This window comes from Poecilia reticulata, chromosome 15 (genome assembly GCF_904066995.2).
Source record: "Poecilia reticulata chromosome 15, P_reticulata-male-v2, whole genome shotgun sequence".
NCBI classification, from domain to species: Eukaryota; Metazoa; Chordata; class Actinopteri; order Cyprinodontiformes; family Poeciliidae; genus Poecilia; species Poecilia reticulata.
In genome coordinates this window covers 28,842,252-29,096,553 of record NC_088844.1, presented here as the reverse complement: position 1 = coordinate 29,096,553, position 254,302 = coordinate 28,842,252, and the positions used below count along the sequence as shown (strand labels likewise).

The 254,302-nt window shown below is 40.9% G+C and overlaps 5 protein-coding genes across 11 annotated transcripts; 2 read left to right on the top strand and 3 right to left on the bottom strand.

Annotated features, from left to right (window-relative positions):
• Positions 1-11,406: 11,406 nt before the first annotated feature.
• On the top strand, positions 11,407-206,701 carry cdh23 (cadherin-related 23). Of its 5 annotated transcripts, XM_008430094.3 has the most exons (69): positions 11,418-11,913; positions 24,127-24,226; positions 28,527-28,601; positions 54,753-54,895; positions 55,109-55,156; positions 55,398-55,490; positions 80,250-80,444; positions 80,524-80,652; positions 86,319-86,397; positions 105,991-106,103; positions 108,504-108,692; positions 116,416-116,565; positions 117,277-117,435; positions 129,244-129,308; positions 131,354-131,591; positions 134,418-134,523; positions 134,714-134,841; positions 137,923-137,995; positions 139,731-139,847; positions 140,033-140,145; positions 140,461-140,568; positions 143,773-143,956; positions 144,680-144,825; positions 144,948-145,167; positions 146,682-146,834; positions 147,035-147,148; positions 148,635-148,783; positions 154,894-154,954; positions 155,643-155,791; positions 155,992-156,127; positions 157,002-157,390; positions 158,255-158,356; positions 158,496-158,498; positions 158,633-158,782; positions 160,157-160,285; positions 160,367-160,495; positions 160,598-160,825; positions 185,447-185,668; positions 185,759-185,878; positions 185,985-186,165; positions 186,248-186,381; positions 187,560-187,769; positions 189,126-189,233; positions 189,964-190,066; positions 190,853-190,978; positions 191,058-191,261; positions 191,416-191,874; positions 191,981-192,097; positions 192,825-193,049; positions 193,127-193,296; positions 194,621-194,758; positions 195,147-195,266; positions 196,581-196,758; positions 196,947-197,158; positions 197,534-197,728; positions 197,800-197,913; positions 197,987-198,116; positions 198,898-199,161; positions 199,233-199,394; positions 199,962-200,218; positions 200,938-201,035; positions 201,133-201,253; positions 201,330-201,409; positions 201,553-201,593; positions 201,692-201,752; positions 202,284-202,413; positions 202,595-202,714; positions 202,910-203,026; positions 205,119-206,701. In XM_008430094.3, exons 2-69 carry the CDS (start codon positions 24,136-24,138, stop codon positions 205,458-205,460), a joined length of 10,113 nt encoding a protein of 3,370 aa, XP_008428316.2. In that variant the 5' UTR covers positions 11,418-11,913; positions 24,127-24,135; the 3' UTR covers positions 205,461-206,701. The 5 variants fall into 5 exon arrangements, with proteins under 5 accessions (XP_081472289.1, XP_081472288.1, XP_008428316.2 ...); XM_081616160.1 differs by lacking the exons at positions 11,418-11,913; positions 24,127-24,226; positions 28,527-28,601; ... (26 more) ...; positions 155,992-156,127; positions 157,002-157,390 and having other exon boundaries at positions 158,265-158,356; positions 158,447-158,498; XM_081616161.1 differs by lacking the exons at positions 11,418-11,913; positions 24,127-24,226; positions 28,527-28,601; ... (27 more) ...; positions 157,002-157,390; positions 202,910-203,026 and having other exon boundaries at positions 158,265-158,356; positions 158,447-158,498.
• LOC145555041 (uncharacterized) lies at positions 149,250-152,955 on the bottom strand. The gene is made up of 2 exons (XM_081616165.1): positions 152,508-152,955; positions 149,250-150,033 (listed from the first exon to the last, which is right to left on the bottom strand). The coding sequence occupies exon 2, from the start codon at positions 150,019-150,021 to the stop codon at positions 149,518-149,520; it is 504 nt and encodes a 167-aa protein (XP_081472291.1). The 5' UTR covers positions 150,022-150,033; positions 152,508-152,955; the 3' UTR covers positions 149,250-149,517.
• vsir (V-set immunoregulatory receptor) lies at positions 162,627-182,576 on the bottom strand. Of its 2 annotated transcripts, none has more exons than XM_008430093.3 (7): positions 182,400-182,576; positions 169,870-170,265; positions 169,654-169,704; positions 169,460-169,573; positions 168,936-168,963; positions 168,038-168,213; positions 162,627-164,994 (listed from the first exon to the last, which is right to left on the bottom strand). In XM_008430093.3, the coding sequence occupies exons 1-7, from the start codon at positions 182,473-182,475 to the stop codon at positions 164,957-164,959; spliced, it is 879 nt and encodes a 292-aa protein (XP_008428315.2). In that variant the 5' UTR covers positions 182,476-182,576; the 3' UTR covers positions 162,627-164,956. The 2 variants fall into 2 exon arrangements, with proteins under 2 accessions (XP_008428315.2, XP_017164538.2); XM_017309049.2 differs by having other exon boundaries at positions 169,460-169,570.
• Positions 206,702-207,061: 360 nt separating the features above from the next.
• eif3s6ip (eukaryotic translation initiation factor 3, subunit 6 interacting protein) lies at positions 207,062-213,244 on the bottom strand. The gene is made up of 15 exons (XM_008430091.3): positions 213,089-213,244; positions 212,754-212,784; positions 212,252-212,462; positions 212,064-212,143; positions 211,483-211,544; positions 211,326-211,395; positions 211,176-211,249; positions 210,115-210,286; positions 209,867-210,021; positions 209,625-209,795; positions 209,410-209,543; positions 208,658-208,831; positions 208,396-208,585; positions 207,357-207,437; positions 207,062-207,221 (listed from the first exon to the last, which is right to left on the bottom strand). The coding sequence occupies exons 1-15, from the start codon at positions 213,110-213,112 to the stop codon at positions 207,150-207,152; spliced, it is 1,701 nt and encodes a 566-aa protein (XP_008428313.1). The 5' UTR covers positions 213,113-213,244; the 3' UTR covers positions 207,062-207,149.
• Positions 213,245-214,561: 1,317 nt separating this feature from the next.
• On the top strand, positions 214,562-251,794 carry smoc2 (SPARC related modular calcium binding 2). 2 transcript variants are annotated; one of them, XM_008430087.3, is made up of 14 exons: positions 214,562-214,911; positions 227,432-227,594; positions 230,124-230,221; positions 230,349-230,448; positions 232,130-232,171; positions 232,468-232,509; positions 240,664-240,738; positions 242,230-242,304; positions 243,706-243,892; positions 245,219-245,301; positions 249,256-249,355; positions 249,654-249,901; positions 250,605-250,642; positions 251,258-251,794. In XM_008430087.3, the coding sequence occupies exons 1-14, from the start codon at positions 214,837-214,839 to the stop codon at positions 251,279-251,281; spliced, it is 1,350 nt and encodes a 449-aa protein (XP_008428309.1). In that variant the 5' UTR covers positions 214,562-214,836; the 3' UTR covers positions 251,282-251,794. The 2 variants fall into 2 exon arrangements, with proteins under 2 accessions (XP_008428309.1, XP_008428310.1); XM_008430088.3 differs by having other exon boundaries at positions 214,564-214,911; positions 240,697-240,738.
• The last annotated feature ends 2,508 nt before the right edge of the window (positions 251,795-254,302 follow it).

The following is a 254,302-nucleotide window of genomic DNA, read 5'->3' as shown; positions in this document are numbered from 1 at the left end:
GTAAAAACTGATTCCTGTAAAGTGAGAATAATTCAGTTGAAGACTACTGTCTGATTGTTCTGTTATTATTTCTGCATGTTGAATCCTGCATTGCTTTGCTCCTTGACTGTCTGTGAGGTCTAGTCAAAGCACTGAAGAGCTTCAGCAGCATCCTGACAGTGAGCCATAGAACATGAGTCTCTTTTAATCACTGTCCGGCAGTTCAGCTTCTGCAGCAACACGAGCCGAGAGTAAGAGACAATCAATAAGCCGGTTAGTGCAGATGTAATACTTCACGCCGCCCAGATCCAACTTCACTTCCACTGATATCTGCTGTCTTGGTTTGGGTAAAATAGTAATTAGGAGGTGAATTATTTCATGAGGTTCTTGTTGGCACAATGCTGCCGCTCTGCAGTCTATTGAGAGGAGAGTTTATGATTCCACTTACTAAGCAAAGGTCGTTAAATTGTATTAAACAGAGAGAAATGTGACTTAAAGCTGATTGTTTAACTTTAACAACAGATCTGAGTTTCAGAGAATTTCAGTCTAGTTTGACTGACTTTAATAACTTTACATACAACTTGGAGATTTAATAAAAGATGGCAGATAATGTCAGTTGACTATGGCTATGCTTAAATTAAAAAGTCATAAATTCAATATTTCTTGAGCCGTGTCATGAGTATATTTGTCTGTGAGATTAAATCTATTGATTAGCAGCAGTGAAAAGAACAAAAGAGGCAAAAAGAAAGAGAGACCATAAAGAGGAGGAGTTCCTGAAAGGAAAGATTAACTCATAACTTCACCGGTCATGTCATAAAATGTACAAATGTTTCTGTTTAGAAAGGAAGTTTTTCATGTTTTAAAGTGAATCAGTTAGTTGCATTTTGGTACATAATGTTTAGAGAAAAGATTATTAAGCGAAATATCGAATTAGTGTCAGGAATGTATTTGGAAATTTCACAAGCAGACAGTGAAAAGCATCTACATGACTGATTCCTTCCTCTGATCGTGATTAGATCCAGTTTCGCTGAGCCGCCAGGTCACCTAGAGGTCAAATCTTGTCATTGATTAATGTCTGAAATATATGAGAATTTGGGCATCATTCCTCAATCCTTCATTCATCGATTTACCCCTGAGACACGCTGTCTTGTAAAGTAAAGAACATTTATTGATTTATTTAAGGTCCCACTTAGTTTTCTGAGTTCACAACCTCCCACTGGTGACTAATTCAAGCACATTTTTCCATAACTCAGATATTTTCTCTTTTTGCAGCAGGTGTTTCACAGCTTTTTGGAGCCTTTTGGAGGTTTTTGGAGCTTTTTGGAGGTTTTTGGAGCCTTTTGGAGGTTTTTGGAGCCTTTTGGAGTTTTTTGGAGCTTTTTGGAGGTTTTTGGAGCCTTTTGGAGGTTTTTGGAGCCTTTTGGAGGTTTTTGGAGGTTTTTGGAGCCTTTTGGAGGTTTTTGGAGCCTTTTGGAGGTTTTGGGAGCATTTTGGAGTTTTTTGGAGCTTTTTTGAGGTTTTTGGAGCCTTTTGGAGGTTTTTGGAGCATTTTGGAGTTTTTGGAGATTTTAGGCACTTTTGGGAGCTTTTTGGAGGTTTTTGGAGCTTTTTGGAGGTTTTGGAGCTTTTTGGAGCATTTTGGAGGTTTTGGAAGTTTTGGAGCTTTATGGAGGTTTTGGAGCTTTTTGGAGCATTTTGGAAGTTTTGGAGCTTTTTGGAGCTTTTTGGAGCTTTTTAGAGCGTTTTGGAGGTTTTTGGAGCTTTTGGAAGTTTTGGAGCTTTTTAGAGCGTTTTGGAGGTTTTTGGAGCTTTTGGAGCGTTTTGGAGGTTTTGGAGCTTTTTGGAGGTGTTTGGAGGTTTTGGAGCTTTTTGGAGCTTTTGGAGCTTTTTGGAGATTTTTTGAGCTTTTTGGAAGTTTTTAGAGGTTTTGGAGCTTTTTGGAGATTTTTGGAGCTTTTTGGAAATTTTTTGAGGTTTTTGGAGCATTTTGGAGTTTTTGGAGATTTTAGGCACTTTTGGGAGCTTTTTGGAGGTTTTTGGAGCTTTTTGGAGGTTTTGGAGCTTTTTGGAGCATTTTGGAGGTTTTGGAAGTTTTGGAGCTTTATGGAGGTTTTGGAGCTTTTTGGAGCATTTTGGAAGTTTTGGAGCTTTTTGGAGCTTTTTGGAGCTTTTTAGAGCGTTTTGGAGGTTTTTGGAGCTTTTGGAAGTTTTGGAGCTTTTTAGAGCGTTTTGGAGGTTTTTGGAGCTTTTGGAGCGTTTTGGAGGTTTTGGAGCTTTTTGGAGGTGTTTGGAGGTTTTGGAGCTTTTTGGAGCTTTTGGAGCTTTTTGGAGATTTTTTGAGCTTTTTGGAAGTTTTTAGAGGTTTTGGAGCTTTTTGGAGATTTTTGGAGCTTTTTGGAAATTTTTTGAGGTTTTGGAGCTTTTTGGAGGTTTTTGGAGCTTTTTGGAGGTTTTGGAGCTTTTTGGAGATTTTTGGAGCTTTTTGGAAATTTTTGGAGGTTTTGGAGCTTTTTGGAGGTTTTGGAGCTTTTTGGAGGTTTTTGGAGGTTTTTGGAGCTTTTTGGAGGTTTTTGGAGCCTTGTGGAGGTTTTTGGAGGTTTTTGGAGCATTTTGGAGTTTTTGGAGATTTTAGGAGGTTTTTGGAGCATTTTGGAGTTTTTTGGAGCCTTTTGGAGGTTTTTGGAGCATTTTGGAGTTTTTGGAGATTTTAGGCGCTTTTGGGAGCTTTTTGGAGGTTTTTGGAGCCTTGTGGAGGTTTTTGGAGCTTTTTGGAGCATTTTGGAGTTTTTGGAGATTTTAGGAGGTTTTTGGAGCATTTTGGAGCCTTTTGGAGGTTTTTGGAGCATTTTGGAGGTTTTTGGAGCTTTTTGGAGGTTTTGGAGCTTTTTGGAGCATTTTGGAGGTTTTGGAAGTTTTGGAGCTTTATGGAGGTTTTGGAGCTTTTTGGAGCATTTTGGAAGTTTTGGAGCTTTTTGGAGCTTTTTAGAGCGTTTTGGAGGTTTTTGGAGCTTTTGGAAGTTTTGGAGCTTTTTAGAGCGTTTTGGAGGTTTTTGGAGCTTTTGGAGCGTTTTGGAGGTTTTGGAGCTTTTTGGAGGTGTTTGGAGGTTTTGGAGCTTTTTGGAGGTTTTGGAGCTTTTTGGAGATTTTTGGAGCTTTTTGGAAGTTTTTAGAGGTTTTGGAGCTTTTTGGAGGTTTTGCAGCTTTTTGGAGATTTTTGGAGCTTTTTGGAAATTTTTTGAGGTTTTGGAGCTTTTTGGAGGTTTTTGGAGGTTTTGGAGCGTTTTGGAGATTTTTGGAGCTTTTTGGAAATTTTTTGAGATTTTGGAGCTTTTTGGAGCTTTTTGGAGCTTTTTAGAGCGTTTTGGAGGTTTTTGGAGCTTTTGGAAGTTTTGGAGCTTTTTAGAGCGTTTTGGAGGTTTTGGAGCTTTTTGGAGGTGTTTGGAGGTTTTGGAGCTTTTTGGAGGTTTTGGAGCTTTTTGGAGATTTTTGGAGCTTTTTGGAAGTTTTTAGAGGTTTTGGAGCTTTTTGGAGGTTTTGGAGCTTTTTGGAGATTTTTGGAGCGTTTTGGAGATTTTTGAAAAATAAGCTTTTTGGAGCATGTCACAGCCATAATGTTAGAACCAACCCGAAGGCCGACTATTAAAACAAGCTGAGAAGGAGGAATAAAGCAGACATTCCTCTGACCACAGTTTCCAGTATTATTAAAAGCAAAGAGTGCAGGAGTCTGTAGACATTTTTCCAGGACGTTGAAATGCAGGCTGATCAGTCAAATAGAGAGTAAAGGAAGAAATAAAGATAAGAAAGTCATCCAAACCTTCCAGTCTGAATCCCAAAGTCAGCTGATGATGCTCTATGATGTATTTTGAAAAATAAAGATGTTATGAAGACGACCCAGGAGGCCACAGGAGGAGAATACACAAAAAGCTAAAAATTAATACATTTATTTTGTTTAATTATATAAAATATTCACTTTAATAAATCATTTAAAAGCAAAGCCTGATTTGCAGCAAATATGGAATAAACAATGAGGGATAAAATCTATTTATTATTTAGTATTTCAGAGAGAGAGATCTTTTGTTTTTCTTTATCTGTGAAAGGTTACAAACAGCGCAGCGCATTTATAAATTATTTGGTGAAATTTAATATGCAAGACTTGGTTATATTTCATGAAGCACTGCAGGTTTGAATTCCCTGAAATGACCGTTTCTGAGCCTGATTACGTCTCTTGACTGAACATGAAAATGTGAGTCACGCAGCTGGAAGAGCAGAATAACATGCAGCATGTCACTTTGTTTGCTTTTGATCAGTTTGACTAAAATGTTTTAGTGGAAGAATTAAGAATTATAATTCTCCAAAAGGGTTCAAGTGAAAAAAGTAACTTAAATTGTATGTACACAGCAAATTGTAAGATAAAAATCTTTAATTTCTACAAAAAAGCAAAAAAACTTAAAAGCACACATTAAAAGACATAATCTAACAAAATAAAGCTTAAAAATGCACATTTTTATCTTCTTCTAAACACAACGACAGCTTCCAGAATGTGTGGGTTTGTGAAAATCTCTGCCTGCGTTCGTTTCCTCCCTGCAGCAGACTCTGGTCAGACGCTTCAGCTTTCCTGTCATTTTTCTACTGGTTCACCTGAATTTCCCCACTGAGGGACAATAAAGGTTATTTATTTTATTTTCTTTTTCCCTTTTGTCTTCTCTTTTCTATTTAAATTTGTTATTATCTAATTAACTGAACAATGTCCTCATTCACAGCTGAGCCGTGCTACATTTTACAACTTCCTGCAAAAGGTCAGCAGTGACACTTTTATTACCTCCATAAGCCTCATTATACCGTTTTAGCTGGAGAACAGCATCTCCATGCAGAACCGTTTGATTTAATGCATGCACAAGGTGTCTGAAACACGTCTGACTCAAAACTAAACACTTCATAGAAAACAATCTAACACATAAACTGCATATGCAAATGTTCAGCTTAATGAAATAACCAGGACGTCATCGTCTTCCTGATATCTCACTCCTCCCCAATAGTTTCTCTTCATCTTCTCTTCTCAGTTACAAAATCAGATATTCTTCAAATAAAACCTCATTAAAAATGATGCATAAATGAACATGTATGTACAGAAATGTGGATAGCAGCAGAACAGCATCTCTCATTGGATTGGTTTTACAGAAGCGTGTATCTGATCCGGCTCCTTGATGACAGTGGGAGGTTGCAGCTGCATGTGTAATTAAGTAAGAGAGAACGAGAACGGGAGGAGCATCAAACGCAGACTGCTATTCTCTTTGTGCAACTTTCCTCTGAGCAAATTACGCTTTCTATGATCATGCCATGCCGCGCTCTCTAATTTCATTTTAATAAGATTCCATGAAATAAGCCAGTGTCTACAATCTTCCTTGTAATTCAGCCCATTTGTTATTGTCTCCATGAGCCAACCAAGATCTTTCCTCTGCTGCATTGTTCTTAGATCCCATCAAACCCAGAATATGTCAGGCAAACGTTACAGGAACATCTGGCCAGATCCAAAAATCAGCCAAACGAATTTAAAACTACATTTATTTGTTACAGTTTTTGTTCATAAAGCAAAATATCATGACTTTGTGACCTTGTCAGTCCCAAAAGTTTAAAACAAACTTATAAACTTTGGTGATTATGTTTCCCATAGGAACAGGTTGGCATGGGCAGCTTTTTCTACAGACAAAGAAAAACATCAGGTTATTTTTTTTCTGAAATTGATATTTGCTTGATGATCAGAAACATTCAAGTAAGAGAAAAAAGCAAAAACTTGACATCTGTGAAGGGTTAAGTACATTTTCCCATCCCTATGAAATCCTTAGCTGGACGTTTGGTCCTGATTGTGTCACTGAAGAGTCACATCCTGAGTTTGATTAGCATTTTTATTCCATATCAATAACTCAGCATACTGTCAGTCATAAAGCGGTTGTCGTTTGCCTCCGAGACGTCGACATGATGTCACCATGTGTGGATGTTTTGTGTTTGCCTCAGCATGGCTGCATGATCATCAGCTTACGAAGGAAATCGTCACAGTTGGTCACTGAATCCGTTCTTTTCACTGATCCCCATCCGTATCATACCTACCTATCAGAACATGTTTGTTTTCTGGTAAAGACAATCTGGCTTCTTTCTGCAGGGACAACGGTTAGTGTTTGATTTGTAAAGCCTGCAGCTCATGTAGAGTGAGCGGTGCTGTTATCATCAAGCTGTTTAGAATGATCCATCCACCAGTAACAGGTATGCATGTTAACCTTGGCCAGCCATTGTCTCTGTGTTGAGGCAGCGGGGAAAGTGCCAGTGTAATCGTCTGAGACTTTTCATCATTTGCCCATTTTGGCAGCAGCTTCTTCCAGAGGGCAGCTGGGAAGTCATTAGCAAACAAGCACTTTCCTCAAAACACAGAAGGAGCTTTCTAACACAGTGTGAGAAAATGAATCAGCTCAAGGTCACAGAGTGGTTCAAGGAGCACCTTTGACTAAGACACTGATCAGCTTGTTCTGCATTCAAAACGTTACCATGAATAATGAAAAGGGGAATTCTGGAAAACCGTTTCTGCGTCTTATTTATAATTTCTGTTTGATTGGAGATTGGAGAAAATGTCTCTAGCACTTCTTACAAATATGTTTCAGTGATTGACCTGACTGCACAGTTGTTAGCATGACCTTCAGTTTAATTTAAAAAAAAAGGAAAACCTGAAAGTAGATAAAAAAAATAACTGGACATGAAAAAGAAGAATGAGAAAGAAAAAAAAAAACAAGAGAAATTGCATTTCTTTCTACAAGAGGACAAATCGTTTAGTTTCCTGGTGACAACAGCTGGAGAAGTTTGATCATTACTTTATTGTTTGGTTGGTCTTTCTGTTGAAATATGTCACAAACAGAGAACTGATCTGTGATCAACAATGGCTGCAGGCCAGAACCTCAGCAAACCTGACTTTCTTCATTTTGCTCCATGGTGTAGGAAGAGTTTAACTGAATCATGCTGCCGCATTGTTGCTGAAACTCAAACTGTTATGCGCCACTTAGAATCAACACAGAAGTTGCATTGTAACTCTCGTCATATGTTGATCCTGCATCTTAACTTCAGATGCAGGTTTACATCTTACAGCAGCTGCATGTTGTCATGTAGACAACATGCAGCACTAACCAGAGGTTCCTGTTTCTGTCAGGCTGCCTTTTCATGTTGAACAATCCAGTTTCAGTAACGTTGTTGCTCCGTGTTTTCTCACATTATAAGCATCTACCTTCACTGTGTCATGGTAATTTAGCTTGTTGGTTATTGTACGTTCTTCTTCTGACTGATACGTTTGTATTGTGAGATTATCTTTGATCATCTGACATCTTTTGAAACGATGCTATAGCCAAAGGAGACAAAGATCAGGAAAGTCATATTAAGACAGTGGAACTATTAAGATTCACTGTAACAGATGGCAGGTGTTTGACCAGAAAGATTTACTGCAGGTTTAAGTCAAGTAGCAACTATTTCACACAACAGCAACATTACTTGTCACTTCTGTTTTTCTAGCCCACAGCAAAGAGAGATGGTTTAACATTTAGCAAAAACTCTGCTGATGTAGATGCAAAAAATAATGCTGCATCCTGTTTCTGCAGAAACAGAACAATGTTTCTTCATTAACAAGCTCTGATTGGTAACAGAACATTTTATCTCAGCTGCCTGAAACATCTGTGCAACAAAAGATGCCACACAATTCATGGGAATGGGTTATTTACAAGCTGTGTTATTTAGGTCATAACTTTAAAAATGTTAATATTTTTTAGATCAAACTCATTTATTAGATTTTAAAAAGATAATTTTAATGAGATTTTTACAAGCAGAACTGAAGAGAAGAGAGAGGCAGGAGAGACGAGGAGAGTGAAAGACAAATGAAACACCAGCCGAGGTGGAGACGGCAGCAGGACGAGGTTATTACATAGTTATGGAGCAGAGTTATTGCGTTTCGGCGCAGTAAAAAATAAACCTTGTAATACAGGCAAATACTTATTAGGAGCACACAGTTTACAATGTAATCAGTATCTATGATGTTTTACAGCTGTTATTAAAAATACATGGATAAAATGAATGGTTTCCTGGGCTGTGAAGCAAAGGTTTGTAAATTTCTCTCTCCTAATAAAATCCACTCCTGAATAACTAGAAGCAATGCAGCTGCGGCAAATAATGCAGATGACAGGACTGATCAGACCTGGGTCACAAGTTAAAACAAGTTAAAAATGCTTCTGACCAAATGAAAAATAAAAGCTGCCAAAGTTTGATGACGTCAAACAAAATACCAAAGTCACAGAACTGCATTTTACCTGCTGTTTGCTTTAAAGCTTCACTACCTGATGACTCACAAAGACGATTTACTTGATGATGCGTGAAGCTGCATTTACAGCTTTTATCAAATGTTACTTGCTACACATATGACAAAATGAAGCTGATTTACTGCTGCATGGAAACTCAAAGCCTAGAGAAGGAGCTGCAGATGGAGGTTGTTTTATAATCTTTGGAACAGGATTTGGAATAATAATCCCATAATGTTGTCTTAGAACAGCAGAGTCCAAACGTTTAATTATTGTAAAACTTTAATTAGCCTGTGTCTTTTTGAAAGGCATCAAATAGATGAAACTATTACTAGAAGGTTATTTTAACTGAATAAACCTCAAAACTCAAGCTGGGAAACCAAATGTGTGCCATGTTGTACTGCAGTTGAGGGCCACATGAAATCCCTAAAAGGGTCTCAACTGGCCCTAGAACCAGACTTTGGACACCATCATCTTAGACCAGGGGTGGGCAACTCCAGGCCTCGAGGGCCGGATTCCTGCAACTTCACACCTGAGTCAAATAATAAGGTCGTTAGCAGCACTCTGGAGAACCTGCCTGAACAGAGGAGGTGATTCAGCTATTGGATCCAGGTGTGTTCTACCAGGGAGACATCTAAGAGTTGCAGGACACCGGACCTCGAGGACCAGGATGGCCCACCCCTGTCTTAGACGACTATTCAAAACTGGCATTTCATCATTTAGAGCCGGGGTGTCAAACTCCAGTCCTGAAGGGCCGCTGTCCTGCAGGTTTTAGATGTGCCACAGGTACAAAACACCTGAATCAAATGGCTTAATTACCTCCTCAGTTCTCCAGAGCCTTGCTAATGACCTAATTATTCTATTCAGGTGTGGTGCAGCAGAGGCACTTCTAAAAGTTGCAGGACACCGGCCCTCGAGGACTGGAGTTTGACACCCCTGATTTAGAGAGATTATTAATCACATTTAGCTTCAGATCTTTGATTTATTCTACTGGCAAAACATGGTGTTGCACTATAACATTTTGACAAGTCAAATCAGGTACATTACACTTCATTCCTGACATTTTTTGAGATACAGACATTTTATGTGAAACTTTGCTACATTTTTTGATGTGAATGTATTTAAGGTGTTCTATCGGTTTCTACTGTACAGTTCTGCTTTTCCTTTAATACTTTGATTCTTCAACAGGTATATCTAATGTGTTGATTGTTATTTATGTCTTTTGAAATGCAAAGTTAGTGGCGCACACACACACACACACACACACACACACACAGACACATGTTTCTGTCGGCTGCGTTCTTGTTTTTGAACAAGTGATAGAAAATGTTTGCTGGGAAAGAAAAGCAACATTGTAGGTGCAGCCAGATAAATAATTAACTCCTCGCTGAAAAAGAAAAGTGCTGTGGAAAAAGAATAAAAAATAACCCGACTTTGTGTTTTGACTTTAATTCGACCTTGCTCTGCCATACTCATGTCTTTAGAAGCTGTAGTATAAACTAGTGAGGGAACGCACAGCTGTAGTTGTTTAAAATGTCCACTAGAGGGAAGCAGAACATAACTTTTATTCGGAGATAGCCGCGGTACAGACTCTGATCAGTTTCTGACTGCTAACTGAAGCTAAATGATCATTAGTGCATCGCTGTGAACAAACCCAGAGTAAAAGCCGCATGTTTCCTGAACAGGACTTATTGCTGCAGAGTTATGCAAACACAGTTTATCCCTGCAGCTGTAGATCAGTGATTTGTGAGATGGAGATAGTTATTCTGAGTGTTTATCAGAATAACTCAGCACACTGACATGTTGGTATTATCACACCTGCCAGCTGCAGTTTGGGTCACAGAAACTTTACAAAGTTACTTTAAGCCAAAGTTATTTATGAGGAGCCTCAGCCAATAAATCTGCGACAGACTAAAACCTTGTTTTCCACAACGTTTGATGCTTCAACGTTGTGAGATGAGATTTTATTCTATGCTATACTAGAGCATAATATTAATGTTTAGTAAAGCTTTTTTTATTATTATTTTTATTTATACCTTTGTTTTTCAAGATTTCTGCACTGTAGCACTAAAAACACAATTTCTGGGTCCCATCTTGAGTGCCTGGGTCCAGTTCTTTATCAGAGATTGAAAGTTGTCACCACTGTTTGTTTTCTTAGTATCCATCTGCTTGGAAGAATTGGCTAAACTCTTAATGGAAAAAGAAATCTGAGGATTTTCTTGGCCATGATTCAAATTTTTAATATTTTGAGCCAACGTATAATTTTTGGCTCATGGCACGGTGCTCTACGCTCCATCTGGTTCTGGAAAAATAATGTTTTATCACAAAACTGCTTTTGGGTTGATGGCTACAGTCATTCTGATGGTTTGATGCTGGTTGCTTTGGAGAGGCAGCCCAGCAGATGGATGGTCTCAGGATGTTTTACTCTTGGCACCAAACAAGATTTAACTTTTCTTCTCAGTTTTCCAGTTATCTCATTCTAACGGAGCTTCAGTGAAAAACACCGTTCTCCCAGTCCAACCCTTGTACTTCATGGAGAATCAGTCTGTCCTGATGTTTGTCTTGGACAGAAGTGGATCTTTTCTGGTCTTACTGTCTGCACAGAAAAATTCACAAATGGCCAAACGTGAATTAGTGTTCTCAGTGGTTGGTTGAGAAGTTTGAAATGGTTAAACTGCAACATGACTGTCATCTGGTACAGGTAATAAAAATACTCCTTATATATTCTCAGAATATTGTATAATAGAGTCCAGACTATCCATTCAAAGGATTTTCTGCCAACATCTTGGCACCAGATGGTACACCACACCTTCAGGGGTTTATGGAGATGATTGATTGGTCAGGAAAAGAAGATGAAAACAAAACTGGGCAGGTGGTCATGATGTTAGACCTCACTGATGGATGTTCATGGGCTTCACAAAAGCATCTTAACATGGACTTGTTTTCCTCGTTCAAAATATCATGGATGTAGCAAATTAAACGCAGAAAACAAACTGGTGGTAATTGTGGTTTCACCCGCTAGGTGGTGGTAGAGCACAGTTTATCCTCACATTCACGAGCTGTTGGATTTAATCCGATTTTAAATTCTATTTGTTCAATACACGGGCTCATGATCTTATTTGGTTGGCTGTCTAGTAGATCTTTTTCATCACACTCAATCTTTTGTGAAGTTTGAACATCTGGAAATAGTGATTCAAATGTTTGCAGTAAAGGTTGTTCACAATGTCCTTTAGGCACGTGGGTCAAAATTCTCGGACATAAATGAAGAAAGTGAGGCTCGTATCTCTTTTTGGAGAATCGTTTAATTACTTGTTCTGGCTGGAGAGGAAAGAGACTTTATCCTGGTTCAAGAGAGACGATGTGTGAAGCTGCAGAGGGAACGGGCGTCAGCAGCGTGGACGGTCTGCAGCGGTAACTCTGTAACACCGGAGTGAAATTTGCAGTCACCAGGGCGGCGGAGGTGACAGAGAGAAGGGAGAAGGGAGAGAGGGAGAGGCAGAGAGGCAGAGAGGCAGAGGGAGAGGGGAGCAGATACTTGGGAACGCATCGCAGCAGGACAGACAGACAGTCGAGTCTGAAGGCGCTCAGCCGGCGACGGACACGGAGCAGGAAGGTAGGACAGCCTGACAATGACCCGCAGAGTTGGTGAATTTAGGGAAAGTTAAGAGGCATGACCGGAAAACCGCAGCATTTATGGTCCGGTTAAGATTGGCGGAATTGATGACTTTTTGTGTTGCTCAGCTGTAGTTCCATTTCTATTTTGGTATTGTGGTGTGTGTTCAGAGTTTGAGCATTATTAATAGTTATTTTTAAATATATATAGTTATCAAGAAAAGCATTTTTTATGCGGCGATAATCCAAAGAAATTAAGTGTTTGGACTGAAGGAAAATAGAATAAAATCGCTCTGGCGTCCACTTCATCCGTCTAGTCTGATCAATGATCGATTTAAAACACAAATTCCTTCAAATCTATGTTAATATTAAGTGTGAAACATGAGTTGCTTTGCGTGTTTGCTGAGGTGTCAGGTGTGCAGCGTTATCAGGCAGCTGAGTGGGGAGTCCAGGTGTCTGTACGGAGGGCAAAAACTGCCACAATACTAAACACAATATTTTATTCATGTGATTACTAAAATACAAATGTACTAAATAAATAAATACACGTGTATAAGTAATTATTAAATATGTCAATAAGTATAAAAAGTTCATTTAAAAGGGGAAAGTACGAAACAAAATCTAATTCTATTTACTGATATGTCTAAATCTGTATTTTGAAAGTTAATGTATATTTTATGCTTCCATCATGTGTTTGAAAAATAAATATTTACATAATTATTTACCTACATCTATTTATGTTGTTGAATGTCTAATATATTGAATTCAGATAATCATTTTATCCTTTTTTGAAGTATTTCCCACTTTGCATCCGTCATGTCACCATGAACTGGTCTAAACTCTTAGGCTTACCGTTAGGCCCTGACTTCTGATTTGCCGTCCTGAATAGCAGCTCAGCTGCAGACCAATCACCTTGTCCACTGTAAAATTAGACCCACCCACTAAATTCATGATTTGTTGTGAAATAATCACTGTATGGAAATTTCCCATTTTATTTGTGCCCAAGATTACTTCAGGGAGCAAACACAAGATACATTTATAAAACTGTAATATTTAAATAATGTACAAAAGATTACAAGAAGGACGTGATCAATAAGTCATTGACACATGAATTTATTGTATTTATCTTTGTTCATTTAATTGATGTTGCTGATGATCACATGCAGCATTTATAAAAGGAATTCCTAATTTCTTAGGATTGTGGCACTCCTGGGGCTCCATACTTCTGGGTAGCGCCTTGACAACCACTTATTTATTCATGTGTCACCTGAACTGAGCTCACCTCAGCTCAACGGAGAATACTGAACACCTGAACAGGTTTATTGTTCGCATGGTTTACAACAGGCTACATGTGTTTCAGTTGTAACCAAACTGTAGAGCGATACAATATAGACTTATAATTATTTGACTTTATTCACTGAATAACAACTTACATTTGGACAATATTTTACATTTTGATGCTTTATGCTGAATCTTTATGGTTTGAGATCTTGAATGTGTTGTGTGGTTTGCGTGAGGAGAAGCAGGACATAAATTCTACTTATTTCTGAAATCTTTTTTCAGTGTAATGTCTGCCATCTGTATAGATTAATAGTTTCCAGTTCAGCAGTTTAAAGGACATAAACCATACAATAATATTTGCAGTCAGATGTCGTCTATAAACAGCAGCACAGAATGTACCACATCCATAAATCAGCATCAACATCCCAGAGGAAGACATTTTACAAAACAGCATCAAAAGCAGATTTGTTCCTTATTGTTTAGAAATAAATGCAGCAAACATGTTAATGTGTTGTTATTTTAGTTAATATTCACGTAAAGGTAAAATTAAAATGCTTAACTTCAGCCATCCTTATGTGTTATAAAAGTTATACATTTGCTAAATAGTTAAAATGAACAAAATGTATATTACCTTACTCTGTTTTTAAGATAACGAATAAATCTCTCAATGATTAAAAAGCATTTTACCAACATTTTCAAAGCAAACAGATGAGAAAACATTTGCTGAAAGTAAAATGCATCAGCGTCTTAACAAGCCCACATGCATAATATAGAATTTAAAATGACTCTTTGTTGTTATGGCATCTGAAGGCCATAAAATGAAAACATTAATGAGTCTGATTTGGTCTAAGTAATAGTTGTTGCTCTTCATTTATTGCCAGCTTCTATTGTAGCATTTCAATCAGTTCAATAATTCATTCATCCAGAGGATGAATCTGAAGTCATGAATACGTTTCAAACTTTAATGCACCCTTGATTTACTAATGCTAATTAATTAAAATATAACTTAAGGCAAAATTATGCTAATGTTACACATTTAACATTGTGAAAGTAGGAAACAGACAATAGCACCTATACTTCATAATAGAATGACTCAAGTAAAAGTAATAAGTACAAAATACTCCAGAAGTAAATTTTTTCCAAACTGTTACTCAAGTAAACTTAACTAGTTACTTCCCAACTCTGCTGCTTGGCGTATGTGTTAATAAACATGCTGAACGCACCATCCCTACAGTAAAACACGGTGGTGGCAGCATCATGTTGTGGGTATGATTTGTTTTAGCAGAACTTTGGAGCTTTTATAGAGTGAATGAGAACTTGGATGGAGCTAAATACAGCAGGGGGAAATCTGTCAGAGGCTGAGAAAGACTTGGACTGGGGAGACGTTCATCATTCAGGACCCTGAACGCATCACCGTTAGAGCAGGGATGAGTTTGTAGACCTGCCGTCACTTCTCCTGTTTTAACAGCTTTAAAACATTTTTTATTTATGCTCAATGTTGTCTGTCTTTGTCTTCATGTGGATGTTTCACACCTGTAACCACTTTAAGATGGAAAACTTGAGATTTTCTAGTTTTCACACACATGCAGAAAATGTCACTTTAAAATGGTATGAATTAAAACAATCATCTAATTGTAATATATCCACGATAAACTGCTTTATAGGGCTGTAGTGATACAGTAATCTCACGATACGATACAGGTTATTCTGCTGACGATACGATATATATTGCGATATTCAGCAAACGATACAATCCAATACACTTTTGCAATTTTCTGAAAGATTTTAGAGGGACAGAGTGATTTTGGGGACATTTTGTGACTGTTATAGAGTTGGATTTAATTAATTTAACTGAAAACTGATTAAAAGCACCAACTACACAATACCTGGCTCTGGTTGGACAGACTTAAAGTTGACAGCTGGACAAAAAGAATCAAAGAAGTGGTGAGAAAACATGTTTCTTTTAATTGAAACAGTACAAACTGTAGCTTACATGCATTTGTAAATAAAGCAAATAAAGTGCACCAGTACCCTGCTCTGAATAGTTTGATACCTTTTTAACCTTGACACTTAGCATCTGAAGGAATCACTCTAAGCCTGATGAACTAATCACTCTCCCGGCGAAGCAAGCAGTGAGTGAGCAAGGTGACAGTTGGATGTTGCGATACTTGCGGATGAATATCGATTTTTTTCTAGGAAAGAAAATATCGATATATATCGCAAAATCGATATTATTACACAGCCCTACTGCTTTAGGTGTTGGTTCTTTGTTTGGTAAGTCATGCTTCTGTGACAGTTTGTCCTCTCAGAGTCTCTGTCACTCTAAATTCATTCAGAAACGAGAAGGCTGGAGAAAACCCTCCTGAAACGGAGAGCCCGTTTTCAGCAGACACCTTGACTGACAGGCTCAAATGGAACTCAGTAAGAGGGATGGAGAATGAATTGCAGATACAGTAACTCCTCAGGACTGTCATGTGAAGTTTCACACTCCAAGCAGAGCATCAGGACGGCTCTTATGTGAAGATGAAAAACTGTAAACTTATGAGTATGAAGTAAATAAAGAGCTGACAGTTCAGGAAGTGACTGAAAACTGATCAGTAAATCCTCTGTCACCATGTTTAGGTTTATTTGAATAATAAACCTTGTTATTGTTCATCCAGATTTTTAGATTTTTTAAATTTTCTTGTACTTTTTCCTGAACTTTATTTGCTATGTGAGGAAATGATGATTATTTATAGAAACGAGCTGGATTTCAGTTTGTATAAAGTGGTTAAATACTTTATTAATTTATCAGAGAATCACACTTTGTGCACATTCATCGGGGTTATCAGTGCTATAATACTGTTTAGTAGCCTGACTGTATGATAAACACACAGAATGTTTTCTGTATTAGAATACATATTACACTCGGCCATTTTATTAGGTACACCATGCCAGTACCAGGTTTAATAGATTCACTGCGGTGTGGGAAACATTTCTGAGATTTTGGCCCATATCGACATGATTGTTGCCGATTTATCAGCTTCACATGCATGATGATAAAACTCCCTGATGTAGCCTGTGGGGTTGAGATCTGGTGACTCTCCAGGACCCTGGATCACAGTAAACTCATTTACAAGAAACCAGTCAGAGAATATTTGAGCTTCGTGACGTTTGTCCTGCTGGAAACAGCAATCGGCGGCCAGGAGGCTCAAAGCTCGCCCATTAAGACGTCCATCACACCATTACACCGCCATGACCAGCACGCTCTCATGTTGACACCATATTGTGAAGCTGCCATCTGAATCCTGCAGCATAGAAATCTGTCGGCCGATGGAACGTTTTGTAGCAGTCAGCGGCCAATTTAGTTGATAGTATAGAAATTGTAACCTGATTGCTGTTCTGTGATGACAGGAGTAGCACTCAGTGTGGTCGTTAGCTGATATCGCCCATCTGTTTCAAGGTCTGATGTTGTTCTATTTCATATACCTTACAGGTAACTACTGGTTATTTCAAGCTGCTGTCACCTTTCTGCCGTATTTACTCCAGTTTGCCCATTAACCTCTGACCTCTGACATCTACAAGACATCTTGAGTCACAAGACAGTGAACCAATACATGTCTAGTCATATTTTGACTGTTCTGTGTAAACCTGAGATGATGTGAAAATCTCAGTGGTTCGGCAGTTTTTGAAGACTCGTCTGGTACCAACAACCTTCCAGTGTTTACAATCCTCTTCCTCCTCATTCTGATGCTCAGTTTGAACTTCAGAAACTCACCGCACTGGATGCCGAAATGCATTCAGTTGCTGTTTGTGTTTAACACCTGGAGCTCGTTGGAGCCTGAAATATCCATGCCGTATTTTCACTTCCTTCTGTTTCTCTATCTGTTGAAGTGGCTGAGAAGATGCGTTTGATGGGCAATCAGAAAATATGGAGTTTTTAATGGCAATAATCCAGCAAGTTTTATCTGTAATTTTAAAACTCCTTAATCTGTTTCAGTCTGTTGGAAGAAAGCTTCGTTCATGTGTTCTTTTTTTTTCTTTCTGTATCTACATAACATTCTCTGTATCCCATGATTACGATCACTGTCTGCTTTCCACTTTTCCAATTTTCCCAGCCAGGTCTCTGGTGGTCCAGCTGCGTGTGGTCATTAAATCAGCCAAGGCACTCAAGCAGAACCGCAGAAAAAAATCCTGTAGAGGAGGGGACGGCGGTGAAGATGGTTTTACTCTGCCTGTTGTTTTACAGCAAGGCTTTCAGATCTTTACACATATACAGCTTATGTTTTTCTGTGAATTAATAATGGGATACAGATGGTTAAACATGAAGTCAGTGACAGTTCATAATACTGCAGGTGTTTATTAGCTAATAGATCTTTGTTCTTGCCTGGAGTGATTTCAGATATTGTAAAGTTTTTCAGGAATGCTTTGGAGGTTCTCATAGAAGATTTTTCTTCATGTTTTCCCTTCAGAGTTTCATTTAGAACAAAAACAGAAACAGTTTAGTTTCTGTTCTGACAGGTCATAGTTGTTGGTCTTTATGCCTGATTGGGGGCTGAGAGGGTGAAGGGAAAGACGGGGCAGGAGACACAATGAGAGTCAAGCAGGACTGGAGGCAGGACTGAGTGAGGAGGGAGGTCAAGTGTTGAGCTTCAAAGGTCACCCATCCTGAAGAGCAGCTGCTAAATGGCGCGTTTTGGTCTTTCAAGCAGAAGAGACGGTCAACTGTTGGTAGAGTGAACAACCTTATTCCAAAAAGGAAGGAGGCTAAAGGTGATGGATGTGTCACGGCTGGCTTTTAGCATCAATCTGACCCGGTGGTGCATGTTTCTGCTGTCTGTTTCCACACAGGCCTCCTCTGGTCCAGCTGCTCCAGGCTCGCTGCATCAGAGAAGGGAAAGCTGACAAAAAGCTTCTCTGCAGGGCATTTAACATTTTGCGGCTTTTCAAGTAACACAAACAATCTCATATTTTTAGATGCAGAAAATGTTCTGTTTTTTTAATAAACGTTTTGGCAGATGTGACGGCTGTGTGGGCTGAAATGATTTGCATAAAGCTGATTTCTGTGATCGATTCCCGTCTGATTGCAACCAAATGCAGGATTTTTAATATAACACCACCAGGGGATAAAAAAACATACATTTTTAATTAAAAAATGTCCAACCATTGCCTGCTTGCACAAAGCAAAAATATTAAATGACAGTCCATCCATCCATTTTCTTAACACCCTTGTCCCTTAGTGGGGTTGGGAGGGTTGCTGGTGCCCATCTCCAGCTAACGTTCCGGGCGAGAGGCGGAGAGGCCAATTAACCTGACAGTCATGTTTTTGGACTGTGGGAGGAAACTGGAGAACCCGGAGAAAACCTACGCAGGCACAGGGAGAACAAGCAAACGGCATTCAGAAAGCCCGGGGCCGGGAATCGAACCCAGAACCTTCTTGCTACAAGGCAACAGCTCTATCAACTGCGCCACTGTGCAGCCATTAAATGACAGTATTAAGTAAAATCAACTCTTTTGAGCATTAACATGTTATAACTTTATTCCCTCGTCAAAAACATTCATAGTGTTGTCTTGATTTTTTCATGAATGTTTGAGAAATCCTTTTATCTCCGTGGCAACCGTTCATCTGTGCAAAACACCTAGTTGGACTTAGCCCCGCCTTAGAGGCACGGCTCCTCCTCTGAGCTGCAGTTGGCCTCTAAATTGTCCTACATGGCCGTGTGTCTCTAACAGTCAGCTGTTTGTACTACCAACTGCTCCAATGTGCAGCAGCCTGATGACACATTCCACATCACAGACATGTGCTGTAATGTCTAGGCAACATCATTTTTGACTTTTATCTTCAGTGTGTGTCCTCCTGTAAGAATGCATTTCCAAAGTGAGTGATTGCATTCAGCTTTGTGCTCGGAGCATGCTGGTGACTCCAAGAGCCGCCTTGTTCTTTTTCACCCAGCTGCTGTTGCAGGAATCAGGTTTGCTGAGTAAGACTTTTGTAGAATTGAGTCATGTTGTAGACGAAGAGATTGGAGGGTTGGGATATTCTCAGCTCGTCAGAACGTTGCCGTCATCCCGTCTTCCTCGACAAAGCCAAAGTGTCTGTTGATCAGTGTGTTAATGAGTGATGTCTTTTGGATGGGCGCTGAGAGCGGACAGACTTCTCATTGATTTGCTGTGATAATCCAGATCTGGCTTCAGGCTGAGGCCCAGCACGCTTCCTGTGAGAGGGGAGCCTACGAGGTTGAGCCAAGTCAGACACAATTGCCTTGTAATCAATAATATCGAGTGCTGTAAGCCAGCAGGGTTCAGGCATGTGGCCTGTTCTGTAGGAACATGTTGGGTGCAGACGTTGCCCTGCTTGATCACATAATGGCTGAGAGACAAGAAGTCACATCTTAACACACAAACATCTAAAAAAAATGTAACGATGAGAAAACGTCTTTATGCAACTCATTTCAGAAAGTGAAACGAATATATAAATGACATATTTTATGCCTTTTTTCTCTAATCTTGATGTCTCAGTACAGCCAATCCTCCAGGGATTCAGGTGATCACACCATTCTGTCCACCATGTAAGCACCAATCACCAAACCTGGTGGCATGTCATGGTTTTTACCTGCATATCTGTTTACAATGCACCATCATTTTAGGAAGAAAGGATTCTGAAATGCACCAGTTATCTTTAAAGCCAAAGTTCAGTGTATTCCTTTATGATTTAAATGAAAACAACAGTAGGTTAGATTGTGTTCAAAACCTTAAACCCAAACAGTGATGTGACGGAGGATGCTGGAGAGAACATGAGTCCATTGCCTGAGTTGGGCCAAAGGGTAGTAAAGGTTTGATAGATGGTGACATTGCAGGCAGTGAAGTGAAGCAGAGCTGCAGATGCCGACCATCAGCTAAGCTTTATGCTCTCCGCTGCGACTCCATGATCCAATTAAAGGGCTTCTTTCATTCTGATCACCTCCTCTGGACACTCAGACCTAAAAGCCTTTCTGACAGCAGTTGACAGCACTTTTTTTTATTTCTTTGACCATTAGAAAACCTTTGAAAGCTTTGTATGAGGGAGTTCAGTTAATAATCAGGCCTTTGCATGAACGATGGCACCCACAGTCTGTTATTGATGAATTGGTTTTAATTTTTGAGTGTGGAAGCTAACACCAGGCCTCGGAAAGCAAAAGGTGCTTTGATTGCCCCCTCTGCTCCCCCTCCTTTCTCTCCACACCACATTGTGAGTGGAGTGATTGGAGCAACGCTTACTGTATTCACCATAAAACACATGACTTTGTCAGACAATAGCCTGGGTCTGCTATATGAGGCCATAAAATGAAACTAATTAACATGCCATTTTCCGTTATAATATTTCAAGTGCTACCGTAACTTAACAATAGTGGAATACATAATATGTTGAACAGAGGAGCAGCAGGAAGCGCTGTTCAAGATGAATGCAACATTTTCCTCACTTTAGTTAGAAGGAACATATTGTTCCAGAAACGCAGGATAACAAAATAAAGATGGACTCCGATTTGTTATGCTCCAAATATTAAGAGATGACATTTAAGAAACTTTCATTTAAATTGGCATTTCAGAGATAAACAACTTGTTTATTAAGAATTTAAAGCTGCTTTAAAACTCTTTGAATTGAGTATCTTTCTGGTAGATATTTTGATAGACTTGGCTTCTTTCCATGTACAGATACATTTACACAGTGTAGATTTATTCACCAGTGTAGTGTAAAATGTGACCATGATAATTATTTTAAAAGATTTTTTACTTTTAATATGACTGAAAAATAGCAGAAAAATAAACAAATCTGTCACCTAGGAAGATTTAAAAGCAGCAATCTGGCGTCACCTTTAGATTCAGTTGAAGCATTTAGTCACAATAAATTATAGTAAACTTGATGAACGTGGAATAAAGTCCTGCTGTCCTGGTAGCATCTTCATGACATTTGCATTCTCTAGTTAAAGGCACAACTTGCAAAGTGTTTGACATTAAAATAAAAACATTTTTCAGTAGAAAATATGTGAAGCTCAACAAGTTTGAGACTGAATGTTATTAAGTAGAAGCAGGAAGAAGACGGATCAGTTCTAACTCTGATCTCAACCAAAGTTAAAACACAGGAGGATTTTCTCCAAACAAATTCTGCCTGAAATTGATCAAAACTTAAAGGGACATGTTTTTTTTAGTCTAATAAAACCAAAGCTGCTGCTGTTTTAAAGCACAATTATAAAAGTCATGTTTGGAGCAAAGTGACTCCTCAGCTTTGCCGCAGTGAAACCTTTCAGCAGCATCATAATCTGCTGTTAAGTTTCTGGTTGTTTTCGATAAAGTGATGGAAATTCCAACAGTTTGTCTTTCAGATCCGCTCAACAGCTCCAGGTTTCTGGTAGAAAGTTAAAAGAAGTTCAGAAAATACTGAAAATCATGTTTAATTGAAAATATTCATATTGTTTATATTGGTTTTAACTGAGGCTTGTGCTTTTCTGTGATCCACAAATCCTGCTGTTACAATGTGGTAATAAAGATCCAGATAAACGAGGAACGACACACTTCTTCTTTAAACTTTACAACATAGCATATCACTATAACTTTTAAGTTACAATAAAATTGGATTCTGTTTCCCACATTTCATCGTCTTCAGGACTAGTTTGCTTAGCGTGGAGCAGATCATATGTACTGCTACACTGGATAAATCATAACCCTTACTACATATTCAGACAAGGCAGGTAAATCGGCCTGATCACCTTGTCTTCAAGGATCAATTGTAGAAGAAAAGACTCACAATCACACCAGTTAATTAGAAGAGTCTCTGCCATGGCAGCAGATGAGCTCTTTAGTCTGTTTGCGCTGCATTTTGTCAGACTGCTGGATCGATGCCATGAACACAGAGAGCCTGGGATCAGACGTAACTGACTTCTTCAAGGTCTCAGCTGTCTGGAGATGAAAGGTTGCTCAGTGTTGTTTCTGCAGTTTTACTGCACAGGCTGACAACGGCCTGCGGTCTCAGTTTGTGTTTCAGGTTAAGCGAGTTTCACTAGCAGTGAAAGGAAGAACTCAGCATTTATTCACTAAAACTCTCTGCATACACAAACCTCAAATCACCAACGAGGTGCGAACCTTTCTGGTTGAGCTGCTGGGGTTTCCTCTGCAAAGAACCAATGCTACATTTAAATCCTAGTCTGAAACCAGTTTGTCGTGTGTGTGTGTGTGAACTGGTTTCAGAGTTATGGGGCAAAGTGTGTGAATTCAAATGACCATCCAAGTTTTCCTCACCCCCAGCTGGTCTGTCTGTCTCAGCCTGTAATCATCATTCATAATGATGAAGCCATCATCTCTGAAATGTCCCCGAGCATTAGAGAAAGGAATGGTGACGAGTCAAGGAAGTGTGTGTGTGTGTGTGTTTACATGCAAAATGGACAGATATGAGGCAAACCCAAAGTAAGATCACCTGGAAATATAAATCAATGTTATTGTTCAATAATGTTAAATAGATGTTATATGTTAAAGACACATTGGGCTGCAGGGTGGTTCAGGTTTCTGTCTTCTCGCTGTGCTGGCCTTAACTGACTGTCGTTTCGTGACAGGGAGGAACTCCAGGAGAAAGCTGACATTTTTATGTCTCGTGTTGTAGGTGGATTCACATCAACTCTCTTTGGTCCCGGTTTGTTTGGGGAGGGAGATATGAGCCAAAAAAAAAAGATGTCTGGTCCTACAAATAGGTCTCGCTTCAGTTGAAGTGAACTCTGGTTTGGTTCAAATGTGTATGTGAACGTCAAGCGGACCAGAAACCGCTCTATAAACAGGAAGTGGACTAGAGCGCAGAGCATTCTGGGTAAATACAATCTAAACAAGCATGAGTCCAGCACAAGCAGGAGAAATGGCTCAAAATCAAAAGAGAAATCCTGCAAAGGATAAAATCTGACTGAGGAAGTTTGACTCGTTGTCTTCTGCAGAGGTTTTCATGTCATTTCCCTCAGTGGTTCTTGGTGCAGCGCCTCCACAGGCCAAGGTGGGAACAAGTTTTTCAATTAGTTTGGTTCGTTTGGCACAGTGAAGTATGAAAGCACCAGCTGAAAATATAACATCAGGTGTGAAAACAGCTTTAGATACGATGAATCCATTGTTGTGTAATGTGAATAAATATGATAACTGTAGACCTGCGCCATGTTCAAGTATCTTGCTTGTTATAAGATCAACTTTTTAACCTGAACAGGTGAAAGGAGGAAGCGGTCAGGAGTTTTAAAATGTGTCACAGAGAAGACAACAGAGTCGAATGAGGAATGGAGCGTTGCACATCGCCATGCAGGCTGCATGCTCACAGCAAACATCATTCACAGGAAACGGGAATCCAAATGAAAACAAATGTATCTTTTATCAACTGAAACACGTGAACAGCTAATAGAAACACCTACATTCACAGAGCGCTCCCACACTGACAGACCATTCTTTACCTCACATTTTGTTCTCACTCACCTGTATATATATGAGCTCCTCTGTATGAATTGAATAAACTACATATTTCTGCATATTTTTCATCTTTAAGAGCACAACGGCACAAAACCGTGTTTCTGCTGGATGTGTCACCTTTAACTCTGCTGCCAGTTTAATCTGAAGTTCTGATCATAACACACCTGAAAAATCAGCACAAATGTCTGTAATTTTTATTTTGAGTTTTACTCAAACAGGGAAGATTTTTTTAAAGAAATAATCTTGTATAATAAAATTAGTGTAACAAGTTTTAGTAAGAAAAAAAGATGGTTCAGCGGGAGAAAAAGATAACTAGGTATCAGAGTAATTAATTATAGATTATTACAGAAATGTGTTTCATAATAGTGCATTTCTTACACTATTAATTTCGCATTCAGAGTTTATGATTTTTTTTTATGTAACAGTTTTTATTTTTGCATAAGATGTTTTACAGAAAATGATCTTTTGGTGTTTGTTTTCCCTGCAGGTGTCGGTGATGTGGTGGGGTTCGTGTTCGGGTTTAGGGTGCAGGATGACGGCTGCCAAGTTCCTCCTTCCCTTCCTTGTTCTCCAGTCATTTTGTGAAGGTGAGTCCTTCTTCCTATAAACAATGACTGTGCAAAGCCGCAAAGACTAGAGTTTCATTTGTTGAGATTTAATGTAAGAGAAGGTATTCAGGCTGCATAACTTAAACGGTGATCACAGGTTCTGAGCTCAGTGCATGTGCTTTATTTTAAAGTCTTCATATTCTCGGTTGCAGAAAGCAGAACATAATGCTGTCTTGTAGTTTTCGTCTGTGTAAATCTGTGAATTTAGACTTCAATTATTTAAAAAAGCCACAAGAGCTACGTAAAATAAAAAGAAAAGCTTTAAAGAATCTAGAGGGCTATGAATAAATGTTTCTCTTATAAACGGCTTAGTGAAAAACAAATTGCGTGAGGTTTGATCAGAAAACTTTAAAGTAGTTCTTCCCAAGCTTTTTGTAGACAAGCAGCGCCTCCATAAACACGAGTGCCGCCATCCTGGCATACATTTTGAAATGGAGATAAAATCACCTGGGTTTTTTTCCAGGCTGCTGAGTTGTCACATGAAGACAAAACTAAGAAAATAAAATATTGTTCCTGTTTATTGGAACAGCACATTTGAATGGTGAAATTTCCGATGTAGAAAACCAGAAAACCTGAAGTTTTAATTCCAGGCGGAGAATTCGCTGCACTCTCATCAACAATGACATAAAAAAAATAAATTTGCACGTCTGATGGTTTGAATCTTATTTACTATTTGCTTACAGCAATGTACCTTTGTGAACATTTGGTGTTTGAACGAATTCAAGCAAAACTCCTGGTATATGTTTGATGAGGAAGTAAAACCATAATTAAAAAAACTTGATTTCACATAACACCCCCCTTCAAGGTGTTACTACGCCTTTTCTCCTCTTTCCTGTCGCTCCCTTCGTCCCCGGTTTCTTTCATCGAGCTCATTAGCACACTGACCTTGTGCTAGCTTCAAGCGCTGCCTCTCTGAACCAGCAAATTGGATTGATGATCACGGTTGTGATTATTTTGTTGCTGTAATCCATCTGCATTTCTCTATTCAACCGGTGCTGACTCACCGTAATTAAGCCACAGGTACAGACACGAGCCCATTAACCCGTCTTTCTCGCCACCTTGCATCAAATAAAGTACACTCCATGCCACACTGACAAGCCAGAGATGAGCATCTTATTCCGCTCGTACGGACACACGACAGCAGGAAAACCTCCTGCTTTGAAAGCAAAGACTCACTCACTCATGCGTTCTCACTTCAAACAGTTTTGGGCCGTCCCTCATCAGCTTCCGAGTGTCGGTTGTCGATCAGACAACTCAGTTGATCAAAGACCATTTGTTCACTGATCTTTTTCAAATAACCTGCGTGTATCACAGCGCCTGACACCACAGAGAGCGGCCCAGACACAATTAACCCAAAAACACCATTTAGAGAGGATAGTGCTTGACTGGAGCAAAACCTGGTTTTCAGATCAGAAAGGCGAAATTCAGAATAAAGTTACTGGAAGAATAAAACCAGAAAAGATGCAAAACACTCATTTAAAGCAACAAAACAATACTGCAGTCTTTAAATATATATTTTCATACATCAAACAACAATATTTTCAGTACAGATTTTCAGTAATTCCTGAAACACCTGATCTTTATAAGAAGGGTCTGTTTTACACAGGAATGGTGTGTACCGTGTCGTGTATACGCTGCAAAAACACAAACTCGTATGAAGCATTTTTGTCTAGTTTTTAGTGCGCTTGAAATAATACAAAACTAATTTACAAGTAACTTGTAATAGGAGCTTATTATATGGAACAAATCTGCTATTAATCTGCCAGTGGAACAAGACACTTTTCCCATATTATCAGATATAAAATGGGAAAAGTGTCTTGTTTTAGGAACTTGTTTTGAGTAAATCATTTCTTAATACTGATTAATATAACAATATGCTTTTTCCATATTATAAATTATGGGAAAGATGCACTTTTTCCCATAAATATGGGGAAATTAATAATATGGTAAAGTGGAACAAGGTACTTTTCCCATATTGTAATACAAAAACAAATTTTTGCTGAAAAGTTACTTGCACATTCATTTTAATATTATTTCAAGTACTAAGATACTCGTACTAAAATCTAGACTGAAAGAACTTGATGAGACTTTGTGTTTTTGCAGTGTGCTGATCTGTTCACCCTGAGAATTTAATGTGTAGGTTTTGTGCCAAACTCTTTTTAGTTTCAGATGATTGACTGGATGGAGCTTTGTGAGAAGTTCAAAGTTTGGAGTTTTGTTTTATTACTTGAATTTAAAATTCTCTGACCTGCTGTGGCCGTCTGTCTTCATGATGCTTTTTTGTTCACAGATTTCTCTTATCATAACATGGCTGTAATTTTGAAAACACTTTTAGCTGTATTGACTAAAAGTAACCCCAGAATGAAGCTCCCTGTCAGTAATTCGGTGTACGTTGCACTCAGTGATGCCGGCCAAGAGGCACACAGGTAAATGTCTGCAGTGAAACTCTCAGGTGAATCGTTGCACTCAGTGATGACAACAGGGATGTAATCATCGCTGTCACTGCAGGCCATGAGGGAATTAAATGTGGAGAAGAGCTCTGCTTCAGACTAATATTTTCCCAGCTTCTGTTGATTATTATGCCCATTTGCTCATTAGTGTGTCACCGAAAAAGTGCCAAATGTTTAATGTAGTCATTTTAAAAAGTACGTTTCAGACCCATTCTGCATCCCAGCAGCTGCAGAGGAAGAGCAGATGGTGAAATTAAAGATTTGCTTTCAAGAGGATGAAGACGGAGACAAATGAAACATGAGTAGCAATACATACAGTGGAGTTATGAATCCCTGGTCTGTGGACAATATGCAGCGTGGTTCAACCTGGACTCACCATACTGTCATCTGATGAAATACAAAATGAAAAACTACAGAAACGACCCCATGCAAGGCAACAAAATATACAAATTATATAGTGAACTGTTAAAAAATGACCAGAAAGTTGGTTTGTGAAAATCTTCCTGACTGGAGATCCACTCAGTGCATATTTTATCATTTCAGCAACAAGTTAACTAAAAGGTTTGCACTGTTTACAAATGAGTCACGTCTTCTGACACATACAGTATGCTGCTGTAAACTAACATGACGGTGAAAAAATAATAACACAACAGATTGAAATATTCAGGAGAAAATGATATGACTACATATAGATATGAGAGACAAAGAGAAGCTGTAACGATGGATATACTTAAATATGCACAGTGGAAACTGGTTTGGCGCTAATGCAGAACATCAGAGCCGTGGTCTTCCTCACCTCTACAGCCAATCAGACGCTTTGCAAACAGCAGCCAATAGCATGTCAGGTTTTTCAGCCTCCCAGCTACATTTCCTTTTGAATATTTTAGATATGCTCGAACTTTCAAACTTTCTATCATCTGAATTCTGTTCTTTTTTCAATGGCCGAAATATCTCAAAAATATTTTAGGCATAAACCCAACAGACTCAGTCCAAACAGCTTTGAGACCAGGATGTTTTAAAATACATAGAATATTTTGAAATTGTAGTCTTGCTTTAGCAGACCAAGCGATTTGCTTTTCTCCACGGTCTAGTCCTAGAGACTGCAGTGATTTTTAAACATATTTTTTTTAAACAGTGATTTTTAAACAACATATTTTTTTAAAACAGTGATTTTTAAACAACATATTTTTTTAAAACAGTGATATTTAAACAACATATTTTTTTAAAACAGTGATTTTTAAACAACATATTTTTTTAAAACAGTGATTTTTAAACATATTTTTTAAAACAGTGATTTTTAAACATATTTTTTAAACAGTGATTTTTAAACATATTTTTTTAAAACAGTGATTTTTAAACAACATATTTTTTAAAACAGTGATTTTTAAACATATTTTTTTAAAACAGTGATTTTTAAACATATTTTTTAAAACAGTGATTGTTAAACATATTTTTTTAAAACAGTGATTTTTAAACATATTTTTTAAAACAGTGATTTTTAAACAACATATTTTTTTAAAACAGTGATTTTTAAACATATTTTTTTAAAACAGTGATTTTTAAACATATTTTTTTAAAACAGTGATTTTTAAACAACATATTTTTTTAAAACAGTGATTTTTAAACATATTTTTTTAAAACAGTGATTTTTAAACATATCTTTTAAAACAGTGATTTTTAAACATATTTTTTAAAACAGTGATTTTTAAACATATTTTTTTAAAACAGTGATTGTTAAACATATTTTGTGAGCAGAAATGGAGTCAGGTTGATGAAATACTGTTATTATATCCGTCGTTATGAATTACTTCTTTCTCTCGTCTCCACAGGCTCCAATCAGCCGCCACGCTTCCTGAACTACTTTTTTTCAACTTACCTCCTCATCTATGAAGACATGCCTATTGGTGAGTTTATCAAGTGCCAACATGTTACACAGATGTGTGAATGGAGCCTCTAGAAGAACTCTTTACTTCTTTTTAAACCTAATGCTGCTCAAACATCCTGCTGACAGACGCTGTGGCCAAACACTGAGAGGCTTCATGTATTCTGTGCCTCTGTTTCCAATGATGCGCCGATCTGGAGTCTGAACTTCTGATAAACATCACAGACCTCTTGGACTAGATGTGATATAAACTGAAATGGCTTCATTTACATTCTTTTCATTTTTTTGTCCAAGAACTTTCTTATGTGGGTCTTTTTTTTTTCTGAAAATCAAAGACAAGGTTGTGTCCAGTTCCTGTTATCCTCGTATTTATAATGCTTGGTTGGTTGCAGTGATTGACAGGGCAATTTTAAGATGTCTGGCTTTTCATCCTCTCTTAGTGTGTTATTGGCTTAGAATTAAAATCCCTTTTATAGGATTGATTTTTCTTGAAGTTTACCTTTTTTCATCACATGATCTTTACTCTTCTCCACTCTGTCAATAGTGTGAGTCTGGGATTTTTCTCTCCCTCGGTTGTTTTCCGTGAGTGGGAACATGTCTCATATTTCCTGTCTCTTTCCCAGTTTTGTCCTCTACATTTTTATTCATGTGTATTTTGTCACTTGAGGAAAAATGTGTGATGTCCACTCATTTCCTCTGGCTCACGGAGGTCTGGCTATTGTCAAAGATGTTTGCTCTGAAAGAGCAGCTGATTTATCTTCAGCAACATTTTTCTAATGTAGAATCAGTTCATTAATATCAGGTGGATGCAAAGGTTTGGGGTGCAAAAGTGTTGAAAATGTATATTTATTCACAGTTTGTATGGAAAAGATAACATTCAGGGACAAGAAAAGAACTGAAGAAGGAATAATCTTTAAAAGTAGGAACTGTTAATAAAGGCTGATGAAGATATTACAAGTTTATGCTTTTATAAAAGAAGAATGATGAGCAGGAGATGAAAGAACTAGACAAGACAAGTTACTGAGAAATGTATTTAAACTCAGATAATCAAACGTTTGACAATTTGCATTAAAAATTTAAAAAAATTATCAAAATTTTACTTTCACATCATTCCCTGTCATACATTTACTCTCTGATGTCCCTCTGATGGTAAAGGCAAAATGATTTCTGTCTCTGGACGGGGCAGGATTGTTCCGCTGCACAAACAGTCCGCTCACTGCTGAGGGTTCGTCCACGCAGGGTGCTGCAGTAAGACGGCCACTTTTACATTTCTGCAGTAGCTTGGACCAAAAGGTCCAGTGGGAGATCACCAAAACAAATCCCCTGTGCTGAGCTGGAGGATCTGACCAGATCATTTCCCATGAAGACTCTCACTGGTGCTGTTTGCACCTCAATGACCCCAAAACGGCATCTGCAATAAAAGAGGTTAAGTAACAAAAAACATTTTTAAGGACGTTTCCCAAACTGAGCTGTTTGGGAAACTGTGAGGAATAATCTGGACAGTCCTGATGGCCTCCAACATTAACTAGACTGCTACATTTTATGTCAGTTTTAATATTCTTATGTTTTTATGAAGCATTTTGTGATTTTAATGTCTGTGATAGTTGCTATTTAAATACATTTTACTGACTTTTACTTTCTTATAAGAAAATCTTTTGTAGATACTTTCTCCTATTTGGACATTTTTCGTTCTTTTTGGGAGGTTTTGGTCTAAAACCTTCTAAACTTTTAACCAGCTGACTTGTTTGTTTATTTGTTTTTCAAAAAATTGGCTATTTTTCTTTTTTTTTTTTTGCATTTTAAGGCCTGACTTATAACCTGCTTACAACCTGGAAAATAGTTTGGAAAACCTTTCAGGGCATAGCAGCGTATACTTGAGGAACATTATGAGATTTTATATTATTTTTTGCATTCCAGCCTATTTGAATCTGTTGTATTGGTTGTAGAGAGAAAGTGGGTGTAAATTCAGTGTGAAAAGGCTCCTGGACACCTGATGAGTTTAATCTGAAGGTTTTACACTGCAGCGTCCAGCTATCACTCTGCCACATAATTAACATTATGAGCTCAAGGACCTTTGCGCTATCTAAATGCTAAGTTGTTTTTTAAAGTGTAAAACCACTCAAGACGCAGGGCTTTGTTCATAAAGTGAGCTTGTGCTCTAACCAAAGAGGAACATGGATGTGTTTCTCCAACCAATCTGCTTGGATTGCCCTCTGGCCATGAGTTACTGCTCTCCTGTGAGGCAGCTGGGCCTCGGTCCAGTCCCGCCCGCCACCGGCCCATTGAGCTGTCAGTCATGTCCTTGGCCTGCTCAGTAATGGCTTCCCCCAGTGATGTGACTGTGAGGCTGGATGGAGTGATCAGGCAGTGACAATTTGTCAAGATTATTGTTTATTAGCTCAGCAGATGTCCTCATCGAGGTGGTCCTTCGGTTCAAACACACACACACACGCACGCACGCACGCACACACACACACACACACACACACACACACACACTGTCATGAGTAAATGCTTCCATAATCTTTGGTGCTGGATGACAAAGTCTTTTTTTTTAAGTTTAGAATGACATCATCCTGTCAATTTGCCCAAACAAGTAGCAAACATACTGCTTTTTTCATTAAGAACGTAAAGTAACAAGTAACTCTTTGAACTGGTGTTTTTCAAAGTGAAGTCGCTGTGGGGCCTCAGAAAGTTGTCTGGAAAATGAGAAAAAAACAAAAATGAAATAAGAATCCTGCACATTTTTAAATCTTACATTTAAAATATTTTTTATTTAAATGTTATTTCTGATCTCATTTTCTGATTGGCTGGCAGTCAAATTCATTAAGCTGTTTGCTCCTGCATAGCAAGACTGAAATGGAAATGGTGACCAAAGGGAAACCCAGATAAATCTTATAATCAAGAGAGAAAACTGTGATGAAAAGTTGTATTATCTGGTAACACAGTCATAAGATCATACATTTTCCACCATCGAACTCATGGCCATCTAAAATCAGGAGGTATGAGGCAGCATTTATGCTAAATGACTAATAATTATTGAGTAGTGAATAAAAAAACGTTCTGAACGTTAACGTTTATTTTCTAGTTGTCTGGGTTTGCACAGGGGCCCCTGCCCAGAGGTGACTGCTCTGTGGGGGGCCATGGCCTGGAAAGCTCTGGGAACTCCTGCTTTAACCAAGCAGCACAACCCGAGCACATCGCTCAGGTTTCCCTAACTGCTCACATTAAGCTAATTTGGTGACGTCCCGGCGGTGATCGAGCAGCATCTGGTTCGTGTGAGCAGTTTGTGACGTGACACCAGCAGGTTGTTTGTCCGGCAGCGAGCCGACTGACTGACACCAGCACAAAGGAAACATTGATACTGTAGGACAGAGACGAGGAAAACACTCCTCCTGCCAAATTGATCTCACACACGTTTCACACTCTGGTGGCGCTACTCCACCCAGCTTAGAGAGCGGATCAGGAAGCTCAGTGCGTGACCTCCAGCAGCCGACTCAGCACTCTTTAGGCAAAGATCTAAACTCGGCTGTTTGGTGTCATTTCAGAAGCAGCAGGTTCACAAAGGAAACTGTGTGGAAAAATGTTGTCGAGATGTAAAGCATAATTGACAGCAGACCCTGGCTGGGTGTGAATTCACACTGCTGACATGCTGAATAAGGCATTTTACATCCCAGTTCTTCCTGTCTCTCTGTTGTTTGTCGCGAAAGCGGGAAAAAGAAAACATTCTCACTTTAATGCATGGATGACACACGACCAAGGAGATGGAAGTTGTGTATGTGTTGTAACATATCTTATATTCTTAGATTCAGATATGTGTGTGTGTGTGTGTGCGTGTGTGTGTGCTGTGTGAGGGAAATGAAATGTGTAATTAGACAGAGACAACACTTTGATTAAGCGCTCTCATCTTCTAATCCACTTTGCCCTGATTCGGCAGATTAAGCCCTCTGCTGAGTAATTAACTTATGGAAATACAATATTTGTTGGAAATAAGAAACTTCCACAGCCTGCTGGAAGTGTTTGCTAATGTTGTGTAGTCTGTGCAGACTTAACGTATGAATGTGTTTGGAATAAATTATTGCTCCAAATCAATTGATTTCACTGAGAGAGTGATAAACCTCAGAGAAGTGAAAGTACAGCAGAGGTGAAACTTGTGGCAGATTTGATTACTTTAATGATGCTGAAGGATTTAAAACAGTTGCTGTGTTTATTTCAGTGAGTCTATTAGCTCCTGGTGGTGCTCCCATGTTTCCTTTACCTTTCCCAGCCTGACTTAAACTCTGCTTCCTGCAGGGGTTTTGCTCATGCATCAGCCTCATTGACCTGCTTTAAGAAATGCAGGTGAAAAGAAGCTTTACTTCATCTCCATGTATCTCAGACTTGTTGCCTTTTGCTTTTTCTTTGTGCCCTCCTGCTGGTGCTGCATTAGTCATCATGTTGGTGATTCTATAGGAAGTTTCCTCACCTTGACACGTTTCCATGCTTTAGCCCAGGTTACATCTCTTCTTTATTCTCCCTATCAGCCACAGGGAACTCCTGAAAACTTTGTTCTGATTTGTTAATCTAAATAGGCTCTATAGATAAAAACAGTTTATATTTTAAAATTAGTTTACATTTGACTTAAAATAGTCAAAAAAGAGGTTGACGCCAAACAAGGCAACACATTAGTAATGAGTTGTCATCACAGCACAGTCGTGTGTGTGTGTGTGTGTGTGTGTGTGTGTGTGTGTGTGTGTGTGTGTGTGTGTGTGTGTGTGTGTGTGTGTGTGTGTGTGTGTGTGTGTGCGTATTCCTGAAACCTGGATGTTCTTCCATACTCCTGGATCTTTCTGCTGTATCAGCCTCTGTTAAAGCCTCTAATGCCATCGCTGCTGCTGGGGCAGCTTTGGATTTTGCAGACCACTTCAGCTCAGTTTGTTCCCGTACTTCTTGTTTTTCTCGTTCTTCTTTTCTGCTGTTTAATGTTCCTTGTTGGTTTGTCAGGATGAGATGAAAGAACTGCTTCTCTTTCTCTACTCTAATTCTAAAAGTAAGAATCCACGTCTGAAGCTTCAGTGTAATTGTCCAGGGATTTGTTAATCCTTAAAATAGCTACATTTGGGTTTGACCTGTAAGGGTGACTGCTAATTAGGCAGCTGACCGAGTGAGAATGCACAGAAAGTGGTGAGTTTAGAGACGTAGCTTGAGCCAACAATGGTTTAAAATGTAGCATCCTGAAACAACTGCCCTTCTGTGTTGTCCTGTTAATACTCATGCATTGGGTCATGGGATTTATTGTTCACAGTAATAAGAACATTTTCAGTAAAGGGCAGAAAGTGTTCATGTTGCAAGACATCAAAACTCATCCCCATGTCTTCCATGATGTGACTTTTGTACTGAAACAGTTGGTAGATACCTTCAGCCCAAAACTTCTTGTTCCAAAACCAGACTGATAATCCCAGATTAGCTGCCTTACAGTCCTTGACTTTTATATTTTATACACATAAAAGATTTCTGCAGAAGAGGTCATCACACACAAGTATACCTGTGGAATCAAACACATTAATCTGCAGCGCTTCCATTTGGCTCGGGGTGAAACCGAGACGATCTGTGAATGAAACAGAACAACATCCTCCATTACTCCAGAAATGATTGACCCAAAAGTTTCTTTTGTCTGCTAAAACTCTAAACATGATTAATTGTCTGACTGTAGTTTTAAAGTACAGGCTGTGGATGCAACACTTACCGTATAAAAATTCTTCTGAAATTTTCACTTGTTTTTTCTGTCTTTATTCTTTGTTTCCTTAAAAGTGGAAAAATATCATCTCAAAGCAAAATATACATCTTAAAATGACATTTGAACATGAAATCTTTTAAAGTGCTGCACAGACACCCTAACATTGTCCCTACATGCATCTGATGTGCAAATACACTGGCAGATGCAGCAGAAGTCTCCTAGTCAAACCAGTAGCCTCTGGGTGGATCCCACTAACAGGATTTAGTTTTCAAACCCACTCCTTTTTCTCCGGTGGGCGGGTATCCGTGCTGGTTCTCTCTACACTTCAGAGGTAGTTTCACTATTTCCTAAAAATGTAGTTTAGATGTTTGGTCAGAATAACATTTTTTAAAAGCAATGGCTTAAATATCCCGGCTTTTTGTTGGTTCTTAACATTCATTACGTATCATTGCCTGAGTTTGTGCTTCTTTAAAAAGACGAAAAAGACATAATAATTAACTACTATACAATTAATTTAAGACAAATACAAAACTTAGTTATATTAACAGATGTCTGATTGTATTTTGTTTGTGTGTTAATACTTATGCATCTCATATGCTGTACTCAAAACTTTTAGATGCGGCTTCCAATCTGGAAAACAATATTTAGATATTTTTCAAAAATATTGCATTGCTAATTTCATCTGTCAGATTGGTCTAGTCAAAGACCTATATCCAATTGAGAATCTGTTGCATCCAATCAGACTGAGTCAGAGCTGTTTTGTTTTGTAAAGCTTGTGCATCTACATCAGCTGGAAACATTAATATAACTTGACTAATATATATATTTTACTGAAGTATATGTGAGAACTATCCTATTTTTCAGCATAACTTGGTCTTTATGAAAATCCTGGAGACAGCTTCGTCCTCTTCTGTCCTAGAAACACTTCAAGAAGCTGAAAGGTGACAGAGTTTGTTTTGCTCCAGAGCCCCTGGCCTGTCAGAGACCCGTTGGCTGACTTTACAATAAATTATTTGTAACAAAAGGAAGCAAAACATTTTCAGAGACGGACACAACAAACCTAGATCTTTTATTTTATCTGACTGTGTGAAAGAACTGAATTATAAAACGGTTTATTTTTTTACAGTTTGTTTTTTGTTGGATCTTATGAGTCGATTTAACTGAATATAGCCCAGTTTTCTCTTTTCTTTTTTTTTTCTCAGATTAGCAGACTGAGATAAAAGTGGGAATGTGAAAAACTGTGTGATATCAAAAGTTCCTTAAATTTATCTGTAGAAACTCGATGACCATTACTATCTGGCAGTGATTAGATTATCTGACCAGATGACACTTTGAGTTAGACTTAAAACACAAAGACAGAGGACATAATAAGTGTATCTGGTCCTTATCAAAGTTTTAATATATAAATCTAACCTGGGTAGAGAAACACACAATACATCCTGAAGCCGTGTAGAAAAGTGGAGTACTGCTTCTTGGAGCATTTGAGGGAAAGTAGCAGCCAGATTCTGATCAAATCAACTTCATTTTCAATGTGATAAAAACAGGAGATTTGGTCGATTTGTGATATAACATATCCAGATGTTAGTGTGCATTCACACCAGCTCTGCTTAGTCCACATTAGTTCTTTATTCTGGAGAATCTGATTGGTTCGGGGAGATGTAGCTGCAGAATCACACTCTGATGTGAACCAGAAAAGTGAACTCTGGTCCTCTTAAAGTCCTGGTCTCGGTTGGGTTGAAGTGAACTCTAGTCCTGTTAAAGTCCTGGTCTCGGTTGGGTTGAAGTGAACTCTAGTCCTGTTAAAGTCCTGGTCTCGGTTGGGTTGAAGTGAACTCTGGTCCTCTTAAAGTCCTGGTCTCGGTTGGGTTGAAGTGAACTCTGGTCCTCTTAAAGTCCTGGTCTCGGTTGGGTTGAAGTGAAATCTGGTCCTGTTAAAGTCCTGGTCTCGGTTGGGTTGAAGTGAACTCTGGTCCTCTTAAAGTCCTGGTCTCGGTTGGGTTGAAGTGAACTCTGGTCCTGTTAAAGTCCTGGTCTCGGTTGGGTTGAAGTGAACTCTGGTCCTCTTAAAGTCCTGGTCTCGGTTGGGTTGAAGTGAACTCTGGTCCTCTTAAAGTCTTGGTCTCGTGGTCCTGTTAAAGTCCTGGTCTCGGTTGGGTTGAAGTGAACTCTGGTCCTCTTAAAGTCCTGGTCTCTGTTGGGTTGAAGTGAACTCTGGTCCTCTTAAAGTCCTGGTCTCGGTTGGGTTGAAGTGAACTCTGGTCCTCTTAAAGTCCTGGTCTCGGTTGGGTTGAAGTGAACTCTGGTCCTCTTAAAGTCCTGGTCTTGGTTGGGTTGAAGTGAACTCTGGTCCTGTTAAAGTCCTGGTCTCGGTTGGGTTGAAGTGAACTCTGGTCCTCTTAAAGTCCTGGTCTCGGTTGGGTTGAAGTGAACTCTGGTCCTCTTAAAGTCCTGGTCTCGGTTGGGTTGAAGTGAACTCTGGTCCTCTTAAAGTCCTGGTCTCGGTTGGGTTGAAGTGAACTCTGGTCCTCTTAAAGTCCTGGTCTCAGTTGGGTTGAAGTGAACTCTGGTCCTTTTAAAGTCCTGGTCTCGTGGTCCTGTTAAAGTCCTGGTCTCGGTTGGGTTGAAGTGAACTCTGGTCCTCTTAAAGTCCTGGTCTCGTTGGGTTGAAGTGAACTCTGGCTCAGTTCGAATGCATAGCTGAACATCGTGCAGACACTAAAGGCATCCTGGGTAAGTACAACAAACACAAACACTTGTGTGAAGGTTTGGCAAGAGAGAATGCTTGTTTATTTATTTATTTATTTTTTACCAAAAACAAAAGAGAAATCTTACAACTACTGAAATCTGATGCGTTTCCATTTTTGCTTACATTTTGCAAAGAAGGAAGTTGTGCTCAGAGTCTTCTTCATTAGTTTTTGAGTTGTTTCCTTCAGTAGTTGTTAGTGCAGCGCCCCCACAGGCGAAGACGTTAGCAGTATTTTTCATTAGTTCATTTGAAACGATGCAGTGTGAAAGTGAACTGCAGCTGAAAGTGTAACAAATGGTGCAATGTTAGTTCCCAACAGAACCCAGTCTTCTGGACCTTCAGGTGTGAAAACAAACTTTATGTGAGGAGGAGAAGCATCATCTGCATTGACTGCAGAGAAGCAACTGTTGCTGCCCGTTTGTTCGGGATGTTTCATGATGACATCAGACAATTTGAAATCCATCCAAGTGGGAGACATTTCTGATAAGCACCAATCTTCAACCCAGTGAACTCCCATAGCTCAGACCCGCCATCCGTCCTGCTGGTGTCTTTGTGTTTGTCCTCATACGGCTGTGAGGGACGGTGCGGATATCCAGCTGGTGGAGCAGCAGCAGGTTTTAAACTAAATCCTGCAGCAGGTGACTTGTTGATCTTTGCTGAATGAACAGAAATGTGATAATAATACCAGCTTCCCTTCTGTTTTTATGATGAGTTGATAGTTTCCGTTGGCTTAGTTGCAAAAATCAAAACTTTCCCCACATAGACTGCAAACTCGTCACTTCAGCTTGTGGGCTGATCAAATTTACCAACCACTTCATAAAGGAGCCACCATTCAGTCAGTTGGTGACGATTTCCACTTGTGTGTTCCATATTAATGAAGTGCTGCAGCTTTACTTTTCCACTTCTTCTATCACATTATTTTAGCCTCCCAATGTGGACACTTTGCTTACTTATGCATGTGAGTGTGCATGTGTGTTTGTCTGCACATGCCTGCTTTACTGGGTTCTCCAGCACTGCTGGTGGCAGATCAGCTTGGTGCAGCTGCTTATCGGGCCCAGGTGGGTCACGGCTGATACCTGCCTGAGCCACATAGAGCAGCTAACCTGGAAATTGATGTTTCACATCAGCGACCACCTCTCTTTGCTCGAATGCAGAGAGGCAGTGGAAATGAGAAACGTGGATGTGTATGGGAGCATTTCTGTATGTTTGTTTTTTCTTCTCTTTGTGGCTTTGAAAACGGAGGGACTGTCAAAATGTAAAAAATAAAATAAAACTTCGGATTTTTCAACCTGTGGCTTTTTGTAAATGTTTTAGTATTTGGAATAAATGACATAAAAACACGTGGATACATTTATCTACTGTCCTCATCAGTCTGAAACCAATGTGATTTAAGTTTGGGACATAAAGCAACATGTTATGGTTTTTAATACATATCAGTGAAAAATTTATTTCAGTAACTTCTTATGCTGTTAAAATCAGATTTGTACTCACTTTATAAAAAGCTGCATAACTCTTTTTTTTTTTTACCTGATACTAAATGAGACAAAACTTATATCTGATGTTTTTATTTGATCAGGTTGAAACTCAATGGAATAAAAATCTAATAAAATTCAAAGTCCAGAACAACTGCTGACCAAACAAAGCATAAAAATCTGTTTCATGTTTGGCATAAATCATAATCCTCAAGACTTTTGGGAAGAAATTCTGTGTGTGGATGAAACAAAGGCTGATGTTTTTAGACGCTGTGTGAATCATTATATCAGGGTTACTGGTAAAAACTGATGTAAACTTGAGGAAGCTATGAGGAAAACGTCCAGCCATTATTCTTTACACTGAGCTAAAGACAGACTTGGGTCAAGCAACAGGTCAATTATCCTGTTGGCAACCCAGCCTCTCCATGGCTATGAAAGGTTTTTGGTTTAAATCCAAAAATGATCTCCAGTCATGGTCTGAAATAAGCAAAATTTTCCTGTTTCACTGAACTAAAATCACTCCCACCTTTAACCTAAAACTGTCACAGTAATGTGTTTTAATCCCATACTGCCTTTATGGCTCTGATTTTACACGACTTTATTACGTTTCCTTAAGAAAAACTGATGTTTTGAAAACTTCAAACGTTGTATCATCTGGTATCAATGAGTTGTGAATGTAAAACATAAAAACTCTGTGACCTGTTGCTTACCAGCAGCTCACAGTTGAGAAACATCAGGATTCAACTTGTGGCTGTTTGTTTAGTCTGACTTTTCTTCACTTTGCTCCATAAAACCCTCAACCTTCAGTCTCTGGTTTTAGTGACTTGCAGAATAAAATTGCATTAGTTGCTTGCAGAGTAACATCGGTGCTGGTGATCAGCTGATGTGTGTGTAAAGGTTATCTCCTCCTTGTCCTGAACGCTGACATTTGTTCTCATAAAGGCCAGAGTTTCAGTTCCAGAGAGGAAGAACCGGCAGGTGGGTTGATCGCTTGAGACGCTCAGAATGCACCCAGTCTTGAAAAGTTGGCGACAGAAGTGAGTAAGTAGTGAACATGAACTTTATCCAGCCAGTTGGTGATACATTGTTACTTAGTTAGCAAGTTTATATTAGAATGTATGGGAGGTTGCAGAAAACAAAGGTGGGTGGATGGTTTCACACAGCACAGTGACCCTAAACATACAACCAGAGTAACAATTAAATGGTTAAACCTTTAGATGCGTCCCTGGTCCAACACCTCTGAAGCAAATGACAGAATCGCCTCTTTAGTATGCAGTCAAGTTCTCCAGAGTCCTGCTAATGACCTCATTATCTGACTCAGGTGTGTTGAATAAAGACACATCTAACAGGTGCAGAACAATCACCCTGAAGGCCTGGATTTGACCTCCGTTCAATCAGGATGTGTGTCTGACACCCAAACGGAGGAAACCTGCCAGGAATTTGTTCCATGTTCAGTTCAAATTCAGTCAGAACTCAAAGAAAAGCTGCAAACAGCACCAACAACAAAAAGAAACCCCGATAGGTGGATTTCTAATCAAAACTGGCAGAAATAAAAAAATCAGAAAATGCAACATTTGACATTATAAGACCTAATGATCGTGAAAAGATTAAACTCACAAAATTTAGAGCTATTAAATCCAGATCAGCACAAAACAAATAACATAAAAGCTCATCATGAAGGCAGCTTCACGTTTTGTGTAAACGGTTTTGCTCTTATTGAGAAAGAGAGCAGGAAATATTGAAAGCAGATCAGAGACAGACGTCTCCAAACCCGATCAGCTGGAGCAGCTGCCATTTCACGTCTCATCTCTGTTTTTATGATTCACCTCAACGCTGTGTCCTTTTTCCCAGATTGACCAGAGAGGTCAATTGCCAATTTGCCAGTGTCAATGTCTTTTTCAGGAAACAATATTAATTTTGCCTAATTAGAACCTGAAGCTAATGAGCGCCACAGATAATGAGTTAATTTATTATCCATAAAACAAGTGTGGTGTGTTATGGCTTTGACAAAACGCTCAGATCGCTGCTCTGCACATCAAATTCAGTCTGTGCTTCAGTAAAAATTAGGGACACACAAGAGATTTATGCACACACCATCAGCTTTAACACACTCAGCTTCTCTTTGTCTCAGACACAGACGCAGTGCAGAAACACACAGTTGCCTTGGTATCTTTGGGGGGACATTCCAGTGGCAGAATGTCCCCCTCTGGCTCATTGCCCCGACCTTTACCATTACACTGAGGAGGTAACAAACTCTTACCCAAACACATCTCAGACCTCTAATCTCAAACTTGAACCTTATCATCCACTTCCTAGTGTGAAGATGATTGTATGACATCATTAGTAAAAACCAGGAGACACTAGAGTTTGAAGAATCTTTTAGTAAGATTCAAAAAGGAACCTCAGTTTTAAGGGTGAGATGATATGAACCAAACACAACACACTGCCTGACCAAAAGGTCACATTATATCATTTCACTTGACCACCTTTATCTTTGCTTATGGTACATTTTCACTGTGGGATTGTTTCCATAAACTTCTGCAATGTCACAAGATTTATGTCCTTCCTGTCACATTCATTTTAGAGCAAGATTTATGGATGATGGGAGAGTAGAAATGCTGTTAGCTCCACTATTAAACTCAACTCTGAGCTCTGCTCTTCTACTTTTATTTGGTTTCGCCAAACGTTGAGGTGATCGCTGATCATATCATTATCCAAGATTTCTTTTTGACTAAGTTTCTTCCTCGTAGATGAGTTGTTGTAATGCATCTCATTCCAATTTTAGTTTCTGCATCTCGTTAGATGCTTTGCTGCTTGATGCCAATGATCTGAAACAGACCAACATGTAATCTCTAATTGCCCTTCTGTACTTTTTGTAAGTTTCTTTTTACAGATTTGTGTTAAACAATGTGAATTCAAATTGAATTTTAAGAAAGCTAAGGGTGTTGAAATGATAAGGAGAGGAAGAAAAATGGATGAACAGGGAAGGGAGGAACAAGTGAGCCGTCACAAAATGTAGATGCACATGGAAAGATTGGAATGGAGGCTGGAAAAGAGGAAAATGGATGTAAGAGAGACTCTGCAGCAGATGGACATAAGTGAGAAAGAGATTCTGGAAAGATGGAGACACACAACTATCCCTGATCATATAAAGTCCAGCTGGCCTTGGCCTGTTTGTGCAGTTAGTCAGCTGCAATGAGCTGAGATGGACCCAATCATGCAGGATCAGACATGCTGGTGCGCTGTCTGGACAACAGCATCACTTTACAACTGTTGTACCATACGGACTAGCAAGAAAAACACCATTATGATGGAGAGCAGCAATGTAGCATGGCACAATGGAGATGTGTTGGTTTTTATGTGAGTGAAAGTTTAACCTGTGTGACCCCAGGTGGTGAGGGGGGAGAAAACACACCACACAAATTCTCTTTGTTGTGCCATGAAGGAGTTTTCTGTTGTAAATTTTGTGTTCGGTGAACAGAATTGGTGGATTAAATATATCAATAAGAACCATCCATCCATCCATCTTCTTTCACCCTTGTCCCTCAGTGGGGTTGGGAGGGTTGCTGGTGCCTCTCCAGCCAACGTTTCAGGCAAGAGGCGGGGTCACCTGGACAGGTCGCCAGTCTGTCGCAGGGCAACACAGAGACACACAGGACACACAACCATGCACACACACACCTAGGGGCAATTTAGACAGATCAATTAACCTGACAGTCATGTTTTTGGACTGTGGGAGGAAACTGGAGTACCCGGAGAAAACCCACCATGCACAGGGAGAACATGGAGACTCCATGCAGAAAGACCGGGGCCGGGAATCGAACCCAGAACCTTCTTGCTGCAAGGCAACAGCTCTACCAACTGCACCACTGTGCAGCCCCCAATAAGAACCACACTTAAAAAATGCATTTGAAACATGTTTAAATAATCAGAACTGTAGTGATGTTGACTAGCCCCATGCTATGTGGCAAAGGGGCAGCATTGTGTATTTTCCAGCCATTTTATAGCACAATTGGTTAACTATGTTACCTTCAGTTGTTGTAAAAATGCTTTATTTATCAAATATGTCTTAAAACAATCTGAAACTCAGTTGTCAGGAGATCATCACATCTGTCCTGTGTTAACTGTTAACAACATTTTCACCAGCATTTCACCAAGAAGCAGCTCCTATAAGAAACTCAGCAGTTCCACCAGACGGTCTGCTAATTGCTGCTGGCTAGTCTGGAGGAGCTGAGTGGGGGAGTCCTGGGTGACGGCTGCTCTGAGGAGGAGCTACACCTATGAGGCGGTGCTTGGTCCCACCAAACGATTCGCACAGTTGAATGGTTGCCATGGTGATGAAAGGACTTTTCAAACATGTCTGCAATTAGACTTTTCTCACGGCTGCAGACGGTAACCAATTTTGATATCGCAGAAACAAACTTGCTGACCGTCTCTATGTCTACGCTGCTTTTCTTACCAATCGGATTTTGTAAAATTGAAACTGTTTTGTTCTTTACCTTTTATGTTTCTAAACTCAACCAACCCAACACGAGAAACAGAAATGGCTGCTGAAAGTTTCCAAATCCTGACTCTTGACCCTTGGTCCTGCCACTCTGCAGCGTCCACATCTACATTTGCCGGCTGGCAGAAACTGCAGCAGACCCATAATTCAGTAACACAGGGGCCAATTGATAAACATGTAAACAGAGAGGAAGGGGATGAAGGTCAAGAGGCAGAGGCTTTTGTTTTAATGTGATTCTATCTGTGTGTGTGTAGCTTCACAATAATGGCGGCATGTTCCATTACCCGCCTGTGATTTAGCTGATTTTCAGATAATAGTCAGGCCTGGTGAGGTCAGCAGAGGGCTGGTGTTTGAATCAAGAGGCAAGACCAGTTTGGACCGAAAACAGAGACGCTAACGGCAAAATGGAAACCGAATTAAAAACTAAAGTGAGCAGCAGAACCCGATGAAAGGAGCAACATGTGAAGATGGAAGGAGCAGAAAAGATTTGGGCAGGCGTCAGAAAGCGTCATTGTTGACAGATATTTGTGAAAGCCGGCAGCGTTGGTACAGTTGTGTGTGTTTGTGGCGCCGTTGTGACGGCGACAGGCCGGAGTGGCTCTGCCGTCACTCCAGAAACCTCCGAAGAACTCAGCGAGCTGTCCGCTTGCATCAGAGCAGCCTGCGTCCCTCTGTCTGGCCTCCACAACCAAGACAAACCGTCACAAAAACATGACAAAACGCGAGAGGGAGAGAGAGAGAGAGGTGGGGAAGTTTGAGACGGTGATGGGATGTCGTGGAATGAGGCGAGAGCAAAAAGCTTTCCTGTGTGTTTGCAGGCAGTACTGAGCTGCGTGAGAATCCGCAGTGACAGGTCTGCTTCTTCTCACCAATGCGGGGGACAACTGCCTGCTAATGTCCTTCACTGTCCTTCATCTTTCACAATGTGATTGGTTAGTCACAGCCTTGTCACTCAGTGTTTTCATCATATCACCACTTGGATGTCTTAAAAACCAATCCTGGGTTGTATGTTGGGTCCCACGCCTCGCTCTCATCAGTTCATTCTACACTTCGCTGAATCACCCTTAATAGAGCGAGGCGATAAATGACACATCGTCAAAGTAGCGTCAACATTGAAAGTTGTTGAGGTGGCGAGAAGTCTTTTGGTTTGATTTCACTCTTTTTGTTTTTATTACTATATTTCTCAAGAGATGATTTTACGACAACCAGACATAAAAACTGAAAAAGTTGCTTAAAAAGCCTTCAACCCCTGAAGTTGTTCTCTTCTGTCTCTCAGCTTATTGTGGAAAGTCTTGGCCCATTTTTTCAGTTTGCAAACTTGAGTGCAACTTAAAGCATTTCAGTCAGAACCAGAGTTTGTGTTTGCAACCCGTTAACTTGTTGCTTTTCCTGTTTGACATCATCCAGGCATCTGTTCCCAGATACTTTAATTAATTGATGGTGAATTTATGAAGTGTTTGTGCTGTTGTTATGTTGTTATCTGTTCTTTGGTCTCATGCGTCATAAGGACAGTTTAAGACATTTTGTGGTTTGTTCCCAGGATTTTCCAGATTATCTTTACAAAGAAGATACTTTCTCCTCACAGCTGTTTTAAATAAACCATACTTCACACATTTTTAGTTTTCTAATAATCCTGTCATCAATTCTAAACAGAAGTTTCTATTTCCTGACTTGCCATGTCGGTATGTTAAAAAACAGATTTTACATGTGTAAACAAATACATTCGTTTTTGATTCTAGCCTGCAGCATCCTGAGGTCAGTGAAGCATCTGGATAGCAGAGTTTGATAGGAAGCTATGTTGATATTGGCTCATTGCTGCATATTTGAGTTGGTTTGGTTCTGGATCAGTAGCATGTAAGAGTTGTGGTAAAATTTTTCGACATCCAAACATGAATAATAAAATATGTACCAAGGATCCTTCTGTGATTCTACGGTGTTTAAAGGTCTGTCTAGTCATTGATATGGGAGCCATATTTTGTTATGCTTGTGTTTTTTTATCAACTTCCCTGCATGATCTGACCTTGGGATGAATCGGATGGGGCTTCCACTCTGCAGCAGGAGCTTTTGCTTGTGAATAATCTCTCTTCCTCTGGAATGACAGACTTCAGAATCACATTATAAACTCTCCCAGATTGATGGGTAGCAACAATGGATTCTCTAAGGTCTTTGCTGGTGTTTACTGCCTTTGCCTGATGGTCACACGCACACACACACACACACACACACACACACACACACACACACACACACACACACACACACACATGTTTGCGTGGCTATCTTTGTGGGGACTTTCCATTGACTTCCATTCATTTCTACAGCCTCAAACCTTAAACCTCACCTTTACCCATTTCCTAACCCTAACCATCCCATGCCTAACCCTAACCAAAACTCAATTCACACCTTAGTCCTAACTCTGACCCCTGACCCAAAGACAGGGTTTCCCCTTGTGGGGACCAGGCTTCGGTCCCCACAAGGAGCAGTTGGTCCCCACAACGTAGTAAGCGTCAGGAAAATCAGCCCCACAAGGTATTACAAACAAACGCACACACACACACACACACGACAGTCAGGTTTTTACACTGATAGGAACAGAGTAACTGGAAACTGGATCAGTAGAAAGATAAATGTCTAGTTCCACTAGTTTAATAAAAAATATGCTTTATTTAGATATGTGTCTACATCTAAGTAATGTTTCTGTGTCATTGTGGTGAAAAACATGTTTCCACATATCATAAGTAACTTGCTGGCGTAGACCTGCAGTGAAAACCTGAAGATGGTAACGATGGTGATGAAAAATGTGATGTTCTCCATATACTGGTGTTGTTTACAGTCACATGTGTGTTTCATGTCGAGTGGACTGTCCTACAACATAACAGAAGAGCTCGACTGTGTGTTTCTGAAGGTGTGTATTTCACTCTAGAAGGGCCAAAGGAATAGCAGAGGGTGTTCTCCACCCATCCGTGACAGATTTAGTCATAAATCTGTTGGATTAATACACGGCCTCCCAAGGACTCTCACTGTGTGCATTGTTGAAACACAGGAGTCACTAAAAGCCGCACTGTTTGTCTCTCTGCTATCCCAGTTATTGATGTCACAAATACAGGGATGTTTACACACCTACACACACCCGCACCATAGGAAGAACATGGATTTAAAAACTATTAATGAATGAAAGATTAGAAGCAAATGTGCTTTTGTAATTACATTGTTAAAAGTGGACTGCAATTACTTGTTTTAAATTTGCAGTTTAGTTTTTTTTTAGTTCATATCTAGAAGTATTAATTCTTGACAACAGAAAAAGCAACTGAAGTGATGATTTCATTTAAAAGCTATAAAAACCAGTGATTACCCCTTAAACCTAATAACTGGTGGATGGATTTGGAGCTTAACCGGCTGTTTTAAGGCAGAACCTCAGCTGGTTTCAAGTCCAGACTTTTGATAAATCCTCCATTTGGTTCTTTTTTTTTTTCAGCCAATCAAAGTAGACTTGCTGGGTTGTCCATATCATTATCGACCTATTTAACTTTTTTTGTGCTGGAGCTTAAATCATAAGTTTTCCAGTTGACAGAAGAATTTATGTTGCCATAAGTTTCTACACTTTGTTGAGGTCTTGATGCAGAAAAACAGCTTCAGTCCATCTTTCCACCACATTCCAAATTTTTTTAAACAGAAGTTTCTATTCCCTGACTTGCCATGTCGGTATGTTAAAAAACAGATTTTACATGTGTAAACAAATACATTCGTTTTTGATCCAAGCCTGCAGCATCCTGAGGTCAGTGAAGCATCTGGATAGCAGAGTTTGATAGGAAGCTATGTTGATATTGGGTTATTGCTGCATATCTGAGTTGGTTTGGTTCTGGATCAGTAGCATGTAAGAGTTGTGGTAAAATTTTTCGACATCCAAACATGAATAATAAAATATGTACCAAGGATCCTTCTGTGATTCTACGGTGTTTAAAGGTCTGTCTAGTCATTGATATGGGACCATATTTTGTTATGCTTGTGTTTTTTATCGACTTCCCTGCATGATCTGACCTTGGGATGAATCGGATGGGGCTTCCACTCTGCAGCAGGAGCTTTTGCTTGTGAATAATCTCTCTTCCTCTGGAATGACAGACTTCGGAATCACATTATAAACTCTCCCAGATTGATAGGTAGCAACAATGGATTCTCTAAGGTCTTTGCTAGTGTTTACTGCCTTTGCCTGATGCACCCCCCCAGCCCCAACCCCCCCCCCCCCCCCCCCCACACACACACGCGCACACATGTTTGCGTGGCTATCTTTGTGGGGACTTTCCATTGACTTCCATTCATTTCTACAGCCTAAACCTTAAACCTCACCTTTACCCTTTTCCTAACCCTAACCATCCCATACCTAACCCTAACCATCCCATACCTAACCCTAACCAAAACTCAATTCACACCTTAGTCCTAACTCTGACCCCTGACCCAAAAACAGGGTTTCCCCTTGTGGGGACCAAGAGGAAACCCTGTTTCTGCCACATTTCACTGTGATGTTCTTTTTTTATTTCTCCAGACATGATGAACATTTCACTTTTTCTTTTCACTCCACAAAATATTTCTCCTAATATCTTGAGGATAATCCAGGTGTTTAATAGTCGATGAGCGATATGTCCCAGTTTAGACTCGAATGATGAGTATTAACCCTTACTGAGCCAACTGGGGCCTGATGTGTTACAGATGCTGTCCTGGGTTTATTTCTGGGGACACGAGTCTGTGGGCTTACGTTTTGAAATCTTTTGGCCTCCTCCGTCTCTTTTATCGGTTCTAAATGATTTCTAGATTCTACACGGTGGACAGACATCAGAAAACTTAACTTACTTTACTTTTTTGATCTGAGACATTTTAAGTGTAAGAAAAAGGCAGAAACAGAGACTTATTCACATCATGTAAGACATGTTACTGCACTATTCTGTGGTAGCATGTAATATAAACCTACAAACATAATCAACCTACAGTCTCTGAGCATTATCTGCTAATATTCATTTTCAGCTGTAAGAGATTCACCCTAAATGCAAACATGTACAGCTCTCTCTGTATGGAAATGGATGTTCAAACTCTTTCCGGCCACTGGACCATTATCATTCCAGATGGATCTTCTTAGTTTATTTCCACGTCTAAGTGGTTTCCCAAAGGCAGCCTAACTCTTTAGACAATAAGAGCGCTCACAGCACCTCCGGCCCAGAAAGTAGTGATGAGTTGATTTCAGCTCATTTCCATCTTATTTCTAAAGGAATTGAAGAAAGATTAATTTATTGTGCGTTTCGTTTTACTGGTGGGGAAAGCAGGAGATAATGGACATGCCCCCACAGAGGGTCTTAAAAGGATGAGCCTGAAAGAATGACTTAAATCCCCTGATGAAATCTGACTCCTCAATTACTTGTAAAGTGCTGCATAGGAGCTGGGTTGACTTAAGGGTCATACGTTGGTGTGAATGATGAACATTTCAGCTCAGAGGTGAACTCTGCTTGATCAATACTAATATCCAGGTTATATTTTCACTCAGTGAAGAACATTTGTGTAAATTTCACACCAAAACATCGTCTTGTCTTTTGTCTGTGTCGTCTAACGGCAACTAAAAGTCTGTATTATAAGGAAGATGCCTGACCCTGAAGTTCATGACACAAAGATCGAAAAGTGAAGTTATTTAGACAAACACCGAAGGAAAAATGTACTAAAGATAACATTTTGTGGTTTTAATATTAGATAGTTATTGTGTGTTTTAAAAGTTTTAATTTATATAAGTGTGCAGTTCATTCCTAATATTCATGAGGGTCAGAGAATTTAACCTATAGACTGCAAATACTTGAAACTCTTAGGACTACCAGATTTAATCATTTAAATACCAAATATACCTTAATATGCATTAAACCACAGAAGCTAATTTACTACCTACCTTATCTCCACTCTTTGGTGTTCAGCCAATCAGCGCCAAAGAAAATATTAATGTAGCTTCGGGATTGGCTGCTTTCTAAATGTATGTTCTCACATCTGAAAGAACATGGTGAGAAACGTCATTCATCACCAAACAATTAGAGGATTTAAATGATATTTATCAAGCAGAAAACAGTGTTTGAGCAAATCATCCTTCATTAACTGGGCTGTTGGAGCCCCACAGTGTGACATGCTGGTTTACAACAACATGTTAATGTTCAAATGTATGCAGATAACAGTGATTTTTACATGTTGGAAAATGTCAAAAATATTTTTTATTCTCACATTAGCTGTGAAAGGAGTCCATTTAACATTTTAAATCATCATTAGAATAATTTGATTCTATGTTGAATATAAAAAAAAATTGCGATTGGGCTGCACAGTGGCACAGTTGGTAGAGCTGCTGCCTTGCAGCAAGAAGGTTCTGGGTTCAATTCCCGGCCCCAGTCTTTCTGCATGGAGTCTCCATGTTCTCCCTGTGCATGGTAGTAGTTAGTAGTAGTTAAAACTTTATTGTCATATTGCATACACAAGGTGAATACAAAACGAAATTTCGTTGCATACAGCTCAGGACAGTAAATATGTATATAAATATAGAAAATATAGAGTGAAGGAATAACAGTAAAAGAGTTCTTTGTTCTGTGCAAGAGGCAGATATAATGTGGAGACCAGATTTTCAAGTGCAATACGGTTGGGAGTTCAGCAGTCTGATGGCAAGTGGAAAAAAGCTGTTTCGGAACCTGGATGTCCTGCACCGGATGATTCGAAACCTCTTTCCAGAGGGCAGCAGGGAGAACCATCCATGCTGTGGGTGTGAAGGGTCTCTGACGATGTTTCGGCCTCGGGACACGCAGCGCCGGGATGAAAGGTCTTGAACGGAGGGAAGGGTGGCCCCCATGAGTTGGTTTTGGTGGGTTTTCTCCAGGTACTCCGGTTTCCTCCCACAGTCCAAAAACATGACTGTCAGGTTAATTGGCCTCTCCAAATTGTCCCTAGGTGTGAGTGTGTGTGTGCATGGTTGTGTGTCCTGTGTGTATCTGTGTTGCCCTGTGACAGACTGGCGACCTGTCCAGGGTGACCCCGCCTCTCGCCCGAAACGTTAGCTGGAGATGGGCACCAGCAACCCTCCCGACCCCATTAAGGGACAAGGGTGCAAGAAAATGGATGGATGGATGTTTTTTTTCTAAACAAGAACCTGAAAATATAAAACTTATAAACGTATAATATCTTATGCTTCCTGTCTGGATGTTATCATCTTTGTCTGATTTTTTTTCTCATTGATTATCAAATTTTCCAGAAAGAACTCAATTCTACTTTAGAGCCACTTTTCCAATCATTCAACTCCTCCGTGTGTCGGATGGGAAAACCCTCCCTGACGGATCCTTTGCAGCATCACATGCTCATTTGTTCCCATTTCTGTATATTGACAAATGCTCCACTCCACGGTGAAAAAGCGGCGCAGCAAATGAGCTCATCCTGCAACTTAGCTGAGGACTGCGTTTGCTTATGTGAATTTTTTAGGAGTGATTGATGTGAGCCAGTGTTGCCCCACATAGGCCTTGTTGATGTGTTTGAAGGCTCTCTTTTGTCAGCAGATAGACAGTGCAGTAACTTGAGTGGCACCACACTGACTCATCAGCCTCCTGATTGCATGACTTCAGCCCCAAGTCTGACTGGCCCTGAGTGAGAGACGATCCATCAAGAATTTATACCCACCGAGTTCGGATCATCCAGCCGGTCCTGGGCTCTCAGTGAGACTTAACACTGATCTGAGGTGGCTTCATCTTTTCTTCTGTTTGTCCCCGCAGTGGTAGACAGCTGAACACTGCCCATATACCCATTAAGCCTTTGGTGCCCCATAAAATTCATGGCCATAATTCAGAGCATGGCTGAAATTGCAGAGCTGACAGCGCCTGTCCCAGTGAATCAGAACTCAGATGAACGAGAGGTCTGGAGATGTCACCAACATAATAAACGGGCGTTTGGCCCACAGCCGCTTTTGTTTGAGAAGCCTGCGGCCCCGGGGCAGGGCAAAGGCTAGTCCCCGTCTAACGCGTGCAACTGCTATTGATCCAGCAGGGATCGATGTCCTCTGGCGGCTGATTTAGTTCCCCTCCACTACCTGCTCCGTCTCTCCTGTAAGCTAGCGCTAAGTACGAGTTTCACATGTTGCTGTCGGCATGTTATCAAATCTTTCATCTTTTTTTTCTGTCTGTTGCTCTGCACTTTTACTTTTTAAGTCTTTTTTTTATCCTCATGAAAAAAAGAATTATAGTTTCTCTCTCAACGTCAAACATTTTGTTTTTTTAGCATTAACCACATTTATTTCATTTTTTCTTTCTTCTTTTTTTGGGAGATTCCCTTTGATTCTGAACCTAATATTATTAGATTAGTTTCTTCAGCATTGAAATAATTTTAAAAACACATTTGCTACTAATTCATACATTAGTTAGACAGACTTGCACAATATGCCATAAATATTATTGAGATTTTTAACTGATAGACCAACAAAGAAATACAAAATATTTCTGGTTGCAAAAGTGTTTTATAACAATAAATCTTAAAAGTGAGGCATGCATCTGTAGTTGCAGCTCTCCTGAGTCAACACAGCATCCTTGTTGACGGTTATGTACTTTTGCAAGGTTTTGCACAAATACCATACTTTGAAGGTCATAAACTTTGAATGAGAAGTGTCAGACTGGTTGTGATCTGTAAGGGTAAATGAAACTAAGAAAGGATGAACTGTTCACAAAAAGCTGCAAAGAGAAGAAGCTGAGTTTCCCCCAGATGTGCTTGCTGCTTCGCCGTGGCTCTGCTGTGTTTACAGAGGAGGTGTGAGACTGCAGAGGAAGCCGTGGGTTCGCAGGACAATAGGAGACAGAGGGGGAAGTTGAACGATGGTTCTTGCAGTCCATTGCTCCTGTCATGGAGGAAGTGGTGCAGAGTGGAGGGGTAGGGGCGGCCATTAATGTTCACTGTATCATTCATAACAGTAGCACCGGCATCACTTCCTGCTAAATACCATCATTTGTCAGAGAAAAGGGCTTAGTGTCTCAGTGTTAGCATTAGAGGAACATCAGCTGTGCACACACACACACACGGTAACTATGACGATATCTGTGAGGGACTTCCTGTCCTGTTCAAATGGAAACGTGCAGCTCTTCTTTTTACGTTTGGTTTTATCTTTGGAGCCTTTTCCACATAAATGCTCCACTGCTGGTCAGAGCAGGACGGTTTCCTGCTCCGTTACAGGAATCTGTTTTCTCACTGCAAAATCTCACAGAACGAGATAAGAAAGACAAGATGGGCTCCAGAAACTCATTTTTGAGAAAACTCACAAAATACAATTTTCTACATTTTGTGATCAATGATCTGTTTGCACTATAATCCCAAACATATTGCATTTAATACAAGCACATGTCAACGTGTCCTTATAGGCCAGAAGATCAAATCTGTTTTCAGGCTCAAATATTTCCTCTTTAGCCAAAATCACAGTGACACAAAATATTCCCAATAAATCAATATTTGACGTGAATATTTTCAGTTCTCTTCTGGCTGTACACCTTTGTCCCTTATCTGCCAGATGCATTAATGTATGTAATATAATTATATTAATTTGTGTAAAATTGTGATAATTTGACATCCATCAAAATAATGACCATTTTTCAGTGAACAGTGTTTTCAATCTGCATATCACAAACAGAACTGGCTTATAAATGGTCACTGCTGTTTGCTTTGGTTGTAATTTACATAAAATACATAAGCAAAGGCAGCTTTTCCCCTAAATGCATGGATAATAACTAATGTAAACATTAGTGAACTGCTTTGGAGCATGTTGACTTTTTGCTTGTTCAGACTGCTGATCTTCTTTGGATGCAGTTTCCTTGCACACATTCGGTGTTTGTGAAGAAATCACTCTTTAAGTGGAACACCTGCTCTGTTCTTCTTGGATTTCTCAATTCAGCTAATTCACACTCAAACATTTCAGTAAAGCGTTGGGCTTTCTAAAGTTCAAAGCTTTATGTTTTAAAAGGAAATAGAGGAAATAAAGTGTGTCTTCTCATCCTGTAGCTGCCAGATGAAACATTCTGACCCTGGTTCTGCTGGAGGTTTGTTCCAGAGAGTTGTTTCTCTCCACCATTGCCACATGCACTCCCAGGAAAAGTCCATTTCCTGGGTTGCTGAGATACCTATTTGCCAACTGGCATTTTAAACTGAATCAATCAAAGTCAAGATTGGATTAGACTCCATGTAATAGAATCAGAATCTGTCCAGATGATTGGAAACTTCTCAGTTTTATCATTGTTGTTCCCTCGAGTCACCATTTTTAATCTTTCCCTTAAGTGCATGTCTACTCACAAGAAGCTGATAGTTATTTTATAGTTGAGAAACTCAAAGGAAGGAGAGGAAAAAAAACATTATTGATGACTACAAAGTAAAATGCTTAATTTGCAACGTCTTCAACCAAATTATAACTCATACTGAAAGCTGCTGAATTTGCATAAATCTCATTAGACTGCAATGAAAGGGGTTCATAAATCGTTATATTAATTAGTCATTTTTTGCCACCCTTTCATAGGAAAATGGAGTGTATTAATAAAACGAGAGAGGAGGGTGAATGTGAAGCCTAATTGGTTGCTGTGTTAAGAGGTTTGGTGCTCGACTGACAGGTTTGATTTAGTCTGGCTTCACTTCTTTTGTCTGACTAAGTAGCTTCAGAGACGGAGTGGGGAGGGTGGAGGCGCAGGTATGAACATACATACAAGCATCTATACGTTTAAGAAGATCTATCAGGCAAAGGCTGACTGACTGGATCAAACTGCAGACGTTGACTGTCCAGTGTCGGCATCCCTCAGAGATTTACTCATGTTTATTTTCATTAAACCGCATTTTGAGGTTTGACTCTCTGTCCGTCTCTGTCAAGTTCTGAAAATTCAAAAGGAATCATTGAACTTTGACGAATTAACTGGACTCTCCTGTAAAATATGAACTATGTCACTGCGAAGATCCTCAGCAGAGTGAGATGTGTGACTACTTAAGAGTTTAGCAGAGTCAGAAAGGACTGATAAAGCTACACAGGGTCACAGCTGAAGTGTTTTCATTTTAGAAAAATGTTATTGTCATTGCTATTACCTGTGGACATGGGAGCTACTTTTAGTTTTTTTTTTTACAAAACCATTTTACAAAATCATTTCATACCACTGGGAATTAGCATTCCCAGGCTAACAGTTAGCTGCTACCCGGCTTGCATGACACCTGACCCCACCAAGCAGGAGGTGTTCTCACCTGGACTCACCTGGACGCCACGTCTATCTGAGACCCAGGGGCCAAAGGTCGCACAAGTCCTCAGCTGTAAACGAGTTATTCACTGAAAACTGTTTCAAAGAACAGGAAAAAGAAACAACAACTGGACTACAGTTAATGAAAGTTGACCAAGGAAAACATTTGATTGATTGATTGATTGATTGATTGATCTCTAGAACAAAGAAAACCACAAGTTGTTTGTTTTACTCGCGTTCATTCCTCACACCTGTCTGAAAAACATAAAATCATATTTAACTCACCAATAAATTACTGCATTTTGTAAGTTTTTATTTTTATCATGATTTCCACTTTCAGCCAGAAAAACAATTCAAAAAATTTACTTCCTTATAACTTTTAATGCCTCTTCTTTCAGTTTTCTTTTGTTGTTATTGAATGTATGGGAAATGTCAACCAGACAAACGGAAGCATTCTTCTACCCCATGCGACCTCTGACCTTTGCTCCTCCCCTGCAGGTTCTTCGGTGGCCCAGCTCAAAGCGACGGATCCGGAGGGGGAGCCGCTCATATACGGCGTTTCAGGAGAAGAAGCCATGAAGTATTTTTCGGTGAATAAGGAGACGGGCGTGGTCTGGCTCCGACAGCAGCTCGACCGCGAGGTAAAACATGCAGACGTGGTTCTGAGTCCTGCACCTGGGAATAGAGAGGAAAATATGCGACGGAGAGTAAATTTTCCAGCGATAACAGAGAGCAGCACGGCAGCACATAGAGTTATTTTCTGAAACATGCTTTTCTGTTTGACTGCTCTGCTCTCTTCATGTATGTCACGTCTCCATGGAAATGTGATGCTGATGTCTCTGTTTCTGCACCAGACCAAGTCAGAGATGCAGGTGGAGTTCTACGTGAGCGACATTCAGGAGGTACGAGGCAGGACTGAGCTGTGATTTTCATGTCACATGCTGACACCGTGAACATAGCCTGACCACGAGTCGCCTCCGTTTCTCTCTCATCTGTCTCACTTAACAAAATTTATGTGCAAAAATCAACTGACTTTCAGCCCACGCTCCCCTTGATCATTTATAATTCCCTCTGCACCATTTTTTGCTGTTAATCTGAGTCCAGCCGTTTTGTGCTTGATGCATATATGATCTCCTCCCTCAGGTGGTGAAAGATACAGTAAACATCCAGATTGGAGACGTGAATGATAATGCACCAAACTTCCACGGGCAGCCGTACACGGTTCAAATCCCCGAGGTAAGAAACTCTTACATTAATTGCATATGGAGAAATAAACAAAAATCTGAGCCCATGTTTCATTTCTCTTATCTGCAGTTATCCAAAGTTCTTCTTGCAGAAATTTTAAGTGACAGATTAATGTTAGAAGTCCCATATCTGTTCATGCTGATGTATGTTGTCTGGTAAAAGTGTTCATTCGTTTTCATATTTGTCACATTGTTCGGAGCCACGTCGGAACATGGGGGACATTTTGTTCTCGCGTTCCCGTGAAAAATGACAGCTTCCCATTCAATACTTTTACATTCACTCACAATAATGTGCTCCTCGGTTCATGGAGCCTCTTGAAGTCTTTCTGCTGCAATCTATGGTTTTTGTTAAGGTTTTTGAAGTTAATCTCACATTTATGACATATCTGAAGTTTTGCCTTTTTCTTGTGGATGCACCACAAACTTATGTACAAAATGCAAAAATAAAACAGGCCAATCAAAGTTTTTCCATTTAGTTCTGTCCTTCACTATCACTTATCACATGTGATAATATAATATCTCCGTCTGAGTTGTGATTGCGTCTTTTCCGTGTTGGTATCTGAATAGTTGATTTTCATCACATTCTGCACCAAAGAGTAAAGAACGGAGAAACATGTTTTCACTGAGGAGCTTTAAAGTTTTAACACAAAGTAACGTGATGATTTCAAAACCCAGTTTCTGCTGCAGATGTTGTCCTCCAGCTCTTGTTTAGACCGTCAGCATAACCTCCTTTAAATAAAGGGAAAAGCCTCCCTGCAGCGGAGACCTTAATCTGCACTATAGTAACGCTTCCTCCAACTTCTCTGTCCTCTTTCCTCCTGCCACCTCCCTCCTCCTCCCCTCTGTTTCTCCATCTTGGCGTCTACTCCCTGCTTTCTCCTCCATCTAATCCTTGATATGAAGTAATTGCCAGAGTGAAGTGAAGGACTTCAAACAGGGGCTTGAATCTACACACAAAACACACCCACGTCTTGTTGTGTGCTTACACTGAGCACATACCTCTCTGAGTCCTCACCAAATCTTCAAAGCCACTGGCTTTTCCTCTCCCTGATCCATAAAGTCAGACAAATAAATGGGAGAAATAAGGAGCATTTAGATGAGGCTGGTTAGATCACCCACAGCTGAACTGATTTTCTCAGGCCAGTTTTTTCTGACCTGCTCATGTTAAATCAGAGTTTGACTCAGCTGCAGCCATTATGCTGGTTCAGGAGCTCCACTCATCCCACTCTGAATTAAAACTAGACATGCACCACTTTTTATTTGAGGTCTGAACTGCAGGTTTCAAATTTAGCCAACTCTGTAACAATTACAAATCTATTCTCCTAAACTTTGTTTTAATTCAACAGTTAAATATTACAAATATTGACCAAAAAGGAGAAATGTGAGTGGACACCCAGTATCCACAAGAATGTTACTGCTTTAGCATGTACAGTGGAAGCCATCTTGGCGCTAACACAGAAGCTAACATCAGTGTTGATCCTTATTTCCACTCTTGAGGTTTCAGCCAATTAGCACCAAGGATAATAAATTCACTGTGGTTGTTTTTAATCCAGAAAAAAAAAAAACTGTCCAAATTTCTGAAGTCTTTATTTGATTTTAACTTTTACTAAGCTTCAAATGAAACATATCAGTAAACATTCTGCTGTTCTCAGGCTAAAGAAATCTGACTTTTGAGTATTTCACCAAAAGGAAATTGTACGGTTTTGATCGGACTAAAAGAAGAATCGATAATGGTTCAGATTGGACCCGGTACTGAGATCGGATCAGTAATCTGGGATCCACTGTGTTTCTGCAGGACAAAGTTTTTAAACTAGCAGACAAATAACTGATGCGTGTAAATAGATATATGATTAACTAACGATTTTATAAACTGGACATTCATATTTCATAAATATCAATACATTTAACAGTCTTAGCGGTACAGGTGGAGCAGTATGTGTTGGATGTGTATGGTTTTGTGAATTGAATCATATTTTCTGTTAACATTGAGAATAGTGGCAGGTGTGCAGCAGCAACATGAACGCGACAGGAAGTTGATATTTTTGTCCATCCTTTCATTTTGTATCAGTCATGATATCTTGTAGTATTTGGAGATGTTGGCAGACTCTGATTGTCAGAATATTCATAATTTATCTAAGTGTTGGTTTGATAAAACACTAAAGTGTTTTTCTGTGGTGACTCCTGATCTGTCATGGAGACTCATGGTGAAACGTTGCCTCGGCTCATGAATGCTTCATGACTGTTCAGGGCAGAAACATTTCTTAAATTACATGTTAGAGCTGGATGGCAGCTCTTTAGCAACATTCTCCACTCAAAAAGCCACATTTGACAGCTGCACCTTTTTAAAACTACCGCTGCGGTCTGAAGTCCGTCAGGCATTTTCCGCTTTCAAAAGCCTGTAGTTGACATTAGGCAGCGTGTGAATGTACAGATAAAATGATCATTCTGTGACAAATAATGTAATCATCAGTCTTGTAAACATTTATGCAGCTGAAGTTATGGCCAAAAACAGGAGAAGTATATCTGTCAGTGCTTGTGCAGTTTATTAGCATCAGTAGGGAAAAGGAAAGGCTTTCTGGAATATTTCTCTGTGAGAAACAGTTTCCAAGTTCTTCTGTTTTTATTTAGTGCTGCCATTAAACACTATTTACTATTTAAGTGACAGATTACAACTTTGGCAGGGGTGGGACTGTGTGGTCCATAATAACTTTTTAATGTTTGCTGTAGCATCATAAGAATGGCCAAACAGATGCTTCTTAAACTTCACTCTGTCATAAATGATGCCAGGTAATTTGAAAATGATGTAAAGATGATTTAGCTCAGTGCTACGTGAGCATCATTACAAAGCACTTCTGCTTTTTTAAAGTTAAGGCAACTTTTATTACACTTGATCACAAACGCAGCGTTTTTTACCCTGATTTATCCTTTATTATCCGATTATTTGCTCTTTGTTTTCCTGTAAATATTAGAACTCAAAGTGAGCAGAAGAGTCTTAACACTATTTAATGCAATTTAAGTGGAGTGTCATTAATAGTTCTTTAAAATTAAAGTACATCCTGGTTTGTTCATGTTGATATTCAGCAACAACCAATTTCTACTAGATCTCTTTGAATTTAAAATCTATTTATCAATAAATAATAAGTACCTGTGCAGATTGTTTTTAAAGGTGATGCATACAGTAAACTACATGCATCTGCAAAGAAAATGTTAACTTTACTCCTGTGAGACTTGAGAACTGACTTGAACAGATGACCTGTGAGCATCTCAAGGTTCTGAGCATCTGGTCAGAACCTGAAGTGGGTCAGAACATCTCCTCCTAGAATAATCATCTGCGTTTTCTAACTTGAACAGTCATAATCACACACGCAGACTTTGCGTATTTGAATACTGTATCAGAATACTGCAGGTGCAACATGTTTATTCATAAGTCTAAATGATTCGGCGTGCCTGGCTTGCTTGATAAATGAGACACGGCAAATTCGTTCTGATTTCCTCGTGTCACAATAATAATGCAGCACAAATTCCAATCTGTGCACTGAGAGCCCTTTATTAAGCTTCGCAGCTCTTCCACTTGTCTCTGACAGACTGGGAAGTCGACAAATGCACATTGTTCATCTCCCTCTAACCTTTTCTGCACCTTATCTGGTTTCCCCACGACTTTCTGTACCTGCATTTTTATGGCCTCATTACCTCTGTGACCCCGGCTGACCTCTAGCGGGCAAAGCAAACATGCTGGGACATCACTTCATCACGCTGTCACTCACTGGACATGCCACAGTAACTGGGGTTAGAACACCATCAGCACATCAGAGACAAAGAGGGGAAACGATGACGGACGTGAGAGATGAAGGAGCACGAATGAAAGATTGGCAAGAAATTCAAATTATGTGGTTTTACACAACTAAAATGTCACAGAAAATAGGAGATTGACTGAGGCAAGCAGAAAATAGCGGAGTATGTTTGCTGGTGTGGAGCGATAGACGGGAGCTGATGGGAAGTTTACCTCGGGCAGAAAGGCCTCGTTAACGTGGGGCTTTAAATGTTTGACCCTTTTCCTTCCTGCAGGGAGACAAAACATCCGTCACCAAACGGCAGCGATGGATTAGAAAAACGGGAACTTTTTGTACTGGTTTAAATTCGTTGTGTTTATTATCTATTCGTGGACAGTCTGTGTAAATAACTGGAGACACTTTGGTGTCCTCTTAATGAGATAAAGCGCTTTACAGTTACAGATCATTTACCATTTTTAACATTAATCTTTGATTTCTCTTAGGATTCTGTTTGCTGCCATCATCAAGCTTCTTTATTCCGACTGGATATTTGATCACTTTTCTATTAATAAGGTTCAAAAACGTAAGCACCACCTGAAATTGAGCAGCAGAAATGTCAAAAATCACCCACTCGCAATTTGTTTCCATTGTGCTGATTTAAAGTTTATTAACTAGTTTTCTAAAACTGAAGTTAAAACCAATGAGTGTTTCAACCAGGGGCTGCACAGTGGCGCAGTTGGTAGAGCTGTTGCCTTGCAGCAAGAAGGTTCTGGGTTCGATTCGCGGCCTGGGGTCTTTCTGCATGGAGTTTGCATGTTCTCCCTCTGCATGGTGGGTTTTCTCCGGGTACTCCGGTTTCCTCCCACAGTCCAAAAACATGACTGTCAGGTTAATTGGCCTCTCCAAATTGCCCCTAGGTGTGAGTGTGTGTGTGCATGATTGTGTGTCCTGTGTGTCTCTGTGTTGCCCTGCGACAGACTGGCGACCTGTCCAGGGTGACCCTGCCTCTTGCCCGAAATGTTGGCTGGAGATGGGCACCAGCACCCCTCCCGACCCCACTGAGGGAAAAAGGGTGCAAGAAAATGGATGGATGGATGGATGTTTCAACCAGACGTTGAATCCAAACATGCAAAATGGTTTTGGATGATAAACCAGGCTGACGTCAGTCTGTGGATGTTCAGGCTCAGACCTGGAGATTGGTACCTACATTTGGTGATGGTTCCCAAAGTTACAGAATTTATGCCTTAAAGTTGGTCTTTGCCTGGAAAATATTATTTTCTTCCATTTCCATGAACAGTCAGCCAGAATGATGCCAGAAGTTTGCTGATGGCCACAAAAACTGCATGTCCCTCTGAGGAACATTTAATGTTACATTAATGGTGATTTAGCTGCATGTTTGAGGTTTTATATTTAATTATGATCACGTGATGTTAGAGATCATCCCCCTGCCCAAGGAATGCTTCAAATGCATCTTTAAAGGCCCGTCGTTAATAATAAGTCATCCTGCCCACAGTGAGTGTGTGTGAAGAGGTTGGCCTGTGCAGCAGAGAGCAGACAGAAATGTGAGTATGAAGGTGAGCAGTGCAGTCTGTGTGTTAATGTGGTTTTAATTTGTGGCTCCATAAAGAGGGTGGAGGGGAGCAGGTGGGCTGCGAGCATTTCCTCTGTCACTGCTAATGAGCTGCCCAGATTTACAGCAGACACATCCTCTGGCAGCCAGCAGCTACTGGGGAAAAAACAAGAGCGACAACGTTTACTAGAAACAATGTTTTGAAAGCCCGCGCTCCACTGCCAAACCAATGTTGAGTGACAGACTGAGCATAAAACATACCGATATGCACGTTTCATATTCTGTCAGTGGGACAGTCGACTCGACCGTCTGCAGAGCAAAAGGTTTCTGTTCAGCCGGCTGTGAGTTCGCTGCAGCTCCAACGGCTTCTCCATCTACCTACATGCAGGTCCGTCCAGCTGGCTGACCCTCACACACTCCCACTGGGAGATGGCATTTATCTTAGAGCCATTCTGAGGGGATCAAACACCAACAACTCTGCATCTCATGTCACTTTTATGCATTTTCAACAGATGTCCAACAGTTTTGTCTATGATAGTTTTTCACGCCTTTATCCTTCAGTTTCTGTTAGTCTCGTGTTTTTATGTCTGAGGTTTTACACTTTTATACTTTTATGAGATACACTTTGATGTTCTAAAAACAGTTCAGATCAAACATTTACCTGCTCTCATCATGGGCTTTAATTGGACCCTTAATGAGGGATTTCAGTTTCGATTACGTGAAAAAAAAAAGGTTTTTATGATCAAATCAGACTGAGTTATTTGGCCCCAAATTAAAACGTGTTGTTAGATAAGTGAAGGTGAAATGTTAATTATTCGAGTCATCATTCCCCTCTGAAGAAATAACTTCAATTATTTAAAGTTCCTAAAATAACAATGTTTTTATTTTAAATGAATGTATGTTATTTTCCTGTGTGTTTGTCATTTTGGTTGAAACTCCAGCTGAAGGCAAAACTCTGAAAGTATTTCTTTATACCATAACTTACACTTTCAACTAAAACGTAGTTCTGTCTGGTTTTATCTTCTTGTCAATATTCCCCTTCATCGTTCCCTTCAGTGGACGTGTTGAGGTTTCCAGCCTTCGATAACACAGTAATGAGCCACATAACATCGAACTGCAGACTTTTCAACAGTCTTTATGGAACGTGCATAGAGGGATTTCATATGTTTGCTGCAAGGCCCGTCGGTCTGAGGCTCCAAAATGATAGATGACTAAACTTTATCTGTTTACTGTCTCTCAGGTGTGTCAGGCAGATGAAGAAATCTCTCCTCAGCCTCTATTTTCTATTAGTGGTATCTCACTGTCCCTCTGTAACCTGCGGTAAGCTGTTCTGAGCGTTTTCAACCCTGTTGCACAATGCAGAAACTCTGGGTGAAAGTCAGACACTGAAAGGAAGAAAAGCCTCACATTCAGGAGTAATGTTGCTTCATTTGGCTTAATAGCTCTCACAATAATATTTTACTGTTACATTACTTTATTCTTCGGAAAACGCTACGTTTATTGTCGTCTTCTAAAGCTTTGGGTTCTGCTCGGTGCTGCCGATGTGCAAACGGTTTGGGAAAGAGATGAATTCAAAGCAGAATCATTTCAGCCTCCCAACAATTGGCTGCTGCTTTCTGCAAAACAAAAATCAGAGTTGAATATAACAGCATTTCACAAACACACACACTCACTCACACACACTTACTTCAGACAATATTGGCAGAGAGTTTGAGAGCTTCTATTATGCCTCTGAATGAGTTGTTTAGGGCTTGATGTGGGCTCTGGCAGCATAACAGAGGCACCTGCTATTTGATGTGCCCTCTGCTGCTGTCAGGTACAACATAGATGAATCTGTTATATTCCTTTCTTCTTTGCTTTTGTTTGCTTCTAAAAGCTAAAATCCAATCCCTAATCTTTGGTAGCCTCATGCCCTGTACCTTAGTAGTTTACCATATCAGAAGGTAATTTGTTTATCAGGTTGCTCCAACATTTCTCTTGCAAAAGCTTCTGGAGAACATTGAAATGTGTTTTTGGTGTTCAAAACATTTTCTTTGATATGAAGGCAGAACATATCTGTGATTCTAACTGGATGGACAGAACTCTGCAAAAATATTCTCAACTCTTTTGTTTTCATTTTTAATTTATGCGCAAAACCAGCAAAACATTGGATAATTGTGACGACAGAAAAGGATGCCTTACTCTGCAACTCTTTAGGGAAATGTTTCTACCTGCTTTGTCCACTCTTCTTAGAGTTGATTTTAATCTATTAGTGTTTGTTTTTCAAATAAAAATGATTACAAATCAACACTTTGCTTCACAGCTTTGCATGACTTCCCAAACAAATCCCAAATTTGTTTTTGGGTTAAAAAAAACTAATTTCTTCTATAAATAACCAAACACACTTCCCTCTGTAGCCAAGGTTCGATTTTGCTGATAATTATTTTAAACTCTTCCTTCCAGCAGTGGGATTGAATGCAGTGAAGTGAGAGACGTCTGGTTGATTCTCCCTGACATTAAGACCGGGAGTCTGTTGGGACGGATGGAGGGATTTAGGAAGGAAGAAGAGGAAAAACGGATAAAGTCAGAGACTTAAATGGGAAGCAGTCGGCATTTTGCTCATCTTTGAACCTGCTTATAATATCTGTCATCAACAGAAAGAAAGAAGTGAAGTTTTTCTCCAGATTTCAGTGGCATTAAAACACCTGGTTTTTCCTCACCTTATCTTTTATTCTCAAATATGTAGACAATTGATAATTCCATTTAAAGTGTTTTTTCAGGTTTTCTTTCCATCTGCTACATCATTATTTCTGACAGCACTGATTAGAAAATTCCTCTTGATCATCCTTCAGAGGACCATCAAACTTCTGCACTAACTTTCCTATCAGTTCAGTAAAACCCATAAACTGCATATGGCCAATTTGTTGAGTCCCAGGATGTTTAACCAGCTGTTTGCTCACATATTTCATGCAGAAAGAGTTTCTCCATCATAGTAGTATTAAAATTTGCAAGAACAGAGAAAATAATCAGAGAGCCGTCTCTCTTATGAGTGATGATTCATTTTTGGGCTAAAGCGAGCGCTTCGGGGCGAATGGCTGCCTAAGTGAGCTGTCAAAGAGACTGTTTGCCCTGTACAACAATTTTTCTGTCCATCCTTTCCAGTCCAGAGGTTAATGCAACAAATACTGCCGGCGCATCATGCATGCTGTCACTCGTGAAGGTAAATCACTTCCTATGCCTCTCTTTATCTTTCTGTCGTTTACTTTATCCCGCTAAGCATGAAGAGCACCTTGCTTTTGGTTCTGTACAGTGATGGGTGCAGATTTGGCTGTCAGGAAGCCAAACTGTGTTTATGAGTGAGCAAAGTGTGTTTTAGAGACAGAAAGGCTCACGGAGAGGGGAGAGAGGGAAGAAGGAGGCGCACAGAAAGACAGAGTTTGGACTGAAGGGGGAGAAAGAAAAGCTCCAAACGCCATTAAAGTTTGATTCACTCCTCATGTTTTTGAATAAATCAAGCTGTCGTTCCCTTTCTGTGCACTTCCCACCCCACCATGGCCACTTGCACCCTGCCTTTGGCTCTCCTCCTCTCAGCAGGCTCCATTGTGAATTCAGACGAGGTTTTGCTCACATGAACGTCAGACATGCTTCCTGCCCGTCTCAGTATTTTTCACCTGCTTTGGTTGATGGCATGAAAAGACATTTGTCCCCTGAAAGATTGTCTATTAAACACTAAGTTTATCTTTGAAAATAACAATTGTTTTGTTTAAAATAATCATTTATGAAACAAGGAAAAACAGAAGAAATCTGTTAGGGTGGAATATTTTTTTATCTCTGGTCAGCTAAATGTTATTTATTTAACTTTATAATTTTTAAAAGTGTTTTCAGCACTAGTGTTTTCTATTTAACAGTAGTAGGCAGAGAGAAGCCGGGAATCGAACCGGTGACCACTGCGCTGAGGATGCGAGTTTCCTTTAACTGCTGCACCTGCTCTATACCATATGGCGCCTAATTATCCTTTTCTCTAATACTTAAATACACAAATCCTTTCAATTCTTGCTTATTTCTGTCTAAAGTTTCCCTCAGTAGATATTTATAGCCTTTTTTGATTTAGAAAACAATTAAAAAACCTCGTTACGTCTTCGTTTATTCAGCTAACAGCGCAGATTTAGGCTTGACAGTGTTAAAGTAGGCCACAGCAGGCGGAAGTGGGAATCACAGCAAACTTCCAAACTATTTCATTTAGCAGATGTTTATGCTCCTGCTCACAGCCCATCTTAGTCAAATATCTGCTTAATTGTCAGGCTGTCAGTCTGTGCACAGTCAGATGTGCCTGAGAGCTTCATCGTTTCTTCATCCTCCACCACAGAGCAGATTAAAGATGCTGATTTATAAAAATGGACTTTTAAGTTTATAGAAAACATGTTGTAATTAAAACGGTGTGGTAATTTTAAGATTACTTAACTTTCATTCATTCTTTTCTCCCCCTGTGTCTTTTATGACAGAAATGTTATCAACTCAAACTTTTTGCTCTGGGAGCAAAAATTGGCAAATTTAAACAACTGGGCTGCCAAGAGTTTAAATTTGCCTTTTTTTTGGCAAAAGTCTTTAAATTAAAAGTTATATTTAAAGATCCAAAACATATAAAGGGCTTTGGACTGTTGCCTTATTAAAAGAAAACACTATCATGTAGCTTTCTGTTATTATAAACTCTCGTGACCTCAAATATTAAAATAAAGGCTATTTTAATATTTTTACCCTAAAGGTATTTCACCTATCAAACTATTGTGTCTTTTAGTTTTCATTTCAGTAATGTAGGATAATGTGAAGTGTTAATATTATTTCCTAAACATTTTAATTTTCAGCTCAGTCTGACATGAACCACGTCGTCTCGTGAGACAAAGAAGCTCCTGGTAAAAACGTTATAACAACGATTAATCTGTCAGAGGAACAATAATCTCAGCCACCCGGGTTTCTCTGTCCTAACAGACAAGCTCTTTTGTTTAGTCAGTGTGTCCATGTACTCAACAACGCAGCTGTAAGTGAGAGTTGGAGGAGTGAAAAGAGACAGAAGGCTCGTACTACCCAGGAATTTCTCATTAACATGCAGCTGTCGAAATGTCCGATGTTGGAGTCCGAAGTGGGACGGCTCCATCCCTCCGTAAATTATTTCTAAGCAGTTAAACTGCTTCTCCTTTTTCACTCTCACTTTAGCCAGCTAAATGTTTGTAATCTGTCAAATTAAACCCAGTTAGACAGAAGATAAATGATTTCAATAAAAATCTTTCATATGTCAAGTTTCATCATTCCAAAAAGGAGAGTATTCTCTTAATGTCATGGTTTATTTTCTCATTCGTCGTAATTAAACTGAAACAGCCACAAATGTTAACTCTCATTACCCACAATCCCTTTCCTCTTTCCTCTCCTTCTCAGCTTTGCATTCTGGGATGTCTGCAACATTAATTAATGAAGTTGTTCATTTGACAGCCGCTTCCCTCCATCGTCTGTTCAGACCAAGCCTGGAGAAAAACTAGATTAGAAGAAGATAATATTAAAAGACTAACTAACGAGATGAAACCCTGTAGATTGTAATAAAGATATTTATTAGAAACCTGCGCAGCAGTAATTTCAGAAATCTGCTCGGCTGAATGAGGGAACTGCAGAAAGTCTGAAGAGCAAAGAGGCTTGAGAAAGACGCTGAGAGTCTCTGACACGTCCAGCTGATGCCCCGTTTCATCGATAAGATGTCATTTCATATGACGACACATTGCCTCCTAATAATTGAGAGAAAGAGAAAAATGAGTAGAGTTAAATACGGGATACATGCTTCCTTTCCATAAATGATTTTTGTCATTTTCAGTTGAGTTTGCTGTAATACAATTATTCCTTTCATGCTGTGATTTTTCCATTTGCTTACTTATCTCTGTTAACCAGCAATAAAAGAGTAAAAAGAACAGAACAAATATGGTAAAATACTGATGTCTTCATGCCAGCCACACATTTAATCAGAGTTTTTACTGATAGAGTCTGAATCCAACACCTACAGCCACCTGATCACTACATAGTTTATTAAAACCTCTTAGCCGCCATGATGACACTGATGGACCCGTTGGATGACATGTAGGTGTTTCCATGGATACCAGGGTTTGTACCTTACACACGGCACCAGGATCTGCCATGACGGCCGGATCTCTGGACATTGGTTTTCCACCTAGATAAGTAAAATATAACCTGCTGCACAGCAAAATGTCTCAGATATTGATGGAGAAGCACAACAAGCCGCTCGTCTGACATAAGGACCAACATTTTCATCCAGGCTCCCTGCTCTTTGTGAATACACCTTAATATATAATAGACTGAGATGCTTCAATTGCACAGCTCTGTTCTTCCTGTGATGTTAAGGAAGAGAAACTCCTGATATCATTCATGACCTTTTTTCCCTCCAGATTTATCTCGTAAAAAGATTTAGACACCCCCTTTGCCCAGTTCTTCATGTGTTTAGCATGTTCTTGATTGCTCGTCTTTAGGCTTTTCTTTCTCATCTGATATCTTCTGACTGTTTTTGCAACATTTGTCACAAACTTAATATCAGTTTTCATTAATATGTCATAACATGACGTCCACCTCTACCTTCCCTCTAAGCCATTTACTCCAGTTGGTTCAGATTTTGCCAACAGAAGTTTCTGTAGAATCCAAGTAATTCTTGTCATTTATGAACTTCACCCCATTCAGTCTCAGACTCTGTTAGTTACGTTTAGCATGTTTCTTACCAGACAGGTATGTGAGTATTTGATGTGATGTTGCTTCCAGGTTGTTAGAAGGTTTGTAGTCTGTATGGTAAAGATCCAACGGTCGCGTTTAGTATTTCCTGATAATCAGGTGTTGCTGTTTCTGGATCTGTTTCATGGAGACATTGATATGTGAAGGTGTGTTTTAATAGAAAGAAGTTCTTGTTCTTCCTACTCCTGCTTGTAGAGAAACTGCTACTGTATGTTGTGTTTACAACCCGTCAGGCGATGAGGCCCTGCAGCTCACTGCATTTTTTATGTTGACATCAATACTTCATCCATATGAGCTTATCAATAATATTGACAAATGGAAAGCTGCATTTGTATGAAGCAGAAACACTGTTGTAAGTTATATAGAGAATTATATCAGGATAATTACGTGGGCTGAATAAACTGCATCATGTTTGTATTTTGATTTTATTTAGAGTATTTGGAAATCTTTATTTTTTTACTTTAAAAGTAGATGTTTTGAAATGTAAGTGTAAAAGGTAAAGTTAAGTTAACACTTGCAGCATATATGATGGTGTCTCCATCTAAATTCTGCCATGAACGACATTACAAGCTGCCCGCGTACGTCCATACACAGAAATTACAGGCTTCACTTCATCTGGTCCCTGAATCCTCCATGAATTCAAAAAAAAATACTGTGGACTGATTAAACTCTGGGTTTTATGGGCAACTGTGAAAAATATGGCAAAATAAATAAATAAACTCAGAGTTTCTCAGCCCCCCAGGCAACAGACGTTTATATGATAATCAGCTCTGGTCTAATTTGCATTCAATTCTGTTTTAAAAAATGACTTCTTTAAAAAGAGAAATGGTGAAGGATAGGAAACATTATGAGAAAGAGATTTCCCTCTAGAGAAAGAGAAAATAAGCGTTTATTGTTTACTGTTATTCATCAGGTAGTTGAGGATTATCCTCATAAATTGGCAAAGTGACTTCATCATGGTTTATTTTCCTCAATCATTATATGTTTTTACCAAACCTCCTCCTCCTGATCTCCCTCCGGTTCTGCTGCTGTTCTTATCAGGAACCTTAATCTGCAAAGACTTTTGGCTTCTACTTTTACAACTTGATTTCTGTTTTAATTATTAAGTTTGCAAACCTTGACTAACGTAAATTGTCCCTTGTTTTTAAAGTAGCTAAACCTTTGCACCTAAACTCTGCTCTCAGATTTATCTTCTCTAGTTCGGTAGGAAAGTTTTCATAAAATGAAGCCCATTGTTGTCTTGATCCAGCTGAGAATATCAGCACAAGATCTGACAAAGACATGTTAATGTCACGCTCTGAGTCCAGGGCGCAGGAGGCCTGAAGACCACAGTTTGCTCAGCGATCGAATGTTTCAAAGTCCTGGAAACAAAGCTGCACCTGAGACTCCAAGAAAATGTGTTTCCTCTCAGCACGGACACAGTTTGACGATTTCAAAATGCGAAATTATGCATGGCTTTAGGTGAAAACGGTCTGTATTTATGCAAATCGTCCCATCGCAAAAAGCATGCAGTTCTTAAACAGTATGTGTATCACTGTTTGTGCTCCACCAGAGTAAAAAGGTTACTGTCTCTTGAAAGTTGGTGGTAATTCCAACTAAGCAGAAGGAAGCAAAAAGAAAAGAAACGTGCTGCACTGCTGGTTTTACAGAAGAGAAGTCAGAAATATCACAGCAGGTAAAAATGACCCCTTTCTTCCATTAAAGCGTGTCTGACATTTAAATGAGTCCTGGAATCCACTAAATATTCTTTAAAAAGCATGTTTAAAATTTAACATGTGAAAAAAAATGTGCCTCAGATTTAAGAGTGAATAATTACTCATTGTGTGGCTGTGATTGGGTGAAATGAGCAGGAAACCTGACATGCAGAGAGCAACTGGAGCCAAACACCAGCCTAGAGTGGCCTGTTCATTAATACTGTAAAATAATAAGACATGTTAAAAGTCAAAGAAGGCTGAATTTTTTAATCGGTAACACTTTATTTGACGGGGTGTGCACAAGACTGACATAACTCTGTCATAAACATGAAGAAGTCTTTATGAATGCTTATGACTGTTGTCATGAAGTGTCATTTGGTAAATAATGACACTTTTAATGCAAAGTTGCTCTAAAAGTTGCATTGAAAGTCCATTAAAAATGCCAACTTTGCATTAAATTATCATAATTTACAAAATCATGCACATTTCTGTCTCTTTTTGTCCATAATGTACTCATCTTCTGATTACTGCATCCTGCAGAGTTATGTACTGCTGTAAAATATTTATTAATTATCATTATTTATTGATTATCGTTTTCTCATTTGTTGCCCTTTGGCTATATTTCTAGAGAGTCTAGTTTCAGAGTAAGGAGACGTCCTGACGGTTGAAGTGAACTTTCACAGCATGCAGAAAGTTCATGTCCTGTTGGAGACGACAGTTTGCAAAGATAAGGTTGTTTTTGCAGGGTTGCAAAAAGACCATACATGTGCAAAGCATGTAGGGAATAAATATAAATAAGATCATTTCATTTGTTTGCCAGAGAACGTTCTGACCCACCAACTGTAAAACTCTGCATTTCTCCTTGTTGGCACGTAATTAAAGATCTGGAAGTCTCTAAATCTTTTGATTTCTTTTTAAATAAACAAAGTTTTCTACCATGCACCAAGTCACAGAGCTCAAATCATGTCAAACTGGTTTTGTTGACCATAAGTTGACTGCACCCCATGTGTCTCCACAGTCACCAGGCTTAAATCCATCAGAGCACTTTGGGATTTAATGAACTGAAGCGTCACTCCGTGACTGCAGAGCAACAAAGTCTCTGAGGAAAGTTTCTGACACCTTGTTGAATCATCAGCAGTCCTCGTCATTCTGAAGGCTGCAAGGTGTACCTAATATATTGTCCAGTGAGTGTAGCTGAATGCTAACCTGTGTCAGTAAAGCTTGGCCATGTATTTCAGTCTGCGCTTTGTTCTGAATTGATATGGATAAGATTCTGTAGCTGATGGAAAGAGGGTACAGAAGTTGCTGATTTGGCCCGTCCTTGTACCCGTCCCCTGGGATCCACCCATCTGTCTCTCTCTGGCTCGGTGGATCCCTGCGGCATGCTGGGCCTGATTACCTTTACATTTAAACAAACAGCTCCGGCTCTTTGGAGGCAGCCAGCCATGAGTACTGACAGGGGGGGCTGAGGTCAGGCAGTTGGTGGAGAAGACTGATTAGGTGATAAAAAAGTTATTTATTTTCCTCACTGATAAAAGCCTCGGTCCTACACAGAAACACACACAGCATTTTGTACTCTGCCACAGAAAGACCCTCCATCTGCTGAAGTGATTGCCTAACATTTAGACGCTTAAATACCACATATCCTAACAAAACAGACACTGCAAAACCGAATGTCGATTTTACAAGATGTCCGCCGTCTCATGGAACGGTGATTGAAACACCATTACCAATTAGTACTCTACATTCTCACGCATACCGTCCTTCACTTTATCTCCGCTCACATCCTCACAGACAAACTCGTCCTTGTCTCACTCCCTTTGCTGTCTGATGGTGAGAAATCATTTGATCCGGCTGAGCGCTTCCACAGAAATTTGCTCCGTCTGGCCAACGAGTGGACCAGGCGGAAACAAGCGCGAGAGCAAGATGGAAAGAACGGAGGTTATGATGGGGAAACATTTTTTACCATCAGTTCCTGTACAGTACACAAAGACTCTGTCCATAATACTGTACGTCCGGCATTATGTCTTCCCAACCAATTTACCAGAAATCTATTGGATACAGGAGGTCAAATGAATTGTCAAGAAAAGGCTAACTGTCAGTTCTGAAAAGAAAGGACCCAAATGATCACAGGTCTGGAAAATCAGGAGCAAGCTTGAAATTAGTTCATGGAGGTTCAAAGTACAGAAACACCACAAGAAAAAAAAACACAAGAGGACTGGATAGAAATCAAAGTAACGGACAAACTACGCTCTGAAACAACCCAGTCAGAAAAATCACCTGCAGTCTAAAGCATAATTAGTACATGTCTGTCTATAAAACATATTCTTTTCCCCATCAATATACTGATATTATGAAGACAGAAACCTGAACAAAGTGTCAGACATCTTTATATATCACAGAAACAAGCACATCAACTAATCCACTAGATATTTTGAAGTGCAGCGTTTGTTGTTTTCTGGTTGAAGCAGAGAAAACAGGCAGACAGGAACCTGAACTCAGCTTAACGAAAAGCTTTAATGAGAGAAACAAGGAAAATTCAACATTTAACATGACAAAAGAACTAAAGTACTGACAATAATCTAAGGAAATCTGTTCAAATGTACAGGCAGCACAAGAACAGACTAAGAAATTAAATGTAAAGAGATGAATCTCCATTCTACCAATAAAACACCAACACAAAGCAAACATCTGCTGATCGTGTCAGTGTTTGAGGAAGTTCGCTCATCTGTTGCTTTCATAGCAGCTTCATCTATTATAGAAAAGCTTCAAAGTTTTGTTTAATGGGCAGGAGGATTAAGTTGTTCCACACAAACATCCCTCATCTCTGTCCTAATGGACGATGCTTTGTGCACCGTGTTAAACTGTTCCCACAAAACTGGATCCATGAAAATCTTCATTTTCTTCATAACCCCGACTCTTAAAAAACAAACTTTACACTGGATGCAATGCATTCTGGGAACCACCGCTTCCTGGTGCTCACATCTGTGAGTACGGAGGTGATTGTAATATTATAAAGTAAGCTAAGCTCTGCAGGTTAGGGGTTTTTCTTTTATAAAATTTCATTTTGCTAAAAAAGAAACCAGATGAAGGACATTTAGTTCAGTGAATCAGTGAATAATTGATAAGCTAATTTCAGATGTGAAATATAGCTTTTGAGTGTAACCTAGTGATTAATGTAGGTGCTGTTGTTGATTCATCATTTCTGCCACAGCTGCTTTTGAGTCGCTACCAGCAACTTCAACTTTTCCCTTTAGTCTATCTCTCTGCTTTGTGTCCAAACGGGAATCTCATTTAACAGCAATTCTGGTTTTCCACTTAAATTTAGTGATTTTCTGCTTTTAACATCTTTGGTTATATTTCCTTCCTCATGAAACCGTTTCACATTTGCATCCTTACATGAAGATGTCTTGTGCAGTAGATGCCCGTTATGACAGAGTTAAACAAAAATGCTTTTTATAAGTTAAAGTTTTAAAATCATTTTAAAACTATTTGGTCACTTGGTAATAGCAGAGCATGTATAAATTAAACAATGATTGAATAAGTCTTACATTTTTCCTCACTCTATGTAATTTCTCCTTTTTTCTTTCTTTCTTTGTTACAATACATGACGGCGCGTAAGTTATAATAACGTCAATGGCAGCACGACAGGGCGGCGCATGTGGGCGGCGTTGATGGAGGGGACGGCGGTGGAGGGAGGCTGGGAGTGAAAGGGTGAACAGAGCCGGTGCAATCACATGCCTGCTGGGTTGGAAGCGGAGAGCAGACAGTTGGGGAGGAACTGAGAACCTTGTGCGCAGTGTAGGTGTAATCATGGCTCTATTGTGGGAAACAGTTGGGCCTCTGAAGCTGCCAGCAGCAGGGGGGTGCAGCCCCGAGCGCTGCCCCTTCAAATCACCATGTCTTTAACATTTCTGACTAAATAAGAACAAAAAACTGTACTCAGAAGTCTTACAGTTTGCAACGGCCTTTACCAGATTGGAGAAAAGTTAGCTTGAATTCATCGCTTGGTGAAGAGGGATTTTTGGCTCAGCTGATCATCAATTGGTGCAGTTGGAAGCAAGACACACACACGGCTGTTTAGCAGGAAGAGAAATTACTTGGTCAGTTGGCCAGTTAGTAGAAATATTGGTCAATAATGTCTTCCTAATGGAGCAGGAGCTAACCCTGGTTGTTGCCTTGGAGAATTGTGGGTTTTTGACCTGGATGCCTAAGACACTATTGTATCAGCTGACAGCTTGAGTGTTTACAAAGTAACCAAATAGTATTTTATTGCCTATTGTAAAAGGAATTGGAGAGTAAGAACCAGAGCTGGATAACGTGTTGGAAAAGGACGGGGCCATTCCCACAACGTCCAGATTCAGCCTGGACAATTCCTTGGCAGCTGAAAGCAGATTCAGATTCTATTACTGAAGTTAAAGAGCTCCTGAAAACCAGCCACCTCCCATAATCCAGTTTACACTATGTAATCTGGTAACCTAGTAACTGCTAACCCCAGAGATATGTATGCTTGTCACTCCAGATCTACAGCTCCAGAGTTAGCAGCATGTGTAACTGAGTTGTTCTTATTTCCAGTCACTTCCACTTTGTTGTAATTCCACTAATACCTGATGCTGGAATATTTAATGATGGGAAGATTTCAGAACTGGACTTATTGCACAGATGGTTTCCCTCACAGAACCTTTCTGGAATGAACCGAGCTGCAGGGAGAGAGAAACCCATTCCTTCCCGAATGTTTGTAGAGGTAGTCAACCTGCCTGGTTCCTGGATTTCATGCATCCGTGACCAGGGAAGTGATTGGAACCTCTGGATTCAACGTTTTGGGTGGATGACCGAAAACCTTTGGAAATTTATCCATCCATCCATTTTCTTCCGCTTATCCGGGGTCGGGTCGCGGGGGCAGCAGCTTCAGAAGGGAGGCCCAGACTTCCCTCTCCCCAGCCACTTCTTCCAGCTCCTCTGGGGGAATCCCAAGGCGTTCCCAGGCCAGCCGAGAGACGTAATCCCTCCAGCGTGTCCTGGGTCTTCCCCGAGAAATTTTTTGGAAATTTAGTGTGTTTCCAATCAAACATGGATGGAATTATTTTCCACTGACGTGTGAAACCTGCTTGTAAAAACAAACAAATGGACATTAGTAGTTTCTCCACTCTACTGTTAAAACATTTTTCTCATATTGTTTGCTTCTACACGTCTGTTTTTCCGTGTTTTTGTGGCTGTTGTTGGTGGGTAGATGGGTAGTTCAGAGCTTCTTCAGGAGCGTATGGAGTCAGATGGAGATCAGCTACAGGAAATGACCACCTTGACCCAGGACAGGACGGCTGCATGTGCATTTACTGCGTCACAGTGAGAATCACCACAGTGAAGATGAAGCAATGCAGCAGCGTAATGTTTGGTTTTTATTAAGTCTAACCCCCAAATCAACTAAACTGTCTAAATAAGTTATTTTTAACATGCTAACTTTATGTTTCTGTGCAATTTTCACTTTTCCGTGTCAATTTATTTAGTTCTGCAACCTCATAATATTTAAATCTTATTCAGAAAGCATCTAATTATTTGTAATGGTAAAAATGTTTTTGTGAAAGATGATTTTTTTATGTTTCATGCAAACGTTTTAGTAATAGTCGAGAGTACGAAATAAATATTGTCCACTATTTCTTACCGTATAACAAGTATTTATTGTTATCTGCAAAATCAATAACTGATAACAGAATTTCACAGAGCTGCAGCTCTTGCCTATCGACAGTGATCTACGGATCATTGACTGAAAACCACATGTTGAATATATAAGATTTTCAGAGAGAAAAATCAATGCTGTGTCTGTGTTGTTGAAAGTAGAACAAATTAAGTTAAAGTCTAAAGTGATTTAAATACCACAGCTCTGCTTCGAACTCCTTAAGGTCATCCTGAAGTGAAGCTGGAACTTTCATAGGAAACACAAGGAATATGAATTAGCTGTGGTAGAGGGACAGCTGTTGGATAAATATTTTTGTTGGTTATTTATTTATTTCACTTAATACGATTTCATAAATTGTCTCCCTTCTGCACTGGAAGCAAATGATTCGTCTTTCTGCTTCACTCAGCTAAAGTACAGCTTCATACTGAGTCCTGCCCAGCAACACAAACATGAATCTAACTAATCCAGTTTAAACTCTCCAGTGTTTCACTGCAGTGACTCCCTGGAAAAGGAGAGAACAGCTAACCTTTGACCTCTGGAAGCCATTAGACTCTCAGAAAGCTCTCAGGACTCCCTGATAGGATGTCAGCGCTCAGAACCTTGTAATGTCTGTCTCGCTTTGACTCAGTGGGTCCTCAGAGATCCCTCCACCATGTAGACCCAGAAATACGACTCACATCATCTTCACCTCAAGCTGACACTATAACAAACACCAGGTTTCACAGCAAGAGTTAAATAAATATGCTCTCTTTTTTAGTGTTTCTTTCTTGGCACAGACATGAATCCCTTCTAGTTGTTTGCATTAATTGATTTTATTCTCCATCTCTATGCCACTTTCTCCCATTTATGACATTTTTCTCTTTATTTGGGACTTTCCAAAGCTCATATGAACACCTAAATATTACTTTCATACACTCTGTCATGTCAGAAGACATCCTTTACTGCCTAAGCAGTTCACATGTGCTACTGGTCTGTCTATATACTGAACTTCTTCACTCACAGTGTTCTGCTCACACTGTGTGTGACGCCATTATGTTTGACTTTGGGACACAGTTTGGTGCATATTCAGAGTCAGGTCAGATTAAAGGATCAGTGCTAAATCTTGACTATTAAACCTTTGCAAACATCACATCTGAAACTGCTGTAAGCTCTGTTTGTATGGTCCAAAAACATTCACACCATTGCAACCTTATCACATTTATTATTCACATAAAACAACGTAAAATTCATCATATTTTACCAATATTCTGAATCAGACCAACAGAATACCGTGATGGTTTTTAATTGCCACAATTTTGGCACCCTAAAGTCAAAAGCCTGTTGAATATTAAATATTAATGCTGCAAATTTATTTGCTAAACTATTTTTATCATGGAACAAGATTTTAAATATTGTAGCTTAAATAATACAAAGGGACATGAAAACTCTCCCAAAACGTTGAATCTTTTCTTTGAAATCTCTTCTCTGCGGTTTGCGTCTCCTCCTCTGTTTCTATTAGCAGCAGCTCTCAGACGGAGAGGACGGCGCTTCTCGCGGTGCACTTCAGATAAGACACAGCAGGGAACACTCTTCATCCCTCTACAACTGTCTCACCCTTTAACATTCCTCTTCCCTGTGGAAATGGCCTCCATTTATTCAAAAGCTACAAAGCGCTGTCAAGCCATATACGCAGGAATATGAGCCGTGACTAACCAATTGGCTTTTGCACCCAGGAAGGAATAGAGGGGGACACATGACGCCTCGCCAGGGTCTCGATGTGACGCCATGCAGCTCAGCTGCCTCTGGTCTCACTGGGCAGAAACATGACCGGACGGCCTGGAAGGTTAAAACATCTATAGTTCATCTTTTGTCCTTCATTTTCATTTCACATACAGACAGAATCCACTGATTGCCCAACAGAAGTCAGTCAGATCTTTGGACTTCATTGTGAAAACCTGACACTTGAAGCTTTTTAACAGTTGTTTTTGGATTGTGCTTCTTAATTAAATGCAGCATTTATGCTGATGGAGCATTTTGACCTTCAGCGCCTCGAGGGATAACAGGAAGATGAGAATGAATAATGTGAATGTGTATTTGACAGATGCTCATTCTGTCTGAGGAGCGGTCAGAGAGTCCAGATTAGCTGCTCACACACCTGCACAACGCTAAGCACACGCACACACACACACACGCACCTGCATGCTGGTGGGAGCTGTCTATCCATCCATCCATTTTCTTGCACCCTTGTCCCTCAGTGGGGTTGGGAGGGTTGCTGCTGCTGCCTCTCCAGCTAACGTTTCGGGCGAGAGGCGGGGTCACCCTGGACAGGTCGCTAGTCTGTCGCAGGGCAACACAGAGACACACAGGACACACAACCATGCACACACACACTCACACCTAGGGGCAATTTGGAGAGGCCAATTAACCTGACAGTCATGTTTTTGGACTGTGGGAGGAAACCGGAGTACCTGGAGAAAACCCACCATGCACAGGGAGAACATGGAGACTCCATGCAGAAAGACCGGGAATCGAACCCAGAACCTTCTTGCTGCAAGGCAACAGCTCTACCAACTGCACCACTGTGCAGCCTGGTGGGAGCTGGTCATCTGTATTTCTTAAAGTTCTGACTCTATATCTGTATTTAAACATTTTCCAAGTCTGGATTAGTGTGGAAAAACACATATAGAATATGGAGAAATATTTGTCTCAAAACTTCCACACCATTTGCACAAATAGAACATTTTTCAGATAAAATAAATGGCTTTAGACTAATTTATTGATTTCAAATTAAAAATATTCTTCTATTTGTCCATTAATATATTTGAACCAAAATGTTTATATTCTCTTTGTCACTGCCTGATGTTACATCAGACAACATTGTTCTTGTTTTAGGTCAGCTAGAATCATCAGAACTATTATAAAATAATTACTGTCTCTTTAAATAATGAGAGAAAGACCAAATGATGATGTAATAGCTTTGGAAACTTCTGATAGGTTAACTGACACATAAATGGAGGCTCGTCTGTGGATGTATTTAAAGTCAGACCTGAAACTCTCTGTTTTGTTGTTTGACACAACTGGAAAGTCAGAAGAATCAGGAAGAGGTTTGTTCATCTGTAAAACTCTGGAATAATTTACTGATCTAACAATTATACCAAGTATAGACATGATGGGAATGTCTGGCTATCATTCCACGAAGGAGGAAGACGGATTCTGTGTCCCAGAGTTGAACGGGTTCTGGTACGAAACGTGTAAATCCATCCCAGAACAAAAACCAAAGACCTTGTGAAACTTTTCCTGAAATGCCGCTCAGCCAGGAAGAAGCCAAAAGAAACATAAAAACCCAGATTGCAGTTTGTAGATGAACACAGAGACAAAACTATTTCTGGACACAGTCCAGAGGTCTGATGAGACGGTTTGGCCATAATTACCACTGTTAGATTTGGAGGAAGAGCAGAGAGGTTCATACCATCCTAACTGTGGAGTACGGTGGTGGCAGCATCATGTGGTGCAGCTGTTTTACTGCAGGAGACTCTGGTCCACTTCATACAGGAAAGAGCATTATGTAGAAATGTTGAAGCAACTTAAAGATGTCAGCCTGAAGCTCGGAGCAGATTGGGTTTCCACTAAACCCAAGAATACAGCCACAGTTACAAAATGGCTTTGGGACAGATTCTGTGTTTTAGTGCAGCTGATTTAGAGAGAATCTGAAAAGGTTTGTGACAGTGAGTGAGCCTCCAAACCTGAGACGGTTCCACTGGTTCTGTCAGGAGGAACGGATCAGAACTCATGGAAACCACAGAGATGTTTCTGGAAAGAAACATGGAAACGTTTGACCCAATTCATACGGTTCATGCCAAATACTGAGGAGATGTTTATAAACCTCTGGCTTTCACGATGTTAATATAGAAATCTGGCATTTAGCATGTAGAAATAAATTTGGTAAATCTGACTTAAACGAGAAGTTTGATCAGATTCAAATTCACACGGTGAGAAATAAACATGTGCATCTTTTTATTCTGTACATTTAATCTTGTTTTTATATCAGATCATGTTTTCATTCATCTGTTCACTCGTTCTTCCATCCATCCACCGTTTTTCCAAGTACCACAACATTCCCAATGAATTCACAGTAATTTTCTGTGTTAGTATTTTTAATATGAGCTAACACGGACTGAGCCATCTGAAAATCAGAAAAACCCAGGATTTAAAAATGAGGATCATGTTGGAACCGTGCTCTCGTCAGCGCTTTGAACAGTCGCTGCGCCTCTTTGAACGTAGCGCCTCTGTCAAATCTGGCAGATCAAAACAGGTGTTTGTGTTTACATGTTGGAACGGGACGTGGGTCTGTTGTTCCGGGCCTCGGGGCGTTCGGCACTGGGCGATGGTAATGACTCACTGTTTTACAGGATGCTGTTCACAGAGATAAAAGCCGCTGCGCTTTAGGGGAAGAAAATAATGTCCTATTACGAACATTTAAACGCATCTCAGACTCGTTCTGAAAATGAAGCATGCATAAACTCACTCAGCAGCAGTTTACCTATCAGTCTGCCTGCTTGACATCAAAGCAAAGTTGATAATGTTGGCATCCATGACATGCAGAGATACAGATGCATACGTGGACGTGTGCTGACAAACAGCCGGCTCTGGGGGGATTCAGAGAATTTCTTCAACAACCAGACGGGTTGAAGAGAATAATGAATATATCAAGCAAATGTGTCACAAGTTCAGATGCTGTTTATGTTTATAGGCAGTCGTGTTATTTATTCTATTCCTTATCTCAGCACCTGTACATGATATTTGCTTTAGCTACGCTAAAGTTTCACCAAATCAGAGCTGAGAGGAAGTTTGTGAAGTTTTAGGAATGGAAAGTGAACTGAAGTAACCGAATCAAGAAGTGAACTGAAGTAACCGAATCAAGAAGTGAACTGAAGTAACCGAATCAAGAAGGAATTGGTGTTGAGTAAAATTTAAAACTGCAAAAATGAAGTTCTAAAGGCAGAAAGTACTTACTTGAGTAACTTTTGAATACATTTACTCTGCTGTATTTTTACATTTACTTTAGTAAAAAAATATTCAGAAGTTATTTCACGTATTACATGGTGAACATTATAGCTACTGCAGAAACTGGTTTTATAAGTTTTATGTCTGAAAAATCTGACATGGGAAAGTTTTTCTTCTGCCTGGATTTTTTATTTTGTAGTTTTTTTAGTCTTGAAAATGAAACTTGGACTTATTTTATGGTACATCTTTTTTTACGTATGTTATCTGTTCTCACTGCTGCCCGTTTGTTGGTCGTGTCGTTCAGAACACGCCGGTGGGCCGATCGATATTCATGGTGAACGCCACAGATCCGGACCAAGGCACCGGCGGCAGCGTCCTCTTCTCTTTCCAGCCTCCTTCTTCCTTCTTCGCCATCGACGGAGCCCGAGGCACCGTGACCGTCACCAAAACGCTGGACTATGAGACAACAACTGCCTACCAGCTCACCGTAAACGCCACGGTCAGCTAGCTAACATCCATACATCCATGTGGATTAATGCTCCTGTAAACAACCTGATTGTGTCTTTTGGTTTCACTAGGATCAAGACAAAGTGAGACCTCTGTCCAGACTTGCAAACTTAGCCATCATCATCACTGACATCCAAGACATGGACCCTATTTTCACCAACCTGCCCTACAGTACCAACATAGAAGAGGACACTCCTCTGGTCAGTCCAAATACTCAACAGTTTATAAGGAATTTAAGCAACTTTGTGGTGGAATCAGTTAAAATAGAAGTAAATCTCTTTGTAGCAAAACATCATGAAATTTTACATGAACACAAAAATATAGCATTTAATGCAAATACAAATTCCAGCTGTTTCTCAAAAATCTAAATTAAGATTTTGTTTTGTTAAAGTATCTGATAATTTAACATGAAATGTAAAATCTTGTTTTGTTTCAGGTCTTAATGGAGTTAAACATCGTCTATTCATTGCTTGTTTATATGAACTGAAGGCCGTTTGCTGCTTAGCCTGGAATACATTTTATTGTCTGCAGTTAGAAAAATTAAAAACCTACACCGGTCATTTCCTGGATAATTTAACAGAGCTACTAGAGCTGCTGTCGATCAGTGAAACCTTTTCTGTTTGTGGAACGAAGAGAATTGGTCATTTCACTGATTTTTTTTAGCGTGGACCACCTGAGGGGTCCAGCTTCACGACGGCAAAAAAAATCAAACATGGACCAAATTACTTCACTCCAAGACATAATTGACAAAATGATTCTAGAAACCTTTAGTCTGTATTTGAAAACAGAAAGTGGATTTCTGTTAAAGTCGTGTTTTATTCTGTGTATTCTGTCATTTGTTTAAACATCCTTAAAACTCACTTTGTGTCAGAAACGTCAAAAATACTCTAAATGCTTCCCCTTCAAACCAATCATCTGATCTGTTTCACTGCAGTTCAGATTGACTAATATGTGTTAAAGCTGCTGCTTGACGTCTGTCTTTTGATTTATCACACCGAAACTCCCCTCATGTCCCTTTAAGGACCTTTAACCTTTCCTCTGATAGTCATTCTCTGCAGCTCATTTTTAGGTATCCCAAGGAGTTTCCTGACAACAAACACATGAAGCACTTCCAGAGAGTTCAGGGTTTACCCCAGGCTGAAAAGGAAAGGTTACTTCAGCTGCTTGAATACAGGATCTTCTTCTTTTGGTTGTAATCGAAACTCTAAAAGAAGAAGAAGATACCGAGGGAGATTCAGGAAGGCTTGGAGGACTGGTAAATCTACAGCTCTGCCTTCTTGAGTTACCTCTTTATTTATCCCAACAGACAGGAGCATTGTCTGCATTTCTTTAACTTTGGCCCCAAACCATCAATTCATCTGTTTCCCAAGCTGCCATTACTTCACCTGCCTCGAGTCGAGCAGATTATTGTCTTCCAGTCAATAACTGTGGCCTCAAATTTAGAAGAACTGGTTGTCATCCTCAGCGGTTCAAACTCAACTACAGACAGTTCAGCAGCAGATAGAGAGTCATGATCAGAACCACAGCACCTGCAGCAGCAGCTTCTTGGACTCAGACCAGACAGTTTCCTCACCAGGCTGTGCCTCAGGATCACTCTACGTCCTTGAACGTCACAAACAGGATTGCTGATGAAGGCCAGCCTTGGCAAAGACCAAATCTGCACCGAAAACAAATTGAACTTCTCACTTTGACATCAGAATTAACATTTTGAAAAGTAGCTGTGTTACTACACAGAGCTGCAGCAACTCCTCTGTAAAATACCCTGAGGGTCATCAACCATCAACCACGTTTCTCATCCGTCCTGCTCTTTAATATCAAGGAAGTTCATTTAGCTTAAAATATGTAGCTAAAGAGAAGGCCTACATTCTAATCACCTCAGGATTCTCCACCTTCCTGAGTATTTCCTGGAGAAGCGCCCAGCCGGAGGTCTGCATGCAGCGCTGCAGGTGGGTCAGGTTGTAATTACTGCAGGAAATTTACCGTTCTGCCTCTGGGATGTTAGGCCTCCAGCAAAGGTCAGAAGTCTGTGAATCACATGAATTGCTAAGCAGTGGGGTCTCGCTGTGACCTTACCTCAGTCACTATTGCAATTGGGTTTGTAATGGCCATCTAATATACTGTCTGTTTCCCTGAGCACCGTTACACTCAGCCTCTGTTCTTAGCTGCTTGACTTCGCACCAGGTGGCTAACAGTCGAGCTATTGATGTTTCCACTGGCTTGGAGGGAATTACCCTCATGAGGATGATGCTGTCTGTCCTTCTTTCTGTTTCTGCCCCTCTATCACTCCGTTTCCTCCCATCCCAGCCTCAGTTCCTCGCCCAGGCCAGCGAGGCTCACACGGCCCACTGGCTTATCCTGGTCCGCAGCCTCTACGCAACGTAGTAGAAATGTCAAGTGCTACATTTGCATGCATATTAACAGGGCGTGACGGCGCCGACGCCCAGTGGCTCCCTGACTCCCTGATTCATCAACTGTCACCAGGAAGGTCAAACAGGAAGAGCTGAGAGGCGGATGACACAGAAACAGACGTTAGACTGACGACAAGCGAAGGGAAGTGAACCTGCTGGAGGATTAGAGAGACTGAAGATAACAACAATAATTTAAAAGAACGTCAATTACAAAAGCATCATTTTTACACTGGAATTTTTTTTTTTAAATCCTATCTTTACTGGATTTTAAAAATCATGATGTCATAAACTTTAAAAGTGAAACAATCTGGAACATCAGTTCTTTCACCACTTCAGGGACATGAAGTGGATTTTCATGTTCCTCTGTTTGCTGAACTCTCCAAGAATTTATGTTCCTTCGTATTTATAAGACATTATTCCTCATAAATCCACACAGATTTTTTTAGATATTCTAAAATTTAAAGATGAAAATAAAATGTATTTTGATTCTTCAATTTTAACATTTTCATTATAGTTTAGATTTGGGGGTAGGCAACATTCCATCAATCTTTAATTGAAATATTCAGATAGTTTCTAATCCTGCAATGTTAACAATAAACTTTAATAGGTGAAAATTGTAAATCCTAAAATGTATTGCTATGATTTTGCATGAGTTCATGAATAAATGTCCTCTAAATTTATAGTTCCAGATGTGATTGCACAAATATTGTTGGCAGTTTAGCAGCCAACAATATTTGTGCTGTAGTGAGAAAGTTTACTTAAAAATTAATTGTAATTTTAAAAGAAATATTGGTTTGTATCCTAATGTTCAGAGTGAGTATAACTTTTATTCCAATCACAATAATTGACACAAAATAATTTGCAAACATTTTTATCCAACGTCACAGATTCCTGATAAACATTAAGCTTTATGTTTTTCTTTTCCTTAGGGGGAGTTTATATATTTTACACCTCTGGACAGCTTTTACTTTGTAGGAGCTGAGACAAGATGGTGACCCAAACCCCCGGTAAAAATAGATCTAGATTCTAGAAGCTACCAACTTGAAACATTCAGAAATCTTGATCAACATAAAACATTTTTTAAGAAATTATTAAGAAATTCTTTGGTTGCATTTGTTTAGGATTTTTCCACACTATTTATATTAGAAGTTTCTGCATACATTCGCTTCCAGGTTGTTTTTTTTAACCCATCCTCTCCAGGCGGGCTGATAAAAATGGCTGACTCTGTAGTTTTATTAAGACGTGGTGATGCAGGCCAGCAGGACGCACCTCCAGTGACCTCATGTAATCTAACAGACACGTGTCATTTCCACTCTGCACTGTTTGCCATTGATAAGCTGCTGATGTTGTTCGCTGACAGAAGCCGTGTCAGCTGCTGCAGACGCTCGTGACTTTTACACACGAAGCCATCAAACACAAACCTGCGTCTCAGGTCATCTCACAAAGTTTGAATTCAGAAAAAAAGCCTTTCTATCTCTCTCTTCTTCTCCGTGAGTTTGCTTCTCAGACGTTGTCTTTTCTTTTCTCCGAGGGCCAATCAACCTGTCATCCAGGGAAAACCGTTTGACAAAGCGCTGGAAAATGTTTTTTATTTATTTATTTGTTGTTGTTGGGGTTTTTTTTTTATTTTTAGATGAAATCACAGGTCTGTGTTTTTAACAGTTATGGCTGTGAATCTATGCTCTAACTGACATTAAGCTCCTTCTAGGACAAACACACAATTTGGCTGTCAAACCAATGAGAAGGAAAGAGAAGGAGAAAAGGAGGTGGGGGAGAAACACACTGTATAGCAAGAAATGGAGGGATGGCTGGTGTTGGTGTGTCTGTGTGTGTGTTTTAGCATTTCTCACAATGTGTGTGTGTGCGTGTGTGGGGGTGTGTGAGAGTGTGCACCCCAAGGGGGGAGGGATTGTATCTGTGATGGCTGATTGAACAGATTCCACTTGTGTGGACAGCTCAAGAATATTGCTCACATTACTTCAGCATCACTTCCTCTTATTTTTCTCTACATCTTTCCTCGATGTTTGTATGTGTGTGTGCGTGTGCGTGTGTGTGTGTGTGTGTGTGTGTGTGTGTGTTTCTCTCTCAGCTGGGGAACGGGTCTCCTTTCTAAAAGGCTTGTAATTGATTCTGGTGTAATTGGTCAATGACAGGAGATGCTTTGGCAGAAATGGAGCATAAACATGTCTTAGACACAATTTGCAGGATCAATGGGAGGCAGCCCTGAGGTGTGAGCGAGAGAGGCGACGACGGAGGGAGGATGCAAGGAAGCAGGACGTAGTGTGTCGCTGCAGCACGGGGGTTTTTAAGCATCACCACCGTGTCTGATTGAGGCACGGAGGCTGAAAAAGTGTTGCAGATCAAAGGCTTTTCAAACAGCTTTCTTTTTCTTTCTTATTCAGTTTTTTTTTTGAGCTGTCATACTGTGATTTGTTGAGGGAGCGGACTCATCGGCACAGCAGGAGAGCTTGAGAGAAATGCAAGAAAAATAAACACCAAATAAATCTGATATTAAACATAAAGAAGGAAAAAAATATTTGACTACTTGTATAAAAAATCCAAGTATTTTTTAATATTTCGTTTTTGTAACAGCCATTGAAATATTTTAAGCTTTCATTGTCAGATTATGCCTTCCAAAACATCTCAATAGCGCAACAAAGGAAAAAATAAAAGTTTTTGTGTTTAAGTCGTATAGTGAACCTTTTTTTAATTGTGAGATTTAGGGAACGTATGACTGTCTGATTTAATATTCCCAACATAAACCTTAATATGCAATAATTCCCTGAGTGGAAAACCGTCTTCGCACTGCAGAAGCTAACATGCACAGTCTATCCAGCACCAAGGAAAATGAAGGCCGTGCTTCACTGCAAAAACACTAACGAGAGCATTTCCCACGTCATAACTTTTTATCAATATTAAGGATTTATTAACTTAAAACAAGCTTGTATATCTTCATGAAAAGTTACTGTACATGGAAGCAGAAACAGATGTGTTTTATATCCGACAGAAAAAACACCAAGAACTGCAGCAGTAGAAAGTTAGACTGCTAAACCTGAAAACACTGAACCAGGATTACTTTTAATTAGGAAAGAAAACTGCAGTAATAGTTTCGTCACCAGCTGAATACTGAAACCCTGATGTGCCCTCTGGGAAATAAAATCGCAAAGTCAGTGGCTAAAATAACTCCAACAATTTCTGCAGGTACGTAGGTTGCAAAGCTAAATACATACGTATCATATTTGCTACTTTCTATGGATCAGAACATACAGAAAGAATGAAACCCATCAGCAGAAGTCACTGCAAATAGAGCATAAATGGAAAGAAACCAGTAGCAACTTTGTCCTCTAGTAGCAAAGTTAGAGAGAAATTGTTAGTTTTTAATGTCAGGATAAATTGGAGACTATTGCAAACTGATGCCTGGATGTAAGTTTTACTGTGGGCCGTCTCTGTCTCTGCAGGGATATCAAGTGAGGAAGTTAACAGCCATCGACCAGGACCTGGGCTCTCCGAGGGGAATCGGCTACACCATCGTCTCAGGTCAGAACCACAGCATGATCTGATGTCAGAAACTCTGAGAGGAATTTCCTCTTCATCAGTCTGATCAACTCAGCGATCAGCAGCAGGTGTGATCTGAATGTAGCAGAGATTTAACTTCACAACAACCGTTTTTAAGAACGTTTTCTTATTTAACAGAGCAGAAATCAGCCCACATTTAGTGTTTATTTTCTTTCTCAAGTTGGCTTATTCCATCAAAATAGGATTACGATTTGTCAAAGTGATAAATTAAGCAAAAAAAAGAAAAGTGTTTATTTACTATCCCTGCCCTGAGTTGGTATTACTAAAGAAGATAAAGACAGTTTGCATGGTGATGATAAGGACGAAGCTGTGATCCTGCTTGGTTCTCCTTCCTCTGCCAAGAATGATGTTTATGCCTTCAAGTTATGCCGTCTACCTGTTTGTAAGGACGATATCGCAAATATTCATGGAGAGAAAAGAATTCCACTAAATTTTAGTGGAGAAATAAAGTTTTAAAACTTGGTTTTCATCCAGATTTCACCTCTGGAAAGACGAGGTTCTCACTGCTGTAAAGCGATGTGAAGTTTCTGCTGCTGCTGCTGCTGTTTATGTGAGGTTTGTCGTTTTACTATGAAATGAAGTGAAATCAGATTGTTGTGCAGCGGCTGCATTCTGCAGGGAGTGTGGCTCATTATGCAGCAGGCCTGTAACATAAACATTGCTCCTAAATGAATCATTCCATTGGATCCCTTTAACATTTTTATCATGCAGCTAAATTTACAAGCTGCATCACAGCCAACAACCACAGATTTTACATACATATTAAAAAGACAGCATATGGATTTAAAGAGTTATGATGGTTTATTTGTCATCATGTAGAAATAACTTCTTGTTGTCATCAAAAAGTGATGACTACTAATGATAAAATAGTTTAGGATAAACACATTGAGGTGAAGAATTATTGTTTTTTTGTCAGAATATGAAAATAGTCTTAAAATTCTGACGCTTGATCCGTCTTTATACAAATCAGTTCATGTTAAAAACAAGTCGTTCTGCCTGCAGCGGTGGTTTTTGATATGGTAGACATGGGCAGCTTCCCAGGGCGGCATTAGAAAGGGGTGGAGCATCCAAGAACTATCAAATAAACATTTGATAGTTCTTGGATGCTAAACCCGTTTTAGACTTTTGTCTAAAACGGGTTTAGACAGAAGTCTAAAACCCGTTTTAGACTTCTGTCAGTTGTGGCTGACCAGGCCTGACTGCTGGTGTAGGTTGTTGTACTTGTGTATATCTATACTTTGGTTCATATTTCCACTGAACTTTATCCCAGAAATCTTGTGGTTCATTCAGGTGAAACTTTACAAACTTTAGTTGTTTACAGAGAAAATGTTTCCTTCTACAAACCTTTTCAGACGTGTCATCCTCAGTTTTTCATTCTAACTCTACCTCTTGCTCCAACTTTTTTTAAATTTTCAGTCTAAACATTATGACTGTACATGGGTTCACGTGTTTGCGCCGTGGTCACTGGTGTCCTTCAGTGCTGTGCAGCAGAGTCCACCACCATAAACCCTCTGCTCTCATTTGCTGCTCTCAGCCACTCGGTCTTACTTACCGTCTGCTGCCACATGTTATATTGTCGTGTGTGTTGTGTTTGTTGCAAAGCCGAATGACTGAGTTAAGCTCTAGAGGAGAAGAGCATTAAAAAGACATTAATTAGGCGGCGCGATGTATTCCCAGTCGTTGCAAAATCAAGAGTTATGGCACCGCAATGAAGGTTTGATAAAATCATTATAAGTTTGATAGATAATGCAAGTTGAAGGGTGGTGCGGCGCCAGAGTTAAAGGTATGAAGGGAAGGTTTCCAGAAGCAGCGGCGTGCCGGTGTTTTCCTGCATTTTCTCGCGCTCACACACACATCCGTTTGTCTCTATGTACCAGACTCCTGAGTTCTGCTGCAGTCGGATCCGGCCGTGCTTGTTTGCAGACTTGAGCCTGACTCTGCGTGACGCCTCTCCAGCATTCCTGCTCCTCGCCCCGAGTGTCCTCGGAGAGCGCGGCGCGCTCCTGCGGGACTCGTCTCATTAGCTCAGTAATTAAGATAAACGAGAGTTTAATTGCAGCTGTGATCAACACTAATGATTGTGGGACTCAAGATGAGGATTTTCTCTCCCTGCTGTAATCAGAGGGAGGATCAGGGACTCCATGTGTACAGGCGATAGAATCACAGTGGCGCTCTGCCGGCAGCGTTGCAGTCGTTATTGTTGCTGTGATGGGGACGAGTGAACCCCGGTCCTCTGGGTTTCATTAAACCCGTTTTAGACTTCTGACCTACTGGTCTCATATTACATCAAACCATCGTGCTCATGGTTATGATGTTGACCTTTCAAAATGGTTCATTACTTGCACAACTTCTGAAAAAAAAGAAGAAATGTGCACAAAAATGTTTACCAGATACAAAATGCTCGTTATTATTTGCTGGAAAGAGGTTACATGTCTTATGCTATAAAAATATTACTGTTTTCAAAATGTTCAGCGTTTTAAATGCTGGAATTATTTTACTCTGAATCACTTGAGCAATCGGCAGTTTGTTAGTAAAGATGAAACAGATCATCTGTTTCAGGCTCCGGCTCATAATTGGGACATTAAGAACAAGATGGAGGACAGATGAACAGTTCAGCAGGTGTTCAGGTCTCTCTTCTGAGAAGTAACTAATCCTCCTGGGAACCAAATATCTGCTCACTTTGTCTTTTATTCCCGACTGCGACGGCTCCACTTACTGCTGGGGATACCGTTTCTCATTAAACTTTACTTTTACGTAATTCAAATTGACTGTATAGTTTCATGCTGGCTAAACACTAAAGTATAAACTTATTATATATCATTACTGAACAAATGGGGAACGCTGGAAGAAAAATCTGAAAAAAATCTGAAATCTGAAAGAAAACATTGACAGAAAAGCAACAAACATACTTGATAAATGCACATATTCATTTTTTTCTAATAATCCCATATCATGAGCTAAATAGCTAAAAGTAATAATGAACATTCCCAATATGACAACGATGGGTTTTGGCCTGCCTGGGGCTGCACAGTGGCGCAGTTGGTAGACCTGCTGTCTTGCAGCAAGAAGGTTCTGGGTTCGATTCCCGGTCTTTCTGCATGGAGTCTCCATGTTCTCCCTGTGCATGGTGGGTTTTCTCCGGGTACTCCGGTTTCCTCCCACAGTCCAAAAACATGACTGTCAGGTTAATTGCCCCTAGGTGTGTGTGAGTGTGTGTGTGCATGGTTGTGTGTCCTGTGTGTCTCTGTGTTGCCCTGTGACAGACTGGCGACCTGTCCAGGTGACCCCGCCTCTCACCCAGTACGTTAGCTGGAGAGGCACTAGCACCTACCGACCCCACTGAGGGACAAGGGTGTAAGGAAATGAATGGATGGATTTTGGCCTGAAGCGACGGCCATCATCCACTCAAACCCACCCAGAGGATAAAACACCAGCAGCACAGAGAGAGAGAGAGAGAGAGAGAGAACTACTCAGTTCCACTAACGGCAGGAAGTGGAGCTGAGACCAAACGTCTTCGCTCACCAATTCGTCCTCGTAGCACAAGACTGGACGACTTCAACGTACTTCACTAAACCTTTTTATAACCACAAACCTCTGCATTTGCATTGTACATGGACAGAAAGTAGTGCATTAAAAGGAATAAAAAAGCTACATTCTCATTGATTCAGGTCTGGACTTTGACTGAGCCATACAGAGAACGATGGTACCACCACCATGTGTCCTCGGTTTTCATGGTCCAGACTGAGAGCTAATGTTCTAATAAACATCAGATACTTTTAGGAACTGTTGTATTTATAACACACTAGTGTAATCCAGTTACCGCTTTCCAAAGAACGTTGATTCCACTGAACTTTGTTTAGTTGTAACAGAATAAAAATGATGTTTTAGATTTTCATTTGTAAAAAATGTTGGACACAGACATTCGTAAACTCAGAAGAGACTGAGGAAGAGGACAAATCTGATTCTTTTGAAACTTAAAATGCGTCTAAGGCTGGATATAAACGTCAGCTCACTAAAAACTACTTTCATTCTCACAGTTTGGGATTTTTTAATGTCAGAAGTTATAGGCCAACAAATCGTGTCCAAGGAAAAGCTGTCCGCTGGGATCGGAGTTAACCTCATGGAAAGTGTCGCCTGTCTGCTTTGCTGTAATAATAGTGTAAGAACAGGCAGAACACAAGTCAGCCTCGCATCTCGTGGAATGAAAGTTGGTCTCTTAGCCGATCGCCTGTCTGGTCTTCCATGACTAATCCCCTCTGTCTCAGGACCTTATGCATCTATATTTATCCTCTTCATTTCTCTTTCATCGTCTTCATGTTGCAAAAGTACAAAAAAATAAAAAACTCAGTTTTTTAATGCAAACTGTAACCAGTTTGACTCGATGACGACGTCATTCTGCACTGGGTTAAGGTTTTATATAGGCCACACACCAGAAGCTCCTGCTTGCATAATGTGGATGTTTGGTCCCCTGATGCCACAGGTGTGATACAGGCCAGCCGTGTTGGGTGCAGCAGGTTCCACAGGGGACCATGCACTCTGTCTTTAAGTGTCTCACTGCAAAGAGGTCAGACGCCATTTCCCGCCTGGACACACTGATAAGTAGCAAAGGCGATTATTTCTCTTGTCTGCCTTTCCACATGTATCTCTATCCTTCAGCACTGCTACACCCTGATGCTCCGATTCCACGCTCTTCCTTCCTAACTCGTATCGGCAGCCATGCTGTAATGTGGCCAGCTCTAATACCTGTAATTCTATTGGGAGCCCTTATTGTTACTGTGGTGTCAGTGGGATTTCCTCTGCTTTTTCAATTAGACGCTCTGAGGCTCTCTGCTCTGCGCTGCAGTGTAATCTCTGAAAGAAGAGAGATTAGTCTCAGGAACACTGATCGCAGCGTGGCCCAAAGTTTTCTTTATGTTTGCAGAGTAACAATACAGAACAATAACAAGTTCAGAGCTCAGGTTTCATTGACTGATGCAAGAGCTGTTTGAACTTGACCCATTTTCAAATCATAGACAAAAGGCAGCATTAAGTCGTTTTGAATATTTTAGTTGCGCTCTGAAATTAGTTCTGCAAAACGTTCTTCCTCCCAGATGAAAATCTGATCATTCAATTTACAAAGTAAAACCCAAATTGGATAGTTGTATTACACTGAGTGATGTGTTTCAAGTGTCAATGTCTGTTCATTTTCAATAATGATGTGGAAGCTAATAAAAGTCTAATTCAGTTTCTTGCTAAATTGAAATATTTCAAAGACAAATATGCTTTAAAAATCATTTTTAAGCACAAATATGACTTTATAGCCCTGTTATGTTTTATATAATCATAGGAAGACAGCTGACTTTACACCAAACGGTGATTCCTGAAGAAGCTGTGTTTCAAGTTGCAAACATTTTAATGGAAAGTTGGGTTAAAGGAAAAAGTGTGGTAGGAAATAGGCAATAACTGTCACACTTCTTGGTGAAGCCTCTCCTAAACCAGAGACGATGTCAGAAGAATCTGATGTTGGATAAGAAGAGCTGACTGAGTTGTCTAATGAGTTGTGCTTTTTCAAATGAATTAGTTTCACCTTCATTTTTATTTATCTGGCGGTTTTGCTCACCCGTTAAAATATTCATCTTGACCCAATGAAGGACAGTTTCAGGCATTCATCTTCTGTTGTGCTGACCAGTTATTCGTAATTCTGTATTTTTGTCGTCTATTCTTCAAACCGCAGAAAACTTCGAATGTAAAGGACCAGCTCTGTCTATGGTTGGAGACGAAATTTTTCACTCATGCTCTCAAACAAAATAGATTTTTCAGACATTTCAGATAAATCGGGACTTCCAGCTGAACGGTCAGGAATCAATCGCTGTAATTGTTTTGTAAGAAGTGACTTAAAGATTGTGGAGTGATGCAGAAAGCTCTCAGACGTCTCTAAGTAGATAATGAAGCTGTACACTCTGCCTAACCTGAAAATTGTTCAGATTGCATCTCTTCTGATATTAAAAAGTACCAATATGCCAGACTACTTTTTAATATATATATATTTCTTTACAACTTTAAAAGTCTAAATCAAAGTTGTTCATCTGTGGAGCTTCGGGATCCAATCAGTCCTGCTTCTGTCACCACGGTTACCATGCAGCAGCTGCTTCTCCTCCGCTACAGAATAAAAACATCTTAGCTTTTCGCGTTAGCGTTGCTAATATTAAGGGGTAACAGACTCATAGCAAACAGAGCAATAAGTCAACTAGTGTGATCTATAGGTCCAGACTGACTCGTTCTAAATCTGCCAGTGTTTATGTTAGACTTCGTCTCTGAGGAGAAACTTTTGATGGAGCGGTTTGAGTTTCCGTGAAGTGCTGCTTGTTGGCAGCGCAGAAGCCGCCCCGCGGCCATCATCGCTGCACATAACGTAAAGAAAAACATACATCTGCTCTGATAGCTGTCACACGCTGAGGGATGTTTCAGACACACAGAGCAGCAAACTTACAACTCCAATAATATAGTTTTAAGACAATAATAAATCTCATCATTAACATGATTTGCCTGGAGGCGTCATCCTTAAAAGTGACACTAATTTTTGTACATTTATCAAAAAATGCTAAATCTTAGCCCCGAGACTGTGAGCAGTGGCTGCATGCCATGTCACATTACTCGAATGTTCCAGCGCCCCCGAAGTGTTGTCACAAACTGGAGAAAACAGTTGTCACCAGCTCTGGCATCGCTATGACACTCAGCGCCGTCCACAGATGATCAGCGCTTGAAGGAAATCATTTTCACCAACTTGTCATACAACCCATTGAACTCATTTGATCAGATTTTAATTTCCTCTGCTCTTTTGGCCGATCCAATAAGACAATTTCTGCTTTTCTATTCCCATTTTAACCTCTTGATTCTTTTTCTTCCATGTCATCACACTCAGTCCGGTTCTGTTAAAGTCAAGGAGAGCGTTTTAATAATGAAATGGATTGTCACTTCACTGGGAGTGTCATGAGAATCTGAATGTTTGTCAGTTTTCTACAATCACTGCTGTTTTGGAGACGACTTCTTTAATAGGAGGAATTTATTGGGATTACTTATATCTGGTCATGAAAAACTGGATATTGAAGCTATTTTGGTTCATAATATTTTGGGGAACTAATAGATGTTTAGGCTTTGTGCGTGCGTGCGTGTGTGTGTGTGTGTGCGTGTGTGTGTGTGTGCATTCAAGTGTACGGCCTGCTTTAGACAAAATCATTGCATGTTTTCTCATTTTCCAGTCCAGTACTGTTGGTAATGTGAGAGCATGGCTGAGCCCCTGGAGTCCCGTATCACAGATTCAAACTCAGACAGTTAGCACAACACACACACACACACGCACACACACACACACACACACACACACACAGACGGAGTCTTGAAATTCAAGCCTGAAATACCTACACATTAACACATGCATGAGAAAACAAAAATACAGAAACTAACTTTGAATATCAAATGACAGTTTTCTTGAATGTGTGTACGTGCAGCAATTTTCTGCCCCTGGGGGTCTAATCACACTGTCCGGGCAGATCACTGGAGAACACTTTCTATCAGCAATTAGCATAGGGTTATAATTCCTCCCCCACTGAGACCACTGAGTCACTCTGTGGAAGTTCACTCCATGTCTTAAAGGGCGAATATATCATTATTTTTTACAACTTTTCCATTTCAGTCAGATTCAGGCATGTAGCTCTTGACAGTTGCATTCAACTTTATGTCCAAAATCAGGAAATATGTTAAAAAATAAAAAGTATAAAAGACAAAAAGTGAACACAAGGCCGTCAAGAGCACAGAAGTAGAGTTAGCAAAGCTTGCGGATCAAATTTAAGTTCACAAAGTGAAGATTTATATGTTTTACTTTTTTTTTTATTTAAAAGGATAGTCAAAAGAACTGTTGTTAGAGACCCAGCAAACTGGCACCACTTGGAGGATTTAAAATGCTTCTGCAGCAATATATTTTTAAATTTTAGATTTTTCTTACCTTATTAACTTTATGCTCACAAACAGCCACAGTCTCATCTTGGTCTAACTGTTCACTATTTGTTCACACCCCTTAGGTTTTGGTTGTTCTGTCCCCTAACAATGTTTTTCTAATCAACGTTTTGCAAAAAGAGATGTATCAGACATCCGTCCTCTCTTCCTCTGTTCAGCAAAGCTCAGCCATGTTTCTTACATAAATGGTAGTGGTGCCAAATATGCTTCATTCTTTCTTTTTGTTGTCAGTAGTCAGTCAGACATGTTCACCATATTCCAGTCCATTTTAGACAATAAGACTTTTCGTTGTTTGTCTACAGCAGAGGTCTCATTCTTGCGGCCCACCGGACAATGTCTCGTGGCCCCCACCATGATGTGAAAGTATTAGTGCGGCCCACAGGGTGAGCGGACCTTTCCTCATCATGGCTGACATTCGGTTCTAGGCTAAGCTACACTGACTTCATGCACACTACGTTTGTAACAATAGTGTGGCGGTTGACGGACCAGTCTGGTACCAGTTTTCCTTCTCTGCAGTCACCATTCTGGTACTTTCTACAAATGCCATGATCAAACGCAGAGAAAGGCGACTGCTACCGGGCTGCTCGTCATCCTGCTGTTGTGACAAGTAGAAGCGGTAATGACGTCGCGCGTCGATACGTTCTCCATGTGTTGCTAGTTGGCTAAAGACTTCTGTGAAACGTAGAACCAGAGCGACGCCAAGTAGAATAAACTTAGGGTGTTCACACTGCAGATAAAGTGACCCAATTACAACTTTTTTTGACGTATTGCGACCTGTATCTGATCTTTTCATGACAGTTTGAACAGCACAGGTAGGATTCTTTTTCGAATGTGACCCATATCCGATACGTATCCGATTCAAATGCGACCTAACGTCCAGGCCGCATTCATCAGAACTGAACGTCATTGATACTCAACAAATTCTGCGTCCTGATACGCGCAAGTGGGAAGAAAAACAACCATGACGGACTATAATGAGGATTAAGTTGTTAATATGCTGCTTTGGTTGGACAACAACTTCAAATATATAAGCTAAGCTCCACCGTTAGCCTCCATGTTTACTTCCACAAACACTGAGGGCTTCTTTTCATGTTGGCAGAACACTGAGAACGCTGACGCTATTGCGCCCTCTACTGCGCATGCGTTTTCCCATTCAGACTGCAGAACACATACAGGTCGCATATGTTTGGCAGTGTGAACGACCCCGGCAAAAAAAATCCGATTTGACAAAAAATTGAAATTGGGTCACGTCAGGCTGCAGGGTGAACGCACTCTAAATTTTGTCACACCCTCATCACGTCTTTGTCAAAGCCAAAGCCTGCAGTTCACGTATTGGAGAAATAATTAAATGTTGATGACATTTGAGGATATTTTAAAATGTTTTTTGTGGAATCTTTATGCGGTCCAGCCTCACCCAGACTCTGCCTGCAGCGGCCCCCAGGTAAACTGAGTTTACCTGGGGGTAAACTCTACCTGGGGGTAGACCACTGACCATCGTCAGTGGTCTACAGCCACTGACGATGCGCATCAGGATGGTTCTGCTATGGACACATCGTCTTTATTTGTCCCTTCCTGTTTTAGAAAGAACAAAACTCTATTTCTAAATTACTTTCCCTCTTTAAAACAATCAGTGGAATGGCCAATTATGAGTTATTTTCATAGTTTTAAGTTTTTTATATATGACATATGATAATGGCTGCCCTTTAAGTCACGCTCCACACTGCAGAGCTAAGGTGAAAGGTCAAGCCTGTGAACTTAAACCAATGAATCAATGCAGCTTCACTATGCGTGCAGAGACTAGCATCGACAAACTGCTGCGGTGCTAATCGACCTTACATGTGTGTATTTACAGGTGTGTGTTTTTACACACTGGTCACCGTTTGCCGGTGCCCGGTGGTGCGGCTGAGGAGCGGCTGTTTGTGAAGATTGGCATTCTAGTCAGGCCACTGGAGCTGACAAAGCAATTTAGAGGCACTCTGCCCTCGCTGCGTGGGTCTGATCCATGATGTATGTTACCTCCGCCTCCAACAAATATTTAGCATCGACTTCATGCCAGCCTCTGCAGTCCAGTGAAAAACATCGTGTCAGCCTGTTCCCAGTGCTGGAAAACACAGAGTGACAGGCTTTTATCATGTTAGCTGTGTTTGTCTTGCAATGACGCGCTTGTAGTGCTAATAGGCAACTTGACTCAGGCAGTCACTAAAAGATTATCACATTGAGTGTATTACAAAGAGAGTACTCGTTATTGATGCTGTGCTTTAGTGTCTTCCTTCTTCCTGGAGGGTTCATTATGTATGTTTGAGTCCAGGGAGGAAAAGGTTCATTGATGATCCAGTAGAAAATATTTTATTCATAACCAACCTGTGGAAACGATGTGTGGCCGTTTGAAGAAAGCAAAGGAGTAGAAAAAGCAGCATTTACATTAAATCAGACTTAAAGTTAGAGCTTTCCTACTCCTGTGACTGTCAACGTTTATTCTCTCAACATGTTTTAGTTTTTATTCCAGACCAGTTTCATCAAAAATATCTGTCAATGTTATAATAGAATATTGAGGACATTTTTTTGTTTATTTCACATCATGTATTCTCAAAAAACAACTCCCAGCTCTGAAATTTTGCTCTAAAAACAGAAGCTTTTTATGTCATTTCACAAGATGAAATAGCTGAAAATGGCTGAAAGCTGAACATTGAAATTACACAAAATATGCCTCGACAAGCATAGTTATGGCTTGCTTTGTGGAGTCTTCATTATGGTGGCAAATAGCAAAATCATTGTGGTGTTACTTCAAAGCCCTTTTTAAACTGCTCCTAAACTGCTTTTTGCACTTTAAAATGTCTTTATTTTTACAGAAATACCAAACTATTACACTGAACTCAGTAAATGTTCTGTTAGCAATCAGAAGATTTGGATTTGGAGTCACCTCTCTGTCAGCTCATCCTTTGTGAGATTCATAACTATACCCACCGGACAATGTCTCGTGGCCCCCACCATGATGTGAAAGTATTAGTGCGGCCCACAGGGTGAGCGGACCTTTCCTCATCATGGCTGACATTCGGTTCTAGGCTAAGCTACACTGACTTCATGCACACTACGTTTGTAACAATAGCGCGGCGGATGATGGAATAGTCCGGTACCAGTTGCCCTTCCCTGCAGTCACCATTCCGGTACTTTCTACCATTAGCAAATGCCACGATCAAACGCAGAGAAAGGCGACTGCTACCGGGCTGCTCGTCATCCGCCGCGCTGTTGTGACAAGTAGAAGCGGTAATTGCTAGCTGGCTAAAGACTTCTGTGAAATGTAGAACAAGAGTGACACCAAGTGGAATAAACTTCACACTGCAGCCTGAAGTGATCCAATTACAACTTTTTTTGACATAATGCGACCTGTATCTGATCTTTTCATGACAGTTTGAACAGCACAGGTAGGATTCTTTTTCGAATGTGACCCATATCCGATACGTATCCGATTCAAATGTAACCTAACGTCCAGGCCGCATTCATCAGAACTGAACGTCATTGATAATCAACAAATTCTGCGTCCTGATACGCGCAAGTGGGAAGAAAAACAACCATGACGGACTATAATGAGGATTAAGTTGTTAATATGCTGCTTTGGTTGGACAACAACTTCAAATATATAAGCTAAGCTCCACCGTTAGCCTCCATGTTTACTTCCACAAACACTGAGGGCTTCTTTTCATGTTGGCAGAACACTGAGAACGCTGACGCTATTGCGCCCTCTACTGCGCATGCGTTTTCCCATTCAGACTGCAGAACACATACAGGTCGCATATGTTTGGCAGTGTGAACGACCCCGGCAAAAAAAATCCGATTTGACAAAAAATTGAAATTGGGTCACGTCAGGCTGCAGGGTGAACGCACTCTAAATTTTGTCACACCCTCATCACGTCTTTGTCAAAGCCAAAGCCTGCAGTTCACGTATTGGAGAAATAATTAAATGTTGATGACATTTGAGGATATTTTAAAATGTTTTTTGTGGAATCTTTATGCGGTCCAGCCTCACCCAGACTCTGCCTGCAGCGGCCCCCAGGTAAACTGAGTTTGAGACCCCTGGTCTACAGCCACTGACGATGCGCATCAGGATGGTTCTGCTATGGACACATCGTCTTTATTTGTCCCTTCCTGTTTTAGAAAGAACAAAACTCTATTTCTAAATTACTTTCCCTCTTTAAAACAATCAGTGGAATGGCCAATTATGAGTTATTTTCATAGTTTTAAGTTTTTTATATATCGCATATGATAATGGCTGCCCTTTAAGTCACGCTCCACACTGCAGAGCTAAGGTGAAAGGTCAAGCCTGTGAACTTAAACCAATGAATCAATGCAGCTTCACTATGCGTGCAGAGACTAGCATCGACAAACTGCTGCGGTGCTAATCGACCTTACATGTGTGTATTTACAGGTGTGTGTTTTTACACACTGGTCACCGTTTGCCGGTGGTGCGGCTGAGGAGCGGCTGTTGTGAAGATTGGCATTCTAGTCAGCCACTGGAGCTGACAGCATTTAGAGGCACTCTGCCCTCGCTGCGTGGGTCTGATCCATGATGTATGTTACCTCCGCCTCCAACAAATATTTAGCATCGACTTCATGCCAGCCTCTGCAGTCCAGTGAAAAACATCGTGTCAGCCTGTTCCCAGTGCTGGAAAACACAGAGTGACAGGCTTTTATCATGTTAGCTGTGTTTGTCTTGCAATGACGCGCTTGTAGTGCTAATAGGCAACTTGACTCAGGCAGTCACTAAAAGATTATCACATTGAGTGTATTACAAAGAGAGTACTCGTTATTGATGCTGTGCTTTAGTGTCTTCCTTCTTCCTGGAGGGTTCATTATTCATTATGTATGTTTGAGTCCAGGGAGGAAAAGGTTCATTGATGATCAAGTAGAAAATATTTTATTCATAACCAACCTGTGGAAACGATGTGTGGCCGTCTGAAGAAAGCAAAGGAGTAGAAAAAGCAGCATTTACATTAAATCAGACTTAAAGTGAGAGCATTCCTATTCCTGTGACTGTCAACGTTTATTCTCTCAACATGTTTTAGTTTTTATTCCAGACCAGTTTCATCAAATAATCTGTCAATGTTATAATAGAATATTGAGGACATTTTTTTGTTTATTTCACATCATGTATTCTCAAAAAACAACTCCCAGCTCTGAAATTTTGCTCTAAAAACAGAAGCTTTTTATGTAATTTCACAAGATGAAATAGCTGAAAATGGCTGAAAAATTACACAAAATATGCCTCGACAAGCATAGTTATGGCTTGCTTTGTGGAGTCTTCATTATGGTGGCAAATAGCAAAATCATTGTGGTGTTACTTCAAAGCCATTTTTAAACTGCTCCTAAGCTGCTTTTTGCACTTTAAAATGTCTTTATTTTTACAGAAATACCAAACTATTACACTGAACTCAGTAAATGTTCTGTTAGCAATCAGAAGATTTGGATTTGGAGTCACCTCTGTGTCATCTGTGGTGCCGTCTTTTCCAACACAAACCTTTGTGATTCATAACTAGGATGCTGTAAATGCTTATTGTTATTATTGTTGATAAAGTTGGAGGTAGGCTGCACAGTGGCGAAGTGGGTAGAGCTGTTGCCTTGCAGCAAGAAGGTTCTGGGTTCGATTCCCGGCCCCGGTCTTTCTGCATGGAGTTTGCATGTTCTCCCTGTGGGTTTTCTCCAGGTACTCCGGTTTCCTCCCACAGTCCAAAAACATGACTGTCAGGTTAATTGGCCTCTCTAAATTGCCCCTAGGTGTGAATGTGTGTGTGTGTGCACGGTTGTGTGTCCTGTGTGTCTCTGTGTTGCCCTGCGACAGACTGGCGACCTGTCCAGGTGACCCGCCTCTCGCCCGGAACATTAGCTGGAGAGGCACCAGCACCTCCTGACCCCACTGAGGGACAAGGGTGTAAGAAAATGGATGGATGGATGGATGGATGAAGTTGGAGGTAGACACTCATCCTAGAGAGGAGAGAGATGTTTGGACCACGTTTGACCAATTTTCATATCAACAAGGACATTTTGTCTAAAAGTCTTTTCACTGAATATTTTCAGACCTTCCTCCAGAATAAGATGCAAGACAAATAAAATAATCATATTCTGTCGATAGAGTCATTTCCATCAACCTTTGAGTTTTTGTTTTTTCTGCTGCAGGCTGTGGTTCCTGCAGCCGGGATTTGCATGGCGTGTGCATGTGTGACTGTAGTGTCTGTGATCCTGAAGCCACTATTGGTCTGTAAGCTTAAATAACTTTCTAAAATCACTAGGAGAGTCGGCAATAAATTTCAGAGGGAGTTTAGAAGTCAGACTCGGTTATATTCACAGGCATCATTTCCCAAATAGCAACCTGTCTTAGAAACTGAAGGGTGGAAACGGTTTTAAACTCCGGGAAGCAATGAGAAATCAGTGAGAAAACTGAAGGTTTTGGACTTCTCTGAGGAAGTAGGTGTTTATGTAGTGAAGTTGATAAATCAGAGAGTTTTTTTTCACTTTTGATGATTAAAAGTCTGCTGTTGTGACGTTGCTTTGTTTGGTATTATAAAAAGTTAGCTGTGTCAATTTCTGTTCAAAGATCAGCATCCAGATTCCTTACATTTGAACAGTGTTAAATATTCATCATAGAGCTTATATTGCCTTGCAGAAGTCTTCACACAAAAGAAACATGTTAGTATTTTGGGATTTTATGTGACAGACCCAGAATCTGCATCATGCCGTCTGGAAAACTGATGTTCAGAGATGATCTCTGTCTGTTCTGACTGAGTTGCCGTTCAAAGAGGAATGGACAGAGTAATGTGAGCAAAATGATAAGAGAAACAATGCTGTATCTGTAACAGCAGTGTTGAGGATTGAATACAAATGCACGCCACACTTTTCAGTGTAACACTTTAAAATTTATGTCACATTATGTGAAATAATTCAGGAGCGTGAATTATTTTGCAAGTCACTAAATTACAATTCTCATCTTGAACCCCTAAGTAATCAGCTGTTGATTAATTTTTTTGTTGGTGAACATTTAAACTGATGGTGTAGCAGAATAAACTCAGCTGTACTTTTTGCCGCTGTGCTGCTTTTCCGCGGCTCCTGGCCTCAGTCCAGATGAATCATCCACAGACTCTGCTCTCTGCTGGCCAGCTGCTGCTCCTCTGCTCTGCTTCTGCTGTCATTTCCTTCCTCTCATTCTGAAACAGGAACAGGACAGTAATGGAGCAGAGAGTGGCAAGAGCAGGAACAGGCGTGGGTTAATATGCTGACCTCCAGCCGTTGTTCACCGTAAATCTGTTTCTCTTCAGTCTCGGTATTTTTCTGTCACAGCTCAGGGGTCAGAGTTTGGACAATTTAGGAAGACATCATTGGAAAATACACAGTTTCTCTTAAATGGTGCCGTTTTTCTCAAACCTGAATCTGTTTTATTGCCTTTGAATACAATAAGGGATTAAAATCTAAATTAATCTAAATCTTATTAGTAAAGCCTACATCATATGAGGTGATGTAAATGATGTGTGAGTTTGAATTATTATTTGTTTGTGTAAATGTTGGACCTGCATATGGATCTAATAACTATATAGCAAGTTTACTTTAATAACTCAGCTGGAAAAGTAAAACGGGTCATATGGAATAATTGCACAGTTTTAAATTTCAAGTGTCAATTTAGATGATTATGGCTCGCAGCTAAAAATTCAATTCAGTTTGTCAGAACATTAGATTATTACATAAAACAATAAAAAGTTATAAATGTACATATAATGACAAATCTGCACAGTCAACAGCCGCTGTTTTCGGGGGTTTAGGATCACAGCCGCTAAAAAACACTTTTAACTGCCTATTTAAATAAACCTTCATATGATGGTGACACGCAGTGGAAACAGCCTCAGCAGGACAGCAGAGCAACTTATTGCTGCTCTCTGGGGTTCAGCCAATCAGACTGAAGGAGAATAAATTACGCTCCAGGATTGGCTGCTTTGCAAACAGCAAGTAGTTTATTCACCTTAGAAAACTGAATTCTCTTTTGAATATTTTAACGAATGATTTTGAGTAGAGTGAAATATGGTGATGCTTTGTGGAAACTGAGCCGTGAATGTGTTGATTCTACAGGTCAGCCAGTAATTATTCCAGAATTAGAAACTGAACCAAAGAAGATATTCACAGAATAAACAAGAGCAATAATTTAAGTTTTGTTTTCATATATGACCAGGTTGCTTTGGATGGCTTCTTCTTTTCTTTTTGCCTTAAATGCATCTTTGTCTGACTTGTCATTGTTTGTCATGTTGACTTTGACCTAAAGTATGCTATTGGTAAAAATCTGCAAAAGTAAATTAGTTCTACCGTGTTTCCCCGATAGTAAGACGTATCGAGGGTTTCAGGGGGGTCGGCTAATATAAGCCGTACCCCGAAAGAAACACGGGGGTATTGCCGCCTCCCTCTCATCTAGCTGCGCGCCGCCTCCTGCCTACGTCCGCACCGTCCCCCTCTCCATACGTCACCGCGCCGTCCCCTACACTTGTCACTGCCGCCTCCTGCCCACGTCCGCACCGTCCCCCTCTCCATACGTCACCGCGCCGTCCCCTACACTTGTCACTGCCGCCTCCTGCCTACGTCCGCACCGTCCCCCTCTCCATACGTCACCGCGCCGTCCCCTACACTTGTCACTGCCGCCTCCTGCCTACGTCCGCACCGTCCCCCTCTCCATACGTCACCGCGCCGCCCCCTACACTTGTCACTGCCGCCTCCTGCCTACGTCCGCACCGTCCCCCTCTCCATACGTCACCGCGCCGACCCCTACACTTGTCACTGCCGCCTCCTGCCTACGTCCGCACCGTCCCCCTCTCCATACGTCACCGCGCCGTCCCCTACACTTGTCACTGCCGCCTCCTGCTTAAAATACGGTAATGCACACAGGAGACTGCGATACGGAACCACAAGCAGTGCTTATACCGTATGCTATATTTTTGCATTTTTCATTGTTTTACATGTTGTAACAAGACATTCTTGGCACTTCCTTTTATAAAACTGTTTTGTGGTGAATACAATACTGTTCAGGTTGTTAATAAATGTTCATTTTATGGTTAAAACAAAAAATTCGACAATTTTTTTCCAATATAAGACATACCCCGAAAGTAAGACATAGTGGGGCTTTTGGGGATAAAAAGAAAGTAAGACACTGTCTTACTTTCGGGGAAACACGGTAGGTCTCCCATGCAGTCAGAACCACCTTTTTCTATCGTATCATTTTGTGTTGTTGTATCATATGACGGCGTTTTGTTGCCCAGTGTTACAATGAGGCCAAATGATTCATTTGAACTGACAGGAACACGGGAGACGCCACAACAGGGCCAACGAGAGAAAAGCTCATGTAAAGGTGAAGAGGTGCGAGCTATTTATCGTATTTTCATTTAGTTCCTCTGTCTGCTGGGTGTAATTAAGCAGCCATTGGCCTCATGATGCCTCGGAGAACTTGTCAAAGAGGAGTGTGAAAGTTAACAAGATGGTAATTTGTAGAGGAGGCGAGGGAATAAGAAAATATGAGGAGAGGGCTCAAGTGGGCCTTATTCTAATATTTTAACCAGTTTAATTGAAGAAAGCAGAGAGCACCACAGGCACTCGGACTGTTAATGAGGACAGTGCAGCGCTGATCATTTCAAATGCTCCCATCTGAAGCAGTGCATGGGCTGGTGAATACAATCAACTCATACAAAATGTGTAAATGTTGAATCACCCTTGCAGGAAACCTTGCAAAATATTACATATTAATGTATTATAAATACGAAAGACAAATGTATAAAAAGGTGCATATATTGTCAAAATATCCATTTTAGAAAATAATTGTTTTTACCAAAATAACCAACGGCATTTTACCAACACCAACAATCACTTTAACATAAACATAACTGAAGCATTTTTAATTCATACTTTACTTTTATGGATTTAACTATCAATTTTGAATTATTAACCCATTGCTTTCTGTTTCCCAGGGGCACAAATATAACCCAACACAAAGGAGCATTTATTTCAGCCAATTTTTAAAAACGTAAAGAGTTTAGAAATTTGAATTTGAGTAGGAACTCCAAACGTGGTTATATCCAGAGTCAAACCAATAATTCAAAATATGTTTAATGTTGGATGTGGTTTTTTGTCCTTGATGAATGAATATAATTAACTTGAAGGTCAGATGCATCTATAGTTTGCGGAGTGCGATTTATTTCCATCCAGTGCTACATTTATTTTTCACCAGGATCTTGAGGATGATGATGAGTCTGACCACTTTACAAAGCCTCGTCCAGAACACCAGAGCTTCTTCATGGGTTCAGGTCTGGACTGTGTTTTAGCCGACTGTAGAAATGACGCCTCATGCTTCCTGAAACAGTTTGAGCCTGATGAATCCTGGCTTTGTTTTCATGGAAAATCCCCGTCACTAGAAAAGAAACAATCCATTGATGGAAAAACTCACTCTTCAGGACATTCAGGTAGTTTGCTCTCCTCATGACGTTGCTGAACTTTGACCTGACCGACTGCAGCAACCCTGAGGGTTGTAGACTCTACAGGTGAATCACTCCATCTGTATCTTCTGACCCTGATGCCCTCCTCACTCTGGAAGAGGGTAAATCTGGACTCATTCGATCACATGACTTTCCTCCATCGCTCCAAAGTCCCATCTTCATGCTGCCTTCCGAGTTGAAGCCTTTTTCTCCTCTTAGCCTCTTAGTGGTTTTCTAATGGCTACAGATATTCAGTCCCAATCCTTTGGGTTCCCTTCACATTGTGAGTGGAAATCTTCTTACTTTCCCTGTTAAATAAAGCCTTGGACTCTACTGTTGGTTTTTCTTCAATTTGATTTCACAAAACATGAAGATTTGTTTTTCTGACCACATTTCTTCCCTGAAGACAATGATTCCATGCTTTCCATCCAGATTTTAATAATATGTTCACCCAGTTTTAGTAGTTTTAAATATCACCTTTAATGTTTTCTCTGCTTTAAGCCAATGAGCTGACCATTTCTCAATAGACCAACATCTTTTCTGTGACCACAGGATGTCATTTCACATGGTTGTTTAAGACAGAAAGTTACTCATTGCATCATCTGGAGTTTAGACAACTTGAAAGATAAAAGGCTTATCTGGTGATTGTCCAGGGGAGGCTTGTAATTCGCTCAGTTAAGTCCCGGTAGAATATATTGTAGATGTTCTCTTATTGTTCTTACAAATATGCAGACTGTCACAATTGAGATTTATGATTTCGAATTGATTTTTTACTCTAAAGTTTTAAAAAGTGTAAAGTGACAAATATATGGATGCTGAAGTAAAAAGAGAACAGCACCAGAGCAAAAGACGGACCCAGAATGCAAAGCGTGTGGACAGGTTGGAGATGTTTGACCCCCCAAAGGCAGGTAGACGGATAAAAGACCATATCCATATTGCATGAAGTTAGACATGCACCACCTTCCTTCCTGCATGGCTCCTGTTGCAGCCCAGGAATTGTATTGATTTCTCCACAATGCCAGTGTTGTCCATCTCCCTGACTCTGCTGTGTGTCTCTCTGTTGTCTCCTTTCTAGGAAACACCAACAGTGTTTTTGCCCTGGACTACATCAGCGGCTCCCTGACGGTGAACGGCCAGCTGGACAGAGAAAACCCGCTCTACTCAGCAGGATTCACTCTCACTGTCAAGGTGAGTGGCTGAATGAGAGGCAGCTGAGGAGCGGAGGGGGGGGCAGAACCTGGAGAGCAGATCGAAACTCCTTCACAAGAGGATCAAGAGCTTTTGATATGTTAGTGTAATAAATCAATGCAGCGTCTGGACATGATACAGACTCAGAGGACTCACCAGCTGGCAGCGCACCCTGGATCTCTGTGTGCTCTGTGCTGTGACAGCCTGCCCTGGATTTACAATATGACCAATAGGCAATCAATGTGCCTCTAAATAATCACTAACAGGAGGTTCTATATACTCACTGGCAACTTTATTTGTTTATGCAAACTGCAAATCAGCATGGCAGCAACACAATACCTGTATTCATCCAGACATGTTAAAGGGGCAGTATTAGACATCCATCCATTTTCTTACAACTTGTCCCTTAGTGGGGTTGGGAGGGTTGCTGGTGCCTCTCCAGCTAATGCTCTGGGCGAGAGGCGGGGTCACCTGGACAGGTCGCCAGTCTGTCGCAGGGCAACACAGAGACACGCAGGACAACCAACCATGCACACACACACTCACACCTAGGGGCAATTTAGAGAGGCCAATAACCTGACAGTCATGTTTTTGGACTGTGGGAGGAAACCAGAGTACCCGGAGAAAACCCATGCATGCACATGGAGAACATGCAAACTCCATGCAGAAAGACCGGGAATCGAACCCAGAACCTTCTTGCTGAAAGGCAACAGCTCTACCAACTGCGCCACTGTGCAGCCCCAGTATTAGACATATAAAGCCATTTTATATCACAATCAAGTAACTATGTTACCTCAGTTATTATAAAAAATACTACATATATATCAAATATAACTTAAAAGAAACTGACTTTGAATTTAATGTCTAGAAATTGGGCCTCTGTCTCTTTAGAAACTTCTGCTTTTCCTGAAACTCCGCCTTCAGGAAGTCATCACAACATGGCTCCTCTATTAACCCTTTAGCAACGTTTTTACCAGCGTTGCTCTGAGATGTAGCTCCTGTAATGAGCTCAGTAGATGAGCATTTCTATCAGGTGTTTGCTAATTGCTGCTGAAGGAGCTGAGTGAGAGAGGGCTGGCTGCTCTGTGAGGCCACAGCTTGTAAACTGCAGCTCCGAGGAGGAGCTGCGTCTCGAAGGCGGTGCTAGGTTCACCCAGGCGCTCTGCACCGCTGAATGGTTACCATGGAGATTAAAGGATTTCGCAAACATGCATGAAAGAGTGAAGGCAGTAATCCAGGGATGTTTTTGATGAGGGAATAACATGAAGTGACGCCCAAAAATGTTGATTTTACACAATGCTGGCCCTTTACTTCACGTTCACTTGCTGGAGCTCAAACCAAGTGATTTGAATAGATTTGATGACTTTGAACAAAACATGGTCATTCAAAGTCAGATTAAGTAGAAGCTCATAGTTTGATGCATTTAATGAATTGGGTAAATATTTTGTAAACATTTTATTTGCCAATTACAGGTCAGAGCTGATCAAGGAGAAACGGGAAGATCCTAATCTCTGGCTGATTGATTTGTGTTTCTATTTATGGCATTAATTCACCCCCTTCTATTAAGTACAACCCAAGAAAATAAGAGCATCTTACAGCTTCACTGGTGTGTACTTAGAGTTCATAAAAAGATGATTTAGATACAGTTTGCTCTGAGGTTTAATACAAAGAAGGCTTGGCTGATGCATACCAGCTTCAGTCTGTCTTTTTAATTAAAATCAATAATTACAAACAAGAAAGTAGCCAACGTAAACATTGTGAAAAAGAGAAAATATAGTCCAAAAATGTATTTGTAACATATGGATTTTTTTCCTTCTAAATTTTCCCTGCTTCTGCTTTCTTACCTGCTGCTGGTATTGATTATGCTGTGCCATAGTAATACAACTAATTTCTCAACTTCAGGCAGCTTAGATAGCAGAGAACAGGCAGAGGTGGAGGTCAAACGATTCAGGAGAGTTTGGAGGCTAAGCTACTTTGATTACCCAGAGATGAGCATGCTGCTGGTGCCCACTCTGCTGCTCACTGTGACCTTTCTTATCAATAAAAGACAACACTTCACACCGATTTTCCAGGATTTTCGGGTTTTTTTTTTTTGGAGACTTTACATCTCCAATACTGAAGCAGCCAGAAACGGGGATTTGTGTTTGTGTCCTCTCAGAGGGACTCTTTCCCTCTTGAATCAGACTGAATGTGCTCTTCTGGCCTCAGTTTGAGGCAATTTCTATGATTGCTTGGAGGTCACCTGTTCACCTTTTGATCCAATAAATAAACAGCTGTAAATATCTTGTGAGATTGCGTGCTGACCGCCCTTATATAGAATGACATTTGGAGTCCAATCAAATTTCTTTTATACCTTTTTCTGTTTTTCTTTTCTGCCACTCTTTTGTTGCTCTCTGCAAGGCCACAGAGTTGAAGGATGATCGCAGTCCGTCAGACGCGACCGTGATGACCACCTTCACCATCCTGTTAATCGACAAGAATGACAACGCCCCAAAGTTCAACAGCTCCGAGTACCGGGTTCGCATCACTGAACTGGCCCAAGTGGGCTTTGCTCTGCCGCTCTTCATCCAGGTGGAAGATAAAGACGAGGTGAGCGAATCACTTCCTGCAGCATCATCACATGTTTAGGTTCTCTAGTAGGGTGGTGGCTCTTCTGGTCAAATGTCTCATGCATGGATAGATAAACGAGGGAATTATTTTTGTTGAAAAGTCAAATTAAGTGCATGCAGACACAAAGACAAGACGGAAAACTGTAGAGAAATTCTTTTTGCCTTTTGTTATACTGAAACAGATAATTACTTTCACAAATCAGACAAACTGGTTTATATCAGTCTGTAGAAACGACTCTAATGGCACCTCAACATCTTAACTGTTTCAAAATCTATTCATCTAATTTATCATTAGTTGTGTGTCATTCTGTCCGCTGTTTTAGCTTACAGTACTTGGCTAATGAATGCTAAGGCATAAGGGAGCGCTAAACGTGAATTCACGCATACTGTAGATTACGGGTTGAAATAATCACGGTTGTCTCAAACAAAAGTGTAGAGTTGATATCTGTACATACACTGTTGAGTTGAAGGTATATAATATCAGCATAACACTAATTTTTCAATAATTTCGTCACATTTGTTTTTGTTTTTTTTACCGCGGTCAAGCTCGCGCTAATGCTGCAGGTTATTTTCTGCTTCCGTTCTAAGCCCCGCCCCTCTCCCCCACTTCCTAGTTCACGACCAATCAGAGACTAGTAAATTTGTTCGGCTCTACGCCTCTTCCTCTTTCATACTTTAACTCTTCAAAATAAAGTAACATTAAGCTTATTTTTATAAAAAACAGTTTTAAGCTACATATTTGTACATTTTTAAACTTTTAATGCCAAATAAGTTTTAAACTCATTTTTAACACTAACAATGTTTTTAACACACTTCTTATTGAACTTTTTGGTTTGTACTTTGAATAGGCAACTCCAAAACATATACTTTGATTTAGCCATTCAGAGGGGGATTGCTGGTTATCTGCAGCTAATGGTTCTGCTGCTTGACCCAAATATGCCAGAGTTTAGGGTAGTGAAGATTTTCCTTCAGCGTAAGACCAGAACTCATCAGTCTTTGCATTACCACCATCATGTTTGGTGGTGGAAATATTGTTAGTTTCATGTCAGACACTCATTTTCCTAAACGTTCCACTTTTTTCACATCAGTATACAGAATATTTTTCCAAAATCCTGGAGATCATCAGCTTGTTTTGTGGACTGTGAGATGCTATGCAAGACGTTAGACGGCTACTTTACACAGTCTCATTTCTCTGTCGTGTTATGATCACTGACCTTAACTACTTTGGGTTTTTGTGTGACTCACAAAGACAATGGCTTCACTATATTAGGTAATTTGCATATTGTTTAGGTTGTGCAGTAAGCAGGTCTGTGTGTCTTTTGTGAATTTTATGCATTAAGAAAACAACTTGTTGGTTTATTCAGATTATCTGTCATGCAAAACATAACAAGAAACCCTAAAAGATCTGCAAGCTGACATATTTTTACCATATTTTCCACACTACACTTTCTATGATTAGTTCACTGACTATTTTGTTACTATTTTCATGTTAGATGTGTCTTCAAAATAACTATATCTGCTCATCAAAATGACATAACATCTGATTTGTTAATATGCAAAGCAGCCCAGCCTCAACCACCTGCTGCGTGTCGGAAGCCTATACGCTCTCTCTTTGCTATTTCCTCTCTCAGAAGAGTAAACACACACAAACGCAACAGAAGAATAACTTACTGGACTAATATTGTGCAAATATCTTGAAAAATGACTAAGCTAACTTACAAGTAACTTTTCAGCAATATATAAAAGCTTGTTGTAAGCCAATAAATTCCTTAATATGAATTAAAAGGTGCTATTTCTTAAAACAGAATCTCTTTGTAGAAAGAGATTCACCTTCCTGTTAGTAGGTGAATCTCTGCCTCAGGTTCAAGTCTTCTGCAGCTTCCAACAGGTTTTCTTCCAGTATTACTCTGTATTTCACTCCGTCTATCTTGCTCACATCATGATCCTGCCACCACCGTGTCTCACAATGGGTGTTGTGTTTGCTCTCCTCCATAAATAGGTTCTGTATGTAGGTCAGAAAGCTTAACGCCACACACTGTTGAGTAGGGCTTATTAACTCTGAGTTCTAAATTTTTGCTCATTTTAAATGTTCAATGAACAAAGACTTCTTTATTTTTTTAAATAGTTGCTAGTTAGCATTAGCATTGTGATCTAATATGATCAGTATACTTTCCACTATATGCATTAACCTTTAGACACTAATTTGTACAGAGAAAACTGTTTTTATATCTGCTGTGCTCCCTCTTTTCCTGCTCCTCTCACACATACACGCGCTCTCTCACCAGCGCATTGGACTCAACTACAATTTAATTTGCTCTGGAAGAGATGGGATAGAGCATCAAATTATACCTAACGAGGAAAATCAATCACCACGGGTGGAGATAAGCCGAAAGCTAGTCAACTCTGATTGATTCAGGCACAGCAGCTGCCAGGGTGGAATTTGACAGATAACTGCAAGTCAAGTGGATAGAGAAATAGGTGGAGACACGTGGAGAGCAGAGGAGAGAAGAAGGGAGGACAAGAAAAACCGAGATGATTGACCAGAAAGTCACCTGCAATGGAGGAAAGTTAGAAGTCTGAATTATTGGTGAGAGAGGGAGAGAAAATGCAAGAAGGGAAGATAGTGGACGTATTTAGAGCCAGGTCTGTTTATCCATTCAAATGAAGTTGTGTTTATGTCTGTGTGGCTCTATCAAGCAGAGACAAGAATACAGCGAGTGTGGCTGCATGTAGGGCTGGAGACGATCAAGGCGTTTTGCATGTGATAAGAGGCAGCTCTGTAAATTTGCATATATTCTACACAAACCGTGGTGATACTCAACTCTTTCCCAGGCTTTCGGCAAACTTGTCAATAATAGAGGTGCAGGAAAAAAAAAAATTTATATGGAATCACAATTTTTAGTCATGGGAAATATGAATTGATTAAAATGCTGACAAAATCAATTTAAAAATGTGTTTTGGTTGAATGTCTATGCCACTCCTATTTGCATACCATGTGTCCACTAACAACTGTATGTATTGTGAATAATTATTTCATATACCGTATATATTTTTTATTTTACAACAAGCCAGGCAGCTAAGCTAACCTAATGCTGGTAATTTAAATTGCAGAATTTTATTCAATGTAAACTGATGGAATCTGATACAGTATGGAACATAATCGATTGTTTGAATAGAAATAAAAAATCAGAATCATATCGAATCACTTGATACTGAAAAATTCACATCTCTGGATGTCATGTTGAAACGTTCAGGATGATTTATTCATGAAAAATGTGAAAAATGTTATTAATACCATTGCAAGGTATTAATGGCTCTTTCTTACTTCTAAAATTAGTCCTATATACTAGTCAGTGATACTTGCTTTGACGTAAACATTTTTTAAACAACCATCTGAATTGTAATCAGAGGACATAATGATATAGGTCATTTGGCAGTTGCCCAGGGTGGCATCAGAAAGGAGGGAACACAAGCGCCAGATACAACGACATGTCAGTCGTGCTTTGATCGAGTTTCCTGTTTGTTTTCAGGCTTTTGCAGTCAGTGGTACCTGTGTGTGTTCAGTATTGGTCCCTTGCTTGCTGCTGAGGATTGAGACATGTTTTTAGCGGAACTGCACTGCAATTTATCCATTTCAGAATCTCATTTTCTTATTTTAATTGGTTGGGGGGCAGCAGGAGGAGAGGCTCGCCCAGGGCGCCATTCATGCGATAACTGCCACTGATTATAACCACAAACTGGAATGTGTTTTATGTGACAGACCAGCACAAAATAATGCATAATTGTAAAATAGAAGGAAAACGGATGCATGGTTTTTAATATTTTCACCGGTACATACCTGAAAGGTGAAGCATGTTTTTTGTTCAGGTCCTCTGTGTAAATACTGGGCTGAACCACGTTTGACTGACATTATGGTTGAGTGTCTGTTGGGGTTTGTTTCTATCAGCTTTGCTCATGTAGATGGGGAATCTGTGAACATCAACATTCAGGTGCTTGTAGGTCTGCACTTTAATTGCACCATTAACACATAACATGCTTTGATCTAAAGCAGTCAGTCTGTCGTCAAACTCTTCATCCTGCAAAGTTTAGATTTGACCCTGAATTCTTCATTATTACACTTAATATACTAAGGAGGTACTATGTGGATTTTAATCCACTCTATAGGGAAACTTAAAACACTGAGGACACCAGTGACTGTAGACTTGACTTGGTCACCCTGATGTAAACCATCCCACTCAGACTTACCTCCTGCTGGAAACCAAACCCACTGAGAAACCGACACTAGGAAATGACAGATCCTTGATCAGAAATGTAGCATTAGCGATACCAGCCACCGAAGTCAAATCAATGGCAGATGCCAGAAGCAGCAACATTAAATCCTACCTGAAGCTGTTGGCTAAGACCCAAAACACGTTGGATCCATTTTAGCATCCGATCTGACGTAAAATACGGTCAGATGACGTACGCAGCAATTAGAACAGGTTAAAGTTAATGCAGATTTCTCACAGTTCCCTGCAACTGCATTTCCAACAGTCAGACCAAAGTAAACTGAGGTCCATTTTGTTCAGAGCTACTCGGCAATTTGACAGTAATGTTATGAGTGAGACAGAAAGTGAGCCACAGTGGAAAAGTAAAACACGTCTGCTTTGGGGGAAAATACAACCTTGCAAAACATAAGTAGAGAACTCACCCATGGTAGAACCTCAGGAGTACAGAAAGAAATGAAAAAGAAAAGGCAATTTTTGTTCGACCAGCTTTCAGTTCACCGCCGGCTGGACCGGCTTGTGTTTACACTGGCAGGATTTCAGGTACATACTGCCGCTCTCACGAGTCCAGCAGTCCATAGAGGGACTGGTCAGAGCAGGAAAAGTCGGATTTAAGCTGCGAGTTTTAGACCTAAGGATAAGAGTCAATACAGCAGGAACGTTAATCGATCAGAGGTGACTAAAGTTAGTACTGCTTTTGTGTAAGTTAACCAAAATTACATCAGACTTTTCTTTGGTCCTCAGCCTGATCTTCTGACCAGGCTGAGGACCTGGTCAGATCAGGCTGACCAGGTCCTCAGCCTGGTTGACCAGGCTGAGGACCAGGCTGACCAGGTCCTCAGCCTGGCTGACCAGGCTGAGGACCAGGCTGACCAGGCTGGTCCTCAGCCTGGTCATTTACAGCAAGTGTCATTTACAGCAAGTAAATGACACTTGCTGTCATTAACCTGCTGGTTGTCAAGGTGATGTCCTGAAAACGATGATTGGTGTTCTCTTCTTGGTTTGTGGCAAACTGTAAATAGAAACTTGCATGTTCCTTCTGCAGCAGTGGCTTTGTCATTACGTCTCTTCCATTAATGCCATGCTTGTGAATTGCTTTGCTAACGATGTTAGTCTTCCATGTTAGCTGTGGATCTCTGCAGCTCCTCCAGAGTTACCACAGGCCTGTTGACTAGTGACAAAACACTTGGTGACGTAGATTTAAAACTTAAAACCCATCTGCTTACTTTTAATTGTTCATAAGGAACTAAAACAATATCATTTTTATTTTCTAACACATTTAGTTTCTGTTATTGGCTTTAAACCTCCATGTTATTCTCAACACAGTCGTTCACAGCTCGGTACACCTGTGCTGTAATCTCACTTTCTCTAAGTGTGAGGAAATACAGAGAGACATTTAATTTCTCTCTGTCTCACATTGTTACTTCTCGCTCTGTGTTTGATCCTTTCTGCTCGGCTGGCATCTTTAAAACTTTTCCTGCCAGAACTTGTCATTGAACTTTGTGGCAGTCGTGTCTGACAGGATGCTTTTATTGGGGGCTTCTAGAGGCAGTCGCAAATGGACGGGCAATTACGTTTATGGGCAGTTTGAGGTGACATCCCTGCATATTGGATGGTCTTTTAAATAGGAGCCATCAGCTACAATGGTTCTCCCAGAGCTGAAAACAAAAACAAGGGGGCTATTTGAACTGTCAGCATAATGCCAGCCGACCACTCCACTCGTCTCCCTCCGTTCGCCACAATGACTGTGTGATTGGCTGCCCTGCAGCTTTATATATCAAACACAGGAGCGCTTTGGCGAAGGTTTCTTACCTGAAGACAGCCAGAGCTATTTCAGTGCTGTGATGTCACTCCCCAAATTGGTTTAGATTCCCTTGTGATGCTTTCACTCTGTAAAAGTTCTGCTGCAGGGAGACTTAAGAGAAAGATCATTTTATTTTTTGGGTTTCATGTAAACTGATCAGACAATTCTAAGCTTGTTCTAAACAGCAGCCCACTACTTCATCACATAGTAATTCTAACAGACTTCCCAGTTCAGATAATCTGCATATCATAAACATTGTGTTGGCAACTTGCACAGTGTCAGCTGGAAACAGAAAAACAGGAAAATGTGTCTGTATTGAGGCAGATAGTCATGGTTGTCATCTACGTTCACATCAAGCTTTTTTCTGCTCATAAGTCATAAAATACAATGATTATAGCTCAGTGTTTTAACAGCCTTTGCCTGCTTGGTGATCATTCACTCAGCCTTAATTCAAACACATTTGTGAATAAGTTTTTTGGGTTTATTATACACTAGATCAAAGAATGAGTGAGAATGAATAGCCCTGGCAGTATAGTTGAGATATACAAGACAAAAAATATAAAGTCTGGACAATAACTTTTAGCCACAGATAGTTTTATATGTGTTTTTTTTTATGTTTTCCTATATTTTTCTTTCTTTTTATGTAGCATATATATATATATATATATATATATATATAGTTTAATAGCAAATAAACATATGCAAGCTGGATGCAGCGTCCCCTGCCATTGGTGCAGAATTAATTCAGGCAATAAAAACATGCATTGATTGTACGCAAGGAAATGACTACAGAAAATAGCTGCTCTACTAAAACTTGCTCATAACTACAGTTGGAGCAATAATTAAAAAGTTTAAAACAAGTGAAAGTGTCAGAAACGAGGATGGATTACGATCCAGGTTTTCATTTTGTTACAGTAAGAAGGATGGAAATGGAGGTAAAACAAGGGGGTGATTCCACAAACACGACATCTCAGTCCCACAGGGACGAATCTAAACATGGAGTTTGCTGAACTCCTCTGGGAACCGAGCAACTGTTTGCTTTTGACTGATGCAACTAAGATTGAGCTTTTCAGCAGCAACCAAAGGATGAATATGTGGGGGAAAGCTGTTCAGTCACGGAGGAGGATCTGTGATTATGTTGTCCTGGAAGGCCTGTCAGACTGCAGGGCATCATTAACTGTCAGGATATTATTCAAACTGAATGCTCTTTTATGACCTTTTCTCTCTTCATACCTAAATAACACAAACATTCAGTAGACTGGGCTAAAAAGAGAAAGTCTATCATGGTATCAATCGTTTTGGTGGAGATCTAGCAAATGTTGCACTGCAGTTGGACAACAGCACTAGATCATCATTAACCAGATCCTCCACTAAACATCCAGTCCTGCAGCATCCTGGTTCAGTGGCTTCAGGATTTCATCTAAAATCTCTCAAAGGGGAATTTTGCTCTCAATAAACGTAGGATTAGTTGTGTTTGTTTACAGTTTTTCAGTGTAAGAAAATTCAAAAGACAAATTTTAGAGGGTTTTTTTGTCAGATGCTCTGAAATAGACACATCGCTCTTTGACTTTCCGAGCTCCTGTTTTATTTGTGTTTCAGTTTTGAAATGTCCTTCTCATCCTGTCTGTTGGCAGGGGGTGAACAGCATGTTCCAGGTGTTTCTGACTGGAAACAATTCGGAGTACTTCACCATCTCCCCCACGGCGGTGCAGGGGCGTGCCGACATCCGTGTCAGGGTTGCCCTGCCACTGGACTACGAACAGATTCGGAGCTTCAGCTTCTCAGTCAGTTTTCTTTCTTCTTTTGGGTGATTTTGCAAAATGTCTTACTACGTTTCTTCACAGAAAATATTTCTGGTTGTGGGACTCCAGTTGAGACAAATACATTGCAGCAAAATAATGGAAATTCTTGTTAATATGAGAAGAAGGATGATAGAGGAGCAATTTAAAAACTCATCAGATCTCAATGGGGAAAAAACTCATTTTGGATAAATATCCTTATATTGTTTTGATGATATGTTAGGAATTAAAGATGCAGCATCATTGAGTTAGTTTGTTTATTTGGGTCCCTATTAGCCATTAGTAAGCTACATCCAAAGACATCATACAAACTGTACTTTTTTAATAAATCTTTGATATTTGCTATTTTTTCTAGTCTTTGATAACAGTGATATCAAATGTACATGTCAGGCCTTCAAACGAGACACATCATTAGACATCAGTGGTAATTAAAATGTGCTAACTGAGAAGATTTTTGTATTTTTCAGGGGATTTGACATTTAAAGGCTAAAAGGTCATTTGTGTCAGCCCTCCACAAACCCCGTGGGAAACCCCGTCTCCTTGAAACTTCGGCTTAGGGCTAACTGTGGAGGGCAGGCGGGGCGTTGGGGTTCAGGCTTACCGTGTTTGAATGTCATCTGAAGATTCAGTGTTACATCAGCATGTCGTTCTGGTCTTTATGCATTCTGTTTACCCTTCCTCGCTGCACTTCATCAGCTTTATGCCAACGAGTCCATGTCGGATCACGTGGGATTTGCACGCGTCTTCATCGAACTGATCAATGAAAACGACAACCGGCCCATCTTCAGCAAACCTCTGTACAACATCAGCCTTCCAGAAAACACGCCACCGGGAACCTCGCTGCTGCTCGTCCTGGTGAGTTTCTCACACTCTGGATGCTATAAATTACTCATAGGGTGGTTTTTAGTCATGACTTTTACGCTGCTTGTTTCATTAGGAGTAAGAGTCTTCCAGTTGTCTTCCACTTCTGACTGCGTCCGTTGGGAGACTTCGGTGTATGTGGGGTTATTTATGGCGACCGAAGCAAGGCTGCCTCAGATGAAAGTACTGGGCTGTGGTTAGCTTAATGGCATTCATTGCAGTCATTTAAGGAAAATCCATTGTAGTGTTTTCTCCAGTCATCTTGTGCGGAGGGAGCATTGTTTTGGCAGGATAAAGGATTCTGGTGATTACCCTGAAACTGCTGCTTATGGCTGCAAATTGAATCCTTGTGTTGTACATTTAAACTTGTTTGCCGTTTACAAAAATGAAGCCCATAACAGCACTGCAGGAATAACGCTTCAAATTGGATTTCTATTTGCCTTAAAATTAGCTTTTTACACTGACCTAACATTGCAGATGTAAATAAAATGACAAACAGCTGTGTTCATTCCCTGCAGGCCTTAATTATTTGGCTTTTCTTCTGCCAGGTGAAGTGATCTTTAAACCAGCCCTTCAGTTTCCATTCGCTGCAGCAGCCGCAGCAGCCGCCATGTTTTAACCGTATCGGAAAATATCTCCAAGAATCTCCCCATAACTCTACATTATTATTCATTACCAGTCACTTCTGTGACAATCCGCAATTCACTAGATACAAGTGCCAAAAAACATGGTGTGAAAATCAATAGTGTTTATAGACTGGGCGCTCATGAAATGGAGATTGGATGGCCTAATACCCGATACGTCTTGCTGATGTTGGCCCCATGCCGGAGCGTGTGGCCCGCCTTTGAATCCTGATTGCTGGCAGCCGAGCGCCAGCAGACTGTAAACAGAATGAGATGTGACACTTTGTGTGAGATCTGTGCTCTGGCATGAAGTGTGTCACCTCAACGCTGCTGCTGTGGGAGAAAACAAGGCGCGGAAAGGCAAGCTTTTCTGCAAACATGGTTAATGCTTCTGGTTTGATTAAACTTGATTACTGGAATACAGATACAAATACAAGTCTTAGAGCAGTTTTATCACATTGCAGATAAACATTGAACTTGTGTCAGAGATGCAGGAGCCCTGCAATCATAACGTAGTTTGACAACATTTCAAAAGTCTTTCGTCAGTAAAAGGAGAATACAGCATGAACGGAGGAACAGGAGGTTTCCTGTGTGTTTTTATTTTCACACGCACACACACACAATTTCCAGCAAGAGAAACGTCTAGGCATCAATTTATTTGTCTTTGAATCTGAGCAATCAGATCTCAGCGCAGTCCCGAAGCCTCCTGGCTGCTCTTTGCATCTGTAGTTCATTTGAATCTTTAGTCGCTCCAAACCACAAGCTGGAACCAGAAGATGGGATGTGACTGGGACCACAGCCAACCTGTAATTAAAGTATTCACAGCTCTACAGAATCCATCCAGTTCTAAAACGGTTAATGAGGAAATTATGTTTTATTTATATAAAATATTATGTATTAATGATGTCAGAATGAATTTGTGTCTATAGGGATGAAAAAATGGAAGACTTTTGAGACTCCTGCAGCATTTTTGAAAACTTGATCTACGTATATAATTAAAACAAAGACTTGTAGTTTGTGTTTCTGGTAAATATGTAGAATAGATTTAAATAATCTCCTAATTTCTGCTCTCATTATGGTGACGTCCAGCTCAGGGTGGTGATATAGACTTAAAGTTTTATCACAATATTTTGTTGTGCTATTATGATAATGATAAAACTATAAGAACTATTTATTAATTCTCTTTTAGATAGCTATATGACTGCTTATACCCCACAAACACAAAAACTGCTCTTAAAAAATATTCCTATTTGTAATACACGTCTTTAGGACACCAGTCACATAAAGAAGTGTATCACTAAGCTGCACACAGTAAATGCATTTAATCATATTTTATAATTTATTGATTTTTTTTTATACTCTTATTGAATAAACAGTGGAGAAAAGAGACAGTTTGTAGGGGAGAAGGTCTAGACATCATTCATTTTAATTTATCATTTCAATAATCAAAATTATTATGATCAGAAGACATTGATTATGATAATTGATAAACGATACAATAAACTCCCACCATACTTCTGCTCCCTGTAGTCAGTGATAATGTGCCGTTGATGTGTTTTTATTAAGATGAGTATTTCTGATTATTAAATGATATAATGTTCAGCCTTTAATAAAAATCATGGATATTTTTTGTTTCTATCATTAACAAACGTACGTTTATCTCTCTGCTTCGCTGTGTTGATGGTTGGGATGTTTGTGTCCATCTGAATCTATAAGCTCCAGTCTGTCCAGGCTTTTTTGAGCAGATTTTGGTTCTTTTTTTTATTACAGATGCATTTACAAAGAAAATCCCAGGTCAACATGAAAGTGTGGCAGAATTAATGTGATCTTGACTGGACATAATGTGTGTATCCTGCATGTAAGTGGATTAAACACACAGAACAGGCTGTGTAATCAGCCTGAAGGTCACATGGTGGTTAAATCCACGGCCGTCGCTCTCTGGAGGCCACCTCTTCATTAATTCCTGCACAAAATTAACATTTACTTTTTATTTTGCAGTTTTAGGTTCTAGTTATGTTTGTTTACCTTTGTTTTAAATAATTTGTTGACCTACACAGCAGTAATCTATTAACAGTCCGGTGTTTATCCCAGTGATTAAACAGATCTGCCTCGTACATGCTGTGTGTGAACAATGAGGTGTTTTATTAATTCCTCACCCAGAATAATGAATTTATCCTGCTTGGATCCTGACCTTTGACCTGAACATCCAATCACATAACACCTATAATAAAAACCCCATTACTCACCAAAACTCTGAGCTGCCAGGAGGAGAAAGTTACAGTAATGAATAACAGACATAAATTACGATTAGCGTCTATAAATGTCTATCCAGCAGGAGCAGGGAAGAATCCTCCACTCAGTAAAGTATGAGCTTGTAGACGAAACATTCATCACTTCGTCTCAGCTCCACACAGTCTGTACAACACTCAGCACCGGATGGATAAAAGAAATAATCGGAGTGTGATGCGACGTCTTCACAACCTGGAGAAGGACTGCTGTGCTGAGTAAACTGTACGGCTCGGCTTTATGAATATTACAAACACATTTTCTTTATGGGAGTCCCTGTTGGGTATAGAGAGGTAGATGAAATGTCATCCCAGCAGACAGATGGACACTATAATGAGGTGAACGACTGCGATACCTGAAAACCATTAGCAATCTAATAGTGAAACAGAGCCAAGAGCTGAGGCCACACTGTTAATAAGGAATGAAAGGAGGCGAATCTTCTGAAACCAGAGGAGTTCAGGGAGGGACACGGCGGCGGCAGCAAGCAGGAAAAGACAGGAAAAAATTAACTCACAGTAAATATTTATAGTGACAAATCAGGCTTTGTGTAACCACCAGTGGGCAAAGAGAAATGATGGTTCTCTGTAGCAGAAACGCTTACAAGAAATATTGAAAATGCAATTAATTTCGCTAAAAAATGCTAAGTTAAAATCTATGTAATAGATTCATCAAAAGTATTTAAGTTTAAACTTTTAAGGAAAGAGATCAATTTAATGCAATTTGTGGAACACAGCTGTAACATGAACGTGTGAAAAGTGGGAATACTTTTCATTTATGGGGCGTCGATGTTCGTTTCTGAAAGCTGATGGATTCATTCAAATGGAGCTGGACAGCAAACGACCGTCTGTGTGTTTTTCTTGTAAAGTCTGAAGAATTTGGAGTTTTTTCAAGTCAGATGTTTTGTTGAAAAGTCATCAGGGTCTGAATAGATCTGAGGTTTCAAGCAGAAATATTCTTCTGGATTTTTAGAAATGAATGATTTAAAGTATCGTTTCCTGTCTTTTCCTCTTACTGTCACAACCCTTTTCATTTCAACACTCTCTATGGAAGTAACTCAGAGTTCCTCCGGTCTTTTCCCACATTAAAGCCGTCTCTGGTCTCCCCTCCAGTCAGGAGGTGTTTTCCAGGAGTTGACTGTGTGATTGGAATAATGAAATGAATTTATCTCTGGAGCCGCCGCGGCTGTGAAGACATCCCCGCCACTTTGTTGGAGTCATTGTTAAAAAGTGTTCAGCTCGTATCTCTTGCCGGTTTGCCGTGTCTCTTATCTGGTGGTCTGCAGATAATAGAAGCAGGCAGTTCAATCTTGTCACCACGCAGCGTTTGCTTTGAGCGCCCCCCACCTGTTGGTTAATGGTTTAGAGAAACAGAGGAGTCTTAGCAGCGCGCTCCCCGTTATCCAATTCATGAAAGTGTCCAAAAAAACTAAAACATGCTGCAGTTAGCTTCAGGCAGCAGCCTGGACTTAACACTGATCTCACAGCTTTGTGTGTCTGGCATGAACACTAATGAGAATATATGCACCACTGATTAGTTTTAAAGGTATTAAATATATGCTCTTGCATAAAGGTCACGCTTGTCAACATTTAGTCATATTTTTACAATTAAGTGTCAGGACCGTTGTGGATTAAAAAGTGGCCACAGAAGAAATGAATCTAACTGATTCATTTATTATTTCTACATTTTTACAAAACTGATATTCTGTGATATGCAAAATTATAAATTTGCAAGAAAAAATGTTTAATGTTCTATGAACAAAGGCGAAAATTAACTTAAAAAATTCATATCCTCTGTTGTCAAAGAGTCGGAAGTTTATACAAATTTTCCAACATTGTAAAGTCAGAAATTTGTCATAAAAAGATTTGGATATTATAAAGTCAGACATTTAATGAAAAGAAAATGTCAGCAGTTTTCAAATGTCTAAGTATAGTAATACATTTATGGAATCTACACATGTTCCAGTGACATTTATGACATTAAAGAATTTTCAAGTTTTTCTCTGTAAATATGTGAAATTAATTTCTGATTTTCTTGTTTTTTTTGTCCTACACGGCCAATTTATTTATTTATTTATTTGGTAAAACTTTATTTGAAGGGGGGTGAATAAGACTGCCATGACGCTTTAATAAACATGTCATGAACATGAATAAGCCTTCATGAATATTTATGACTGTTGTCATAAAGTGTCATTCGGTAAATTATGACACTTTAATACAAAGGTGACATTATTCAAAATGTATTTGTTATGACAACTTGACATTAACCAAGAAATAATTATTTATTGGTTAATAAATAACCTTTGTTATAAAAAGTACTACTTTTTATAACAAAGTGTTACTTTGTTATAAAAGTATTACTGATTGCACTTTAAAAATTAGGTAACTTTATGTTATTAAAGGTAAAGTTTAAACAGTATTGATTTATTATATCAACCAGTCAAATGTTTGGATTGGAAACTGGATTATTGGTCTCAGTTCAGTTTAAAAAAATAAAAATAAATTCCGTATCAAGTTCAACACCAACATTGGATCAGATTGGTTCTTTCTAGACGTTACTGATCTTTTACTGATTTAAACATGAATTCAATCTTCAGATAAACCATAAAGTTTACCTAAATGATAAAACATTTAGCTGCAGCAGGTGATGTTTTATTGGAGACAAACAGGAAAAGTCCTGTTTTAGTAAAACTGTTTCCTTACCACACTTCTGTAAACCTGAGAGTCGAACCGAAAACATTTGAAACGCATATAAGAGCCACTAAGAAGTTAGGGGGAGAGACAAGCCGTCATCATGGCCTCCATCACTCAGACTGTCAGCAACTGTACGTCTTCACTGCGGTTCTGTTTGTTATCCCTGCGGTCGTGTTTAGACGTGCAAAACAGAGACAGAATCTGTTTGCTGTTCTGCGTTTGGCCTTCGGGTCATCTGTATTTTGACAGCAAGCTTTGACAGCCAGTAATTGGTTTCCTTTTCTGCACTTCTCAAAGCTCTTGCGGAAAAAAAAAAAGCAATTTTAGGAGCCAATCAATTCAAATTCAGACTCAAACAGGATAGAAAAGCGGAGCAGCTTTAACCTGCTGCCCAGCCTGAGATGAAGGATAATCTGCAGCTGAACTCTCTCCTCCGTTTAACCTGAGTTTAGACTCTAAGCTGCTGCCTGGAAAACTCAGCCAGTCCTCTGATTTCATCTACAGCTCAGAGTGGAGTTTATTTCTGAACAGTAAACGGTTGGACTAACCTGAGAACATCACACATCTCTGTTCATGTGGATCCGTTTCAGATGTCAGCAAACATACACAGATACACACACACACACACACACACACACACACACACACACACACACACACACACACACACACACACGCATGCAGGCGCCTGGTGTTTGCCTGCTGGCTTCACCTCTCTGATGGGAAGAAACACATCATTTAACCAAACTGGTCAGCTGAGAACTAATTTCTCTTTTGTAGTTACTGCCTGAGGACCCCGAGGTTTGCAGAGTTTATATTGGCAATCAACAATAGTGAGATTTTCCATGCAGAACCTTCTTGAAAACTTTGGATTTCAACGCTGATTTTCTGCTACGCTGTTGCCTTCTTACCTGAAGAATCTCTGCACTGTTGAGCATCAAAGGAAGAAAGAAGAAAGTGTAGTTATTTGAAAATACACAGAGATATTAATTTTGATTACAATGAATGAAATTACTAATTTTGCAAATCAAAACCAAATATATGTTTGCTGACTTTTTGGATTTGAAAAAGTAAAATGTGATCCATTGAAGTAACATCTTCTCCATCATAACAGCCATCAGCATCGACGCCCCCTGGGGGTGTGATCTCTGCCTAGAGAGCGATATTTACAGAAACTAGTCATCACAAATACAATCGGTTCCTGCTAAAATAGATCTATATTTAGTGTCAGTACACTGTGAGCACTTGAAACCAAAGTCAAATTCCTCGTTTGCGCACAATTATGGCCAATAAAGCTGGTTTTGATCCTGATCTACCATTCAGTTTTACACTTTACACTCATCACCTCAGTGTAAGCATGTATGTGTGTTTATGTAGGAACGTCAGTGGAAGACAATCTAAGTGCTATTGCTGAATTTGAGTCTTTCTTGAAGTTTAAGTTGAAGGGTGCAGGGTTAATGCAGACTAATGCCACTAACAGTAACTATAATGATAAATCTTAAACCTGTTTCATGTAGATGTGTGTATTTCTCACTGCTCAGCATGTTTTCATCCTCTGTGCTGGTAACATTCATGGATTATTTCCTGATTTTTCAGTTGGAGGAAGAAATCTGGTCACTTCTTGTCCTCAGTGAGTTGAACTCTGAATTAATTTCCTCCTGACGCGACTTCTGACTGTCTACGAAGAGAAAATCATTCAGAGTTGGTAAAAGTGAAACTGTGAGATTTGTGGCTCCTGCAGGCAGATCTTGGTCAGTATTGAGAAAACTGAAGCTTGTCCCTCAGTGTTGAACGCAGCTAGAGAAAGATTTTGAAGTGTTGTGAAGTGTTTGTCATGTTTCTGTCAAATTGTGCAGTCGGTCAATGAAAACACAGCTCCTGCTGTGTTTTTGTCTAATTTCCACAATAATCTTCAGTCTATGAATGCGAAACACACTGTACTGACTGTATTGTCAGTATTTATCAGAGCAAAGGAGGAACATTATCTCACCTCCCTTTCTATCTGAGCTACCATTATCTTTTAGATTCCCATTGTGGCGATCACAAGCACCATTAGGAACTGTCTCCAGCTTTAATATCCACAGCTTTTCTCATTAAATCTTACCCTTTCTCTGCACCCCACCTCTTTAACTTTACCATTACCTCAAACTTCCACACTATAAAATTTTTAAGCTGCCATGGTGACTAGGGGCAAATGCATAATACCCTTGTGTCATGGACTCAGGGCCATGGCGTGAAGTGACAGCAAATCCCTGCACATAGCAATCTGAGCCATCCATCTGAATGAAGGCCCTCTGTGTCTGAAGTTGAAAGTCTTTGGCAAGCAGTTGGCAAAGTGACTGGGCCACGCTGTCATGGTGATTGTTTGTTGGGAGAAAGTGAGCGGGTCGGTGAGTGATTGAAGAGGGAGGAGGAGGGAGATGGCTATCATCTTTCTCTCCATTCCGGCTGCTGTGCGCTGCTGCAGTGAGAGGGGCTGGGCTGTAGAGGCAGCAGCGGCTCCAACACTCAACCCAGCTGCTGTCACCGCTTCGATAGCTGTCACATTAACACCCCTGCTGCTATCACTGGAGCACTTATGGACCTGTCAGTCACCTGGGAGCAGAGGAGGACGGGAGGCATTTAGGGGCAAGGGTGTGCTAAAGGAGATATGTAGAGTAGAGAGGAGACAGTGGAGCTGCAGGCACGCTCTGATGCAGAGGAAAAGGCAAAGTTTACGCAAAGAAAATGCAGGAATAATTGAAAACATTGGATGTAAAAATGTGGAGAGCTCTGTTAAATTCAGTGTAGTCTTCAAAAGATTTGATATTAAAACGTATCATGCATATTGTGCATTGCAAAAATATTCATACAGCGTGAAGTAAAGTTTGTACATTTACGTCACAATAAAACCACAAACTTCAACTTATTCATTTGTATTGAAACAATCTAATTTGTAATGTGTGTCTTTGCTGAACTTTTGGTTTAAAAACAATAAAAAGCATAATACAAGATTAGAAAAGCAAATAAAAACATAACATAATTAAAAAATATTGCTTAAATGGAAAAGTTACTAAGACAACTAGTGCTAAACTGTCCGTTGGAGCAAAAATGTTTAATCTCACACCGTTAATGGGTTTTTTTCCACATTTTTAGCATCTAGAACTTGAAATGTTTCCATGTTCTTTGACAACCAGCTCAATCAGTGAGGCGAGACAGAACCAGTGAATGTTAACTTTCAAGTCAAAAACTTTACATTGGACTAAGGCAGGGGTGTCCAAAGTGGGCCGGTATCCTGCGTGTTTTATTCTCTCCCTGGTGGTAGCAGCAACCTTTTCAGCTTGTTAATGTTCCTCTTAGGCCTCTGATGAGCCACTATTTGATGCAGGTGCGTTAAACCAGGGAGAGACTAAAACATGCAGGATGCCGGGCCTCCAGGACCCACTTTGGGCCCCCTTGGCTAAGGTCTGGGCTTTGAGTTTGAGGGGGCGTGGCCAACCACAGCAGAGCAGAGCTTTCAGTCGCTCTGCTCCCCTCATTACCACCATACCTTAGAAACATAAAGTCATTATCAAATTTTAAAACCGAACTCAAAACACACCTTTTTAGATCTGCCTTTTCCACATGACACAATTGGTTTGCCTGATTTTACATAGATTTTATATAGATACATTGTTTTGTTTTATTTATTCCTATCTATTTTTAATTGTTATATTTTATTTGTTTCTGTCACTATTTTTTACTCTTGTACGGTGTCCTTGAGTGCCAGAAAGGCGCCTTTGAAATAAAATGTATTATTATTATTATTATTATTTGCATAAAAGCTCATTATGAACAGAACTCAAAATAAGCAGGACTGAACAGGTTGAATCTGATAATCTGGGGATATTTTCTTGCATATAATGAAAATGTTTGTACTGCATAGACCTATTCTAACCTGTTTAAAGCAAAACGTAAAAGGCCCACTTTAAAATACTAACATGTACAATTAAAATAAAAGCAAAATAAAGTTGTTAGTGAAAGACAAATATTTTATTTAACCATTCACTGACACAAATGAACAAAAACAGATGAAAAATGCACAGATGTTCCTTAAAACACATAACTGTGCAGCCATACATCCTCTCTCTCTCTCTTACTGGAGCTCTGGCCCCGGAGAGCGAGCGCTCCACTCCCACTCTGCTGCTGCAGCTCCCAGACTCGGGTCGCTCTCGACCCGCCTCTGAATCACCGTGACCGGCACCGTGTTCTGCCGAGGGGACAGCAGACACGTCCACGTTTGGCCCCTCAACCGACTGCAGAGCCACTGAAGTGAAACTCTATTACCACAGCCTCTCCTGCTGCGATCCATCAGCGGCGGCGCTCCGGCCCGCGCGCATGCAGCCCGCACCCGGGAATGTTTGGGTTCGCAAAGACAGATTGTGTTAATGTGGCAGATTCCTGAGTGCTGCTCTTTACGTGGTATTTTTCTGTCACCTCGTTCATCTGCAAAACGTATGACAGAAGTTGTTGCTGTTTGCACGGCAGCGGTGGGTTTTGTGGGCAAGAATGTATCACTTTTCCCATCAGACTTAATCCAATCAACACCTCCAGAAAGTGAAGCGAGGCTTTCATGTTTTATCGTTCAGTCGCAGACAGCTGTTGGAGTGAGAAATTTAAGAAAAGAGGCAAAACACAGTCGTGACAGATCGTGTTATGCAGAGCCACGCCAGACTCAATGTATGCAGAGGAATAGCAGAATCAAAAAAAGACAGGAGAATATTCCTTATTCAGCTTTAACTGAGGTATCAACGTTACGTATTTATATACTTACCACTGAACATGTGTTAGTTCTTTTAAGAGTCTAAGTTGCTGTGAATTAAAACTCTTGAGTGATCAGGACTTTACAACATGGATGAAAGGAAGCCTGAATGGAGCAACGCTGTGAAGTTTTCAGAGCAGAAATTTATGACTCACTAATTTATTTCAGCTGTTTTCACTGAAATATGATGAGCAACATGCGTAAAAATAAATATTGTGCCACTTCTCTCTTCTAATAACACATGAATATTTTATAAGCTAAATGATCTCCATTGTTGCTGACAATCAACATCAGATCCGGTCAGATTTGCTCCTTTTGGGATGTGACATTCCGACATTTTCAGCAGCAGACAGCGCAGCGCTGCAGGCGCATAAACGCTTTCTGATTAGAAAGTCAGGATGTTAGGTTCTGTTCCAAAACTTTCCAGGCTCTTTCCAGGAGGAAAGGAAATACAGTATTGACAACTGTTGTATTTCCAGATGTTTTCTCTCAACAGTCAGCAGAAACGTCTGTCTGCGTTTCTGTCCGTTTGATGATCAGTCTGTCTGTCCGTCCATCATTCCTTTCTTCCCTCCTTCCTGTAGTTTTTCTAGTTTCTTAATTTGCACTTCAAACACATAAGACAGATAAAGAACCCTGGAAGTTTTGGTCTTTTTTTTTTTTAATTTTGTATAAAACTTTAAGGGAAAACATAAAGGAGGTGTGATAATCCTGCAGCCATGTCTGTTTTCTCTGAATCCTCCTCCTACCTCCTACTTCTGTTCCTGTTGGTGGGAACTTCTTGTCCTTGGTAGACCGAACCCAGAAACTTGGAGTAATTTAAACTCTGAACACATGTCCTGTTTTTTTTTTATATTTTGTTTGTTTTTCACCTCAGATTAGCTCCTGACCAAAGGACTCCACTGTAGCTTGGTGCAGAGTTGATGTATTGCTTCCTTCTTGCAGCTGCAGGTTTCATTTCTAGACGCAGCAGTTCATGTTGCCGGCTGAAAATGGATTTTCCAACTTGTTATTGTGTCTGTGTCGCTGTTCCGATCATGTTGACATGAAATTTTTAGTGTTTTTTGTTTTTTTAATTGCAGAAATCCAGCCGTTAAATAAAACCTGTCCTCAATGCACTGATATTTTCTTGGATTTATGACGATCAGTGTTAAAATATGATCAATTACTTTTGCTCATAAACCTCAGGTAGAGGCTCAAAATTCTGCAGAGATGTTCTACTTTTCAATTCTGTATGCAAATGTAGCTTTTCTTTGCATCATTTCTGGTGTTTTTGACTTACAAGAATTAATGTCCAGATTTTTTTTCATTTGCTGAAAAAATAAAAAACTAAATTGTTGGCCAGAAAACATACAAAACCTCTTGTGAACATAAAACCAGAAGGACAGATCTAACCGTGTCTTTTCTCATCGTTTCCTTCCAGGCCACAGATGGAGACGTCGGCACGTTTGGAATTGTCCGTTACTACTTCAGCGACGATCCAGACCAGTGAGATTAAACACAATCTAACACGTGTGAAACACTTCACTAAAACATACAGCTATAAAATCTGCTCGTTAATTACGGGCCTGGTTAGCAAATAAACGACGCTGTTTTTGGAAAACCACTCTCAGAAACAGCTTCGCTCAGAATTGATTGGTGATTATTTTTACATCTGTTCTTTAAGTCAGGAGGAACATTTAGTTTCTCACAGCAGAATATCAATTCTCAAAATGTTTCATTTTTCTTCAATCAATGAAAATTTATTTTTGACATGAAGGACAAATTTAGTGACAATTTTGTTTCTTTCATGAGGTCATAAATTTTTTTTACCTTCTAACCAGATATATACAAAACATCTGTAAATTATAAAATATCTCACATATGACTACATCTAAAAATGTGAAAAATTGTGAAAAAGTTGACTATTTTTGTCCCTCATTTTAGAAATGTATTACTCAGAGTGAAATCTTTCAAGCCTTTATGTCTTGTCATCTTGATGATTATGGCTTGCAGATATATGAGAGCCTAAAATTCAGGGTTAGAATATTGTACAAAATCAGTAAAAACTGCTATTTTCAACAGAAACATCAGGCTTCATTTCTTCTTGCTCTGGACTCGTTTTTGGGTGGATTACTGCATCAGTGCGGCGTGGCATGGAGGAGATCAGCCTGTGGTTCTGCTCAGGTGTCCAGGAAGTCGGGTTGCTTTGACAGAACTCAACTTCCTGTGGCTAAGCAGATGCAGAACTCTGTGAATGATCATCTTGACTTCTTGTGTCCAGACAGTGAAACTGTTAGAGGCTCAGGAACCTTTAAAGGTTAAAATGACAAGAAGTGAAGCCTTGAAATGTTTTACTCCATGTAAAAACTCCATCTATAGTTTTGATCAGAAGTTTACATACAATCCTGGGCATGAATGTCATATTAACTTGGAGTTTTTAATCTTTTATTTTAACTTTTGTTTTGTACCGGGTGAAATTGTCATACAACAAACAACTTAAACAATAAATAAAGAAAAAAATGCAACATTTTAGCACAAATTTAAAGAAATTATAAGTTTTCTCTTACCTTTAGAGGTACAAAGCAAACAGGTCTAAATGTTTGCCAATACATCCTCACTCATACCTTTAACTTTAGGACTTTAAAATATAGTCCACACACTTTCTATGAGGTTGACGACGTTGGAGCCTCAGGAAAGGCTCCAGAAGTTTGAATTCATCAAATCTGAACAGACTATAAAACTGAGCAAAGAGAGTTTTTATAGCTCAGATGAAACAGAGAACATTTTTATGGTTGTTCTGACTCAGAATCACAGATTCCCACCGAAGCGAGGCGACAGAAGCCAAGTCAGTTCAGGACTATCGGGCTAAATCTCTGCTGCACCGCACCGTGGTCAGCCATGCGTTGGTTTTTAAAGCGCTGTGTAGATTAAGTGACAAGAAGTCACTCTGGGGAAGGCCAGGTGAATCAGGTCTGGAAACATACAAACATAGTTTCATTTGTCAATGCTGGTGGTGGCAGCATCATGCTGTGGGGCTGGTGTGTTTCCAGTTTTACTGGAGCATTTCCCTGAGTAGATGGAATAAAGAAGAAAGGAGGTTGAAACTTGTAGAGAGATGGAGTTCTGGCAGAATAATCCAAAACATAATTAGGTTGAGAAATACAGAAAGCAGGTAAATATCAGTCTTATAAAATGTCTTTTCCAGAACATTTAACCTCAACCCTGCTGAAAATGTTTGGAAAACAAAAAAATAAAATAAATACAACTAAATATTTATGCAGAATTATGTCTGGAAATTAGTGGCTAAAATTGCCCGTCCAAAAAACATTTATTATCGGGAGTAGAAAATGTCTGAGAATGTAAAATTTCCACATAAAAGTTTCACGTATATCTAATATTTATACAAATTTCAGTTGTAATCACGCTTTTCTGAAAAATAGGTTAAAATAATTTGTTAAATATGACATTCTATCCAATGACAGGTGGATGTGATGTAAGAAACTGTAAGTAAAGAGGATGTTGTCTAATCTCCGCTGCTTGTCGTCCTGCAGGTTTTCGCTGGATGAAGAAACGGGCTGGGTCATTCTGCAGGCCAGCCTGGACTACGAGTTAATGCGGCGTTTCACTCTGACCGTGCTGGCGAGGGACGGCGGCGGGGAGGAAACCACCGGAAGGATCCGTGTCAACGTGCTGGACATCAACGACAACGCGCCGCTCTTCCAGAAGGAGGCGTACGTGGGCTCACTGCAGGAGAACGAGCAGGCGGTGCAGTCGGTGGTGCGGATCAGGGTGAGGTGTCGTTAACAGGCATGCAAACTAATCACACACTGGTTTATATAATAAAATACGAGTTGCTCCTAAACGCTATTTTGTCCAAAAGAACATCCAATTACTATTCTCTTTATAGCAGCACTAAAGTGCTTCATAAACACACACCTGTGACCATTGCTGGTTTCACATATTAACCCTTTACGCCAAAACCAACATTTATGAAGGTATAAAAATGCTGTTTAGATGTTTTAGCTAATCTATTCCAACCTCAGACATATAAACCTCAACATGTTTACTATTTATTTAGTTTTAGGCTCGAAAAACTTCAGAGAAAATTCACAAATAGTTTCTGCACCGCAATCAAACCGACCAGCAGAAGGAAACATTTTGCACCTATTGAGGCATCAGGCCACAGTTGTTCTCTCTTCAGCAGCAAACAGGAAGTGATTAAAGAGAGAAATTGCTTTTTTTAATTATTATTTTAAGCAACAGGGAATTTCAGCTATTTCTTATGAAACATTGATTGTTAAATCAGTCAGTAATACTTTAAAAATGCATTGTGATGTGTTGTTCTATCTCATTAATTCAGAAATTAAAAAAAATGTAAGTGGCATCAAAATATATCAGATGGTAAAAATATTAAATTTCATTCAATAAACATCCTGATCTTGTAATTGTGTGTGAAAATGAAACTATTGTTTGCATTTACACTCAGGCACATCATTAAACTGCCTTTTGTTTTATTAGCATAGTGCCAGGTATGCTACACACCTGTAGCAGTAATAACCCAATAATGATAACATTATGTCACACATGATATGGAGTCACTCACCACGACATGTTGAACGCTTGAAACTGAAAGGAAACTGATAACTTCACCTATTTTTTATCTGTTTGGTCTCCATCACACTCCCTGTACCTGCATGTAAAGAACTTGTTAGTTTAACATTTGGTTTTTACTCCATTTTAACTTTAAAAATTATTTAGTTCAAACTCAGAATTAGACAATTTTAGAAAATATATTTACAGTAATATCAGATGGAGAAGACATTATGCAAAGAGACGATGAATTCCACCTTCTTTGATATTCTTGTGCTGTTTTTTTTTTGTTTGTTTTCTTTTTTACGAAGCCATGAGAGCATGAGGTCGTTTTTTTGTTCTTCATACTAACAGCCTGTTTTCAGCAGATGGTATTTTCCCCCTTATATCTGCACACAGTTAATAGGTGTGATATTTCAAAATGTAAAGTGTTTCATTCACATTGGTGTACAAATGTGTTTGTGCAGCATCATTAGAAAGTAACATGTAGTGTTATATTTTTTTAAAATTTTATTATAAATCCATTTTTGTAACTTGTTAAGCTTCTGCAGATGTGAATTAGCTTATTCTATAATCTGGAACATTTCAGGAAGTTGTAACATTTTTAAATAAAGTTAATTATTATTATTATTATCAGCACAGAAAGATGCTGTTAGCTAAGTGACGATACCTTTGTAGAAAATCTCCTTCCCATCTGCTACCCATCAGTCGCTAGAACTTAAAATAAAATAACTACAATGCTGCATCATATTCACATGCCAACTTGTTTTGAACAGATCCAAAAAATTGATTCTTCTTTTTCAGTTCTTGTTGTCGCTGCCGTCGGTTTTCCCAGTTTCACTGTAAAACCTGCACTACTGTGTTAATGCGCATTGTGTTTCAAAAAGAAAACCAGTTAGCTTCAGTGTGTTGGCCATCAGTCAATGCCACACAAAAGGCAGAGCTACACAGGCACAATTGTAACTAATGGCTCAGCGTTTGCTTTGATTGCACCCAGCAGAGAAAAACATCCCTTGAGGCTTTGCTCGGCTGTACGGCGCACTGTGTGAACTGGTCTCAACGCTTGGCTCGCTGTGTTTGATTATTCTGAACGCTGCTGATATTAATACGTCGCCCAAGAGGAAAACAGAAGTCAGACACACAATTGTGTGTGTCAGCGGTTTGCCAGCGAACTTAGATGCTTTACACACAAGCGTTCGCACACAACGCTCTGGGAAGACGAAGCAAAGAGAGGATTTCCTGCTCTGTGGTTCTTGCCTCAGAGGTTTTTGCCTCCTACTGCAGAGGTTCTGCTTTCATTCATTTTCCCTATGCTTATTCCTTTTCCCCTCATCTTTTTGATTTGCTGCCCCCGACTCGTTTTACCTTTGAGTGGGAAACAAATGTCTAGTGTGGAAGTGTTTGTTGAAAATTGATTTAGAAGGACAGCCTGGAAAGGAAAGCCACTGCTTAAGAAGTTGTGGGGGAAGAAAGGTATTGCTTACTCAACATTTTGGCATTAAATGAAAGCATACAGATATGTCTGTTGTGCAGAGATACAAATGAGTGTTTCTGACAACCTGTCCAGCTTCTAATGATGCCAGTGAGGCCCAGTAGACTCTCCTCACAGCCGGAGGACTCATTTTAAAGTTCCTGCCAAATCAACAATAATGAGCCGGTGTCATCATGGCGGTGAAAGCTGCTGTGGATTAGTCCTTCAACAAACGGTTTCATCTTTCCTCTGCCTGCTTGGCTTGTCGTGGCTCAGTTGGTGTTCATCCAACACTGACGTCTGCACCACTAATAGCCAGAATCAGCTTTAATCCATCCAATAACATGCCACCGTTGACTGGCAGCTTCTTGGCTGCAGACTGCAGCTCAGACCTAAATACTTCATATAGTTCAAACATTTAAATTGAAAGATGAGCATTGTGTGCTGCAACATCTGCTGTGTTACAGCTTGTTTTTTTATGTCTTACTTTTAAAACTTCAACTAAGACATTATGCTATAAGTACCACTCCCCCCTAACATCTGCCCACTTACAGGCTACTGATGAGGATTCTCCTCCCAACAACCTCCTGACCTACACCATCATTTCAGCTTCAGTTTTCCCCCAGTACTTCAGCATCATCATGGTGGAAGGCTACGCAGGTACTTTCTTATCTCTTCAACCTCAATATACATTTTTTTAAATCAAAGAATTTCTGCATTTTTGATTTTCTCTTTATAAAAGAGAAACAATTCCTGGGAGCACCCTAAAATAGTTCAAACTGTTCCTAGTTTAATTAACAACAACAGAAACAAAGCTGAACCTTTTCCATTGCTGCTCGTTCTGCCCCAGTCATCAGCGTGACCAGGCCTCTCGACTATGAGCTGGTCCCCAAGGGGCTGATCTATTTGACAGTGATGGCCAAAGATGGAGGAAATCCGCCGCTTAACAGCACCGTCCCGGTCACAGTGGAGGTTATAGTAAGTACAACCATGTCAGTGAATTAAATAAAGCCGCATTCCATCAACATAAGTTTCCAGTTGCCGAAACATATTAGGGGGATACATGCACAGCGAATCCCTGGTATTTGGGTACCACAACTACCAGGGAATAGTTAAATTCTGCAAATACTTGAGACCCTGCAGACATTCTGATCACTGCTTACTTTCTAGTTTAAACACCAAATATATCTCAAAATGTGTGAAACTGTCTTAGTGCTGCCCTAGAAGCTAACATCCACAGTCTTCCTTATTTCTTACTTCAGGGGTTCAGCCAATCAGCAACATTTAGTGGCGCTGCAGCCCACAGTGTGTCATGTAGCATTGTGTCCAGGTGTGCCAGATTCCCAAGCTACATTTTCTCTGAAATATTTTACATGTTGTTTATGGGAAAAAAAATCCTTGAATAGACAAATTTTCAGCAAATGTTTTGGAATTACGATCCACATTAACAATCTGATATCAGGTGAATCCATGAGAACCGAAACACTAAATTTCCATACGAGTGGGAAGACTAGGTCAGTAAAACATTTAGGGTGAGAAAAATAAAAAGGAAAGCCACCCTGAATCCTCCTGGAGGTGGAACAATAAGTTTCCCTCTAAATATCTGAGCTTAAATCTAAAATGTTGACTTTACGTGGGTTTTGTGGGTAAGAGCCGTTCCAGTACATGTTTTAAGTCCTGATGAGTGCATGTGAGCTTTCAGTGACACATCTTCCTCTCTGATCATTTCTCAGGTATAGCACTAAACACCCTTTTGTTTTCCTTTAGTTTTTTCTATTGACTTTTAAATTAAAAACTCATATATTGACCTTTGCTTAGAAACTGTAAATGCAGCCATCAAACCATAATGAGCAGATGAGGTCCACAGTCGCCAGGCCCCCAGCCTCATTTCCCATGGAAGACATCCATTATACATCTTACTTTTTATTCATGAAAGGAGAAACGGCAGAGAAGAATGGATGAATATCCTTTGATATGCACAGACCATTAGGAATTCCTATACGCATCCCGCATGAGGGAGAAAAGCTGCTAAGACCAGTCGGGATAGATGTTCACAATCCAGCGTCCCCCTATGTCTCTCTGCCTGTGTCTCTCTGTCGTGACTCTCACCACAGGGGTTTATCAGCAGCTGGCAGCATCACACTCTCACAATGCTCTGCACCAGTGTAACTCGGAGCCCAAATGGATAATTGTCCCAGTGACTGTTGTTAAAGCGTTAACATTTCTCAGCAGCTCACACAGTGGGGATCTTCTCTGTGAATAGCCAGACAACTGGAAATGTTGGTATGATTATGGTCTTATTCATGAGTGGGAGGCTGCGAGACGTTTAAATGCTCTTACTGAAGCTGTTTTAAGGCAGCTGCTGTTCCACGTTAAAGGAACTTATCTGTCATTTCATCCCTTTACATTTAATTTTATTACAAACTAAGTTACTACTTTTCAAATTCACCACCGTAAGCATCAATTTATGTATCCAGCCATTTATTAATTCTCTTCTGCTTATCCAAGAAGAAGGGTAACAGGTCCAGGAAGGAGCCCCACACTGAACTCTCACTATACACACTGGGATTCACTAGAATGAACTGGCCAACACACACACACACACACACACACACACACACGCACGCACGCGCACACACACATCTAAGGAGAATTTAGAGAGACTATTTAACCTGACAGTCATGTTTTGGGACGGTGGGAGGAAGCCGGAGTACCCAGATAGAACCCACACATGCACAGGAATCTAACCAGGACCTTCTTGCTGCAAGGCAGCAGTGCTACCACCTGTGCCACTGTGCAGCCCAGCTATCTGTGGATCTCCTACTCCGTCCCGTCGTTCATGAACAAGACACCGTACTTGAACTTCTCCACTGATTCTTGACCTAAGGTCTCATTCTTTGACCTGACCCTGCATCGTCTTTGTTTGCCACCATATCATTCTATTGTGATCTTTATGTTACAATTTCTGGAAGTTGCATCTGTGATGTAGGTCCTAAACATGACCCGTTCAGTAAGCATGCCTCCAGCCTTCCTTGGAAATTGAAGATCTCCTCAACAGTCGTCTGCCAGATGGTCCCAGTTCACTCGTTTGGGTCTAGCAGGTTTGTCCTGCAGCCTGCTCTGCTACCAGAACCGACTCACTGCCATTAGACACCCCATGCCTTATAGACAAAAGTTTAGTAACAAGATATGTCCTGGTTAGGGAGGCCATTCCTCCCAGTTACACCCCTCAATTAACACCAGGCATCCCCAGATGGTACCTCCAGTGAACATCAAGAAGCCCAGGTAAACTGAGCTGCTCTTCAAGTTCATATGTATTGAAAAGTTTAAACCACAATGAATTGATCCTCTTTGCTCACTGGGACGAAGTTCAACACCAAGGTTCTCATCCAGGGGCTTGAGGGCATCACCCACTCAAGGCCTCTCTCCTCAGGCCATTTCGTGGGAGGAAATCCAGACCCCCTTCAGGAGTTTGGTTCCAGAACCCATATTTTAAGTAGAAGTGATGCCAACTATATAGAATTAGTATTGCTCAACCCTCACACCAGCTCCAATTTATTTCTGCCAGCAAAGTATGTCTCTGTCTTCCAAAAGCCAGATTACGCTGCAGGGAATGAGGATGGTTAGACCCTTGCTACAACCTGGCTCACATGCCACCTGATGTTTCTCTCCTCTGAGTCTTTGCCATCATTAAAGGGGTTTTCTATAACGTTTTCAGTCTGAGCCTGGTTCCCTAATCCTGATGATCTTCACCTTGTGGTCTGCCGTTCATAGGGATAATTGAGATATTTACCTAGAGATAACATCGAGCTCAATAACCGTACTTAAATGTCATCTTCTGGTTCAGCATTTTTTGTTTAGAGCCTGACTTACAGCTAAGAACCTGATTGTAAAACCTTTTCCTACTTTTCTTGACTTGAATCCCTTAGATGTTAAGCTAAATCCCAAGTCACAGTGGAAACGGCGACTAGTTTTTAGAACTTTAATGTTTTTTTATAGTTTCTCCCACTATTTGGTGCATCAAAATGAACTGTTGTTTATGCTTATTCCCACCTGCAGGATGAAAATGATAATCCACCTGAGTTCAGCAAACCGTCTTACATCGTCAAAATCCCAGAGAACCTTAATGCTGGTGAGTTTGGTGTCCACTTGTGTTTCCTTCATGCATTTTAGCCGAAAACTGTTTCAACCATTCAAACGTTGAAACGTTCCACTTTTTCTGGACTTGACAGCAATGAATTCTCCTACTCTTTTTAGTTTGCATGGTAACTTAACTATTTTCCTGCACAAAATAGAACAGAATGGAAGAAGAAATAAAATGATTCCTAGTTAGCCACGTGCTAATTGAAGGCTAACTACCTCTCATCACTTCTAGCAGGAAAATGCCATTCAAAATGTAAAGGGTTGTCAGGGGATTTTGTTTTCACAATTAGTGGTGGTTTTCTAAAGTTCAGAAACCCTTTAAGTAATTAATTTATTCATTGCAATCTTTTAATTACACTCACAAACGTTTTTATATAGTTTCAACACTATCTCACTGCAGCTGGTCTCATTAGTTGAACCACCATGAAGCGAAACGAGGAAAACCATCGATGTTAGCTTGTGTGGTAGCACTAAGATGGTTTCCTCCAAGCATTTTAAGTGATACTTGATGTTTGAATTATTACAATTGGCTGTTATGAACAAATTTTAACTTTTCGTGGGTGGTAGCGATATCTATTCTACCCTAATGTATCTGACACAATAAATGACGTGGCTTTCCGTTTGCTGTACCAGGACTGTTGTAGTTAAAGTTGTCTTGCAGAACCTTATTCTGTATTGCTCATAGTTTCGGCTTCACATGTGGCAGTAATAATTCACCTCAGATGTAAAACAATATTTAGATGCTGAACTCTACCTGTCAGGCAGACGTGTGCGGATCAGTGTTATCCAGAAGTTGGTGAACTGGGAAGATACAATTAAACGTGCTCTTTGTTCAAAGAATACCTGTTTTTAAACTGCCTGTTAACTTGAAATCAACTCAGTTTCTTACAGGCTTATCACTGCATTTATGCAGTAAATGCAAATGTCTCTAATTAGATTTGCAGGTTGCACAACAAACACATCTCTCAAACACTCTGTTAAGTGTATTTGCATATTGAACCAAGAGCTTTGTGTTTGTTTGGATATTTTTTTCTGCAGCTTCAGGTGTGACATGTTTTAATACGTCTGTATTCTCTAACCTGTGCCGTCTGTGTTTTGTTTCAATACCGTTTGGAAATACTCTCTCAAAATGTGGGATATTGGCTCCTCAAGGGAAATCGCTAGCTGCTGCGCTCATTCTCATGCATGTGAAGCCTCTTTTCTTCCCAGACAATAGATTAGTTTCCAGTCGCAAGAGGAAAATGGGATATTTGACCGCCCCTTTCTCTCTCTTTTAGCTGCAGCAGACGCTGACCATGCTTTATGTTTCGCACACTATTTAATGGAGCACTTCTTTGAGCTGCTTGAAGCAACGCTGAGGTTTAGAGCAGTATTTGGCCCTGAGGTGGAGGCCTACGGCTGGCTCTTCTAGATGGAGCTTAGGGCTTGCCCTGCGGCTCTGGCAAGCATCTCATCCCCTTACCAGCCTAGCTATTGATCAGCTCTGTGCCAAATAACAGTCTGATAATCCACTAATCCATAAACCCACTCACTGCCGTGCCATCAGTGTCACTGTGGATGGGGGCGGTGAAGAAATTAGCTCTACCAGCGTTGTTGCAAACTGTCTCTGCAGCTTGTCTTTCTCTGATTGTTTCCTCTTTTAACTGGACTCAACAACATCTCTTCTCATACAATGAGTTGTAACTTTCTTTGTGTCTCTCTTCCACATTATTCATCTTACAAAGGGGCAACAGTGCTGGTTGTAAATGCAACTGATTTGGACGCCTCGCGGGAGTTTGGCCAGGCCTCTCTCATCTACTCCCTGGAAGGCTCCTCTCAGTTTCGTCTTAACTCACGCTCAGGTATGTTCATTTGTGCATTTTAATACACACTGTCACCTCATACTAACCAATCTTTCTACCTGCCTAAGTCTGTTTAGATCAGCTTTTACTCGAGACGTTTTATTACTTCACGGTTTATCCGGAAGTGTTCAGCTGCTGTAAAGTTGGCGGTGTGAACGTTTTCTGCTGCTTGTTTTCTGTTTCAGGAGAGATCACCACCACAGCCCTGCTGGACCGAGAGCAGAAGTCAGAGTACATCCTGATAGTGAGAGCTGTGGATGGAGGAGTCGGGCCTCAGCAGAAGACAGGCATCGCCACTGTAACCTTACAGTCATCTTCTAAATGAACAAATTGTCTTTGCAAAGTCTGGTTTTTGTTTCACTATCTCATTGGTTTACTTATTTTTGCATTTTGGTCAAAAGTCATGATAAAACTGTGCCAAATTTTCAAACATCTGAGTCGAAATAGTAGCTAGAATAAATGATGGAAAACTCAAATCTGAGTTGATGCAAGATTTTCACCAGAGTCTTGTTTTTGTAATACAAATACATTTGTGTTGGATATCATGATCTTTCATTGCGTCATTAATATTATATGAAGAAGATGACACAGTCTCCTTTCCACCCTGACTCAGGTGAACATCACCATCCTCGACATCAACGACAACGCCCCAACGTGGCGAGACGAGCCGTACGAAGCCAACGTTGTGGAGATGAGTCCAATCAACACTGATGTTATCTCTGTGAGTCCATCCTGCCCAGCCTTACTGCACCACCCAGGTGTTCATAGCAATAGTGGTAAACAACAACAAAAATTATTTTAATTTGTCTTCTTATTGTATAATTAGTTAAGTCAAAGACAACAATGATTCATACGCCTGACCTTCATCCGTCCGTAATGTCTCCACTTCCCTGAGATCGAGTCATTGAAGCAACATTCCTGCTCCTTCTGGAGGATCCCAAGAAGGAACTTAAAGTTCTTTCACTGAGTTCTGGGTTTTTGTCTTGGTCCCCTCAAGTGGCCCGGGTCTAGAAAAGCATTAAAGAGGAGCTCTGCTTCAGGCTTCCCCCAGCTGAAGCATCGCCTCTCCATTTCTATAAGACTGAGTCCAGACACCCTGAGGAGAAAAGTCATTTCAGTCTCTGTAAAAGTGATATCTTGTCACAGTTACAGCAGCTGTCTGAATGTAGAAAAGTAAGAGCAAAACTCTTTCCAGCTACACAGCATCCAGAACCAGAACCAGAAATAATCGTCCAAACATGCAACAGCTCAATCAAACCGAACCAACATAGCAGAGTTACTCCAACATGTTGCCACCATCAGCAGCGCAATTCTAGAAATACAAGAATCAGATAGGCGTCTAAAGACAGCAGTAGTTTCCTGTAAAATTCCTGGACGGCTACAACAAGCATCTTACTGGAGTTATTTCAGCTCAAGCGCATAGCACTAACTATGTACATTTTTATTGCTTAAGGTCAATAAAATCAATTTATTTTCCAGAAACGGAGGAAAACTCCAATATAAAAACATTTCTTTAAAAAGAGCTGAACATCTGGGCTTCCTAGTTCTTTAACATAACTGCCCCAGAACATCCGGACTCCACTATATAACATCTTAAAGTTTTTCAGTTATGGATTGCACATTAAAAAAATCAAATATTTAAGGCTGCTTATTAGAAAAGAAAAATATATTCCTCTTATTCAGCTGAAGTTTTACTGTAACTGAGGAAGGAGGGAGGAGTCGGCTTCCCGTACTGATAGACTAATATCCGGAGCAGTTTAGGTCGACTGAACTCCGCTATTACCCCAAACTCTCTCCCTGAACTGTTGGTGTCTTTGGCAGTGTGTTGTTTGTAATTAAGTCCTGATTGTCCATTAATTAAGGAGGCGTCACTGAGTGTAATTAAAGGAGTCTGATTGCTAATTAAAGTGTAGCCTGTAGTTATATGCATAACAAATTATTCAGCTTCCAGGCAGAAGAGGAGGCGAAGAGCCGTCTTGCGGAGCAGAGTGTGAAACGAAGAAGAGTTGGGGAAAATCAAATGAAGGCGACGGACTCCTCTCTGCCAAAACGTTGCTACTTTTTCCACTTTGTTGGATCTGTTCCTCAGTTGACTTCATTCACGGAGCATCCAGCGATGCAATGCATACTCTATGTGAGAGTCTGTCCTCAGTGGACAGACACTATTGCCCCTCTGTACACTTTTCAATGAATTTGACCATCCAGGCTCACAGTTCAGTAATTGGCCCCAGTGTAGCCCGGGTCCATCCAGTGTTTCTATGGCGACTGGAAGCCACCTGCTGATTCCTTGTGGAGGTGTCCAGTGAGCCGATGAATTTGGCTGCTGTGCCCAGTCCAAGGATCAACCCACTCAAATCTCTCCGCTCTCCACTATCAGCCTTTAGCCTCTTACATTCAGCTCCAACATCTCCTGCTAAACCCATCCTCCTTCCCTCTCCCACCACAACCAGCTTTGATCAGCCGGGCAAATGTAAATTTGCTCACGATCTCTGAATGTTCTCGCTCAGACCGGTATTGATTCCTTGAACGCAGCTCATCCAGATATTTCTCCACTATTTTTTTCACCTTCCTCGCTCGTGTATTTGCTAATCAATGAGTCTCAGAAATGCCAGCCTAACTTGTCGTCTTAATAATTAAACGCTCACAAAAGCCTTTGTTCCTCTAATGACCAATTAACCATTTTCCAGCAATTTTAGTCAGCACTCTGAATAATTGATTGGCTCTTTAAAAATCAGCCAGTGTTTTAGCTCGGCTTCAGGCTCCTCACTTGGATCATCCATCACAATTGCATGTCAGAAAAAAACTGCAGCCACTTTTCTTTTAGCTGAGTTACAGCATCTGGAAGTTACAGTGACTAGGAAATGAACTTTCACATCACAACCACAGACATTCACACATTTTGTGGGACTGTGTGTTGTACCTCAACTTAAACAACTGCGAAGAAGAGACATGTGAAGTGTTTGGAAGCCAGCTCTAGTTCGTCTGGAAAGTTCGGTTAGTTTGGAGAAGTGTGAATGCGCAGTTGAACTCTGAAGCAGACCAAAAATTACGAACTCTGGTCCTCCTAACGGTTAAGAGGACCAGACTTCGTAATTTTTGTAACCTCAGCCTGGCTGAAGTGAACTCTGGTGCAGTTTGAACTCTTATGTGAACATCAAGCGGACCGGAGACCACTCCAAAAGCAGGAAGAGTTTTTGGAGCGGTCTCCAAAGGTTGTATTGCCCATGGCATTCTGGGTAAATACAACCACAAGAAACAAGTGTGTCTAGCGCTAACTAGTTCGTGGTCTTCAGCCAAAAGAGAAATCCTCCAAATGCTAAAATCTGACGCCACTCCATTTTTCTTTAAAATGTGTTCAGTGTCTTCTTCAGAGGTTTTCATGTTGTTTCCTACAGTTGTTCTGGGTGCAGCGCCCCCCACAGGTGAGGAGGGGAACGGGTTTTCAAAGAATTTGGTTTGTTTGACACGGTGCAGTGTGAAAAGAACCACAACAACTGAAAACAGAACAAATGTTGGAATTTTGGTTCCCAGTCGAACTGCTGATTGTAACTGGACTTAAAGGTGTTGACTCAGTGAGCAACAAGCTAAAACCTTCAGATTCTTATTTCTAAAAGTGTTTGAAAACCATTCAAGTCATTTTCCTTCTGCTTCACAAGTATTCAGCACTTTGCTGAACTGTGTTAGTGACAGACCAACAGGAAGTTTGTGGTTGAAACGGGACAGAATGTGAAGGTCTGGTTGGTAATGAGTCTTTATGTGAAGATGTGCAGCGGACTGGATGCTGTTTCTTTCAGTTTCTCTTATTCCTGTGGCCTCTTTGCTTTGTTTCCTCATTTCCTCTTTTTTCTCTCCTTCCATTTTCTTGTCATAAATCATTCCTGTTCAAAAAGCTTCATCTACCTTTTGCTCTCTCCCCGCACTAAAGGTGTTGGCAGTGGACCCAGATAATGGGGAAAACGGGACAGTGATGTACAGCATCAGTCCTGCAAACCCCTTCTATACCATCGACAGCAGAACCGGGAAGATCCGGACCAGCGGCGTCACTCTGGACCGGGAAAGCACCAGAGACACGGAGCTGATGAGGAAAATCGTAGTGTCTGCTGTCGACCGTGAGTACTTTCCCTACAGCTCTGAATGTTTGCAGTTTGCATATGTGGACCTCCTGCTCTATAAATGTGCCTAACTCAGGGGTTTACAAACCATTTCTGGTCCTTCAACTCATTTTGTGGAGCAAATCTTTCTTTCAAGCCAACTCGACCTTTTAGGGTAACATTTTCACTGACAAATAAAGTGTGAATTAAAAAATATCAAAAATTATTTTTCATTTATTAACCAGGTTTCTGTATCCATCGTAATATTTCAGTAAATGAAACCATAAACTTGAAAGTAGTCGTCTCCATTGAGTGTCCATTATCCCATTCCTGTTGCTGAGCAAAGTCTGAGAAATGTTTTATAACTCAAAAACAAAATAAAATCAATGAGTATTGGAAGTTTTGTATACCTGATAATGAAACTTTTGTGATCCTACATATCACTTTTCTACAAAAAATTGTTGTGTTTAAGTTAAAATTTAGATTTACTATAGAAAAATTTCGTTTTTTGGCCCCACAGGTTTCCAACTTACTGATTTTGGCCCTTGTGGTAAAAAGTTTGGACACCTGGTCGAACTTATCAAAGCAACCTGGAAACAAACTGCTGTAATTCATTCTTTGTGTTTTTCTGTCGGTGGACTCTACGGACCAGGACACACACTCTTATGTGTGTAATGTGTGTGTGCGTGCGTGTGTGTGTGTGTGTTTTGTCTTTATGTGCCCTTCTGGCGCCCTCTGTAGGTGGCACACCTCCACTGCGTACATCAGCCAGCACCACAGTGTCTGTCAACCTGCTGGATCTGAACGACAACGACCCGACCTTCCTCAACCTGCCGTCTGTTGCAGAAGTGCCAGAGGGACTTCCCATTGGAACCTCGTTTTTTAGGGTAAAAATAAGAGAAGTTTTCATGTGTAAAGGCATATTGCACAGACATATGGATGATTTTTATATCTTTAAAGCTTGTCTGTCTGAAGTTTATTAAAGTAATATGAACATTTCCTGCTCTAGGTGCAGGTAGTGGACCCAGATCAGGATGCGAATGGCCGCGTTACGATGGTGCTGCAGATGGGTATGCCCCGCCTTGACTTCTACCTCAACACCTCCACCGGCGTTCTCACCTCCACGGCGGTGCTGGACCGGGAACAGATCGGCCAGTATCAGCTGAGGATCATCGCACACGACGCTGGGGAGTTTCCTCGGACCTCCACTTCAACGCTCACTGTCTCAGGTGACTTTTTGATTGACTCTCTCTGCTTGAGAAACTTCCAAACCTGCTGACTGAACGGTTTTTATTCTGATGACCTAATTAATTATGGCAGATGGTGAGCTTCATGCATCTGAGGAAGCTACTGAGGAACACGCTGCCACCTCTTGGTGGGCTTTATAAATGCAGATGAGATGAAGGGAAATGGAAATGCAGTACAGCTTCATTCACATAATAAGAATTGTATTGTCTTTTAAAAGTTTAGTCTCAAAATGTACAAAAACACACACAACTGTAATCCAGATGCTAGATGAAGCAAAAACAGAAAGTTTGTGTGAAAAACTAAAATCATCCCATCAAATATTTAATGCTTTCTGTACGACTTTTTCAGTCTTTCATATCGTATCATCATTTTTAGTGGTGCTGAACTTTTATTATGTTTTCTCTTCCAACTCTTATTAGCAACCATTATGAAATTATTATATTTTTTATCGCATTGTCAGGAATTTGAACCTAACGGAGTCCTGTTTGTGTGGAGTTCGGATTTTTTGCAGTTTCAGTGAACTTTGTGTTGTCTGATCTTGGAGCTCCCACCACTTGGAGAACTTTCAGCTGTTTTAACTAGTGATAAAAAAAATCTCCCGTCTTTAGAAAGATGTACTTCCTATTTTGTAAGTGACATCATAACAAGTTAAAGTCATTTCAGCCCTTTGCTGTTTTGTACTTATTAAGTTTTGGTCACTTCTTACTCAGCTTTCTGTTGGGTATAAAATCAGGACTCTGGACTGACCAGCTGAGGATTTTATGAGGTTTGGTATCTGCTTTGACAAACTAGAGAAATTCTCGAGGTTCTACTGCAGGAAAATGTGATTTTCTTGCAGCTCATTTAGAGTAACTTTGGTTTTCTCAGAGACTATAATCTGACAGAAGATCAGAAACAACATAAATGAGATGAGTGCAATGCAAGCCTTTCAGATTATATTATTGAATAATTCACTGGGGTATATAACAATATATATCCCAGTGACAATTTATCTTTATATTTAAAAATATTTGCCTACAGCTGCAGATAAAAAGATGTGTTATTGCTTAAGCATCTGAGTACATAATAAAGAATAAAAATGACCACGATTATACATGAAATAGTGAGGCTGCTTCTTACTACTCTTCCCAGATTGATGCGCAGCAGCAGTTGCTTCTTTATGATCATTCATCTCTTTCCACCTTGGCTTTAACAAACTACCAAAACTCCTGCTTTTATGCAGCTGTTCATTTTCCCTCTTGAGCTTCGACTGTTGCCTCCAAAATGCTTAAATGTCAAAGACACCAGTGTCACCGTGACAGTTGGGAGGTTTTAAATGACAAAGGAATTTTATTTTTACAAGGCTTTGCCATTTAAAACCCGGTTTACGCTCAACTCGTTTCCAGTGAACCCAGTTAGCTACGTTAGCCGTACTCTGCTGCCTTACTTGTCCTCATGTGCATCTATCTGTGTGCTGGTGTGTCTCTGTCTGTGTGTGTTGGTGTGTGTTGGTCAGTTCTGGATGTAAATGATGAGACGCCCACCTTCAACCCCAGACTATACAATGTCTCCCTGCTGGAGAGCGTCCCCAGAGACCACGTTGTCGCGCGACTCGTCTGCTTTGACAAAGACGCTGGTCTCAACGCAGAGCTTAGCTACTTCATCACAGGTCAGAGGTCACAGCGGTTACATGTTTTGTGTTTGTGGGTTACATGTTGTACATTTCTATGAACTAATGCATTGTAGCGTGAGGCTTCAGTACTTCCATTCATCCATGTCTGTGGAAGTTTGTTGATCTCTCCTAAATAAATTTGGCGGTTTTGTTGCTGTATTTAGTCTGGAATTCTGTTTTTTGTTTTATTTTTGCAGGAGGGAATCAAGACGGTAAATTCAGCGTCGGTTTCCGAGACGGCATCGTGAGGACTGTGGTGGGCCTCGACAGAGAGACTCAGGCGGCTTACACTCTGGTCATCGAGGCGATAGGTGGGTCAAAAGTTTACATACTGCTGTCTGATATAAACGTCTGTTTGCAAAAGTCTCCATGTTTTGATTAGACCAGCAGGAAGCATCACATCGTTTTGAAGTGAAAAGAAAATGATGATTTGAAAACAGAAAGATCTGAAAAGTGTGGCTTGTGTTTATATTCAGCCCCACAGACTCAGTCTTTTATAGAACTTTCTTTCATAGCATTTTCACTTTCAGGCTGTTTGGAGTTTGATCTCAGCCGGCTTAATATTTTTGGTTATTACCAATAAAATCAGAAGGTAGGTCAGGTTTTATTTGAAAACACTTGCTGTAGTCAAATGTTTTACTGAAGCAGCTTATAGATTTGGGTGAACCGAGGTTTACTTTAGAGGATGTCAGAGAGGAGATGCGGTCCTAGTTACCATGGCAACAGAAGGAAAGCAGAAAACTTGGAAAAGATTATAACTTTGAGTTTCATCTGATATTTTTGTAAGTCAGACTTTAATTTGAAAATCTCAGTTTTGTCCTAATTTATTCCTGAATTGGGGCCCGGAGGGCTGCTCAAAATCAGATGACAAATGACATCCACGTCCAGACTTTAACTAGGCCATTCTGACACAGTCATTTTGATGTAACCCTTCCATGCAGCTCTGGTTGGAGATTCAGTTTTATCTTTATTTAGCTCTTTCCAAATCAAACTGACTTTATCACTGCTGCTGAAAGAAGACATGCCCGCAGCCTGATGCTGCCACCTCCGGGCCCATATGCAGCTCAGATACAGAAGCCCAGATTTTTGGAACAGACTCAGAGCTGAGCTGTGGACATCTGCAGCTCCTCCAGAGGCATGATGTCAAACCCATTCTTCATTTCTTCTAATTCACATTTATGCTCTGAAATATTAAAAAGTTTGAGTTGATCATGTGGATAATATTTCATGACCACTTTTGCATGAAACTGTAAATATTTGTCAGGTTGTTTTCGGTGAGTTTTGTCTTTCAAATAAAAGTTCCCTTTTCTGTGTTTCTTGTTTCTGAACATATGATGGGAAAACGCTGCTTGTGGTGATTTCAGACTCTTGCTCAACAGCTTTTGTTCCTGTTTGAAAAACATCTCTGAGGTTTTCCGTTTTGTCAGGAGGATTGAATCAGGGCAGCTTATCTGCTGGAGGCACCGGAGAGTCCAGCATGTGAAATGGAGCAAGACAAGAGAGTTACAGCTGCTCTGGTTTACAGGCGGTGGGAGAGAAGTGAATAAAGGGCCAACATTGTTTATGCAAAATTCTGAAATGGTTTGGAAATGGCAAAATATGTTAGGAGATTTTCTGCATGGCTCTGTGAATGAAAAAGACAATAGTAGCAATTAGCAGCAGTGAAGGCGGAGAATGTGCCTTTCTCAAGGTTTATTTGATTAGATGGAGCAACAAAGATCAAACTGAATCTGAACACTGCGGCAGTTGAGGCTGTGCTGATTTATAATGAATGTTTCTGATGTTTCTGTCATTCAGACAACGGTCCAGCAGACAGCCGACGGACGGGGACGGCCACCGTGTTTGTGGAGGTTCAGGACGTCAACGACAACCGGCCCATCTTCCTCCAAAACAGCTACGAGACCAGCGTTCTGGAAACTGTGCCCATCAGAACCAGCATCCTTCAGGTGGGGCGAGCCTGGACGCCAGCAGCTCTTTAACACGTTCAAGACTCAGTTTGCTTCACATTTACTGAGTCATTTATGAAGGTCTGGCATTAAATCGCTTCTGTTTTTATACTTCTTTCTAAATTGATCAATACCTCTGGTAAAGACGGGTAAAAAAAACTTTAAAAGTGAATTTATCTTTTATTGCAGAACCAAGACTCCACATGTATAAAAACACCGAGTCCAGTTTGTTACCCATTGTTATGTACAGTGGAGGTTCTGTGATGCTGTGGGCCTGTTTGTCCTCTGAAGGCCTAAACATGAATGTGTCGTCATTGGAATTATTCTGATAGAACATAACTGCAATAGATTAATTAATTACTTAGAGAGAAACGCGTAATAATTTAATATTTCTCTCTGTCAGTGGTCTTGTAGAAGGTGTTGCTGTTCCTGGTTTTGGAAAATGATGCAGATTGATTTCAGCCAAACCATCTGAGATGATTTTATTATTATTTTTATACTATTTTACATCAGGATCAGACTGAATTTGGTCAGTGTGGCTCAGAAATGTGTTGAAAACATCCAGTTTTCCCCAGCGGCTGTTTGAGTCCCTAATAAAGTTTTTTTCCAGTGTTCTTCATCACGCCTTGTTGTCGCTCAGATAATTTTATAACAAATACATCAAAGAAACGTCCAGCGACAGCTTCAAAAGCTGCTTTGATCTAATCAGTGATCAGTCAGTGATGGTCAACCTGTCAGATTTCAGTGACGTAGTCGAGCAGACAGGGCGTAGTGACGTGGGGCTTCATGTTGAGGTCGGGCTGCGGCGTCTCCGAGGCGACAGGCCGGGTCACACGCGTCCTGTCGCGCTGGTGCGGCCGGCGGTAAGGCGGTCGCCTGAAGGACAGGTTGTAAGAGCGGCGGTATGATCCCAGTCTCCTCCACGTCTTTAGCTGCGGCTCAGAGGACAAGCCTCTGCCGCGGGTCAGTCTCTCCCCCGGGGCGCAGCTCCTCTCCAGGTCGCCCTCCGAGGTCATCTCCGAGCGCCTGTACACCGCCAGGAAGGCCGCCAGGCCGCCCAGCAGCAGGGACAGACCCAGCACCACCATGATGGTGAACTCTGGGTCGTGCATATCTGAGGGATGAGGCTGCAGGACGGAGGGAGAGGTGGAGGAGGTGGTGGCTGACAGGATGGAGGCAGTGATGTTCCCACCAGGAGAGGTGGAGGTGATGTTGGAGTTTGGGTCGGTGGTGTTCATGTTGCCTCTGCCCTGGACGGAGAAAAACACCGTTACAAAGTATGGCAAAATGTTTTTTCAAAAAGTTTATTTTCTGCTTGTTTTTTTTATCACTATTAGCAACGGCTTTTTGTGGAGCGTGACTTCATGGTCTGTTTGGATGTGGAGTCAGAGCCAACAGTGGTGGGATTGTGACGCAATGAGCTTCGCTGACAAACTTCTTTCATAAGTTCATAATTATAATTTTCAGCCATTATGTCCGGAATCAACACGTCTGATTTCTTCTAGTGCAGAATTAAGACAAACGTCTCCAGTCAATGACATAAAAGTCGGATCAAATGTGACATGAGCCTTCAGACTGCAGACACTTTGAAAACAATCAGAAAAATATCTGAATTAGTTCCACATATGGAAATGATCGATCAGGATTTTGGGGTGAAAAGATCAGAACTGGGCTGATCAGACTGCAGGGAAAAAAACGGATTGGAGTTTTATTTCCCTGCTGTGTGAGTGTAGCCTTAGAAAGGCCTAGTCAAAGCCTGGCCCTGACTCCAAATGAGAGTCTGTGACGTGAATAAACGTGGTTGAGTCGTTTAGCAAATAAGAACAAACTTTTCAGCCTCTGGATATTCAAAGCTGTTAGAGACACTCCAAAACTTTGACTTATGGGGGTAAAAACTAATTTATGCCGTATTTCTGTAAGATTTTAACTGTTTATTTTTGTGTTACACATTGAAATTCATGGTTGCTACCAGACAGAATGTGGAAAGCGGATATGAAAGCTATTACACTGCATCAAAATGCCATTTCAGCTCCGGACTTGGCCAGTCAAGCTTATGAAGCTAATGGAGGTTCATTTGAGGGTTTATTTTCTATATTAAAATCATACACCCAGGGGCTTACAATATACATACACACACAATAACGCATAGAAACGACTGCTTGCACGCGTAGACGCAGCGAGTGTTCGGCATTTGCAGCAATTATGTAGCTATTAAATCAAGGACTACAAAACAGTCAATGGTTGACAGGCTTTCTTCAATGTAAAACAAATTGGGTTTATTAAAACGCCCCTTGTAAAATGCAAAGCAGCCACCAACTCTTCCTCCGCCTCCCCCCTCATTCAGCGCGCCCCCATCTCCAGCACGGTAACATTTGTAAATGTCATCATCCTTAATTCAGCGGAGACAAAGCATGGCTTATCGGTTTAAGGGAAACACATTGGGACGTGAAATTATTTTTAAGACCAAATGCCAGGAAAGCTGTGAAAAGGCCAGTGGAGCAGGATGACTCGTTAGAGAGTCGGTTCATTAGTCAGAGCCTCCATGCACATCGCATTCACACACACATCCACACACACATTCACACACACGACTGGAGACGCTACTTTCTGTCTCAGCTTCAGGTACTGCAGCCGGCTCATTCTGCTGATTTGAACCTTGGCAGCTCCTGTAGTTCTCATTGGACCACGCCTGACATCTCAGGTTCACCAGCATTAAAGTCTAACAGTTTCAGGTTCCTGCTGATGCTGGAAAACTGGAGGTTCATTTAAAGTTTCTACCAGATCTGGATGAGCAGAGCAACAAAACTAGGAGGATGGAAAATATTTATGTGTGGAGGAAATTTCCTATCAGTTATTGATGTTCCATCCATCAATCTGGTCCTTCCTTCCTTCCTTCCTTCCTTCCTTCCTTCCTTCCTTCCTTCCTTCCTTCCTTCCTTCCTTCCTTCCTTCCTTCCTTCCTTCCTTCCTTCCTTCCTTCCTTCCTTCCTTCCTTCCTTCCTTCCTTCCTTCCTTCCTTCCTTCCTTCCTTCCTTTCCTTTCTCTCTTTCTTTCTCTCTTTCTCTCTTTCTCTCTTACTCACTCACTCGCTCGCTCGCTCACTCACTTCCTTCCTTCCTTCCTTCCTTCCTTCCTTCCTTCCTTCCTTCCTTCCTTCCTTCCTTTCCTTTCTCTCTTACTCACTCACTCGCTCACTTCCTTCCTTCCTTCCCTACAGTTTGTGCTTTTTGCAGGCTTAATAAATCTTGTCCTCTGTAGGAATAAAAAAAAAGTCTATTTAATCTTTAAAGATAAAAATAACTTGCTGACTTCAGAAGTTAAAGTTTGGAAAAGTCTGAAATATTAACGCATATCTTTAAAGTTCTCCATAATGACGACGCTTTTCTTCTTTTACAATCTTTTTCCTCTTGGCTCAATTTTACTTGAGCCAATAAGTGAATGTATTAACGAGTGGATGTGACTGTGTGGATTCTAATATTTCTAATTATGTTTCATGTAAAGCCAACTCTCTGCTCTCGGCCACATGTCAGAAAACGGCAGCAGCTCTGAGCCTCATTCCCGTCTCAGTCTGTTCACACTGAGTCCAGGCTGCAGGAAGCTTTAAGAAACTTTTTGCTAGTTTCAACTTTCCAAGTTCAGTTCTGTTAAGTCGTATAATAAAAAACTTTTCTTAGGAAGAAGTGTCGTTAATATAAAATGAATGCCTGGTAGAAAACATACTCACTCCGTCTGAAGTCTCCTTAGTGCAGCACCTTTCTGGGTTCCAGTAACTGTGGTGGAACCTGTTCTTTGTGAATCCACATAGTACTTGTTTTTCTGCCTTAAAGTGCTGCTTTCCCAGAATCGGAGCGGGGAAGCGATGGGGAGGAAAACGGGGAACAGCAAAGAAAAGGGGGCAAAACGTGTGCAGCAAAAAAAAAATGTATGTTTTTCTGCTGTTCCAGTGGAAAGGAGCTAAAGGGGAGGCAATGTATTAAAGTCAAAAGTTTTGTGAATAATTTATCTTTTCATGCTTCACAAGATCACATTTAAAATGACATGTGCAACAAGTTCTTGCTCTCTGTGGCCCCTGTTGCAGGGCCAGAGTGGTTCACTCCGCTGTGTAACACTCTATTCATCACTCAGCAGTCTGACCCCCCAGCGTCGTCCCCCTCCTCTTCCTCCCCGTACTCCTCTTTCTCCTCTCCTCTCCACGTCCCTTTATAAAGCTAATGAGACTGAAGTTGGGCCCCTCTACATACAGGCAGAGTGAGAGAGGAAAGGAGGACACACAGGCGGAGGCAGACGACTCACAGCGCCTGTTTCTGCTCAAACCTCCACACGTTCATACAGCGACCTGAGAAAACACCCATATTCCATCAACTGCTCCTAATTTGGGGGGTTATAACCACAAACATCAATATATTTTATTGGATAATGTTATTTATTATCATTTTACCAACAAAAATCTGAAAAGTGTGGCCTGCATTTGTATTTAACCCCCTATACCCTGATTGCCCAAAATAAAATTTCCCACAATTGATGTTGGGTAAACAGCACAAATCTAGCATGGAAGCAAAAGATTAAAACCTTCCCACCACAACGCAGTAGGCAGGTCTTTAACCCTAGATTATAAAAATGGTTATACAAAGCCGTGTTTCTCAAAGTGGGGGGCGCTGACCTGTTGATGGTCCACCAGGAAGTGCTAGGGCGGTCTGAGACAGCTGGAGAAAAATCTAAAATATGAGTGTTTTTTAATTATAATTTTTTAATAATAAAATCTATATTGTTTTCGATTGTTATTATAAAATATTAGTTAAAATATTTTATTGAAATGTTACCTGCCATGAACAAGCTGCTCTGTCGCTGAGATGTTTGATAACACAGATATGGAGGACACTGCTGTAAGAAACTCTTTAGGTCTTATTTCCAACTTAACGTCTTGTTTCAAACTAAAATAAAAAGGTTTGATTTAGCATAAGCTAAATCAATGTAATAACGATTGAATAGTAACTAAAAGTGAGAAAAAACATTCTAAAAGTTGATGTTACTGTACGTATCTTGCAGCGTCATGTGTGGGTCGTCAGAGGGTTTCCCCATCCAGAGGCTAACACACTGTGGGAACGTTTCCTGTTAAGTGTTGTATTGTTGGGCTGAATGGTTTTGTGAAGCCCTCTGGAGATCTACATTCAGGTTTCTACATTCTGCTAAGCCTCACCCAGAGAGTCGGTGACACCCGGAGGATACTGATCTGTCATCAGGTCCGTCTCACTCGGCGCCAGCAGCCGTGGACCTCTGTAGACTCAGAAGCCAATCTTCTGACACGGCCCATTCAGCAGCAGCGCAGCATGCCGCAGTATTTATCTGTGTGCTGCAGAGCTGGGCTGTGTGTGCAGAGGCCAGCCTGGCTGCCTGCCTCTAACTGGAGGACAAGGAGGGCATCATTGCCAGGCTACGGTGGTCGTTGTGGCAACATGAGGCTGGGTACCAGGGGATGTGGACTGAATGACAATGTGGACTGTAAAGACTCCAAAATACCCAAACCGTTCAGGACTCTGAGTTTTATCTTCTGTAGTGGACATTTAGCCTGTGAGAAATCCATCCATCCATCCATTTTCTTACACACTTGTCCCTCAGTGGGGTTGGAAGGTGCTAGCGTACCGGGCGAGAGGCGGGGTCACCTGGACAGGTCGCCAGTCTGTCGCAGGGCAACACAGAGACACACAACCATGCACACACACACTCACACCTAGGGGCAATTTGGAGAGGCCAATGAACCTGACTGACAGTCATGTTTTTGGACTGTGGGAGGAAACCGGAGAACCCGGAGAAAACCCACCATGCACAGGGAGAACATGGAGACTCCATGCAGAAAGACCGGGGCCGGGAATCGAACCCAGAACCTTCTTGCTGCAAGGCAGCAGCTCTACCAACTGTGCCACTGTGTCAGCCTGTGAGAAATCCAGATTTGTAATATTGATATCTCTGCTGGTCAGAAGTTCATGCTCATGTTTTTCAACATTTTATTTTAGTTTTTCCTGACAGTTTGGGTCTAACTGTAAACAGCTGCTAGCGTAAAGAGTTGTGTGATTTTAAGTGACTCTTTCTGCTGGTTCTGTTTCACTGCACAGGTTCAAGCCACAGATGCAGATCAGGGAGAAAATGGCAGAGTTCTGTACAGGATCATCACTGGTGAGTCTCCATGCTGATCCTGCTAAATGAGCCTAAAACCACATTTTAAATGTCAGGACTTGAAAAGTCTGGATCGACTGTGTAGTTGCGTTTAGTTCTGCAAAATGATTTCCAACGAAGAACAAAATTCAAGCTTATTTCTGACTTGGTGGCTGTTCTCTAGAATCTTAAGGTCTCTTTCGCCGAAGGGGAAAACCAGGATGGTTTGTTTAAGGAAGTGAGTTTCTTTAAAAGTAGAAGGCCAGTCGGTGAACTCAGTATCACCCTCAGCCTGCTTTCAAACATTTTTTTAAGGATTTTTAGTCTGTGCCTGGTTTGATCCTCTGTTTGCTTCAACCTTATGAATCGTACAGCACGACACTAAGGGCTCTCCTAATGGCAAAGAGAGTGTTTGCAGCAGGGAATCATGGGTAGCACAGATGCACTAGTGATGGTTTTGTCTTTATTTTTTTTTTCATTTTTTTGAAGTAAAGGTGGAATTGTCTTAAGGTGGAATTGTCTTAATTTTTCATTGTGAGATCATGTTACCGCAGTTCAGTTCATTTCTATACAGCAGCACCAGCAGCAAATTCAGTTTAATATTCAAAATTAAATGGATCTATGTAAATAAACTGAGTTAAATTGAGATTTGACTCAAACCTGGACTATTTTAAAGATGATCTGTTTCTGTTTGTGCCTGTGGCTGCAGGGAACAACAACAACCTGTTCAGCATAGACAGGCAGAGCGGCCTGGTGACCAGAGGCGCCCGGGCGCTGGACCGGGAGACCAGCAGCTCCCACGTGTTGGAGGTGGAGGCCTTCAACAGCGATGAAGGCAGCATGCGGAGCTCTGTCAGGGTGAGACGTGTGTGAACTGCACCCAGCAGACCACTGGTTCAGGCTCAAAGTGTCGCAAACATGATCAGAAATGCTGCTTCAGTTTTCTCTCCATTAATCCAGTTTAATTCCCACATCCTGATTTAAAGGTTGAAGCTGAATTCAGCTAACCAAGCGCAGGCTTTCCCAATGTCTAAAGTAGTAAATACGTTCTCCTGCAGGTGATCATATATGTTGACGATGCCAATGATGAGGTTCCAGTGTTCACCCAGCAGCAGTACAACCGTCTGGGCCTGAGAGAAACGGCCGGAATCGGAACCTCTGTGATCGTGGTGCGCGCCACCGACCCCGACACCGGTGGGTCTGACCACACCTGGCCAGAGCTGCATGCTCTGCTGGCATGTAGAATATCAACCCGGCCACTAGTTGGTGCTGCTCCACCAGAAATTCTTCTTTTTTTTCACCCTGTTTATCTCTGGTGTGTGGAAAAAGGTTTTCTGTACCTGGCATTTAAAGTCTTACTACTTCCAGTTTGTACTTCCTCTCTTCACTTCCCTTGCTGTTAAATTGTCTCAGTGGCACATCTGGTGATTCTGACAAACATTTTCCAAAACATCAGAGAGACCATGAAACTGAAATAAACACTTCCTAATAAAGGTTTTTTTATAAATGTAAAATCAGGTCAGAGGAAGTTTCAAACATAACTCTGTTACGAGAACTTTGAAATCAAGTCGAGTTTATTTGTGTAGCAAATTTCAGCAGCAAGGCACCAAAAAAAGCATAAAACAAAAACCAATTAAGAAACAATATATATATAGATATATGTATATATTGTCAAATCCCATGAATCATCATGCAAACATCATATATTGACCAATGTTCTAGTTATTATGAATCCTGGCGGCTCTAACCGGGAGGGGTTTTGATTTAAAGTCGGTCAGTCTTACAGCAGTTTTGCAGTTTTCTAGTAGAAGTTTGTTCCAGATTTGTGGAGCATAGAAGCTGAACGCTGCTTCTCCATGTTTGGTTCTGGTTCTGAAACCTGAGCGGTCTGGAAGGTTGATCCAACAACAGCAGATCTTTAATGGATTCTGCTGCTGAACCGTTCAATGATTTATAAACTAACAACAATATTTTAAAGTCGATGCTTTAAAACAAAAATCCCTGTTAAAAATGTGATAATAATGTGATTCTGGACCCTGAATGTCTGTGTTTCTGTCCTGCTGTTCAGGTGATGGCGGCGCTGTTGCCTACTCCATAGTGTCTGGTTCAGACCGTAAGTTTGAAGTGGACGTCAGCACCGGTCTGGTCACCACTGTGGACTACCTGGACTACGAGACCAAGACGTCCTACCTCATGAACGTGTCGGCCACCGACCAGGCGCCGCCGTTCCACCGAGGCTTCTGCACCGTCTACGTCACCTTACTGAACGAGCTGGACGAGGCCGTGGCCTTCTTCTCTGCAGGCTACGAGGCTTCCCTCCAGGAGAACATTGCCACGGGAACGGAGGTGGTTCAGGTCCAGGCCCAGTCTGCCGACAACCTGAACCAGCTGTCTTACCGCTTTGACCCCGACACGTCGCCGGCAGCCTTAGCCCTCTTCAAGATAGACAGCGTCACGGTGAGCGGAGAAAAGTCTCACATATATATCAACATTTTTCGCTCTACAGTCACAAAATTGTATTCTAAAGGGATTTCATGTGAACAACCACCACTACATAGTGCATAATTGTGAAGTGGAAAGAAATAACATAGTTTTAATGATATTCGGTCCCTTTCTTACAGTCACCTAATGAACTTTTGGTCTGTCTGCTGTTATTGGAGGAAAACTGACACAGCACACAGTTAATGCGGTAAAGGTGAAATGGAAACGCATTTTCTGAATTAGTTCTGATGTAACGAACATCCACTGGTGGGTCTGCCATACCAGAGGCATGAAACTGATCATTCAGAGACCAAACCTCCAGCTCAGACTGGACAACTCTCCATTTTTCTCAGATGTGTTGTTCATGCTGCTTCGCAACCTCTACACCTTGTTTATTAAGCCATAGATAATATCTAATGAAATTATGCTTAGACTTTTATTTTGAAGGTTCACTAGTGTCTCTAGATGTAAATCTGGTGGGAATTTGTGACTTTAGCGACATCAATAGGTGGTTTGAGTCTCTGTTGGCTGAATAATTCCACACTTGATGCATTTTTTCTTCCACTTCGCTGTTGTGCTTTGCTCTTTTATCTTGGACAACCTCCAGTGAAATACTTCGTCTGTGGTTGTGAAATAACAAAACTGAAGAACCTTAAGCAGTGTGAACAGACTGCCTCTGTAATGTCTCATCATCATTTTCTGCAGTCTTGTTTCTGCATGAATGAAATCTGATCAAAGAGCTCAATGCTTTGAAGTTCTTCCATTCCTTTTGTCTGGATTTTCCTGATAGCTCTTCGTTTTTCTGTGCTTTGTGACTCTGGACCTTTTGTTTTGTTCCAGGGCCGCATCACGGTAAAAGGCCTGCTGGACAGAGAAAAGGGAGATCTGTACACTCTGACTGTGGTAGCTGACAACGGAGGACCCAAGAAGGACTCCACTGTGGTACGTCGCTTCACTTTGGACTTTTCCAGCTTTCATCCTAACATTCAGCTTCAACGTTACTTTAAATGTATTGTGTCTGATCTGTTGTAGAATAATGGCATTCTTCTTTTATCAAATGCATCCCTCTGTGGATCTGCAGAAGGTAAGGTTCTGTTATTTCATAGAGCAAAAAGCAGAATGGAAAACTGCCTGTTTGGTTTTGTTCCAGTCATTTTGAAGGTAAGTACCAAACTTCAGCCTGTGATGGAAGCTACTGATCCTTTTGCTGCTTCCCAGGTTTCCATCACCATTCTGGATGAAAATGACAACAGTCCTGTGTTTGACATAACGTCTGATACGTCTGTGAGCATCCCAGAAAACACAGCCATGGGGAAGAGAGTGGCAGTGGTGCTGGCAAAGGACAGTGATGCTGGTTTAAATGGACTGGTGAGGCTTAACTTCAGCACTTCTACTAGTCACCACCAGGGATTCTGAATTTGAAACAGAACACTTTTGTAATCATGGAGAAGAGGTTAAAGGTCATTGCATTTCATTTTGAAATCAAGGTATAAGAGTCTTGAGGAAAATTGGAGAGGCACAGAATCCTGGTTGCTTCAGGTCCGGTTTAAAGTTTCTGCAGGCAGTGATGGTTTTGGGAGGCATGTCATCTACTGGTCTGGTCCACTGGGTTTTATCAAATCCAACACCAGTGCAGCCAGCTAGCAGGAAATTATAGAGCACTTCCTGCTTCCCTCTGCTGCTCAGCTTTATGGAGATGCAGCGTTCATTCCCAGCAGGACGAGTCACCAGCCCACACTGCCAGCAGAACCAGAAGCTGGTCCAGTGGACAATGGTGTTTCTGGGCTTGGTTAGCCATGAAAATGCGCTGACCCAAATCCCACAGAGAAACTATTGGGAAGAAGAAGATGAAGATGAGTGACACCAGAAAACATCTGCATCTCTCATTAAAACAAGCCTGGATTCCATAAGGCGTCGGCGGAGACAGGCAGGTGCGGAGCTGTGGTGGGGGCGGGGGGGGGGCAGCTGCCCCCCGAGCCGGGCCAGATGGGGGCTCGGGTCTGGAGGTGCCAGGGAGGGAGGAATGGTTTCAAGTCGCTTAAATGTCTGATTATAGACGGAGAAAGTGCGCCCACGGAGAAAGGTGTATTTAATGTTAAAGCTACCTTCCCCAATGGAATATATACTAGTCAGTCCCAATCACTGTTTCACTCACGGTTTAGCTGAAATGCTTCCTGGGTAAAAATCAAAAAGCAAACGCGGCACAACCCCCCCGCTCGAAAGTTTCCAGCAGCGCAGTCTATGCACGTAAAGGGGCCCAGTGATTCGTTAGGGGCCCGGTAATTGGCCCCGCCCCCCTGCCCGATTCTGACTTGCTCCGCTAGTGGAGACAGAGGCCACGCCCCTCCAGAGACAGAGGCCACGCCCCTCCATGTCACTCTGCATTACTGCAGCAATTCATGCAAAGGAGCCCTGACAGAGTACAGAGTTTACATACTGTACTGTAGACAAAGCAGTAACAGAACTATGGAAGCCATCAGAAGCAATAGAAAGAAGCCATTTTAATGTATTTACTATAACAATTCAGCCTTTTGATGGACTTGTATATCCTGATATTGAATAGAAACCAGGTGTGGCATTTAGGACAGATGTGAGAGAAAATAACCCAACATAGGAAGGACTTTTGTCACCAACAGTTAATCACACTGCAGTACTTTTGTATGTTTGGAAAAACTTTATGATTGAATAAACTCAGATTATGTTTTTATTGGATCTGATTTGTCACCAATGATCTTCTCTCAGGTGAATTTCACCCTGGTGGCTGGAAACATGGAGGACGTGTTCAAGATCAAAACGGTGAATAACAGCTATGGAGAGGTTTACGTCAACGCTGCTCTGGACCGGGAGTCCGTAGATCGCTACCTACTGAAGGTCAGGCGGCCGAGCTGCTGTGCAGTTTCGACACGTTTCAAACTTTATTGATCTGCATTTTTAATATTCACTGTTTTGCAGGTCCGTGCCACTGATAATGGTTCACCGACCAGATACACGGACCACTCACTGACCGTCAACATCCTGGACGTCAATGACAACGCTCCTGTCATTGAAAGCCAACGGGGATACAACGTCAGCGTGAACGAGGTGAGGATGAGGTTTTCCCCTGGAAGACAGTTTAAGTTTACGTGAGATGTGGAGATTCAGGCCCAGGTTTGCTGTGAAGTTTGATCGTCTTGTGTTTTGCAGAACGTGGGAGGAGGCACCTCAGTCCTGCGGGTGATTGCTACCGACAGGGACATTGGTCCGAATGCCATGCTGTTTTATTACATCACCGCTGGAAACCAGGACCTGACCTTCCGCATGGACCGCATGACTGGAGAGGTGGTGACCCGGCCGGCCCCTCCGGACCGAGAGCGACAGCAGGACTATCGCCTCAACGTCACTGTGGAGGACGACGGCATGCCGCCGCTGTCGGTAGGATTCTGATACGCTGAACCTAAATGTTTCTTACTTTAAACATTTAAAGGCTTTGAATTTTTAAGTTTTTTTGAAGTTGAAATGAAAGTTTCTATTTCATAGTCTGTCATTTCCTGTAAGCAACCAGTGTTGTTCCTATTTTCTCCTTATTTGCACTTTCTATAGAGCAGCGTTGTCTTCTTCATACTCCTGATACATTTGACTGATGAAGCAACAACCAATGAAGTAAAAAGTTGTTTTTTGAAACAGCAAATTTTATTTTAAGACAACCAATCATCATATAGTTGATTTCATGCTGACCTTTGAATGAATGTATGAATGCGTAGATGTATGCATGGCTCACAAGCTTCTCTTCAGGTAAAATCATTTTTATTTTTTGACTCCATGCTCAGCAATGTAGGTGTTTTTTTTGTTGTTGTTTTTTCCAGTTTTCATTGGAGGTTAGGAAAAACTTTGATGATTATTGTGGAAAAACTGACATTCTTGTTGTGGAGAAGCAGCAGCAAAGAGGATGCACAGCGTTTCCATGACGCTCAGGTTTCCACATTTCAACCAGAAAAAACAAAGAACACATGTATAGGTCTGATCTTGAGCTTCAAATGTTGCATAATGATCTGTTAGCAAAACTGAAACCATATTCTAAAGAAAGTGTTGAGCCAAACTTAATATCTGAAGTGTTTCATCTGTAATTAAAGATGTTTCATTATCTCCAGATAACAATTTTCACAATATTATCAGTACTTGAGACTGAATGATGCAAACAGAAAGCAGTTATATAGGTTTTGTATTTTCAGTTGTCATAAAATTACATTTTTAAATGCATCAAATGAACATATTTCATGTTTTTCAATTGATGCAGTTTTAAAATGTTGCCTCCTTTTGATCAGCAGGAACCAAAAATGAAAACTAATTTAAGATAATATTTCATAGTTGTTTGTTTTTTAACATATATTATCCATTTTTTGCATTAAATGAATGCTGATAAATCTGATAACATGATGCCATGACACCTTCATATTGTTGTTCATATCTAATCAAGAGAAAATGTGTTGCTTGGCTTTTTAAACATCAGATTATTTTCATATTATTTGTATTTGTGCTTGTTGCTCTCCTGATAAAGATCTTAAGCTTTGACCTACAATCGTTCAGATATGCTCCATGCAAAGCAGGTCAGAACTTCCTCTTCCTCCAGCACAAAATTACCAACTTCTCATTTTTAATCTCACATTTTATTGCCAATAGTTGTTTACTTCATATATATTCCTGCAAAACTGCGTTTCTATGTTTACTCAATGGAACTCATTTCACTCTATGTAAGATAAAGCAAACAGTTCACATATGAAACACAGATACTCCAGAAAATTAAAGGCAGTTCAAGGTAGCAGCGCGACTCAGGAAGCAGGTTGTTTTGTCAACAGGAAAACCACCAGACATAGTTCCTAAAAGACAACAGTGAACATTGCCTTTTCTCTTTAAAAAGCTCTTTCGACACGTCTGTTAAGATAAGAGACGTTGCTGCTATACCCTTCAGGGTGTGGGTGGCACAAATCGGGAGATAAATAAGGTTAATGTGCAGAGAAGCCCTTCTAGCTCTGGCTCCTCTCATAAAAACATTGTTTTCATCGGTTTCCGTCCTCAGTGCCAGCCGCTCTCTGGCGAACAGCATCTCAGAGGCACACAAGTGGAACAGCCTTGTTTTATCTGCTACGACTCCCTGGACAGCAGCGTGTCCTTGTAGAGAAATGGTTTTGTAGATCTGTCATTTGAGAGGAACAAGGATTTCACAGACGGCACAGAATGATCCGAGAGTTTCATTTTTATTGTGCAGGATACCAGGAGGGCTGTTTAAAAGCAAGAAACATCCTCTCATGCAAGCTTTTTACAGTATAAAAACACACAGACACAATATAAAAGTCATCAAGTGTACAAAAAATATTTTTCAGGGATTCCAGAAATCAATTCTTAAAACTTTAATCCCTTCTATACACACAAATATACACCCACAAACTCACGGCTAAGCAAAACAAAATGTTACCCTGTCCTATAAACCTGTTAAACATTTTCTTCTTCAGATGATTTCCGCTTGGCACCAGCTGTACGCATTTCACCCCAGTTTAAAAATAACACTAGCAGTGGGTTAACACAGTCAGATGTGGGCAAAGTGAAGCACTAACATGTCAGCGTTGCAACGACTGACGTTTCAAATCTTTTGTTCAAAGTATTTAACAGTTTTGGCTTATCAGACCTCATTGCACACATAAAAAGTAGGATTGAACCTTTACCCTGATGGACATGAACACAGTGAAATCCAGAGGAAGAGTCTCAACTCCTGGAAGATTTTGGTTTGTTTGTTTTGGTGGTATCTGTGAGGCTACATTCAAGAAAAACGAAATATTTTTCTCCATAATTATACACAGAGACAACAATTAAACCTTCCTCGAAAAAATGAAATCTATTTTTAATTATACACGAATGTTTAAGGCTATGATGCAGTTGTAAAAGTACAGGACAGAAGGAAAGTATTCAGAGAAACAGGCGGTACGTGTCTGAGGTAGCACAAAGGAAGAAAGAAATGCAGAGGAGAAATCATACAAAAAGAAATGTAATGCCACGTTTTGGAGATATTTGGTCTCATCGCACCTAAAACCTCTTTCACAAAACAGTTCAATCATAAAGCAACAAGTATCTCCTGCAAACTGCCATCAAGAAGTTTCTACTCACTGGGGAATGGATGTTGGGACCAACTGGTGCCTCTGATGCACATCAGTGCCTCTCCATTGGAAATTCAATAGAGAATAATAAGACCAGTGTTTGTCTTAGCTCATTGGTCACCAATGAGTTCTGCCCTGAACGACCCGCACCAGACTCATCTGCCCACCAGTGGCTCCAACACGCCCCCAGTCTGAATTAAGTGCTCGGTCTGGTTGTTTTATGTTAAATCTTGTGTTCATCTGGTGGCACAGACAAGCTCTACATCAAACCCTCAGGCCACAAAGCCAATAAACCTCACACAAGTCGACTGTTGAGGTATCGTCGCTGCATTGATTGGTGGTTCTGTTAGCAAATACAAACTGAGTCTGTCTGTAAAATAAGACTATTGCTACATAACGCTGTAGAGCCCTAACCCTTTGGTACGTCGAGTATTTCTGCTGTGTTTGGCGTCTCTGAGGCACAAAACGGCACAATGACTTTCTGCCGCCTTTACCACGTTGGAGCCACAAGTCCACTGAACTGTTTGATGAAAGAGCTGATGGCTGCATCCTGTTAATCTTTACCTTTACCTCGCTTGGCGACTCAGTTTGACTGGCACCCCTCTTACCTTACACACAAACCCAGCCAGAAGATGTCGCAGTCTTTGCTTTAAGTATTTTGTAAAAGAGGCCATCAATGCCAGCTAAAAGTCCTGCTGAGTCCTGGTTTGGAAGCTGAGAAGCATAACATTGTGGGTTGACTTTAACCCTTCTTGCTGCTTTGGTCCTTTCAGAAATCAGATAGATGGCCAGAAGTCCTGCTTTAAGAGTTTTGACAGGAGCTTCAGAGTCTGTTGGTTTGATTCCTGTATGAACATGAACTCTACAATGACAGGTGATTTTATGAAACTGCTTATCTGACAGTTTCTAATGACCAGCAAAAGAAAACTGCTGCATTCACAATAAGAGGTTTGACAGTAGAAAGTTCACATGACAGAGAACAGAGATCAGGCGATGCATTTGAACTCTGGGGATTTGAGCTCACAAGAACTTGCTGCTTAAATGATTTCCTCTAAAAGCTGAGTAGATCACTCTCTGCCTGCTCGGAGCAAGACTCCCACTCTCAACACAGGGTTAACGAAAGACACGGCAGAGCCAGGTCTGTAAGCTGTTGTCAGAGTTTGGCCTGAAGATCAGATGCAACCCGTTGGCCTGCAGATGTTGTTGCAGGTGGAAATGGTATGTGGGTCAGAAACGCAGCGCTCCTCCCTCCTGCAGTCCAGACAACGAACAGATGACAAATCCAGACAGGAACAATAAGTGTTTATGCAGTTACTGTGAGAGAGCTCATGAGGATAGTATGGGTATTAAAATGAAGGGAAGAACAGAAGAGCTGCAGGAATCTTTCCAGGTCAACAGTTTAGGTGAAGAACGGGCTTTAAATCTGCACCAGGTCCGGAGTCTCAGGGATGACGTCTGGAAAGGAAAACAAGTGAAAATCAGTGAGGACAGAGAAATCAGCGGCATCCACAAAAAAAACAATCACTTCGAGACTTTCTGCTGACAGATGAGAAATGACATATGAAGGCGTCTGCAGATTCAGCACTGCACTTCCTCCACAAATATGACAAAACTCTCTAAAAGGCGAATGACAACATTTGTGTTTTTCACGTTTTTTTTCATCACATTGATTCAAACGTGGGCAGACAGACTGGTAAAATTCACAGAATGACTGGTGTTTTGCTGGAAACTGTAAAAAAAAAAAGCAGAACCAAGAGTCGAACCCAGAGTTGCAACATTGAGATAACAGGGAAGTTCATGTTAAACTCCGCAAAGCTGAAACTAAGGACTAAAATGATGAAGACGAAAGCTGAAGTTTCTTCACAGAAACCTCTGAGAAACAAAACATCTGGAAAAATATGTCAGCGGAAATCCTCCATGATTCAGAATACTTCATTTTTCAAGTTATTAAACATATTTGAACCTTTCCTGTTGCAGTAAAAACCAAAATAACCTACAAGCTTTCATGTAGTTGAGGATCTGCATAAGCAAACTGAATTTACTCAGCTCTACCTCACACCGCTCACTCATTACAACATCCAAACGAGAAGCTGTGGGATGCGCAGATCAAACGAGTCTAATCCAGAATGGATCCCAACTTTCTATGACTTTGATGATCTGCTGCTAGCATCTCTGCACCAGAAACCACAGAACAGTAGTTATTTGTCATTTTAAAAAGAAGCATTGATATTAAATCAGTTAAAACAATGCAGAGCCTGTTTGTTTTGGCAGCCGTTAAGAGCGACCTGCAGGGTCACAGACCTCTACACTGGCTGGCATTCTTTTTGAATAATCCACCTGGGAATGCCAGGAATGTCTGCCCAGGTGCCCGTAGATTTAAAAAACACCGCGTTGGCGTACCTGAGGTCTGATGTTCTGTGTTCGGTCAGGGAAAAGCAACAGAAGAGGATGTTGGGCTGACTTGTGATGGGAAGCAGCTCTACTAGTGGTGGATTAACAGGCAAGTTAAACCTGTCGGCTTTATCGGCATCTGCCAGGATGTTTAAAGTGTGAACATGCATTTTTTTTGCAAGACAGGATATTTCAGCTGATATGGATGGAGTCATAGTTGTACTGGATTGCATCAGACTCTAGATTTTGAAATTTAAACTTTCTGAGTCATTACCTTGTGCAATACCTTCACACGATGCTGCAAGCACCGATGTTAATAGCTTGAGGAAGAGGTGAATCTGAAAGCCATTACACGCACAAATTAGTTCCTAACTGCATAGTGCAGAACAAAATGTTGGTTTTTAAAACATTAACTAAACGATACTGTTCTTTTATTTAGTTTTCCAGTCATTTATGACAGTGAGAACTGAACTGATGGAGCCTGATTGGATCTGTGGTTCTCATGTCGCCTTTCATTGTTTTGACAAATCAAAGTCTCTTAGCTTTACTGGAGACTGATCTTGACAACCTGTGCTGCTGTGTTCCTGTTTACCGTTTTCCAAAGAGAAGAGAAGAGAAGAGAAGAGAAGAGAAGAGAAGAGAAGAGAAGAGAAGAGAAGAGAAGAGAAGAGAAGAGAAGAGAAGAGAAGAGAAAGCCTACGAGCATGAGTCGCAATCATTTCTGCTCCAATCGCTGCTGCTGTCGTATCTGCATAAGACTAGAGCAGGACTGACTCCGACACTGCCTTTGGCCTTTTCACTTTGGCCAGATTTTTGGCCAAAGTGAAAAATCTGAAGGTCCAACAGAAAGACGAGAACCAGCAGAACTCTGCAGTTCAGTGGGAAGACTGAAAATACTAAGTTTGTCCTTTTCAAAAGAGAATTTAGCCTAAATGAATTTGTAATCATTAAATCAATCTTTTGTCGTTTTTCTTTTTTTTTCAATAAAACGCAGCAATAAAAAGCAACCTTTAAGTCAAATACTTAAAGGTTGCTTTAGAGCTGAAGGTAAAACTGTGTCAGGTCTGGAAGATGAGCTGAAAGATGAGATTAAATCCTCGGGGCAGTCTGCTGGTTAACTCTGGTTAACTCTGAAAGTCTTTTATGACTCAGCCAGAGTTCTTGACCTAGAAAACCGAGAATTTAAATCAACCCGAAACCGGATCTACGCTTCACATTGCAAGCTTGAACTTTTCTGCAGGAAACTTAAAGACTGTCAAAGAGTGCTGCTCCATTTTTCTCCTGTTAAAACTCTTTTACTATATTTATTAAGGATTAATGAGCAAAAATTGACAAAATACCTGCAATAAGAAGAACAATAATTTTAAAATAATTGTGTTTTGTAATGTAAATAAAATGAGATCCATACATATACATATATCCTGTACACACCTGAAAAACAAAAAGTCTGTTTGGGAGGATTTATGCATGAATGTACAAACCCTAAACTAAAACCGTTCTGAAGCTCCTATTGATCCACTTCAGTCTTGTTCAGTTCACACCTGGCTCCAGTCACAAATGAACCTGTTTAACCTGAAATACGGTTCAGCAGGAGTTTCCTCTTTTCATCATTTAGGTATTTAAAAGCTCGTTTTTCATTCAGTTTCCAAATTATTTACTTTCCAAAAGTATCAGTCAGGAGAAGGGCACAAGATATCCACTGCATTATAGAACTAAAGGTTTGTTTCACATGAATCAGGGTCAGGGAGGCTGCCCACACGCTGAGAGCCTGTAACACTCCCACATGTCGGACGAAGGAGGGTCAAAGAATCTCTAAAAATCTTGTTTTGTGGTCGGATTAACTGAAGCTGGACGGTTGGGCCACAAATTTCCTCACAATCTAGTAGATTTGGAAAACTTTAGCTGGACAAAGTGGGTAAACATCACCAAGGCAAGACGTGTGATGCTGATGTACTTCCACCAAAGAAGACTGGATGCAGAATCAACAAATGCTTCAACAAATTATTACTCCAAAAGTCTCTTACATTTTCTTTTATCTCCAAACGAACTCGGTTTTTCTTTTCAACTGCAGTCACAATATGAAGGCACACATTCCTTCTGTTCCTACCTTCGGATGGGAAGAAGACGTCGCCATGTGCGGGAGGAGAGAAGGGCGTTCCCGGGTCCGACAGTAAGTGGCGACTGGTCTCAGAGGGCTGCCGGGTCAGGATCTGAGAAACAGTCCGGGTCTTTATCTGCGGGGATCCGCCCAGAAACACTGGATTCTCGTGGCCCTGAGCTTCACTACAAACACACAAGAAGGAGAAGTTTGTAAGAAACCACAGCGTGACTCTCAGCTCTGTGTCAAAACTCATCTGTTGCTCTGGACAGAAGCCTAATATTTGTCAGGACATGAAGAAACAACAATCCACACACGCTCCATAAATGTAATTTCTGTAAAGACGTCATTATTCTGGTCACTCGGTTAAAATGATAAGTTCTGCAACACGTGTTGTCATGACAACACTGCCTTTTATAATCCTACCACTGTTATGCGAGACTCCAAATTATTCCCTCTCTTGTTCCCCCTTCTCATCCATGTTGCTCCTCCATGGACCCAAACATTGTATTTCAGATTATTTTCCATTGTACTCAAGTATTTTTAATCGATGTAGCAGATACGTTATTTTAGAATTACTCAAATATAACTTAAGCTTTAATTTAGTCATGCATTTCCTCCTAAAGAATTTATATTAACCCTCATTTCCTTTGATTGTTGTTCTGATTACTGTTTGACTCTTAGATACAGAACCAAAATAACCCTTAATACAGCTGATATTTACTGGAGTCACGTCACCGTATTTCCTTGTGGTAAACGATGATTAATCAAAGAAAAACACCTCATTGGTAGTTAAAGTACAAAAATGAACTCTCTGTACGAAACCCCAAAAGACTGGCCGCAAAAACCACAAAGGAATGAAACGGCGAGCGCCGTTCTGAGATCAGCTGGCTGTGGGAAAACGTACCTGTCCATCCGCACCAGCTCCTGTCCACCTGGGAGAGAGGAAACAGGAAATGAGCCTCTGTGGCTGAATGTGCTTCCCACTACAGTTAATCCACCACAGCCACAGGAAACGTGTCACACCGACACTCTGTGAAACCCGGCATTAAAACATATACACGTATCGAGTTTCTGTTCTGCTGTGAATATTTGCTGACCAACTTACAGAAGTCTTATGCTTTGAGGTTTTTGGCACAGTTAAATGTTAAAAATCTGATTTTTTTAACTTTATTAGGTGGAAGAGAAGCAATCCAAACCAGCCTGACCCAATGTGGAAGTACAACTCCATTGTGTCTGATTCAAACTTTTCCTCCACAGGGATGGAGAAGACATTCCCAGAAGCTTCATGGTAAAGAATACTTTTTCACATTGGTGCAGGCAGGTTCGAAAATGTTTTTCCTTAATAATAAATAATATTTCCCTGAAAACAAGGGTGCCAGAAAGTAAGAAAGCAAATCATATTTCACCGCAGTGCAGTGCAGTACGTACGTCTGTTTGACCGTGAATTCTCTCGCTGTTTGTAGACCAGGACCAGAATAAGAGGCAGCGACAGCAGAGCCAGAATGCAAGCAGCTAAGGCTAAAGCCACGGGCACCGAGGCTGCTGACGGAAAAGAAAGAATTTCAAAATAGAAAAACGTTCCAGTCACATTCTGCTTTTAAAGGCCTGAGTTGGTTTCATACCTGGCGGAGGTGCGGGATCCCAGAACGTGCAGTTGGTCACCCCATCTCTCTCTAAAAACATAAAATAGTCACAGGAATGAGGACTTGGGCCAATTTTATTTACTATACATCAAACAGTTCATTAGACTATAAGCAGATAAAAAGTCTGGATGATATAAAACTTGTAAGACCCTCAGTAATTTTAAATTGTGTGTCCAGCCTGTTTGCTCTGCTTACTTGGTGTAACTTGAAGGACGATGTGGCTGTGGCTCTCGACTGACTGATGGCCGTGATCGATCTTACCGCCCAGGGCTAGGCAGCAGTAGCGGCCCTGGTCGGCGTGGGTCACATTCCTGAGAATCACCCACATGTTTTCATTCGAATGGCCCACCTCCACGCCCAGTTGCGAGGCTTGGCCTTTGCGGGTGACATGGCGTGGGGTTCCCCCAGGTTTACAGTGCAGGTCGGTGTGGGGCGTGAAGAGCCAGCGCTCAGCAACGTGCTGATCAGGATGTAAGTTGGCATTTTTCTGGTTGCACACCAGCTTGGCAGTCACCCCCTCTGGGCAGGAGTAGAACCGGTGGGCAGCAGACACGGTCAGTGAGGAGCTGGAGTGGGTTGGTGCCACTTTAGCTAGAGAGAGAGAAAACAAAAACAGATGAGTCTAATTATACTTCCTGGTAAAAATAAAGGTTAAATTGAACACAAAGAAAGATGAATTTATTTCAAAACTGGAGAGTTGTCACTGTTGCTTTGGTCCAATATGAGTATAATGGACTCTGCTTGCTTTGTGTGGGCTATTCTGGCTGTTCTGCTCTCCCCCAACAACCAGTCTCAGTTAACTGACCATCTTAACTCAGATATGAATGTTTACAGCACAGCTGTCTGCACTGTGTCTCTGTTTAGGGGAAAACTGAGACACACAGAACAGAAATTCTGTCAGTGTATTTTATTAAGATTATTGCGCTGGGTACCAGAAATGCTCAAAGTAGGGGATAGTTGTAATGTCTAAGAAAACTAAAACATTGTTTTTACAGCTCAAAGTTTCTCTCTGGGTGTTCCTCTATGCAGCTTTAAACATTGTGAGACACGAGAAAAACACGTAAAGCTCAGTCAGATTGGATGCAGAGCTCCAAACAAACCAGTTCCATACAAACCAGCTCCAAACAAACCAGCTCCATACAAACCAGTTTCATACAAACCAGCTCCATACAAACCAGTTCCATACAAGCCAGTTCCATACAAACCAGTTCCATACAAAAGCAGTTCCATACAAACCAGTTCCATACAAACCAGCTCCAAACAAACCAGCTCCATACAAACCAGTTCCATACAAAAGCAGCTCCATACAAACCAGCTCCATACAAACCAGTTCCATACAAACCAGTTCCATACAAAAGCAGCTCCATACAAACCAGTTCCATACAAACCAGTTTCATACAAACCAGTTCCATACAAACCAGTTCCATACAAACCAGCTCCATACAAACCAGTTCCATACAAACCAGCTCCATACAAACCAGTTCCATACAAAAGCAGCTCCATACAAACCAGTTCCATACAAACCAGTTCCAAACAAACCAGCTCCAAACAAACCAGCTCCATACAAACCAGTTTCATACAAACCAGCTCCAAACAAACCAGCTCCATACAAACCAGCTCCATACAAACCAGTTCCATACAAACCAGCTCCAAACAAACCAGCTCCATACAAACCAGTTTCATACAAACCAGCTCCAAACAAACCAGCTCCATACAAACCAGCTCCATACAAACCAGTTCCATACAAACCAGTTCCATACAAACCAGTTCCATACAAACCAGTTCCATACAAACCAGTTCCATACAAGCTAGCTCCATACAAACCAGTTCCATACAAACCAGCTCCATACAAACCAGCTCCATACAAACCAGCCTCCCTGTCGGTGCTGAAAAACATCTTGTTTCACCAACATAATGAGTTCAGTTTTTGCTGAGTTTGCATGTAATCTCACCTGACCAAAGTATTTCCATATGTTTATCACTTATACGGCTTGTTGCAAACTACAAACAACTATGAAGTACGTTTTGGTCTGTCTCTAAAAATCCTACTAGTATTCATCGATGGTAGCATTTTTAGCATGAACGAATGTGAAAAAGAAAGAAGGTGTTTGTGTGCAGTGGAAGGCAAAAGAAACCCGAGAGGAAGGGAAAAACTCCCCAATATTTATAGATTAAAGATGACGAAGAATAACCCTGCAGCACTGCAGGAAAAACAAAAAGTTACATTTTGTTCAGGGTATTTTAGGTCTGCAAGAACTAGATTTTCCAGAATAAATATTTAGGGAATTTATATTAGGAAGTTGCACAGAACCAAATAAAAATCTTCAGAATTAAAACTCCCAAAGTAATTCTGGAAAGCAAAGCTCAGAGTTTCTGTCCTGGGAGCATTTTGCTACATTACCACCAGACTTCTGCTGTTATTGGTGGGATGTTTTTTGCTGGTTTATTGCCAGTTGAACAGGATAAAATCTTTCAGTGGAAAAAAGGTTTAAGATAATCATCAGGAGTCTGAGAAACTTTAGCTCACAAAACTGAAAGAGCCAGGAAGAGCATCCAAATACACCTCAGCAGGTACGACTGTAACAAGATCTTATGCCATAATGTATTTAAATATCAGAGAAATGTGAAAGCACTTTCAAAATGTTGAGAAAAAGGAATCCAAACCATTTTGGCTGCATGTAAGAAACTAAATGACCCATGAACCCAAAAGAGTCTGTGAACTTTGGACCCCATCTACATGTTTCTCATCATTCAACACAATATTTTTCCAGAAATCTCCGTTATGATTCAACGTGTTTTTGGCAAACATGAACTGGGCCAGACTGACTCATAGCTGTATCCTCCCATCAGTTCTTGACTTTCTTTTAGGAGAAACATTCCTTGCTGTTTGAGAATATTAGGCCAATTTTGTTGTTGAACAGATTCCACTTCAGTGGTTTCTTGACTCTGCAGTTTCAGCTCTTGCCAGGCTTGTGTGTTGCTGGTAAAATCGCATCACAATCCCTTCATGATTTAATAATTACAAACTAAATGTTCCACTTTAGGTTAAATTATCATTTAAAAATCAAATTAGCTTTTAGATTATCTTTGTCTTGTGACAAAATGTGTTGATCTGAAATAATTAGGTATGACCAAAACCAAAAGCATGAAATATGTAAGAGGAAAGAAGCCTTTTCACATCATGGATGCAAAAACAATCTTCATTTGAAAAAAGAAAGGAAGTAGTTTTTGAATAATCCTCTTAGCTAACAAAACATCGTCTAGCTAGCCAGCAAGCTAGCTTTGAAGAAGCCTCAACCACATTTCATCATATGTTCTGCAGCATTTTGGTTCTCTGTAGGAAACTGATCGAAAGTTGTAGACAAAATACAAGAGCTGTCACATTTTGTAACATAAACAGCATTCACTGACCAATCATCCAACCAAACAGCAGTGGCAGCAAAACGGGAGAATTTATTTTTGAGTTATTAGAGTTACTGTGCCATCACTTACTGAAAACTGTTGGAATATTAAATAATTGAACAAGTTAAATAATGTTTTCATAGCTTGTAATATAGATACTGCTAAATATCTGGGTTTGTTTTGAAACAGGACTAAACATGTTTAATTATCTCAACTGTCTGGATTTGACAGATCAGGTTCAGCTAAAAAAGAACAAAGTAAAAATCTATTCATTTAGTGAATCACATCTTTATTTAGTAGATGAGATTCATGCCTGATACCACAACATGCCACAGACATAACTCCACAAACAAACCTCTGCAGCAACCAGTAATCTTATCGTGCTGCCAAAACTGATGGGTTAAAAACAACCCAATCTGTAACCCAGCGCTGGGTCAAATATGGACCGACCCAACGCTGGGTAATGACAACTAACCAAATTTAAATTGACCCAAAATTGGGTTGAAGCTCATAATTCAACATAAGGGTTTTTATACCACTATATCTGGGTAAGTATTTATTAAATCCTGTTTATTAAAAACAATCTGAATATACCCAACCCCTGACCCAGCAGAATTATTCAAGCTGCAGAGTAAATTTCTGACCCAACTCTTGAGTTATGCTTTTTGACCCAATGTTTGATCAAACCAACCTAAAACCCAGCAGCTTCTGCCCAGCAAATGGGTTATGAAAATAACCCAGCATTTTTTACTGTGTGCATTTCATGACCAGATTCTGCTGCTTTTGCGTTTTTTCCTGCCGTCGGGTCAGCACGGTTTGTTTTCTTCATTTCGTGGCTCCAAGCCGCAGTTAGAAACGGTGCAGCGTCTGCTGACTAAAACAAACACTGAGCTGCTCTGGAGCCAAAGTTACATATATAAATATAGAGTGTGATACCAATGAAAATGATGTGTAGCTCTAATAAACAAGTTGGGTTGTTGTGGTGTTGTGATGCAATAGCAGTTTATCTGCACATATTTGTATTTTCAAACATCAGGAAGTGCATGACAGCTGTGAGCCCTTCTTACATCAGGAAGTGCATGACGGCTGTGAGCCCTTCTTACATAGTGTACCTGTCTCACTCATGAGTTCTGTTTTTAACCACATCCTGTTTTAACTTCTTTATACTTGTGTGTTTTTCATAAACATTACTTAATTTTGCTGAAACAAAATAATCGTCTGACCGAAGCTGCAGTCTGACATGTAACCACTCTTCAACGTCTCGGTGGAATAAATGACTCCAGCAGAACCAATGTAAAAAACCAGCAGAGCAAACCTGCCTGTGTCTGCAGCAGACTGGAGTCGGTGCAGCATTTAAAATTGCTATGTGCTGCAAGAGAACAGGAAGAGTATGTGGAAGTGTGTACGAGCCAACTACAAGAAAGTGAGGGGGCGAGCAGCATCAATAGAGAAGCATGAGGAGTAGTAACAGTTTAAGTCACAAGTTACAGTAAGTGTATTTGCAGAACATGTAAATGTGGAGGGAGGAGAGCGGCCGGTGGCGAGTTTAGGAGTGGACTTCCTTCCTGAGTTTCTTAGACTCGTGAAAACGTCCCTCTGTCTCCTCACAGCTAAAATCTGAATTTTTACAGTCTTACCTGCGCCGTCCACTATAAATGATCTCACCCCACCAAAGACTTTTCAAAACTTTCACACATAAAAATCTAAAAAGTGTGGCATGCACATGCATTCTTCCACATTTTTAATTTTTACAAGATACGTCAAGCTGAGTAAGACTGGATGAAGAGCATACATCTTCAAGTCTTTAAACATATTTTCAATTGGACTTAGGTCTGAACTTTGACTGGACCACTCTAACACACAAGTTGCCTTTCATTGTACCTCTGCTAGAATCAGCTGACAGCTCCAGTCAGAAGACTTTTACAGACAGGTTTTCTTCCAGGGTCGTCCCGTTTCACTCTATCACTTCCCTCCAACTCTGACCAGATTCTCTATCCATCACAAAGTAAAGCATCCCCACAGAATGCTGCTGCCTCCACCATGCTTCAATGAGACCTGAACACATTCTTCCACATTTTAGCTATCCCCAACGTGGCTCCTTTCAAACTTTAAACAGGATTTCTTATGGCTTTCTTCTCACCACTTTTACATAAAATCTGCATCAGGTCCACAGATTCTCCTTCCTGATGTTTGTTCTCCAATATCCTCCAACAAACAAAGCTGGACTTACTATGGGACTTCTGAAGACAACTGGATGAACTTATTACTCAGAGGCATCAGATGAAAGGAGAGGTGTAAATTATTGATTTCAATTTGTAGAAAATGTTTAGATTTGTGCACCATTTTGTCTTAATCACATAAAATCCCCCCAAAAATCCACTGATGTTTGTTGTTAGAAGCTAAAGAATTTCAAGAGTCCAAACATGTGCCGAGTATATTCAAACTAAAACTCAGTTGTGGGTTTTGTTTTTGGTGAGCCTGCTCAAGTCTGTGGCCCGGGTGTCAGATTTGCAACTCTTTTAAATGAGCAGAACACAAGTTACCAGTGTGTGGCCTGAGAGGTGGACCAAAGCTGGAGCATCTCTAAACGGCCGTCCAGTTGTTTTACAGCTCATGCATAGCTAACACAGACAGAGCAACCTGCAGGTCCATAAACACGTCAGACTCACCACTGCTGCTCGCATTATAACAAAGAACCACTGTCGGCTGTAGCTGTCAGGATGAAATCTCTTCTGAAACATCCAACTTCTCCAAGATCTCTGCCTCCAGCTCGCATATCCAACAAGGCTAATTCATGGCCTATTGTTAACCCGAAAACAAGTTTTAGTGCCCAGAGGGGTTGGACATGCTTACAGTTGTGGTGATGAACAATTTCATGAGATTTTATGCTTTCTGGAAGAATCCTTGCTGTTACAGGTGTTGTGTCTATTCCTGAAGGCACGGATGAGGCTTCCAGTCTCAGAGGTGTGGGTCGTGTCCGTTAGCAGGACTGTCAGAGAGAAGAGGTCTCCAAAAAGAGCAGCAAACAGAACAGCAAGAGTCGTCAGAATGAAAACGATCGTCCTCAGAGAGGAACCTGTTACTGGTTGTTTGAAGGGTCGGATGTCTGCTACTCATCTTTATCTGAAACTGTCCTCATATATTTATAGATAAAAGCCAATTAGCAACAAAGTCAACAGGTAGTGTGTGAGAAAGAGGCGCACATTGATTCAGGTGAACCTTGGCTCATGTCCAGCTGCTTGTTTGTTGATTTTGATTGGCTGTTTAGATGCAATGATGCATTCAATGATAAGAATGAAGCTTTGCATTTTGTTATATATTTTTCTTTCATTTACACAAGTTGCTCAAACACATGTAGGAGCCTGGTCCCGACTGGTCCCGACTGGTCCCGACTGGTCCCGACTGGCCCTGACTGGTCCCGACTGGCCCCACTGGTTCCTTGGAGTCCCTGCAGAGCTGACTTATCAAAATGTCCTTTAATATGTGCATTTTTTGTGTTTACTGATTGAAAGTAAAGAAAAACGTACTTGTTAGTTAGAATGATGCTTCTTTTACTGTATATTTAAAGTGTGTCCAAAATCTGCTTACGTGGGACGTATTGCAACATGTCTGAAAGTTTTCTCGGAAAAACAGCTGTTTCAGCAACTTCCTGGGATTTAACTAGACTTTGGTCATGAACTCGGTGTGTTTAAGTTTCAGAGAATTCACACATGCACCAAGCAAGGAAAGCATTCTGGGGTTTGGGCTGAAATCAGGAAGCACAGCAGCTTGTTTTTGATCAAATGCCAAACGCAGTTTAAAACGTTTCGTTAACAATCAACTGGAAAGGAAGTACGGTAGCTTAATACGCTGCAACCTTTGCTCTTTGATTATCCGTGAATGTGTGTATACACGTCGAGTGTGCATCCTGTGTGTGCCACGCAGTATTTTCCTCTCAGGCAGCTGAGTTCTACAATCGCTATTGTGTGCAAGGAGAAGCAATAGGAAGAGCGTGGAGGGTGATTAAGGTGAAACTGGTATCCTCTGGCTGTTCCTGTCTGCTCTGAGGGACAATGGGGCGTCTCTTCTGTCTCACACCCACCCCGCCTTCCTCACAAACCCGACTGCCTTTTCTCGCCTGATTTACATAAGGATTGAGTTTCTGGTTGAAATGGGTTCAGATTAGAGGGTCACAGGTTCACACAGATTGTGTTTCAAAGATATCACTCCAACAAGACGGGGCTTTTGTGTGGAGGTGTTTGGAGGGAGGCTGTGAAGATGCCAACTGAGTGTAGTTTACCCGTACCAACCTGAACGTATCAACACGCAGCAAGCTAATTGATATCTGCAGGAGGAATGTTTCTGACAGATTTGTTGTTTATCTCTCTCATATCTAGGTTTCTGCTCCTGTGATCCCCGGGGGGCCGCAGGAACAGACCCTCTTTGTTTGGTTGACACCTGTTGCCACTAACAGCTTTCTCTCTCTCAAAGTTGAAGAGTTTGATATCTGACTCATCTAAGGAGTTCATCTCTCCATAAATGTTCCAAATTACTCCAACACAACCATATTGCATTAATTCCCAGATCTTTTCCATCATAGGATGTTGGAAAAACCAGGAGTGTCGGCTCTGTGAACAAAGAGCAGAAGGAGTTCTGGTAGAAACTTCTGGTGTGACAGTAAAATCAGCAACAGGAAGTGTTTGAATCTTAGTCACAGCAGGAAGTGGTTAACTGTCAGCAGGTCATCGTGTTCAGAAAAAGAAGTAACCTAAAGTTACTTATTTTCCATCTTCAGTAAAGCAATCTGAAAACCAGGACACATTAGGTGATTTTTTGGTGCTTTCCCTCAAGTCATGCATTAGACTCGTGTCTATTTATGGTTCAGTATTTGCAGATTCACCTGTTTATAGATTTTTCCTTTTAATATAGCTCCAAATTATTTTGGGGAAATGTACGTATTTGCAGATTTTGTCTAAAATATTAAAAAAAGGAAGCTGAAATACGTCGGCTGGCGTCTCTAAAGCGGCCAATCCAAAACCACCGGTCACTTCCCGTGGAGTTGTTCCACTCGTACAAACAAAACAAACTGCTGTGAGTGAAAAGATGTCCAGTCCCGCAAAATATGGATAATCATGAAACTGCAGAAATGCAACCAATCAGCTGGCTTTATTCTGACGAGTAATAACACCTCAGTAACTAAAATCAGCAGCTTTTAAAGGTGATGGTCTACATTGAAAAATTAAATCTGCACTAACATTACTAGTGATGTTTTTTATTGTTTGTTTATTCTATGTATCAAAACAACAAAGATATGAATCTGTGGTTTTCTGCTTGCTAAAAACATGTTGTTGTCTCTCCTGCCACACAGTCAGTGACAATTAATGGATTTTATCAGGAGGAATTATTAATTAAATTTAAATGCAATACAGAATAACCACACCCTAATTGGAATTTATATAGATTAAATTATATATTATAAACTGGATCTGTACAGCGACTTGTAATGACATTTATTGTGAACTGATGGTAAATAAACTGTATTAAAATTAATTGAAATTAAATGTTAACGACGCTACAGCTGTATTAATTGTTGCGTTTTATGATTTAGAGGAAGTAGGAATAGCAGTTGTTTTTCTAAAAACTAAAGAAATTAAATCATGTTTTTGTGTATCTTTGGTTATCACTATGAAATCTCACCAAGGATCACCAAAGATAGTCTTTTTTTCATGTTGTTCTTGAACAGTCAAGGCTCTAGCGACGTGGTTAATGCCGTGACCCTGGGCTGCTGAGAAAAATCACCCACATGGGGGACAAAGTGTTCCCAGCAGCGTGGAGGTCACTGCTGGTAACGTCTAGACATAAATCGCTGCATGCTAAACGTGACAAATATACAGACCTTTAAAGATGATCGCAGCAGAAAAACTCCCAAAACAATAGAAGTGCCCCCGCCTCCACTCTCCTGTTATTACTAATGCGGCACATGCAGGATATGCCCACACAACTGTTGCACAATCATTCATCAGCTTCCTCCCTCCCTCAGCAGGCACGTTATCGTCAATGAGATTGATTACGGAAACCTGCTCCCTAATAAAGATGCACTCATTTAGCTCAGAATCGATGTGAGCACAACAGGACAGGAAAGCAAAGCGATAAAGAACCTTAGAGTGGTTTCATAAGATATGGAGGGCTGAAAGTGTCACTGTGGACTAAACTAAAAATAAATAGATGTTATGAGTAATTTATGAAAGCATCATGTCTTAATAATTTAACATTTACAACTAATTATTTACAAAATAAGAGTCTCAGAAACTGGGAGGAAACACAATTTACAAAATCTTTCCCTCAATATATTTGTCAGAATTAAAATTTAGTTGAAAATAATTACATTTTAACCTCTTACTATTATACATTGTTCAGGTTGTAGTCAATTATTTTATACAACCTGTGAGGAAGAGAAGTTTGATCATTTTTAAAGGACCAAAATTAAAAAATTATCAAAATAATCACTAATATTACTTCTGATTGGTTAACCTGCACAGTAAGTCTCCTTCAGACTAATTATCTTAACCAGAACATTAGTGATCCAAAGGATTAAAATATTTATATTTTCCTGCTTTTTATTGATAAAATCTTATAAATTCCAATTACTATTAATAGACTACTTAAATTAATTATTTACACACTTCAGTTACCATGTAATAATTTACTCTATTTACTTCTCACATTGTGGCCCTTTTGGACCTCCGTACATTGTATGTTCTTCATCGACTCCTTTTTTTCTCCGCTATTGTCCGCAACAAGAAGCTAAATGCTTATCTGGGAGGAAAAGAGCCTGTGATTGCAGCTGGCTTTCACTCAGGTCTTGCAGAGTGGAAATCCATTACTGGCAGAGGCACGACGACTGTTTTCATCACAGCCTCAAAATGAAGGAAACTCCCCAACAATGAGGAGATCACAGAAACGGGGTGAGGGCATTTCCAATCGGTCTTGTTATGTCTTAATGGAGCCTCTCAGTCGCTTTTCAGAAAAAGAGAAAAAAACTGCAAAGGCATTTTGCAGGTTTAAACCTGAACTGGGAGACTGACTGCCAGTTTTAGACAAATTACCCTGGATGTACCATGTCCCAGTCGTTTCTATAATTGTTGAAAATCTAAATTTTGAGGCTACATTTGGGATATCACCTCTACCTGACTGAACTCCCAAGGTTAAAGAGGAGAGATATGGGAGAGAATGGATTTATGAGGATGTAGACAAAATGGGCTAATGTTTTGGAGACCTTACAATATAAAATACTTTTAAAGAGGCACATTAAAAGTTACTAATATTTTGGTACCAGGGGTTTAAGGTGCAACTCACCAGATGGGATGATGCGCAATATTTGACCAAAATGAGATTTAATATTTTATTTCCTGGCAAACTAAGAACTCCCATTTATACTTTTCACAAGCAGAGAAACTTTGTTTGAAAGAAATAAATCAGATCTAATCTTCTAATGCCACAAATGTAATGTTTCATGACTCAAAACAATATTTTAAACAATATCTGCAGGATTCTCCAGTTAAGGTTTGAATCAAATTCCAACTTTCCTCTTGAGCACCAATCATTGGATAATCTCTGTGGTCACAAATCCTTAAGTTTAACGCTGCTAAGATGTAGAAGTATCTAAAGTTTTTTAGCAGTTTGCCAACCTATTGAGAAGTCTATTAGCCAACTTTGTCAACACAACTGGGTGAGTCAGAAACTACTTCCTTTCTTATGTCAAAATAAATACTTTTATGAGAAACTGTTGGTTTCCACAAGGTCAGGAGATTTTTATTTTTCACAAAAACAAAAAAAAGTAGGACAGAACTTGTGAGAAATCTGAACACGACCCGCCTACTCCAACATGCGTCACACTTCCAATGTCTGAGAAAATTACCAACAGTCCTACTTTCTGGAGCTTCAGACATGGATTCAGCAATTACCAAGATCCATAGTGACACCAAGCCATCTGTTTGTTATTCATTTATTTGATTAGAACACTGCGTATTAGTTAATATTGGCACAATTCATTAGCACAGTATCTAAATTTTATCCTTTATCCTAAGACAAATAAGCAGGAACAACAAACAGGTAGGAGCTGTCCTGGTGACGGATTCCCTCATGGTGGATGGTCGATGAAACCATTTCACGGTTGGGAGAGTTGGGTGTGAAATAACCAAACGGTGACAAAGGGGCAACGTGATGAGCACCTGAAAACTGGTCCAAACAGAAGCTAAATATAATCAGTTTCTGTTTAGCTCTTATTTGGGTCGTAAACTGGCAGTAAGAAAATAAATAAATAGAAAATGAGCAGCAGGTCTAGAATGTATGTAAATTCTACCTTTCAAACATTAACAAGGAACCGCTCTGCAGCCTGCACACAACATCATTTAACCCAGGAGTCGGGAAAAACGGGCAGCGTGATAAATGGAAATATGGTTTTAAAAAAGGTAATTCAATTTTTTTTAAAAAGCACTTTAATTATTATTTCTATTAAAAAATAAACTAGCACACACTGGCAGAGGGAAAGTGTTTGTTTACAGGAATGAAATGACATTTAAAGGGACTAAATTATTGTTAAAGATGAGTCGGTCAACATCACCCATTCACCTCTGAACCCTAAATGTGTCCCAGTGTGTGAGCTTAGCAACTCTTTGGTACTTTTAGATAATTTTATCCATGTTTAAGGTGTTTTAAGGAACCCTCTCCTTTGAGTTTGCATATCTAAATAGACTTATCCGTGGAGCGATAAGAGGCAGCAGCTGCTCCTCTCTCCTCTCCTCCAGCACAAGGCCAAACATGCAGAAAACCGCTGCTCGTTAAGGGCCAGCGTGCCGCAATGCCTTTCTCCTTTCCCTTTATTTCTAGACATGTAGATATAAAAAGACAGAAAAGAAAAGAAACAAATGTCGCCCCAAAGTGCTGCATGTGTTTCGGCTGGTTCCCCACAGGGAGGGGCATTTAAAGCCGCCAGATGTTCCGTCTCAAAACAACAGCAGCAACCCGAGAAATGTGGAAAATGTTTTCACCTCGGAGTTTTTTACATAAGCACTCCAGCATAAACTGTGATGCTGCGCAGCTGTTTGTGGAAAAAAAAGCTTCAGAGGAGAGGAGGTGGTTAAACTGCTGGAGCTGTCACAGCATTATAACTCCATCTGGGTAGAGTTACTGCTAAACACATTAAAACTTCTGTTAAGTTTCTACAATCAAATAATGAAAAAAGTCATAAATCCTCACAGCTTAAAAGTGACAACAAGTCCTCACACCCGCGGGGTGTTTAGAAAGTATTAAGTTTCAGATGTCAGTGGGATTTACGCGCTTACCTTCAGCAGCAGCAAACAGAAAACAGACCCAGAACATGGACTTTGTCCTCCAGACGGATGTCCGTCGCCTCTCCATGGCCGGCAGGACTTTAAAAACAAAACGAAGCAGAAGTGCAGAATGTGCTCAGCTGTTGGACCTCTGTACTCTCCGTCGGTTCAGTCGTAGTAAAATGAAACGTCGAGCAGACAGCGGTACGAGGAGTGGTTAAGCCACGCCCCTTCTCTGCCATAAGCTCCGCCCCCTGAGGTTCAGGCCAGCACAACACCGAGAAAAAAATAAAGATGAAACATCTACATATGCTAAATATACTTTAAAAATAATCTAAAATGATTAAAGATTCATACCTTATTCAACCTTAGCACTTTAACCTCAAGATTCAATGTATGTTGGTAAATAAATTATCTCCAACTGTTCAGTCCCCTTTACTCTGTTACCCATAAGAATAATAATTTATATGTTTGTTTTGTCATATAAAGAACAAAAGAATATTCAATTCAATCACCACCTAGAAGCTGAAATGTTTAAGTTTCATCTTTAAGAATGAAATCAACAGATGAAGTCAGAACTGTAAACACAGAGGGTCCTAAAAGTCCAACATGGCCGCCTCGCATAGTAAACAAAACAAAACAAAAAACTATTCTTCCAATGTTTTCTTTCTCTTCAAACCTTTCACATACTTTTTTAATGAATAAGATGCTATGATGTATTTTGTTTACAAAATACTAATAAATTATTATTATGAATGCTGTAGGCAATAACACTCTTGATTTCACATTTCAGCGTTTAACTACTTCTGCATACTTGGCTCTATTTTAAGCATTCAACCTTTACCATAAAAAAGAAAAAAACAAAAGTCAATGCGTTTCAACAAGTCATCCTTTGAGTTGTTATCTTGGTACCCAAAGTAATCGCTTCACTTTTATTACTTTAATATTTACCCTGAATGCCAATAAAAGCAGCTCAGTTACCACCAGGGGAACATCTGTCATTGTGTAGAAAATATGATTAGCATAAAACATTTCCGCATGCAGTTGTTTGAACAAGCTTTGAAAAAATAAAATGCTCCTTTTTCAAAGTCTGCTTGGTATTGAGAACGTTTTTTTGATCTGGTCAGATAATCTAGTAACTATCAGAGGTAAACCGCTCCTGAAAATGATCCACCAAATAAATGAGAATGGAGCTTAATACTCTAAATCAGTTTGACCCTGTCCACTTCTAAAAATGAAGACACATGATGACCAATACCCGAGTGGCCTTCTGCTGCTTGTATTATTTATATCGAGGTCAGTTAACCTGTTTCTTTTTTCTTTTTTTGCTTATATTAAATTGTGATTAGTTTATAGTAACTGGAATGCTATGAAATGACACATGGCAGACAAAACAACCACAATTTCAAAACTATGGATTGCCAAACGGTGAAACGCGCTGCAGCGGCCATCTTATGATTGAAAAATAAAATCTTCCCTTATCTTTAGCCTTCAGGCACCTAAGTTTTACTGATGTAGTAATTGGTACTTGTAGCTTCTTATGAACAGCTCAGCGCTATAAGTACCTCTGAGCTGCTCATAACCTTCACAAAATCCAAAACTTTAAACACAAAGAACAGATAATGATGCAGCCACTACCGTGCTTTACTGCGTGTACGTTATTCTTTTAGTTTCACCATAACTCAACCTTCCAGCCTCTTGTAAAACTTAATTGCTCAATTCAAAATAAAAAGAATACAGGAGATTGTCGTCACACACTGAACAGAACCACTTGTTGCAAATTTCTGAAGCTCATTCTGTGCAGTTTTTGTCATCTTTTCTGACTCGTGAAATAACAAAGAAACAAAGATTTACACATAAAACACATTGTACCAGAGATTCAAAGTGCAATGTTTTTTAAGACTGAGGAACAAACTCATAAAGAAGCAGAGGCGGCTTATTGGCTCTTGTGTGTTGGTTTTCCTCACACCGTTTACTCAAAGCACATGTTCTGTGGTCTTAATATACTGTGATTTTTCTTAACTCTGCTTTGATGTACTGTAAATGAAAGATCATTAAATTCAGTTTCAAAGCCTGATTTTAAGCTCCCAGAGTTCTTAAAACCACCTGTGAGTTTGTTCCTCCAACAGAACCGTCTCCTCCAAAACGTTGTCCACTCGCTCACATGGTGGAGAAATGCTAAACTGCTGTCTCCGTTTCAGAAGTGGGATAATAACAGTATTCCAACCTTCGTTTCTCACTTTACACCTCATTATACACTCTGTCTGAGTTGATTTCCATAAGAATTTGTATGAAAATTGTTAATTACATAATCTGTGTCTTGTTTTCCGTTAAATGCAAAGACGAACTTCCTTGTTTCCACCTTGGTTGTGGGATAAACGCGTCAGACTGGTTGAACAGAAAGTCACTGAGGCCTTTCTTTCACTTCCATGTCACTTTACATTTTTCCTACTTTAAAATCCTTCACTAAATTTAAATGTTTTTTCTTTACTCAACAAACTTTTTTCCCACAAACATTTCAAAATTATTTTTTTCTCCAAAACATGTTAAAGTCTCGCCTCATTTACTCAATCAAGCTTTCAGTTCTTACTGGAGGGCTTCATTTAGAAATTGATTCATACTTTCATTTCTTGATTTATTTTGAGACAAGCAGTAACTGAAAAGTATAAAATTATATGAATATGCATCATCAAATTATTATTGTGGTATTATAACAGAGCTTTGATTGTGTGTTTGTGTCATTTCTGCTGTAGAAAGATCTTCTGGCCCAGAACTATTTTTATCTACTTCTAATAACTTTGTCTAAACTTATTTTCTTCTCTTTTCAGTAATAACGACTCCTGCATGTGTGCGTTTGTGTTTAACTTTGTTCCTTCCTGTCTAGATAAAAGTTGATGGAGATATTGATGCTTTAATGTCGTTTACCCTTTTGCAATCAACTGACTTTGTATTTATTTAAATTAAACTAGTTTAATTTGAATTGCTTTGGGAGGAAATTATGGATATAAAATTGATATTTGTGTTTTGTACCTGGATGAATTTTGCCGTCTTCGTTCCAGACCTCTACCACCGTCTACATTCGAGTCGTGGACGAGAACGACAACGCCCCAGAGTTTCCAGAGGAGGAGTACGTCACCGTGCTGAGCGAGGGACCGGAAACAGTGGGGGCCACCATCGCCACGGTAACAGCCATTGACCCAGATGAAGGTCTGAATGGGACCTTGCGATATGCAATCGCCCAGGGCAACCTGATCCAAACATTCAACATCAACAGCATCACGGTGAGGCGTCTACACCGTCACGGAAGGGATAACGACAAGGAAACAAACAAATAAATAACTGTGTGTGTGTGTGTGTGTGTGTGTGTTCAGGGGAGAATAACTGCTGTGAAGGAGCTGGACTACGAGATCAGCCACGGGCATTATGCATTGGTTGTCACGGCTACTGACCAGTGTCCGAAACCTGCTCTTCGCCTGACATCTAGCACAACAGTAATGATCATTTTTTATCATCTTTACAGAGATAATCCAGATTCCCATCACCAGCTCTTGCTTTGTGGGGGTTTGAATAAAAAAACCGTCTCCTTCCTGCTTCCAGGTGTCGGTGAACGTCTTGGACGTGAACGACGTGACGCCAACCTTCCCCAGACAGTACGAGGGTCCCTTTGAGGTAACGGAGGGCCAGCCGGGCCCGCGGGTGTGGACCCTCAAAGCAAGCGATGAAGACTCCGGTCTCAACGGCAAAGTGGAGTACAGCATCACCGGTGGAGATAACCAGAGTCAGTGTCCCTCCGTCTGTTTTCTCGGAGCATCTCAAACCGTTTGCGTTCCCCTCTGAGGTTTTCTCTGCCTCGCTCTCAGATGAGTTCATGATCTCTCCTGTGGAGGGCGAGCTTCGGGTGAGGAGGGACGTGGAGCTGGACAGAGAGACCACAGCTTTCTACAACATCACCGTGACGGCGCGGGACCTGGGAACGCCGTCACGCAACAGTTCGGTGAGCCGCTTCACGTCAGCAGCCGTCAGCGCAAGCAGACGCAACTTTGTCATCATATCCTCTTCCATAAATGGGAACTTATAAGCATCACTTCTGTATTATATCTCTTTGCATAATTCTAACGGCACAATGTGCACAAAATACTTTCCATATCCTTTATTTTCAGATATCTGCTGTAGGAATACATTCCTACAACTATAGACAATTTCAAAGCTGTTTTTGTGTTTAATAATACACACTTTTTAAAATTCAACTGAACAACAATAGATACAGCAGGGGAAAATATAAAATGAAAAAAATATGCAATTGCCTCTTTGCAGAAGTGCACACACTAAAATTAAAACTTTGATGGCTCAGTTAAAGCACCGGGTCAGTGTAAGGTCACCCTGTCATCAGCTACAGTGAATCTGATGAACCTGAAGGAAGGCTCAGCTTTTCTTGTTGGCTTTTCTCGACTTCTCCTCACTGCATCTCTTAGCTAACGCCGTCGTTGGCGGAGGAGTTTCAAAGAATCAGAAAGATCTCTCTTTCAGCTGCTACGAGTCAGAAAAGATGACAAAAACTGCACAGAATGAGCTTCAGAAATTTTCAACAAGTGGTTCTGTTCTGTGTGTGACGACAATCTCCTGTATTCTTTTTATTTTGAATTGAGCAATTAAGTTTTACAAGAGGCTGGAAGGTTGAGTTATGGTGAAACTAAAAGAATAACGTACATGCAGTAAAGCACGGTAGTGGCTGCATCATTATCTGTTCTTTGTGTTTAAAGTTTTGGATTTTGTGAAGGTTTTGAGCAGCTCAGAGGTACTTACAGCGCTGAGCTGTTCATAAGAAGCTACAAGTACCAAATACTACATCAGTAATACTTAGGTGCCTGAAGGCTAAAGATAAGGGAAGATTTTATTTTTCAATCATGAATCCAAAATGATGAACCGACTGAATGACTTCAGCAGAGGAGAGTGACAGAAAATCTATGGAGCCATGAGAGGATGTGGACTAAAGATGTTCTCACAATCAGAGAGATTCACAGAATGAAGGCAGAGTGAACAAACAGTCATGTCAAAACATGAATGGAGAGGAGAAACTGAATTTATAACTAAATATTACTTAATAATCTTTGTGAAACAATATTTTCTATGAACACTTGAGATTCCCTGAACAGTGCTGCTTCTGGTCGTCAGGTGGTGGTGGGCGTCTACGTTCTGGACATCAACGATAACGACCCCGTCATCCTTAATTTGCCCTACAACACCAGTGTGAGTGAAGGTGCGGCGATACACACCTCCGTGGCCAGAGTTCAAGCTCGGGATGCAGATAGCGGACGCAACGCGCTTCTAACTTACAACATCACTGCTGGAAACCCGGGCGGAGCCTTCTACATCAACGACACGGTAACAAAACACAAAAACTCTGAAGCCGGACACATTTGTCCGTTCTTCTGTCCTGGTTCAGGAGGGCCACACCTTCATGTTGGTCTTAAAAACGTGCAGCATGTTGGTGAGAGCAGCTCGTATTAGCAGGATGTGCACAGATGTTTCCTAATTCTCTCTCTCCTTCTGTAATCAGCTAAAGAGAACAGAAAGTTCCAGCTGAAACTATTTCAACTATTCTTACATAAACATGGAAACTTCCACATATCACTGACTGCAAGTTTGTTACAGAACCGCACCAAAAATTCCCATAATAGTCCATAAACATCGTTAGAGTCAGAGTCAGAGCAACATGGCCTCCCAGCTGTTTGCAGAAATGAATCTGTTTCTTCGTCCACGTCTAAACATTTCCAGCGTCTTGTTTTTCAAAACGTCTATGTTCATACATTCATACATCTTCAGCTTTTTCATGTTTTGTCACATTACAAGCACAGACTTTGAAATATTTTATACAGATTAAAGTGTATAAATCTGTATAAAGTGTATAATCTGTATAAAAGAAGTGATGAACTCTGAAAAACTCTTGATTAGCTGATTTTTTTTGCAGGTCTAGATGCATAAAAATCTGATTTTAGAGGTATTTCTGCTCATATTTAATAAAAAATTTTAATGTTTTGCCGCATAATTTGACTTATTTTTCACTAAACTGTTATTTATTTGTCCTATAAAAACTAAGCTCAGGCATTTTTCCTCCAAAAAACAAAATTAATTAACCTCTTTTGTTTTAGACACACAGATTAACATCACTTAATCTGTGTTAAGTGATGTTAACACAGATTAACATCACTTTGAAGTGGAAGGACAAACAGCATAGGTTTTCATTATCATTGTTTCATCAGTAAACATCTGAAAGGTGTGGTGTGCATCCAGCTCCCTCCAGTCATAGAACCACCTTTCTCTACATTACAGCTCGTAGTGTCACCTGTCTATCTGCTGTGGACTGCTCAGTCGTCAGGGAACATTTTAGATTTAGGTCTGAACTTTGTCTAGGCCTCTCGAATGAACACACCCGTAAAGATTTGTAATTGTACCAAAAAGCGACTTTACAACGTTTTAAATCAGAGAGCTGAAGACAAACACAGGCCACACTTCTCAGATTTTTATTAGCGTCATTAGTTTTGAAGCCATGTCTCCTTTTTCTTCCACATCACAGTTACGCTCTACCACATTTAAACCCATTAAACATGTTGCTCTTCAAAACTTCAACTCGCATCCTGAACTGTCTGCTCTGTGGTTTTCTTATGTATGACACATCCTGACTTATGTAGTGATATGTCCTTCACGCCTGCAGCTCTGACTCATCTCTGTCCCACATAGTCAGGTGTTGTGCAGGTGAACAGACCGCTGGATAGAGAGTTGGTGGCGGAGTACACGCTAACCATCACTGTGAAGGACAATCCAGAGAACCCCCGCATCGCTCGCAGGGTAATCCCCCTTTCCACAGTTTTCATGTCTCGGCAATTTTCAGTCTTTTAAGCATGCTAAGCAGTTTCATACATTTTAATCTACATGTTGTATGAAAATTTGTAATTTTCAAAACGTCTTTTTTTTGTCCTTTACCTGTAAACGACCAGGACTCTTCCCATGGTGCTTCCATGTTTTCTGCTTTACAAAGATAATTAAAAAACATCTGCAATAATGATCCTTAGCGATGGATTTTCTTACCAGAAACTCATGTCATTAAATTAAAATAAACACATTCAAGCAGAATGAAACCAAGTGTGAACAATCTTTGCAAGCAGCTAATACAGGAGCGTCTTTGTGGTGTTTTCTAAACGGAAGCCAACATGCAGGTATGCCAAGAAAAGGCCGTGTAGAGAAAGGTGAGAAACTGAACTTGCAAATGTATGCATCAAGTTAACCACCAAGTCTGCAGCACGTTCTCCTGCCAAGCTGCAGGGCTGCACAAGGTTGATTTTTAAAGGGTTTAAATGGTGTTCACTTCATTTTCTCTGAAGCACCTCGCTGTGTCGCAGCTGATCCGATGTAACTGACATCTGGGACACATGTGGTCATACAGCCAAGGAAACCACCTTGCATGGAACTGGTTGGGCTCTGGGGGGAGTTAGATGAGGGAAATGCAGAAATAACAGCTCAGCTCAGGCAGACTTTTAATGTTCTCTCACTCTTTCATCTTTTATTTCAATGAAACCAGGACTCTGACTTTTTGGTTATCACCATTCTGGATGAGAATGACAACAGGCCCGTGTTCACGAGAACCAGCTACAGAGCTGAAATCACCGAGAACTCACCAGCAGGTATCTACCTTCTTCCTTTGATTTGACTAGGACAATCCACATATGCAGTATTGAAACTTCGCAGCGTTGTCTCCACCACTTCCTGACTTTGTTTATGCATAGCTCATGCTTGCTTTTTTTCCACTTTGCGGTTTCGACAGATTAACTCAGCTGTAATTTTCTCTGTACCTTTAAAGGACATTAGTTCATGTTGTTTAACACATGAACCAATCAGTAATCAGAATCCTAACAGAGCAGCTGGTTACGAATGGGTGAATTTAAAAACATAAGAAGTTTGCAGAGAGCTACTCACATTTTATCACACAACCACCATGAATTACAATTTACTTTACCTGAATTTTACATCACAGACCAAGAAAAATGTAGAGCATAATTGTGAAGCTATAAGAAAATCATAACCTATAAATAAATTGTGACAGTTGGCCTGCATTTAAATTCAGATCCAGTGAATGAATACTTATTACACCATTTTGAACATCAGACAACAACGATGCACATTTTGAAGTATTGCATTGGAAAAACGTCAAAATTCAAAATAACTTCCTCAATTTTGTCAAAAGTTTTTCTATGCTTGTTTGTGGCTTTTCTGAAAAAGAGTGAATGCGTCATAGGGAGATAAAGACACATTTGCCAAATAAGTTCTGATGCAGCGAAAGCTCCCATCCACTGATGGGTCTGTGCCTTACCAGAGGCACGAAACACGGAAATCACAGATGTTTTCCTAATGTTTTCTGATTTGTAATTTCCAAACTGTTCATGAAATCCGTCTTTCTTCACGTTCTTCAGGCAGCACAGTGACTGTTTTAAATGGGCCTGTTCTGGCTGAAGACAGAGACATCGGCCCAAATGCTGTGGTGAAATACCGACTGTTGGGGTCAAGGGTCGACCTCTTCATTGTTGACTCCAACACTGGTAACCTCATTTCTCTGGAGACAGCTAGCATGAAGCCATGCTGAAACAGTAAAGCTAATGTCTCTGGATCTCTCCTCAGGGGTCCTACTGGTGCGTCAGGGAGCAAAGTTGGATCGTGAAGCCTTCCAGGACCCTCGAGTAGAGCTGATTCTGGTTGGGGAAGACGTAGGGGGGTTAAACAACAGCGTCCCTCTCACCGTCACGATCCTGGACCAGAACGACAATCCTCCTGTCTTCAGCCCGTCTAGCTTCAGCGTCCGACTGCCTGAGAACAGCCCCACTGGTGCGTTTGATTCATGTGTGCGACACGTCTGAGACGGACCTGGTCCAATGTTTGTCAGGTTTAACTTGTGTCTGAAAACATTACCGCCTCACTGGTTGTTATTGAGGTTTATTTGATGGAACTGTAGATGTCTTCCTGTCTTTGTCACCTCCAGGCGTTGTGGTGACTCAGCTCTCCGCCACCGATGCGGACTCTGGCGCCAACGGTTGGTTAATGTACCGTTTAGAGAGCGGTGCTCAGGACCGCTTTGTGGTCGACCCGATCTCTGGTGCCGTCCTGGTGGGTAACACCACACTTGACAGAGAGGAGCGTGGGTCGTACCGCCTCGTTGTGATGGCAACTGATCGCGGCACGCCCCCTTTGTCCGGTACAGCCACGCTGACGGTTATCCTGGACGACGTTAATGACTCCAGGCCACGTTTTATAGAACCTATAACCATGATAAGTGTCAACGAGTCGACCCCACCAGGTGTGGTGGTAGCTACCCTCACCGCTGAAGACCCAGATCTCAATCCAAGGCTAGAGTACTACATCATCTCAGTGGAGGCAAAGGATGATGGGAACAATCCAGTGGTTGGCTTACAGAACTCCTTCGGCATTGATTTACACACAGGTTGGCTTTGGTTTTCTGAAACATAAGTTATTTAAACATTGGTTTTTTTTATTGACCCTTTAATCTAGACGTTTGAAACTGCTGACATGTTTTTGGGAACTTCTAGGTGCAGTATTTGTTCGTAACCCGCTGAACAGAGAGCTGGTAGCTACGTTTGAGATAATTGTGTCTGTCCATGACAACGCCAGTGAGGTTATTGACAAGTCCGGCAGTGTTCCTAACGGTAAGTCCAGGTTGTGCTTACCTTCACATTCAGATTCTGATTCATCCCCCGTACTTACTTTATCCAAGTCTCTCTGGAGTATAAGTCACCTCAGTCACAAAGAGGAAAAAACTCCATATTATTGTGATTCAAGTTAAAGTCCACAAAGATTTCCACATTTTTACGTTTGTGACGGAAGAACAGAAACGCTTTTTGCCTGCTGTGCCTCACACACAACCAGCTGCCATCCAGATAGTCACCAAGTCATGGAGATTTGGTGAACCCAACCACACTTTGCTTCCCCTGACGGTGGCCAGCTGAGCCTGGGAATTCATCCAGAAGTTGTTGGTCACAGTTCTAGCTGCTTCTTCATGCCACCTTTCCATCACCTTCACTTCTTATTACTATCCTGCTATCGGTCTTATTTGATCACCATAAAATTAAAAGACAGCATGTAAAATTATTAATGTCGGTTATTGCTCTGTTTGCCAGATTTAGTTGTCTTTCCCATTTGGAAGAGATGGTAAGACATCTGAGTCATGTCTTATTCAAGCTGTGGTGAAATTAAATCATAGATTACAAATTCAAAGTTGTATGAGACTTTGATCAACATTAAAATAGTTTGTTTACATTTATTTTGAAGAGTTTTTCCAGAGTGAATCAAGGATTTTTCTAAATATTTCAGTGTGAATTTCTCTTGCAGTAAAAGTTTTTTTTTTTCTTCTTGGCTTATTTCTTTTCCTTTCAGCGAGACTAACCATCAACATACTGGACGTCAACGACAACGCGCCTCGCTTCCGGCCCTTCGGAGTCACCAACTTCACAGAGCAGATTTTAGAAGGAGCTCAGCCCGGCACGACGTTGCTGTCGGTGTCCGCTGTGGACCCCGATAAAGGTCCAAACGGTCAGGTCATTTATCAGCTGCTGCACCTGCCAAGAGGGGGCTATGTCAGACTGGAGGACTCTTCCATCGGTAAGGTCCCCCTTAAGCTTTGCAGAACAAATGCAGCATAGAAATTTACTGTTGAACTGCTGCTGCTGCTTTTTTAGGGAAGATCGTGGCCAATCAGACGGTGGATTTTGAGCAAGTGCAGTGGCTGAATTTCACCATTCGGGCTCAGGATCACGGGACGCCTCCGAGGAGCGCCGAGCTTCCGGTTTATTTACGGATAGTTGACGTCAACGACAACAACCCAGTGTTTCTGCAGCCATCCTATCAGGTACAGGACTGGTTAGATCTGTAGGGCTGCTGGTTTTAAAATGGTTCCCATAAACTGGAGAAAGTTAATGAACAGAAAAACTTAAAATCAACTTTTTCAAGCTTTATATCATGTTATAATGTTATTCCTCGTGACTTTCCCATTCAGCTCCTTCAGACTAGCCAGTAGCAATTGGCAACCACCTGGTGGAAGTGTGCATTTCTCAGTGAAACGCTGGTAAAAACATTGTTAAAAGGGTTAATGGAGAAGTGATGTTATGATAACTTCCTTAAAGTGGAATTTCAGAAAGAGCAGGAGCTTTTAAAGAGACAGAGACCCAATTTAAATTACAAAGTCACATTTTATATTTGACATATATAAGATTTTTATAACAACTGAAGGTAACATAGTGACTTTACTAATATAAAATGGCACTATCTTCCTGGAAAACACAATATTAATACTGTCCCTTTACAGAGACATGACTAATCATTACTACTGTTAATGAACAAGTTCAGTTCAATGACTTAGAATACCATCAAAAAGTTCATTACTTCAATCCAAGTCTTTGCTTAAAAAACGAGTGTTGGGTCCAAGCATTCTAATTGAAAGTTTAGTGGAAGGAAAAAGTGCAGGTGGAAAAGGTATATTAATAGTGATAACTGCAGGCTTACACAAACTCCAAGCTGCTAGACGTCCAGTTTGAGGTTCACCAGTGACTGGTGATAAAACCCGGTGGACCAGAACCAGCAGGTGTCTTTCAACCCAAATCACGTCCAAGGTCAGAGCTTAGAGCACCACAGCATCTTCATTATGCTCGTCAGCAGAAGGAAGCAGGACAAGCTTCCTTCTGAGAGACCACTGTGGAATCAGATACCCAGAAATCTGTAGGTGGACCTGCACAAGAGAAGAACCTCATAATCCACCATGGTGATGAAAGAATGAATCCTGGAAAATCAAAGAGTCTTAATATGTGAGCATAATAAAGGGAAGTTTGGTGGCAGGAAAAGAGGAGTAGAAAAAGGGAATTGCTGCTAAATGGGGTTAGACCACTTCATGAGTTCACATGCACATACTTTTCATTAAGTCTACTTTTCTGTATAAAAACATTTAGTTGTCTGACTTGATTTTGTAATATTCTAATCTAACTGAATGCATGGTTTTCATTGATCTAAGCCATAATCATCCAGATGAACAGAGGTATGTTAGGTATGTCACCATTTGTAATGAATCTGAACAGAATGAGGTTCACATTTGGAGCTGAACTGAATAAAGGAAGTGTTTGTTGTTGTTCTGATTGGCTGACATGCAGCTGATTCTCACACGAAGTTTGTCTTGTTTTAAGGAACCCGTCTTTGAGAACGTGGACTTGGGCACCATCGTAGTTCGTGTCAGAGCCACAGACGCTGATTCTGGACTTTTCGCTGTCATCGAGTACAGCCTTGTGGACGGAGAGGGCAAGTTTGGCATCAAACCTTCCACTGTAAGGTCATTCACAAGCTGCAATTCAGCCTTTTGCTAACTGCATGCTGGAATCCTGTCATTTACTTTTGTTGGTTTTGGTTATGTACACTGTGTTTTGCAAGAAATGTCATTTAAATAACCTTTTGACCGCGTACAGAAACGCCAGACAGTTCCTCTTTGGCAACCTTACACAAAAGATAAGCATGCATTGACGGTGTTTGCTCTTCTCTGTGTTTGCTCTTCTCGGGCTGCTGAAAGTGATCCGGTCTGGAAATGGAAACTCACACTGTCCCAATGCACAGTCTACATTTTCAGCTCTACGCTCGGGCAGAATAACGTCCTGATAACGCCACCACTCCCACTAAGTGCTTCCTTCCTAATCATTCCTTTTCCTCTTTCTTTGTAAGGGAGAAATCTACATTCTGTCCCCTCTGGACAGGGAGACCAAGGACCACTACACTCTGACTGCTGTGGCTCGAGACAACCCAGGAGGGAGCCCCAACAACCGGAGAGAGAACGCTGTTCAGGTAGAAACAACTATCGCATCAAACCAACCGAAACTTTTCAAAACTGCAGTTTGTCTAAAAAACATGTTTCTTTATTTTCAGATGTTAAATTAGACTAAACTTTACTGGTTTCAGTATTTCAATAATCCATCCATCCATTTTCTTCCGCTTATCCGGGGTCGGGTCGCGGGGGCAGCAGCTTCAGAAGGGAGGCCCAGACTTCCCTCTCCCCAGCCACTTCTTCCAGCTCCTCCGGGGGAATCCCAAGGCGTTCCCAGGCCAGCCAAGAGACATAGTCCCTCCAGAGTGTCCTGGGTCTTCCCCAAGGCCTCCTCCCGGTGGGACATGAACTCCTCACCAGGGAGGCATCCAGGAGGCATCCTGACCACATGCCCGAGCCTCAACTGGCTCCTCTCAACGTGGAGGAGCAGCGGCTCTACTCTGAGTCCCTCCCGGATGACCGAGCTTCTCTCTCTAAGGGAGAGCCCAGCCACCCTGCGGAGGAAACCCATTTTGGCCGCTTGTATCCGTGATCTCGTTCTTTCGGTCATGACCCAAAGCTCATGACCATAGATGAGGGTGGGAACGTAGATCGACCGGTAAATCGAGAGCTTCGCTTTTTGGCTCAGCTCTCTCTTCATCACGACGGACCGGTACAGGGCCCGCTTCACGGCAGACGCTGCCCCAATCCGCCTGTCGATCTCCCGCTCCCTTCTTCCCTCATTCGTGAACAAGATCCCCAGATACTTAAACTCCTCCACTTGAGGCAGGACGACCCCCCTGACCCGGAGAAGGCACTCTACCCTTTTCCGGCTCAAGACCCTCAGATTTGGAGGCACTGACTGCAGTTTGTCGAACAAACATGTTTCATTATTTTCAGATGTTAAATTAGACTAAACTTTACTGGTTTCAGTATTTCAATATTCATATTTTTATATTCTTAATGTCAGAATAATGAGAATATTTTGAAGATTGATACTTTAAAGGGGCAGTATTATGTAAAACCGACGTTTTTGAGCTTCACATCATGTTTTAATGTTAATTCCTTCATCCAAATCAAATCTGGAGTGTTGCTTTTATTCTTTCATGCATGTTTGACGATTTTTGACCCCGTTTCAACCATTCAGCTGTGCTAAACATCTGGATGAACCTAACACCACCTTTTAGATGCAGCTCCTTCTTGGAGCTTTCACATCAGCCCAACTCAGCTCCTGCAGACTAGCCAACATCAATTAGCAAACACTTGGTGCAGAGCTCATTACAACTACATATTAGCAGATGTTTATCATGATTGCATGAAAACTGACTAAATCATCTTTATCTGTGACTCATCAGGTTCTGGTGACGGTTCTGGATGTAAATGACTACCGGCCGCGCTTCACAATGCGTGTGTATAACACCAGCGTGTTTGAGAACGAGCCCAGCGGTACGTCTGTGATAACCGTCTCTGCCGTTGACCTGGACGAAGGAGAGAATGCTGCCTTAATCTACAGCCTACTTGGGCTGCATTTAGGTAAGAATTTACCAAAACAACATTTTCTGGAGTGCTTTGCCAAAATATTCATATTCAGCTTTTTCACATTTTGCCAAATTAGAACTACAAATGTCCGTGTAGTTTGTGGGTTATTTTATTGATTGTTTTTATGGAATCATTTTTGGTGCAGCGTGTTCATCAGTCATGGTGTCTTTTTGGGTTTTTAGATGCGTTCTCCCTGGATCCAATCACCGGACTGGTGCGTTCGCGCCGCCTGCTCCAGTCTTCTGAGCGTTTCAACTTCACCGTTGTGGCTACGGACCAGGGGCGTCCTCCCCTATGGGGCACTGCAGACCTGATCATCACAGTCATAGACGTCAACGACAACAGACCCGTGTTTGTCAGACCAGCTAATGGAACCATTATTCATATCGCTGAGGTATTGGCTCCCCTAATGCTAAGCTAGTGTTAGCATGCTTACTCTGTTTTCATGTGACTCACTGATAATTCAGGTGGGTCTTGTTTGATGAACTTCCAGCTAATAGTGGGAAAATCAAGCCTGGAAACTTTTATGTAATGCAATACATAGTACAGCAGATGATGTCATTTTTTAAAAGGTGAAGATCTACTCCTCTTAGCAAAAGATGCTGTAGCAGTTTTTTATTATTTTCTTTCTTCTTATTGCAAAAACATTTAAATTAAAGACCAAGGCTAAAATTTGCAAGTCCTGCGGGAAAGAATAATTTTGCAAAACTATCTCAAACTGTATTAAATCTGAGTTTTGATAACTTTTTTCGACTCTTACTTTGTGCAGGAACAGCCTCCAGGCCTGCCTGTGTATGAGGTCCATGCCACCGACTCAGACGCGGGCGTGAACGGAGAGGTCCGCTACGCCTTCCTGCAGACTGGCGCTGGGAACAGAGACTGGGAAAACTTCCACATCGACGCCATGTCTGGAGTCATCACCACTACTGTGAAACTGGACCGGGAGAAACAAGCCCTGCTCAGCGTGAGTCCGCCTTCACCTGCAGCTCCTGCAGCTGCACCGCCCTCAGTAACTGTGTGCAAATCACTCCTCAGCTTATCATCGTGGCCCGTGACCTGGGCCAACCAGTGCCTTATGAGACCACCCAGCCTCTGCAGGTGGCGTTGTTGGATATTGACGATAACGAACCGGTCTTCCTCAAGCCACCGGTAATGTTGAGCTGTAATTTATGTGTGCAGTTTCGGGATGTTTGCATGTTGTAATGGTTGGTTTTCTCCGCAGCGAGGCAGCTTGCCCTACCAGAAGCTGACGGTACCAGAACACTCTCCCTCTGGTACCGTGGTGGGAAACGTAACCAGAGCTGTGGACGCCGATGAGGGCTCCAACGCCATCGTCTACTATTTCATTGCAGGTATGAAATATTCAGTGGTGGAGGAAATATTCAAACTTTGTGCTTAAATAAAAGTACAAACAAACAAACAAAACTGAATTCTAGTAAAAGTACTTGCTTTTAAAAATACTTAAAAGTATTGAAAGTAGAAGTACTTCTTGAATTTATTACCTAATCCAATGTATGACATCATTAACTGTATGTGTATTTTCTTTAATATATCAGTAGTATTGTGTCGTTTTAAAGAATAATGCTGCAGATAAGGCATGAATACATGTTTTTACTGGGTTTATGATTTGTGACACAGTTTACACTTTGATTTAAATTCAGGGATAACCTGAATTTAAGCTTAAATGTCATTAAGTCTAATAAGAAAGAGGAATTATTATACATTTTAAAGTTTTTATTTAACACAAAGCAAAACAAACAATTTGTTATTTTAACTGCAGTCAACACATTCAAGTAAAAGTTTTAATAAACAAAAAGAAAAACGCAACGTGATATGAATGTAACATGGATGCAACATTATAGAAATACAGTGGAGTAAAAGTCCCTTGATTAAATCTAGTTAAGTAAAGAACAGATACATAGAACATGTATTTAAGTACAATAAGTACATCCCACCAGTGAATGTTAGTGTTTTGCGTTTTTTGATGAAAGTATTAATTTATCGATGGTGATTTCATCCTGGCTTCAAGGGTTTTTCCTGAACATATTGTCTGAGCACATGAAAGCAAAAGAATAACGCAGACATTTACAAAGATCCATCTTCACCACAAATCTGTTTCATGTCCCGCTGAAGGAGGAAACAGTGATGCAAACTTTGGCCTGAGTCTTGATGGAGAGCTGAGGGTTCTGAAGGATCTGGACCGGGAGGAGATCCCGGCCTACTCCATCATCATCAAGGCTTCCAGCAACAGGAGCTGGACCCCTCCCAAAGGTCAGAGGTCGCTACAGGCCAGAGCGCTGAACCCCGCTCTAGACCCGAGCCTTCTGGAAATCAGGATCGAACTCGAGGACATAAATGACCAAACGCCTCGGTTTGCTAAGACAGAATACACAGCAGGTAACAGATGCTGCTGGTGAATCATCGTCTGGTATAAAACTAGACTAACCTGGTTTGTGTTTTTGTTTCAGGTGTTGCAGCAAATGCTAAAGTTGGCTCAGATCTCATCAGGTTGGTGGCTACAGATAACGACATCGGGAACAACAGCGTGGTCCAGTACCATATCGTTACAATCCGCTACTTCCAGACCCAGAGCAACGGCAGCGAGGATGTGGGAAACATCTTCACCATTGGTGAGGAATCACAGTTTGGCCAGTAGACGTTAGATCTAGTTTCTGACAGATTCTTTGAAAGGATGGGGTGGTTTGGAGTGAACTTTAATTCATTTTCATCTTTAAAATGAAAAACTTTGGAGTTATGTGAAAATCTATCCCTGTGGGGTGTTCTCCAGAACACCAGGGACATCAGGACAGTCACTGAAGGGTCAGTGACTGTCCTGGGTCAGCAGGAGAGCTCTTCTGTTCATGCTGCGGCTTTAATTCGATGCTCTAGGGGAATATTAACTGATGTGGGTCTGACTGATTTCAGACGGAAGTAAAACCTCCAACTTTACTGTAATATGTGACTGCTTGTCAAAAAAACACGTATTTTTAGCAATTATGTGTTAGTAGAATAGAAAAATATTACAAAAACAAGCAATGTTTCAGGATGTTTGTGTTTTTGAGGAATCTGTTCAGCTCCTCCAGCATGTGCAGTGTGTGATTCCTCACACATTGTAACACATAATGAGGATAATTGGATCTTCGTGTGAGATTTTGACTCCCACAGAGTGACTCGCTTCCTTTTCCATGTCGCCGCAGGTTTGACGGACGGAATGATCCGAACTTACGACCTCTTCACAGCTTACGATCCAGGCTACTTCCAGCTTGAGATCTTAGCTTGTGACTTCGCCGGCCACAGTGCCACCACCAACGTAAACATCTACATCCTCCGAGACGACCAGCGGGTCAAGATCGTCTTTAACGAGATACCGGACTGGGTCCGCGAGAACCAGGACAATTTCATCAGCCTGCTGTCCAACATCACAGGAGCTATCGTCAACCTGGATGATATTCAGGCAAGACTTCCTCATCTTCACTCCGTTTTTAACAAACAGTGTTAAAAAGTACCAATCTGTATTTTGTTGGGATTTTTTGGGTCAGACCAACAGAAAACAGCAAATCTCTGCTTGTCTGCTACAGAAGGAAGGCTTAAAAAATAAAATGTGGCATGTATTTACATTTATTTTACATAATGTTGGAACATTTGAGAGAATTTATTTTCCTAAATAGTCTCAACCTTTAAGTAAAAGGGTCAAATAAAATTTCATCAAAACAAAGCTGAAAAAGAGGCTTCGTGGATGCCGAGCAGAGAGAAGGAAGAATCATGAATCCCCTACTTCAACATCTCTCTGTCCAGGCAGAGATTTAAGCAATAGCAAATGAAGTGGATTAGCAGAGCTGCTAACATCTGATGTTTTCATCCATATTATGTTCGCATGTTACGACAGTCATGATTCTGTTACACAGCAACAGTCTTCAGTTAGAGGCCTCTTCAGGTCTGTAGTGAGTCTGACTGCTACTGGATTTCCTTCTTGTCCACAGCATCACCATCCAGCATGACTGAACACAAATACAATATCTCTGAATGTTTTTTTTTTCTTTTCCTCAGGGAAAAAAAATTTTGTTGGTCAATCAGATAAAATTCCAATAAAAATACACTGAAGTTTTTATTCTAAAGCAAATTGTGTGAAAAATGTCCACTGTGTATGATATTTTAATATGTCATACTTTGTAGTTTCATGTGGACAAGAAGGGCAGAGTGAGCTACTCTCAGACCGACATGCTGATCCACGTGGTCAACAATCAGACCAACACCATCCTGGATGTGGAAAGGTTGTTTTTTCACCTTTAAGTCCTGTAATCGTTCAGGTTCTGATCGTTCAGGTTCTGATCGTAAGGCGTGTGTATGAGCTGTGCTGTGTGTTCCTAGAGTCATCCAGATGATCGATGAGAACAAGGAGCAGCTGAGGAGTTTGTTCCGGACGTACAACGTGGTGGACGTTCAGCCCGCCGTCGGTGACAAACTGCCTGACGACATCTCCACCCTGCAGGTCTGCACACAGCCGCCGTTCATGAGCTCATACACTGTGGAAGGTTTTCACCGCTGGTTTTCTGTCCCGTTCACAGCTGGTGATCATTATCCTGGCCGTGCTGCTGTGCTTGGCGGGGATTTTGTTTGTAACAATGAACTGGCATTATCGCAGAGTGTAAGAATCCTGCAGATATTTCCACTGTAGCAGATTTCTTTTCATTGAGGATTGCGGAGTGATTTAAAAGGCGCAAATGTTTTAATCCATCAGTCTGAGCTGCAAAGTAAAGTCTTTATCTTCTCCTGATGTTTCTCCTGCAGACACCAGAGGAAGCTTAAAGCTATTGTTGCAGGATCAACAGGTGAGGGGGCAGCTTTACACACAGCCTTGGTAGCTGTTGGCAAACGTTACTTTGGAACTAATGCATTACAACTTTTCCTATTTCGTTTACCCATGCAGGAAACCAAGGTCTAATGGATATTCTGGATATGCCAAACACTAACAAGTACTCGTTTGAGGGGTGAGATCTATGTCCTGAGCGGCATACTTTCTTTATTAAAAGAGTTTTGCGATTTTTATATTATTTTAACAGAAGTACTGTTACCAATTTATCTTGTCGCTACATTTCAAACCCTCTTGAGATTTTCTCGTTGAAAATACAACTAGCAACAAGTCTAGCAACTTTTTCTTTATGTTGTTGGAGACTTTTAATGGTGACTCACGCTATTCCCACTTCTGACTCGCCTCAAGGTGGCGCTGTGTCTGAAACTGTTTTATACCCGAACAGGGCTGAGTGACAAAGGTACCAAACTGTACCACTGTAATAAATAGAAAAATGAAACTGCAGTAGCCACTCTTCAACCCAAAGAGGGCAGCACTGAGTCAGTTTTAGACAAAATATTGCAGAATTAATCAAATTTACACAAAAATGTAAAAACTCACCCTGAAACATAAATATAGTATAAATATAGAGCCCTAAGTAACCTATTTAGACAGTTTATTAGCAAACAAAAAGTTGATTTGGGGGTTGGTTACACGTTTCTCCCTGCAGAGCCAATCCCGTGTGGATGGACCCGTTCTGTCGTAACCTGGAGCTTGCTGCTCAGGCTGATCATGAAGACGACCTGCCAGAGAACCTGAGTGAGATCACCGACCTGTGGAACAGCCCGGCGCGTACACACGTCAGTACCAACATTCATCTGGCTTCGCTGCTCCGCTTACAGTCTGGGATTCATGGGTTACTTTGAATTGTTCTTTTTCCAGGATGGATTGATTCTCCGACCTATAACTTCAGTGTTTCCTAGAACAATAATAGTTGGTAATCCAGATTTCTATGATGACTGTGTGTGGTTTTCCTTTCAGGGCACCTTTGGCCGCGAGCCTCAAGCGAGGCCAGAGGACGATCGCTACCTGAGAGCCGCCATCCAGGAGTACGACAACATCGCTAAACTGGGTCAGATTATGAGGGAAGGGCCCATCAAGGTAAGACACATCAAGAGAAGCAAACATGCAGAAACACTTATGTATATACTCATCCTAACTCCAATCAACAAGCACTGAGCGGTGGAGTCAAAGACTCATGTCCTGACTGCAGGCTGTTGGCTCAGGGGTTGAAGTTCGGGCTCATGGGGCGGATTGTGTCAGAGTTTTGTCTGATCCTAACTGCCGTCCTGTCAGGGTTCTCTGCTGAAGGTGGTTCTGGATGACTACCTGAGGCTGAAAAAGCTCTTTGCAGCGCGACTCGTCACCGTTTCCACCGGCCAAGGAGAAGGAGATAAGTCATCAGTTACTGAGGTGGGCCTGGAAGAAAAACCGCTGAGCTCTCTGCATCTGCTGCTGGTCTTCTGCCACTCAGAGTGATCTAACTGTTCTCTTGATTCCCTCTCTCATGTTCTGATGGTGCACATTTTCACCACTTCTGCTTCATGTCTGGAATCGGCTCTTTTTAAGTCATTGCCAAGACTTCTAACACAAGATTTGTCAAAAATACTGACATTTCAACCCTCTTCTTCTCGATAGATGGTGCATTTACTCTCTTTGAAGTGCTCCAGATCTGTTGGAACTCTGCTTATCCTCTGATCCATCTCTGAATCTATGTTTCACTTGTCTATTTATACTTATCAGGTTTATTCAGATGAAATTATTCCTTCATTTGCATTTTCACTCATATCTATGTATGCACTTATGAAAAAAAGAAAGTAAGTACTCTTTTATCTGGTTATAATGAGGGCACAAAAAGAAGCTGATTCTACAATGTCATTGTAAATTATGCAGAGATGAAGCCAAAATGGAAAGTACACCTTTGCTTTATCAGAATTGATCATCAGCAAGTCTGAACAACTAAAAATATTTGTTTTTGTCAGTTTGCTTCTTTAAAACATAATGAATTCCAACCCCAAGATGGAAAGGCGTCAACAAAGCATCAATTTTCAAACCATCTAATGCGGAGAACATTTAGGACAGCTGATGATTTTCCCAGGAGTTGATGTCTCTGCAGACACTGCAATGCTCAAAGAAATGGCAGAAAACCAACTGAGTGATCTAGCACAGTTAGAAAAAGAATCGACGGGTACGATTTCTTTCAGAGGGCTGTCGGGAAAAACCCTGTCCTCTCTTGCAGCATGATTTAGGTTTGCAAAGTTGCATCTGAATGAACCACAAGACTTGTGTAACTGTGTTCTTTAGGAAGATGAGAACAAAGAACTGTACACATTTCATGCTTCAATGCTCAGCACCATTTTTGGACAAACCAAACAGACCACATCAGCGCAAACGACTCATACCAACTATCAAACACGGTGGTAGAGGAGTGGTGATTTGGGCTTGCTTTGCAACCAGAGCAGGGGAGCCACTGAGACGATCACATTTGTATTTTATTGTATAGCAGATGAAGCCGCCTCATCTTCTCAGGGTTAAAGTTAGACACAAACTGGGTCAACAACCACCTGACGGAAATGTCTGCAAGCCTCTGAACTGAAGCAACAGGTTTAAGATGATTATGGAAGGAAAAAGTGAGATTGTTGAGTTGTTGTTGCCGAAAGTGATTCTCTGAGGATTTCTGTTCTTGGCTTCATCTTTGTCAAATAGAGAATGTCGGTGTGGAATCTGCTGTGTGGTTTTGTACATTTATGGCACATTCAGACCAGACTGTTCAGTCCGCTTTCATCCAAGTCCAGTTCGTTTGCCGGGGAAGTCCGGTCCATTTGGGGAGGGGTGAATGCATAACTGAACTCTGGTCTGCCTACATACACAGCTCTGGGTTTGGTTGAAGTAAACTCTGCACATGTGAACACTAAGCAGACTGGAGATTGTTCCAAAAGTAGGAAGTGGACTACAGCACAGGGCATTCTGGGTAAATACAGTCAAAACAAACATGCAAATCCAGTGTTAACAGGAGAAATACCTCAGGGATTTTTTACCGTACAAAAAAGAAATCCTGCAAAACGCTAAAATCTAATGCTGCCATTTATGTTTTCATTTCATGAAGAAGAAAGTTGTACAGTGTTTTCTTCACCAAGTCTTGATGCAGAGCACCCTCTGCAGGTGAGGGGTGGAACAGGTTACTCAGTTTTGTTTGTTTGAACTGCACCAGCTGGACGTGTAACAAATGCTACCTGTAGCAGGGTGGATAGACCAGTTCTAGTTGATGGGGTTGCCATATAGATAGCTGGTCCAAGAGTCCAAATAGGTACTAAAAACTGTCTGAACCATGTAGCTGTTATTAGTGGAAACCCCTTGTAGAGTCGATTTGCGCTGAGCTGGCACTAGTTGAAAAGGGCAATCAGAGGAGAGCACTTTCTTTATCTTACAAATGTATTCCTGGCAGCCTTCTGTGCTTAACCACACGCTATTTTACTGACTCTCTTTCTCCGTCTGTCTCTAAAAGCTAATCCAGAGTGATCTGGACGACGATGAGGATGAGAATTTGGATTTGGGAGGCGGACGCGGCACTCTGCGGTTCAAGCACAAGCTTCCCGTGGAGCTGAAGGGGCCTGAAGGCGTCCATGTGGTCCATGGCAGCACAGGCACCCTCCTGACCTCAGATCTCAACAGCCTGCCGGAGGACGACCAGCGGGCTCTGGCACGTTCTCTAGAGGCGCTGAATGCAGATGGCGGCTTGTACTCAGAGAGAAACGCTCGCACAGAGTCTGCTAAATCCACCCCGATGCACCGCCACAAGGACGGGGACACCCTGTCAGGGAGTCCCCTGGAGATCACGGAGTTATGACTAGCCGAGGCCTCGCTGGTCTGAGGGCATCCGGGCTTGTGTGTGTCCTTGTGCCTCCATCCTCCTGAAAAGGACTGGAGGGGAAGTGTTTGTAGTCTAGGGAAGCTCTTCAGCCAGTGCTTCTGTGAAACATCCTCCAAGAGGACACTCACACTGAGCTGGGCAGGCTGGCTCTCTCATTGATGAAAATGGTCACAGTTCCAGTTTGTAGAGTTTTAATCCACCTGCAGGACCCTCGTCTTCAGCAAGACAAAAGGTTTCCCTTGCAGTCATTAAAATGATGAGTGAACGAGATGGAGCGGGGAACATTTGCTCCAACCATGACCTTAAACTCATTTAAAAGGTGCCTCATTCTCATGAATCCTTTTGCAACTTATGCCTGGACTGCAGACACTCACACAAAAACACACACATACATCAATCTACACACACTCAGACCAGCAGATGGCCTCTTAACGGAAACTGAGAACATTAAATAATCAGGCAGATTTTTAGAGAATTGCTTTGGCGACATGATTACAGTCAGTGTACCGTAGTGTCGATGGGAACAGCAATAGATGTTTCAATAGTTTGGAAATAGCTGAGAAATTTTCATTGTCTTTTCAGTGATTTTACACAAATCACAGAAGAATGAGGAAGAAGAAGCTCCTGATGGAAGCAAAAAACTTGAAAAACTCTCTTGGGAAGGTGATTACGGTCAGCAGAAACAAAAGACGTTCCAAGTACATGGTGGACAGTTTCTTAGAAAGGATGAGGAAGAGAGAAAAAACAGGTTTTATCAAAAGGAAACAAAATATTTATAAAAGCAAATAATTTTTCTTATAGACGTTAAGATGGCAATGTGCCCAGTGATTTTACACTGCCACGAGGGGGGAGGTGGGCGACTCAATGTCAAGCTCAAAGTGAGAAATTTTGCTTTATTTTTATTTTTGTATTTAAAAAAAAAAACATTGAATCAAAAGATATTTTTGAAGAAAAATGTTGTCTTACCAAAACCGTTAAGGGAGTCATGTTGGATGTTTGGCGTATGAGTATATAGTGCTTTGGTGACATGTCCATTTGTTTCCCTTGTATAACTGATGTTTCTGTTGAGTGGTGTGTAATGAAAAAAACACTTTTTTATATTCCTGTTTTGTAAGTTTGTTTCTTTTTTTTATTATTGTTGTCACCAGCCATGAGATCTGTGTTGGGAAATGTTGTGGGATGATCTGTGCTAATTAAAATATGCAAATGGTCTCTGATCCCAGTGTCTGCAATAATGTGACGCCTGATGCACCACAAGGACGAAACCTGAGCAAAGCACTGAGCACCTGCAGTCATAATGAAGCAACGTTTGATACTCACGGTATTATATTTGCCCTTTTGTTCATTTGGATAAGCTTTAGGTGGCAAATTTTTTTAAATATTTGGATAAAACATTAAAGCTTTAAATAATTTGAGCTGGACCTTTAGATGGAATCCTCTAAAGCAAAATTCGTCCAGAGGAAAATACTTTAGAATACCTTTTTTAATAAACACAAGTAGGTGCAACAGTTTGGAAATACTGCCACCTGGTGGTCCCAAATTATAAATGTGCTCCAGAGACATAAAAAGCTTACGGCTTGTTTTGGACAACTCCATCATTTTATTGTTTCCAGGTAACATAGAAAAGTTTTTCATCAGGAAACTAAGTTACACCACAGCTCGGTCTCATCGGCTGGTGGCGGTTCCCGTCGCCGTGGTGGTGCCAGTGATGGCCATTTTCTTCAACGTCCTGTTTAACTGTAGGAAACAAAAGGAGAAATAAATGAAACAGGGAATGCGTTTCCTTTTAAATACTTGGAAAACGGTCTAGTCCAGTTTTATAGATTAAAGTGCTACAAATTCAGCCAATTTAAACTTTGTGAATCTACTTACTTCCTCAAACTTGTGGATCTGTCTGATGAAAAAGTCTCCGTACCGACGAGCAACTTTTGTGTCGGCAATGTGGATCATGTCCTGTTAAACATAAAACCGTTTTTCGTCTACAATTAAATTGTATGCATATACATATATAAAAAATGACAGAGGTTTGTGCTTAAATTAATTTAAATTGCTGGGATTTTTCACCATCTTTCAATTACATATATTTTCCTCCATACATCTCTGCCGTTTCTGCTTTTCTTTGTCTAATTTAATGTTTCAGACCAATAAAGTCAACCTGAGTAATTAGAAAAAAGCAGTTTTCAATTGAGGATTTCAATCATTGAAGGAAAAAAACTTCGAACCAACCTGGTCATCAGGTAAAAGGTAACGACCCACTCTGATGAAAGTTGACTTTTTTAATAATGAAAGCACGTATTTAGGAAGTTGAGCTTAATTTTTCCAGCCGAACTCAGACCTGATTATTACTGAACAATAATTAATATGAATAAAACCTCAAATGGCTGAAAGATCTGGAAAAGAAACATTTTAAAAGAACAACTCATCAACAGCAGAACAGCAAATGTTTTGGAATGGCAGAGCCAAAGTCTGGGTTTTTATTCAACTTAATTCAATTCAAGTTCAGGGGGTTCCAAACCGTGGCCCTGGGGCCAGATATGGCCCCTAATATAATTTTGTGCGGCCCCTGATTAAAGTTTAAGACTTAAAGTTAAGTATCATGGTATCATGTTTTCCCTCCAGAATAGAAAGATGACAAAGATAGACACCATTTAGATGGGTTTTTTTTTTATTTTTCACAGAAAATGTAGAAACAGAAAACATAAGTTAACAAGTTTACCATGATTTTTCTTAACTTTAAGCTTTAAGCATTTCTACATTCCTCTTCAACTAAAAAGTTTTATTTCATTATGTATAAATTCCATGTCCAACTTATTGTTTAATGAGTTAAAAATCTTGAGCAAACAGGAAAACTGTCAGGATGTGAAGCCTTTTTCTCAGCTCTGTACACAGAAACAGGAAGTAGAACTTTTACCTTGTCAATATAAAAGTCGACCTCAGATGCTGACTGGAACTCTCCGTCCAGCGCCGAGATGCCGCTGGTCCACACCAGGTTCTTCATCTTGTGTTTGAAGACGAGCAGCTGGATGCGGAACTCCTGCTCCGACATGTCCAGGAAGCCCGCCAGCTTGGCCACTGGCATGGTGGTGTACAGCTTCAGGAAGCTGTTGGCATGGCGACAGGAGGGTTAAACAGCTGCCGTGTGATCTGGAGAAGAGATGCTAAACGTCCATCACCTCCGAATGGTGGAGAGCTGAGCCTGCTGCTGCACCTCCTCAGCGAACACCTTGAGCTGCTGCTGGAACGGCTCCTTGTGGTAGTTGGGGTGAACGTTGTCGTAGTTTGGCACCACAGGCGACAGGAACTTGGGACAGGCAAAGCTGAACAGCTCCTCAAACACCTGCAGGTCTCTGAAATGAGAACAGAGCAAAGTCCATGAAGAACTGACAGAAAGCAAAGCAGTAACGGTTAATAATAATGATCAGAAGGAGCGGAGACCAAGCCACGTTTGTGTGAAAATTACAGACTGACTTCTACAACTAGCTGTAGCAATTAGCAGCTAGTCACCATTCAGTCGCTGAGGTTTCTCTATTTTTATCATATTTTTTCCCCTCATTAAATCTCCTTCAAAATCTACATGTAGAAGAAAGAAAAACGCAGACAGATTGGACACAAACATTTTTATTCTTTAAAGAACTGAAATAGCTCGATATTTGTTACTCGCCACATCAGTCATGGATTTTAGCTTGACATCAGGCAGAGACAAGTCAGAAATACTGCCACCTGCAGGTGCAGTTAGTCATTTAAACCCAAAGTTTTTGAAGACTTCTGAGGAAAATCTGCATTTGCTATGCATTGATTTTGCCTGAATTTGCAAAATTTCAAATGTGTATTTTCAGTTTAATGAACTTTGTGGCCTGCCGGTGGTTTGAATTTGTCAGCTTCGTCTCCCAGGGTAAAACGTTTGTTATCCCACATGGTGTCTCACCCTTTCTGCATGCGCAGCATCTTGTCTCCGTACTTCTCCCTCAGCTGGGTGTGGATGCTCTCGTCGATGCGCATGGGGTACATGGTGAGCGCGATGGCCAGGAGGCCGTGCATCTGCTCGTTTTGCTTATTGATCTAAAAACATACCAGACAATGAAAAAGTTTCAATCCCATCGCTTTGCATCAGTAAAATGAAACCATCACGGCTGCACTGACCATCTCGTATTTGTAGGTTGACCTCTGGAACATGTTCCTCGTCCTCTGGATGTAGAGCAGGATGTTGGCGAACACTCGGATGGCGTCCTGGTAGCGCCGCATCATCAGGTAGGCAAATCCTACGTAGTAGTAGGTGGTGATCTGGCACTCCGGCACGCGGGAGTACATGCTCTGCCGGACAGGAAGTGGGATCAAGCCGCTGAACACCAACAGATCTATCCATCAGGAAGTCTCTCTCTCACCTTCTTGTTGAGCTCGATGTTCTCCAGGACTTTGATGGCCTGGTAGTAATCGCCCAGCAGGGAGTGCAGCCGCAGCAGACCCACCAGGCTGAAGTAGCCCAGCATCTTGTACAGGGAGTGGCGGCCATATTCCCCAGCAACACTCTCTGGGTCTCCTGCAGCCGACCAATGGGTGACAGCCTTCAGTCGTCTATGTTACCTTTACTCCAAACGTTACGGCTAAATGTCAGACCAGAACATGAGCTTACCTCCGCTGGTGTAGACCTCCAGCTGCCGGTTGATGTTGCTCTTGTCCACCAGGGAGTGGAGGACGTTGAGGACGCTGTGGACGTTCCAGATCTTCGGGTTGTTCCTCAGAAACTCGATTTCCTCCTCGGACTTCTTGGCTGTTTTGCAGCGGTACTGACTGAAGGACTGGAACTGTAGAGGAAACGGAGCAGGTTCAGCATTTTGGTTCCTGTTTCCATAAAACTAGACATGAATCGATCCGATGTTAATATCTGGATCAGTCCCGATCCATAAGGGCACATCTATTCTGTCTAGTTCTACGCTTTACACTCTGAGCGACACCATGCTTTATTATTTATCTTACATTATATTTAGAATTCCTAATTACACTTTCTGAACCATTTGAAAGAAGGTTTGTTGTAGGCCTTTCACCAAAAGTAATAAATCAGTTAATTGTATGATAAATTAAAATGAAGTCAATTTCCTTTTGCATTATTTATCATTTTTCTTTTCTACCACAAACTGGATGACAAGTATTCAGTCTGGTGCTTTGGTTTCAGCTGGCTCTTATTTTGAAGGGCAGTTTAGTGACTTTATAATTCATTTTGTTTGTTTTATTTATTTTAGATATTTAAAATATCTTCTTGTGTTAAATGTTCATTAGAATTTAACGATTATTGATCTTTATGTATTCTTGCATTATTATGCCAATCACACTAAATTAGTTGAAAATGCTCTCAAAACAATATTATCGTTTATTGCAATAATTACTGGAACGATTTATTGTCCAGAAAATTCTTTACCGTCACAGTAGAGTTGTTTGTGTATTTAAGTGAACTTTACTGGTTCAGAGTTATCAAATAAATATAAATGTGTAACTCAGTTCATTTATGTCTGTGTTAAAAAAAACAAACAAACATTTTAAGTCAGTTCAGCTGTTTTTCTGTATCGGATCGGTACTGGCCGAAAATAAACCTCAGATATCACATCGGAAGAGAAAAAAGTGGATCCCTAAATAAAACACAAACTATATAATTTTATAACTTTATTCCATGATTGAAGTTCATAATGTGATGCACACCTGGTAGATGAACTCATCGATGATGTCCCACAGCCACTGGTTTGGCAGCTCCAGAGGGGCGGGGCCGTCTGCATCTGTTCACAGCCACATGTCGTCATTTAACTGATGCATCTACAGGTAAAGCTACGGCACCAGGGCGGTTGCACTCACTGAGGATGTAGTTGAAGAGGTTGCAGTAGTTGTAGTACGACTCGAACCTCTGCTCCAAAGTGGGTCCACCCTAATCACACACAGAGAGACGACGGTTCTGACAGAATGTTTGCAGCTCCAGAACCCGAGCAGACGTTAACATCGCGCCGTTACTCACGCTGACTTTAGCGTAGATGTGTCTGTAATAGAGCTCCTTATAGAGGATGAGGAACACAGCATCTGTGCAAAAGACAAACATCAAAATCAGCTTTACATGAGCAGCAAGTAACGCCTTTAGAGGAGAAGTCTAAAGTTTAGAGTACCACAGGTATTTCAAACTATATTGTCCATTTAAACATCTTTTCACACTGAAGAACTCCAAGAAAAACTCATCTTGATGTATTTCATTAATAAAACACTAAAATCATGCAGTTGAAACCAGATGTTTACATACACAGTATGAGAAAACAACGTCCTGATAACTTGGCTGATTTCTTTTGACTTCCGTGTCAAAACAAGAAAGGAATCACTCACAATGTAAACTTCTGATTTTCAAAAGATTAATAAAACTCTGACAGATTCCATTTCTCATTATACTAAAATACCTTATTATTTTAGTAAACAGAAATAATTTGGTAATTCTGACTAACTTGAAACAAGACAAGTGTGATCTGATTAAACTTCAGGCAGTGAGAGAAAAAAAAGGAGCATGTATGTAAACATGGTTTGAACTGCAATCTGATTGGATGATCCTCTCACCATTGCCAACAAGCGAGGCGATGCCTTCAGCTTCAGGCCAGGGGGACGTCTTGAAGAAACGATCAGTCAACTTGTTCCAGCTGATTAGAAGCAAAACAAAATCAAGATTAAACATACTTCACGCCAACACACACACACACACACACACACACACACACACACACCTCGGCTGTCTCTATTACGCTCACCTGTTCTCGTAGACGTCCTGAATCTCGTAGATCTTCTGCTCAATGCTCTCGCTGGACACGCGGTTGGACTGCAGCTCGTAAACCTTCTGGTCGATCAGGTCAGAGATGGTTTTGTGGAAATACTGCAGGAAGTTCTTGATGACCTCTGGAATGACGTGGTAGGTCTGCTGCTCGTACTGCCGCTCATACGCCAGATCTGCTTTAGGATCACCTGCGAATAGAAGAACTTCCTTTAGAGAGGCTTCAGGTGTACAACTGCAGGTAAATCCAATTAAATTAGACAGAAACATTAACTTTTATCAGTAATTTAACAAAAAAAATTAATTGAAGATTAAATTTAAGCAACCATATTTTAACTATCTTGGTAAAAGGGAATAAATTCCCTTTTGAATTCACTGATTAAGATAATTTCACAATTTCCAAAACACACCAATGTATTTTGATTCATATCAATTTATCCTAATTAAAAACAAACAGCTCAAACATTTACTCGTATATTTACCTGTGTGCAGATCGCAGTCATAAGGATCGTACTGTGGAGAAAAACATGTTATTTGAGTATTTAGCTGATGATGGAATATTTGCCAAGCAGTAATACAAGTACAGTAAACAGTAGCGTCGGTTTACTGTGCTGCACATCTATCTTAACCTTCTTAAAGTTAGTTATCTGACATTAGACACAGCTAATAGATGTGGCTTATCACTGCCTCTCATGCTAGCTAGCTACCAACAGTTACACCGGCTGGAACTGCTGCTAGGTGCTAAGCGGCTAGCCCGTGTGTCACAAATATTTCAAAATCAGTTTTAAAGTACGTCGAACTGATCATAAATACTTACTTCCTCCTCTTCGTGGTACGACATTCTGGTGGGAATCAATCCAAACACGCAGATTAATAGAATAACCGGCCAGCAGCGGGACCCAACAAGCTAAACCACGCAGCTGGCGCTGGAGAGACGGGAGGAAGCGGAAAGAGCATACTGTGACGTAAACAGAAACACAGCTGTGGTGCATTGTGGGAACTTGAGTCTCTGGAAAGATAAATGCCAAGTTGAACTTTTTGAAATTGGAAAGTTTCTTTACAGCTAATCTCTTTTTCAGACAACTGATAGATGAAGGATGTTCTGAACACGATTTCATTCGAATTAATTTAGTTTTTCATTAGGAGAGGAGAACTAAGGGAATTAACGCCATCTAGTTAATAAATATACACATGATTACTTGGTTAGTTTAGTAGTTCATTAAATGCATAAATTATTGCATATAAAAATATGTCATCACAATTTTTCCATATTACATGTTGAAGGAATATTCACAACATAATGGATGTTGTGAAAATTGAGCTTAATGTACATTTTTGGATTTTTATTTGAGGGGAAAAAAAGAAAACACGTATCATTTTCCTTCCACTTCACAATTATGCTCTACTTTGCTTGCTTCATCACATAAAATCCAAAAAGGTTTGCTGTAACAGAATGTGAAAAAGCTTGAGAGGTAACAACACTTCAGCAAAATTGTGCATCTGTTATTAACACTCAAAGTTAATTGAAAAAGTTGACATATTTTGTCTTTAAAATAATACACAATATAAAATATTATACTGAAGGGTAAACTGAGCACGATCTTGCAGCAGTTATTACTCCAAATCACCGTTAGGTGGCGTCACAGCAGCAGGTAGGTGTGCTAATAGGATGCTGGGATGGTGGAGGACCGTTGAGTTGTTCAGATTAACATTAAGTTCATCATAACTTCAGCTTGAAGTGAAGTGCCTGAACTTCCACATGATGGTACTTCAGATCTGGAGTTAGTTTGGGGTTGGCGGTCAGATTCAGATTTTCTTTGGTTTGTCTTTAAGCTCCAAATGGAAGATTGTTGGATATTTTGGGAATGTTTCTAATTATGTGCAGATTTCCCTTGAGGATATCCATTCAAACTCTGAAATCATCCATAAACAATCCAATCCAGACAGACTGTGTCCCAAAGTCTGAGTTTTTCTCCTCTTATTTTTTGTCTATTGAGTGAAAATAATCATAATAGAGGAAAAATGCGGGTTTTGAGTGACGAAAGACAAGATTACCTGACCTGTTTGGCTCGCCTACCAGCAGCAGACGGAGTCCCTAACCTACACCTACCTCCTACCTGCCTGCCTGCCTTTCGGCTGCACAGCTGCCTGCATCCCGATAAGGAATCAGGAGGGAAAGGGGTGTGGAAGCTGGATCTGGAAGAGGGAGAGAGGTAGAGAGAAAAAGAGAGAGGGAGGGAGAGAGAGAGAGAGAGAGAGAGAGAGACTGAGGGAGGGGGAAAGGTCAGGGCTGCGGGGGGGTTATTACTCTGCCAGAAATAAGGAGAGTTTCTACAGAAGCGCTTTGGCAGACGAAAACAAGGAAACGGAGCGAAACCAACCAGCCTGTTCACCGCAGGTACTTTCCTCAAGAGGCAGAGTGGATTTTTCTCTTTTTGCCTTTTTTCTACCGCTTTTCTCCACGATCATTCCTCTGGTGTTGAAGTGAAGTCCGCGCAGTGGAAAGCAGGGAATTTTGGACCGCGCGTAATTGTGGAGAGTTTTTTCTCATTGCGCTGCGTCAGGATGCGCGTCTGTCCGCTGCTGGCTCTCCTCTGCCTGATGTGCGCAGGACGCGCTCAGAAGTTCTCCGCTCTCACGGTATGAAGGCACAGAATGATTCATTTTATTCCATTTAGGACCAAAAATAATGGTTTGGATTTAAATTTTGATGGGTTTGACTTACTGGTTTATCAAAAAATTATTAAATAAGACCAATAAAGCTGACGTACAGAAATGTCATCTTATGAAAAGTCTGTCCTTGAACACTCAACATTCTGCACGGATGGCAGGTATTTAGAGTTAGCTGTGTCATTAAACCAGGTTTTGGTGCTTTTGACGCAGATCGGCACCAGGTTCAACCTCTCCAGCTTTTCAGTAACTGGTCACATGGAGTGCTGTAAAATGTCCGGAGAGATGACTGCGCTGACTCTGTTCTCGATAAAAAACCGAGTGGACCGACAGCAGCAGATGACATAACACTCTAAACCATCACTGGCGTCTTGAGAAGAAGTTTTTCAAGCTTCTTCTCCATCTGCAGTCAACGCCCATTTTAATTGTGAATTAAAATTGATCTTTTTAGTTCACAATTTCAGCAAGGCTGCAGTAACTGGTGTTGCTTATGCACCTTTTGCCACCATGTTTTCCCTCCACTAAACTTTTTATTATTTGGATACTCTCTAAACCACCAGCTTCTTTAGCATTGACCTTTTGTGGCTTCCGCAGAGGGACAGTCTGCTGGATAACTATAAAGTCCTCCAGTAAGCATGGAAATAATTTAATACTTTTATATAAATCCTACCTTTATTAGTTTTATATATATATATTAGTTTTATATAATCACATTTTCTGATTAACAGAATTTTGAGGTTTTCATAGTAAAACTTAATACATCTCACAATGAGTGTATCTGTACAATGCATAAATTCAATTTTTTTAAACTGAAACACAGAAATAAATAAACTTTCAACTATTTTCTAATTTATTTAAATCCACCTGTATGTCATAATATACATAATGTTCTACCAGAAGATCAAACTCTAACCATTAAAACATTTTTGCAGAAATATGGCACATCTTTTGACATGGCTCAGTGAAAATTCAGCTACAGAATAACAATGTGTTTGAAAAACAGAACGGATTAACTACCAAATAAATAAAAGTGTCTCTTCTTCAGCAAACACACCCAAAATAAGAAATAACCTATCTTTGGTAAATGGTTGTTCTGGTTTCCTCTTGACATTCTCAACATGCTGTAATGTTGAATTATGTTAAAAAGAACTGTAAGACATAATAGTTGTTCAGAAATGCACCATAATTTTATGTTTGGTGCATGTTTAAAACCAAACAATGGCAGTCTTTCATCTTGCATAGCAATCAGCAGTGGCAGATTATGAATAGGATGAGCACCTGCTTCTGGACGTCTTCCCTCTGCAGAACCAAACACACTCCATCAACAAAACGCTGCAAAACATTGCAAAATGCTACAAAATGTTGCAAAATGCTGCAAAACGCTGCAAAACGCGACAAAACGCTACAAAATGCTAATCCCATGGAGGAAAATAAAGATCCCAAGCAAATTTTAACTTGATTTTTCTCAAATGTCGTTTTAAATAATCTCTGCTCAGTTAAGATTATTCCTCATTAGATTTGACTAATTCGGTTATTTCAGATTTTGAAATAACAGAATTTCAAAATTGGTTATTTTGATCACATTTAGTCCAGATTCCCCCGAGAAATACGTAACAGCCCTTTAATTTAACTGAGTTGAAGCTGTTATTCAAATTCCAGCTGGAATATTAGTTTCTTACCTTAACTACACTACATACAATACCCAGACAAACTTGGTCAGGGTGCAGACAACGATGATTTGTCTCTGTCGCCCCATCAGCAGTGACACCTTGTGCGGAGAGCCATATTAACTAGATTAAAAACGGCTTCTGACTGTCATTTTATTGAAGATTCCATGAAGCCAATGAAGAATAACAACTATTTGTCAACAAAAGGTCTTGCCAGCAGTGGCAATTTTTAATTTGGGCCTTATGGGTAGTTGCTCAAGGCAGCAGAAAGGACAGGGGCGCCACGAACTAGAAAAGAACATATTTGTCAGCTGTGCCCAGAACAAGTTTGTTATTACACATATCCGGTGGAGTAAGTTCCCCTGCTTGTTGCTGAATACTGGGAGAGTAGGTTACCTGGAGTATTAACTCTGCTGGAGTTGTTATTACTTATAATTGCATGCATTTTAATTGGTTAGGGGGGCATAACGATGGGCTTGCCCGGGGCACCGTTCCTGTTAGAACCACCACTGCTTGTCAAACTAACAGAGTTCAAGAGTTACAGTCTTGTTAAAAAGATCAACTTTATAAAAAGAAAAATAGGCAACACTTGCCTTAAACATTGACAAAAAAAAACTTCCACACTCAGGATGGTTTGATGCTTTTGATGTGCACATGTGCAGCAGAAGCAGGGATGGACAGGCCTGAGTGGCCGGTGCACATGGCATTGTTTACAGCCACAGGTCTCCAACAGCCTGATCAGTTTTTCCATCAACTGCAAAAAACCCCCCCAGCATTTTGAGAGGAGGTGGGATTTCATTGGCCTGATCAGGTTCAGGTACAGTGCCAAAGAAGGATTAGCAGGGAGAGGAATGTGCTCGGTCATCCCCCCTCACCGCCGGGCCGGCTGATGTGGCAGCCGCCTCCCCATGGAACATTATTTATGGTTTGCGTTAAGATGTCCAAGAGTTATTAACCTGTGAGTGAAAAGGTTGAAATCCTCTCTCTGCGGCAGCGCGCTGAAGCGGTGGAATGTGGGAGGAATTGTTTCACCAAGCCAACGTTCCTCCAAAATTTACACATCCACTCACACTAAATCTGCTCAGTGAGTGGGTGTCGTGATTCCTGCTCCAAAAATGGAATCAGAGGATTTTCAGGTCATAAAGCGGTTGCCCAGGAACAGATGTGTTTGTGGTGTGATTTCACATCACATCACATCCAACAGTCTGATGGGAGAGCTGCAGGAATGAGGAGCATCCCCGTTGATTTGTGTGTTGGACTGATATCGGTGTGCAGCAGCAGCAGACCGACCTCTGACTCATTGTTTCAGTCCTGGTTTCATGTTAACGGCTCAGCAATTTGCTAATTTTGTGGGATATTTTCCAGGATTATTCGTGTGGCAGATTTTTTCTTCCAGGGGGAAATGGGAGTTTGCAACGATGTCTGAAAAGAAGGACACGCACAGAAACAAAAAAAAACAAAACATTTTAATATGATATGTTCTGACTTGGAAAATTATTCATACTTCAGAAACTTTTCCACATTTTGTCACGTCACAACCACATCCTTTGGTGTATTTTTGGGGGATTTATGTGACAAACTACATCAAGATGATACATGGTTCTCAGGTTTTACCAATTAATTTGAAAAATATTCCTTGTCAACCTCAATAATTCAGTAACTTACCAAAGCCACGTTTTCCAGCGCTTAAAGCTAAACATTTTGAGGTTTATCTCGAACCTCAAAATTGCTAGTTCATCCACACAATATACCTCACCCTTTCACAGAATGAGTTGTCAAGACGTATTGCCAGATACTCTCAATTGGATGTTGGTCAGGGCTTTGACTAGGCCATTTTAACAGATGAATATGCTTTGATCTAAACTGTTCCGCTGTATGTTTAGTGTTGATGGCAGAAGAAGTCTGGTCTTCTTCTGCCATTAAGTTTTCTACAGATAAATTCAAAAAACAACAATATTATTGAAAAGTTCATTAATTTCAGTAACTCCGTCAAGAAATTGAAACATATTATGTAGATTAATTGGACTAAAGTTGATGTTTTAACCCTTAAATCCTCTTAATCATGATTATTTACAGCTAACAACTAATGAAAATACAACATTTAAGATTAAAATGTTACTTTTAATCATCTGACAAACAAGGCTCACCTGGACATATATTCTAATTTATTGAATATGACCATGCTTGGATGTTCCTTTACTGAACTCCATCCATCTTCCCATGAACTCTGATCAGCTTCCCCACAGTATGATGCAGCCACTACCGTGGTGTTTGGACTGATGTACATTGTTAGTTTTCTACCACATTTCAGATGTTCTTTACAAATTACTTTCCTTTTGCCACTTTTCCATGAATGTCAGATTGGTGGAGTTGCCACCTAATAGTTGCTCTGAAGACAAATGGGAATCTCTGCAGCTCCTCCAAAGTTGCTACGGGCCGCAGTCATTTCAGGAGGAAAACTTCTTTTAAAAACAGATGGTTGAATCAAAGTTTTATTTAGGAGCATCAGATGAAAGGTTCTGAATCCACACTTGATTCATTTAATTTATTTAGTAGAAGACTAAAATTTAATACTTTTTCAAAGTCACAAAACTTTTACTGTCATTCAGCCGACAGCACGAGATTCAGAATGCTTCTCAATGGACACGTTTAAAACGAGAATAAAAAACAAGATAATAGGGAAAAAACCCTAACATACACCAATCTAATCAACTTAGTTTAAAACCCAAATCGATAAACATTTAAATTTCTCACAGCATATAAAAAGAAACTCTCTAAAAACTTGGAAAAAAAACTAAACTATCTGCTGTTTTTCTACCAACTTTACAAATGGTGTAACATGTGAGGAACGTGTGTTTCAAAGCTCCGTATGGGTTCAGCAGCCATTGTGCCTCCAGAACGCCTCCCACCTGTGCAAAGAGCCGTTCTCTTTGTCCTCGTTCCTCCATCAACGTCTGCTCACAATAACTCTTCTTTCTTCAAACATCTTTTTCTGGTCATTATAAAAGGCTGCTTAGAGGCTGACACTTTCTTCCCTTTCCACCACGCTGGAAACTAATGATTCTCCTTCCTTGCATCAATGTGGGAAATCCCTGCTAAGGCCATTTAGCACATTAGCTGCAGCTCTGGGCCAGGGCTCCCGCTGGCCTTGCAGGGCCGGAGTGTGAGGGGCTTCTTCAGGGGCTGGAAGCGGGGGGCCTCCCAGCCCACGGGGCCCTCATCGGCTCACAAAGGGCTCTCCGCTGGAGGCTTGCCTCTGCTGTACGCCATTCAGCCCCACAATACCGCAGAGCCGGGGGGAGGTAATAGGATTTGATTTGTATGCCGGCTGATTTGGGAGGAAAAAAAAAATCCCTTCCACTTTGCACGTCTCGCCGTCTTTCAGCCGTCTGTTGTTCCCTGGCCAGCCTCATCTGTTCTTTGAGCAGATGCAAACAGCATCTTCCAAGTGAGATCACACAAAGAAAGAAAAACTGAAAAGAAAGAGCAAAAAAAGAGAGAATATGAGAAGCAGCTGTCTGGAAGTAGACAAGAAAAGGATTTGGGCAGATTTGAGTCTCAATATGTGTCCTGTCTTGTATGGAGTGGTTTTCTGATGAATCAGGGTGGAAGCTTGTGCAGTGTGCAGAAACAGAGGCCATTCATCATCATGCTGCAGCGCACAGCAATGAGGTGAACTGGTTGGTCAGAAACCTCACTGCAGCAGAAGGAGCTTCTCAGCACCGTTACCCTCTAAAGCTTCTTGTTTCGACTCATTCTCATGTCCTCCGCGTCGTCCCACTCCATCATGGCGGCTTTTAGCAGGAAACCTGATGGTAAATCTGGGTGGCGGATTTCGTGGTTGGCTGATTTCACGGCTTGCTGTGTTTTCCCAGGCTGTGATCTCGAAGCTTTATGGTAAACCTGCAGGCGTTTTGCGCTCCGCTGTGCGTTGTATAGTGACCATTTAGCAGGACGCTGAGCTGCTGAAAGACTCAGTTAGGGTTGTCAGTCTGCTGGCTGCTGGGGGGCCTGTTGCTGCTGCGCTGAGAGCTGGAAGGCCAACGCAAGCCTTTTGGTCAAACACACACACACAGAGTGGCAACCAGTGCCTCTATTTATTTAGGAGCATCAGATGAAAGGTTCTGAATCCACACTTGATTCATTTAATTTATTTAGTAGAAGACTAAAATTTTATACTTTTTCAAAGTCACAAAACGTTTACTGTCATTCAGCCGACAGCACAACGAGATTCAGAATGCTTCTCAACGGACACGTTTAAAACGAGAATAAAAACAAGATAATAGGGAAAAAACCCTAACATACACCAATCTAATCAACTTAGTTTAAAACCCAAATCGATAACATTAAATTTCTCACAGCAATAAAAAGAAACCTCTAAAAACTTGGAAAAAAACTAAACTATCTGCTGTTTTTTCTACCAATTTACAAATGGTGTAACATGTGAGGAACGTTGTTTCAAAGCTCCGTATGGTTCAGCAGCCCATTGTGCCTCCAGAACCCTCCCCCTGTGCAAAGAGCCGTTCTCTTTGTCCTCGTTCCTCCATCAACGTCTGTCACAATAACTCTCTTCTCAAACATCTTTTCTGGTCATTATAAAAGGCTGCTTAGAGCTGACACTTTCTTCCCTTCCACCACGCTGGAAACTAATGATTCTCCTTCCTTGCATCAATGTGGGAAATCCCTGCTAAGGCCATTTAGCACATTAGCTGCAGCTCTGGGCCTGGGCTCCCGCTGGCCTTGCAGGGCCGAGTGTGAGGGGCTTCTTCAGGGGCTGGAAGCGGGGGCCTCCCAGCCCACGGGGCCCTCATCGGCTCACAAAGGGCTCTCCGCTGGAGCTTGCCTCTGCTGTACCCATTCAGCCCCACAATACCGCAGAGCCGGGGGAGGTATAGGATTGATTTGTATCCGGCTGATTGGGAGGAAAAAAAAATCCCTTCCACTTTGCACGTCTCGCCGTCTTTCAGCCGTCTGTTGTTCCCTGGCCAGCCTCATCTGTTCTTTGAGCAGATGCAAACAGCATCTTCCAAGTGAGATCACACAAAGAAAGAAAAACTGAAAGAAAGAGCAAAAAAGAGAGAATATGAGAAGCAGCTGTCTGGAAGTAGACAAGAAAGATTGGGCAGATTTGAGTCTCAATATGTGTCCTGTCTTGTATGGAGTGGTTTTCTGATGAATCAGGGTGGAAGCTTGTGCAGTGTGCAGAAACAGAGGCCATTCATCATCATGCTGCAGCGCACAGCAATGAGGTGAACTGGTTGGTCAGAAACCTCACTGCAGCAGAAGGAGCTTCTCAGCACCGTTACCCTCTAAAGCTTCTTGTTTCGACTCATTCTCATGTCCTCCGCGTCGTCCCACTCCATCATGGCGGCTTTTAGCAGGAAACCTGATGGTAAATCTGGGTGGCGGATTTCGTGGTTGGCTGATTTCACGGCTTGCTGTGTTTTCCCAGGCTGTGATCTCGAAGCTTTATGGTAAACCTGCAGGCGTTTTGCGCTCCGCTGTGCGTTGTATAGTGACCATTTAGCAGGATGCTGAGCTGCTGAAAGACTCAGTTAGGGTTGTCAGTCTGCTGGCTGCTGGGGGGCCTGTTGCTGCTGCGCTGAGAGCTGGAAGGCCAACGCAAGCCTTTTGGTCAAACACACACACACAGAGTGGCAACCAGTGCCTCCACAAAAGACCAGTGGTGGAGAAAGTACTCAAAAAATTTACTTAAGTAAAAGTACAAATACACAGTCAAAAATGTACTTAAGTAAAAGTCAAAGTACCACATTAACATTTTACTTAAGTAAAAGTAAAAAAGTCCTGGCTTTTAAAAATACTTAAGTATTAAAAGTAAAAGTACTCGCTGAATGCATTACCTAATCACTAATATCATTAAGTGTGCCGATCGTATTTAATTTTAATACATCAGAAATGTGCCATTTTAATTAACACTACCACAGATTAAACATGTTCTTATTGTGTTTATTCTCTGTAACAGTTTAGACTTAGATATGTGATTCTATGATCATAATTTCAGGGATGGAACATTTGTCTCCTGTCCTAACATAGCATGAACTTCATTAGTCACATTTATTTAGAAAGAAATCTAACTGAAAGGGGATGTAAAGAAGGTGCGGGCGGGGTGGAGGATATGCAACCATGGAGCCATGTAGCAGAGTTGTAGTCAAGACCACCGAACCCAAGACCAAGACCAGCGCCCCGCGCTAAATGACACAATAACATTAAGTTTACCTATCAAAATTGGTTCTCAGATTGATCTGAAAGATCCACATTCCCATAAAAACACCTAGATATTAAATACTTAGAACTGAAATATATTTAACCAGTATCAATTAAAACTCACTTCATTCTGTTTTGCTTTCATCGCTGTGCTACAATCCGCAGAGGTCTCCTGCCATCCCTAGAAAAATAACGCCCTGGGCGGTTGCCCATATTGCATATGTCAGAAACCACAACTGAAACATCGCAATTAACGGTAAATAACGTTCAACTATGAACACTGCCCAACGGCGCAACAAGTAACTAAGCAGAATGAGCACCATGACTGTTCTCACCCTCCCTCCCACTGCGATGTTTGCCACCATGACAGGAGACGAAATCAATCAATGAGCAATGAGCATGCTCTGTGTTCATACGTTCAACTTTTACTTATTCAGCGATTAAATGAATGTATATATATATATATATATATATATATATATATATATATATATATATATATATATATATATATATATATATATATATGGTAATGGCGAACCAACCGGACATTGTGGTGGTGGATAAGGAACAGAGGAAAGCCGTTGTGGTGGATGTAGCAATACCAAGTGACTACAACATCAGGAAAAAGGAGCATGAGAAATTGGAGAAGTACCAGGGCTTCAGGGAGGAACTGGAAAAGACCTGGAAGGTGAAGACCACAGTGGTGCCTGTGGTCATCGGGGCCCTCGGGGCAGTCACCCCCAAACTGGAGCAGTGGCTCAAACAGATCCCAGGAACAACATCAGACATCTCAGTCCAGAAATGTGCAGTTCTAGGCACATGCAAGATACTGGAAGAGAACCTCAAGCTCCCAGGCCTCTGGTAGAGGACCCGAGCTCAGAGGATGAAACAGACCACCCGCGGAGGGTGAGAAGGGAATTTTTTTTTTTATAGCTACCGCAGTGTACACAAGAACAAAGAACGGCTCTCGGTGAGGCTTCAGTCCTTAGGACTTAGTAAAGATCCGTCCAGAAGAATCGGATCGTTCCTGAATGTCATATCACTATATTGCAGACTTTGGTCACAACGTTGTCCCATATATGCGACACCTCAGTCAAAACATCCACACAATAATTCAGAGCATGAGTGACAACTTTTTTTCATCAGATGCAACATGTGTCTCAGTACAGCTAGCTTTGCTAGCACAGATCTTACCTTTCTTTAAGCTTTCCTTCCAAGTGACGCTAAAAGTTGGACGAAGTCCCACCGTCTGTGAAAGCGAAGCGCTGCTGATTTTACATGTCACCATATCAATTTATGCAGCGCTATTATATTATAGACAGACATCTCCTCCCGCTCAGAGGAAACCACTGCGCATGTCTGGAGCTCCGCGTGCGAGTAAAGGTGGAGCCGATGGGTAACAACAGACACTAAGTCACGTTATTGCTCGGATTTTACGGCGCCACCTTAAGACCCTGAACTTCACATTTTAACGGAAGAAAAGATCAATGCGACTTGGATGTAACGAGTAACGCGACAGTTTGTAGAAATGTAGTGAAGTAGAAAGTACAGATACTTACTGTAAAATGTAGTGGAGTAAAAGTAGAAAGTCCCCATTATTAAATCTACTTAAGTAAAGTACAGATACACGAAAACTGTACTTAAGTACAGTAACGAAGTACTTGTACTTCGTTACTTCCCACCACTGCAAAAGACACCATAGAATGAACGGGAACTGAGAGATGGAGAGGCTGGAGAATGAGAGGAACAGTGTGAAAAGTCATGAGAAGAGGAAACGGAGAACCATCGGGATGGAAAATGAGACTTTGGATCAAATCACAGCTACGAGACTTAGGGTGCATTCACATTAGCTTTGTTTAGTCTCCTTCATCAGACTCCAGTCTGTTTACCTACCTTTGTTTGCTGAGGTGTGAATGACAGAACAAAACAGCAAACTCTGCTCCGCCTGAAAACCTCTGGGTTCGGTTGAAATGAACTCTGGTGCAGTTTAAATACAGATGTGACTGTAGATGCTCCAAAAGCAGGAAGCGGCCTAAAGTGCAGGGGATTCTGGGTAAATGCAACCATAAAAAGTTTGCTCTAATCTAGCGCTAGAATGAGAAATGGCTCGTGTTTTCTTTTCTTTTTTCTTTTTTTAGCAAAGAAAAAGAGAAATCTTGCCATTTCTAAAATATAACGCCATTTAGTTTTTGTTTGCATTTTGTGAGGAAGGAGATTACGCTCAGTGTCTTCTTCTGAGGTTTTCATGTTGTTCCCTTCAGTGGTTTTAGTGCAGCGCCCCCACAGGCGAGGTGAGGAACTGGTTGATCCAACGGTTTGGTTTGTTTTATACTCAGTTTCTTATCTTTCCCTTTTTGATCAGTGGCTCAGAGCAAAGGATGCAAAAAGACAAATTTATGCACCAACAAAACAGGAAAATATGCTTTAATTATTGCTGTAAAAACAAATGAATGACATTTTTAATTTCAATTTATTTTGAAGATAATTGCATTTCTGGTGATTTCTTTCTTTCCATCATATATATTTTTTTGTCTTTGTATAAATTTACTCAATTTAAAGGTTGGATTTTTCTAAATTTTACTATTTAAAGTAATTTTAATGCATTAAAAATGCATGGTTTCTTCTACATTCTCACCAGAAGAAAGAATATATTTCTTCTCGCCTTTGAAAGGGCACAACAGTGCAGTATTTCATATTCATATTTAGACATCAAAGTTCAGCAGTAGTTCTTCAAATGATGAGACGTGTCTGGATGCTGGGAGACGGATCGTCCAAAATCCCAGTTGGACCACCAGAACCAGCTGCTGGGTTTTTCAGCCGCTCTGACCTGTGATTTTTCACGGTTTAGATTTCTTTGTGGGAAGCCGTTAGCTTCATAGCTTAACTCTCATCATTCATCATAGATTCTACAACAGAAACACCAAACTGCTGCTTCCTTTAGGTTCAGGATCTAAAAGAGACATCAGTGCACACCTGTGATATCAGAGCGCTCTGTGATGCTTTGTCTTTGTAAAACATATTTAAAGCTGATATGCATCGCCTCATAAAATGCAACTTTTTTATGCGTCTCAGCACAAATCCCTCGTGGCTTCTCCTCCGATGTGTCTGAACGGGCCTTTCCACTCTGATCTCCCCACACAAAGATTTATGAGCTGGGCTGACAGAGTGGGCTGTGGGACCCCCCACCACTCCCACTGAGACCCAGGGCGAATCCACCCCCCCTGCCTGCCCTCTCCCAGGTGCATGCAGCCCTGCAGCCATACCTGTCTTCATGAGGAGGGTGGGGGTTGGGGGGGCTGCCACCAATTCTCAGCTCTCCCTTCATTTGTAAAATGTCAGACGCTACAAATTTTCTTTTTATTGCTGATGATCCCGACCGCCCTCTTCCTGGAACAATGTCTTCTCTGATTCTGATTTCCAGTTTTTGTCTGGTTCACGCCTCGGATCGGTGACGGGAAAGACAGGGAAAGCTTTTGGGAAGTGATGGCGGAAGATTTTGAGCATTTCTCAGCACAAAAGCGGAGAAGTGTCTCAACAGGAGGAAACAGAAAGTTCCCGTCTTTATCTCTGAAGGTGACTGCACCTGTGTTGGAACGGGCGTGGAGTTGGATTTTTCCACCTTACCCAGTTCATTATGCCTCCCAAAGTAAAAGCATCGCACAAAAACTGGATGAAAAGCTGAGTGATGCGTTCTGCATTCAGTCTTTTATTTATTGTAGCAGTCACAGCTTGTCGCCACCCCCACGCACACACACACACACACTATCTCTGGGGGTTTCAGGCTGCTGCAGACACAATGGTGGCATTGACTCAGGTGATCCGACGCGTTCTGTCCTTGTTTCTCTTTTCATGGCTGAGCAGGACGCCTTTAGCAGTGAGGCCAGGTGAATACCTGTGCAGGTGTTTGCACAGACAAAGACAAGCGGATGTGTCTGTCAAGTCTTCTGCAGGACCACGAAGAAAAATAAACCTCAGCCACATTTGTTGACTTTACTTTGCACCGATTCGTTTCTGCTTCTTTGTGTCTTAAGAAGCAAATGTTATGCTTTGTTTTCCTCTCACAAGACTGATGGACAGTTTGCACGACGTCCTCCAAGGACTTCTGTCCTGAAAGCAGCTGCAGGTGCATCACAATAAATTAAAATATCGTCAATGCCTTACTTGAGTTAACTGAATAAATACAAAATGTGAAAATCATTCATTATACACTGCACAAACACAAAATCTTACTTTTATTTTATTTTCTAGTGCAAATACTTTACAACACTAGAAATAAAACAAAGCTAACACAAGTAACTTTTCAACAAGAAACAGAAGACTGTTTTAAATTCCTTAATATTGAAGAAAAAGTATTAGATCCACTTTCAGATGGGAAAAAAATCTTGTGAAATAATCTGCGAGTGGAAATAAAAATTCCACTAGAAGTTCCTATTTATTGCTGGAAAGTTATTTGTAACATAGTTGAACAGGATATAATCTCCTAACTGAATCCCATAAACTTCTCAGTTTTTGTTGCAAACTGTAATGATTCAGAGATCTCTGCCTCCCAGACGTAACCCGCTTGTCCAATGTTTCCCTGCTTGTTGCTTTTGCAGTTTCTGCGGGTGGATCAGGATAAGGAGTGCAACATGGAATGCACCGGAGCGCCTCGGAAGCCCCTGTGTGCCTCTGACGGACGGACCTTCACATCTCGCTGCGAGTTCCTCCGAGCCAAGTGCCGCGACCCCCAGCTGGAGGTCAGCCGAGGGCCGTGCAAAGGTCAGGTCACGAGTCACGCTTCAGCACTGCCTGGGGGGGGCGGGGGGGTCTGGAAGATTTGCGTTAGAAGCCCCTTCAGTGTAATTAAATCTTTGAGATGGAGGGTGGGGAGACGGGGGGGGTCTGCCTTAATGGATCCAAGGTTTTAAGTTTTGTTTGCTAATACAATAAACATAAAATGATTTGATTTATTTGAAACTTATTTACTGGTTTGAGTGATTTCAGCTCCGTAATAGTCTGCCAAGACTCACTGGTCTCATCAAAGTGATGTTAAGCTCTGTGCTTCATTCCCCTCAAACCTTTCAGCGTTTTGTCATGTGACAACCAAATGCAACCCAAATCAGAGTTTTTTTCTGCCCATATGTGACCCATATACTTTACTTTCACTGCCGTCTGAACGACCCGATTCTGATCCTTTCACCCCCCAAAACATCTGATCTATCCCACCTCTACATGTGGAACTAATTCAGATCCGTATCTGATTGCAGGCTGAACGGTCATGTTGTGTTTAATCAAACATTTACATTATCGATGTGAGATGTGTGTCATAATTCTGCACCAGAAGGAGCCAGAAGCAGAAAATCAGGAAGTTAAAAATGACTGAAAATTATAATTATGAACTCATAAAAGAAGTCAGTGAAGCATCACATCACAATCCCACCACTCACTCTGACAGCCAAACAGAAGCTGCAGTCAATGCTCCACAAAAGGTCATTCCTGTTATCTGTGCTTTCTTTTTGTTAGCTACTATCTTGTGCTGATACACTTCACTGCTGAATAAAGTTTAGTATCGATCCACAGACGGTGGCATCCATTATCACTTCACCAGAAAACTGAAGGGCTTCTAGAAAGCACAGACTCAGGAAAGCTGAATATAGATGAGAACAAACACAAGATTTTTAGTAAAACAACAATTTAAAACCAGGTAGCATTTTGTTCTGTGAAAAAATATGAGAAACTTGAGACTTTAACACACTTATTAGTGAGGGATGAAAAGCCAGAGAGGATCAAGCAGCTCATAGACTCGTTGGAAGGAGGAAGCCGTTCACCCAACGCTTCGCCCCCCACACCTCCACCCTCTCACCAGCTTCATATACCAGTTCATCGCTCTACAGACTGGAGACAATGCCCCTTTCTTATCATGCTAGAACACTAATGCAGAGAATGCAAGTGAAAAGATTTGCTTTAAAAAAGTGTAGTATGATGGAAAACCGCTCAACGATTTTGTACCCATGGTGGGTTTCCATGGCAGTCTTTCTGAGCAGGCATCTGGACGTAGCTGACAGTGACGCTACGCAAAATAGGGGCTTCCAACTAGGAAGCTGAAAAGACAAGAGTCCATGAAATTGGTTATGCATGCATCAGTAGCATTACCTCCCTCATCTCTCCCCCTGCGTCTGGCCTGAAAGGCCCGGCGACGGAGAGCGGGTCGGCTGCAGAAATAAACCAGAGGGCCGGTCTGCTTTGAAAGCACAGGGATGGTATTGTGTTCAAGGATGGTAAGAGTGGCACCACATTTGTTTCCTATCACCGCGCTCAGACGATGCAAGTGTCCCGTCATTTTTTCCAGACATTTTCGCCTCGGAGGATGACGGTTTTTTAGATTTTCCACTGCAGCTAACTTTAGAGCTCCTGAGCTCACTGCGCTCCCTCCATCCGGAACATCCTGCATCTCCCATCGGTGTCGCCTGAAACACGTGGCCACCCTCCAGACGGAGAAACACCAGCACCAGCAAGTGTCTAGTGGACGCTCAAACGTGTGCCAGCTACTTTCACCCTGCTGACCCGAGTGGTGAATGTTTTCTAACTTACTGTGAGTCATTGTTTTAATGAGATTTGAAGCTGTCAGCCAGAGAGGCACTGCTTGGCAGGCTGCTGATGTGTCACAACAAGTTACCATCAAACTCATCGCTGCTCCACATTTTCCTGAGTGTTTGCACAGCTGGTGCTGCTGGCCAGGTAAGCTGAGGCACCTGAGGAATGACAGGATGAGCCTCAGCCCCGACTGCAACATGTGAAAACTCAAAGTGTGCACAGGTGAAAAGTTCCCGACCCGCATTTTCTGCTGAGAAGTGCTGTAATCCAGATGGTTGAACTTTAAGGCGATAGTAATGCAGACGCTAAAGGACGGGTTTGGTTTTCCTCGTGCATCAGCCCTTTTTTTAGGGTGGCTGGAATATTTGGCTGGATCAAAAAAAGCTGCTTCCCCTGGTAATGGCTTTACCACCAGGTTTTCCGGACTCATTCCCAATAAGACTCGTGTTCCTGCTTCGGCTCCCAGCCGCACAAACATCTGCAGCTTCCGAAATGTCTTGAACCACTTCCCCCTCCTGTGTCTCCTCCCTCCCCTGATGTTGTTTCTGTTTTTCTTTCATGATCTCCAAGATTCAGCATCTCCCTCTGACTCTTTAAGTATGTTGGTTTCATAGTTGTGGAGTATTTGAAAAAAAAAAAAAAAAAGCTACGCTGTGGGCTGAATTATGGCCGTCTCTGATGTTTAGTGACTGTTGTGATTTGTGTTCTCCTCAGAAACATCCAGATGTGTTGCAGAGAAGAAGTACACAGAGCAACAAGCCAAGAAGCAGGCCTTTGTTCCCGTATGCAATCCTGACGGCACTTACAGCGAGGTAATGAGCAACATTGCATAAATTAAGCTTAAATTCCTAATTAAAGCCAAAACATTTACCCAGAGAAGCCAGTTGTTGTTTGGACTTTGCCAAACACAGAGTAACACTTGAAAGCATACTGTTATAGGTTCAGTGCCACAGCTACACCGGATACTGCTGGTGTGTCACGCCCAATGGGCGACCAATCAGTGGGTCTTCTGTCGTCAATAAAAAACCTCGATGCCAAGGTGGGTAAACTCTGAATTTAATACTTTAAGGAATCTTATCATCCTCAAATCCAGACCTGGAGGACCAGTGACCTGCAACTTTTAGATGTATCTGAGTCAAACAACAAGGTCATCAGCAGGGCTCTGGAGTCCTGGACCGTTTACTGAGGAGCCTGATTCAGGCGCGTTGGACCAGAACTTTTAGACTCATCTAAAAGTTGCAGGACACGGTCATAGAAAACTGGCTTCGAGTCCAATCAAAATGTTTTTAAACATCTTGAATCTTTTCTTCATTGTCACGCTATAACCACAAACTTCAATGTGGTTTTTTTTTAACAGACTATGAGATATAATGTTTTTTGAAGCACTGGTGTCATTTATTTAAAAGTAATTGGACAGAAAATAAGGAGCACAGGGGATGGGGGGACATGTAGCAAATGGCCCGAGTCGAGGACTTCAACCTCTGCACATGGCGTTCTACCAGCTGAACTACACAGGATATAAATTTTATATCCTTATATGTACTGGATTCAGTGTCTGGACTTTGACTGGACCATGGTGTTTTTCTGTAGCCTCTAACAGGGCTTCCTCTTTATTCTGGGCTTGACTGTGGCTCAGTGAGAGTAGAGTTTATCTTGCAGTCTCCAGCTTACAGTTTGATTCCTGTCACACATCGTCATGCCCCAGAGCAAGGCACTCAACCCCAAGTCGCCTGTGATTAGAAAAGTGAATCTGAATTCAGTCCATTTAACATTTAGTTCCAACCACATTTCTATAAACTTTGATCAGCCTCCCTGTCTCTGGTAAACAAAGGTATTCCCACAGCATGATGGTGCCACCACCCTGTGTCGCCATGCACATGCCCACTGTGTTCGTTGCATGGATTGTGGCAAACTCCACTTTGGGACATTTTTATTTCACTTTTTCAACATATTTCTAGAGTGTCTGACTTGTAGTTGTCATGGCAACAGATCCTCCAGCCTGAGTTGTGGATCTCTGCTTCTCTTCCTTTGCTACCATTGGCCTCTTGGCTGCTTTTGTAATGATTACTTTTATTGCTCGCCCTGTCTGGGTAGATGGACCTCTGTGTGCTGCCAGGTTGGTCCATCTTCTCTCCGTGTTCAGATGATGGATTGAACTCTGAAGCCATTTTGTTTTAGGACTCTGCTTTAAACTTCTCCACAACTTTCTCTCTGACCTATCGGCCATGTTCCTTGGTCGTCATGATTCTATTCTTCATTTTATGGGTTGATGATATACATATAAATCCCTAACAGTACAACATTGCATTTTAAGTTTCTAAAGAGAGGACTAAGGGATCTAGTTGTAGGCTCAACCCAGGCAGGAAAATTGCTCAACTCTCCAGGCTGCGGTCTTAACAAGCCGGGTAGAAAATCCATGATGCAAAGTTAAGCAACAGAGTTTGTACTGTAAGGAATGTCAGAGTTGGAGGACAGTCCCTGCCACACAACCCCCTAAATAATGCCACATGTCCTGTCTGCACATCCCTATGTCCGCCTGGGAGGCTGTCGGTGTCTCAGATGGTCTCAACCCAGCAGCAGCTGGTGCAACGCAACTTCCAAATCTACATTATAGTGGTTTCCATCAGCTACAAAAGGGTCCAGATGGGCCCCAGTGGTAATGTTGGAGTGGTGCACCAACACAGTCTACCTCTGTTCTGAATACATCTGTTGGTTTTTAGGTTCCAAACAGGACCGAGCGGCTCCTGTAGAACCGAGACCAGGTGAGGAGATTCTAGAAACACACTGACTCCTCAGAAATGCATGTTCAGTCTGTCGTCGTTGGTGTCGTCTGTTGTAGTGACAGCATGGTTTTATATTTGATTGTGAAGTTAACATTAGCAACGTTTGGCAGTAGAAGCTAAACAGCCAATAGAAAGGAAGCAGGACTGAATGATTACCTGCAGCCAGTTGGATCATCTTAACAAATAAAAATATAATGCCTTAAAATCCTCAGAATCCACTATTTAAAATAAAAGCAGCTCAGGTTTTTTGTAATTGTGACTCCATTGTTTTTTAGGTTCAAAACAAGACAGAGGGACCTCCATAGACCCAAAACCAGGTGAGAAAAATGAACTAACCAACACGGTTCTCCCGTGATATGAACTATTGGTGTGACTATTTGACAGCAGGCAGCTTTTATTATCATACATTCTAGATTTTGCAACATTTAGCATTTAATTTCATTAAGTTTCATGTGCCAAGTCAAGAAATGTGTAATAAAAACACAGTCAAAAGGTTGGATGAACATGGACATCAGAGCATAACACAATGACTACCCAAGAAAAAATATAGGGACTAGCAAAGCCTCCATCTTGATTGGGGTATTATAAGGCAATTATTTATACACAAATTTATCCATTTAGGAGCAACAGACAAGGAGGAATGTTTGAAAAGCATCTACCCTGAGATCTAACACACCAGTACTATACCCAGTGTTTTAAAAGTCCAGGCCCTCTGAAATTAATGGCTGCTTGTGACAAAAACTATGATTTGATAGACAAAAGCTCCAGCATCATTAAGGTCGACCTGGGAAGTTCTGCTCCGATTCTCACCAGTATTTGTACTCCAACAACAGAATACTTTATATATTAGCGAGCTGAGAAAAAGTTCTGAGGGTTTACCAGAAATACTGTAAAGCAGTTGTTCAATATTACATCATTCAAACGCCATAAGACCAGCTACTGTGGCAGCTAATGCTACACATTTGTAGTGTTTGTATCAGTCAAACACTTGAAATACAATCTGTTGTTTGTTTTACTCAAACACTGAGAAAAAAAGTAGTCATTATCGTGCATAAACACCCAGGACAAACATCAGGTTCGTTCTCGTAGCTGTGGAATGAACCATGTAGTTTCCTCACTTGTTCTTTCCAAAAGTCTTCGTTTTCTCAAACTTACGGACCTCATTTACTGCACCAGTGTGGAGGAACTTTGAGGGAAGTAAAAGTCGTAGTTTCATCCTTTTCTGCTCACACAATAAACATTTGCACGTATTCCCATTACAAAAGCCTTTGTTTTACAGAAAACAATACATTTTCTGTGTAGAACAATAGCAGTGACGCTCTTTGGTTCCTAACCAGACGTCATCATCCATATGTGGTTATAAGATAGGATCGAATTAAATACTCAATTGTCCATTTGGATAAAGTAGAATATTTCCTTCAGCATCTAGCAAGAAAAGACCATATAAACATGTTCTAAAATGGACAAAGCTAAAACAAATAAACCACACATTTTGAGTTGGATTTTTATGATTTCTTCATGATTTATTACCGTATTTTCCACACTATAAGGCACCTAAAAACCTTCAATTTCCTCAAAAGCCGACAGTGCGCCTTATAATCCGGTGCGCCTTATGCAGTATATGGACCAATATTGAGCCACAACAGGTGTAACAACTACGGTAAGCAGCCCTGACTTCATTTTCCCCGTAGAAGAAGAAGTGCGCGGTGCATGCTGGGATAGTTGTCAGAACGCTGGTTTGCTAATAAAGTTTGATAATACATTTAAAGCCAGGGGGGCGGAGGGGCGGGGGAAGAGAGACAGAGATTGCGGCAGCAGCTTGTTGGTTGGTCTGTTACCCAGAAAGCAGTTGGGCACAATATCGCAACACCAACACCGTGAGTGAAACAATGACTCGGGCAGCTACTATATAAAGTACTCGGGAACCACTACTACTTGGGAACCAGTACTTTACAAACGTGGATGTGTAATAACAGAGTACGGGACAAATTGGCAACCCAAACTACAGTGTCTATTCTATGCGCCTTATAGTGCGGAAAATACAGTACTTAAAGATTTTTAGGTTTTATGCTCCAAGCTGTATATTTGTCAAAATCTAAATTTATTCTCATTCTGTACTTGAAAATCCTTAGCATGACTAATTTATGTTTTTTTATCCACTGATATACCCCACAGAAATCACATGGAGAAGATTTGTATTAAATCTGTTATTTTCTTGGTTTCATTTCGTTTCTAGGAGAGAATTTGTGGTTTACTGTAACAGACCAAAAGCAGTTTAACCTGCTATCTTCACCAGGCAGTAAAATCAACAAGCATTACCTCATAAGCCTCTTGTTTAACATTTTTTACTCTTCAACTTGGTTCTTTTTCAGCCGAAGCCTCAAGAGACACAAGGAAACATCCACCGATTAAACTCCAGCCTAATTCCACTCTGTCTCTCATTAAACCTCTGCCTTTTTCCAGATAAACAACCACTATGATTTCCTTTGTTTCAGCACCAGAAATTGTTAAATCTGCTCAACTTGTTTAGCTGATGGGATTTGAAGTTTTCCCAAAGAGCTTGATTTGGGTTTGGTTGGATAGATTCCTGATGTGATAGCGTGTACGGGTAATCATTTATGTTACTCATGCCAACGTGACTGTGTGCTTTCCCGCTGTTACAGTGTCCATCTTAGCCAGGTCGTTACACATACATCAAGTGAGGAGGAGTGTGGGAAGGAGGGCGAGGGAGGGACAGGGACAGGCTGTGGTTCAGTCTGAACTGCTTGGATAAACAGCGTGGTGAAAAGAAGAATAAACTGTAGGTTTGTGGTGTGCCAGCACCGAAAATAGCTGTGATTGCATCAATATTTTGATTTAAAAGAACCCCATCAGAACCCAAAGCGCTTCACAACACCCAGTGACTTGCAAAATGATTCACTGCCCTTGATGTTTTCCACATTCTGTCACGTTACAACCGCAAACTTCAGTATATTTTACTGGAATTGTATGTGACTGTACATGTATGAACACAACGTAGCTCAGAGTTGTGAGGTGAATTTCTATTCACCCCACTTCTAGGCTAATAACCCAAAATTAAATCTAGGGCAACCAATTGCTTTCAGAATTCACCCAATTAGAGTCATATTATGTTGTGTTGATAGACCAACAAAAAGTGGTGCATAAAAGTGGAAATAATGATTGCTTTCAATTTTTTTTTTTTACAAATTTTTAAAATCTGAGATGCAGTTCTTTTCAGCCCACTTTAACTCTGATACCCATAAATAAAACACTATAAAATCAAATTCCCCTCAGAAGTAAATAGAGCCACCTAATTAGTAAGTAGAGTCCATCTGTAAGTCATTTAATTTCAGTTTAAATCCAGCTTTTCTTCAAAGGCCACACATCTTTCTCAAGCCTCCGGCTCTAACGGCCGTGTGGAACCAGAACCTTTTCATCTACTTCACTGGGTTCTGTGCTGAGTCGGCTGAAAACGCTACAACAGAAGAACATCTGTCACCGACTCCTTACAGTAATCCAACTGAACATTTGTAAGGACAATGAACAGAAAGTTCAGCTCACACAGTTCCTCCATTGTTTTTGATATTGTCATGTATAGGATCACGTTGCACTACTTCTTGGTTCTGGGTCCACACGACTTTTGAACACCACGTCCGCTAGAGTTCAGTTGTAATGGAAAACCATTTGAACCAAGCAGAGCCATGATGCTGAAGGAAACGAGTCTTTACAGAGCTCTGTTCCAGCCAACATTTGGATGGCAAAACTGCAAACCTACCTAAAGCTGGAGTTCCACATAGAGCAGCAGGTCAACCTACTAATACGACAATAACCTTACAGTCAGAGCTACAATGCAAAGGTTTAGGCTACATTTATAAGACCACTACCTAGAAACGTTCAGTATTTTCAGATGTTGATCAGGGAAAAGTTCCATGTTTACAGAAACCTTGAATCTGCAGTAGTTGTCACGCCAGGCCTCTAGATGGCGCTGTGATTTTAGCATGACGTCTTCAGAGCTTTAGCTTCCACCTCACCAGCTTCTAGCTCATTTAGAAAACGGCAACGCTTCTCCGTTTCTGATGAACAAAGTGTTCATGTTCTCCACATCATAAACCGAACAGGTGAAGTAGTACAGCACAGTGCTGTTGTTCTCTGCTCATCCATAAGTATAACAAACCCTGTAGCCATTTTGTACTTTCACAAGCGCATAGTTCTTCACACCGCTGCGCGGAGTGTTTCCAAAAAGTTCTACTCCAAAAACCTGCTTTCAAAAAGAGACGCCATGCACTGGAGTAAACCTGCAGCTGAATCGCAACAAAAATGTGTAAATAGGGCGATAGATCAGAGCAAAAGAAATTTAAATAACGGCAGAATCCTAAATCTGAGAATAAATAATAATAATAATACATTTTATTTCAAAGGCGCCTTTCTGGCACTCAAGGACACCGTACAATAGTAAAAAAAAAAAAACTGACAGAAACAAATTGTCATAATGGAGTTGATCTTACGAACCCACATGCAAGAACACGACCAGAAGAGACGAAAATAAAACAATAATTATTTATTGAAGTCAGGGGAAGGGTGGAGAATACTGGGATGAAGGACCAGGTCTTCTACTGCCGATGAGAGACACAACGTTAGGCACTGCGTGGAAGATGGTGTCCGGAATTCAACAGAGAGAGGGCTTACTTGAGGAAGATGGGTTATCGGCTGGTCAGTGTTAGTTTAGAGCTCGTTGGAGAGCGGACAGTGATGGCGGCGTAGGTTTCTGGTTCCTGTACTTTCTTTTCTCCGGTGAGGTTCGGACGTGGGTCTCCTGACCCGGAACGCTCCGAAGGGGATTCCACCGGAGAAGGATCCACGAAGAGGGAAAGATGAACACACGAGGGGTGGCGTCTAACCGGTAACACCGGTAGCGTCGGGGAGAGACACAGGAGGTAGGTGATCCACAGCGGGGAGACAGACTCACACAACCCGGGGAAACTGGTCTCTGGGAACGACGGGGAGACAACTGGATATCTGACGAGGAAGACAACAAAGAGTTAGCGAACAGCGAGGAATCACAGAGGGCCTATCTCTGGAGCGTTCAGTACCGAGGTGAGCAAACACTCAGGCGGTGAGAAGGAGTGACGCTGCTGCTTATATCCAGGGCTCATTCCCTGTAAACAAGCTGCCGGTGTGCGCACAGGTAGAACCCCGCCGCTTTCCAGGGGTGGCACATGGGTGACATCTCGTGGATGTCCGAGGGATAGCGGCTCAGAGACCAGTGGTAAAAAAAAAAAAAACAACAACAACTAAAGGAAATAAACCAGGACACAAAAGGGGAAAAAACACAGACCCTGACACAAATAAAATGTAACAAGTAAAAGTAGATAAAAATAAATAAAACAAAACAATGTATCTATATAAAAACTATGTAAAATCAGGCAAACCAATTGTGTCATGTGGAAAAGGCAGATCTAAAAAGGTGTGTTTTGAGTTCGGTTTTAAAATGTGATAATGACTTTATGTTTCTAAGGTATGGTGGTAATGAGTTCCAGAGTTGGGGAGCAGAGCGACTGAAAGCTCTGCTCCCCATGGTGGTGAGACGGGCAGAGGGGACAGTGAAATGGATTGAGGAGGATGATCTGAGGGAGCGAGAGGGAATGGCAATATGAATAAGATTTGAAAGATATGGTGGGGAGAGATTGTAAAGGGCCTTGAAAGTGTACAGAAGAATTTTGTAATCTATGCGGAACTTGGTGGGCAGCCAGTGGAGTCTTTGCAGGACAGGAGTGATGTGGTGCATGGATGGGGGTTTGGTAATGATACGGGCAGCTGAATTCTGGACCAGTTGGAGCTTATGAAGAGATTTCTGGGTGAGACCAAACAGAAGGGAGTTGCAGTAGTCCAGGCGTGATGTCACAAGACAGTGAACAAGGATGGCAGTGGAATGGGGAGTAAGGGAGGGGCGGAGGCGGTTGATGTTGCGTAGGTGAAAATAAGCCGAGCGGGTAATGTTATTAATATGAGACTGGAAAGACAGGGTGCTGTCAAGGATGACACCCAGACTCTTTACCTGAGGGGAGGGAGAAACGGGACAGTTATCAATTACAAGACTGAAGCTTTTGATTTTGGCCAGAGTAGATTTGGTACCAATGAGAAGAACCTCTGTTTTATCACTGTTAAGCTGAAGCAGATTTGAGGAGAACCAGGATTTTATTTCAGTCAAGCAGTCAGTAAGCGAAGACGGTGGGAGGTTGGAGGCGGGCTTACTGGAAACATAGAGCTGGGTGTCATCCGCATAACAGTGGAAATCAATGCCATACTTGCGAAAAATATTGCCAAGGGGAAGGAGATAAATAATGAAGAGAAGGGGCCCTAAGACAGATCCCTGTGGGACTCCTGATGTGACAGAGGAAGGCTGGGAAGAGAAGGTTTTGATCCGAATGAACTGAGTGCGGCCAGAGAGATATGATTTAAACCAGTTTAGAGGAGTCTGAGTGATACCAATAGAGGAAAGTCTGTTGAGTAGGGTGGTATGGCAGATAGTGTCAAACGCTGCACTCAAATCAAGTAGGATGAGAATGGACAGCAAGCCGGAGTCAGCTGCCATAAGGAGGTCATTGGTGATTTTTGAGAGCTGTTTCTGTACTGTGGAGGGGACGAAAACCAGACTGAAACAGTTCATACAGGTTATTGTTGGATAAATAAGTGTGAAGTTGGGATGCTACTATCTTCTCAAGAATTTTGGAGATGAAAGGCAAGTTGGAGATAGGACGGAAATTATTCAGATTATAGTGATCAGCACCAGGTTTTTTTAAGATAGGGGTTATGGCAGCAATTTTAAATGAAGCAGGAACTGTTCCAGTGGAGAGAGAGGAGTGAATAATGGCAGAGATAAGAGGGAGTATGGATGGGGCACAGGCTTTAACCAGGACTGTGGGAAGGGGGTCAAGCAGACAGGTGGACGACTTGGATTTGTGTATAAGGGTTGTAATTTCTGATGTTGTTGGGAGCTGGAAGGAAGAGAAGGAGTGGGCTGGAGGAGAAAGTTCAAGAGTAGGACAGGGGGAGGGTTGTGAGCGGAGATGCTGGTGGATCTTAAGAATTTTACTGTCAAAAAATGACATGAGGGAATTACAAAAATCAGTTGAACACAAATATGAAGGTAGAGAGTCCGGAACTTGAATGATGTTCTTATAAAGTGAGAATATTGACTTGGAGATGGTTGAGAATTCCTGTTCACTGCTTGAGCTTTTTTTGAAAAGAAGAACTGGCATAGATTTTAGTTTTTATTAGCCAAGCTGGTCATGCCAAAAGACTTGCAGCTGTAACTGTGTCAACAGGTGGTTCTGCAAACTATTCACTCAAAGGGACTGAATCCAACTGCAGAGTTTTATTTGTTACATATTCTGAATAAGGTTTATCGTTTTTTCATTACTGCCTAATTATGCTCCACTTTTTGTTGATTTATTGCATAATTTGTTTTAATAAAATGGATAAAAGTCAGTGGTTTTCATTTAGCACCATGACATTCTTCAAGGTGCTTTAATATTTCTGCAATGCAGCAGTTTTTACATCGGAACATGAGGCTTTAAACACCAAGCGCCTTGCTTTAAGCACAAATTAGTTGCTTGACTTGAATAATTTTTTCACATTCTGGAGTCATATGCAGCTGACGACTGACAAACGGCAGTAAAACTAAAGCCTTGTGACCACAAATAGCATGGGGGTTTCCTGGCAGATGCTAAGAGAGGTGTTACAGTCATGTAAAAGGCCACAAAGTAAAGATCCGTTATTAGTGGTTCACTGTAAATCCAACTCATAAATATGCCTTTGAAATTGAGTGGGATAATAGCCTGTCTGACTCAGTCACACTAACTGATTGCATTTCAACACAGTGAACAGGCATGAGAAGATGAATGGCTGGCAGAACAACCTTGCCTTTAAAGTCTATTCTTGATTTTCAGTTGAAATTCGTTGTTGAAGAAAGTTTTTACTCCCATTGAGCTCCCTGGTTGTGGAGCCACATGTTAGTGAAGCAGTTTGTGAAACACCTCGGTGTTGCAGAAAGTGACCCAGCCTGAGGTTAACCACACCGACTGTCATGGTCTTCACCCCGAGCCTCCCTCCCTGCCTCTCTCCCACCACAGAACAAACAAACAAAAACCAAACACATATACTCAGATTTCCCTCTGGTAACTGGTTCACCTCACACTTGCCAGCTGCAGTTTTCACCTATAAATTTTCCCACCTCTCCACAGCTTTTTTTATCCACACGAAAAGATGGAAAAAAAGCAGGAATGACTGGTTCCAGTTCACCTCATCTCTGTTTTACCCTTTTTAGCTTAGCAGGTCAACTCTTTCACACATCCAGCGTGTTTCCATTCTGTTCTCCTCTTCACTCTTTCCCCCTTCATCTTTCCTGTCTGGGCAACGTGCAAAATCACACTGTAATGTGTTGTCTGATCTTGCTAACATTTGTAATGTAGTCTCTTTGCAAATATTCTCCATTCTAAATGCAGAACCTATCCCAGTGGAGCCACCATCTCCTCCAGAGGAAGAAGGTAAGCTGCTCTTCATCAATAAAGTCTTACAGTTGTTGTGGGGATGATGAGGGATGTCAGGATGACAACAGAAGCAGGAGGAAAGATGGCAGAAAGAGTCCATGCAAGCCTTGATTAGACTTTAAGACCATACAGGAGACATGTTATCTGCAAACTAAAGTCTGTAAACTTTATATCTCTTTACGGGAGTTTAAAATAACTTTGTTTCTCTAAATATGTCATAAGAAAACGAAACTAATCTTCAGGATGATCAACAACCCGAATGGAAAGGACCAACCTTCAGCCACGTGTCTCTACAACAGAGCCGCTTTCTCTGAATCTGACAAAGTTTATTTTTACAAAGTTTAATCTCAAACTAAACACAGACTATAACACAAACCAAATCTAATCTCAACTTCCACGTTTCACACACTCATTCTGCTCCCAACTGAAACCAGTTACAACATTTTAACGTGGAGTTAAGGATTAAGGTGCTGCTGGTAAAGAGAGCAAGAGTTTTTTAAAACAGACGCATCTTTTCAGCTGACTTGTGCCGTACGCTGGATTTGGACTATTTACATTCAAGGCACCATTTTGAATTTGACTAGGAACACCAGGATCACCTGATCCAGGGCTTCCTTGTGATGCACTTCTTTTGGAGAAAAGCATCACTGATGCAGTCGCATGGAAAATGATCCAGTGATCCAGACTTTAGCCCATAAATCACAACTTTCTTGCAACATAAGCTTTGAAATGTAAACATCTTTCTCCTAAAATGTTGGTTTCATGGTTCTGCCAAGTCTTCCTCCCACTCTGAGGATCCATGACTGGATCAAGACTCTGGGCCTGAACTCATTTTAAGAAGCTCCTTGTCTAATTATCATTAGCTACCATCTCCTCTTTTGCCAGGCTTTTGACCATTTCACACATTTCTGCCTCCAGACCTTCCTGGTTGTCACTGACTTCTGACTTCTTGCCATGTTTTTATTTCTGTCACAAATATCTGCAATGTTAGCTTGTCGTAGTTTGTTGGCCTCAGCTGCGCCCTTATCCAGTCTGAATGAGATTCCAGTGGCCTTGATGTGTTTTAGTGAGGTAGATCAGTGAGTCAGTGTTTCATGTAAAGGAGATACTTGATGATGGCTCCACTTCTTATCTGGTATTTTTTGTAACTTTTTGTGATAATCTGGCTGAGGAAAGTCACGTCAAAGCACAACTTCAGCAGAGTGAAATCATTAGCTTAATATAAACATTTGAAACTCAACCTTTACAACTTTTAGTTTCCTGTTTTACCATTCCAGGCAATCCAGTATCCATCGCCTCAGTTTCGTTATGCAAAGATTATTAGAATCTCAATGAATGACGCTTTCCCACTTTTATCAACAGCAGCCACTTTGTCCTCTCCTGAAGTCTGTGTTTCATAGCATGTAGCTTGTTGAACTACCTGGGTTTTCTCAGATAATATGTGTTTTGGACTCTTGCTAACAATGCCGTGTTGATGATTTCTTTCAGACGTCACTTCCCCGTACCCTGACTTGTGGTCGGTGCACTTAAACAGCAACCGGCAGAACAGATCCAGAGCATCACGTGAGTTTCTTTAATGTTGAACTTTGAGATGTCTTCAGATCTCAGCAGAAAGCCCATGTCGAGTTTGTCTGACGTGTGTAAGCAATCACAGTTTGAGGCTGTTCCTGTCTTTTAAGGACAGATGGTGGGTTGTGAAACCAATAGATCTTGGTGTTGAAGTGCATCAGGCTTTGAGGATCCGTTTCACTGTGGTTTCTTGTATTGCTTCAAACCTGTAATTATCACCACATGGCACAAACACAGGATCTCCAGCTCTTCTCTTTTCACGCACGTGTGTGTTTATCTTTATACCCCCTCCATGCTCATGGGGGAAATATGTTGGTTTCTGTATTTTAGACTGGCCCATAGATGAGAACCTTCTGTGTATGTGTGGGTCTGTGCGTGAATCCCATTATCATAATTTACAGCCAATAATAAGCCTGAGAAATGCTGCATTGGTGGTTTTGATTACCATATGCTCTTTGGAGTATTGGGGTGAAAAAAACGCCCCAACCCCAACAAAGTGAGCCCATAAAGAGGCACTGGAGTGAAGAGAGTTAGTTTAGAAAGTGCAGAGGTATTTCATTTGGTCTCTTTTGTGTGGCTGGAGATACCCTGTGAAAATAAACAACGAAAAAGAATATCCATAATCCCACAGCGGCTCCAGAGCCTTGAGGCGCGCAGCAAAGAGAGCGAGAGCTTGGCAATAAAAGCTCGTATACTAAAAATCCTCCTTTCTTTCCTGACTCCAGTGCTCTTATCTCCCTTGGAGAGCTGCATAAAAGCACGCTGCACTCTCTATGAAATACAGTTTCTCTCCCATACAGCACACTGCATTTTCTTTGTATGTAACAAAAGACAAGATCATGAAAAATTGTGTTATTAATGGAAATTTGGAGCAAGTACACATATAGACTCTTGGTAATGAACACTCTGCTTTCTCTCTCTCTTTCACACACACACACACACACACACGCACACACACAGTTACAAAGGGCATAAGGAGTGTCCAAATATTTACTTAACTTGGGGCAAAGGGAGCTGTACTTAGTCATTAGCCTGTTAATGTCCATAAACAGTGCAACGAGGGGCTGATATAGCCGTCGACTCGCAATGTCTCCAAAGACTCATCCTCAGCAAGTATCTCAAATATAAAGAGTGTGCTGAGAGGACAGCTGCTTTTATTTTGCAAATGAATGAAAATAAATCAGAACCATTGCATGTGATGGAAATCCAGCCCGGTTTGCCAGATCTGATTGAGCTCTTCTTAATAAAATATAAACACATCATTCTGTTTACGCAGAGGAAGGTTTTCTGAAAAGTCCTGCCACTTGGACCACCTAAGTTAAAATTGACGGTTTTGTACAGAGCTTAGTAAGGAAGCATTAGATGATCTGTGTGTGACCTCTGAACTCTGTCCAGCTTCATCATGTGACCAGGAGCAGCAGTCGGCCCTGGAGGAGAGGAGGCAGCGGAACAATGACGCCGTGTTTGTGCCGGACTGCGCCCAAGGCGGCTTTTATAAGCCTGTCCAATGCCACCCCTCCACCGGCTACTGTTGGTGCGTGCTTGTGGATACTGGACGGCCAATACCAGGAACTTCAACCAGGTGGGCCACCAGTACCATAAGTCAAGGAGAAATGTGATTTCTCCATGTTTGGAGGGGAAACGTACCTACTTTAACTAGAGAGTCTGCATTCGGTGCTTTGTGAACACTAGTAAACGTCCCAAATCCCACTCTTCTGGAGGGAGACGAAAGATTTCCCTCTATTTCTTCCTGAAACATTCCTAGAACTTTTATGGAAGTTATTTTCCTGGAGTGTTGATTAAATTGACCTTGTACTTTTACGGAATATTTATGAAACTTACCAAGTACTTTTAAGGAACTTTCCCAGAATTCTCCTGGAACTTTTATGAAACTTACTCAGTACTTTCCTGGATCTTTTATGGAATTTACTTTCAAGGATCTTTTCTAGAACTTTCCTGAAAAGTTTATGAAGTTAACTGGGTATTTTCATGAAACCTTCCTGGAACATTCATGAAACCTAGGAATGGTACGGAAACTTTAATTGAATGTTTGTGAAATTTACCAGGTACTTTAATGGAGCTCACCTGGTACTTTCTTGAAGTTTTTATGAGACTTACCAAGTACCTTCATGGAACTTTCTCCAAAGTAAAAAGGTTTCAGGTACTGAAATGTTTATAAAACTTTTTAACTTTCATTGAACATTTCTGAAACATTCCAAGTGCTTTCAATGAAATTTCCTGGAGTGTTTCTGAAACTTCAGGTTCTTTCCTGTAACTTTTATGGAACCTTTTGGTACCAGGCCAGTACCGTGACGGGTCCATGAAACGACCCGCTAAACCTGCACATCTGACCTTGACATGCTGACAGACATCTGTGTTGCTGATATCAGAGATGGACTCAGTGGACTGGATAACAGCAGGTCAAAGGTCAGGCAAGCTGGCAGTTGAGGACCAGCTACATTCTTATTGAGCTACATTGCAAGGTATCACATTAACAGGACTCCAGGCAGAGTGCCAGCCAGCACATTAGGGCACATATGGAAGTGAGGTTTTTCCTCCTTGTCACTGGTCAGCTTTCTGACCCCATCAACCAGCAGCTAGCAGGACAACACTATCTGTCAGGGAGGCTGTGGAGGCATCCTTGTGTCCCACGCTCTCTGGCTGCCTCTCTTTTTCTAACACCATCCCTCCCCTTTCTGTCCTCATTCCGCTTCCAACTCCTTCCCCTCTTTTTGGATGAGTTTCACAGCCCCTGGTTCACCACAGAATGATCATTCGGATCCCTAAGATTTAACTGACCGGGGTCACTGGAACACAGGATTCTTCTGATTTTACGATGAGGGCTTCGCTGTTGTAAACAATCCCTTAAGTCCCTTGCAACCTTGACTTAATTCACATTTTTTTGCAGGTACGAACAGCCAAAGTGTGACGGTAATGCCAGAGCCCATCCAACTAAACCAAAGGACCATTATAAAAGCAGACATCTCCAAGGTATTTCTCCAGTTACTGGAATTTGTCTCTATTTTTCCTCTTCCTTCAGACCACATGGGGATTTTTTTTAACCACTTGGCCTCAAACTTCTCCAAGCTTCCAATGCTTTGATAACAATGTGTGTGTGTGTGTGTGTGTGTGTGTGTGTGTGTGCCTGTTAGTGTGTGTAGACATCATTAGCACTGATGGTCAAGGAAAAGCTTGATAAAGAGCAGAGGATTACCAGATAGCACCCTTCACTGGTCAATAAGCAGGCAGACAGAGACGGATTGGGGGGAGGATTAATCTTCAACTGACACTGGAGATGAAGGACAGCGAATGAAGGCAGTGAGGAGGAACAGCAGGGAGGTGAGCTGCAGATAATGGATAATAGGATGCCAGAGACAGGTGGTGATACTGTGACTGATAGCAGTGCAGATAGCTAAATTAAAAGCAGCAGATCGGTTTGGGGTAATGTTCATATCTTTGTCTTAATTACATAAAACTGCTTTAAGGGGAACATTTGCAGGATAAAATCGGATTGCTTGCATCTGACTGCAATGTCTGCAGATGTGTCTGAACGGACTTGGGAGAATTTAGAAACAAAACACAATCAGTAAAGAATGTTTGTCCCTTTTAGTCACATCGTCAAGTGAAAGCAGTTGTAGGCTGAATAAAGATGGAAAAAGCATTAAAGTTATTTTTGTTGGTTGCAGAAAAGCTGAGATAATCAAACTTATTTTGTGGACATTTCATTGGTTCAAGAAGCTCTTAATTTGTAAAGTGTGATTCCTTGTTTCTCTGGGACATAAGTCAGCCTGACACACTGAGGTCTGTTACGCTTAGCTGGCCTTGAAAACAAGAAAGATAAGAGAACATGACAAGAGCAATAATGATGAGTTTGGAAAATGGGACAGCAACTTTTGTCAGATTAAACTACATTTTTACACTTATTATTATTTGCAACAATCAAAGAGAATTCGGCCTGAAACAAACGGTGAATGACTGGAGAAACACCTTGTGATCAATGTGAAGCACGGTGGAGGACATGTGGTGCTGTGGGCCTGTTTTTCCCCTTTTATGATGATGCTTTAAGTGATTATGTTTTCATACAAAGCCGTTTTCTGACAGCAGCTTTCTTACTCTTTATTTTGATGTGATGTGTTAATAATTCAGCTCTTATCTCTCTGCAGCAACCAGCTCAGTCTCTTCTTCACTTCAGCCCTATTGGAATTAACTTTGACATAAAGCTTTAGGCTAAATAAGCTATTTGTTTTTTGTTTTTAGTTTCTATAATTAAAACCAATACCAGCTGGTGCAGAGTTGTGGTTTTCAGCCTCTGCATGTAAACAAATCCTAGTTAAATCCGAGTATTTCTCGGCAAATCCGCTGGTTTTTATGTATTTTTCTTTGTTGATTTGGTAAACATTTTAATAATCCAGCAGCATACGAACAGGGCGGCCTCTGTTCCCTCCTCATCCACAACTGTTTATGTAACACCGTGCCAGGGAACGCTGCAGGGAACGCGCTCGGCTCGCAGGTGCTGCATTTAGCAGAACAGCTCTGCGTCTCAGCGCAGGCGGCATCAGGGAAGCAGAGAGACAATTAGCTCACAGATAAATTCCTCCTAGGCTGCCAAATATCTCTCATCTCTTCTCTCAAGTGGCATGTGTGGAGATAGAAAACTGCTATTGGAAAGACCTCATGCTCAAGACATCCTGACTGTTGTGATACAACAAATAATACTTTATGCACTGATGGACACAGACTTCATTCTAAACCCGCCAAATTTACTTGCATAATGTGAACCAAGTTGTCCAATTATGAAAGAAGCCAAAACGTGGTGAAAGACAAACAAAGCATCTTGTTTTCTTCATAAGCAGTTGCGTCAACGACTGTAAACGTCGTCACAGAGCAAACACAGAATAATTATAAATGTTGCCTTTACATGGCTGCAGCCCGTTTGCAGCTGAAGCGCTGGTGTTGAGAGGTTTATGGGGCGAGAAGCGAGAACGGAGCGCCTTGCCATGGAGGGGGGGGAGGAAAGCCGAGCCGCTGGAGCGGGATGGCTGGGCAGCGCTGGGGCAGGCGTCGGGAGCTGTGGCTGGGAGTGCTGACAGGGTTCTGCTCCGTGTGGCTCCACAGAAAAACACTCCTTCTTATTAGCAGCCATGCACAGGAGCACACACACACACACACACACACACACACTCACTGGCCGGCCGCTTAAAGACATGTAGAGGCTGGTTCAGCAATTAGGCTTTTTTTTTCATTTACATCGTCTTGCAAACCCATTCACAGCCCTTGAAGCCTTTCACATTTCCTCCCAGTATAAACACAAACCAACATATTTCACTGGCGTTCTGTGTCATAAACTAACACAAAGTTAAACAGAATTGTGAAGTGAAATGAAAATAATACAAGGTTTTGAATATTTTTTACAAAAATGTCCTCAAATATATCTAATCTGACAGGAGTGGCAGAATTCAGTTCAGTTCAATTTAATGCTGCAAAGAAATAAAAAAACAATCCTACCAATTGTTGTTGTTTAGTTTCTAGAGCAAATATCTTAGTAATAAGACAAAACTAACTTACCAGTAACTTTTCAGCAATAAACAGGATCTTGTTTTAAGTCAGTTATTCCTTATTGATGATAAAGAACAACGGCAGATTATTTTTCTAAGAAGACATTTTCCCACGTTACAAGTGAAATAATCTGTCAGTAGAACTTGTTCTTTGTCGTCAGTATTAAGGAATAATCGGTTTAAAGCGATCCAATTTATTGCTGAAAAATTACTTCTCAGGTATTTTCTTTTATTTGAAGTGTTCTAAGATATCTGCATGAGAAATAGACAAAAAATACTAGGTAAGACTTTGTGTTTTTGCAGTGAAGGCATTAAGATTCTGTGGTGCGTCTGTCAAACTTGTGTATAATACAGCTACACTAATTATAAAAAGAGACATGAGCCATTTGCCACTGCAGCCCTAAAATAAACGTAAAACAGCCAAACTCAATTTCCTCAGAGCGACTGCAGGCACATTAGTGTCCTACAGTTAAACACTGTCCAGACAGACACAGGCGCTAGTCTCTCTCAGTCCCCAAAGAAAAGCTTTTACTGCCAAGAGGAAGCAGCTAACGCTTTAGCTGATGACTTCCCATTTAAACAAAGTACAGACGCGCTGAGATTCCTGGTGCGTCCGTCCTCTGCAGCACCTTCGGCTCGGCGCTGAACGCTAACCCTCCTCCTGGAGGAAGCTGGGTGTTCACTGGGATGCTGGTCACCACCTGTTAGAGGGCCCAAAGCTGCCATTATCTCCTCCACAGGAGAATCTGGCCCTGCAGGCGAGGGCCGTAAAAACAGCAGAAACCTGCGCAGGACTTCTTGTCCTCTGCAGGCGCAGACTGTGAGAAAGCAGGAAGAATCTCTCAGGCCTTCATAGCCTTCAGCTTTTGCAGAACATCCTTGGTCAAGTTGCTCTTAAAACTTTATGGCCTGACAGACAATTACTGTCATTAGGGTCATTCTACTGTTGAATTTCCTCATTTTCCGCAAGTAAAAACCCTTCCATGTTTGTTTTTACCAGGTAGCAATCATGGATTTTACTTCATAACTCGATCTTGCTTATTTTAGTTATTTTTGGTGCTAACTGTGCCACATAATACCCGCTTTGTGGTTGTTTTGACTGCTGAAGGGGAGCCTTTATTCTTGAACCAAGTGAGTCTGTGACACTAAATCGTTTCCTCCTGCAGCTCAGAACAATCTTTACTGGAGAAAGTAAGAAGATGTCTTTTATTTACGCCTCTCTTGGTTTTATGTGCTTTTCATATTAAAACAACATGATTTGCAAGTAATGCCTCTTCTTCTCAACATTTATCAGGTTCCTAATAGTGACTGTACTGCATTTTTTTTGCAAAGCCGGTGAACTGCATCCAGCATGCTCCTACAAACTCTGGTCTCTGGTGGATTTTTGCAGGCTGTCCTGGGGCAAAGAAAACAGAGTTCTTGACGAGTGTTCTTGACGCGCTGTCGACAGACATGGTGCATGCTGTCACAGATCCAGCATCCGCCGGAAGGTATGGAAGTGAAAACGTTCCTCTTGCAATTACTTATGCACATCAGTGGCCACAGTCTTTCACCTCCAGGCATGAAGGCAGTTTACCCTTCCGACAGGCAGAAACCTTCATATATATATAATATGATGAAGTAGCACAGGAGCAATGGATGAAAAAATAAACTAGAAGTTAACAGAAATAAAAGTTAGACTCACGTGAATGAATTTGTGTAAAATAGATGTTTTACTTTAGTTAAATTACTGAAATGAATCCACTTTTGAATGGTGTTCAGACTGACTGACATGCAGCTGCCCCTCAGGATGGCCGAGCCCGACCCCAGCCACACTCTGGAGGAGAGAGTCGTCCACTGGTACTTCAGCCAGCTTGACAAAAACGGCAGCGGCGACATCGGAAAGAAGGAGATCAAGCCCTTCAAGCGCTTCCTGCGCAAAAAGTCCAAGCCGAAGAAGTGTGTGAAGAAGTTTGTGGAGTACTGCGACATCAGCAACGACAAGGCGCTGTCGCTGCAGGAGCTGATGGGCTGCCTGGGCGTGACCAAGGAAGATGGTGAGCTGCGCAAAAAACAGCTGGAAAATCTCTTCACTTTACAGATCCCAACTCTCTGCTGCTGAAAACCTAAATCAAAACTAATTCAATCTACTTTTAAAGAAAACATTTGGATCAAACAGAACTGGGTTACTAGCATGAAGAGAAATGTTATTTAAACCAAAGTAATTGACTCGCCTCTGAGTTTTTCAACTAATCAGATTCAGACTTTACTCTTTACGTTTACTCCCTATCTTTAAACTCCAATAACAGTTTTGATTAAATTTCTGATTTATGAAAACGGTTCCGTAGGCAAAACTCCACATTTGAGGTGTGTGTGTTTCAGTAAATAGCTGGAGATGATTTAGACACTGTTTGTGTTGAAGCAGTCTAAATAACCCTAAAACATGCTTTAAAAAATACAACCTTATTCTTTTATCAATAAGTATAAACACAAAAACTGCAGCATTTTCTCCCTCAGGTGCCAAATTTAACAAAATCTGTCCAAAAATGGGACGTTTGTGGAAAAAAAAACAGAAAAAAGAAAAACCTGGGACATCTGTGTTGGTCTACATCTGTCATTTAATTACTGCAGCAAACTGAAGCAATAGTCCTTATTAAAGGCTCTGTTGGTTGGCAAAGTGAGGTCTGGATTTACCAAAGGACTTTTCTACATTGTTCATTTTTAGGTTGCTGAAGTTAAACAGCTGTTTTTGTCTGACAGGTGCCAAATCAGGGGAAGACCTGCCTTCCAGTAAACTAGTAAGTACAAATTAATGGGAAAATCAGATGCATGATCTGAGTTAAAATTACTGAAATCACTTTATTTACACGGCTGCACAGTGGCGCAGTTGGTAGAGCTGTTGCCTTGCAGCAAGAAGGTTCTGGGTTCGATTCCCGGCCCCGGTCTTTCTGCATGGAGTCTCCATGTTCTCCCTGTGCATGGTGGGTTTTCTCCGGGTTCTCCGGTTTCCTCCCACAGTCCAAAAACATGACTGTCAGGTTAATTGGCCTCTCCAAATTGCCCCTAGGTGTGAGTGTGTGTGTGCATGATTGTGTGTCCTGTGTGTCTCTGTGTTGCCCTGCGACAGACTGGCGACCTGCAGGGTGACCCCACCTCTTGCCCGAAACGTTGGCTGGAGATGGGCACCAGCACCCCTCCTGACCCCACTGAGGGAAAAAGGGTGCAAGAAAATGGATGGATGGATGGACTTTATTTACACAGTTAAAAAATTAGCTTGGCTATTAGCGCATTAGCGGAAGTGTACCCACCACTGCGTAATATTATCTGTCTGACTGACGTAATTCCTGTATGGAGTGAGGTGAACTGTAAAACATGAACAGTTTGTCTAACAGGATTTAATTTTCCCTCCACAGAACCCCGTGAGGAAGCAGGGCTAAACTTCTGACGCCTCCTCCCCTCTCAGTCCCAGAATCTACCCTCACCAATCGGCAACAGTGGAAACTATAGTATTTGCACTTTGTACTTTAAGAGAAAAAAAAAAGAAAATGTAAATTCACTTTGTAGAAATTAGATATTTAAACAGACTGCTGAATCTGTGAACGGTGTAGTTAGCGTTTTATGTCCTTACAAGCAAGAAATACTTAACACATACAATGTATGTGTCCTTTGTGTGTCTAAAAATGTACTTTTAAAAAAAGCAGAGCAGGTTTTCATGTCTGATGCTAGATTTTTTTGCCCCAGTTAGCTTTCAAGGCAGATATTTGTATAGTTTGCTCCGTAGCGTCGATAAATTAGACCACATCATCTCGTCTGCTTATCTGTTACATCTGTTTTTGTGTTTTGTAAAGCAGTTTGCAAGAATGTATTAATAATCATGCAGTAAATCATAAAAATGTCTCATACGTTTGCATATATTCATCTTTATTAGAAATAAAGAACTCTTTTATACACGTGGTGGATCTGTCTCATGGATTATAAATTAAGTAAAATCAAGCAATGTCATGTTTTACAGTTTACCTTGTCATATAAATCCTGCAATATATTAGTTTTTTAGTGTTTTCTTACACTGCCTTAAATAAAACAGCTTGTCGACGTCTTCTGGAAGAGCCAAGTATTCGTCTCACACAGCAGAGGTTGTATATCTTTCAGTTTAACAAAAGTTTGCCAATTACCTGGAGGCAATATTTTTAAATTGGAAGAACAAGTGATGCTGTTTTTGTCACATATTTTCCTCACATAACGTTCAGCCTCACTGGTATGTTTCTATTAAATATGGATGTAGGGAGTCTAATTAGTTTTAAGGATTTAGTCGTACGTTTTCAGACTATTTTGAACATTTTGTATTTAATTAACCACTCGTCAAATAATGAAATACTGGAAAACACCAGATGTGATCATCTTAACTCAAAGCATGACTGAAAACAAAACCAGCCGCCTGGCTAAACTTTAAAAAGTTTAAAACATAATTTGAGAAACAAAACTGGATAAGGATTCAAACTTTAAGGGATATGAAGGCTACTGGGATCTGAAACTGGAGAATATTGCTGCAAGGCAGCGGTGCGACCGATTGGTCCAGATGGGAAACAGGTGAGGATAAATACTGAATGCAGAACAGCTGCGGACATGAACACAGAAATCTGGAAAATTAAATTCTGAGACTATTAAAATGAAAAAGACTAAACAGATCAGCAAACAATCACACAAGAATCAACTACAATGTGAAAAAAAGGAAAAATTGACAAAACTGAGCTAAAGTTGCTTGGATTATGATGAACCAATTATTTGAAAGGTATTCCACAAAAAGCCTTTTCTTTCCCACTATTGATATTGGAAATGTGGGCCTTTGTTTCTCTTCCAAAAGATGTGGGAATCTTTATAGAGTAAGGTATGAACTCTTTGAGCTCCAGGATGTTTTACTGAACAATGTGACGGCTCGTGCCAGAAAACTGAAAATCATGGGGATTTCTAGCAGGATAATGATGCAAAACATGTCATCAAACTAAAAATACTTCTAGGGAAACAAAATGAAGCCATTTGTTGCAATATTGATTTTGTAAAACAACCCATTTGTTGGTGCATGATGTTTTTTCCTTCTTAATTAACGCCTTCCCTCTGGGTGCTTATAATACGACTCCAGTCTCTGCGAGGTTTGAAAAGATTCGCTGTTGAGCAACAACATTCAGCTCAGACCAGCTTTGACTCTCACACCACTGTGCATTGTTTTGTTCCTGCCTGATTATGCTGAGGCTGCTAAGTAATCAGCCGCGGCTTTTCGCACTTATAATTCTGTGAAGTGCTGAGCCGCTGACCTCAGACTGACCCGCTCGCTCTGGCTTAACCTCTAATTTATGATTAACACATCAGTCTCCTTTCTGTGATCTAATCCAGCCCAATGGTCTGGGTTTAACACCCCAGGGACACACAGAGGAGAGATCATTACTGACAGTGGATTAGAGCTGGATAACCTTTGACCTTTTTAAACGCCCTCCTTCCACAGCATTAGAGGTTGTTGAACTGAATCCAGAGAAACCCACAAAAGTAATGTGCCAGTTTGGCTTTTGGTTAGAACCAAAATGAATAATTATTTCTCAGCGTCTTGCATTGTAAACAGAAAACTCAAAGTTCTGATCTGAGGTCCAACGTTTAGCTAAGTGCACTAAATGTTTTCAGTGTTAGCAAAAGCGCTAAATGAAAAACTAGCCCCACTATTAGTGTGCCCACCTCTGGCCTCCCAAATCTCCGTTTGTAGGGATCCAGCCAATCAGCGGCAAGAGAAATGAAATCCGCTCCGGGATTGGCTGTTTTACAAACACCAGCCAATAACGTGTCAAGTAGCATTGTAACAAAGTGTTTTAACTTCCTAAGCTGCATTTTCTTTCAGATATCTTAGATCAGCACAATCTTGAGTCCCGTTCCAAATAAAAATGTCTGAATAATGAACCGCTGAAAGGCAGAGGGCAGATTTAGCCTGAATTCTCTTCAGCCATATCGTCTGTTGACGCTGCGCCTGTTACAGGTGCAGCAATTTCAAAAGTCCTGAAGATCCAGCCTTCCTCCAACACAATGCTGAACTCTCATCAAGAGGAATTTTTTTCTCCTCTGTGCAGCGATGTATGTAAACACTTTTTATGATTTGGCTGGATGTCAGGGCCTGGTTTTCCCAACGTGTTCCCTGGATGGCTTGGACTCCAGCCTGAACTGATGGAGTGGCTGAAGAAAAGCCCCCAAACCTTTTGGCACCATCACCAGAACCTTCTCACCACTGGCACAGCCTCCTCTTCTCGCTCTCCTTAACCCTGCTCCTTCACTCCTCTCACTCCCATGTGCACAAACACACTCTGCAAGCACAGAGATACCATTCAGCATGATTCGCTGGAACACATTTGTGTGTTTTAATGGGCAAAAGGAGGCACCCAATCGCCCTGCTGGCAGGCTGTGGGCTGTGGACTCATGAAGAA

Excerpts from the sequence above, each read along its gene's own strand:
- vsir (XM_008430093.3), bottom strand. The coding sequence starts at position 182,475 with ATGGAGAGGCGACGGACATCCGTCTGGAGGACAAAGTCCATGTTCTGG. Across the intron at positions 169,705-169,869 it reads CGTCCTTCAAGTTACACCAA|AGAGAGATGGGGTGACCAAC; the intron begins GTAAGCAGAGCA and ends TTATGTTTTTAG. Across the intron at positions 169,574-169,653 it reads GGATCCCGCACCTCCGCCAG|CAGCCTCGGTGCCCGTGGCT; the intron begins GTATGAAACCAA and ends CTTTTCCGTCAG.
- smoc2 (XM_008430087.3), top strand. The coding sequence starts at position 214,837 with ATGCGCGTCTGTCCGCTGCTGGCTCTCCTCTGCCTGATGTGCGCAGGA. Across the intron at positions 227,595-230,123 it reads CAGCCGAGGGCCGTGCAAAG|AAACATCCAGATGTGTTGCA; the intron begins GTCAGGTCACGA and ends TGTTCTCCTCAG. Across the intron at positions 232,172-232,467 it reads TCCTGTAGAACCGAGACCAG|GTTCAAAACAAGACAGAGGG; the intron begins GTGAGGAGATTC and ends ATTGTTTTTTAG.
- LOC145555041 (XM_081616165.1), bottom strand. The coding sequence starts at position 150,021 with ATGAACACCACCGACCCAAACTCCAACATCACCTCCACCTCTCCTGGT.
- cdh23 (XM_008430094.3), top strand. The coding sequence starts at position 24,136 with ATGTGGTGGGGTTCGTGTTCGGGTTTAGGGTGCAGGATGACGGCTGCC. Across the intron at positions 129,309-131,353 it reads TTCAGCGACGATCCAGACCA|GTTTTCGCTGGATGAAGAAA; the intron begins GTGAGATTAAAC and ends GTCGTCCTGCAG. Across the intron at positions 154,955-155,642 it reads TCTGTACAGGATCATCACTG|GGAACAACAACAACCTGTTC; the intron begins GTGAGTCTCCAT and ends CTGTGGCTGCAG.
- eif3s6ip (XM_008430091.3), bottom strand. The coding sequence starts at position 213,112 with ATGTCGTACCACGAAGAGGAGGAA. Across the intron at positions 212,144-212,251 it reads CAGGACGTCTACGAGAACAG|CTGGAACAAGTTGACTGATC; the intron begins GTGAGCGTAATA and ends GCTTCTAATCAG. Across the intron at positions 209,544-209,624 it reads CAACCTACAAATACGAGATG|ATCAATAAGCAAAACGAGCA; the intron begins GTCAGTGCAGCC and ends GTATGTTTTTAG.